The 269,538-nt window shown below is 38.4% G+C and overlaps 7 protein-coding genes and 1 long non-coding RNA gene across 11 annotated transcripts; 3 read left to right on the top strand and 5 right to left on the bottom strand.

The window, feature by feature from the left end:
• Positions 1-982: 982 nt before the first annotated feature.
• On the bottom strand, positions 983-29,516 carry LOC121382793 (cilia- and flagella-associated protein 46-like). 2 transcript variants are annotated; one of them, XM_041512404.1, is made up of 14 exons: positions 29,384-29,516; positions 21,348-21,481; positions 20,749-20,880; positions 20,169-20,233; positions 19,244-19,408; positions 18,559-18,682; positions 17,885-17,979; positions 14,887-15,102; positions 14,359-14,436; positions 7,301-7,400; positions 6,419-6,517; positions 2,550-2,740; positions 1,798-1,894; positions 983-1,216 (listed from the first exon to the last, which is right to left on the bottom strand). In XM_041512404.1, exons 1-14 carry the CDS (start codon positions 29,430-29,432, stop codon positions 1,025-1,027), a joined length of 1,737 nt encoding a protein of 578 aa, XP_041368338.1. In that variant the 5' UTR covers positions 29,433-29,516; the 3' UTR covers positions 983-1,024. The 2 variants fall into 2 exon arrangements, with proteins under 2 accessions (XP_041368338.1, XP_041368339.1); XM_041512405.1 differs by lacking the exon at positions 14,359-14,436 and having other exon boundaries at positions 984-1,216.
• Positions 29,517-29,778: 262 nt separating this feature from the next.
• On the top strand, positions 29,779-40,651 carry LOC121384411 (PACRG-like protein). The gene is made up of 7 exons (XM_041514798.1): positions 29,779-30,289; positions 33,664-33,728; positions 34,321-34,411; positions 35,002-35,136; positions 35,360-35,467; positions 35,925-36,005; positions 37,822-40,651. Exons 1-7 carry the CDS (start codon positions 30,101-30,103, stop codon positions 37,876-37,878), a joined length of 726 nt encoding a protein of 241 aa, XP_041370732.1. The 5' UTR covers positions 29,779-30,100; the 3' UTR covers positions 37,879-40,651.
• Positions 40,652-47,849: 7,198 nt separating this feature from the next.
• On the bottom strand, positions 47,850-63,334 carry LOC121384201. Its single transcript, XM_041514476.1, has 3 exons — positions 58,257-63,334; positions 57,071-57,204; positions 47,850-50,835 (listed from the first exon to the last, which is right to left on the bottom strand). Exons 1-3 carry the CDS (start codon positions 62,666-62,668, stop codon positions 49,262-49,264), a joined length of 6,120 nt encoding a protein of 2,039 aa, XP_041370410.1. The 5' UTR covers positions 62,669-63,334; the 3' UTR covers positions 47,850-49,261.
• An 18,481-nt stretch (positions 63,335-81,815) lies between these two features.
• On the bottom strand, positions 81,816-85,120 carry LOC121384324. Its single transcript, XR_005959376.1, has 2 exons — positions 84,992-85,120; positions 81,816-84,383 (listed from the first exon to the last, which is right to left on the bottom strand). It is a non-coding gene; the product is annotated as an uncharacterized LOC121384324 (long non-coding RNA).
• A 7,513-nt stretch (positions 85,121-92,633) lies between these two features.
• On the bottom strand, positions 92,634-108,870 carry LOC121384236 (CDK2-associated and cullin domain-containing protein 1-like). Its single transcript, XM_041514524.1, has 9 exons — positions 108,703-108,870; positions 103,959-104,085; positions 102,768-102,876; positions 101,087-101,182; positions 98,919-99,021; positions 98,008-98,097; positions 96,669-96,810; positions 94,889-94,963; positions 92,634-93,059 (listed from the first exon to the last, which is right to left on the bottom strand). Exons 1-8 carry the CDS (start codon positions 108,794-108,796, stop codon positions 94,912-94,914), a joined length of 813 nt encoding a protein of 270 aa, XP_041370458.1. The 5' UTR covers positions 108,797-108,870; the 3' UTR covers positions 92,634-93,059; positions 94,889-94,911.
• Positions 108,871-115,647: 6,777 nt separating this feature from the next.
• LOC121383893 (zinc finger protein 16-like) lies at positions 115,648-116,508 on the top strand. The gene has a single exon (XM_041513990.1). It carries the CDS (start codon positions 115,648-115,650, stop codon positions 116,506-116,508), a length of 861 nt encoding a protein of 286 aa, XP_041369924.1.
• Positions 116,509-118,493: 1,985 nt separating this feature from the next.
• LOC121384014 (protein DPCD-like) lies at positions 118,494-145,083 on the bottom strand. 2 transcript variants are annotated; one of them, XM_041514150.1, is made up of 6 exons: positions 144,937-145,083; positions 141,051-141,131; positions 140,397-140,512; positions 127,770-127,903; positions 120,496-120,651; positions 118,494-119,202 (listed from the first exon to the last, which is right to left on the bottom strand). In XM_041514150.1, exons 1-5 carry the CDS (start codon positions 144,995-144,997, stop codon positions 120,519-120,521), a joined length of 525 nt encoding a protein of 174 aa, XP_041370084.1. In that variant the 5' UTR covers positions 144,998-145,083; the 3' UTR covers positions 118,494-119,202; positions 120,496-120,518. The 2 variants fall into 2 exon arrangements, with proteins under 2 accessions (XP_041370084.1, XP_041370083.1); XM_041514149.1 differs by having other exon boundaries at positions 120,549-120,651; positions 144,937-145,082.
• Positions 145,084-147,787: 2,704 nt separating this feature from the next.
• Positions 147,788-255,469, top strand: LOC121383070 (protein FAM53A-like). Of its 2 annotated transcripts, XM_041512840.1 has the most exons (7): positions 147,788-147,894; positions 159,135-159,202; positions 210,100-210,409; positions 233,514-233,568; positions 235,583-236,301; positions 247,545-247,604; positions 253,109-255,469. In XM_041512840.1, exons 3-7 carry the CDS (start codon positions 210,200-210,202, stop codon positions 253,439-253,441), a joined length of 1,377 nt encoding a protein of 458 aa, XP_041368774.1. In that variant the 5' UTR covers positions 147,788-147,894; positions 159,135-159,202; positions 210,100-210,199; the 3' UTR covers positions 253,442-255,469. The 2 variants fall into 2 exon arrangements, with proteins under 2 accessions (XP_041368774.1, XP_041368775.1); XM_041512841.1 differs by lacking the exons at positions 147,788-147,894; positions 159,135-159,202 and adding an exon at positions 188,349-188,425.
• Positions 255,470-269,538: the final 14,069 nt, after the last annotated feature.

Genomic DNA, 269,538 nt, shown 5'->3' with positions numbered 1-269,538 from the left:
TCCTATTGTACATAAACCAAAGTTGGCAGTTTGAGTCTGAAATGACATTACATATGACGTATGATTGTATATTTTAGATGTTCACAGTAACATGCTTGTTGTCTCAAATGGGTTCATACACATGATAAATTCTTGACTTTTTACAACTTTTTAAAGGTATTTTTCCATTATCCTTTTTATTATTTTTAAGGAATTTTCTTGGATGTAATAATATTACTGTGAAACAGTGCTTTGATGTAAGTTATCAGTCTTTTATTCAGTTGTTTCAAATGTGAAAATTTTTATTATCAACCAATATTTATTTTCAATACCTTACTCAAAATTTCAGATCTTTAAAGGCATGAGAAATAACATCAGAAAATGTCATTGCTTTCCAGTGATGTGTTTACCTATTTGGTGATCAGTGATGTCTTTGCCTGTTTGATGATCAGTGGTGTTTACCTGTTTGATTATCAGTGATGTGTTTACCTGTTTGATTATCAGTGATGTGTTTACATGTTTGTTGATCAGTGATGTGTTTACCTTTGATGATCAGTGATGTGTTTACATGTTTGATGATCAGTGATGTGTTTCCCTATATGATGACCAGTTATATGTTTACCTGTTTGATGATCAGTGAGGTGTTTACCTATCTGATAATCAGTGATGTGTTTACCTGTATGATGACCAGTTATATGTTTACCAGTTCAATGATCAGTATGGTGTTTACCTGTTCGATGGTTAGTGATGTGTTTACCTGTTCAATCATCAGTGATGTTTACCTTTTCAATAATCAGTGATGTGTTCACGTTTGATGATCAGTGATGTGTTTACCTATTCAATGATAGTATTGTGTTTACCTGTTTTATGATCAGTGATGTGTTTTCCTGTTTGATGATCAGTGATGTGTTTACATGTTTGATGGTCAGTGATGTGTTTATCTATTTGATGATCAGTGATGTGTTCACATGTTTGATGATCAGTGATGTGTTTATCTATGTGATGATCAGTGTTGTGTTTACATGTTTGATGATCAGTGATGTGTTTATAAGTATTGATGTTCAGTGATGTGTTTATAAGTATTGATGATCAGTGATGTGTTTACCTGTTCGATGATCATGGCAGCTTGGTCCTCTGGTCTGTCCGGCTGTTTGTAGAGTTCTGACCTCAGCTCCAGTCTGTGCAGGGCGACCTCGAGACGTTCTCTGTAAATGTTACCATCATCCAGCTCTAGGGCCTGAAACACACGTTACTGAAGCTTCTTAATGTGTGTCTATAGGTAATTATACAGGATAAATAATGGAAGTATACAGGGATGTTCACAAAGGAAGCAGGTGTACAGACATGTTCACAAAGGAAGCAGGTGTACAGACATGATCACAAAGGAAGCAGGTGTACAGACATGATCACAAAAGAAGCAGGTGTACAGACATGTTCACAAAGGAAGCAGGTGTACAGACATGTTCACAAAGGAAACAGGTGTACAGACATGTTCACAATGGAAGCAGGTGTACAGACATGTTCACAAAGGAAGCAGGTGTACAGACATGTTCACAAAGGAAACAGGTGTATAGACATGTTCACAATGGAAGCAGGTATACAGACATGATCACAAAAGAAGCAGATGTACAGACATGATCACAAAAGAAGCAGATGTACAGACATGTTCACGAAGGAAGCAGGTGTACAGACATGTTCACAGAGGAAGCAGGTGTACAGACATGTTCACAAAGGAAGCAGGTGTACAGACATGTTCACAAAGGAAACAGGTGTATAGACATGTTTACCCCCTGATTATGACAGATGAGAGATGTTTACCTTCTTGAGGTGGTCCATGGCCACCTGTATCTGCTCGCGATCCTCCTCACACTTGGTCAGCTCTGTGTGCACCTGACATCTCAGCTGGACCAGCAGACTGCAACAGAACACACAAACCAGCTTTTAACACACTGTACCTCTAGATATTGGGGGGGGGGGGGGGGGGGGGGGGGGATCCATTGCAGTTAAATAGGTAATACATACCACAGTAATGGTTGGGACAGCAAAGCAAAGGAATGATAGGTTAATTCCTCAGCTGTTTGGTGTGTAACAGTTATTTCAACACTTGGCCTATAATATAAGATGAGAAATCTGCTTCTCCCACAGAAGTTACTACTGAATACCAGCCAGCAAGGGATCCTTTATGTAGACTTTTCCAGACAGGAAAGCACATACTGTATCAGTCATGAGGCACTGGTTGGGATGGGAAAACCCATTAGGTCCATGAAGGCTGATCAATCAATCCTATGACTCAACATGGCTCGTGCAGGCACTTTACCACAAGGCTACAACCCACTCTTGGCTGGGACTGGGGGAAATCCAGTGTTAACCAGGCCAACAAGCTGTAACTCTGTGAAGAAATACCTCTGAATATCTGCGAGTGCCTAGTGAAATACCTCTGAATATCTGCGAGTGCCTAGTGAAATACCTCTGAATATCTGCGAGTGCCTCCGCGACGAGTATGAGAGGTTTGTGGACGTGGTGTCTCAGGTTAGTCTGCAGTAACTCTGTATAGATATGTAGTGAAATACCTCTGAATATCTGCGAGTGCCTCTGCGACGAGTATGAGAGGTTTGCGGACGTGGTGTCTCAGGTTAGCCTGCAGTAGAGGCAGACAGAGATTCCACTGCGTCACACAGCCGGCCTGGATCACGTTGGGCTTCCCTGACCGGATGGCATTCATGATTGCCTCCTCACAACGCTTAATCGCCTGCAGGCGCACCTAGGAGAGGCAGAAATAACTATATTATATAACGGCTTAAGCAGAATCAGATACATAACACTGTAAAACCAATGAAGATAACATAAAATTATTCAGTTTATTATGCACTATAATACAGCTATAACTTTCAGGAGATTTAAAAATGAAAAAGAATTATTTTCCAAGAAATTCTGTACAATAATTTATTTTCATATTATAATCCATTCCTGTGAAATGACTCATTGTGTTACCGGTGAATAAAGTGTTCAGATTTTACTTTTTTTTTTACAGAGTCCCAGAGTCCCAGTGTCCCTGTTCAGGAATGAGAGTACTCATGAGCGCTTGCTGTCAATTCAGCTAATTTTCCAGCCTGAATACACTACATATCATCGTTGCCACATTCTCTACCGACTAGATATACCATATTAAACACCATTCAAATACTGTAATACCACAAACCTCGACAACAGACTTCTCTACTGACCAGACATACCATATTAAACACCATTCATATACTGTAATACCACGAACCTCAACAACGGACTTGTCTACTGACCAGACATACCATATTAAACACCATTCATATACTGTAATACCACGAACCTCAACAACGGACTTGTCTACTGACCAGACATACCATATTAAACACCATTCATATACTGTAATACCACGAACCTCAACAACGGACTTCTCTACTGACCAGACATACCATATTAAACACCATTCATATACTGTAGGGTGTATACTACCAAATCAAATCCCATAGACGACAATAGTAACATATGTGGCAAAAACTCCTACCTGCAACGTATCAACCGACATAAACGACACGGATATAAATACTACCACCCTCACACTTAAAGTGAATCAGAAAAAAATGGGGGTCAAGCTGCTCGTTTCTGAGATAACGGGTAGCGTCTATGACTACCCTAGTTCCGCACAAAACTCGAGTACTTTTTTTTACAGGTACCCCATACATGTTTCAAGCACAAGGCTACTTGACACATTGGTACTAGATGAAATAAAATTGCTTTTTTTTTAACCCAGATAAAACTATTATTTTTTACAACCAACACACTCACATTTATAACCAATCACAGGACTTGTGGTGTTCACTTCTCTATCAAAAGTTCGGTGCACCTCCAACTTTGACCCAGCCGGAAGTTATTTGGTCTAGTACTACCTATACTGATAACATGCATTTTTCAAAAAGTGTCCAGCTATGTGTCTTTATGACAACCAGGATCTGGTGTATTCTGACATAAACTGACAACCTCACTGATACTGTTGTTTCTACAGTGCAACCTAATATAATGTACACCTCAAAAAACATATATATTGCATATAGTTTTGTACAAATGCAATATGTCATATTAAACAACAAAATGTTTTAAAATAAAACTCCTGAAGATATTTACTTTCAGTTGGGTTTGTGTACTCAGGTATATATATAGAGACAACAAAGATAGTCAGAGTACCTCTACCCCTTTAAAGAATTCCATTAAAACACATGCACATGATTGACCCCTAGATTATGAAGACCTTAACAGGCACATCAAAGAAATATCAGTATTAAAAAAATACCCTGTCTGAGGAAGGAAACACAAACATGACTGTACCTGTATGAAGTAATGACTTAATGTCCTGAACATTAGTGTTGGGAGGAAATCCTGTATGCTGGGTGTGGGTGTCTTCAAGTTACCAGGTGTGGGAATTTCAAATCCATCGGCCATGCTGATTTTCATAACGAACCATGAAAACCATTGGCAGCCACCAATATTCCTGACTATATTTTATTTATAGCCTACTGTAGTTGGAGGTTTTAATAGTTGTGATATCTGGAATTATCATGCAGCTTTCACACATTTATTTTGATTAATTACTGAAAAAAAACTATTTTTAAATGACAAAATTACCCTAACATCTATTTTCTTGCATTATTTTCTAATCCGGATGAATACAATATGTATATTAGATGTATTCCTACAATCTGTAATCCAGCATTTTATTTAGCTAGTAACATTAGGTAATACAGCTTTAACAATAAAATAAATTATCAACTTAATCCAAGGCAGATAATCAAATCTGAAAAAATTGGTTCTGAATCTAGTATAAACTCAAAATGCTTTTCATGAGAGCTAACTAAGTGATTATTAAGAGAAAAAAAATGATCTGGAGATCTAAGTATATGTTTAACAACCTTATTGTTATGTACAAATAAGAACAGAAGGCACAATAGTGAGAACAAATTTAATTATGTTTTTGGTAAAGTTTTTCTTCAAATTTACTTAATTTTTTTCATAAAACTACTATTTTGTCTAAAATATAACTTAGCATCCTATAAATATGTCAAAATGACAATAAAAAACAAGTTCTTTACCAATTTGAGTTTTCAGAATTTCATACATAAAAAATTAACAATGTTAATGGAAACTAAAGACATTAACCCACTATTGGCACATGCTATTTTTAATATAAAAATAAATTGCTATTAAAATCTTACTTCAGGTTGCCTATATATAATACCATATTTAAGAACAGTTGTATATGGCAAGTCAAATACCATGTAAAAAGAAATTATTGAAATCTTTACAGTATGAATTATAGGTAAAAACCAACTTTTCTTCAGTGCTAACTTTGATTCAAACTCCATTCAGAGCCATGTACAGAGATTATTGTCAAGGTCAAGGTCATTGTGAACTTGCATGGTCGAGTGATGGCTAATTAATCAACCAGTATAGTTTAATTAAATAAAATGACAAAATCATAATATTTCTTATTATGCACTGAATATGTGCTATAGGGTGTATACTACCAAATCAAATCCCATAGACGACAATAGTAACATATGTGGCAAAAACTCCTACCTGCAACGTATCAACCGACATAAACGACACGGATATAAATACTACCACCCCTCACACTTAAAGTGAATCAGAAAAAAATGGGGGTCAAGCTGCTCGTTTCTGAGATAACGGGTAGCGTCTATGACTACCCTAGTTCCGCACAAAATTCGAGTACTTTTTTTTACAGGTACCCCATACATGTTTCAAGCACAAGGCTACTTGACACATTGGTACTAGATGAAATAAAATTGCATTTTTTTTTAACCCAGATAAAACTATTATTTTTTACAACCAACACACTCACATTTATAACCAATCACAGGACTTGTGGTGTTCACTTCTCTATCAAAAGTTCGGTGCACCTCCAACTTTGACCCAGCCGGAAGTTATTTGGTCTAGTACTACCTGTAATACCACGAACCTCAACAACAGACTTCTCTACTGACCAGACATACCATATTAAACACCATTCATATACTGTAATACCACAAACCTCGACAACAGACTTCTCTACTGACCAGACATACCATATTAAACACCATTCATATACTGTAATACCACGAACCTCAACAACGGACTTCTCTACTGACCAGACATACCATATTAAACACCATTCATATACTGTAATACCACGAACCTCAACAACAGACTTCTCTACTGACCAGACATACCATATTAAACACCATTCATATACTGTAATACCACGAACCTCAACAACAGACTTCTCTACTGACCAGACATACCATATTAAACACCATTCATATACTGTAATACCACGAACCTCAACAACAGACTTCTCTACTGACCAGACATACCATATTAAACACCATTCATATACTGTAATACCACGAACCTCAACAACAGACTTCTGGTAAGACTCCTGCTTGTCACCCAGTGACCTCACCATCAGCTCACACTGAAGAAACTCAAGCTCCAGGTAGAAACTTGGTTCCTGTCAAAACAAAACATATCAAACCATTGTTGAAAAAAACCACCCAAAAACATCATTAAAAATACTCCATTTATTTGATCAACCCAACCCACAATTTAGAAATAGATATGTCAATTGGATTTTTTGTAAATTACTTCTAAAAAAATATTTTATATCAATTTTTATTTAATAAAAAAAAGAGATTTTAATGAGTTTGATAAATCATGCCAAATAATTATATAGTATACAACTTTATTACCCATATGGTTAAAACTATCCTGGTACATATTAAAGTGATATGTCCCACTAGAATGCTAAGAGGGACGTCACACTTTTGACGCCACACGATGACGTCATCATTTAGTGCACTACAACCTTACACTAAGTTACAGGAACGTCAACAAAACGAGATGAGCGACATAAATTAAGATAGATTATGGGTAATAAATAGGATATTAAACTCGCTATCATTTCGTATCATGTTTATGTCCCTCGTGAAATAATTTTCATTGTCACTCGCTAAAACTCGTGACAACGGAAAATTATTTCACTGGGGATATAACCATGATAAGAAATGGAAGCTTGTTTAATATCCTATAAAGATAACATTCAGGAGACATTAATTGAAAACTGCTTGATTAGTTGAAGTTTTCAAAAATAGACAGACATATTTTGATACATGTAGATTGTACATGTGTTGTCATAGCTACAGCTCCACAGGCTTACCATGAATTTAAATATATTAGTTATTTTAGAAATACAGTATTTTATTTAAAAATTAAAGTGAAACAGATTGACCTTCACCTTTATAATGCATGTCTTTGTGTTTTCAATGCAGGATTCAGCAAGATCAGCAAAGTCTAGCTCCAAACAGAATCTCGCAAGTTCCAGCAACAGGTAGGGTCTAAAAACAATTAACAATATACGAACTCAGACAGTGTCTTACAAGTTCCGGCAACAGGTAGGGTCTAAAAACAATTGACAATATACACACTCAGACAGTGTCTTACAAATTTTGGCAACAGGTAGGGTCTAAAAACAGTTAACAATATACACACTCGGACAGTGTTTTACAAGTTCCGGCAACAAGTAGGGTCTAAAAACAATTAACAATATACACACTCGGACAGTGTTTCACAAGTTCCGGCAACAGGTAGGGTCTAAAAACAATTTATAATATACAAACTCAGTGCTATCCCTAGTAATATATGAAAATACAGGTAAACAATGGCTTGTTAAAATGAGTAATTTACTCTCACACCCAAATTTATATAGACATAAAACAAAACCAGTTCATAAATTGCATGCATTTTGATATTTTAATAAATGGCTTTAATGGGTTTTTAGATGATTAGGGCAATGACCCCTGTTAACATTCTACCAGTCCCCAGTATTCGACCAGTATATTTAATCAGTTTCTATACACATTTAAACTGAACAGTATATAGATTTCCCCAAAATATTTTTAACATATGCAACAGCGTAAACATTCTTTCTTCCAAAAACGTTAAATGTGAATAAATGTAAGTATATTTGTATCGCCTATGGTGATAATATGATAATAGGCCATGTTTATAAAATGCTGTTTACACCATCCAACATTTGCAATTCTTTTACTCCATTGAAAATCTTTAAACTGGCTTTAATGTTTTTATTTATATTCAGAGCTAGCATTCAAAGTTAACCTCAATCACAATAATTTTGATCATAATGACCACCTGGTTATATAATGATGTCTGATGAAGAGGGTTGCCCCAGAATTCGACCAATAGAAAAGCTTGAGGATAGATTCCCAAAATAAATTCCCAAGAACCACAAATGTACTACTTTTATGTCTTTTGTTGCTTTTTGCCATGATTTACATAATTAGATTTTCTTTATTTTTAACTGAATATCTTTACCTGTAAACTGAGAGAGGACCAAAGAGACTGTTCATTATAAAGTGTGAGTGCGTGCGTGGATGTCGATACAAGGATGAGGGTGCATGTGTGCGGAAATGCATGAATATATGTCACAGCTGTTAAAATCAACATTTTTCTAGATTAGTTGTTTGATATATGTTTCATTCATTATAAAATAATAAAATTTCTGTTACATTCATTATAATATAATGTCATCCCATTGGTCCAAACATAGCAACGGGAGTTTGTTCATATTCAATGAATGTAAAAATTATGACGTCATTTTATATTGGTAATTTGTCTTACTGAGCGTTTTGTTTTAACCAGAAAAATTATTCAAAATAAATGTTATTATTAGTTTCAAATTTAATTATAAGTATTGTCTGTTATTTCTTTTATGTTCATCTGGGTATGAACGAAAAAAATAATCCGCAAACTTATGTGAGAATGTTGATACCCCGACGAACGTAAAAGAAATAACAGACAATCCTTAAATAAACATCGATGGACCCATTGGGCTATTTTTCATTCCAACCAGTGCACCACGACTGTATAATGTGGGATGGTGCATATAAAAGATCTCTTGCTACTAATAGAAACATGAAGCGGGTTTCCTCTTTAAGATTACATGTCAAAATTACCAAATGTTTGACATCCAATAGCCGATGATTAATAAATCAATGTGCTCTAATGGTGTCATTAAACATCACAAACTTTTATAACTAGAAAAATAAATATAAAAGTTAAGTTTTTATACTTAATAAGAAAATGGTTGAATATTACACTGTTCATTGCGACACTCACACCTACTCTGGTCAGGGTATACTGCATAAACAAAACTTGGATCTATTTCAGGAATAGCATTGGCAGTAAGTATGTACAAAGAAAAACAAATATTAGCAAATGCCAATAAAATGAAAATCTTATGATCTTTTATTTCTCAAGTGGTCGTATACTGGTGCCATGCATTGCTCTATACACATAAAATAAAATTTTACATGAGCCGATGTGAAAACAATCACATGTAAGAAACTAAGCTTTAGAAACAAATACAAACCAGGACTAAGACTTACTGCCACATATTTTCTAGCAAATGACCGACAACATCACCAAACTGAGATGCAAATAACATCAATGATGCACTGAAGCATGTACCTATTTTCTTTTAACTTAAGTAAAACAATGACTTTATATTGTTACTGGGACAGGCCAATATATATATATATATATATATATATATATATATATATATATATATATATTCATACAGCAGACCCCAAAGTGAAACTGCATTGTAGTATTATCATTTCGTTGATATCGGAAGACACGTTTGCTGCTCCATCCCTGTCCCCAACACACAGATGTTAGCACATTCCTTCTGTGTATATGATAAAACTAAGTAAATATTAACAGAAACGAGATAAATCCGATCAATTTGACATACATCTCTATGTACTTTTATTGTATTTATTAATAAATTAAAATACTGGATGTCGATTAGCACTAAGTACGTTTGTTTACCAAATAAAAAATACACAATATAAATAGCAAAATTATTGTAAATCACAAAAATCATTTTAAAAAACCCTCACTAACATAGCGGGACATAACATAACAAATCAAAACACTGTATGCCAAATAGCACTAGGTTATGTACTTTTTTTTCACATATAAAACATTCACAACAGTACAAAATAATTTATAGCTCTCAAATCACAAAGTACAAAGAGCAGAACTATCAGAATTTTTATTTAATTAAAGATTGTTTGGCACACTTGCTTAAAAAATCGTCTTTCATTACTGTGTCTGTAATCTTGCACAGATTGAGCAGCATTTCTTCCAAATGTTCACGGTTCTGCAGGTAGCACCTAAGGTTAGCACACGCTTCCATGGCTGTTCGCTGTTGCAGTGTCTCGTTAACTGTTATTACAACAGTTCTTTGAAGATTACAAGACTATCCGTACTTTGTGTAATGAGGCCCGCTGCCGTGTACAAACACCGACAACCAAATGCAGGCATGTAGGATCATTTCGTTCCGCATAGTCGGCGATCTATTATTCTGTAATTACTGCGTGTATCATCGATAGCCGAGACCAGTCAGGGCACTCACGCTTGGCTTGGGTGACAATTCATTTTTCTTTAAAGTATTACCGGTACAGTTAAAAGGCTCAGTCACTCCACAAACTTCGAGTTTTGGAAGTGCAATATCCCTTAATTTTTTATGGTGGGACCAAAAAATTACTTTGAGAGATAGAGTTTTTCAAATGTTCGAAGTTTGAGTGTTCGAAGTCTGTTATTACTAGTTTGTATAGCAGTTCGGCCGGGACCGCCGTTTCATTTCCAGAGATCGACGTTTTTGAAAGATCGAAGTTTGAGTTATCGAAGGTCGACTGTATATATGTGTATATATGTGTATGTGTGTGTGTGTGTGTGTGTGTGTGTATCTCTCTCTCTCTCTCTCTCTCTCTCTCTCTCTCTCTCTCTCTCTCTCTCTCTCTCTCTCTCTCTCTCTCTCTCTCTCTCTCTCTCTCTCTCTCTCTCTCTCTTGTGGCCAGTATGGTACATTTGTAAGTTCAACTGTCCATTTTGAAAAAAATCTAGTAACTAGCAGGTTCAACCATTCATTTTGGTCACAAAATAGTGTCTGCTGGCTGTGTTAAATAGGTGGCTGTTATATACAGGTAAAATAAAGAAGGAAATGCATTGGGCAGGATTTATGCTCATTATTATGGACAGGTGGTTGTTAGACCAGTCTCAACTGCATGCTTCAACATAACAATTAGAGTTGTAATTTGCCTAAGAAGAAGTTTACTAAGTAAACTTACTACATTTAATAATTATATTAGGGTTATGTCTAATGGAGGACAAATAAAAGTAAGTACTGTTAGGGTTAAAGCTATAGGGTTAATGCTAAAGGAATGAAAGAAGCATACATGACAAGTACACACAAGATGGTCAATACTACTGTGAGAAAAACACTTAACAATGTGAGATGTTCAGTATATTTGTGAGAAGCACACACAAAGTGAGATATTCAGTACACCTTTGAGGTGAATTCACAAGATGAGATATTATGCAGTGTAACAAAGTATAATGTTTGGTACATCAGAGAGAAGTACACAAAACAGGCGAGTTGTACAAGTGTGAGATGCTTACACTAGTTGAGAGCTGTTCAGTACAATGGTGAGTGTGAGATGTTCAGTACAATGGTGAGTGTGAGATGTTCAGTACAATGGTGAGTGTGAGATGTTCAGTACAATTATGAGAAGCACCAACAGAGTGAGATGTTTGGTACATCAGCAGAAATCACATAAAAGAGTGAGAAGTTCAGTATAATTGAGATATTCAATACAACTGGAATCAATTTGTTTTTCAAAAGCAATACAATTGTTTCAATTAAACTGTGAGCACACAAAGTGAGATATCCAATACAACTGTGAGAAGTACACACAAAGTGAGATGTTCAGTGCAAATGTGAAGTATGTAAACTGAGGTGTTGGGAACAGTGTGAGATGATTAATACAATGGCGAGAAACACACACAAAGTGAGATATTCAGTACAATTGTGAAGTACATAACGTGAGATATTTGGAACATGAGTGAAATGTGAAATGTTCAGTTCAACTGTGAAATGAGAACATGAGTGAGAAGCGCACACAACAGTGTGAGATATGCAGTATAAGTATGACGAACGCTAACCCGGTAAAACTGCTGAAATCCTTTCCACAGTAGCCGCAAGCGATGTAAACGGCAAAAGCAAAGCCATAGGATGACCCGCATACGGAAAAATCAAGACAGGCGAAGTCTAGATAGGGCCACACACACACACACAAAAAGGTGTTGCTGGAACCATCACTGGACCCTCCTTGAAACCACAGGAACCGTGGCAGCAGCCATGAAAGCAAACGTCATCTGCAACATCGTCGGTAGCACCGACTTGCAAAGTACCGGCCGCCAAGGAACAAACGAAGCAAACATCGGTGTCGGGCCCGTCTTGAAAGGCGTCAGTGGAAGTAGACATGACGGAACATGTTGTAGACCGCAGCCAGGCAATCCCTCACCGTCATGTGGTCCGCAGAATCCGTATCATCTATAACGGAAGCAGCCGGAAACTCATCTGCAAAATCTTTCATAATTCACGCACAGGCAAGACGATCGGCAGGACTGGAAGCCATGGATGAACCAAACCGTGGACAGTCCCACCTGGAACCCTCAGAAACTGTGGAAGCCACTTCAACCGAAGATCAGTGACGAGTGTCCATGATGCCTGTGGGAGGCCATGAAGATCGTGGAAATCGGTTACAGTCACAGCATCGAAGGCACTGACGCATCGTCAGGAAAGACCCTGGGTACCCATCACTGACGGAGGCCGCTGGAGCCTCATCTGCGAAGTGTCTCATAACTCGAGCACAGGCAAGCCTGTCCGCCGTAACGGACCCCATAGGTAATCCGTACCGTGGACGGTCCCATCTAGAACCATCAGAGGCCTTGGAAGCCATGTCAACTGAAGATCTGCGATGACGGTCCATGGAACCCGTAGGAAGCCATGAGGGCCGCAGAGAACGGATACGGTTCCGACTCCGATGTGCCGATGAAGCCCTGTCCTTGTCCCGTGACGGTACCGAAGATCGGCGAACCGTGGATTCCGTAGAACGTCTACCGGAATGAGCAGGCTTCTTAGAGGGCTGAGTAGAGGCCGCAGGATGCTTGTCATCCAAATTCTCAGCAGGTGGGACCGAAGGAACCGAACTGCCCGAAGAGGGGACTGGAACCGGTCCTGACCCCGAATCCGCTGGTTTGGAAGTAGTCGCCATCGACGCCATAGTCTCTTGAAGCATGGACGGCAAGATGGAATGTAAAATGTCCACCTTCTTAGCTCTCACTGACACCACCATCAGGTACACAGAGAATTCATCTTCTGATAGGCCCGAACAAAGTTCACATCGAGAGTAAGTAGCACACGGAACACGACACCCCGGACATAAGTCGTGTGGGTCGTCACCGGCGGTAAACTTTTTACAGCATAAACACGCATGCACAAGATATTGAACACTAACATCAGACATGATAATAATTTCTATCTGTGAAATAGAAAGAACAAACAACCATGAAAAAGCACAAAGCCGGTCAACAAAAGACGACATTTTGCAAATGGTGGCCAACACAATGCTAACCCACAACATAAAACAAACATTTCAAGTAAAATAAACACTTGGAAAACCAAGTGAAATACGCAAAACGAAGTAATAAATACAATGGAGGAAAAGATTCTACCAAAATACACGAATACAAAACCAAAGAAGATAAAAAAGGTGACTCTGAAACAGAGCCAAAGAAAAGACGTCCAGTGAAGAGAAAAAGAAGGAAGTTAGAGTCATGTGACCGGAAACAGAGAGCAGTATGCAGTAGAAGAATTTAAGCCATCCCATTGGCTGTTGGGATGTTCGAACCAGACAACTTGCGTGGGGGGGAGGTGCACTTGTTTGAGGACAGGTAATGTGAAAAGAAATGAGATGTTTGGAACATGAGTGAGAAGCACACACAACAGTATGAGATATGCAGTATAACTGTGAGAAGCATATACAAAGTGAGATGTCTGTGACATGAGTGAGAAGCACACACAACAGTGTGAGATAAGCAGTATAACTGTGAGAAGCATATACAAAGTGAGATGTCTGTGACATGAGTGAGAAGCACACACAACAGTGTGAGATATGCAAGATGTTTAGAACATGAGTGAGAAGCACACACAACAGTGTGAGATATGCAGTATAACTGTGAGAAGCATACACAAAGTGAGATGTCTGTGACATGAGTGAGAAGCACACACAACAGTGTGAGATAAGCAGTATAACTGTGAGAAGCATACACAAAGTGAGATGTTTGGAACATGAGTGAGAAGCACACACAACAGTGTGAGATATGCAGTATAACTGTGAGAAGCACACAACCAATACTCACTTGTCGGTGCAATCAACTGCTAGTTTCCTGCTGGTGGTTGGGGTCGGGGTACGGCGACCTCCTTTACTAGGGCTTTTCCTATAAGACGATTTGTCAGACTAAACTACAACATCAAGTACACAGTACAAACTGTGCTCATGTGATGTTAATGTTGCACAATAGTGTGTTTAAATCATGTACATACTGGAGTTGGTTATTTCATTTTGATTAGTTCTACATACAACACATATTAAGACAACGCCATGAAGTTTCATTAGCACTATTCATGTGTGAGATATATTGTTTTTAGAAATCTACAATCAAATCTGTGGACACTGATTGTTAAATATATATACATTAACACACAGAGTGATCTTTGGGCATCAAATAGAAATCTGCTCAAGTGGTCACCTCTAATAAGCTGACACTTGTAAAATGATATGATTAAACCACATTCGTTCCAAAGGTGTACTATTCACTATTCACTCAGCCTCCTGCCCCACCCCACCCCACCGCCACCCCCCACCCCCAAATAGCTTGAAGACAAACCTCTTTTCAGAAGGAATAGGCTGTGGTAATTCTTCATCCTTCTCTTTCACTCCAGTTGGCGAGCTGGCCGGAGACCGCGAGTGAGTTCCAAGCTTAGTGTCCTGCCGAGAAACCGGTCGACCGTGAACAGACCCCGGGGTGTGTGGCACCTCCATCTGGTTGAGTATACTCTGTATTTCACTGTAATAGACTTTATTTTCACACTTCTCCACAGATCTAGATAAGAGAAAAACAAAGAGAGAGAGGGATTCAGTATACTCTGTATCTCACTGTAGTAGACTTTATTTTTACACCTCTCCACAGATCTAGATAAGAGGAAAACAAAGAGAGAGGGATTCAGTATACTCTGTATCTCACTGTTGTAGACTTTATTTTCACACTTCTCCACAGATCTAGATAAGAGAAAAACAAAGAGAGAGAGAGAGGGATTCAGTATACTCTGTATCTCACTGTAATAGACTTTATTTTTACACTTCTCCACAGATCTAGATAAGAGAAAAACAAAGAGAGAAGGATTCAGTATACTTTGTATCTCAATGTAGTAGACTTTATTTTCACACTTCTCCACAGATCTAGATAAGAGAAAAACAAAGAGAGAAGGATTCAGTATAGTTTGTATCTCACTGTAGTAGACTTTATTTTCACACTTCTCCACAGATCTAGATAAGAGAAAAACAAAGAGAGAAGGATTCAGTATACTCTGTAGCTCACTGTAATATACTTTATTTTCACACTTCTCCACAGATCTAGATAAGAGAAAAACAAAGAGAGAGAGAGGGATTCAGTATACTCTGTATCTCACTGTAGTAGACTTTATTTTCACACTTCTCCACAGATCTAGATAAGAGAAAAACAAAGAGAGAAGGATTCAGTATACTCTGTAGCTCACTGTAATATACTTTATTTTCACACTTCTCCACAGATCTAGATAAGAGAAAAACAAAGAGAGAGAGAGGGATTCAGTATACTCTGTATCTCACTGTAGTAGACTTTATTTTCACACTTCTCCACAGATCTAGATAAGAGAAAAACAAAGAGAGAGAGGGATTCAGTATACTCTGTATCTCACTGTAGTAGACTTTATTGTTACACCTCTCCACAGATTTAGATAAGAGAAAAACAAAGAGAGAGAGGGATTCAGTATACTCTGTAGCTCACTGTAATATACTTTATTGTTACACTTCTCCACAGATCTACATAAGATAAAAACAAAGAGAGAGAGGGATTCAGTATACTCTGTATCTCACTGTAATATACTTTATTGTTACACCTCTCCACAGATCTACATAAGAGAAAAACAAAGAGAGAGAGGGATTCAGTATACTCTGTATCTCACTGTAGTAGACTTTATTGTTACACCTCTCCACAGATCTAGATAAGAGAAAAACAAAGACAGGGATTCAGTATACTCTGTATCTCACTGTAGTAGACTTTATTTTTACACTTCTCCACAGATCTAGATAAGAGAAAAACAGAGAGACAGATTCAGTACACTCTGTATCTCACTGTTGTAGACTTTATTTTCACACTTCTCCACAGATCTAGATAAGAGAAAAACAAAGAGAGAGAGAGGGATTCAGTATACTCTGTATCTCACTGTAGTAGACTTTATTTTCACACTTCTCCACAGATCTAGATAAGAGAAAAACAAAGAGAGAGAGGGATTCAGTATACTCTGTATCTCACTGTAGTAGACTTTATTGTTACACCTCTCCACAGATTTAGATAAGAGAAAAACAAAGAGAGAGAGGGATTCAGTATACTCTGTAGCTCACTGTAATATACTTTATTGTTACACTTCTCCACAGATCTACATAAGATAAAAACAAAGAGAGAGAGGGATTCAGTATACTCTGTATCTCACTGTAATATACTTTATTGTTACACCTCTCCACAGATCTACATAAGAGAAAAACAAAGAGAGAGAGGGATTCAGTATACTCTGTATCTCACTGTAGTAGACTTTATTGTTACACCTCTCCACAGATCTAGATAAGAGAAAAACAAAGACAGGGATTCAGTATACTCTGTATCTCACTGTAGTAGACTTTATTTTTACACTTCTCCACAGATCTAGATAAGAGAAAATCAGAGAGACAAAGAGAAAGATTCAGTACACTCTGGATCTTGCCATAGTAGACTTTATTCTTACACTTCTCCACAGATCTAGATAAGAGAAAAACAGAGAGACAGATTCAGTACACTCTGTATCTCACTGTTGTAGACTTTATTTTCACACTTCTCCACAGATCTAGATAAGAGAAAAACAGAGACAGAGAGAGAGATTCAGTATACTCTGTATCTCACTGTAGTAGACTTTATTTTTACACCTCTCCACAGATCTAGATAAGAGAAAAACAAAGAGAGAGGGATTCAGTATACTCTGTATCTCACTGTTGTAGACTTTATTTTCACACTTCTCCACAGATCTAGATAAGAGAAAAACAAAGAGAGAGAGGGATTCAGTATACTCTGTATCTCACTGTAGTAGACTTTATTTTTACACTTGTCCACAGATCTAGATAAGAGAAAAACAGAGAGACAGAGAGAGAGATTCAGTACACTCTGGATCTTGCCATAGTAGACTTTATTCTTACACTTCTCCACAGATCTAGATAAGAGAAAAACAGAGAGACAAAGAGAAAGATTCAGTACACTCTGGATCTTGCCATAGTAGACTTTATTTTTACACTTCTGCACAGATCTAGATAAGAGAAAAACAATTTGTATCCTGTAAATAAACATCATGTGAATTCAATTAGGACCTCATATCAATCTCTTTTTAAAAAGCTACATTCAACTTTTATACAACATTTATTAAAAAATATATTTCCATATCCAGATATTAATTATTTATTACAATTCAACTGAGAATTAATTAGTCATTAATTTGTAAATAAACAATCCTTCAAAAGATTGGATTGGAAAATCAGTGAATTGGCCTGCCTATATTGGACTACTGATGAATTATTGTCGATGAAAGCAGCTGATGACTCACACTTTGAGTTTGCAGATTTTGTAGTAGATGGACAACTCTGGTGATGCTTTGACCTCTTTGTTGAACTTCGCAGAGTCAACCAGCTGATGTCGGACCTAAAAAAACCCAAAAAACTAAAACAATTAAGACTGCTATAAAAATGTATAAGAATTAATATTCCCTTTGTTTATCCATGATAACCAATTAACTTTTTTTACTTTTCATTGTTTTTGCAATTACTTCAAATCTTTTACTTAATTAAACTTTTCAAATGCGTACTTATCTAACACAAAAAACTATAAACATACACATAATTATTACACATATGGTTAAAAATATCTTGGTACATATCAAAGTGATACATCTCAGTAGAATGCCCAGTGAGACACACATATGGTTAAAAATATCTTGGTACATATCAAAGTGATACATCTCAGTAGAATGCCCAGTGAGACGTAACACTTTGATATCACACAATGCTCTCATAGATTGGTGCCACTTATAATGAGTTGAGTGATATAAATTAAGATAGACCATGGGTAATAAATAGGATATTAAACTCGCTACCATTTTGTATCATGTTTATGTCCCTAGTGAAATAATTTTTATTGTCAACTAAAAATTATTTCACGAGGGATATAAACATGATCCGAAACGGAAGCTCGTTTAATGTCCTATAATTCTGAGATGCTCACCATGAGTCCAAAGACTTGCTTGTAGAGCCCGGGCACATACTGTTTGATGAATGACGCAGCAGCCGCGGTGATGTGTGATGCATCACTCACCCGCCCGGCGTCAAGGTGACATTCTATCAACGCTCTGAAAAACAAAACACAAATACTGAGAAAGGAATATTAGTTTAACAACAGCTCGGTACATCTGAAACATGGGCTTACTAGAACGTTTATTAGCAACTGCTATTTAGTGGTTTGTTTTAGAATTGTATTCTCATCTCTCAAACTTGCAGGGCTTGAACTTACGACTGTTACCTACAGCAATTTTAAAAGGTCTCTGCCACCAGCAAAATGCTTATCTATAGCAATTGTAAACCAGTAACTTTTGTAACCAATAAATACAAATTTGAAAACAGCGATTTTAAACTACAGTCATCCCACAGGGAACACCTTTTTTCATACTATGCAATTTACTACAAGTTATTTATTTCTGAGCCAACTGATTTGTAAATTGCACACAAGTATAGTTGTTTTTTTAATTTCCAAAACACTTTTACTTTTCTTTTTATGTGAAACCAAACTGAAATTATTAACAAAAAACACCTTGTAGAAGGATATGACAGAGCTTAGTCACTTTTACATGAAATTAACATTTTTAAATACTACATAAATAACAAGCCGTGAAATGAACATCTGTAATACTAACATCATGAGCTGTGCGCGCCACTCATAGTCATGGTCATCTATGTCATCAAGAGCTTTGACCACCTGGTGAAGACTGCGGGCCAGGTACTGGCGATACATTGGCTTGAGGAACGGGCGGCAAAACTGCCAGTACAGCACGGATGCATTGTACACGAGAAAGTGGTAACTGAAACATACAATGACCAGAATGAATAGATAGATGGATGGATGGATGGATGGGATGGATGGGTCAACAAAACCCCTTCACAAAAACACCCCCCAAAAATCGACATTAGTAAGATAAATTCAATATCCAGATATATTATACAAACATAACTACCTAAAATGTTATTATCTTTGCTCTGAAGATGTTTTTAAATATAAATATTTGTATAAGTTATGATGTTGAAATATTATTGCATTACTTTAAACAAACACAAATTTGGCTGGTTATCTCAACAGTTAGCTAATAATTCAGATCAGTTATAAGTGATAAGTTCACAATATTCTCTATCAGAAAAAATCAGCCAACTTTGACACCGTTCTATTAAGGTTATAAAACAAACCTTTTATTGCGATAACAACCGATTCATTTGCACATTACTAGTACACATCTAGTTGTGCAAAATCCATTTGTGCATTACATTAGGACAACATTTCTGGTTTGTTGATTTCAAAACGTCCGGGATCCTGTATATCCTGTATATGTAGAATATAATGGTATCATGGTGAAACAGACCAGCAGTCAGCATCTTACATTTGGGTCACATCTACTAAGATTTACTGGCACGGGGGAATAGTATCATTTACATTTTACTTGTTCACAGTGAGATTCATTTGCATGGTGCGTGGGGGCAAGCTTAAAATTTCTCTAGGTGTTCTTAGAATAATCTAATGCTTAAGGCCTGCTATAGGCAGCCTGATATGGACACAATAAAACAAACTACCTGGGTGTCTCCTTAGCAAAGGAAATAGCTTTAAGAAGATACACGACTGCCTTCTCCAGCTGCTCCTGTGAACAGATAAAAGAATATATTTCAGAACTGAACACGCTTCAGTGTTCCATATAAAATAAATCAACTTCTGTATCTTATACTTTAAAAATAAAAAACCCTCATAAAAACCTGTTTAACAATCTTTCTGAAATGCAGAATGGTGTCTTAAGAAATGTTCTACATTGGTATCAGTCAAGGAACATAAAGTGATGTCTACTTGTTATATTTTCGCCATTTACTTTTAGGTCTGTGGTGTTGCAAGTACTATACCACAGAAGATAAAACCTCAAAGAGTTTTAAGTGTTTATACTGGTGCACACATTTTGTCAGTCCCCATTGAAACTTGTTAGTCCATTGTACATCACTACACAATATTTGATAACCACATTATAACAACAGTTTGAAGCATTTTAAGAGGAATGTTGGAAAATTATAATTTTGGCTCTCAAAACTTTATGGATTTTAATATACAATTAAAAAACATTCAAATTGTTTTGAATGTTAGTTTTAAAAGACTACTGACAAAACTCACTGGATTGTTTGCATTTTGTGGAGCTAAAAGCTGAGCCTGACAGAGATAAGCCCGACACAAAAACTGATTGTGTGGCGGAGGCTTCATGAAAAACATCTTGAGACATTCCTTCGCCATGTCGACCTGTCCGTTCTGAAACAAGATCAAAGAAAAGAAATTGTAATATCTGCATTTGAATATAATTCACTGATTTCTATCAAGAATACATGTGCCATATATTCAGGTTTACACTGGACCCTCAAACTATGATTAGCAATGTTGTAAATTTCATCTGAAAGTATACAGCCAAATTCATGTTTCAATTACGCAAACAAAATAAAACAAAATTAAGACTTTTTTTAGAATATTTTTTAAAAACTAGTTTTTTTGCCAAATTAACAATGAAATATATTACTGGTAATCAAACTTCAGTTTACACTCTGCTTTTATACTGTTTGTTATGACAACTTTACAGTTAGTGTAACCATAATCTCACCCTAAAGGCAATCTCTGCACACCGTACATACAGATCAACAGCAAGTGTAACTATAATCTCACACTAAAGGCAATCTCTGCACACTGTACATACAGATCAACACCAAGTGTAACTATAATCTCACCCTAAAGGCAATCTCTGCACACCGAACATAGAGATCAACACCAAATGGTTCGGGTGCATCAACAGCTGGTCTTGTTTCTGCAATATTTCGCAGAAGCACGTAGGCTTGCTGCAGAGGAGGGTTCTTCTCACAGCCTGCAAATACAGAGAATAAACTGACATAGCTCAGTACACGATAGTATGAGATGCTCAAGCTTCTTGTTACCATTTGAACAACATTTTAAGTTTTAGTGAATTTCACTAAGAAAAGTACTCAAATTTTGCTAATGTCTTTTCCATCACAAATTCCAAATTTAATTATGTCACAGTATTCATTCAGATAGGTCCTTAATTATACACTTAACTTGAATTGTTATATTTTGCTGTCAATTACAACAGTTACTACTTTCAGTAACAAAATTTAAGCAAAACATTTGCACATTTATAGTCCTTCCCACGGGTAATGCATTTTTTATACTATAGAATTTACTGCAAGTCATTTATTTCTGAGCCAAATGATTTCTAAATTGCATACAAAAATATTATTTTTTATTTATTTCCAAACCACATTTTACATGAAACTAAATTGAAATTATTTATAAAAAAAACTTTTTTGTAAGAGAATTGGATGGACCATAAGTAGCTGGATCAATATGTCATTATTATATTAAAATGAAAGTAATAAATAGTATTCTCTAGGATTACTGAAATGAATCCAGTGGAAAACAAAACTGTTTGGTCAATTGTATCAAACAAATTCTGTGCTGTCCCGATATTACACACAGGCATGTCCAAGAACTTGGTTACTACTTCTTCTCTAGAAAAACCACACATCTAACAAGAATAGCCACGGTTTTTAAATGTCGGAGATCATTCGTCCCGTCTACTAATACACTGAATGGACTTTTGCACAACTCTGTCACCTCTGTATGAAACATGGGTGCTAAAGCATTCTTCACAATCATCGTTGTTTTTCCACAACTGATTTGTTTTGCAATTTCACTGGCCAGAAACATTAATGTAAAATGCTCTGCAAATCATTGCAAATAGCATTTCCAATCAAGTAACACTCATAGATGGCATAGTCCTTGAAAATACAAAGTTTGTCGTAGATTTTGAGGTCATGACTTCCTTCGATAACTTGGCATGTCTATCCGTCTTGATATGTCGGTTTACATCACTGATGACACCTGAATTCATGTTTATCGAAATATTGCACAGCGTTCAGAATGCAATATTATTCCGTTTTCCCAGTGTTAAGAAAGGGTAGTCTTTTTTCCAGGAATCCATATTTCTTCTTTTTAGTTGGGTTTCTGTTTGTTGAACCAGTGGCAACACACATCGTAGCCATTACTTTCACAACAAACTTAACATTAATAATAACAGGCCATTTTATAAACTCCACGTGATTTTTAAAAATATATCCAACAATTTTCACTTCGGCAAACGTTGGGACAATTCAGCCTGTTACACTGTCGTAATCCGAAATTAGACAAATTTTTCCAGATGAAAAAAAGGCAGATGTTATATTATTTTATCAAAAGTAGATAGAAAATATTTTATGCTTACAAAAATGTTATTTACTAGGAGAATTTTTCTCCCATGTAGGTTATCGGGTGGTTTGATCAAATACCGGGAGACTCTTGTGGAATCCGAGGGGAAAGGAAGGAAGGAAATATTTTATTTAACAACACACTCAACACATTTTATTTACGGTTATATGGCGTTGGACATATGGTTAAGGACCACAAAGATATTGAGCGAGGAAACCTGCTGTCGCCACTTCATGGGCTACTCTTTTCGATTAGCAGCAAGGGTTCTTTTATATGCACCATTCGACAGACAGGATAGCACATACCACAGCCTTTGATGTACCAGTTGTGGTGCACTGGCTGGAACGAGAAATAGCCCAATGGCCCTACCGACAGGGATCGATCCCAAACAGGGCTCACCCTGGATCAAAAATACCTGTAGCCAAAACATTAACCAAATGGAATTTTATTAGCCATATTGAAAATGCTTTAGCCAAAATTGTTTTATGCAGTACTGTATAGAGTATTTATATATGAATATGAAAATACATCTTTTTCAGCTAATTGTGTACAAACTGGAATAAATCTGAATAACAAAACCGTATTCCCTGATCAAAATCAAATACAGCAATGGGGGTAGGGGCAGTTAATATATTACTTAGATTTTTTAGCGGGGATGGGGGGTTATGCATTATTTTGAGAATTAGAAGCCACCATGACAGTAAATGAACAAACACAGAAATATGTGAGTGGGTGGATGTTTATGGAGGGTGTTGTTTTTCTTTTTTCTTTTTTTCCCCAAATAAATATTTGAGAGCTTATTTTTTTTAATAAAGAGCTCATTATTGCTTTAAATACCAATCTTTATGTTAGTTTGAATTGCTTTTTTTAAGCTTTTTCGTTATTTGCGCCATGTTGTTGCTGTTGATTTCAGCGTCGTGTTAAATGCTTGTTGTGATTTCTGCTTGTAAAATGCCTAGGTTAAGAATGCTTCACGGTATTACAACTATTCCATTTATTAAAAAAAAAGTTAATAAAATTAAAATTTACGGTCTTTTTAAAATCCACCTAACTTATTAAATGTCACCTCACAGTCTTACAAATTTATATCTAACATATCAAATAAATATCATGATTATTGTAAACTAATTTTATTCAGTGTATGTTTAACTGCATATTAATTTCCTGCAATTACAATCTGCATGCATGTTCCCAACCATGGGTACAAAATTGACAAAGACAAAGGAAATAAACGAAACTGCAGTTAAGTATTCATTGATGCAAACAACTATTGGTCTTTTATAAATTTACATCAAGATTTACTTGTGTGTAATCGTATTGTTTATTGTCCGCAACGATGTCTCTTCACAGGTGGGTCTCGGCTGACTGTGAAACGTGACATATATTCACACTGACAGCAGCCTTCAGTTTAGCCAACAAATGTTCTCCTAACGTTCACAAACTATTTGATTGGTTCCCGACGTGTCCATTTGATTTGGTCGCGAGATCGTTACTACGCTAATTGGATATTTGGTATTATTATTATATTTCAGGTGTTGGATAGATTATGTAACTATTTGTTCACATCAAAGATAGAAAATGGTTTAGCCAAAATTTTAGCCACTTACAAATTTTATTAGCCATTTTTTGTCAAAATTAGCCAATGGCTAATTTGGCTACTGACAGTGCGAACCCTGCCAAACCGACTGCGCATCAAGCAAGGGCTTGATCACTGGGCTACGTCCCGTCCCTTACATCCAGAAGGGTTTATAGGTCTGCCAAACAATGCATCAACAGGGGTCGAATTTCAATTTTGGGGGGATATTGCAAGTGTTGCTTTCTGTTTAATAACAAAAATTAGGGCACCAAGGCAAGTTGGAGGGGCCTGAAGGCAAACATTTCCTTCAAAAGTGGTGCACGAAGGCAACATACTTTTATCAAGTTCTAACAAAGAAGGATTATATACACATGTATTACAATTAATTATATTTGTATATTTTAAAAAAAGGGGAGCGTAACTATATTTTTGAATTAAAAAAGGAGTCATGAAGTGATAATAAAAGTACTTAACATTATTACAATATGGTAATAGTAAATACATGATATACAGGTATAACCTCATGTCTAAGACTCGTATCACTTAAGTTTAGCTAACATCAATGATTTTTGTGTTAAATAAATGTTTGATGATATCTTATATATTGTATACAAGTAGATACTAGTACTATAGACTTGCTGAACTAGGGCACTACTAAGTTCAGCCAACGAACCTTTTCACTAATGTTCGTGAACTATTTGGTTGTTTCCCGACATGGCCATTTGATTTACTGTGATGTGAAATGCACAATCTAATTAAAATGAGCTCTACTGGTCTATTAACCAGTGGAGATAATTTTAAATGCATAAACTTGTTTAGTGGACATTTATCTGCTCGGTCTCGCTGAACTCGCCCAGGTGTTCCGATCACAAATGCTTCACATGATTTGATGTACTCAAAAGTGTTATTATTAGTTAATTTATTTGAGGATGAGAGCGGTATCCAAATGTAAATAAACAATGAATAATAACTTACAAAGAATATATTTATAAATATCTTTAACTTTAAACTGCTGTAAATAATGTTATTTCTTACAGGCCTTTTAAAACGTTTTATCTCAGATACAAGTTCAACAACAAGTATTGTATAACCAACCTGTCACTTCGGGTGTCAGTAAGCAAGTTAACTTCGCTAGATGTGATTTTTCATGCTACATTTTGTGTCATTGCTAAATAATAAAATGGTGGGTTTAAAAATAAAATGTTTTAAATTATATTATATTATCAGTGGATGCATGGGAAGGGCATGGTGGCAAACCAGGCAAGGCAATGCAGCATTTTACTTGCCGTTGACACCGTAATATTTTTTGGGCATAACTGCAAGTAAGAAGGGCAACTACGGAAATTGCCGTCGGTGCCGTTGTGAAGTTAGAAAACTGCATCAATTGCAAATAGCACAATATGAGTTGATGTCCAGTCTAGGAAAAAAAAAACCTAATAATTTTAACAGCTATAGTCCATCACATCCTCCTACAAAAATGTTTTTTTTGGTAAATAATTTCAGTTTGGTTTTACCTAGGAAGAAAAGTAAAAGTGTTTTGGAAATAATTTTTTTAAATCCTATTTTTGTGTGCATTTAGAAAACATTTGGCTCAGAAATAAATAAATTGTAGTAAATTCCATAGTATGAAAACAAATAGCCCGAGTACTCTGACTGTAAGAGAGCTAGACAGACATTTGGATAAATATGCTCTCATTACAGTCAGAGACCAAGCTATGTAATTTTTTGGCAATCACTGACCATCAAAAAGTAGTCAAAGATTTCCGCTCTAATACCACAACAATCCTATGTTTGACGTCAATACATTTACATCAACCATTTTCGAGTTCCTTGATTTAAAAAAAATCAGATATTAATCACTAATACACACACTACAGAAAGAAACCTGACAGTGTGTGTGTGTGTGTGTGTGTGTACCACTCTCTTTTGTTTTGGTGATTGTCCACAGCCCAGTGGTAAAACGCTCACTTGATGCATGGTCGGTCTGGGATCGATCCCCGTCAGTGGGTCCATTGCGCTATTTCTCGCTTCACCCAGTACACCACGACTGGTATATCAAAGGCTGTGGTATGTGCTATCCTTTTTGTGGGATGGTGCATATAAAAAATCACTTGCTACTAATGATAAAATGTAGCGCGTTTCCTCTCTAACACTGATAAAATTACCAAATATTTGACATCCAATAGCCAATGATTAACGAATCAATGTGCTCTATTGGTGTCGTTACACACAAAAAAATATCTTTTTTTGTGATTGTCGGGCACTTGTCGTATTACTGTATGAGACGGCCCCTGGAAGATAGAATGGCTGAGTGGGCGATCATGTGACGCAACGTCAGAGTATGACAAATATTTTGAAAAGTCACTAGCCACAGGGCTAGTGGGTTTGTGAAAACCACTAGCCCACCAAGATAAAGCACTAGCCCAAATTCCTGATCAATTATAACTGGATTTTTATATAATTTTTGTAACATTACACATTTACGAGTATAACAGTAAAATAAAACAAACACTTAAATCATGTTGTAACTTTCAGTTTTTTGTCGTGTTGTACGTTTGGGTTTTTGTCAAGTGTGATCCATCGTCATTGTTCCGTTTTCGCTTTTGCCCTCCCCCCTGGGCAAAATAATTGAGCAAACTCATGGTTGATATCTAAACCCACTAGCAAAATAATTAAATTTAAATGAGGGTACGACTGTGTGACACACGGTAATAGATGGTTCAGTGTATACATTTAGGGCCCTACTATTTATGTCGCCAGGAACGGTGATGTCAATTGCTCAAATACAGGGCATTATCTAGTGTCAGACCGATATCAAAAGAGTATAACGGCGACACCTAATCCGTTGTTAATTGATGAACAAAAAAGGTATCATCTTGTATCGGCAGCTGTGACGCATTATCCAGACCGCTACACGTAATAGGCCAAGCAGTCATTGCATGTGCGGTTACCATTAAAGTAAATTGTTTTCTTGATTGCCGATAACCACATGTCAGCGAGGTGTTAAATTAGAAAACAATAGGTACATAAAACAAACGCTGAAATTCAAAGCATGACTGGGGTTTACTTGATTCAGATTAACCTGTCGTCGCGATTGGTGATCCAAGTTCTTAGCCTAAAACATATGTGCGAGATTAACTACCACATGACGTGTCCAACCAATCAAAACATGCATGTCATTAGACTTATTTCCTGTGCCAGAAACTTGAAAGGAAAAGTAAACAATAAGCATGTTACTGCAGTTTGCAGACTTAGTTCAAGTGGATTATTATTATATACTGATTGCATTGTTGATATTATTCGATGACAAACGTCACAATCAAATTTATTAAATGAAATTTCAGCCGAGAGAAAAAGAAAAAACCAAACAAAAACCACGATCGAGCGATAAGGAGGGGGGTGAAAACCACTAGCCAACAGGGCTACTGGTTTTGCGTTTCTCACTAGCCCGAACTTAAAAAACACTAGCCATGGGCGTCGGGCTAGCGGATTTGTCGAACTCTGCGCAACGTCACGATATAGGTCGGCAAACTTAGATTTCTGCTGTCCGGAGTTTGCCGAAGCTTAGCTGCATGTGGGTGCTGTCTGGTTTCTTTCTGTAGTGTGTGTATTTGTGATTAATATCTGAATTTTTTTTAATCAAGGAACTCGAAAATGGTTGATGTAAATGTATTTGATGTCAAACATAGGATTGTTGTGGTATTAGAGCTGTATTTATGTCCAAATGTCGGTTTAGCTCTCTTACAGTCAGATAGCCCGAGTACTCTGACTGTAAGAGAGCTAGACGGACATTTGGACATAAACACGCTCTCATTACAGTCAGAGACCAACCTATGTCTTTTTTTGGCAATTCCTGACTACCAAACGGTAGGCAACGAGTCCCGCTTTAATACCACAACAATCCAATGTTTGACGTCAAATACCTTTACATCAATCATTTTCGAGTTAGGTGATACAAAAAAATCCACATATTAATCACTAATACACTTACTACAGAAAGAAACTCGACAGCACCCACATTCAGCTACGCTTCGTGACACTCCGTCGCAACAATTGCAAAGCTCGGCGATCTATTTCGAGACGTAGACCACGTGATCGCGCACTGGGCGATTCCGCCTTGTGCAGCAGTTACAGGGGCCGTCTCATATCAAGCGAAGTTACAACATGGAAGAGTTGGCTAATGCCGTTTTGGATGAATTTGGATTTCATTACGTCATTAAACCAAAACAATTACACATTATTGATTCCATTTTGAATTTGAAGGATACATTTGGGGTGTTATGGACAGGATACGGCAAAAGTATGTGCTACGTACTGCCTCCTCTTATGAGACGACCCCTGTAACTGCTGCACAAGGCGGAATCGCCCAGTCTCGAAATAGATCGCCGAGCTTTGTAATTGTTGCGACGGAGTGTCACGAAGCGTAGCTAAATGTGGGTGCTGTCGGGTTTCTTTCTGTAGTATGTGTATTAGTGATTAATATGTGGATTTTTTGGTATCACTTAACTCGAAAATTATTGATGTAAAGGTATTTGACGTCAAACATAGGATTGTTGTGGTATTAGAGCGGGACTCGTTGCCTACCGTTTGGTAGTCAGGAATTGCCAAAAAAAGACATAGGTTGGTCTCTGACTGTAATGAGAGCGTGTTTATGTCCAAATGTCCGTCTAGCTCTCTTACAGTCAGAGTACTCGGGCTAACAGTCAGAGTACTTGGGCTAGTTAGGATGTGTGATAATTCAGAACATGTAAGCAATGCCATCAAAAACATATTTCTATAAATACGTGCTCTGTTTATACAAATTAAGAAGTGACAAGTAATGTTTTCTGACAATTTATGATATATGAAAACAGGTGATCAATGAAAACAGGTAAATAAAAATACAGATTACTTCTAGGTCACGAGGCACCCTGCAGGTTGTTATATTACCTGTGCATTTTTCTGCGCCAGTCAATAAACTTCGGATGCTGTTATCCATAGCAAATTGTAATTAATTTATCGCGGATATAAACAAATTTCAATAAATCCAAACGTCAACGGTGAGAGTAAATTTTGACACCATTTTAAAGCTAAAAACTAAATCCCGGAAGTTAGTACATGGAAAAACATAATTCTACAAAATAACTATAGGTCAAACTAAACTTCAAACATGTATTTTAAAATTGAACTAAAATGTGAATATTATACGATTGTATTAGAATATTTAATTAATTTTAAAGATATATCAACATATATAACGTTATTTTAAAATGATATCCTTCCGCAAATATGTGATAAGTCCATCCATAGCAACGACAGGTGCGCTCGTCCCAGAATGCTTTGGTTTTCTGACACTCGACATTACTTCCTTCAATATAATACGGTTTTTAATGTTATTGATGTTGTAATATTACTCTGTTGTGAAAATATAATTAACATGGTTTTCATCAGCAAATAATGCATAGTTAGTGAATTAATCATAAAATACGCCGTCTGTCGTGTTACTTTCGCTTTGTGTGTGCAGATTTGTTTTGATTTCATTAAAGGGCCATTGTCATGATTGTGGCATTGACACCGACAGATGTAAATTGATTGAAAACGACATTTCATAATCATAATGAATTGTTTACCTCTATTTTTTATTATGGAACTGTATGTAGTGTAAAAATGGCAAGTATGAATTCAAGTGCAAAGAGTCGCACAAACTCACTTGGTTCAGCAGGATCCAGAGGATCGCGAACTCCACCAAATAGTGCTGGTAAAAAACCTGTATCTGGTCAGACAAAGACTAAATCAGACAGACCTCCAAAATCTTCAAGACCCTCCGATCGGTTGAATCCAAAAACTGTTGATCATGTTTGTATAATTTCTGTTATATATAATATTTATGTTATAGATCTATGTAGTGTTAACCAAAGTTCACATGTGTATACATTCACTCATTGGAGCAGGTATTCAGAAGTTGTGCCCAGTCTACCAAAAAATTGCCCATAGACTAATTAAGACAAATTCTGTAATCCATATCTTTCCATTACAGTCATAGCTCTCTAGAGGAACTTTCAAAATTGTGCATGATGACAGTTAGGGTTTTTGCACCATGGCATGACAAAGGGGATGGGGAGTTTGAATCTAAACTACAATGTAGACCAATTTAGCATATCTTAAAGTTACATTCTCTGGTTACCATATTATAACATCATGTACAAATGTGAAATACAAGCTCAAATGCACTTTTAAAAATGTCGTGTGTTTTCGCTATGAATGGATATTGTCAAACGTATACGCTTGATTCGTCGCCTGTGCCGCCATAGCTCGGCAAAGCACAAACGACAGCCTGTTATCAGTTTCAGTTAATACGTGCGTTTGCCGATTTCAAATTGTAGGGTTCGTCTCAAAAAATTAAAAGAGAAATCTTGCGCTGTACGAGTCTGTAGTTAAAACCAGTTTGATCTTGATCAGTATCGACAGTCGTACCTTCCTACTTCAGAATTGATATTGTATAAAGTGTTAGTAGAACTTTCAAAGTTTAGTTTGTATACTAGTAACATATTAATCATGTATATACATTGTATTTTTAAAATAAAATATACTAAAGTAGACAATGAATGTTTTCACTTCTTAATTTTATGTGTTAAAATCGACAAATTCAAATAAGTATTATTTCATTTGGAAAGGGTAAAGTTAGAGGGGGGGTGTTTAATATAACATATCATATTCTTCCTTCCATCTGCTGTAGGATGTCTAACATTTGGTAATTTTGACATATAATCTTAGAGAAGAATCGGGTGCATGTGCAGGGGGAGGGTATTGGAGGTCGAAACCCTTGCCCAAGCTTAAAAAACATTGAAATGTATTTTTGGGGGAGCATGGCCCCATATAAACTAAGCTCAACAGTCTATAACCCCAACCCCTCTGAAATCCCTGCACACGCGCCTTGGAAATCCGCTACATTTTTTTTTTAGCAAGGGATCGTTTATATGTACCATCTCACAGACAGAATATCACATACCATGGTTTTTTATATACCCGCCGATGAGGATCGATCCTAAACTGACCGCGCATTAAAACCCCCCCACCTTTTTAGGTCTAAGTAATGAATAAAAATAACATATAGTCGGAAAATGTTACATGAATCGAACACAGTACCCTCTTCCTCTACCCCTAGAGCGTTGCATAATTAGTAACATCCCCTTACATGTAACGCATATGCCAACAGCTGGCCACTGTCAAAATTTCAAGGCTAATCCCCCACCCACCGACCCCTGGAAAGGCTTTGTACCATACCTCTATGGATATAAATATGTTTTGGAGATATGAGACGACCCCTCAATCAAGACAGTTAAATTTGTTCAAAAATTGTGAAATCTCACGTGATCTCTTGTTGGGGAATTCTATACTTGTGATAAGCCAATGAAAACCGAGATCAGTACGAGCCCGTCAAAAGTGTCCCACTTTCAAAATACTGGCTTTTTTTTTTTACCTGGATAAGCCAGCGTAGTGAAACCAATGCGGAGTGTGGCGTCATATATGCACCAAACGTAATTGGATTTTCTGTTCTATATGCTTAAATAATAAAAATATTGAAGCCTCAGCTGGCACTACTTGCACACACAAATACGAGATTGTATCAAGCATTAATGGCATATTTAAAGGGGAGGACAAGTGAAATATGAGCCTTTGTTTTGGAAAATTGCATACCTGGACCACCAACACATACTGACAATTTAAGAAATGAAAAATGCATAATTTTAGAGTTCATACAAAAACTGCTAACTGGGGGCAGCCATTTTGTTTCGTTTTCGTTGCATCCGGTAATCTAGTTTGGGACGAAGTGACGTCGGCTCCTGCCAACTCCTATATGCACAGTGTAAACAAACGCAGTAAGATACAACCAGACTCTTCCCTTTGATCAACCAAACTTGTAAAAACAACATAAATGACTTGATAATATGATAAACTATTTAACTAAATATATATCAGTTTGCATTAATAGCATGAAATGGGGTTATAGTATTTTTCACTCTTAAAAAATCCCCTCCCTCCCCTAAAATGCATACTAGTAGGCTACGTTGGAGCAAAAATTACCACTCATGATACCCAAGTTATAATTTTATTTTATTTGGGACCACGTCATTGGTCAGTTCTGTGATTTTAAATGGGAAAGTCTACTTAATCGAGAGTTTTAGGGGTGGCAGGTTATTTCACCATACCCTGTGATGTTGATAATATCGGTACATATTTTTGTGTCTAGACAGCAGTAATTAATTGCCTCGTCTGGTTACCAACCAAATATACACCTGCCAATCAAGAATCACAGGTAGAGGCAACTACACAATAGACCAATTAAATAAAAAAATACTGATTATCATTTCAGAACGTAGGTTAATGCATGGACAAAACATGATAGTTATTTTGACAATGGTGGTTTATTTTGTATTGAAAAGTAATATATACTTATTGCTGGCTTACTGGTATGGATATTATTACAGAACATTGTGATGCATGCCTGTTTCATCATCACTCAAAAATCAGGTACATTTGTTTCTTCAATTCTAAGACTAATTCTTGTCGTGTCAAGTATTATGTAACCATATGCTCGCCAGAGGGCGTATTCACTGCAGTGGAACAAAATGGAAGGAAATGTTTTATTTAACGACACACTCAACACATTTTATTTATGGTTATATGGCATCAGACATATGGTTAAGGACCACTCAGATATTGAGAAAGGAAACCCGCTGTCACCACTTCATGGGCTACTCTTTTCGATTAGCAGCAAGGGATCTTTTATATGCACCATCCCACAGACAGGATAGTACATACCATGGCCTTTGTTACACCAGTTGTGGAGCACTGGCTGGAATGAGAAATAGCCCAATGGATCCACCGACAGGAATCGATCCTAGACTGACCGTGCATCAAGCGAACGCTTTACCACTGGGCTATGTACTGCCCCTGAACAAAATGGATGCATTCGTTATATATAATAGCCGTCACATTTAACAGTTTTTAAATTAAATATAATAATATACTTGTTGATATTAAGCAATAATGTGCATTATATATATTGTTGAATATGCATACCAGTCTAAAAGCCTTGTGCAAGCATTCCTTTATTTTCAAAAGCTATACTCATGAAAAAAATAATGTGTATTGGCCAACCAGTATTGCAGAATTACTGCAGTATTTTGTGAGTATTATTTATATTTGTCTTCTTCAATCATTTTCAGTTTAGTAAGTCGAAAGATCTGTCGGCGTTTGCATCAGTTTATTCCAATGGTGGGATTCCTTGTAGGTGAGATTTTAAACATTTAATTTTGACTGTCAGCTGAAGAAATGTCCAGTTGTTTTGTTTTGTTTTATTATGCAGACATGTTTTAAATATCAATATACGGGACCAGCAGCACTTGTTGAAGGTGTAATATTTTATGTGATCCATCATTCTGTTCACTTGTCAGTTATGCAACTTTATTGCCCCTGCAGAAACTCGTAACTTGTGAAATAAACATAATTTCTCACTAAGAAATTACAGATCTTAAACTTGATGACAGCATCAACGGCAGTTTACGTTGATGTGATACAAATTGTAGTAGGTAAAGCTTATCAACAATGGCAAAATGTATACACCAGGTGTACATTATCTACCAATATTTAACATTTGAAATATGTCTACATACAGCAAAATAACCTTTCAGTCATGTTTATTTGCTGCAAATGATACTTTAATTCTTTTTGCCATAGGCAGGCTCAAAATTGCCATCGTTGGGCCATTTCATCCATGGCACTTCTTAAAAAAATTGCTGTGAGAGGCAAATTCTTAAGTTTGAGCTCTGAATTACAATGTAGAATTCACAGTCTGTGTAATGTGTTTCTTATTTATCCCACAGGTTGGTTCACGGCAGTGTTAAACACAAGATAGCCTGGGACACAAGTCCAGAGATGATTCATTTCGATCCAGTTTTGGTCACGCTAGCAGAGGTGAGTCAGGGCATTTGATGGGGCTGTCATATTAATTGCCATAAGTTAGGACCTTTACTGATCAGTTGCTTTTTGCCATTGTTAAAAATTATTGATGTTTGTCAAAGGGATGATTTTAGTTTTTTTAGTTTTATGTTTATTTGTTGAAAAAAAGTTACTTGTTTAAAATTGTTGTAGACATGCTAAAAAATTGCTTTAGGTGAACATTTTGCCTATGAAAAAAGCCTTTCAAAACTGATATAGTTAACAGTGAACATAGTCTTAAGTTTGAGCCCTGGAGGGTACTGTATGTTGTTTTGTCAGATATTGCAAGTATATGACATGCACAGTTATGACTTAGTAATCTTCAAACCACTGGGTAAACTAAATACAAAAGAAGTTCACCTAATTCATCATTAACTTTGAAGAGACATTTCTATATATTTTTTTGTAATGAAGGCCTGTTTCCTGTTATTATTAAACTGCTACACAAAGCAATGGATACTGTGGTGTCTTTATACAATAAATCTGCTGCCACAGTTATATCCTAGAGTAATTGATACCATACCTTGCTGTGTATATTGTTTTAATTTCTTATTTCCTTGCCACAGGGTCTGAGGGAGACGGTGCACCCATACATGTTTGTGTCGTGTACCGGCTTCAAAGAATTGCTGGAGTCTCACGGAGCACAGCAGAAAGCCATTCCACTCTTACCCAAGCTCGTCCCGCCGGTCCGTGCTGCCCTGGTAAATCACACTGACATTATTGATCTAACGCTAGTGTGTGTGTGTGTGTGTAAGGCTTTTTTCTAACATTCATCGAGATGAGCATCTTATGGTTACTGTAGATACCTCATCATTCATAAGCACCAGATTTTAATCTTAAAGCGGGTAAAATATAACAACATCGATAAGATGATTTAACCCGGGAAATGTTAAGCTCTGATTATAATAACTTTTTTATTTACAGACTCACCCTGATGCCGGTGTATTTGAGCGAGGACTCAACGCACTTGTACAACTCAGTGATGTGGTTGGGCCTGCCTTGAACCCTTATTTAAAAACACTACTCATGTCTGTAAGTTTGAACCCGTAGTTAAAAAAACTACTCATGTCTGTAAGTTTGAACCCATATTCAGAAACACTACTCTGTCTGTAAGTTTGAACCCGTAGTTAAAAACACTACTCATGTCTGTAAGTTTGAACCTGTATTTAAAAACACTACTCATGTCTGTAAGTTTGAACCTATATTCAGAAACACTACTCTGTCTGTACGTTTGAACCCAGAAACACTACTTCTGTCTGTAAGTTTGAACCCATAGTTCAAAATACTACTACTGTCTGTAAGTTTGAACCTGTAGTTAAAAACACTACTCATGTCTGTAAGTTTGAGTGTTTTTTCTCCCACTATGTATTTCATTTATCATATGTTTAATGCCTAATGGTCACTGATTAAATAAATTGCTGAGATGGGGAAATGTTCAAAAGAAGCGTTGGAGACTGTTGTGGTAATTTTTGTATTTTCTTTGAAACAGTTATCAAAACGAATGATGGAAAAAACATTCAAAGAGAAGGGAACAGATGCTTTACATAGACTGGAACAAAATGGAGGAAAGGTGAGATACTTGCATGAGAATTGTTCTCTAATATCGTTTCTTTCATTTACAAGAGGATCTAGTTGACTGGGTTTGGGATCTGATCTAGTTGACTGGGTTTGGGATCTGATCTGGTTGACTGGGTGTGGGATCTGATCTGGTTGACTGGGTTTGGGATCTGATCTAGTTGTTTGGGATCTGATCTGGTTGTCTGATCTAGTTGACTGGGGTTTGGGATCTGATTGGGTTTGGGATCTGATCTGGTTGACTGGGTTTGGGATCTGATCTGGTTGACTGGGTTTGGGGTCTGATCTGGTTGACTGGGGTTTGGGGTCTGATCTGGTTGACTGGGGTTTGGGGTCTGATCTGGTTGACTGGGTTTGGGGTCTGATCTGGTTGACTGGGTTTGGGGGTCTGATCTGGTTGACTGGGGTTTGGGGGTCTGATCTGGTTGACTGGGGTTTGGGGGTCTGATCTGGTTGACTGGGGTTTGGGATCTGATCTGGTTGACTGGGTTTGGGGTCTGATCTGGTTGACTGGGTTTGGGGGTCTGATCTGGTTGACTGGGTTTGGGGTCTGATCTGGTTGACTGGGTTTGGGGGTCTGATCTGGTTGACTGGGTTTGGGGTCTGATCTGGTTGGTTGAGCCGTAGGTGCTTGGGTTGTATGATTGAACCCCCTCAGTGGACTCATTTGCCAGTTGTTTTTTTCCCATCCCAATTGGTTTTTTCCCATCCCAACCAATGTCCCACAACTGGCAATCTAATTAAAATTAGCTCCACTATTACATGTGGATGTAACAGCAGCCAGTTGGAGCTCATGTCCACCAATCAAAACTTTACTTGCAGAATCATGCCAGTGATTTAAAAATAATTTGAAAACATTCCGAATTATCCTGAGGGTATACGACATATTTCGTGTGAGTTACGAATGCCTTAAAACATGTTTTATTTTATAAAATAAATCATTTGTAATGTAAAACTGAAAACTGATTTAGTTTTTACTTTTTTTAATAAATAAATAATTTGTAATGTAAAAGTGAAGACTGATAACCCATCCCATACGTATTGTATGGTTCGCTGTACTGCGGCCACTAAAATAGACTCGCCCGATATTTTTAGAATTTGTATGCTCCCAAATAACGGTTATAAAAGGCAAAGTGTGATTGGTCAATATTTAAATTATTATTTACAGACGAAATGTTACCTGGACATTGGAGTCTACGCAGTGTTGTTAACAATCTGATTAAAATTAGTTCTACTGGTCTAAATAAGGCATTCGTAATTCACATGAAACATGTCATATACCCTCAGGATAATTTGGAATGTTTTCAAATCACTGGCATTATTCTGCAAGTAAGGTTTTGATTGGTGGACATGAGCTCCAACTGGCTGCTGTTAGATCCACATGTAGTAGTGGAGCTAATTTTAATTAGATTGCACAACTGGTATATCAAAGACCTTGAACTGTCCTGTCTGGGAAAGTGATGTAAAAGCAATAATGCAGCAGGTTTCTTCTGAAAGCTACATTCAGAATTACCAAATATATGACACCCAATAGCTGAGGTTTAATTAATCAATATGTTCTAGTGGTGTCGGTGTTGTTAAACAGAACAAACTTTATCTAGATGCATATCTTTCAGGCCCATATAAAATACATTTTGAGCTAGAGTAGGCACCAGGATGACCTGAAACATTTGGATTTGACAACATTAATAGTTTAAGCAAGAAATTGTATGGATAATTAAGGGTTAAACAATTGTAATACCGGAAACTATTGTAAACTTCCTAACAACTAGGATGAGTGCCTTTAACACAAATCTATTTTTTTATTTCAGGAAGTATGTGTTGTTATTAAGCTCAAAGTTCCAACATACAGTTCCATATATGGATAGACATCACCAAAACATCAGCATCAACACAACTCTCGTCAACTGGGAATATTTTGTTCAGTATCTCATGCAAGTTTCAGAAATGACTACACACTTTAAAAATGTTAATAGTAGTTGCTAATCAATTGCAGCTATTATAAAAACAAACTGAAACCAAAATGATCCCTGTTGAACAGATTCCAATATGGAGGCGTTTCCTGCTGTTCAGATTCAGTGAATCTTCATTACAGATACTGTTTTCCAGAGAACTAGTGATGATGTGTCCAGTGAACTGATGTTGTGTTCAGTGGCTCCATTTTGTGATCTCCCAGATCAACGTTCGTTTGTTGTTTAATTTATTTTCGTGTTTGCCTGCAGTTAAGGTTAAAGCACACTGCCAGGGGCACACCCCTCAGATATGTGGGCTGTTTGTCCAGTACTGGGGTTAATTGTGAGTGGTTAGTGACAGAGTCTATGAAACTCACACTGGATTGGAGCCAGTACTGGGATGTGAACCCAGTATCTACCAGTCTTGAATCCGATGGTGTAACCATTACGTCACGGACTGGTTTAAATCACCACGGCATATGTATGTACACATGTAAGCCGACAGTCGACCATCAGATCAAGTAATCAACTAGGACACTTGGTGCATTTAATGAACCAGTAGTATTGGAGGTGTTTTCACCGACCCAATGGGATATACCGATGTGTCGGGAGAGCCAATAGTAATCGAGATGTACTGTGTTCAAAGAATCCATCACAGTCGACTGTTTTTGAAGAATGAATAGTATTAATTAATGAGGTACAGTGTGCACCGACTTGTCAGGATTGATTTTGGCTGTGAAGCAGATGTGATTAGCCTACTGTGTTGCCATGGTGACAGTATTGCTGTGATATTGTACAATTCGTAGATTGTGCCTTTTGACAGATGTGTGAATGAACTCTCCACCCCCTTACTCCTCTTTGGATTTTGTTCTAGATGATGTTTCTAGCAAAAGATGTGGGAACCTCAAATGGTCGTGGGCATATAAATGTCTTTTCAACGTAACATGAATGCTAATGCTGAAGGGAAAGAATATATACCCACCATAGGAATAGGAAGCAGAGGTCTCATTGGAAGATTTCAATCACTGCATGGATGTTGGGATGTGCAGACCAGTGTATTGAAATAGAGGGGTGGAGGGACATACCATTGGTGAGAGATCAGGTTAAGTATTCATGAAAAGAAAATGATCCCAGTTTCAGTTTTTTTCAGTTTTCCATCGTAGATGTGGATTCTTTACAGAAGGAGCGAGGAATCTTTTTATGGCAACATGCTCATTTCATCTATAAAATAGATGTCTCCCTTCCTTCCATCAATTTGGTAATACCAAATCAACTTTTATTGATACCGTACATTAACATTGGCCAGTAATTTGACATAATTTATGTTACAATTTCAGTCCCCCACAGTTTGCCAATGCAGTGCAGTATTTCCCCATGACCAAATATTTCGGTCTCTGTAGTTTTATTTCACGTTTTATATTAATTTTTTTTTAATGATTTGTCTATTTTATATTTGTATTTACTTCTGTAAAAGCCATAGAACATAGATGTAAATAAATATAAAATAGACCAACCATTAAAAAATAAATATAAAACATGAAATATTTGGTCTATATGTCCCCATTCAGTTTAATAGTTCCGTTTTCATGCCCCATATCGAATGGATTCAAGGGTGTATAATATCTCTTTGATCTGTTTACAGTGTGTGATTTTGACTGGATTGCTTTGAGGGCCGTTTCATATCGGGTCTTGTTTTGTCCCGCCCAGAACACAACCTTTTAAGTGCAAATGTCTGAAGATTTAAAATACAAAATTAATTAAAATTAGTTCCACTTAATTACTATTACCTGTGGATCTAACAGAACACCGTTGGAGCTCATGTCCAGTTGATCTTTCATTCGACCAATCAAAACCTTTCTTAAAAAATCATGCCAGCGATTTGAAAACATTTGGGCTTATGCCGAGGGTATACGAAATGATTCGGTGAATTACAAAGTATGCCGGAAACTAATTTCAATATAAAAGTTTATATAAAATTAGTTTCAAGACTGAAAAAAATTAGTGATGGTATAGCCGTAAAATCTGTTTATACTAATATACAATCCAGAGTTTATTATTGCACCTCCCCCACCCCCCACCCCCCCAATGTGCCTATAATTTGTATCATAGAAGAGTTATCATCAGTTTCTTTGCTTACATCCACTTTCAAGATTCACTCTTTCCATTTGTTTTAATACATGCATATCAAAGAGTCGACCATCATTTGCCGACAAGCTACATGTAATTTGACTATTATCAAACACATTACATTTACAGAATGGCGATCTGTATGTTCAACCATAAACTCTACAGTGTGTCATTTCAAATAGTTGTATCTCTGTATATAGTGGATTTATAATTTGATTCTTTATAAGCTCCAACAGAAACACTATTTTGAAATAATCCAGATTGTTAGTGTTAAATTAATGATGATCAGATGTTCTTTCCAACATAACATTGCCTAAATTGGGTCATCCAAGGGCATAGTTGTAGTTTTGCTAGTTGGTAACCTTTATTTAGGAACATCTATGGCTAGTAAAACGTTATATGTTGGTGTTCTTTGTACATTAATGAAGTGAATGATCTCCTTCAATGAAAAACTGTTCAGTTCTGTTTGATTTTTATGTATATGTTTCTATACTTTAAGGTTTTTATGTGAAGTAACAAAATACAAAATGTTTAAAACTACATAAAAGCTGTGCTTAAACGGGTTGCACTATTGTCCATCTTTTATGAACATGCGTGACAGGTCGGTAAGAATTATTCACCTGGTATATTTTTACTAGTATTCTTATAACTAAAAAGTGTATAAGAATTTTCAAGGGGTATTTTTATTCAAATTTTTATTGTTAATCAATTGGTTTAAATTCCCCTGCCACCCACCCTTCTACCCATGTATTATAGAATATTGATAATTGTGAACTTCCCCTAAATAATACACACACACACAAATGAGGGAGCTTTTGTACAGAAAATAATTACAATTATTGTTTTAGTTGTATTATTCTATTTTGTGACAATTTCTGTAGGGATGAACCACTTGAAAAAAAACACTAAACAAGAGCCTAATGTGTTGGAAAGATGCATACCCGGACCACCAACACATACTGACACTTTAACAAATGAAAAACAAGTAATTTTAGTTAATAAAAAACATGCTTATTCCTGCTAACTGGGGGCATTCATTCATTAAAGAATTAACGTGCATATATACCATGAAGGTTTCACGCTTCTTGTCCTGGGCTTAATCTCTGGCCTTTGCCAGTGACTAAGTCCAGGACAAGGGGGGGGGGGGGATTGAGTTTGAAGTGGGCGTGTATTTAGTAGCGTCCAGCGACTGCGCGGACCGACTAGTAGACACCGAAAATGGGCCGTGTTCTGATTGGCTAAATTTCGATTCCTTCGGATCTAACTAGAAAAACCTAAGTCTACGGAGAATAACTGCACCTAACATCATGTTCGGACTAAGAATTTAAACCCAAAAATAAGTTTGACTGCTCGGCCGAAAAGGTTTTAAGGTGATTTGAGCAATTGAACAGGCGCCAAAGTAAAATGCGTTGGACTATTTATAAAAATATAAACATAAGAATTTGGAAGCTCGATCGAAAAAGTCCAACTAAGCCCAAAAAGGAGGTTACCTGTCCTAGTTAAGGTTGGCGCAGCAGGACTCATGGCGAGTTGATGGACTGTTCAGGCTTGAAGTTGGGGAGTCCTTCAGTCAAGGCCTGGATGTTGCGGCCGATGGCTCCTGGGTAGATGTCTCGTAGAACCATCTTTAGTATGCGATGAATGGTCCCATTTGACATCGATGGCATCAGGAGCCCCTGCCTGTACAGTCCGTCCTGCTGGGCTGTCACGTAGAGTTTGTCGGAGTTTGGGGCACCTTGTAGCTGGTACTTCCCTTGTCCGCCCCTGTGTACTTGGTTGGAAGTCTGTCGCAAACGAGAATCCAGTCGGATTCATCAGACGTCTTCGATATGGTGGTCGATGACATCTTCCTCCTCTTGAATTCTCGCTGGTCTGCCGCTGGTGGTGGTGGGCTCGCCGGTGGGTCATGAATGACCATGTGGCCCGTATCCATCTTTGAAGGTTCCTCAACAGGAGGGACCGCCACTGTCAGTGGAGCTGACAGCTTTGGTCCCCCCTGGATGGTTCCTGGCGAGTGCTTCGGCCGAGTTGATCGAGGTTGCGCAGAGTGAACCGCCCCCGGTGGTTTAGCCACCGAGTTTGGATCACCCTGCGCCACTCTTAGTCCCGTCCTCCTCTTCGGAACAGGTGGGACCGCCCCTGGCAGTTGAGCCGCCAAGTTTGGTCCCCCCTGTGAAGTCTTGGGTCGCCTCCTCCATCTTCTGCTGGGTGCGCGGTTCTTCCGGTCACTGCCATATATGAGCGCGACGGTCGCCGAGTCGCCATTGTGTTCGATCCGATACTTGGACAAAGGCCCAAGCGATCGCAACACAGCCCCTAGGGTGGGGGGGGAGAGTAATCTCCACGTTCTCCAAACACAACTTCATCTCACGAGAGTCAGTGCAGAAGTCTAACTGGGGGCAGCCATTTTGTTTCGTTTTTTGTGACTTCTGGTGGTATAGCTTGGGGCGAAATGATGTCAGCTCCATCCATCTCTATGCACAGTGTAAACAAACGCTCTAATTTACGACAAGGCACTATGCTTTCATCAAGCTGACTTTTAAAACAACATAAATGACTTGATAGTATAATAAACTATTTGCATCAATAGAATAAAATCCAAAGGAAAAAAAAACATTATTAGGCCTATTGGTATGCTACGTTGGAGCAAAAATGACCACTCACAATACCCAAGTGATAATTTTCTTTTTTTGGGACTACGTAATTGGTCAGTTTTGTGATTTTAGATGGGAAAGTCTACTTAATCAAGGGTTGTACAGAATTACTTGCAGTAATAAAGCAGGACAATTAGAGGGGTGTCTGTGCGGTTAACACACAATACCCTGTGATCTTAATAAAAGAGGCACGTCTTTTTCGTGTGTCTAGACAGTGTCTGGGGACCATCTAAATATACACCTGCCAATCAGGAACCACAGGTACAGGCCATGGGTTAATTTATGTACAAAACATAATACAGTTATTTCAACACTTTGACAATGGTGGTTTATTTTGTATTAAAAATAATATATAATTGTTGCTGGCTTACTGGGATGACCATTATTCCAGAATATGCGATGCATCCGGGAAAAATCTGGTATGTTTTGTTTCTTCAGTTCCAAGACTTAATTTCTGACGTGACAGGTTAGGTACATCATGTAACCACCAGCTCGCCAGAGGGCGTATTCACTGGGATAGTACAAAATGGCTGCGCCCATTATATATAATAGCAGTCACATTTAACTGTTTTATTAATTAACTATATGATTATACTTGATATTAAGTGTTAATGTGCATTATATATCTTGAATATGCATACCAGGTCAAATGCCTTAATTGTCCCTTCAAGTATTCAAGACATGAAATTAAACTATAGGGGGATTATATCCTGTAAATCCTGTTTGATAAACAGCATTATAGTATACAAGCATACACGGTTTCATTCAGTATTAAAATGTCTGTAAATTTAATTTTTCTTCTTCCGTTTTAAAGATTTAATTACTACATGGAGTATTATTTCCAAAATGTCACCTTTGTGCCTGTCACAATTATGTATCATCAACATGTTGAGTGAATTTGTATGATTACTCTGTTGTGTTTAAATAAAAATATTTGATATACCTTTGTTTTGTTGGGGTTTTTTTTTCCATACAACATACATGACATTTGTTCCTCTGGCAATGTCATGGTGAGATATTCTTGAACATTGTAGTGTTCGGCCTGCCCATACGCACGCCTCGTGTCACTGCTTTACACTTTGTTTTTCATAAAATTTCACATATAGGAATAGGATCATATTTTTTACGAGTTCACGTTTCACCTCTGAATCAAAGGTCAAGATCACTATTACTAAAAATAGAAATGACATCACTGCTCTAGCAACTCCATTTCTTATCCGATTTTTATGAAATTTCATACAGGATTAGGATCTTATCTTCAATGAGTTTGCATTTATCTACATTGACGATTAAGATGACCATTACTAAAAATAGAAATACAACAATTTTCATGAAACTTCTTATATAAGGCATCTTGAATGACTTCGCATTTAACATCAAGGGTCAAGGTCACTATTAATGAAAATAGAAACATGTCACAGCTCTAGTAATTTCATTTCTCATGACACCTTGAACTAGTGTTTCATCTGCCTGCATTAAAGGTAAAGGTCACCAAGATTAGGATCAGTACATAATCGCATTGAACGAGTTTGCATTTTGACCGTTAAAATAAGAAATTATGACCTCCCACACTTCAGCAACTTCACTTCTCATTCAGTTGACTTGCACACAGGAGCCAGATCAGGGCCCCCGTTCCATGAAGCAGTCTTAGCCCTAAGACCACTTAAGGTGATCTTAGAGCTAAGATCGCTTTGTAGAACAAGGCCCAAGACATCTAAAAGCCTCTTTGCATCAGAAGTCGAGGTTACTGTTACCAAAAATATAAATTGCAAATAAATGCTCTACAGACTTCATTTTTCATGAAAGTTGACATACAGGTACAAGATAATGCAATAGTGAGTGGAGATGTGATGCTTTGTTTAAAATCGACTGCCTCATTAGTTTTAATAGTTGTGCACTACATGGTTCATACTATGTTCATCATGACAACGCCATACAAATTGTATGCATGTGACGTCATCAGAGACAAGTCTGGACTCTTAAAGCTGTTTAAAAGCACAGGCCCAGATTGGTAAACAGGCATTTGGGCGTTTATAATGTTAAAAGTTAAAGTTTGTTTTAACACCACCACTAGAGCACATTGCAGGCCTCCCAGCCACTTGTACATATAATTTTATTAAAATATAGGAATTTGCATACCAAAATATAGGAGTTTTATAGGAATTTCGAGGTCAAATATAGGAGTTTTATAGGAACATCTGGACTGATTAACATGATTAGAGGCATTTTACAGAGATTTCTAAAGACATTTACATTACTAATGGTAAGTACACAAGATATCATCTACTACCTCAACAAACGTATACCAAGGCTTGCCAGCAGTCCATAGCGATATCCAGGACACTTTGAAAGTTGGTATATCTTGTATCAGTAATACATCCTCCTCACCTCATCAGGTAAGCAGGATCTTGATTGGCACTTGATACAGATCTCCCACATTCAAAGCAGCTTCTGCATTTCTGACAGGCTGGCTGCCTTTCACTGCAAATATAACTCGGTAACATATTTTATTCATTGGCATTTTGGCAAAGCAATTGAGTCAAATATATGAAATGAATCTCAATATAGGAGTTTTATTTGGATCCTTTATAGGAAATATAGGTCTGGGAGACCGGACATTTATTTATCACTGGCTATTGATGTCAAACATTTGGCAATTCTGACAGTATTAGAGAGGAAACCTACTATATTTTATAATTAGTAGCAAAGGATCTTGATATGCACCATCCCATACAGGACAGCACATACCACAACCTTTGATATATTAAACCATTCAAAAGTTTAAAGTTTGTTTTAACACTGGAGCACATTGATTAATTAATCATCAGTTACTGGGTGTGAAACATTTAATAATTCTGCTACATTTTTCCATTAGTAGGAAAAGGTTTTTATTTTTTATTTTTGAGACAAGACAACACATACTTTGATAGACATGTACCAGTCATGGACAACTAATTTGGACACCAAAAAAATCAATGGGTCTGTCATTGGGTATAGATCCTATGGCCTAAGCACATTAATTGAGAACCCCAAGGCTGTGGTATGTGCTGTCCTCTCTGGGATTGTGCATATAAAATACTCCATGTTATGGATTAAAAAATGTGGTTGGTTTCCTCTCAAAGACTCAGAATTGCAAATTTGTTTTACATCCAATAAATTAATGTGCTCTAGTGGTGTCATTAAACAAAACTTATCATTGGCTATTGGATGTCAAACATTTGGAAATTATGACCCAGTCTTCGGAGAAAACCCACTACATTTTCCCATTTGAGGATCTTTTAAATGCATTTTCACAGGCAGGACAGCACATACCATCATCCATAATAGAGCTGCAATAGGGCATTGATTAGGATGGGGAGGGGGAAACATGAGTTAAGAAGAAAACACAACACAGAAATACTGATGTCTTTAATGTGATAACTACATAACTTTAGTGAGAACACTGAACACTACTCCAGTAGAAACCAACTACTGTCTGAAAGTGAAAATGAAACTAAAAGTAATTATGTATACATTAATAAAATATAACTAAAATCTTAACTTCACACATGTGTTATTACAGTTCTTTAAAAGGTTTGAAACTTTCCAGTTTCACATCTTGTATCATGCAAGAGCATGAAAACATGACATGTGCATACATGTACTCGTGACTAGAAAAACACTAATATCTGTTTGGCAACTACAAGTATTTATAAATAGCTTGTCACATGACCGACTGTCATCTCATCTACATTACAACGGGTAACTACATCATGTAAGCTGAAAACATAATGGTCGTCTGGAGAATCCGTTACAAAATATGGAAATGTTTTACTTTTATTTGTATTTTAATGATTTAGAAAAAACCCTGCATACATATAGTATCAACTTAAAAAAGCTTCAATGATTTGTAGCTTGTGTTGTAAGGTACCGGTATTTAAGATAAATAACTGATATAATACACAATTTATTGATTAATTTAATTATTTTACATCAGTCTGTAAATCAAACTGACAACATAATTTAGGATTTTAGAGAAATTTTGTCTTTTATTTAACTTATCAACATTTGTACGGTTTCTGATGAGACACCCATTACAAATAAACCTGTAATACCACCAGGTTAATAATAGTAATACTATATTAAACACTATTCTGTTCTAGCAAACTACATACATGTACAGTGTAAATGAAAATCTAACTTAAGGTATGATGCAACACACGAACAGCGAGTTTCTTACCAGTTATTACTAACACAAACCGTAACAGCTGATGAAGAGTTGTAATGCTGAGAACCGTACTTCAAGTTATTGTGATCTATTTAAAGCTTAACATTTTGGTGGTTTTGATGTGAAATGTTTTGAGGTTGGCATTCTTGTACTTAATTTGGATGTGATGATTTTGATCATGTTTATCGCTAGGACTCTGGTGCAATCTAAAGCCTTGAACATTCCCTTTTAGTGTCAAACATAATTATTGGGGCTTGGCAACTGCTTCATGTGTTTATCAGTAGAACATGGTAAATAGGAAAGAAAAGGAATATTTGTTCAACATCTCAGCACAATTTGAATAAGAGCTATTTGGTGTCTAACAAATGGTTATTTTACTACTTGTACTAGCAAGAGGAAACCTACTTCAACACGCAGGATATTCCAAATGAAACAAGAGTAGCAGTGAGGCACATGGTACACCCATCAGGAAAAACCATATCTATATTAATGAATATGTTACGGGTCCGATTCAAGTCTAATTATGCGAAATGTTTGCAATGGCATGGATGAAGCTTGTTTTGGACCAACCATGATCCCATGTTGTTCCTACATGTGGTCTGATGATCCTGTATGCAAGAAATGATCTGGACAAAGATTTATTGTTATGTGCAGTAGACCGTGAAAAGTAGGTCAAAGGTACCTAGTAATAGTATGCGACACACTGCCATCCCAAGTTGTTCTTACATTTGAGGTTTGATGGTCTTGTATGCATGTGTATGCAAGATATGGTCCAGACAAGGATTTACTGTTATGTGCAGTAGACTGAAAAGTAAGTCACAGTGACCTAGTAATAGCACGTGACAAACCACCATCCCAAGTTGTTCCTACATGTGAGGTTTGATGGTCCTGTATGCATGTGTATGCAAGATATGGTCCGGACAAGGAAAAGTTAACAGACAGACGGACAACGCCATACCATAATACGACCCATCGTAAATGGGTGTATAAAAATGGCAAAAGATCTTTTATATGTACTTTACACAGACAAAAGACATACACACCATGGGGTCTTTTATGTATATTAAAGTCATGGAGTATTGGTAGGGATGGGAAAACTGTTTTGTTCACCACGGATTGTAAAAGATCAATCTTACAATCCATCAAACCTGAGCAAGTGCCACTAAAAAGGCTCAACTGCCACCCCTACATTTGCCTATGGCAATCAGCAATGCTGTGCAGTTATTAATTCTCCTATGGCAATCAGCAATGCTGTGCAGTTATTAATTCTCCATGGCAATCAGCAATGCTGTGGAGTTATTAATTCTCCATGGCAATCAGCAATGCTGTGGAGTTATTAATTCTCCATGGCATGTTTTTTGCCTTGGATTATATTCAGGATTTTTTTCAATGACATGTTTTTTTGCCATGGACATTTTCTTAATTGCAGGGGTTGCCACTGAATACACTTTCTAATAATCAACTTCTTAGGATGTTTTTGGATATTAACAGTGTTTCAGTTACATTCATAATTGTTCAATTTCAAAAGCGATAATATATAACTAGTATATTGTATGGTTTTATCTGTGTTTGTCTCAAGTCTCCTGCATTGCTGGTTAAAGGTTTTACTGCAAGACTAATAAGGAGTATTTTGAGACTATAATTTCTAGCACTGCTTCTCAAATTCTAGCATGTTTTTGCTACCGTTTTAAGGTTACACACCACCATTAATTACTCCATGCAGTTTAATACAATTTCTATGTCAGAATATATTATGTAAAAAATAAAACACTATTATGTGACTACTAATTTTAAAGAGTGCTTTCAACTGACAAGTACTGTGTAAAAAAATCAACATAGATCGACCACAAAATTGTAATGTTAGCAACTCTCATGCCTGAGCACTAACTCCTGTTGTTGTTATACAAGTGGCACTACACCATTTGTACAGTTGTTATCAGTTAGTACTAAATATAACAAGTTACTTCAAACCAATGGGTTATTTAAATGCTACAGAGGTCAACCTATGTATCAAAGGAAGATTTCAAAAAGCATTTATCAGAATGTTTTAGTATTTTTTTAATGTGGAACTATTTCCTAATACCGGACTATATAAGCTTCTACAACAAGACAGGCATGACAAATGGTGGTGTGGATCCTTAAACATTGACAAGCAAATAGTGTTTTCCACTCTTGAAACTGAATTTCAAGACTTGCTGAGCTGCACCTTGCACCACAAGATAACTAGAACAGTGGATGTAGCAAGATGCACCATCAAGTTGTCCGAGCTCTACTATCAATGTTTACCAACAACATATTTCCATCAAATAACTCAAAACTTTTTTCTCTTTCCTACATCATTGCCAGCACATTTCCCCTCAAAATGTTTTCGTTTCAGCGACACCTTTTGCTTTGTCTTTGTGTTGCGAGGATTCGATGTTGATGACAGCTGATGTCCAATAGGATTTATTGAATCTACTCCACAATCCTTCGAGGCAACAAACAATGCACTGGCCTCATACCCTATCTGGGTGTATACTAGAGAGCTGTCATATTGACAACTTTGCTGGAGGACAACCGGCGGTACGAAAACTTGAGCAGCACCAGTACAGTTAACAGTCTGCAAGTCATTAAGTTGACCAGTACTGGAAAGAGGGTCTGGATATGTTACGAAGTCTGAAACTGGACCAATACCCGTGGATGTCCAATCCAAAACGCTAGCATCTTCCTGTGCAGCATCCACACAAATACTGGGCACCACACTGGCATTGTTTATAGGTTCTGTAATGGGAACCATGCTCACATTCTTACTAGGCTTTGTATTGGGTATTAGGTTCGCATTCTTTCTAGGTCTTCCTCTTTTGCGCTTCACCACAGTATTCTCAGCCTGCCCCATCGTAATTTCACTGTTTTGCACCATCACAAAAGAATTTGTTGCATTTTTACCTTGTCGCTTAAACTTAACAGCCCGTTTAGCACCTTTCTCAACTTTGTCCGTTTTTAATGCTGATTTCACTGTAGCACCTTTTTCAGGGTCATCAAGAATTTTTCTGATAGTCCTCCGCTTCTTTTGCACCTTTTTAACAACCACAGAAACACTGCTTACTGAAGAGTTATTCTTTTTACTGAAGAAGTACTCAATTTCCGGAATGGTGGGTGATTCTGAAAGACAATGCCGCGGTGTGCTGGGTCTGACCTTCTGCTGTTCAGTACCAAAAACTGTTACAACAGCAGGAGTCTTCTTCTGACGATGATGATCATCATTATTAGTAGCAACATCTGATTTACCACCAGAGGATCTCTCCTTGCAAGTACCAAAGTGTGAGACTCCTGTTGATTCACTCATCACCGACTTTCTACCTCCGTTATCTGAAGAGTTCAGAAGAGCAGGACAAAGATCACTTATAGATGCCGAGACTCTTATGAATGGCTGTCCACCTCTCATGGAGGGAAACGTGCCTGCTTTTGAAAACAGCTTACTCCCTCCTGCACTAATGGAAGCTGTCTTCCTTGCTTCATTCGCCGTATCAGATTTAGACGATGTCTGCTCAGACTCCATTACTGGTGTATTATTGACTGTGTGGACTTGCTGTGTCCTGTGTTCACCCACAGCTGGAGATGTACTGAAAGCAGCAACTTTAACAGAATCTGCTGCAGCAGCAGCCATCTTGTTTGAAGCCATATTTACAGTTCTTCGGCTGGATTTACTGATGTCTCTGGAATGTGATTCAGGCAAGTCTGAGGACTGCAGGTGGCCGAGTTGAGGTGAAGAAGGGTTCCTGGAACAAGCTTTAGTTCTGGCTAGCACAGAAACAACATCTGCTTGTGACTCCACATACTGCTGTGCTCGAAGTACCAGTCTACCAACAATCTTCAGAAACCGGTGAACATTTGAAACTTCCTGACCTGAAAAGAAAACAAGACAGAAACTAAGTTTTGCTTAATGACACTACAAAACACAGTGATGAATTAATCAGCTTGTGGATGTCAAACATTTGATAAAATTCTCATACATAACCTTCAGAGAAAACATTACATTAAAAAGTAAACAATTATTTATTTACATGTATCCAAATTTAATATAAAAACTATTCACATTTTTTAATGAAAGGGAAGACAGGTAGTATTTCTTAAATTATATATCAGCATATTTTGAACAATGTCTGTTTGGTGTCCAACACACACTTAAGTTAATAATTGTTAATGGGCTACTTTTGATACTCAGTCTGAAGAATAAGAGAAAACCTGCTTCCACAGCATAGGTTACTCCTACAAAACAGCAGTAAGCAATCTTACAGACAGTACAGAAAAAATAGTTAGTTTGTTTTGTCAGTTATTTAAAGGGACATTCCTGAGTTTCCTGCATTGTAAGGTGTTTCCGATTAATAAAATATTTCTACAATTAAACTTCAGGGCTCGAAATGCAGTATTAGTACATGCTGATTTTTGCATATGCATGTAACTTTTAAAACTGGGTGCACGCGGTGCATGCTAATATTTTTCAAGTACTGTGTATTGCGTATACTAGTATCCTGTTGTCTACCAGATTCAGACTCAAGTTGTTGAATTTTGCATATGCATTTCGTAATCTGTTCGCCACATGAAAACGATAACTTTTATCTTATGGGCGGATCCATTTTGTATCCCATAATCCTACTTACAACAATGGTTGTTCGGTCATTTCCGTGAAATACATTTGCGAAAATTGCCGGCAATATCTCGGTTATATCCGTGAACGGTATTAGGGAAGGTGGTCGAGACCGACTTTGGGGTATCCACGCGCATAACACAGTTGTTGTCACTGACAAATTGAACTCCGCCAGATCTGTGATCAATACAAAGTACTGTAACTGCCGTGAACATTTTCGACCTCAGATATAGGCACTTGATCAGATGATTGCGAACGTGCAGGTGCGTTACTCGTGTAGTTGACTCGAAGTCAGCCAGTGATTATTTCAATCGCAACTTCTCGTCGAATTCCGTAGGCTAATTTATATTATACCAACAGATCTTATCGAGTTAAAAAAGTTGATAACTTGCTATACAAAACACAAATATTCGTACGTTTTTGTAATAGGCCTATTATAGATTTCTGTAAGGCGTTTACGTTGGGTGAAATTTTCAAATTTAATCAAGAATCAGTAATAAACGCAGTTGTATAACGTTCCAGTACTGTTAATAAATAAATATAGGTATTGCCGAATAATTCACTGTAATCAAGGTAATTAAAATAGTATTTTCCTCATTAACAGGATTTACCTTATTTTTGGTGCATGCAGAATTTTAATGGTGCATGTAACTTTTTTGTCAGCATGCACCTGGTGCATGTAGATTTGTTTTTCATTTCTAGCCCTGAACTTACATATTAAATATATTTTATTGTTTAGAATATCAGTGTCTGTATATTCAATGTGTTTCTGGTCGTCTTAATATTTGTAAGAAACTCAAACTGTATTTTGTCTTCAAATAATTTTGTACATACGAAAAAAACAGTTTTAGGAAATAAAATGAAATTTAACCTAGTACAAATATTAGAACGACCAGAAACACATTTAATATACAGTCACTAATACTGTATGCAGAAAAATATATTTGATATGTAATTACAATCGTTAAAAAGTTTCTGTTACCGGGGTAGTCGATAACATTTTTAAAATTGCAGCAAACTCAGGAATGTCCCTTTAACAATACGACCAGAGCACACCGATTAATTAGTCATTAACAACATGATGTCAAACATTTGATAATTCTGACAGTCGTCAGAGCAAACAAGGGATCTTTTGGATGCCTTTTCCCACAGACTGGACAGCACATACCATGGCTTGGGATACTAGTTAGGAAGGGGAAAAAAAAACAATCATAGAATAGGTCCACCGAGTAGATCCGATCCTTCAGGTGATCACTCGTCTGACTGAGCTAGATCCCAACCTTTTGGACAGGACAGCCAATACCACAGCCTTTGATATTTTGGTACTGGATGAGATGAGTGTACCAAGGAGACCAATGCTGTGATCCATCTCACCAAATGAGTGCCAATTTACTTTACACATTGCCATAAGCTCAAAATACAGACTGCTTGCATTAACAACTTGAAGAGAAAACAAATCAAATGTTTGAACATCACGTTTTATATTTTAAGGCTACATGTTTTTTTCAACAGATCTGATATTATGTTCATTTTTCTGAGACCATACAAATCACAAATACTCCATAAAACTTTGAGCCAATATCACATGGAATACAAACCAGCCCAACACCAATGCAATGTCAGTCTGACAACATAATGCATTATTTGCCTGATACTTTGCCACAACATCCTAATATCTCAATATCAGCCTGATAGACCCAATACTATATTGGCCTCACCCTCTTTCCTAACAGCCTGATATCAGCCTGATAGACCAATACAATATTGGCCTCACCCTCTTTCCTAACAGCCCGATATCACCCTGATAGACCAATACAATATTGGCCTCACCCTCTTTCCTAACAGCCCGATATCACCCTGATAGACCAATACAATATTGGCCTCACCCTCTTTCCAACAGCCCGATATCACCCTGATAGACCAATACAATATTGGCCTCACCCTCTTTCCAACAGCCCGATATCAGCCTGATAGACCAATACAATATTGACCTGACCCTTTTTCCTAACAACCCGATATCAGCCTGACAGACCAATACAATATTGGCCTCACCCTCTTTCCTAACAGCCCAATATCAGCCTGACAGACCAATACAATATTGGCCTCACCCTCTTTCCTAACAGCCCAATATCAGCCTGAAAGGCCAATACAATATTGGCCTCACCCTCTTTCCTAACAGCCCAATATCAGCCTGAAAGGCCAATACAATATAGGCCTCACCTTCTTTTTCCGAACAGCCTGGTAGCATCTTGATAGACCAATACAATATTGGCCTCACCCTCTTTCCTAACAGCCTGATATCAGCCTGATAAGACCAATACAATATTGGCCTCACCCTCTTTCCAACAGCCCGATATCAGCCTGATAGACCAATACAATATTGACCTGACCCTTTTTCCTAACAAACCGATATCAGCCTGACAGACCAATACAATATTGGCCTCACCCTCTTTCCTAACAGCCCGATATCAGCCTGACAGACCAATACAATATTGGCCTCACCCTCTTTCCTAACAGCCCAATATCAGCCTGAAAGGCCAATACAATATTGGCCTCACCCTCTTTCCTAACAGCCCAATATCAGCCTGAAAGGTCAATACAATATAGGCCTCACCTTCTTTTTCCGAACAGCCTGGTAGCATCTTGATAGACCAATACAATATTGGCCTCACCCTCTTTCCTAACAGCCCGATATCAGCTTGATAGACCAATACAATATTGGCCTCACCCTCTTTCCTAACAGCCCAATATCAACCTGAAAGGCCAATACAATATAGGCCTCACCTTCTTTTTCCTAACAGCCTGGTATCATCTTGATAGACCAATACAATATTGGCCTCACCCTCTTTCCTAACAGCCCGATATCAGCTTGATAGACCAATACAATATTGGCCTCACTCTCTTTCCTAACAGCCCGATATCAGCCTGAAAGGCCAACACAATATTGGCCTCACCCTCTTTCCTAACAGCCCAATATCAGCCTCAAAGGCCAATACAATATAGGCCTCACCTTCTTTTTCCTAACAGCATGGTATCATCTTGATAGACCAATACAATATTGGCCTCACTCTCTTTCCTAACAGCCCGATATCAGCCTGAAAGGCCAACACAATATTGGCCTCACCCTCTTTCCTAACAGCCCAATATCAGCCTGAAAGGCCAATACAATATAGGCCTCACCTTCTTTTTCCTAACAGCCTGGTATCATCTTGATAGACCAATACAATATTGGCCTCACCCTCTTTCCTAACAGCCCGATATCAGCCTGATAGACCAATACAATATTGGCCTCACCCTCTTTCCTAATAGCCCAGTGTCAGCCTGAAAGGCCAATACAATATTGGCCTCACCCTCTTTCCTAACAGCCTGATATCAGCCTGAAAGGCCAATACAATATTGGCCTCACCCTCTTTCCTAACAGCCCGATATCAGCCTGAAAGGCCAATACAATATTGGCCTCACCCTCTTTCCTAACAGCCCAATATCAGCCTGAAAGGCCAATACAATATAGGCCTCACCTTCTTTTTCCGAACAGCCCGATATCAGCTTGATAGACCAATACAATATTGGCCTCACCCTCTTTCCTAATAGCCCAATGTCAGCCTGAAAGGCCAATACAATATTGGCCTCACCCTCTTTCCCAACAGCCCGATATCAGCCTGAAAGGCCAATACAATATTGGCCTCACCCTCTTTCCTAACAGCCTGATATCATCTTGATAGACCAATACAATATTGGCCTCACCCTCTTTCCTAACAGCCCGATATCAGCTTGATAGACCAATACAATATTGGCCTCACCCTCTTTCCTAACAGCCCGATATCACCCTCTTTCCTAACAGCCCGATATCAGCTTGATAGACCAATACAATATTGGCCTCACCCTCTTTCCTAACAGCCCAATATCAGCCTGAAAGTCCAATACAATATTGGCCTCACCCTCTTTCCTAACAGCCCGATTTCCTAACAGCCCAATATCAGCCTGAAAGTCCAATACAATATTGGCCTCACCCTCTTTCCTAACAGCCCAATATCAGCCTGAAAGGCCAATACAATATAGGCCTCACCTTCTTTCCTAACAGCCCAATATCAACCTGAAAGGCCAATACAATATAGGCCTCACCTTCTTTTTCCTAACAGCCTGGTATCATCTTGATAGACCAATACAATATTGGCCTCACCCTCTTTCCTAACAGCCCGATATCAGCCTGTTAGACCCAATACTATATTGACCTGACCCTTTTTCCTAACAACCCGATATCAGCCTGACAGACCAATACTATACTGGCCTCACCCTCTTTCCAACAGCCTGATATCAGCCTGATAGACCAATACAATATTGGCCTCACCCTCTTTCCTAACAGCCCAATATCACCCTGATAGACCAATACAATATTGGCCTCACCCTCTTTCCTAACAGCCCGATATCAGCCGGATAGACCAATACAATATTGGCCTCACCCTCTTTCCAACAGCCCGATATCAGCCTAATAGACCAATACAATATTGACCTGACCCTTTTTCCTAACAGCCCGATATCAGCCTGACAGACCAATACAATATTGGCCTCACCCTCTTTCCTAACAGCCCGATATCAGCCTGACAGACCAATACAATATTGGCCTCACCCTCTTTCCTAACAGCCCGTTATCAGCCTGAAAGGCCAATACAATATTGGCCTCACCCTCTTTCCTAACAGCCCAATATCAGCCTGAAAGGCCAACACAATATTGGCCTCACCCTCTTTCCTAACAGCCCAATATCAGCCTGAAAGGCCAATACAATATAGGCCTCACCTTCTTTTTCCTAACAGCCTGGTATCATCTTGATAGACCAATACAATATTGGCCTCACCCTCTTTCCTAACAGCCCGATATCAGCCTGATAGACCAATACAATATTGGCCTCACCCTCTTTCATATCAGCTTGATAGACCAATACAATATTGGCCTCACCCTCTTTTTCCTAACAGCCTGGTTATCATCTTGATAGACCAATACAATATTGGTTTCACCCTCTTTCCTAACAGCCTGATATCAGCTTGATAGACCAATACAATATTGGCCTCACCCTCTTTCCTAACAGCCTGATATCAGCTTGATAGACCAATACAATATTGGCCTCACCCTCTTTCCTAACAGCCTGATATCAGCCTGAAAGGCCAATACAATATTGGCCTCACCCTCTTTTTCCTAACAGCCTGGTATCATCTTGATAGACCAATACAATATTGCCCTCTTTCCTAACAGCCCGATACCAGCCTGATAGACCAATACAATATTGCCCTCTTTCCTAACAGCCTGATATCAGCTTGATAGACCAATACAATATTGGCCTCACCCTCTTTCCTAACAGCCTGATATCAGCTTGATAGACCAATACTATACTGTCCTGACACTCAGCACCAGCAGGCTACAGTCTAATGCTGGTCTGGCAGATCAACCTGAAAATCCAATACAATATTGAAATCTATAAAAGAGAAAAAAGGTCTAACCACTCTTTGTTAGCATCTGTTTGATTGACGGACCAAGACTGAGATGAAACTTGAGTCTGTTGTCTTTGTGGACCATGTCTGTAATGTTGATCATAGGCAGCAGTTGTTTGAACACAGTCACCAGTTCCTGACGTCTGAAACAACACAAAGTCTTAACTTTCTCCAACTGAAGTGCTAAGCAAAACCAATGTAGGGACATTTATATGCATTTTAAATAAAGTACTGAATACCACCATGCCTGTTGACAAGAAAAAGTAAAAAGTTTATTTTGTTTAATAATGCCACTATAACAGTGCTTTTGGATGTCAAACATTTGGTAATTTTGACATATAATCTTAGAGGAAAACTGCTACATTTTCCATTAGTAACAAATTATCATTTATATGCACCATCCCACAGACAGGATGGCACATACCACAACCTTTGATATTCCAGTCATGGTGCATTGGCTGGAACAAGAAAGAGCCTAATGGGCCAACAGATGGGAGTCGATCCCAAACAAAACATGTACTATGAGAGCGCTTTACCACTGGGCCACATCCCACCCACACTTAATGACAAGATACATGTATGTAATCTGACTTGATATAAAATGCTGTATATTCAATATAATTTTGATTACAAATTAGTACGAGTGAACTGAGTACCACTATGCTAGGGTGACAATTTGTGTTTGGAAACAAAAACAAACCATGTCGGCTCCATTCCTTTACAACTGATAATAAGGGAGATGTGTTTTACTATTAATAACTGTAGTGTATATCTGGATTTAAATGTTACACATACCAAATTTAATTAAAATTGCAATTGTCATCATACATATTTTAAAATAACATCAATTTACATATGTATTAACAGAATGAATGAATGAATGTTTAACGACACCCCAGCATGAAAAATACATCGGCTAATGGGTGTCAAACTATGGTAAAAGCAAAACATTAACTGATGAACCACATCAATATAAAAATTCAAGATTTAAATAAAAACACAGTGTAAAGGACTGTGCAAAAATACAAATATCACAGATAGAGAAAATTAAAATTTAGAATAAAAGTCAATATCACGTAAAAATTGTAAAACTAATTCTGGATGGAATCAAAATGATTCCATCACATTTCTCTGACCAAAAATATCTTTACGAGTTGCTATGTATTAACAGATGTAGGTTACCAATTATACCTACTTGAAACATGGAATGGCTTGAATAGTAGATATTTCACCACTCGTGCTGGTACCATCAAATTGCAAATGCTCATATTCAGACTCTCTAGATGTTTCGCATTGTTTTGTCTTAAAAGCAGATGGGATTCTGTCAGTGTGATCTATCGGCTTGGGTTTTGAAATCTTACAACCATCACTTTCTGCGACATGACCCAAAGCCTTTTCACTATGACCACTCTCTCTCATCATTTGATTAAACTCAACATGTGTCTCCTGTAATGCCACTGCTTCAAGTGATGTTTCTTTTGAAGGACTCCTATCCGAAATGATCTTAACAAAATCTGTTGAAACATCTTTGCTGTTTTTGCTGCACATCACTCTGTGGTTGACATGACTTTGCTGAGGTGCATGTCCTAGAATACTTGACAAAGAAACATCTTTAGAATTCTCACTAGAGGGCACATTCTGAATCAGGGTAAATCGTGAATTGAAGAGTTTGTCTTTGTTCCGAGTTTCACATTCTGTGTCAGAAAGGGAAGACATGTTGCAAGTTTTATACATCGGTGGAATGTTCTGCTGTTCTGTTTGTCCGTCTGCCTGCTTACCTTTCCTCCAGTTTTCATATTCTGTGTCAGAAAGAGACTGGAAGCTGTGAGTTTTAGCCGGTGGAGTTTGCTGCTTTAATGCTAGATCAGGTGACTGCTGCAAGATGCAGTTGTGTTCAACAGATTCTAAACCAACAGATTCTAAACCAACAGAATCTGGCAGTCTTTCTTCACAAGGGACATTCATGGTGGACTTTCCTACATGTTGATCCTCATGTACTAAACAAGCCGTGTTCATCACAGACTGTATGTCCAGTGATATCCCAGAATCAGGACTCTTAAAAATGTCCTCACTGGTTGGTACACTGGAACTAGTGGCCATTCTCCTAGATGGAGACTTGGTTTCATTGTCACTGCTTTCAGTGAAGGGTTGTGGTGTTCTCACCAGAAAGTCAAAGTCAACAGATGCAAGGTCGCTGCTGCTGCTGTTCACATGTGCTGACTCACCTACCAGTGCAGGATATCGGCTTTCATCCACAGAGGACAAAGATCTCAAATGGTCATTTAGAGTAAGAGGTGGCTGTGAAAGACTGTTCTTAGTATTCACATCAGCCGAGGAAACAGAATCAAGTCTTGTATCAGATTTTTCACAAAACATCTTCCCAGGCTCTGCCATCTTTGTGTATAATGGGATGCATTCAAAGAAAACTCCTTCACTGTTTTCCACAAAAACAACATTTTCATTACAGTCTGTGGTTCTCACAAAATCTCCTTTATTTACAGAAATATATGAACCATTGCTTCCACCTCTAGTACAGTTTATAGCCATGTCTTGTTTTTCACAAGATCCTGAACCAGCCTGCTCTGTAGATGATAATGAGGTCTGTGAAGAGCACACTTTCTTCCGTACTTTTTTTGCTTTTGTATTCCTCTCCTTTCTAGCTCGGGAAAACAGCTGAGTTGCATCCAAGTCGTCAAGTACATTCTTGAAAGATTTTTTGCTAGATTTCCTCACTTTCGGTTTTTCATATTCTGCCAGATTACCCTCATCAGTTTGGACTGAATCTCTTATCTCGGATGCAGCCATCTTTAAAATGTCTGTAGGTTTTTCTGAAATTTCTATGAAGTCACCCTTGGCTATTTTTGTGAGAACCGAATTCTTGATTAAAAAATCTGTGTGATTCATCTGACCAACTGCAAAGCATGAAATCAGTCTGAGATTAGCGACGGACGTCCACTTGCCAGCCACAATGTCATTGCAGTGACCTTGCTTCTTCAAGTGAGTCTGTACTTCTTCAGGCGCATCTAGAAAGTCAATATTGAGACTTTTTGCCAATTCCAGAAAGTCCACCCAAGGGAAATCTGCCAAATACTGGCAAAGCTGCAGACAGTTGATGTAAGTGTCATCTAACCAGGAGAACGACATCAATTCTTTGTTAGCTACCAGAACGGTCTTCACTTCTGCAAGGCAGTAGCCTGCTCCATCCGGCCTGTCAACAAGGATTTTAGAATCGGCTTGTGTTTTCATCTTCATGCACTTTTTTTCCTGTATCTTGTTTGTGGTTTTCTGAAACACTGCAGCCCTTTTTTCCAAATCGGAAACACATCGAATCAGCTTTCTTCGCTTCTCACACCAGTGACCAGGACAGATCTCGTAAAATGTCATATCATCATCCATTAATGCTTCCTTTCTGCAACTTGGCAGGTTACTCAAAGCCACTACCAAGCGGTCCAGTGAAATAAGACCACGACAGCTGCTCATTTTGGTGTGGTGCTCAACAAACAGTACTTCCTCAGGGGTCATGATATCAACATGCTCAGGAAAATGTTTCTGCACGCTCTTGTAAAACATTCGGTCCACCAAGCCAAAACTGAATAGCTGCTTTATGCACACAAACATCATATAACCTCGATGGACTGCTATCAATTCAAATCCACAACAGGCAATCCTATGAATTTGTGGCAATAAGACTTGCCGTCCATAGGTGAATATAGTCTGTTCCTTGAGAACAAGACTCTGATCGGGTTTTTCAATGCACTCACAAAATGGCTTCAGCTTGCCCATCATCTTCACATTAGCCTTGTTCAGGAATCCACATACAGGTTTAACATAGCGACAATTACGTTTCCCCGATTTCGGTTTTGTCTTTTTTGTTACAATCATTTTAATCGTATTTGGATTAACACTAGGGGAGATAAACACTTTGGGTACGCTGGGAGAGACTATACTTTTGGGCATTTGGTCTTTAGGGTGATCACGTTTCAGATTGTACAGCAAGTGATCTGCATCTGTTGTGATGTCCTGTGGATTTGTATTACTGTGTGTGCTCACTGTATTACAGTTGGCAGTCTTCTTTACTGGACTGTTATCAGGAGAACTCATAAAACTGCAGATATCAAAATATTCCATTTCTGGGTTATTTGACTTTACAATGAGCTCATTAAATGAATTGTCTAAAGCAGTGTTCCCCATGAACACTGAAGGGTTGGTCAGCATACCATCACCCATTCCCGGCTCTGGGCAACTAATGACAGCATTTTCACATGCAGAAACAGAGAAATTCTGAGCCATATCTGCATTGGTCATACTGTAGTACACCGAGTCCTGCGTGTTATAGTCATGTGTGGACATGCCAACATCGGATGAAGGACAGGAAGCACCGACTGCTGGTTCCACGACATTTGGTAACATTCCTGAAGGAACCGTTTCAGGCTGTGCTACATCTCCTGAAGCGCAAGTCATGTACGGATAGGAGAGATCATCTTGTGCTCTTTCTGAGAATGCTGGAAAGGAATACATGGAAGTGACAGTCTCAAGCACCTGCAGACGTGGATCTTTCATGTTCTGTGGTACAACTGCAACTCTCTGAGGGACATTCACCTCAAACACAGTTTCTTGTGGAGTAAATGATACACTTGATGGTACGACGTCTTGCTGACTAAAAGATACACTTGATGGCACCACATTTTGATGACAAAAAGATACACTTGATGGTATGTCTTGCCGACTAAAAGATACACTTGATGGTACGATGTCTTGCTGACTAAAAGATACATTTGATGGCACCACTGTTTGATGACAAAAAGATACACTTGATGGTGCCACAGTTTGATGACTAAAAGATACATTTGATGGTACGACGTCTTGCTGACTAAAAGATACACTTGATGGTACGTCATCTTGCTGACAAACTGATGCACCTGATGGCACTGTGACATTTGCACAATAAGCACCAGAGTCGAGTGTTCCAGTACTGGCTTGCACAAGTGGCAAACTAGAGACAGACAAACTCTGAGTTGAAGTGGGGATGTATTGCAAATCACTTGGCGTTGCCGACTGGTACCCCTGTGGCAATACATCTTGCATAATTTGCTCCGATTGTATCAACTCATGACAGCCAGAGGATGTTAATGGTACTGTAAGGACACTATTAGTAACCTGTAGACCAGCTTGTGATGCAGGAGAAATAGCACCACAGGAATCATAACCATAGTCTGCCTGGGTCTGATTGACACCTGCTGATCTCGGCTGGCTGGCACTATCCAGGTCTGTTAATAACGTCACTGATGTATACACACAGTCTTGAGAAGTCACTGATTGATCATTGCTTGAACTTGGAGAAGTATCACGAACATCAGCACTTTTCAATACAGAAACCCTTTGAAATTCTACACACTGTGGTTTATTCAAGGCTTGCAAGAGACCTCCAGTCTCATTGGGAGTCCCAAGTGTCACGTTATTACCGAGATGAAATGTGGACTCACTGTTCATAGCGGTCTCTAGGGTCAAGTTATTACTGGAATGATTCAATTTGGAATCCTTGTTTGCAGCTGTTTTAAGGACCAAGTTGTTAGGATCTAATGTGGAATCATTTGTGGCAGACATCATGTCATGGCCTTGGACTACGGGAACACTGGTTTGTAACAAAAACAGTGTTTTTCTCGTGGGATCACATTTTCACAAATTCCAGTCACTCTAGCACCAACAGAATGTCATCTGACTATAGACAATGTATCTTCTCTAATAAGAGCAATGTTGTTTGACCCTTTCCAATGAATGGCTGTTTACATTTTACAGCAGTTCAATCTGTTGCACCAACAGCTGAAGCTGCAGCTGATGGATGTCTGCAATATACTTATTGTCACACTTCTAACTGATTACCTACTATCAATCCAAACTGCTGACACCCTCCTGTTGTTCGAGTGTTTATATATAGTGTCCATAATCTTGTGACCAACAACTGTTATAGCAAGGTTCTTGTAAGAACAGTCCGACTGCGGTGCATTTCCATGGGGCAATGGTAGTCAGATGGCCTCTAGTAATGGTTCACATTTTAACTGGTGTTTCACAGAAGCAATTTAGTTTAATATGTCTTACATTGTATGGTTCATTTGTAATGATTTAACCTTTCACAACGGGTTCACGTGTATTGTGCTTTGAATTTCAAGTCCTACAGTTGTATGTTCATTCATACAGAAACATGGTTCGGTTCATTCAAAAGGTGCTTTCAAGCAGTCTCGAGTATCTCAACAACCATTGTTTCCTAGCAGCAAGTCTCACTGATCTAGAACACTGGAACATTCCTCAGGACTCGTACTTTCGAATTTTCATCAATCTGAAAAAGAAAAAGAATGCTGAAAGTGAAAAATATAAGTAATTTTGCATAATACATCATAAATTTATGAATAACTATTCAGTATTTTCAAGTCAAACATACTGAATGCATGCAAGAAAAGAAGTACAGGGTATTGTTTAAACCTAAGCACAATTTAAACCAAGGCTATTTGATGTCTAACATATTGGAAGGATCTGACCTTTTAATGATGTTATTATATTAATGTCAGTAAACAGTATTAGGGTCATTCCATGTCAACTCTGTCAACTCTTATCACCCAAAACACTGACCCTCTCAGATTTCAATGAAACTTAATACACTAGTAAGGGCCCAGGAAATACCTTTTAAGCTAAAAATGTAGACCCATCAGTCAAGCAGTTTTTGAGATATAGATCACCAAAGTTTTACCTAATTCATCAAAAATGGGCTGTCACGTTATTAAAAATGCAATAACTTGGCTCCAAATTAAGCTAGGAGGAACATTCAACTATCATTTTAAAGCTTTTTAGAAGAAGAACAAACTCTAAAGAGAATAATACATATTTTCAGATTGACCTTGACCTTCATCTTCACCTCCCTGAAATGAGTAATTTCAGATTGTTTTTGAAAAGTTCACAAAACAGATATATATGTGTAAAACAGTCCCTGTGAAGTTCATGATGGGCACTTAAAGGGTTTCTCAGATAGAGCCAATTATGTATACATGGGTATTCCAAATGTAGCCTATAGTCCATTAATCTTAAAAGTCACACTTGATATACTACAATTAATAGTACTAATCTACGTCAGGTGTCACTTTTAAATTCAACAGACTATATTGTGTAATGCAGAGCACCCATGTGTACATAACTGGCTCTATCTCAGAAACCCTTTAAGTGCACATCCTGAGCTTCATAGGGACTTTTCTACACATATATATCTGTTTTGTGAACTTTTTGAAAAAAGCTGCAAATACTCATTTCAGGGAGGTGAAGGTAAAGGTCAATCTAAAAATATGTATTATTATTATTAGAACTATCGATTTCATTGGAATTTGTTCTTCTAAAAAGCTTTAAAATGACAGTTCAATGACCTGCCTATTTAATCTGGAGCCAAGTTTTGAATAACATGACCCGGTTCATTTTTTATGAATTAGGTACAACTTTGGTAACTTATATCTTGGAAACCGTTTGACTTATGTGTCTAAATGTTTGGCTGAGATGTTGTGTCCGAGTCCCCTACTAGTGAGGGAGTCAGTGCAAAAAAGGTAAAAAACTGATACGTTTGACAAGGAATGACCCATTACAGAATAGTTTGTGTATATTAATTAAAAATGTATACACATCAGTTACAAAACTAAGTAGTTGGTTAAGTATGTAATTTGTTTATTTAGCAATATGCTGCTATTAGTAAATATTAACTTATGGGTCAGTTTACACACAGTGCAATTTCGTCATGGTTCGAAAGGAAACTTCATAACTTTGGACATATTTACGAGTGACAGTTATTATTCAAAGGACAGTTACTTGAAAAGACATGTTAGTAATAGTTTGCCAACAGAGGAACAGAGGATTCTACATTGTATTGTCCGTGGTGAAGATGAATAAACACTTGGAAGACATATATCAAAACAGCGTTAAGGCAATTATTGTCCTTTAATATAGTTATTTATATATGATGTTACCGATAAAGTATTACAACTTATTTATGTAATGCAATTAATTAAATGTGTTGTTTAATAGAGTTACAACCTAATTAATTATCTACTTTTACCTATTAATTATTTATTAATTAGGTCGTTTTATGGCATCAACGATAGACACGCACAGTGCATGTGCGATAGCCCAGCAAGGCTGGGTCAGGTCATCCGCATTGTTGGAATTCCAGCCAGCGCTGATTATTAAGCTGTGCTGGGCTCGTCTGCATATATAAGTGGTTGTTTGACAGCACCAATCAGGTAAGCCATGCAATTTTATCACGGGTGGGTGTATTTCTGTTTACAAACTAAACAATTATTTTAGCAAAGTTAGAAAACAGAAAAGGTTTTCCGAAGTTACATTGTGTTGGAATGTTTTCGTTTCTTACAGAATATATCAAGTCTACTATACCAAACACCTAATCGTCACTGCTAACGATGTCAACAATTGCTATCATTGCCTGCGCACGTGCGAGTGTTGTGGGAACGTCAAATTAACTAACTCTTGACAGGTTCCTTACGATGAGTCTGTGTAGATTTCTAAACATTATACCGGCTTTACTCATTTTTATAAGATTATTTATAAGCAGGGTGTGCACTTTACAGTCGCCCGATCCCCCATGGCAAGTCAAAATAGCACCGGGCAAGTCAAAACCTTGTCACATGTCGCCCGCCTGGTGACCGAAAATTTCCAATCTAATTAAAATTAGCTCCACTATTACATGTGGATTTAACACCAGCCAGTTGGAGCTCATGTCCACCAATCAAAACCTTACTTGCAGAATCCTGCCAGTGATTTAAAACTAACAACACTGCGTAGTCCCCAATGTCCAGGTAACATTTCGTCTGTAAATAATAATTTAAATATTGACCAATCACACTTCGCCTTTTATAACGTTATTTGGGAGCATACAAATTCTAAAAATATCGGACGAGTCTATTTTAGTGGCCACAGTACAGCGAACCATACCAGTACGTACGGGGTGGGTTATCAGTCTTCAATTTTACATTTTTTTAAATTTATTTATTTATAAAAAAAACCCAACTAAATCAGTCTGCAGTTTTACATTACAAATTATTTATTTGATAAAATAAAACATGTTTTAAGGCATTCGTAATTCACACGAAACATGTTGTATACCCTCAGGATAATTCGGAATGTTTTCAAATTATTTTTAAATCACTGGCAGGATTCTGCACGTAAGGTTTTGATTGGTGGACATGATCTCCAACTGGCTGGTGTTAGATCCACATGTAATAGTGGAGCTAATTTTAATTAGATTGGAAAATTTCCACATATTGTATTATGTATTTTTTATTTATTGTTTTAAACTGGTTTTCTATTAGTATCTGCACAACCAAACCCATATGGGACATAATAGCGACCACTTCCCCAGTCTATCGAACAGTCTAACACCATTTGGAATGCCTCGGCCGGTTTTGATTATGTATTCGTAGGTTCAATCAGAACACCTTGGCCATGTGCGTCTTTACTTTCCATTTAGTTACAATTCAGAACAACTTGTCACATTCCGCTACACTATCAGTGACTATGATTTTGTTTACGAGCCTGAGGTTTTCCGAAGTTACATTCTGTTGGAATGTTTTCGTTTCTTATGGAATATATCGAGTCTACTATACTAAACACCCAATCGTCACTGCTAATGATGTCAACAATGGCTATCATTGCCTGTGCACGTGCGAGTGCTGTGGGAACTTCAAATTAACTGAACTTTTGACAGGTTACTTACGATGAGTCTGTGTAGATTTCTAAACAGTCAGATTTTGTAATTAGATCCCTGTTTGATATTGGCTCACATTTACGAATGATACTAGCTCACATTATTCTATGATATTTACTCAAAATTCTATTACGTTATTATAGTGTTTTACTTTGTATGGTTTAGAAATATTGTTGTTATCGTTATTATCAGTTTCATAATTAGTGATTATGCCTTGAACTTGTGTTGTGTGTTTATTTCTCTACTGGATGTGATTATTGTTTGTATAGATTACTGTCAACTTAGTATTTTTTAAATTCCTTGCCATACAACTATAAAAGCACCTTATTCATTCCAAGACTGAGCTTTGGTAAAACATTCCAGATGTTTGATTGTGTGGGTCCCGTGACAACATAATAATTATAATTTGTAGTTTGTAATATAACTAAAACAAGTTCTGTTTCCTTCTTTTGTGTTGTTATTATTGTTTGTATGCTAAAATAACATGTTTTTAAAGTGCAATTTAAGTCAGTTTTTTTTTAAAAATGACATTCGGTCACAGGCCATTTAAACACTGTACAGGCAAGTCGAAATGTTGCTGTGAGTGGCCCGACTGGCCAGTCAAAAAACATCCCAAGTGCATACCCTGTACATACCACGGCCGTTGATATATCAGTCGTGGTACACTGGCTGGAATGAGAAATGGCGACATGGATTGAGCCAACATCGACCATGCATCGAGCGAGCGCTGTACCACTGGACTACGTAGCACTGGACTACGTCCTGCCCCCATGCATATTGGAAAGAAAACTCCAGAAGTATAGTTTGAAGTAGTTCAGTGTTATTAATTAGTGTTAATGTAGAAATTAGATTTAGTTAGAAATATGGAAAACTGTTGAGAATACACCCAGATTGAAATATATTACTTTGCAAAAATAAATTCAACAATTATTATTTATTTATTTCTTGTTTGGTTACTCATTTGCCTTTCACACCACTCATGATTCATCCTGACAAATGAATGATTATTTCTCAAATGAGAGTTGATACGAACATATGGCCACGGTCATTAATATAGTTATTTCAACACTTGTGTGACAGTCAATGAGTTTCCATAGCTAGGCAGTGACACTTCAAAATAATGAGGGCTTTCTGTCTGAGCTGGAAATCTGAAATGTTTTACAAAACAAATCTTCATTGCCTAATGTGGCTGATCTGGTGCAGTGGGCAATACAATTGTTTTTAAATTTCTAGCCTACCTACCAACACATCCGAACTTTTTTCACATGTAACCAGAAACATATTTTTTTTGCCTAATGACCTTTGAAACAGATGAAACAGAAATAAATGCATCATATTATTAATTCAAATTTTTCGCATTAATTTCAGGATCTACAGCAGGGGTGCACATTTCCTAAATATTTTCAGTCACCCACCGGGCAAGTAACTCTTAAATTTCACTTGCCCACAAACAAATTAACTTGTCCTAAAATGTAAACAATTTCACATCATACAAAGCACATTTAAGCCCTGTATAACTAAATATGTTTATTTCCCTTAATTTATGGATGTCAAAAATAAAATATTTCTGTCGGAATGAAGGAAAATTGAAAATGAACTTTAACCCTTTACCGTTACTTTAGAATGATCATTAAAAAAATGCTACTTTGAGTTAATGATTACACAGTAAAGAACATTAATATCAGAGATTTTTTGTTTTTAAATACTAAAAAAAAGTATACCCTTCTATTTTTCAGGATGAATTTTACTTGTAGAATGCAGGACATTGCATTTCAGGACATTTAATTTTGAAAATGTTCAGTCGGAGTATATCATTGGTTTTCCTTAGGAATTCCAACGTTTGGCGCTTTCGATGAGAGTCCGACAAACACACTCAGTCGGAGACTGCTTAGATCCCATTAGAAATTTTGTTTGCACATGCACCTATCTCACTGTTCTTTAACATTTAGTCAATTAAATGTTAACTGCATGTACATTTAATATATCAATTTAATTGGGAAACAAATTCGAAAATGTACAGATGAATAACCTACTTATCCATTTTAGTAATATGCTGGATTGTAACGTTCAAAACAGCTTTTTCTCTATCCCTCAACATTTATGGCAATTCAGTGTTCGAGATTTAAAATTTTGGGCAGTATCCCAGTTGGATACTAACATTTCAAAATCTGGTATCCCACCTGAGAATTTAGTATCCCACTTAAATGAAATTCATAAATAACATCGTAACAAACTTAAACTACACTGTTCTCGTTCCCAGTCTATTGCTACGCCACAATCGAAATCGTGGAAATTGGCAATCAAACAGAATCTGCAGAAAGATTTGCTGCATCTATTTTTGCGTAATAATAACAAATTAATATTTAGCAGTAATCTATAAGTATTTCTGACATTACTAATGATAAACCTACCTGTATCAATTTCCTGCATATGTGGAATCAATATCTCAAATAACATTTGAAGGGAAGAAACATCCAACAAAAACAATAGCGACTTAGCGGTTCCCAGTCTACTGCTACCTCGCTATTGCTCCAGTGTAGCATTAGACTGGATACGAGCTTGAAAATACTGTTACCTAACTTCAGTAAATGACCGACGTTCATTGTTTCAGTGATTAAAAAACCCAACAACAATGTTACATTACATTAGTATCCTGGTGGGATACTAGGTTATTGAAGTCTGGTATCCAAAATTAAATTCTGGTATCCCCAGGATATCGGGATACTGTTAATCTCGAACACTGCAATTTACTTCATGGACATCGACACGAACTATCATGAATTACGAATAAAGGCCTAATTTCTTAAATGCCTTCAAAACGTAGGGGGGTTTACTCAAAGATGTGGGCCTACTTCTGGTCAAATATTGTACTTCATATAATAATCATGGAAAACAAAAGTTTGGTTACTGACAGGCTATCAACACAGTACTGAAAACTATAGTTTTCGTAAAATTCAGGGCCTGACACGCACACTGTACATAGGTAGGGAATGGAGGGATTGAGAGAGAGAGAGAGAGAGAGAGAGAGAGAGAGAGAGAGAGAGAGAGAGAGAGAGAGAGAGAGAGAGAGAGAGAGAGAGAGAGAGAGAGAGAGAGAGAGACACAGACAGACAAAGAGAGTCAGTTATAGTTTTCTTATTTGCACAACCAATCAAAGTCTGTGAATGGCCTCGCAGTCTTGGCCAAGCTTTGAAATGGATGACGTTTGCTACAGACTATGGAATTACAAAAATCTCAAGTGTACAAAAGGGATAAAGAAACAGCTTGTGTTCGGAAATTTTGCTTGCCCAGCAGACGACTGAATTGTAAATTTTACTCGTCTGGGACAGGCACATGAGTATTTTTTGGCCAGCCCTGTGCAATAATTTTATAAATAAATTATTGTGTTTGCCTCGTATGTATTTTCTTTGCAGCAATGATTATTTAAAGTGAATTTGAATCAAAACTGATCAAACTACTTTACAATCAAGCACCTTACATAATGTAAATGACAGTTACACAACACCCCAGGGGTGGTGTCTTGGGGTCTGTTACAAAATATGTGGAAGGGGAGGGAAGTTGCATAGCCCCAAGATCTATATTTTTTTTATTAATTACGAGGTGGCAATTTTGAACTCGTATGGGTAATTGTATCTCTATCTGAAATATTTGCATTATGGAGAAGATTAGTGCACTTGGCACATTATGTCAATACTTTTTTTAACGTGCACATGGAGTAGCTTCCCTCTATGTAGCATATTTAATCTGGCTGGGGAACTTTTGACAGTTGTCGGAAGATTTATTTTGTTAATAATGACACAAGTACTTCAATCGGGATTTAGTGAGTATGGCAGGTTATACATTCTTGGTTTGTGTGTCCTTAGGAAAGAGTTCGACCCGCACCCCTCTATATCAAAGCAGTGCTCGAACTTAAGAATTTACACCCATGACAATTTTTAAAAAAACTGCCGTCGGTGAAAGGGCCCACTGACGGCAATTTTGAGTATGCCGACAGCAATGTTTTAAAACTGACTTTTGCAACAAATAAACTTGACTGAAAGGTTATTTTTCTGTATGTACATGTAGTCATATTTCTTCAATTTATGTCAATAAAGTTCAATAATAAGTGGAATCATGGACTACTAGCATAAGCTCTTTCCAACACGAAGTTGCTAAAATTTCCGGTGAATACAACATGAAAATTGTTCTCTTTATGACATTAAATTGTATACAGTGTTCTCCCTGGGTGAAAATTAAAGGAGGATGGTCAAGCGACACCCCAACCCCACCATTTGAATAAAAGCAAAAAAACCAAACCCACTCAAAGGCAAACAAAAACAAAGTGAACGTTTGGTTATCGTATATCATTGTGTGTTGGTCGACTTTGTGGAAATACCTATTCCTTATTTTGCCCCTCAGTATCTGGTATTGAAAAGTTAGTACGATGTACAAGCTGTCTTATCTTTTATGCACTGTTAGTTAAAACAGAGTTCAGTTAAAACGGAGTGTCGGTCTGACATTTACGGGTATTCATTTTGTTAAACCGATCAAAGTTTTAATATTATTATTTTAATAAAGATCTTAAGATATCTGAAAAATAATAAAGAGGTTTTTTTAAGTGATTTCCTACTGTGGGATAACATATTTCTGTTCTTTTTATTTTCATCTTCATCAAATGAATCGATCACATTGATATTGCCAGCTGATAATTAAAAAAAAGTTATTATTTGGCACCCAAGATGAATGATTTTAATACTAAACACTACCACTTCTGTTGATTTTATAAGCAGTGATATCCCCCCAAAATGAAAAGTTTACAATATGTTATAAGAACTGCTGAATAAACAGAATGACTGAAATGACAGAAAGTAAAAATCGTCAATTATAATCAATTATATCTGTAACTGAGGACAAAATATCAGACAAGAGTTAGTGGAAACAAAAGATAGTGACCATTCTGATCACGTAACAAATTAGTGGGGGGGGGGGGGGGGGGGGGGGGGGGGAGAGTGTTTCAGTCGGAGATTGCCGATTCCATAAAATTTTTAAATGTTTCCATTGCTCAAATAAAATATAACTTTTATTGTTTGTATTAAACATACAAATGGATACAGGTATGGGACAAAATAGAGGCTGTTAAAAATACTATTAAATTATGTTACGGTAACTCGTAAATGTTTCGTCAGTGGCTTTTTCGTACACAACGTGGCTTGTTTCCTTTGATGTCCATTGTGCAGACTGATCGTTTGTTTTTTTATGTGTGTAAAAAAGTGTGCATTTGGAAATAGCCGTGATAGGTGCTGGAAAATATAGAGGGGTGCAGAAAAATAAAGGAGGGCGGAGAACGTGAAAGGAGGGTGGCAAAATGCAATAACAGGGCGGACCTCCCCGCTTAAATGGAGCAGCGAGAACACTGAAGTTGTGCGTCAGTTGCGCTTTTGTACACAACGCAGTTTGTTTCCTTTGATGTCCAACGTGCAGACTGATTGATGTTTTTCAGTGTGAAAAAAGTGTGCATTTTAAAATAGCAGAGCTGGGTGTTGTAAATGATAACAGGATGCAGAAAAAAACCAAATGGGGCTGCCAGACGTGAAAAGGGGTGCCTCATAACACGAAAGCGAGGAGGCAAAATGCAGTGAGAACGTATATTATACAACATAGGGGATGATAGGGTACGCTCATGACTAGTTCCATCAAGTGGTACTAACTAAAAATCCATCAACTCCAACCAGGATCCGAATGCTTGTGTTAAATACTGGCAGATAATGTTCATACACGTTTATACATTTTGCCATCGGTGAGAAGCTTTACTGAAGGCAGTAATTTTTATCCGGCGGCACAAAAGTGCCATCGGTGACGCCACCAGTCAACGACAGTTTATATGTCACTAACGGCAATTGCCATCATTAAGTTCGAGCCCTGTCAAAGGCTCTAAAGACACTTTCCAGACGGTTCGTCCTCTGGATGTTTCGTCCACTCACCTCAGACAATTCGTCCAATCAATTACAACATTTAGACTAAAATGATATTTCTGAGCCATTGAAATAGTCGGTTATTTTCGTTTTGTGGTAAACTACTATAGTATATGAAACAAACTAAATTTTAGTGGCACTATCAACTTGTTATTGTCTGTCTGTGTCCATTATAGTACTTTATTGGGTTACTAGTCATTTCGTACCATATTGGTTTCATACTCAGTATTTTCACCAACCCCCCCCATCTTATATAGGCTTACGTCCTTACCCACTGTCGACAGATTCTCTGCCTATGCCTGCCTCATTGCTGTTGGATAAACAATCGTTATAATCAACAGTCACATCACCATGCCTTTGTTTATTTTATAAAACCATAATCCGTTTGTTTATCTAACACACAGTCTTCGTGGGTAATTAAGGTTTTTCTAAGATCAGCTTATCTCAGAAGATCTTGATATGTTAGTCTAACACAAAGTGCTCATTGGTAATTAATATAATGATGAAAGGAAACGTTTGAAGATAAAAGTAATAACAGTAATATATAATCTTTTTCTTGTTATTTGTTTTGTTTCTTTTTTTCTTTCTTTCTTAAGGATGGGGCTTCAATATAGCTGCATTAGCCTAATGTTTATTTTTTAAATCAGTAATTCCACATTTTACTATCTATCAGTCAACTAAGCTGCACAATAAATTATTGACAGTGTTCTCGCTGGGTGAAAATTAAAGGAGGGCGGCCACTCGACACCACACCCTTCAAAAAACAAAAAAACACTGTTTGGTTACGGTAATACTATATTGTTGTGTGTTGGTAGACTTTGAGAAAAGACATACTCCTTATTTTGCCTACAAAAAGGTGCAAAGGGGTTTATAAAAAGACTCGTCTTTTAATTGAACCGAAGATGATATCGGTCTGACATTCACGGGAAGTTCCGGTTTTGCTGGACCGATCAAAGTTTTAATATTATTATTTTTAATAAAGATTTCAAGATATACGAAAAACAATGAAGATGTTTGTAAAGTGATCTCCTAATGTCAGATACATTTTTGTTATTTCCATCTTCATCGAATGAATCGATCGCTGTGATAAAATATTATCGCCAGCTTAGTTTCATTTTTGTAAAGACGGTGTATATATTATTTGGCACTCAAGATAAATTATTTTAATGATAAACACTACCACTTCCGTTGTTTTTATAAGTGTTCATATCCCCTCAAAATTAAAAGTTTACAATATTTTATAAAGAACTGCTGAATAAACAGAATAACAGAAAGTAAAAATCATCAGTTTCAACCAATTATATCTGCAACTGAGGACAAAATATCAAACGATAGTTAGTGGAAACAAAAGACAGAATGACCGTTCTGATCACGTGACAAATTTGGCGCCAAATAAGAGGGGTTTTTTTTCAATCGGAGATTGCCGAATCCGTAAAAAATAAAATGTTTTCATTGCTTACATAAAATATAACTTTTATTGTGTCTATCAAACATACAAATGGATACAGAGATTGGACAAAATAGAGGCTGTTAAAAATACGGTTAAATTATTATGTTACGGTAACTGTCGTAAATGTTTCGTCAATTGCTTTTTCGTACACAATGCGGCTTGTTTCCTTTGCTGATCTTTTTTTTTTGCGTGGAAAAAAGTGCATTTGGAAATAGCAGAGATAGGTGCTGGAAAATAAAGAGGGGCGCTCAGAAATAAAGGAGGGCAGGGAACGTGAAAGGAGGGCGGCAAAATGGAATAGTGGGGCACCCGCTTAAATGAAGCAGCGAGAACACTGTATTGGGGTACGAAATGACCAAGGTACGAAATGACCAAACAGATATGGTACGAAATAACCATGGTACGAAATGACTATGATATGAAATGACCAAATAACTTTGGTACGAAATGGTAAAATTGGGTACAAAATGACTATGGTACGAATTGACTGGTTACCCTTTATTGATATGTTATTCAAATTGCTCTTCAATTACACCTATAATTCTGACATACTATTTAGAAAACAATTTTAAAGCTAGTAACTAACTAAAAGTTCGTCATTTATGTCAAAAATGCCATAATGTGACAACATTCGAAGCAACCAACCAATAAACAACGATATTATGTCCATTCCGATACTAAGTTCTAGCAAAGTTCTAAATTAATTATAAAAATTTACAGTGGATAAATTGTCCGATAACAATTTTTGGTTGTGGACGAATCGTCTCGAGTTCAACAGTGGACGAATTTATAGTGGATGAAATGTCCAGAGGACAAATCATCTGCACCCCCTAAAGACTAACCCTAACCCAAAAACTACCCTAACAATTGAAAGGGTGGTACAGGTCGAATTCATGCCAAGCATTAAAGATATAACAAAACTTGTTGAAACAAGGATATATAGATACTAACTCGTAAGTAATTTACTTGTAGGTTTTAAATACATATTTTTTAAACTTAAGTTAATAAAGGGATTAAATGTCTTTTAAATGAGATAGAAGGTATCTTGATTTGAGCATTATACCAACAAAAAAAAGTGTTATCGTTGCAACTGTTGCCATTCCTCCGACTGGGGATAAAGAACAGATGAACACGTGACAGTAACACATTAGCGAAATGAGTAACAATTTTTTTATTTAAATTACCTTCGACGTCTATTAATAACGGTGTGGTATGACATACGGCCCGGTGTGATATGCGGCGCGGTGCGTTTAACTGCGCATGCGCGAAATATGCGGGCCAAATCTCATCACCACCTGCATGACAAATGGACTGCCATGACATATGGCCCGTTTGTGGTTGTTCGGGAAGGGCATGTAAAATACTAAAATTATGAGATCATTCATGGTTACTGTGTGTGTGTGTGTGTGTGTGTGTGTGTGTGTGTGTGTATTAGTGATGGTATAAATTATTCAGAAAAATAAGACAAGAGGTTGAAGAGCTTAATAGACAGTTTTTTTTCTCTTATGTGCCAAGTGCGAATATCAGTTGGTGGAACACCACTAAGCTTCGTTATTGTAAATAAATGTTTAACAGGTCAGGTCAGGTCAGGTCATAGGGCTTTACGTGCACATTCAGAACAAGCTGTTGTAGCGCACACCTGTCCTGGTCCTGTCCTGTTTAACATGTTGCCTTCGTTATAAATATCAAAATTCTCTCGTAATGTTTTGTTTCATTTAATTACTACTGCAGGCAAGGTATTGTCATACTAAATGAATCTACAAATGTCAAGCTTCGCTAACGCCGATGCATTCCACAGGACTTCACACTGTGTTAATTGATACACAGTGGTGATCCTGGATTGAATGGGTACTACACTACTAGCATCTGTGAAGGTGTGACTAGTGCTTATTTCTTATACCTTGTCACTGTTGGTTCACTGACTGACTGATACCCATTTTCAAAAAGGTTCAGGCACATCACCATTTAAGATGGCAATTTCAGTCAGTAAACATTTCATATAAAAATTTCATGTCTGGATAAAATTAAAGTCGCCCCCACCCCCAATTTATTATTATTATTTTTTTTTTTTTTTTAAAGAATAATCCCTGGAATTTTCAGATAATATAATATATGTAATGTTCACTTCACATGAAAATTGTGTGTAATCCCTGATATTTTCAGTTAAGCATAATACATGTGCCTGAAATTTTCAATAAAACATAATACCTGAAATTTAGTCAATTATATACATATTCCCAGTTTCATATATCACTGTATTGAGGTTGCCCACTGGTAAAGCCTGATGCATGGTCAATCTTGGATTGATCCATTTCAGTGGGTCATTGTGCTATTTCTTTTTTCAGGCTGTGGTATGTACTATCCTGTCTGGGATACTGCATATAATAGATCCCTTACTGCCAATAAGAAAGACTATTGTGTAGGTTTCTTCTCTTATTATCTGTGTGGTCCTCAACCATATACATGTACCTGACATATTATAACCGTAGTTAAAAATATGAATGCGTAGTGCAATACAACATTCCTTCCTTCTCTCATTGTAATTGAATTCTCTCATCTTATTAGGAACCTGAATACAACTTCTTCCTTAAAAGTTACAATGTGTAATTAAGAAATAGGAATGTGTTATGACCGTCACAAAACTAAAGCTAAGAGCCAGGACAGATGTAACAACATTGATAAAAAAATGTTTTTATCTGCTGCTAATAACTGTTATATTAGTAAGTATCTCATAAAGAAATACAAGTCCATTTTGAAGTAAAGATGGTTAGGTAAATATACCTAGGCTTGTGTTTTTATAGAATCTAGGAACAAAAATAACTGGTAAAAAAGTCAGAAGAAAAAAAACCCAGGAAAAAAGTCACAACTTTTAATTAAAAATATATTAGGCAATGAAACAGTTTTTGTCAAAGTTCTTTGTTTTCAATGTTGGTGGTTCCAGCAGATGTTCCACCCAATGCCACAGAAATTCTGCCAGTTTTGCGGTCCTTGAAGCCACAATAGGAAGCCATTGTTTTTAATCTACCCTAATCAGTAAGCTGGACCCAGGCATAATTAACTCTAATCAAGAGGTGTCCCTAATCACCGCCCTGCAGGATACGAAGCCTCTTTCTTTAACTTAACCTAATTCAGCCAGGCACTCTACAAACCCACCCTATCAATAAGTTTAACATGTCCCCCCCCCCCCCCCCCCCACCCACCCTCCGCATACTTTCTTTTAATATAGCCACATTCAATACTCTGCAAACTCGCATTTTGTTAGATAAAAATTGTGACTTTTTTCCCTGTGATTTTTTCTGTGACTTTTTTCCAGCCACCGTTTTGCTACTTCTATAGACCTATAGTTGGGTAAGCAGAGATTATCTGTGATCTGAATTTCAATAAAAGTTTACAGCAGCATAGCTCTCGCACACTAAGTCCAGCAAGAAATCACAGCTGATGTCATTCAAACTTTCAGACTAGCCTCGGTGGCATCATGGCAGGCCATCGGTCTACAGGCTGGTAGGTACTGGGTTCGGATCCCAGTCAAGGTATGGGATTTTTAATCCAGATACCGACTCCAAACCCTGAGTGAGTGCTCCGCAAGGCTCAATGGGTAGGTGTAAACCACTTGCACCGACCAGTGATCCATAACTGGTTCAACAAAGGCCATGGTTTGTGCTATCCTGCCTGTGGGAAGCGCAAATAAAAGATCCCTTGCTGCTAATCGGAAGAGTAGCCCATGTAGTGGCGACAGCGGGTTTCCTCTCAAAATCTGTGTGGTCCTTAACCATGTCTGATACAATATAACCGTAAATAATATATGTTGAGTGCATCATTAAATAAAACATTTCTTTCTTTCTTTCTTTCCAAACTTTCAAGCCAAAACAAGAACTCTTGTTGAACATTATAATAATAGTTTATTGCATTCACAATATATATAAATTTCACCGATAGCTCTGGGTGAGTAGAAAATGTCTTTAAATTAATTATATTAAACTTCTAAAAATTTTTACAAATCCATTTATTTTGTAACAAAATATCAATTATTACATTAAATTATTATGCCAAATAAAAATTGCCAATTGTTTTTAAAATTTGTATTTGACGAGTGCCAGAGCTAAATTTAAATAAAATGCAGTGGCATATGAATACAAAAATTGTACAAAAATTATCATGCATAAAATACATGTACTGAAAAGTTTGTTTGACTGGACATCTAAAAAGAAAATGGATAAAAAAATGTATATACTTAAACATTTTGAAATATCTGTTTACATGTATTAGTATGGTTAAACAATGGTTTTGAACATACTAGGATCTTGTAAAAAAAAAAAAACTAAACCTGTGGAATATATATTTTTTTCTCTCGTTTTGTCATAATAGAACAGATATTCATGTTCTGTCAGTACATATAGGTACATGTATATTTAACCTATTTTATTACTGCCACAGAGCTTTAGTTTGATTATTTTCGAGTCCACTCATGACATTAAAAATACATGTTGTCAACCAGTACCAATGTGTCACATGGGCACACATTTTGCTCTACGTCACTACAAGAAAGTACAACACATGTTCGTTTCACACAAAGGTGTCAGGTTTCTTCGTGTAACACTGGTACTGGTTATGCCTGCCTTAATAAACAATTTAAATTTCAAAAATAAAGTTTCTAGAGAAATGACAGTGAGAATATTCTTGAGTAACACCAATGACATAATTTAATTGGAAATGATAACATACATAATGTCATCTTCTGCTATCTGACTACAACTTTGGAAAAAGATTTTTGAGTCTAGTTTTAACTTTATTTTATGATAAACATTATTTAACACTAAAAGAAAATCTTTTGTGAAACAAACAGCTATAATTAACAAACCAAATTCTGGACTTGTAATTTAGCACACTAACATAATGATATCAGCATTAGATCATTCAGCTAGAGTAATATGTGTTTATCTACAATTTGTGCTCAATTAGATCCAAGACATCTTGATTTATGATGAAATATTTCCCTTCATAAAAAAGAAAAAATACAAGGATTCATTTTTTTTTCTGGTGATTATTCAGATCACCATACATTAATTAGCAACTAATTGTACTGAACAACCCATAACAATGATTATAATATTATCAAAAAGAACACTCTTACACTGATATTATTCAGGGACAGGTTACAGATTCCACAGAGGGGTGGGTGACATAAAACATTGATGGCGAGGGAGAAAGAAAACATATAAAAAGATTAAAATTGCAGAAAATAGGGGTGAGCAAGCCAGGCTTTATCCTAAATCTGCCAGTGTTATTCTAAGGTGAATCTCTTGTAGTTTTCAAAGACACGTGTACTTGAATTTGATTTAATAACAATAATTCACTCTTATCTAAATGCAATATGCTACATAGCCTACATCAAGGTTATTTATAATTGATCAATAGCATAGGAGTAAGGCTTTTTATGTTTTGGTTTCTGAATTTATTTTCAGGATTCATATATTATGTCTCATTCATTTAAAAAAAGTTCACTTTTCCCTATCGCATTTTCCTCAAAGAAGAAACAAGGAGAGAATCAACATTCTAAAAGCAAAATATCATAGGTGCAGTATCAGTGTTGTGTAATATTTTGCTATTTTTACATTTATCTGTGACAAACAACTGCAAATTAACTAACCCATGCAAAAAACACTGATTTACCTACCTACAATATAATATTCTACAACTCTTAAAGGAAGGGATATATAATGCACATTATTGCTTAATATCAACATGTATAATCGTATAGTTAATTAATAGAACGGTTAAATGTTACAGCTATTATATATAAAGGGTGCAGCCATTTTGTACCATATGCCCTCTGGTGAGCTGGTGGTTAAGTAATACCTAACTTGTCACATCAGGAATTAAGTCTTCAGACTGAAGAAACAAAACATACCTGATTTTTGCGGATGCATTGCAATGTTCTGTAATAATATCCATCCCAGTAAGCCAGCAACAAGTATATATAATTTTTCAATACAAAATAAACCACCATTGTCAAAGTGTTGAAATAACTGTATTATGTTTTGTACATAAATTAACCCACATACTGAAATAATAATCAGTGTTTTCTTGGTTAATTGGTCTTTTCTTTCCTTGGCCTCTACCCGAGGTTCCTGATTGGCAGGTGTATATTTAGACGGTCTCCAGACACTGTGTCTAGACACACTAAAAAGATCACAGGGTATTGTGTGATAAGCGTGCGGACACCCCTCAAATCATAATGGACATTATCAGCCGTCCTGCTTTATTACTGTAAGTTAATTCTGTAAACCCCTTGATTAAGTAGATTTTCCCATCTGAAATCACAAAACTGACCAATTGCGTAGTCCCAAAGAAAAGAAAATTATCACTTGGGTGTCGTGAGTGGTCCGTTTTGCTCGAACGTACCAATAGGCCTAATAATATGCATTTTTTTAAAGAGAAAAATACTGTAACTCCATTTCTTTCTACCGGCCTCGGTGGTGTCGTGTTAGGTTAGGCTGGTAGGTACTGGGTTCGGATCACAGTCGAGGCATGGGATTTTTAATCCAGATACTGACTCCAAACCCTGTGTGAGTGCTCCGCAAGGCTCAATGGATAGGTGTAAACCACTTGCACCAACCAGTGATCCATAACTGGTTTTTCAAAGGCCATTGTTTGGGCTATCCTGTCTACTGTGGGAAGCGCAAATAAAAGATCCCTTGCTGTTAATTGGAAAGAGTAGCCCATGAAGTGGCGACAGTGGGTTTCCTCTCAAAATCTGTGTGGTCCTTAACCATATGTCTGATGCCATATAACCATAAATAAAATGTGTTGAGTGCGTCGTTAAATAAAACATTTCTTTCTTTCTTTCCATTTCGTTCTATTGATGCAAATTGAAATATATTTAGTTAAATAGTTTATTATACTATCAAGTCATTCATGTTGTTTTACAAGTCAGGTCCTAAAGTAGAGCGTTTGTTTACACTGTGCACAGAGCTGTTGGACGGAGCTGATGTCACTTCACCCCAAGCTATATACCACCGGACATCACAAAAACAAAACAAAATGGCTGCCCCCAGTTAGCAGGAATAATCACATTTTGACGTGTTTTTCATTTGTTAAAGTGTCAGTATGTTGGTGGTCCGGGTATGCATCTTTTCAACATATAGGGCTCTTATTTGAGTTGATCCTCTCTTTAAAATAATGATGAGTAACTAGTGAAGAATATTCACCATGTTTGAACATGGCCCTAAACAGACATATTTGAGTATTTGACTCACTAATATTTTAGATTCCTTTCCCTTCACTGTGGATGCCCATGATGGGGATGGGTGGGTAGTGTGGGTGATCATATAGAATAGAGATTCTCCTACTATGTGGACAAATTTCGGGAAATACGGGTGAACATGAGTGGGGGAGTTGGGACGGTGAATAGATCTGGTTTAAAGCGTAGATTCTAGTACTTTGCAGAACAATTTTGAGATACTTTCCTACTAATAAATTACTTTATTAGATAGAAATGTTTGTCTGGATGCAATTAAGGGTATTTTAAACATAGTGCATAATCTTTTTGTTTTTCTTCTTTCAAACCTGTTTCAATATACAACGAATAGCTGTTTCTAACTGTACTTTTTCTAATTCTTTATTCTGTCCACCAAGTTACCCATGCAATAAACTACCAATATACTGAATGGGTTTAACCATTCTATCACAAAGTAGATCAAGTATATCAAAAATCTACAAAAGCCTGCATGATAATACATGTAGGTCAGAATGACAAGGTCATATGATGGGAAATATTTACTATATGCTACTGTCTGCTAAGTTACCTTCAACTATAGCAAATAGGTAGAAATGTAATTTTGTCGGGGTTAATGCTAGCATGTTACTACAGTCAAACCCCTCAAAACTGGACCCCTCTGTAAACCAGAAATTTTTCATGGTACCATTTTAGATATCAGTACAGAATAGAACTCATCTTTACTAGATACACCTTACGTTTTACTTGTTTCCATTGGTGTCTGGTTTAGAGGGGTTTCACTGCATTGATATATCTCTTACATTATTGTGTATACCACATAATGGTGTAATCTATTTAAAGTATAGTCCTGGAATATTGGCTATAAATGCAAATTTTGGACATTTAGTAACGGTGGACAACATCGTAATTTAGTGGACAGTACAAAATACATAATTGTGTAATAACATTGAATTATACTGTAAATGATATTTACTAATGGCAACATACTTCTCTTATTAGTTATTTTAATAAACACAGGTAAAAAGAATTGTGGTTTGAATCTAATAGTATGTTTTGTGTTTTTTAGTGGAATTTTAAAAATAGCTACCAATAGGTTGATTGCAAACCATAGTGGCATTCCAGAAATCAGGATAATGATAGAAATACTAAAACATCAGGTATAAATAAAGACGTTCTCTGTGAACAATATCAAGTACAAAAGCGTCTTACACATATACAGTACTACATGTATATACAAAAGCATTTCACAAGGTCAATATTTAAAGTGCCAAAACCATAAATTGAGCACTGAATACTGCTGTCTGCCACTGGTGAGATATGAGTGTACATGTATTAATTTCTGTGGTCATAATTATGTTGATTAAAAGAATGGATGTAGCAACTGTATGCACAGTGGCTTGGTAGTTTTTATTGAATCTGATGTCTCAGACTATATGTCACAATTACGACATCCAGTTTGGTTGAATTAAATAAATAAAAAACAAACTAACTTTAACAAACTACATCTACCAATAGTACAACCAACACTAAACTGTTTATGGATCTTCTTGTGTATAACCCCCAGGGTCCCATTCAATTTGTCCACTCATGATCATTCTTGTACTTCAAACACTGATACAAATGAAGGAAATTTGTGCTTATTTGCCATATCTGACTGAATGTCTTGACAATTCTGCAGTGAACAATAGTCACCCTTTATTATGAGACATACCATTATGGGTTATCACATGTGAGACGGGATAAAAATAGGTCATGTTGTAATTGTATCGGTGGAGAAAAAATGTATTAAAAATAACCATTTGTGTCCGACTATTCTGGTCATAATCTGCAATAGTGGAGGTCTTAAGTACCTGACTATTTTTATTAAAAAATAATAAGGAACTATTCCAATCTATTTAGTGTCTTTACAGTGTGATGGCCAGGGTGGTCATTAGATGGAGGGAGAATAACTGGTTACTGTCTTAAGATATCGACTTTATCCTGCAAAGAACAGCATTTGCCATTCAACCTGAGCATAATAAAGCCGATATCTTAAGGCAGTCATTTTATTTATCATGCACAGTACTCAGAGAATTATATTTATTCCAGATTTTGGACATAAAGTGAGAACCATTAATCTAGTAAAGATTTCACAGTATGATATTTTTATTCCTAATATATGATACTGAAGATATTGAAACACACGAGGGTCATAATCTCTTTATCATATAATCTCAAGCTTAATGCAACATATTTTTGTAAACTGTATACGCAACTTTAATTCCAGTCTGCCATTACTAGATATTCAAATGATGTAAGAATGTGATTCTGATTCAAATGACGTCATTTTGGATGTCCCTACACTAGTAGTGCTGAATGTGAAATTGCTATTGAAATGTTTTTATTTGAATGCACACATCAATTATGGAGTGTCACAATTATGCATGCAGTGTCACCGTAGAACATTTGCCATGACCTCAATTAATCTAGTTTGAAAAATATCACATACTTTGATTACACTAGATGTGCTAGCTATTATATGATAAATATATGAATATAATAAATAATTTTGTACATTTCTTACATAAATCTTCAAGTAATTGTGTATGCATTCAAATTAAAACTTAATATGACTATAGGAAAATAGCAATAAGAATTCAAAGTGCAAATTCAAGAAATGAGAATGTTTAGTTTTTGTAGTGCAATGGCAAACAAAGTCCACAGTACGGGTGCTTGTCTGTTATTATCGTGCAAACAGAATGCTCCCACATCAAACATCCATCACAACCCTTCCATTCCAAGCATTTTAGTTGTGGACGCAAACACAGTTTGGAGTCGCAGTTGTCTGTGTTCCTGGCAGCTAGCAGTGTCTTCATCACATACTCCCGATAGTATGGAACGTGGTGCTGGCGCATGACTGTCGGGCAAACATCTTTTACAAGGCATTCAGCATTCTGTCAATAAAAATGATAGATGTACTTTTTCTATTCCACATAACCACATATGATGGAGTTTTATAATCATTCATTTTCATTTCAGCTTATTTAGTGCTTATATCCAATTAAGGTTCAAGCATTTTGTGTATAGCTTTATCATGTACTGTTACATATCAAGTTTGACTTTCATGGTGATTTTCCCATTTGACAGAGTTATGGCCCTTGAACTTAGAAGATAAGAAAATGTTTTGGGCCCAGTAATGGACATGTATTGCTTGCTTCATATTGTGGCTGTGGGGTTTTTATGATTAATAATGACTACATTATTACCAAGAAGCAAACTTTTTTACATCGGAGTATAATTTTAATTTAATTTTATGATAGTTGAAGAATGGTTGGGTTGGAGCAATTAGTTCTTAAGTTTATTTTTAATTTTTAATGTTAACATATATTCAGAAGTTACAATTATAATGACATCAATAATGTATGCAATTAATGTGACATCACAAAATGTGTTACAAATTATCATTACTTATTGCTTATACATATGAATGAATACACAACAATAATGCATTAATTTTTGTTGCCTAGGGGGAAAAAAATCAGGTGATGTTGAAATAACTGACCATGCATGTGAATATACTGCAACTGTTCCCATCCAACTGCTGGCTGCAGAGATATTGCACATTCTTCCACTCAGCAAGACCCTCAGCAAGACCCTCAGGCACATGTTTCTCGCACTCTGCTCTGCTATGTATTCACTGCAATCAAAGTTGGTACTTGTCAGTGTTTCAGCCAGAATTTTGACAGGGCAGGGAATTAGTTTAATTGTAGGACATGCATAATACATTTGGGTGATTTTCTTTAAAAACGTTAGGGTTGCACAATTTTTCTACTGACTGCTAGGTAATTGGAACCACAACTATTATTTTGTTTGACTACTAGAGTTAGTGGTATCACAAAAAGTAAAACAATTATGATTTAAGACACCTACTTGTTACCACCTTCTGTTTTTCTGAAAGGGGCCGATCAGGTCTATCCCTATTAAATCCCAAGGAGAATCGGTCTCGATTGGATGCAGAATTGGTGCTATTGTCTTTAGCCTTTCCTGGCGCTGACACTGGTCACATTCGTTGATCTGAAGGGTGAAACATTGTGAAACAGATTAATCACCATAGATGTACAGGCTCCCATTTATTAGTAATGAAAATGCGAGAATCTGGATAACAGCATGTATTCATTTGCATTAGTACCAAACAATTATATTGGGTTCAAAACACAACACTATACATTTTTGCATGGATTAAAACTTAAGATTATCTCCAACTCTAAATTCAGCAAATGATTTTAGTGCATAATACATGTAAGATCCAAAATTCATTTTCTATACAATCATCTGGCAACATTATGATTTTCTAATAACACTTTTAGGGAACATAGTCAAATTAGCCAATTGCTAATGTCATGGTCCTGCACAGCACCATGACAAATGGCCTGCATGGATGAAATATAGATCTGCATATACGTACAAGTGATTCAAGTTATTTTATTACTATAATAAGAAGCCATGTCATGTCATGTCTAGTTCAAATTACATTATACATGTTTCTTCTTGTTATTATAAGTATGTTATAAACTTATTACATGGATATATAGTATTATAAAGCAGAGGGCCATATGTCATGGTCCTGCACAGCACCATGACAAATGGCCTGCATGGATGAAATATAGATCTGCATATACATACAAGTAATTTAAGTTATTTTATTATCATCAGGCTTTTAAAATATTATAACAGGATACTGATATCCTACAAGCAGATCTAACAAATTATATTTAGGAATTGTAGCTGATAGATAAATATGATTTGAGGAATAATCAAAAACATACCTTTAATGGAATATTTTTTAACGGCCTTTCTGATTCCACTTTGGTGACCGACAGTTACATCTGGGTGATGTTTTCCTTCCTTCAAGTAATAAACAATATACAGTGACCGATTGTCAGCATTGGAATGTGGCGGTGGTGTTTCTACCTGTAGTGACATAATTGAGAATTTTTTTTTTATATAGCACGTGTGTGACAGAATACTTGCATAAAAATATATAGAGGGTATGGCAGGATGTGTTGAGAGCCTTTTTTATAAAGGTAAAAAATGTTAGGATGGCCAAGTCATTAATTGCAGTGAAATCACTAGGAGATTAATGGATTATCTCTAACTATAGTTTGCCTAAAATTAACTGAATTTCGTTTTTAACTTCACCCAATAAAAACATATTTATGACAAAGGATAAAAAGACTACACCCTTTATATCTCGCTACAGTATTTCCTTTGATTTACAATGATTATTTCCTGAATTTGTCCTCTGAAACCATCTTAGATTGGAGATGGAGTAGCTAAGCTTTGTGTTATAATAACAAGACTTTGTGGATTAACAACTTATAGAAATATAAGTAAGACCATACTGCAAAGCCAATCAATAAAGCTCAGTTTCTTTCGAGCAGTTTGAGTTTCTCCCTGAATTTGTCCTCTCGAATCATCTTGGCTTGGATTGGAGCCCGAGTAGCGAAGCTTCATGTTATAACAACAATATTTTGCTGTTTAACAACTTAAAAAAATATAATTAAGACAACATTGCAAAGCCAATCAGTAAAGCTCACAGTCACAGTTTCTTTCGAGCAGTAACTTCCTGAAGTGAATAGAAACGTAATGTAAACAACACTTCAAAAAGTATTTCAACAATATATAAACTCTAAACTGTATAGAGCTGCTTTTCCTCTGATATATTTATATATGGAGCATAATGAAGTAATAACGAAATATAACAACTTTGATTTCTTTGTTACCTAATTTCGATAAAATCACAACAAATCCGCAAGACCGGGCCATTTGTCACGCCGAAATTGACAGGTTGGGAAAACCTGTGACGTAATTTCTTAGCTGAGTTCTAATTGGTCAAATGTATTCACTGCGCCGTATGTCACGGCGGGCCATATGTCATGCCACACCGGCCTTGGTGGTGTCGTGGTTAAGCCATCGGATATAAGGCCGTTTCGTACAGGGTTCGCAGCCCAGTACCGGCTCCCACCCAGAGCAAATTTTAACGACTCGATGGGTAGGTGTAAGACAACTACACCTTTCCTCTCTCACTAAACACTAACAACTAACCCACTGTCATGTCCTGGACAGAGAGCCCAGACAGCTGAGCTGTGTACCCAGAACAGCGTGCTTGAACCTTAATTGGATATAAGCAACAAAATAAGTTAACATGAAATGATGGGGAATGCAGATGATCAATGTTATTTTGTGTTTGACTAAATAAAACGATAAATAAACTAGGTTTTGTGTCTTAAAACATGCCCGCTAAATTAATACAATTCAGTAACCATTAGTGACATTAAAGGGACATTCCTGAGTTTTCTGCATTGTAAGATGTTTCCGACTAATACAATATTTCTACGATAAACGTCATATATTAAATATCTTTTATTGTTTAGAATATCAGTGTCTGTACATTCGATGTGTTTCTGGTCGTCATAATATTTGCCCAAATTGGATTTGGTATCCCAATAATTTCGTACGTACGAAAAAAAAAATATTTAGAGAATAAAATCAAGCTTGACCTAGTACAGCCGTTAGGACGATCAGAAACACATTTAATATATAGTTACTATTATTTTATTTAGACAAATATATTTACCATGTGATTACAGTTATTAAAAAGTCTTTGTTGATTGACATCATCTTAACAATCGCCTAAAACTCAGGAATGTCCCTTTAAAATGTATCATGATTACATGGTTGGTAAGGATGTTGGGCCATCTGATGTGACAGTTTATAAATGTGTGATGTTGACCGTTCAAGGCATCCAGATCTGGGAAAATGTCATCAACCCACAACCGGCCTTGGTGGTGTCATGGTTCAGCCATCAGACATAAGGCAGGTAGGTACCGGCTCTCACCCAGAGCGAGTTTTAACCACTCAATGGGTAGATGTACGGTCACTACACCCTCTTCTCTCTCACTAACAACTAACCCTCTGTCCTTGACAGACAGCCCAGATAGCGGAGGTGTGTGTCCAGAACAGCGTGTTTGAACCTTAATTGAATATAAGCACGTAAATGATTGAAATGAAATAAAATCAGCTCACAGATAGCACATAACTCTTCTCTTTTTTTTGTGATAGCAGTCGCAACTTTGTCCAAAAAAACACTTGATTCTGCTTTGTGGAGATGGACTTTTTTTTAATTACAGTACTCTTATAACGAACCAGAAGGGACGATGATAGTTCATTATAGCAGTAGTTCATTGTACACATTTGCATAAGTACGGCATTAATATATATGAAAATAAAATGGGACTTTACTATCAGTTCATTCTATGCAGTAGTTCGTTCTAGGCATGTTCATTATAAATGTACTTTACTGTATTATGGTAATGGTTTTATTAAGATTTACAGGTAACTGGTTCATTTAAAATGTTCCCAAACCAATTGTAGCTCTCTATTTCGACAACTGCTTGCCATAAGACAAAGGGTATTTGTATGATAACACTAGGTCATATCACTTCAGTTATAACAGACTGCCTCTAGAAAATGCTTTCACTACATTGCCATGCTTGGCCTGCCGAGTCCAAATCCATTGGAAACAGTGGCGTCAAAGCAATTATTTATTGCGCCCCTTAACCAGTGTCCAGACAGTTAGCACTCCCGGAGTCCCTTCCACCAGTCCAGAATTTTGCCCCAGTGGACCCATCCACACTACACCACTGACTGGAAAATCACATACAGACATTAGATCAACCTGTACAAACTGGCAAAACTGGATGTAGCTTTGTACCTTGAACACTGGTTTTCTACCTGGAGCATTCACGTTTTCAAAGGTGTAGAGATCCGTAAGACTTTAATTTAGGTTTATTATGTTTGTCGTTTAGCTTGCATGCTCGATTTTCCTACATGACTTGTATATCAAAGGTCATGGTATGTGCTGTTCTGTCTGTGGGAGTTGCATATAATAGATCCCATGTTACTAAAGGTAAATGGTACAGAGTTTTCACTGAAGACTGTATGTCTAAATTAAGAAAAGTCCAATAGCCAGTGTTCGATAAATGTTTGAGAAAGTCACTAGCCCCCACAGAAGCCTTGGCTAGTGTCCTATGTATTATAGTAATACAGTGGATAATTTCCACTAGTCCAGACCCAAGATTCACTAGCCGGGACTAAGGGCTAATGGATTTGTGAAACCCTGCAATAGCAGGTGATTAATGAATCCATCAATGTGCTCTAATGGTGTCTTACAACAAACTGTAAAAACCTTTGGTAGTCCACTCTTTGAGCAAAGGAGAAAAGAAGAGAGGTATTATAATGTGACCTCAAATTGGAGAAACTGGACATAATTAAAACTATAGCTTTTTCACTGGCTGTTGAGATATTTAGACCAGTCTACTGAAATGGGGGAAATGCACTTAGAGGGAGGTCAGGTTAAGTATGAAAAGAGAGAACTTTTCACTATACTGGTGGGAGACATTCAGTATTAAACACATCCCCATTTATTTAAATATAATGTATATATTAATGGATGCTGAATGGCATCTGAAATAATAAATGCTCATCTTGGAACCACCACACAATTTAATGGATGTTGAATGACAATTTAGAAAAGTCAGTTTTTAAGCCATGTTTAAAAAAAAGAAAAAAGTTTTAATCATACTTTTCATCAAGTTTGCATAAATAACAAAAGACAAATTACAATTTGACCAATATACTTTATTTGGTCTATTGCATGAAATAACAGTGTGTAGTATTAAGTGTTTTAAAACCGTATTACAAATCAATCATTCTCAAACTGCTACAGGCTAAACACAATGACGGAGAACAAAGACAAACATTTTGTCCAATTTGTGTATTCTTGGAGTCTAAAACTGGCAGATGCATGACCTATCCAAGAGAGAGTCGAGACATCCAGTGTTGTATCCTTCGGTTCATAGCCAAACCACTTGGTGCTATGCGTCTATGTATTATTCACATGCTTCACATGAAACAATCCTGTGAATATTTACTTGACATGTGAGATAAAGGTTTGTTAAAATGTCTATACAACTAAAACCGGTGAACAAAAAAGGTCCAGTCTCATTTCCATGAAAATAAACATGTAAATATAACTGTTAAAGTTCTGTACACGTGGCATTCCATCACAACTTCACAACTAGACCTGGTGATAAAGACATCTAATCATCAACAAGGCCTTTCATCTTCAGGAAAGGCAAGGCATGTTTGTTCAATGACACCTCAACACATTTTAAATTACAGCTATATCGTGTCTAACAAATGATTGTTTTAACACTGATGACAGAAAGAGAGAAGGCAAACTCACTTCCACCACAGAGGCTAGTCCTACTGATAAATCAAGAAGGAATACTTTATAAACACTTTCCTGTATACAGAACAGTGCCTTTGATGTATTAGTCGTGGAGCAAAATCAAGGAAAATAGGGCTAGTTCTGGGTGATCAGAAAATTTCACCAAATTATCTAAAAACAGCAAACGTATAGCTAATTTCCAACAAAATATTCATTATAACACAAATTTGTTTCCCCAAATTAAATTAAAATTAGCCAATAATTCTTTAAATTCGCAACTGGTCACTTATAACAGGGAAAATATTTTCCATATTTTCTCAGTTAGAAATATTCTGCATTGGTCTACAAACAATACTATTGGGCGATTTGATGCTTACAAACCAATGATCGTGTCGGTATAAATATGACATCATCACAATTTGGCAAACATACAAAATGACATCATGTAGTTTAAAGAGTTTGCGTTTATGGCTGTCTGTTTTTGGTGTTAAATTTATAACAAAATGTCATTTTAATGCAATTCATTATAGATTTTGTACCAAATAAAGAGAACTTTTTTTGAAAATTATTTATGAACGTGATTAATTTACAAAGTTATAGCAATACTCAGAACAGTGTGTAAAGTGGTTTACATCGTTTCTATACATGTATGTGCATGTGTGTCGAAAATAAAGGCTTTCGGGGAAAAAATGGCTGAGGTAATAAATAGAATAACAAACTCAGTACCAGTTATTATCAAATCAATGTCCCTCATGAAATAATTTTCATTTGTCACTCGCTAAACCTCGTGACAACTGAAAATTAATTCACTTGGGACATAAATTTAATAATAAGTTAACTGGTAACTTGTTTATTATCCTCTATTTAACAACCAAGCTAATGCACTTTAACAACTGAGTTAATGCACTTCAACAACCAAGTTAATGCTGACCTTTTATCTTTAGAGTAAGAATGGGGTTATGATATTACAGGTAGAAATTAACACATAGTTTTACTGGCCAAGGAACAAGTAGCCTAGAAAGGTTACTAGTCCCCATAAAACATTACTAGTGCAACCAGGTCCCTGATAAATCCATGTTATTCATTTTTAAAATAAAAAAAGGTTAAATTATCTGTATTAAAAGGCTGTGACATAAATGATCAACAAACATTCTGGCTTGGTGGCATTTTGTCGTAGAAAATTTAACTATCGATGGAAAAACTTTTTTTTTTTTTTTTTTTTATGATCATCAAATTTGCTGTGTTGAAAAGTGTATTTTTCTCACACTTCACCAAATACCTTTTAAAGAAATAAAACCGTTAATAAACTGACAGAATCTATTTTAATACAGCACTTTAGTGATTTGTCCAGTAGTACTACTAATTGTATAGTCTTGACATGTTTAAATGTTTTAAGTCTACAAACTATGAAATCTTTTTTTATTTTACTGACATAGTGAACTTCGTATATATCACTTGTAGTCTGTGGTAAATACAGGTTTTTTCTTTGCTCATTCTATACACCAAATCGGACAACTGCTACACAAGTGACATATCACTGCTGCTGACTGAACAATGTAACAAGGTGTTGGATTGTCATTAAACCAAACATTCCTTTCTTTCTTCCGGGCTTTAGTAAGTTAATTATTTACAATGAAATAACCTGAGGTAAACACACAAAGTGTGATATTCGATAGATATTGTTTCTGCACACTGAAAATTTTTCATTCTGTCCTTATCATCTATGTTTTTCACAACTTCCAAGCTATTAACACACAATACAGTAACAACTATGATCACATTCTACGTACTGGTTTCAATGCACTTAGAAATCTCAATGAAATTGTAATTGGAAAAAGTAATAAAAAAAGGGTATTGTCCCCAAGCCTAATGGCATATAATGATGTACAGTAAGACCAACGAATACTCGTACTGCGTATTACAAGTTTATTGAGCTAAGATCTAAGCAGGTGAAAACAGATATTTACATCACAATTGCAGTATTCAACAAACAGAACTCGACACCCACCTATTTGCGAAATAATCACGTTCTTGATAAAACAACAGCAGGCACTGGCTGCTACATTAAAGCAAGAGTAAAAACAAAGTTCCAGTGTGTGGATATTTCGTAGTTTCTTCTGTAATATCCACTCTTAATGTTGACTGACTGCTCACCACACTACTCCTAACCCTGAAAGACTGGGCATCAGTCTTCTCATAATCATAAAAGACTGGTCACCAGTCTACTGCTAGTTGTGAAAGGTTGTGGACCAATCAATTGTCTAAATATATGTACAAACTGGGAACAGCCAATGGAACGTGGAGCACACAGTTATCACAACAGATTGAGGAAAAGTATCTGAAACAGAAACACACAGAGTAAATTTCAAGAGGAATCTCTAAAGTTGTAAGGGGTCATTCACTATTATCAACATTTTTAATAGCGTACAAACCTTTCTATAACTAATAGCATACAAACATTACTATTTTTAAGAATGTACAAACCTTAATAATTAATAGCATACAAACCTATTTTTAAGAATGTACAAACCTTAATAACTAATAGCATACAAACCTTACTATTTTTAAGAGCGTACAAACCATACTATTATTCACATCACATTCTCGACTAATCTTGTAAGGTGTATTTTATACCAATAGTTTGTTTAACATACCACAGTGTTCAGTGTTCTAAGCATGAGATTGCCAAGATTACTGTAAGGTGCTTACAGTTTTCAGTATCAGTTTAACACAAACCCAAGTCTCTGTTTTCAAATTAAGCCAAAATACCAACAGGTGGGTTAGCGCATTGAACACATTTCAGTGTTTAACTTAACCAGCAAATCAAGTTTTTATTTTATTATTTACAAATTATTTTATTATATAATTTATATTTCTTAAATTTTGTTTATAAATTTATATTGTTTTATTTTATGATTATAATTATTACTTCATTTTCCAGTTGTTTTAAGAAATTTGGCCCTAATTCATAAACAATCCCCCAGCCTCCCCACCCCGTAATCACCACCATAATAAAAAAAAATAATAATGCAAGTTTGTTTTAAAAAATAATAATACATTTTTAAAATTTGGTCAAATCCAGTGGCGGATCCAGAAATTCTATTGAAAATAACATGAGGTGGAATGCCAAGGGAACTTTGGGGGAGGTGAAAATTAATATATAATAAAATTATAACTGTCGTAAAATTTAGGGAGGCGCCCAGGTCCCCGGGGCCCCCCTAGATCCACCTCTGAAATCTCCTCCAATAAATACACAGTAATAATTAGACAAATGTACAACATGAAATAAACACCAATCAGATTAGAACAAGATAATTTGAAGAAAGCCAACTTCATTGTCTATGACAATTAGCAGTCAACTGTTGAGGGCTTCACACAGGACAGCACATGCCACAGCCTTTGATATACCAGTTGTGGTACACTGGCAACAGCGAGAAATACCTCAATGGCAAGAATCAATTCGAGACCAACTGTGCATCAGTCGACATTGGACTACGACTCACTCTACTCGACCAACCCTACTCACCAAATATCACAAATGCTATACATTCAATACTGAACAATGTGCTGAGTTGTCATTCATCAACATTTCTTCATTTTGGGTTATCAGTAACTACATTTTGTTCTAATATTGCACACTGTGTGAATATATACTGGATAATGAGACATATGTAGACTGCAGACCAAATTCTCAAATTCAGGTTTTACAATAAACCAGCCTTGTCCGTGCTCTATATTTGTCACATGACATATATGTTATACAAACAGGGTTTAAGCCGAATCACAAAATAATTGTAACTGAATTTGACGAATATATTCTATCATTAATTTGCAAAAAATAATCACATAAATACAATTCTTTAAAGATGCTTAATTTTGTGATTGTACACACAAACCAGACTCCCACGAGACCAAGTAAAAGGTCTGCTTTTAATGGGTGTCCACTTTTAAAACGATTTGTTCTGTACCGATATTTAAACAAGGATTGTAAAAAACATCTGATCTGGACGAAACTCCAGCTTACTGAGGGTCCAGTTTTGATGAATGTATTTGGCTATATATGTTCTAACCCAATTCACCAAATTGGTGATAATGTTGGTTGATTGGTCAAAACCCTGTTTAACACTGCACACGTCTTTCTGTCATCTGGAGTAAAGTGTCACTCACAAAACGGCAGCCAGTCCATCGCGTCAGTTGACTGGGATGTCTTCTTCACAGGCTCGCTTTCTACTCTGACCCTGACTGTCAACAAACACAAATTAAACAATTCAAACTGACATGACATTTTCCTATTTTAATAACATTGTTACAACAACAACTACAGTTTTACAAAAGTCCCAATCTATTTTTTTTTAATTCTACAACACAATTTATTAATGCAACACTCAAACACAACCACAGATTTAATAAACTCCTAATCTCATTTCACAAGCCTATTGGTATTAAACTGTTTACTGATGCACAAACTCTGCAATTGCCTGTGGCAATCGGCAATACCGTGGAGATTGCCACAGAGTTTTTCATTCTCCACGGCATTTATTTACTCATTTAGTCATTTAGCCAGATGTATTTTTTTCCTTATTATTAAATATAAAATATACTGTGAGAACTGAAAATAGATTAAAAGTAAATATTAAAACAGTAACTGCACCGTTATTACTAAGTATCTGAATCGGAGTGCCATTGGGCATGATTGAAAATGCATGTAAATGACCAGCAATAAGCAAGTTCCAACTAGGTCACTGAACTCTTGTTTGACTGTTCATAACATGTGCACTGCAGGCACCAATGGGTTGTGGGGGAGGGGGCAGCTCATACATTGTTGAACCATGGTTATGGTGCAGAATGGGTGGGTTTTTTTCAGTAAATCTTTTAACATACAATTCTACGATTGACTTGAAGTCTTATGAGATAGTTGTAGACACAGACATAGACATAGACATAGACATAGAGAGAGAGAGAGAGAGAGAGAGAGAGAGAGAGAGAGAGAGAGAGAGAGAGAGAGAGAGAGAGAGCCGATAGTTTAATCAAATTTTATTTGTAGACATAGAGAGAGAGAGAGAGAGAGAGAGTGAGAGAGAGAGAGAGAGAGCGAGAGAGAGAGAGAGAGAGAGAGAGAGAGAGATCTGATAGTTTAATCAATTTTTTTTGGGTCATTTTTATTGATAAATATAGAACCCTTTTTTGGTGTCATGTGGCCTAATCCCCACTCCCCCCAAATATATATGCCAATTTACTTGGGTTTGAAAAAGGGTCATTCGGTCTTGGTGACAGATTTCCCAACAGAAAAAAAGGACCAACTACGCTGTATATGATAAATTGTCATCCCCTTACAACCCCAATGTTCTTGAACGTGCATGTGTCATTCGCATGTTAACTGTTATGTCACTTTCAGTCAATGAATACCACCACTGGTATGAATTAATCTTACAGCATATTGGCAAACAAAACTCATCATTCTGATTGTTACAATCCAGAGTTGCACAAATTGCCATGGAAAATACTGTGGACATTATTTTTCCACCGCATTTTTATTGCCTTGGTCATTTTCTTAATTGCAAGGGTTGAATACAAGACACAAAAGACACTGTCTTTTGAATGCATGCAACATTACAATGGATTAGAAATAATTGCTATTGTGAAAACGGAGCTGCAAAAAAACTGCAAACACAGGCTTCATACACTGTGTTATCATCTAACTTTCGTGATCTTTTACATGTATTTCACATGATTTTTCTTGGAATTTTCAGCAGTCGTCAACATACTCAATATTACAATGCTTTTATGTCACAATTTCTTAAGGTATTATTTTAAAAGGGGAAAAAATTAATTATCAAACAATTTTAGATTACCATTTTCCATGACCCAACTGATGATGGCCTGGAAAATGCCATTTGCATGTTTCACGAGTGCCTGCCGGGGTAACACATTTTGTAATGGAACATACTTGTTGAATCCTGGAATATGGTGAATGTCTCTTTGCATCTGTTTCGTTTCTTCTATGTAGGTCTCAATGTCCGTCACTGAGGTAGGTGGAAGAACGTTGGGGATGTATCTTGCAAACAGGTCTCGGTTTAAAGTCACATAATCTGAGAGAGATCAAGTAACAACAATCATTATGTGACTCCATTGTGAAAAAGATTACAGGTGTGGCATGATGTAATTCACAGAAAACACCATTTAGACTGACATCATATGTGAAATATAAAGGTGGTAAATGTTTGGTGGAAATTATATCAAATAAATTCAATATATATATATCATCAAAAGCAAAGCATGTTTCTGTTTGTTGTTTGTTTATTTTATCCGAGTGATATTGGGCTAATTTGACTCATTTTAATCAGCCAAAATGAGTCAAATTAAACCTCTTTAAACTATTACTCTGACTTTACAAATACTATCGTAAACCTCTTTAAACTATTACTCAGAGTTTACAAATACTATCATAAACCTCTAAACTATTACTGATATTAAAAATACTACCGTAAACCTCTTTAAACTATTACTCAGAGTTTACAAATACTACCATAAACATCTTCAAACTATTACTCAGACATTAAAAATACTATCATGAACCTCTTTACACTATTACTCGGACATTAAAAATACTATCATGAACCTCTTTACACTATTAATCGGACATTAAAAATACTATCATGAACCTCTTTACACTATTACTCGGACATTAAAAATACTATCATGAACCTCTTTACACTATTACTCGGACATTAAAAATACTATCATGAACCTCTTTACATCATTAATCGGACATTAAAAATACTATCATGAACCTCTTTACACTATTACTCGGACATTAAAAATACTATCATGAACCTCTTTACACTATTACTCAGACATTAAAACTGAGACAACTCTCATCAGTATTAGAAGTTAAAGATGCCAGGCATCACGTTTATCTTGGAACTAAAATACGTGGACATCACACTCAAATGACCACTGGCTATCGTATTTGTTAAACAATGACTATTTGGTGTTTGCACAATAATATACAGTTATTTCAACACTTGGTTGTTAGACACAGAGAGAGAGGAAACCTGTTACCATCAAAAAAGCTGCACATAATAGAAAAAGACGAACCAAAAAAAAAAAGAGAAATCTTTTATACACACACTAAGCTTTTTTTTTTATGTAACCAGGGATTCTATTTTAATATCTTTGAACTGACAATCTGAGGGTAACAAAACTAGTTATAGACAGACAGATAGAGAGACAGACAGACAGATAAAACATGTACCGGGAATAATGAAAAAATTAAAAACCAGTACCTGAACTCAGTGAGTGTAAATTCTTCATTAAGTTTGCCATTGTTGGCGGAGATATTGCAAATGGTGTCCCCGATGCCTCGTCTATTAAAGCTATAATCAACAAAATACAAACAGTGTTATATAGATTAACCAACAAAATCCATTCTGGTACAAATTAAAACAATATGTGCAATGTTTCTGTAAAATACTTACAGTTCTTTGCTTGAAATATTATTCTATGCATATACGATATACGTGTGCGCCTTCTGACACTCTTTTGTTTACGGAAGTGTATTTTTGTTTGACAAATGTACTACAAATATAGCAGTCCTCCTACAGACCGAGTTCAAACCATATATTGTAGTCAAAATCAGCTCTCCTTTGTAGACAAAGCACATGACAGTAAGTAATGGCTGTATACACTCAAGATTCTATAACAACTTATTTTGGAATTTTTGTACAAAGATATAGTTTTGACAAAAGGTACACATATGATAATAGCAGATTCATAATCAATGTGTATGTTACAGCTTCTGTTACACACTTCAAATCTCATCTTGTTTCTGTACATTATTAATGTCAGGAAATTAATGCATATTGTCATAAAGTTTGACAGGGGAACCTTCCTTTTGAGGATGAGGTACCCAATTTTAAAATTTCATGTTATTTTTGTCATTAAACAAAACACACTTTAACGCATATTATTATCCATTTCCTGGAGAAAATAACCATCATTTTGAGGACGAATTACCTTTAAAATGTTTAAGGAATCAAGCAGAAAGCTCAATAGTTGTTCAGGTATGTAATACACATTTAAAAATAGAAGTGGAACTAGTCTTAAAAAGCTGAAGAATCAATATTTAGTTAAATAAAAGTAACTTTATTCAGCCTTTCATATCAAATCGAGATGGTGAATTACAAAACTGACTCACTGAGTAAATTAGTTATGTGCTGATCAGCAATGTGGACTTTGAACAACTTTCTCAACTCCTCATTCAAGTCTTTCTTCAACTTGTTTTCTACATAAAACCTATTCTGAAACACAAATACATTTAACAATTATATACTGCATTTAAATACATTTAACAATTATACACTGCACTGAAATACATTTAACAATTATACACTGCACTGAAATACATTTAACCAGGGTTGAAAATTAGCAGTTGCCCGTGGCGACCTTTATTGGCTAAGGGCAACTAAGAATTTTACAAAGGTAGTCCATTGGGCGACCATCGATTTTAGAGTCCGGCGAGTATGGTATCTGTAAAAAAATGTAATGCACTGAAACCGAATCGAATAACCGATGTGACAAAATACACCGCGTCTCCGCTGGCGCGAACTACAGATCTGGCAGGAGACATTATTGAACATGTTCTATATTTAGACAGCAACAGACGGACCAGACTCAGCTTCTACAATTTTGGTCTGGGGCTGTAAACAAATATAGCTCAAATTGTATTATAGACACTTGAAATTGTGGGGTTTTTTTTTAAGTCATCCGCTTATTAGAATGGACTAGATATGCCATAATTATCTAGCAGACCTATTTTTGACATTGTTAAATATTATGGTACAATATGGTATTGCAGCATTGTACAAACATATGGTACAACACCATTTATATAAAGTCTGTTTGCTTTATTACACCACTAGAACACACAGGAAACCAGCTATATTTTCCCATTAGTAGACAGGGATCTTCCATATGTACTTTCCCACAAACAGGACATCACATACCCAAGTGTTTGATTTCAAAGTCACAGGGCACTGGTTGGAATTGAAATAACTCAATTGGAGAGTGCACGTCAGGTGAGCACTCCTCCACCCCCCCCCCACCCTCAACTCAAACAAGCACCTCTGGTGAGCACTCCTCTGGCTGTGCTACATCCCCCTACCGGGCTACACCCTCCAACTCAAACAAGCACCTCGGGTGAGCACTCCTCTGGCTGTGCTATATCCCCCTACCGGGCTACACACACACACACCCCCCCAACTCAAACAAGCACCTCGGGTGAGCTCTCCTCTGGCTGTGCTACATCCTCCTACCGGGCTACACCCCCCCAACTCAAACAAGCACCTCGGGTGAGCACTCCTCTGGCTGTGCTACATCCCCCTACCACCCCTCCACCCCCCAACTCAAACAAGCACCTCGGATGAGCACTCCTCTGGCTATGCTACATCCCCCTACCACCCCTCCACCCCCAACTCAAACAAGCACCTCGGGTGAGCACTCCTCTGGCTGTGCTACATTCCCCCTACAACCCCCCCAACTCAAACAAGCACCTCGGGTGAGCACTCCTCTGGCTGTGCTACATCCCCCCTACAACCCCCCCAACTCAAACAAGCACCTCGGGTGAGCACTCCTCTGGCTGTGCTACATTCCCCCTACAACCCCCCCAACTCAAACAAGCACCTCGGGTGAGCACTCCTCTGGCTGTGCTACATCCCCCCCAACTCAAACAAGCACCTCGGGTGAGCACTCCTCTGGCTGTGCTACATCCCCCTACCACCCCTCCACCCCCCAACTCAAACAAGCACCTCGGATGAGCACTCCTCTGGCTATGCTACATCCCCCTACCACCCCTCCACCCCCAACTCAAACAAGCACCTCGGGTGAGCACTCCTCTGGCTGTGCTACATTCCCCCTACAACCCCCCCCCAACTCAAACAAGCACCTCGGGTGAGCACTCCTCTGGCTGTGCTACATCCCCCCTACAACCCCCCCAACTCAAACAAGCACCTCGGGTGAGCACTCCTCTGGCTGTGCTACATCCCCCTACCACCCCTCCACCCACCAACTCAAACAAGCACCTCGGGTGAGCACACCTCTGGCTGTGCCACATCCCCCTATCGGGCTCTACCCTCCAACTCAAACAAGCACCTCGGATGAGCACTCCTCTGGCTAAATCCCCCTACCACCCCCCCTCCAACTCAAACAAGCATGTCAGGTGAGCACTCCTATGGCTGTGCTACATCCCCCTACTAGGCTACACCCCCCAACTCAAACAAGCACCTCGGGTGAGTACTCCTCTGGCTGTGCTACATCCCCCTACCACTCCTCCACACCCCAAATCAAACAGATCTACATTGAACTCACCATATAATTGAAGATGGGAACTATGACGGCCAATGCCTGCAAGTATTGATGCATTATAAAAGAAAATTGTTCAATGAATTTCCGGGAATCTTGCATCTGGAATAAAGATAGGTTGAAATAAGGTAAAAGAAAGCATTGTCACTGCATGTTACTTGCATTATTCTATACAGGTACCTGTATGCCAGGGAGTTAACCACACGTATATATTGACTGCTGATCATGTTCAAAGTCACGATTTTCACATTAACAAGTTTTATTGTTTAAAAAATTATAAAGAATCCTAAAAAAAAACAATTTTATTTATTTATTCAAATTATATGCATGTAGCTTTCAGTCCTTACAAGATGTATATGTATATATATATGTATGTGTTCCGCAATAGCTAAAGAACACAACATAACCAATTTTTTGTTTTAAGGTAAACCTACACATTGAAGCTTGCAAACTGCTGGATAATTTGGCTAAAGATTGCACCACATTTCTACCAAAAAGCACACATTTCATTAACATTATACAAATAAAACAGAACAATATTTTCCTAAGCATACCCTTCTCCCTCTCTTTAAAATCATTTTTACAAATAGATTTCTCCAGATATCTTTTGTTTTAAAAGCATATTCTACTACTAAGCCCCCCTCCCCCATCAAGGTGTAGTTTGTTTGCCCCTGAAAATACAGCTGTCTGTAATGGCCTGTGTTATGAGTGTGACAGTGATGTGAGTGTGACAGTGGCCTGTGATGTAGTGTGACAGTGGCCTGTGTTGTGAGTGTGACAGTGGCCTGTGATGTGAGTGTGACAGTGGCCTGTGATGTGAGTGTGACAGTGGCCTGTGATGTAGTGTGACAGTGGCCTGTGATGTAGTGTGACAGTGGCCTGTGATGTAGTGACAGTGGCCTGTGTTGTGAGTGTGACAGTGGCCTGTGATGTGAGTGTGACAGTGGCCTGTGATGCGAGTGTGAGTGGCCTGTGATGCGAGTGTGACAGTGGCCTGTGATGCGAGTGCGAGTGGCCTGTGATGGGAGTGTGATAAGTGGCATGTGATGAGTGTGACAGTGGCCCGTGATGGGAGTGACAGTGGCCTGTGATGCAAGTGTGACAGTGGCCTGTGATGCGAGTGTGACAGTGGCCTGTGATGCGAGTGTGTCAGCGGCCTGTGATGGGAGTGTGACAGTGGCCTGTGATGGGAGTGTGACAGTGGCCCGTGTTGTGAGTGTGACAGTGGCCTGTGATGCGAGTGACAGTGGCCTGTGATGCGAGAGACAGTGGCCTGTGATGTAGTGTGATAGTGGCCTGTGATGTAGTGTGACAGTGGCCTGTGTTGTGAGTGTGATAGTGGCCTGTTATGCGAGTGTGACAGTGGCCTGTTATGCGAGTGTGACAGTGGCCTGTTATGCGAGTGTGCCAGTGGCCTGTGATGCGAGTGTGACAGTGGCCTGTGATGCGAGTGTGACAGTGGCCTGTGATGCGAGTGTGAGTGGCCTGTGATGGGAGTGTGATAAGTGGCATGTGATGAGTGTGACAGTGGCCCGTGATGGGAGTGTGACAGTGGCCCGTGATGCAAGTGTGACAGTGGCCTGTGATGCGAGTGTGACAGTGGCCTGTGATGGGAGTGTGACAGTGGCATGTGATGCGAGTGTGACAGTGGCCTGTGATGTAGTGTGACAGTGGCAGGTAGACTTACACTGACTTGGAGATGTTCATTGAGACCCTGGACGTGAGAAGCCATGTGCTGCAGCAAGTCGCTGTACAGCTTCTCCGAGAACTGCTTGCATACACACTTATACACACAGCTGGAGGAAAACAGAGACAAAAGTTTAAAGTTTGTTTTGTTTAACAACACTACTAGAGCACACTGATTTATTAATCATCGGATGTCAAACATTTGGTAATTTTGACATATAGTCTTAGAGAGTGAAACCCGCTACATTTTCCATTAGTAGCAAGGGATCTTTTATATGCATCATCCCACAGACAGGATAGCACATACCATGGCCTTTGATATACCAGTCGTGGTGCACTGGCTGGAACAAGAAATAGCCCAATGGGCCCACTGACAGGGATCGATCCCAAACTGACCATGCATAAAGCAAGCGCTTTACCACTGGGCTACATCCCACCCAGAGACATGTACTGTTCATATATCAACAGTGAAGTCAGCTAGACATACACAAGAATATGTACAGTACGTATATCAACAGTGAAGTCAGCTAGACATACACAAGAATATGTACAGTACGTATATCAACAGTGAAGTCAGCTAGACATACACAAGAATATGTACAGTACGTATATCAACAGTGAAGTCAGCTAGACATACACAAGAATATGTACAGTACGTATATCAACAGTGAAGTCAGCTAGACATACACAAGAATATGTGTACAGTACGTATATCAACAGTGAAGTCAGCTAGACATACACAAGAATATGTGTAAGTACGTATATCAACAGTGAAGTCAGCTAGACATACACAAGAATATGTACAGTACGTATATCAACAGTGAAGTCAGCTAGACATACACAAGAATGTGTACAGTACGTATATCAACAGTGAAGTCAGCTAGACATACACAAGAATATGTACAGTACGTATATCAACAGTAAAGTCAGCTAGACATACACAATAATGCTTGTTCAATGCAGTTTAATGGAATTTCAGATTTTTCTTGTTAACATGTGCAGACCGCTGGGCAGTTACATCACCTGCTGTACAGAAAACCCTTTCAGATGGTACAGATGTAGAAGGAACACACAGACATTTTTGGCAACTGTAGAAAGCATAGGAAAGTACACTGAATTTGTCTTCCACCATAGTAAACAACATGTTAGTAAATTTCGATACTGTATCGTTACAGCTCTAATTATTATATACCTGTACATCTGCTCATACGATATAGGAATATATGAACCGGGCTTCATCACTAATAGCTGGTCAATGGCTTCTCTAAGCTTTGGCCAGTACTGGCTCTCGTAGTCTTCAGCTGTTAATGTCATCATCACTGAAATGATTGAACACAATATATCAGAAGACCTGGTAACAGTGTTGGTTATCAAGGTCACAGACACTTGTTTTTAAATACTAAAGTGTGTTTTTACTTTAACAGCCATTTGTGATCATTGAAATCAGACATTTTATTGTTTAGAAATATTCATTTGTAAACCCCCAGTGTTTGTAATACCATGAATGCATTTTTCATACTGCTAAAAATACTCTGAGAAGCCACAGTTGAGTAGATGACTAGTATCAGAGGGTATTTCCCTGTTTCAACATCACAGTCGTCAGTCTCACTCTAGTATAACTTTATCCAGATGTCTTACAGGGTGTATACTACCAAATCAAATACCACAGACACAGATGACAATAGTAACATATGTGGCTAAAACTCCTACCTGCAGTGTATCAATCGACATGAAAGCCACAGATATAAATACTACCACCCCTCACCCTTAAAGTGAATCAGAATAAATTGGGGGTGAAACTCTACATTTCAGAAATAATGGGAAGCATCTACGACTACCCTAGTTCCGCACAAAATTTGAGTACTTTTTTTACAGGTAGCCCATACATGTTTCAAGAACAAGGCTACTTGACATAGCAGTCATTGGCTTTTTCAAGAACTATGGCAAGTAAAACATTGCACACCTCAAAATGCTTAGGTGAGTGAAAAATCGCACTCATCAAAATGCTAAGGCGGTAGAAAACCAAGCATTATTAATTTATGAAGTAACTGGTACATGTAAATGCAGAGATATGTTGCAAAAATGAACGAGTAAACCAATAATGTATTCTTCTAATTTTATGTTGTTTGGTTCATTAGTGTAGTCTTGACTTCTTTTCCCTTTCAGGAATGGAGTTATTAAACATTTTCAGGAGCAGTGCTATAGAAATATAATTATCACATACACTGATATAGACAATTTGATTTTTTAATTTTAGTATATACTATTCAGATAATTTGATGCACACAATTATAGATACCTTTTCAGTGTTAGATGGTTTGATGAACGTGCTGCTAAACGTGTAGGAATCAACGTGTCTTGAATTTCATTATTATGTACAACGACAGGATTAGGATAGTTGGGATGGGGAAAACCCACTGGTTCTGAGGAGGTGATTTAATTAGAACTACGACCCAAGCATCTCAGGTGTGCACTACTGACAGAATTAGATGCCTCATATTATTATTTTTATGTTTTAAATAATTTGTTACACGTAGGCCTACAATTAGTTCAATTGACAGTGTTGGTTGGGGCATTGACATTCACGTGGCATTTTTAATTAAACAATTATGCAACCAGTCTCCCTCCCTCAACATTTTGTAACACGTCATTTGACCTACCACTACCAGTTACGAACAACTCTTGACATCTATGTCAAGTCAGAGTTACGTTAATGATCTAGAATAGTCCCAATGTTGTTAATAAAAAATATACAAACTACGACAAAATCTGTCATTACAAAGGATTTTATTCCAAAAGGTGATGACATAATAAAGATAATCTAAATTGCGAATGATAATTCGGAATGTTTTCAAATTATTTTTAAATCACTGGCAGGATTCTACAAGTAAGGTTTTGATTGGTGGACATGAGCTACAACTGGCTGGTGTTAGATCCACATGTAATAGTGGAGCTAATTTTAATTAGATTGTTCATATCGCACCCGATTGATGATCCAGAATAAACCCTAAACCCCTGCCGAGTTGTTTGTGTTTTCCTCTCATACAACCATTCGGTAACATTGGATCCGACGTAGGGACCCGGTGTGTTCTTAACACAAGAATATATATATACAACTATAACCCAGTCAGGACTATAACCCAGTCAGGACCCGTAACAGTTCAACTGCCTGTGGCCCACAGCTCCGGAACATAGTGTTGGTATAAAGTGCTCCTACTGGCAGTAGCTAGTGGGAATTTCCCTATTAGCTCAGTTGGTAGAGCGTTGGACTCTAGTACTGTGAGTCCGTGGTTCGAATCCTCTCAGTGGAGGTTGATTTTTCGGTAACATACTGCGCATCAAATCATGTTCCAGTCGCATGGTCTGTGACTACGTATTGAAACAAACAAAAAATAAATAGTTGGCTATGATCATTGATTACTGTTACTATATTTTGTACATATATATATATATATAGATGGATGTTGATTAACCTCTGGAGGAAATACAAATATTTAAAGAAAAATATTACACGTAAAAAAAAAAAAAAATTAACCTCTGGTGGAAATACAAATATTTAAAGAAAAATATTACACGTAAAAAAAAAAAAAAAATCATAATCCAGACAATTTTACCGACTTGGCTGATTTCCATGAGTTCATTTGTGTAGACTACAGAAGCCACTGATTAATTCAATTCCTTTTTCTTCATAACTATATGAACAGTATAAATGAGTTAACCTTACAAAAGTGGACTGTTTCTAATTAATAATAAATTAAATAGGCAAAAGAGTTTTGATCAGATTGGTATGTCTTCGAATGTCTATTAAACTAGTGTTTTCCAATTTGTATAGCAAAGATAAGTACTGGTTATATATTAAAAGCTTGCATGGACACTACCGTTCACGTCACATTTTTTAGTTTTCTGGTATTGTATTAACAGATCTTTCTATCAGTTACCTACGGTAAATAGTGGCAATCAATATAAAACTTTTTTTTATGTGCGCTGTTTGTTAAGTGTAATGTGCATTATTTTTCACACTTGCCAGATTGAAATTACGTGTGCTGTACGAGTGCAATCGCACTCGCACACCTTAAAAGACAAGGTCTGAAATAGTGGTACTAGATGAAATAAAATTGCATACATTTTTGGCCTAGATGAAACTTTTTTTTATATATATATAACCCACACACTCACCATCAATTAGGGGTGCAACGATACGGTCAAAACCGTATTGCGATATATTGCGATATAAGAAACTGTATTGCAATATGTATTGCAATACAGTTGATATTATTTAAATTTAATATTTATGGGGTTGTTTTTTTTTTTAATGAAAACAGAAGGCATAACGTTTTAATGATCTTTATTAGTTTCAGTTGTCAGGCTAAATGTTTTAGGTCATATTTTTATTTTTTAACACAATACTAGTCTACTAGAACACTGGTGTGACGGTGTCAAACTATTTATAAATTGTCACATTCGGAAATCCTTACTATCGGACTTTCCCGTTGCTGCTCGCTTGACACGGAAATGTACGTATTGAGTCGCAATGTTTCAGCAGATCGACCGAAACAGAGCCGAGGTATTTTGAACAATCGACCGAAGTATTCCGAGTTCAGTGAAAAACAGCGAAGTGTGATTCTCATTTGTTGGTTTATTTCTTTGAAGATGATAGCCGTAGTCGTATTCCAACGTAAATGAACAATGAATGATAATGTGTAAGTAACAAAACATTTATTTGTAATTATCGTTAACTGGTTATTTTCATTGGACTTTTAACACGTTTTGTTTAGAAGTTAGAACCAAGTATAACCGACCTATCAATTCGTATGCCAACAAGTAAGCCGACTACTCTTGACGTGATTGTTACATTTCCTGTCATCACCAATTAATAAAATGATGTGTTTTTTGTTTGTTTGTTTGCCTATTTCAAGACAAATAAGATAAGGATAAAAAATAGCGTATAAAAATCGCGATACGCAAAACTGTACCGCGGTTCGTATCGAGCTGATCAATTATCGCGGTATACCGGTACACCGGTTTATCGTTGCAGCACTATCATCCATCACAGGATTTGTGGTGTTAACTTCTCTATCAAACGTTGGGTACACCTCAAACTTTGATCCAGACAGAAGTTATTTGGTTTAGTACTACCTATAGTTTTACTTACCCGACTTTTAATTATTCAATTTCACAAAAGGAATAATAATGTATTCTTTGTTGCCAATAAAAACAAAATGACAATCAGACTCCATTATGGAACAATATGAATAACATATTTAAGAATATTGAATACAATTACCTGTGAAAGCACAAAACACTGATCATTATAGTTATAAATCTACACAACTGTTTAAGGGTGCCACTGTTTTTACAGTTTTAGTGTTAACCTTTATTTGGCGTATCAGACTAACCTCTGAGATGCAAGTTGAAGGGATTGTTATTGCTGGCATTCAGTTAAGTTTAAAAACAATGCAATGGATATTGAACAAAGCAACTGATAAATCATATTTATTAATAAAATTAAAACTATGGTGAAACTGGTAATAATAGCAAAATGATCTGTTACCCTGCTATATGTCAAGAGTGAAGAGTCGACTTTACAATTTTAATTATATTTAATACATAGTATGAGAAGAATAAATAATGAATTGAATGGGCATCTGTCGAAGCCAAAATGATGATATGGATAATGGAAAGTGTTGTCAATCTTTGAAACTCTTTGTATCTGCTGAACAATTCGGACTTCTAAAATTACAGCAATTCAAATGTGTCACTGTATAAACTCTTTTGATCATGTTTTCTTCTAGAGCTTCAGCCCTCAGTAACAATACCACACACTGTTACAGTGTATTTGCGCCTATTCCAAAACCAGATTTTGCGATTGAAAAACAAGATGACAAAACTGACGAGGTAAACCCCATATTTGTTTGGCAATCAAAAAAGACAATTACCCATGCTACCAGGTCTTAACAAAGTTGGTTTTTTGGTTGCTTCAGATGACTGTGTAGAGTCTGGTTCGACCACATCATCCATAGGCTCATCCATATCGTGTTTTAAAACAAAAACAAGCAAGAACTGTCACTTGTTCATGTTGTCGCATTCACTGTTTACGGCAATTTTACGACATTGCCGACATGGGAGATAATTAACACATATCAACCAATTTTACGTAGTTATGTGCCCCTACATCGTATTTTTTTTAACCCACCCACCCCAACCCATCCGCTAACAAAAGCAAAATACACACACCCTAAAAACAAAAAAAAACAACAAAAACAACAACAACACACAAACAAACAAATAAACAACAACAAAAAAACAACCAAACAAGCATTTTTTGTTGGTATGTTTTCTTTAACGACATCACTAGAGCACATTGATTTATTAATCATCCGCTATTGGATGTCAATCATTTGGTAATTTTTACATACAGTCTTAGAGAAAACCCGCTACATTTTTTTATTAGTAGCAAGGGATCTTTTATATGCACCATCCCAAAGACAGGATAACACATACCACGGCCTTTGGTTTGTACCAGACGGGGATTGATTCTAGATCGATCGCGCATCAAGACAAAAAAATAACAAGCAAGGGAAAAACGGCCCATTTTTCTGCATTTTTGGAGCAGTGAGGGAATTGGGGTACGTATACTTGTAATTATCTACTTATCTATCTATCTATCTATCTTTTAAAATTAATATTTTAATTTAGCCATGCATTCGAAAGACAAGTTTAACTGTTAAGGGTATTTTTTTATTTTTTGTTTACGGTCGAAACTATTTCAAAATTCAAAATTGGATTTAAGGCTGGTAGGTACTGTGTTCGCATCCTGGTACTAGCTCCCGCCCAGAGCGAGTTTAACGACTCAGTACTAGCTCCCGCCCAGAGCGAGTTTAACGACTCAGTACTAGCTCCCGCCCAGAGTGAGTTTAACGACTTAGTACTAGCTCCCGCCCAGAGCGAGTTTAACGACTATATTGTGTAAGGCCACTAAACCGACTTCTCATTCCCCAGCTCTAGTCATCTCTAGCTCTCACCTACAACATACACACAAAGGGAAGGACTAGAGCTTACTCCAGCTACTCTTTCACTGATCACTAGTTGTTAGGGATGTAACCCACTGTCCTTACACAGACAGAGCTCTGAGGTGTATGCCCAGCACAGCGTGCGTGTGTGATATGAGCACAAAAATAAACATAAATTGGGATGTCCCCCCCCCCCCCCCCAAATCTATCTTGTTATTAAACACATAAAACAATTCTTTGTAGGGCCTATGTATGTATGCCCACAAATGACTGCCGGATGAGATTTCTCGTTCCAACCAGTGCACCAAAAGGCTGTGGTACGTGTTTTCCTGCTGTGGGAAAGTGCATATAAAAGATCTCTTGCTGCTAATGAAAAAAATGTAGCGGGTTTCCTCGGATGACTACGTGTCAGAATTTTGCGATTTTACTGTTTCCTTTTTTACTTATTTTAGTGCTTATAGCCAATTAAGGTTTAAGCACGCTGTCCTGGGCACGCTGTCCTAGGCACACACACCTCAGCTATCTGTCCAGGATAGTGGGTTAGTTGTTGGTTGTCAGTGGTTAGTGAGATAGTAGAGAATGTAGTGGTCTTACACCTACCTATTGAGTCGTTAAACCTCGCTGTGGGTGGGAGTCGGTACCGGGCTGCGAACCCTGTACATACCAGCCTTTGGTCCGATGGTTTAACCACGACACCACCGAGGCCGGTCTTCGCACTCAAACTCAGCTAGTGTGCAATGTATGGTGTAGCCTGCTGTAACAACAATCAACAAAATATCATTAGCACCATGGGTATAGGCTTCGAGTAGATTTCCAAGTACCACACACACACAAGACAACAACGGAAACAATTTAGCGTATATAGCAATTAAGTGAGCAAATAACAAGATTACACGGCGAAGTATAGCTATAGGAGTTGAAAAAGGGAGTGTTTATGAAAATATATTTAATTAGATAGCCAACCAAAATAAGTGTATATTTAACACTTTAGATCTAGCCAACCAAAACAAGGACATGTTTCAGTCTCAGAAATTAATATTCCGTTATTTACTGGCACAATAATCATTTATAGTAACATTACCGATAGGACCACGCTAGGTACCTGTAGCAATTCGCATCATCCTGAATTCTGCGTTATACTTATCAGGTAATAATTTAGATTATATATAACTGTTTTTGTTCACATTTATTAACTTTTTTATATATAATAAGGAAACAGAAAACGACTGGTGTATATTTTTAATTAAGTATGCATATGAGTTGGTTTAAAAATAATAATTTTACCAAATAAACTGTTTTAATTATATACATTTATCTATAGCCGTATTGGTAATTGAGGTGCCTGTTTTATTTTATTCTTGCAGGCGCATATACATGTACAGGCATTTTAGCAGGGGAGGGGTTAGACTGTGGTGAGTGAAGTTTATGGGGGGAGGATGGTTGTTCGAGATACGATCTCCTTGGAAATGTATTCCAATTTTTTGTTTTTGTTCGAGCACCCTTGCACACGGGTGTGTAAAGAGACGCGTGTTATTTGTACTTGCAGTAGTGGGACTAATTTAAACAGTCTCATAATGCCTAAATTATCATGGATTTTACACCACACCTTGTTATATATATAAGGAATCAAATAACACATTATTATTACTGTGACATATAATAAACATTTTAATCTTTCTTTGCAGACTATTCAACGCATATAACACATTATTATTACTTTGTTATATAATAAACATTTTAATCTTTTTTTTGCAGACGATTCCACGCATATAGCACATTATTATTACTTTGTTATATAATAAACATTTTATTCTTTTTTTTTTGCAGACGATTCCACGCTTATAGCACATTATTATTAGTTTGTTATATAATAAACAGTTTAATCTCTTTTTTTGCAGACGATTCCACGCATATAGCACATTATTATTACTGTGACATATAATAAACATTTTAATCTTTCTTTGCAGACGATTCCACGCATAATTCAATCATGAAATCCATTCACATACGTCAGAAGAGAATGTGTAAAACGTAAATATTTAGTTTTAATTTATTTACTAGTACATGCAATACTGTTCAACTATTTATCTGAATTTTGAGCTTAGAAGAAGGCAACACGTATGGCGTTAGGGTAGTGAGGATACCACAAGAAGCGTACGAAACGGGGGTGATCCTAGTGCTGGAGTAGTCTTTGCATTCGGGGAAATTGAGCTGGCCTGAATTTTTTTCCCCATGTTTAATACCATCATTCTACTCATAATTTATTAGATTAGTTGTAATCCAGGTAAAAATGTGTAGCGATTCATTTAGAAGCCGCGCTTACCTGGTTTATTATTTACTTGCATACATCGATTAAACCAAAGAAGATGATATAGAATGTCATGCGGGGTTGTGGTGGGATTTTATTGAACATGCAAACACATCATGCCAAAAGTTATTATATCTAGATGTTATTTTCCAATAGCCGTCTTTATGTGAAAATATAATTTATTTCCTCCCAAATCATCTATAAGGTAGCTCTTCTAGGCAGACCGATTAAAAGGATTAACACACTTTTTTAACCAGTAACCTATATTTTAAACACCCCCCCCCCCCCCCCCACACACACACACACAATGAATGATATTTTCAGACCACCTTTTTGTATTCCTTTATATGTACATTTCTCTTAACTTTATCAGTTTCTTTATTTGTGTTATATTCTATACCACAATTAACCCCTTCTTTCCCCAATCCACATAGATTGTGTTTTGTAAACAAATTGCTCTCAAACCAGTACAGAACGCGAGTTCGTCAACTAACAATAATAATGTATTCAGCGACCGTTCAGTGTCATATAACATAAGCATATTGTTTGATAAAAATATTTTCTATTATTAATTTTAATTATGTTAATAATGGGGTCGTATTTAATGATACACATAAAATTTCAACTGTTATTATAAATAGATATAGTGACAGTGGATCTCTCTGCCGTACACCCATTTCTATTGTGAAAAGAAAGCAGACAAACATCCATGCAGCCAGAAACATAACAATAAACAATTGATGTGCCAAAATGTAAGCTTTTTCAAAGTCCAAAAGAATAATTCCAGGAATTTTATTATTATTATTTTTTTAACCTAGTACATTCGCCAATAATTAGATTTTTCATAAAACCAGATTGTGTTTCAGTAATTATTTCATTTAAAATATGTTTAAATGTGTAAGCAATTGCTGCAGCTGCAATTTTATATATAACATTTAATAGAGATTTAGGGTACAATGTTTAAATTAATACTCGGGTTCTCCTTCTTTTGGAATAGGCCTACTCCGTGTTTGTGTCACTGACAAACTTGCACGTTCATATCCATAGTTTAAAGAACTTATTATATACACATGTAAATCAAGCCAGAAAGACATGTAAAATTCAACTGTAAAATTATCAAAACCAGGTGATTTATCATTTTATTTATTTTTAGTTTATAGCAAATTACTACATTCTACATAGGTTAATAATCTTTCTAATGTGTCCTTTTATTTTGGTAAAAATAGAAAATAATAAAAGGATTATTCAAATAAAAATAAAGTACTTTCACCATCTTCTGATATTGCTTTACAGTAGGCCTATCTTTAATATGTTTTAATAAATTTGTTAATAAATTTTAATGTAATGTTAACCCTAACCCTAACCCTAAGTTTGCTGCAATTTTTAATATGTTATCGACTAACAGAGATGTTTTCACTATTGTAATTACATATCAAATATTAGTGGCTGTATATTAAACATGTTTCTGATCGTTCTTATATATGTACTAGATTAAATTTCATTTTATTTCATACAATATAATTTTTTCGTACGTACAAAAGTATTTGAATACAAAATCCAGTTTGGGCTTCTTACAAATATTAAGACGACCAAAAACACATTGATATTCTAAACAAGAAACTATATTTAATATGTAAGTTTAATCGTAAAAATATTTTATTAGTCAGAAACATCTTGCAATGCAGCAAATTCAGGAATGTCCCTTTAACAGGTGAGTGATCTGATTTATAGCTTACATCTATGTCAAGAGTCAGTTAAAATGGTTGCAAGTGAGAAGATATGAGAAAGTAATTCTGTTAACCGTGTTTATTATCTGGACTTCAGTAAATTGACTGATATCAGGATGAAATTCTCTTTTAAATTAATTAAGTCGGATCCTGAGATCATTAGTTCAGTTTGTTCATGCAAGTCTAGATTATTTCTGTTTAAATAATGTAATGTATTAATATCAATATCAGTTCATTAGTACATTGAAATCTCATCCAATAATTAAAAATATATTGCTAATAAGGTCTATATTTTATTGAATGCTTTTATAAAACTGTCAGTTATCTTTATTTGATCCATTTATAAATTGCTACCAGTGTCATTCTGTATCCTTGTAATGTCTAATATTACATTTCCATTTGGATAAGTTATTTCTTTGTAAATTTCATACTTGTATTTCTAAATAATATAATTCCCCTACTGTTACTGTTTTGAGAACTAAAACAAGCTTTAATTCTATTTTTAAAAAGTATACTATAAAAATACGTCAAGTAAGGAATATCTTTACTAGTATCTTTTTTCAATGCTTTTAAATGTGTAAAGTACAGGGCTTCTATAAAATCCACTAGCCATGGGATCAGCGATTAAATTTTTTTACTACCCACAATTAAAAATTCACAAGGCCTACTTTACTTTAAGTTAATATAATTTTACTAAATAATAGTAATAATCAGATATGTCGCCTAAAGGGTGAGATAGAGCTTAAAAACATTATAATGTTGGGGTGGGAGCAGGATATTCATATTTACAAAATCGACTTAATGGAAGAATATTAATTTAATGATTTGACAACATATTGTTATGACCGTGCCAAAACTTCCTGGGAACTTTAATTTTGCTTTTTTTTAAAACATTATTTATCCAATAAATGAAGTTCATTGACAAACAGGCAGTTGGCTAACATAACTGTCTTTCCATGAGATTATCCTACAACTATAAAGTTAAACGAACGATAAACATAACACTTTAATGTGTCAATGACCATGTTCTTCAAATCTGATATGATTTTAATAGATGTATGTACATCTTAACAAAGTCCTTAGTGTTTTCCCTAGCTTGTTTTAGCATCATACAGCACCATGCCTCAATAGTCTAGCACCATCTTGCCTCAATTGGCACCATGCTGCCCTGAGAATAAACAAGCCTTTTTCAGTAATTAATTCTAAAATTGACTTTATACAACACCCAAAAAGGTATTATTAATTAATAAAATATGCCTTTTATATCTTTTGCCATTAATTTATTAAAGCAAGCACATAAATTACATTAATGTTTATTTCAATTAATTTTTGTTTATTTTTAATGAAAAACAAGTGCCCCAAAATGGTGAAAATGCCCCAAAAGTGTTTGGTCTACCATACCGTGCCTAATTTCTAGGGAAATCACTAGTCCTTTATACTTTTTTCATACCTATTTTATTTGAAACCTGCAGGTCAAGCAGCAAAGACATCCAAGTTTTGAATCTGTCCACCAGTTGTAGGATCCGCAATCATGAGAACCATCTGATGACAAGCAATGTCAGACAAACTGATAACAGTTCAACAGACTCAACCCAATGTCTCTCTTCAACCTGTACATCCAGGTGTGTATCATCAGCCGCTTGCGATCAGCGGTATCTGACGTGTGCCGGTCACACCAAACAAACATCATGTAACCCAGCAGCCATGGATATTCAACATACGGGAAATGTAAACAGCTTTGGTGGTGTACAATGTTTGATGACATATGATGCCCGTCATGAATCTCGGGACACAGGGTACCAACAAATCAATCAGTCCATTCAGTCTGCTGGGACAATGCCATGGTTACCTATATTTATGAAATCATTTCAAGAATATACCGAAAGCTTGCCTCGGGGTCTTGAGATAGGAAGCTCCTGCAGTCTGGCAAACAGCATCATGAGAGAAGAGATAAGCTGCAAGTCCTGTGACATCACTAGCTCAGACTGCATCCATGACCAAAGGACTTCACCACTAAATACTGCATTCCAGAATAGCTTTTCGGACATCTTGGCTAATTGTTTAAGTCACATTTCACTTGGCCTAGATATCAAACACTCCAGCAAAGATTCAGTGCCTACCATACTGAGGAATGAAACTGGAATGAGCCATTCAGTGCCCACCATACTGAGGAATGAAACTGGAATGAGCCATTCAGTGCCCACCATACTGAGGAATGAAACTGGAATGAGCCATTCAGTGCCTACCATACTGAGGAATGAAACTGGAATGAGCCATTCAGTGCCTACCATACTGAGGAATGAAACTGGAATGAGCCATTCAGTGCCTACCATACTGAGGAATGAAACTAGAATGTGTCCCATCTTCCACCACAGTAACGAGAAACCGTCTGCTAGCTGTGAGAGCAAAGTGAATCGATGTTATATATGCTACAAGATCCTACGATCTTCTAGGTCTCTACTCACTCACTTACAGAGACATGTCACTCTTCCCAGCTTCACATGCACAGAGTGTGGAAAGTCCTTCTACAAATCATCCGATCTGAAGAAGCACAAGCACATCCACAAGGACAGCAAGCCTTATGTCTGTGACTTCTGCTGCAGTTGCTTTAATCAGAAGTCCAACATGATACGTCACCGCAAACTGCATTTGAGACGCAAGATTCAGGAAATACTTGCGAATGATTTTACGCAATAGATGAAGCCATGTCACACTCAATAATAGTAACTTAACTCGGCCATATATCAGCATTAATATATGGTACTAGAGTAATAAAGGCATTATATTTTAATGTAATAAATCTAACATTACAATTTTGTCATTTATTTGTCCTACCTAAACTTTCGGGTTTCTAGTAATGTATACTTATGTATCATTTAAAATACATTTATGCTGGAAGGTGCATATAATAAAAACTGGAAATAAGTTTACAAATCACAGACATTTATGCATTTCATTACATCTTGTGAATTCCTGAAAATAATGTTTATCTGTACATATCTGTTTTGTTTGTATATAATTGTCACTGTTGGTCAGTTGTTTTACATTAACTAATAAAAAATTAGTCATTTGCAGTACCTGTTTATACAAAAAGTGCTAACACAGCTAATAGGATTGAGATACATGTTTTATTGCCGTGTCTTACCTCTTTATGTGAATACAAGGGGCTGATGACTAAACATTTTATAAAAACTAAAACAACATGAATAGGTCTGTTCTCTGCATTCATTATCTAACCTATGATTCCAATTGGTTTATCCTAGTAACACATGTAGCTCATGCTACAGGTCCTGCGCTTCAGGGGGGGGGGGGGGGCTTGCAAAATATGTATCCTGGGAAGGGGGTCCTGTGGTTATTTGTGCTACAGGCTCCGCGGATCCTTAAACCAGCTCCGATTCCAATGTTATACACCAACACCTCTTCTCAAGAAATGACCTGGTTCCAACTGACAGATGTACGAAGATTGAAAATTGTATTTTCAGTAACACTAAGGATTTGAACCTATAACCCTGTGCAACTGCATTTCTTTTTGCTACAACAAGCAATTACATTAAAAAGGGAATGGCATTCCTTTAATATCCATATTGTATTGTTTTGGTGTTAAAAACAATCACAGATGGCCTGAATCTGTTACGTTAGTGTTTTTGATCGTCCTAATGTTTTTAGTAGTTTATTTATTTTTAATATCTATTTTTCACACATACAAAATTGTAAGATAAAATCCCATTTTGGCTATAACAAACATAAGGAGGACCAGAAACACTGAATATACTATGTTCTAGTCAATAAAATATAACTAACATGTGATTTTAAGCCTTGGAAAGGCTCCATTAGTTGAATATGTATTACAATGATGGCTAACTCCCATGCATTGTGTGTCAGGCAACATGGTCCTGTATGACCGTATTCTTTGACGTCAAACAATAGTCTTGGCATAGGGTGTTATTGGTAAGCACCATCAAGTAGAACAATTATATTCAGTTTGTTTTAGTATAAACAATTTCCAATTACGTTCTTTCTATTGATATTTATTTTATTGCATAATAATAAAAAAATCTTTATATAATATTTGGATATTTGTACAACAGTGTTTATTTTGTTGAATGGATGGGAGAAAAATAATCATATGTAACGTGTGGGATACGGCTATTCCAGCCTCGGTAAACCTTGACCCTCACAAATTATGTACCTTCGGGTGGAATAGCCGTCTCAACCAGTAGAACATAGAACATATTTATAGGATATTAAACAAGCTTCCACTGCGTATTATGTTCAATTGTCACAATGAAAATTATTTTATGAGGGACATAAACATGATACGAAATGGTAGCAAGTTTAGTATCCTATTTATTACCCATAATCAATCTTAATTTATATTACTCAACTCATTTGGTTGATATTCCGGTACGGTTTAAGTGTGCCAATCGATGATGTCATCATGTGACGTCAAAGTGTGACGTCCCACTTGGCGTTCTAGTGGGACGTATCACTTTGATATGTTCCAAGATATTTTTAACCATTGGGTAATGAGAGCGATTCTTTCATTCTTTAGCCAACACCCTCATAGGTCTCGGCCTAACTCACTTTATAAAATAATTCAATGTAACACAAAGTCATGAACTGCAAAATATCATAACAAAGATTGTCAGGGTTAGTATTTATAAACAAAAATTAAAAGAATGGATATGTTTATCTGTTTAATTCAACAACAAACAAGGAAACTAAACAGTAAATACTACTTAGATCATTATTCAGTTACTTTTGTGATACATGTAAGCATATATTAAAATACATATTAGTTTTGGCAATCACACAAGTAGTAAAACTTCTGTGGGATCTTTATAAACTGAAAATAACAGTTTATAGGTATTACAAATCATGGTGGTGATGGTGATAATGAGTAATTATTATAACGGTATAAAGCTTCATGTAATATCAAATACATGCTCAAACATGAATTCAAAGGTTGTACACCCACCCTCAAAACCTGAAGTTACCTAAAAATCCATTAATATTTAGTCCTAGAGATATAATATCTTGGTTGCAAGCATAATTGTAATATTGTATTTTTAAAGTATCACTTCCTCTTAGGAAACGTCCAATCACTATTTGATTATAGCTTATTACTCAAAACAAGCAGACCAAGACGGAATACAACAACATTGTCAGGATAAACCACAGCACTTAAAGAAAATCTAACAAAGTGGAACACCATACAGGAATTATGCATATTTGATCAATCACGTGGCATGTTTAGAGTTTAATGTTGAATTGTTATCAGGTCTGTCAACTTGGATTGCAGTCAACGTCACCATCTTTTGATGCTTTCATCTTTTTTATCTCTTCTTGTAGACTTTTTTCCATATTTATAATTTCAGTTGGTTTTTTATACTGAAATAAAATAAATAATAGTGAATGACAAATAGGAATTTTCATTGTTTACAAATTTCCACAAAATTGTAGTAGACAATGACACCGTGTATATTTGACTATAAACATGTGTAATTTAAGATACAAAACTACCTACATAGTACCGGTAGCCACAGTGAAGTGTTCACTAGAATGTGAAGATGACTTGTACTTGTATGAAAAAAACCTATTAATCTGCACACTGGACATCAGAGGAAAGAAGCCACATTGTGTACGAATACACAACTGGCGAAAACTTCAGTAGATTACGACAGTTACTGTTAAATAATCCCATGTCCCATAGAAGTGTCCATTTTTATGTTTGATACACACTTTTGAATCCATTAACTCTCGTCTGATATTTTGTCCTCAATTGCAGATTTAATTGGTCGTAACCAATGATTTTTACTTACTGTCATTTGTTTATTCAGCAATTCTTTATAAAATATTACAAACTTTTTATTTTGCAGGCGATATCACCGGTTATAAAAACATTATCTTGGGTGCTAAATAATATATACACCGCCTTTACAAAAACAAAATTACTTTTTATTAGTTGGTTATATCACTGCGATCGATTCATTCGATAAAGATGAAAATAAAAAGAACAGTAGGGGATCACTTTAAATAAATCTTTATTGTTTTTCAGATACTGGTATCTTAAAATCTTTATTAAAATAATAATATTAAAACTTTGATCGGTTCAGCAAAACAAAAAACTGTGAATGTCAGACCGACAATATTTCAGTTTTAACTGACAGTGCGTACAAGATGAGGCAGCTTGTACATCGTACCAACTTTTCAGTCCCAGATACTGAGGGGGAAAATAAAGAATAGGTATTTCCACAAAGTTTACCGACACACAACGATATACAGTAACCAAGCTTGCCCCTTTTTTAAAAAAGGGTTAGGGTGTGGGTTGTCGCATGGCCACCCTCCTTTACTTTTTACCCACCAAGAATATTGTGTAACTACAGCTGAAGCATGATGGCCAATTCGACTCAGCATTCCGCGTCCACAAAGATAATGAGTATACTGTCAAAATTAATATACCAAATAAAGTGACCATATCAGCGATATAATGAGATGTCATGCCATATTTTCTACATAAAAATTATGAGTTTTGTCGAAGCAAATGAAGTTTTATAATAAGATGCCTCAACTCGTGGTAGTTTTGTTCTTTTTATTACAATTTCTACCAAGACCAAACAATGACTAGACTCACATATATGAGTGTATTGATTTCTACCAAGACCAAACAATGACTAGACTCACAGATATGATGAGTGTATTGATTTCTAGCAAGACCAAACAATGACTAGACTCACAGATATGATGAGTGTATTGTTGGCATGAGCATACTGAACCCACTTCTGGGAGATGGGCAACTGAGCCCGGTCCATGTCGGGGATGGAAAACTTCTTATAATACCTAAAATTAAATATTATTCAGTTTTATCATTCATTCACTATACCTCTGTCTTGACATACTAACGCTTAATTCCAGTCTCTACAGCAGTATATTTCATAAATAAGTTATTTTTTCCTTTGTGTGGGAGTAATGAAGACAAGTGATGGAAGTCACAAACAATTAGTTTTAAAACTCTTGTCCTAAATCCATCCGTGTTGAGACACTTTTGTGGAAGCAGGAAGGAAATTTTTTGTTTTGTTTAACCTGACACATTTTAGTCAGTTATTTAGTGTGCATAGGGATAATGAGAGGAAACATGACACATTTTAGTCAGTTATTTAGTGTGCATAGGGATAATGAGAGGAAACATGACACATTTTAGTCACAGTTATATAGTGTGCATAGGGATAATGAGAGGAAACCTGACACATTTTAGTCAGTTATTTAGTGTGCATAGGGATAATGAGAGGAAACATGACACATTTTAGTCAGTTATTTAGTGTGCATAGGGATAATGAGAGGAAACATGACACATTTTAGTCACAGTTATATAGTGTGCATAGGGATAATGAGAGGAAACCTGACACATTTTAGTCAGTTATTTAGTGTGCATAGGGATAATGAGAGGAAACATGACACATTTTAGTCAGTTATTTAGTGTGCATAGGGATAATGAGAGGAAACATGACACATTTTAGTCACAGTTATTTAGTGTGCATAGGGATAATGAGAGGAAACATGACACATTTTAGTCAGTTATTTAGTGTGCATAGGGATAATGAGAGGAAACATGACACATTTTAGTCACAGTTATTTAGTGTGCATAGGGATAATGAGAGGAAACCTGACACATTTTAGTCACAGTTATTTAGTGTGCATAGGGATAATGAGAGGAAACATGACACATTTTAGTCACAGTTATATAGTGTGCATAGGGATAATGAGAGGAAACCTGACACATTTTAGTCAGTTATTTAGTGTGCATAGGGATAATGAGAGGAAACCTGACACATTTTAGTCACAGTTATTTAGTGTGCATAGGGATAATGAGAGGAAACCTGACACATTTTAGTCAGTTATTTAGTGTGCATAGGGATAATGAGAGGAAACCTGACATATTTTAGTCACAGTTATTTAGTGTGCATAGGGATAATGAGAGGAAACATGACACATTTTAGTCACAGTTATATAGTGTGCATAGGGATAATGAGAGGAAACATGACACATTTTAGTCAGTTATATAGTGTGCATAGGGATAATGAGAGGAAACCTGACACATTTTAGTCACAGTTATTTAGTGTGCATAGGGATAATGAGAGGAAACATGACACATTTTAGTCACAGTTATTTAGTGTGCATAGGGATAATGAGAGGAAACATGATACATTTTAGTCACAGTTATTTAGTGTGCATAGGGATAATGAGAGGAAACATGACACATTTTAGTCACAGTTATTTAGTGTGCATAGGGATAATGAGAGGAAACATGACACATTTTAGTCACAGTTATTTAGTGTGCAGGGATAATGAGAGGAAACCTGACACATTTTAGTCACAGTTATTTAGTGTGCTGTGCATAGGGATAATGAGAGGAAACATGACACATTTTAGTCACAGTTATTTAGTGTGCATAGGGATAATGAGAGGAAACATGACACATTTTAGTCAGTTATTTAGTGTGCATAGGGATAATGAGAGGAAACCTGACACATTTTAGTCAGTTATTTAGTGTGCATAGGGATATTGAGAGGAAACCTGACACATTTTAGTCACAGTTATTTAGTGTGCATAGGGATAATGAGAGGAAACCTGACACATTTTAGTCAGTTATTTAGTGTGCATAGGGATAATGAGAGGAAACCTGACACATTTAAGTCAGTTATTTAGTGTGCTGTGCATAGGGATAATGAGACGAAACATGACACATTTTAGTCACAGTTATTTAGTGTGCATAGGGATAATGAGAGGAAACATGACACATTTTAGTCAGTTATTTAGTGTGCATAGGGATAATGAGAGGAAACATGACACATTTTAGTCACAGTTATTTAGTGTGCATAGGGATAATGAGAGGAAACCTGACACATTTTAGTCACAGTTATTTAGTGTGCATAGGGATAATGAGAGGAAACATGACACATTTTAGTCACAGTTATATAGTGTGCATAGGGATAATGAGAGGAAACCTGACACATTTTAGTCAGTTATTTAGTGTGCATAGGGATAATGAGAGGAAACCTGACACATTTTAGTCACAGTTATTTAGTGTGCATAGGGATAATGAGAGGAAACCTGACACATTTTAGTCAGTTATTTAGTGTGCATAGGGATAATGAGAGGAAACCTGACACATTTTAGTCACAGTTATTTAGTGTGCATAGGGATAATGAGAGGAAACATGACACATTTTAGTCACAGTTATATAGTGTGCATAGGGATAATGAGAGGAAACATGACACATTTTAGTCAGTTATATAGTGTGCATAGTCAGTTATATAGTGACACATTTTAGCATAGGTGATAATAATGAGAGGAAACCTGACACATTTTAGTCACAGTTATTTAGTGTGCATAGGGATAATGAGAGGAAACATGACACATTTTAGTCACAGTTATTTAGTGTGCATAGGGATAATGAGAGGAAACATGACACATTTTAGTCACAGTTATTTAGTGTGCATAGGGATAATGAGAGGAAACCTGACACATTTTAGTCACAGTTATTTAGTGTGCATAGGGATAATGAGAGGAAACATGACACATTTTAGTCACAGTTATTTAGTGTGCAGGGATAATGAGAGGAAACCTGACACATTTTAGTCACAGTTATTTAGTGTGCATAGGGATAATGAGAGGAAACATGACACATTTTAGTCACAGTTATTTAGTGTGCAGGGATAATGAGAGGAAACCTGACACATTTTAGTCACAGTTATTTAGTGTGCTGTGCATAGGGATAATGAGAGGAAACATGACACATTTTAGTCACAGTTATTTAGTGTGCATAGGGATAATGAGAGGAAACATGACACATTTTAGTCAGTTATTTAGTGTGCATAGGGATAATGAGAGGAAACCTGACACATTTTAGTCAGTTATTTAGTGTGCATAGGGATATTGAGAGGAAACCTGACACATTTTAGTCACAGTTATTTAGTGTGCATAGGGATAATGAGAGGAAACCTGACACATTTTAGTCAGTTATTTAGTGTGCATAGGGATAATGAGAGGAAACCTGACACATTTAAGTCAGTTATTTAGTGTGCTGTGCATAGGGATAATGAGACGAAACATGACACATTTTAGTCACAGTTATTTAGTGTGCATAGGGATAATGAGAGGAAACCTGACACATTTTAGTCACAGTTATTTAGTGTGCATAGGGATAATGAGAAGAAACCTGACACATTTTAGTCACAGTTATTTAGTGTGCTGTGCATAGGGATAATGAGAGGAAACCTGACACATTTTAGTCACAGTTATTTAGTGTGCATAGGGATAATGAGAGGAAACATGACACATTTTAGTCACAGTTATATAGTGTGCATAGGGATAATGAGAGGAAACATGACACATTTTAGTCACAGTTATTTAGTGTGCAGGGATAATGAGAGGAAACCTGACACATTTTAGTCACAGTTATTTAGTGTGCTGTGCATAGGGATAATGAGAGGAAACATGACACATTTTAGTCACAGTTATTTAGTGTGCATAGGGATAATGAGAGGAAACATGACACATTTTAGTCAGTTATTTAGTGTGCATAGGGATAATGAGAGGAAACCTGACACATTTTAGTCAGTTATTTAGTGTGCATAGGGATATTGAGAGGAAACCTGACACATTTTAGTCACAGTTATTTAGTGTGCATAGGGATAATGAGAGGAAACCTGACACATTTTAGTCAGTTATTTAGTGTGCATAGGGATAATGAGAGGAAACCTGACACATTTAAGTCAGTTATTTAGTGTGCTGTGCATAGGGATAATGAGACGAAACATGACACATTTTAGTCACAGTTATTTAGTGTGCATAGTGTGCATAGGGATAATGAGAGGAAACCTGACACATTTTAGTCACAGTTATTTAGTGTGCATAGGGATAATGAGAAGAAACCTGACACATTTTAGTCACAGTTATTTAGTGTGCTGTGCATAGGGATAATGAGAGGAAACCTGACACATTTTAGTCACAGTTATTTAGTGTGCTGTGCATAGGGATAATGAGGAAACATGACACATTTTAGTCACAGTTATTTAGTGTGCATAGGGATAATGAGAAGAAACCTGACACATTTTAGTCACAGTTATTTAGTGTGCTGTGCATAGGGATAATGAGAGGAAACCTGACACATTTTAGTCACAGTTATTTAGTGTGCATAGGGATAATGAGAGGAAACATGACACATTTTAGTCACAGTTATATAGTGTGCATAGGGATAATGAGAGGAAACATGACACATTTTAGTCACAGTTATTTAGTGTGCAGGGATAATGAGAGGAAACCTGACACATTTTAGTCACAGTTATTTAGTGTGCTGTGCATAGGGATAATGAGAGGAAACATGACACATTTTAGTCACAGTTATTTAGTGTGCATAGGGATAATGAGAGGAAACATGACACATTTTAGTCAGTTATTTAGTGTGCATAGGGATAATGAGAGGAAACCTGACACATTTTAGTCAGTTATTTAGTGTGCATAGGGATATTGAGAGGAAACCTGACACATTTTAGTCACAGTTATTTAGTGTGCATAGGGATAATGAGAGGAAACCTGACACATTTTAGTCAGTTATTTAGTGTGCATAGGGATAATGAGAGGAAACCTGACACATTTAAGTCAGTTATTTAGTGTGCTGTGCATAGGGATAATGAGACGAAACATGACACATTTTAGTCACAGTTATTTAGTGTGCATAGGGATAATGAGAGGAAACCTGACACATTTTAGTCACAGTTATTTAGTGTGCATAGGGATAATGAGAGGAAACCTGACACATTTTAGTCACAGTTATTTAGTGTGCTGTGCATAGGGATAATGAGAGGAAACATGACACATTTTAGTCACAGTTATTTAGTGTGCATAGGGATAATGAGAGGAAACCTGACACATTTCAGTCACAGTTATTTAGTGTGCATAGGGATAATGAGAGGAAACATGCTGCTGCCATGCCATGGGCTACACTTTTCAATAAGCAGCAAGGGATCTTTTATAAGCAGGATCCCACAGACAGAATAGTATGGTACACACCAGTGTTGTTAACTAGTTATGAAGCATGGTCTGGAATGTGAAATCACCCAAAGGAGCCACCGTTAGGGATCAATCGGAGATCCAGTGCTCTATCACTGGGCTATGTTCCACCCAGCACTTGTGTGGAAGCCAGAACAAAGCATCGTGTAATTACCATCGTCAGGGAATGTCGGTACTTTGAATGTATGATCAAGTGATTCAATTACAAAGCATCGTGTAATTACCATCGTCAGGGAATGTCAGTACTTTGAATGTATGATCAAGTGATTCAAGTACAAAGCATCGTGTAATTACCATCGTCAGGGAATGTCAGTACTTTGAATGTATGATCAAGTGATTCAAGAACAAAGCATCGTGTAATTACCATCGTCAGGGAATGTCAGTACTTTGAATGTATGATCAAGTGATTCAAGAACAAAGCATCGTGTAATTACCATCGTCAGGGAATGTCAGTACTTTGAATGTATGATCAAGTGATTCAAGTACAAAGCATCGTGTAATTACCATCGTCAGGGAATGTCAGTACTTTGAATGTATGATCAAGTGATTCAAGAACAAAGCATCGTGTAATTACCATCGTCAGGGAATGTCAGTACTTTGAATGTATGATCAAGTGATTCAAGAACAAAGCATCGTGTAATTACCATCGTCAGGGAATGTCAGTACTTTGAATGTATGATCAAGTGATTCAAGAACAAAGCATCGTGTAATTACCATCGTCAGGGAATGTCAGTACTTTGAATGTATGATCAAGTGATTCAAGAACAAAGCATCGTGTAATTACCATCGTCAGGGAATGTCAGTACTTTGAATGTATGATCAAGTGATTCAAGAACAAAGCATCGTGTAATTACCATCGTCAGGGAATGTCAGTACTTTGAATGTATGATCAAGTGATTCAAGAACAAAGCATCGTGTAATTACCATCGTCAGGGAATGTCAGTACTTTGAATGTATGATCAAGTGATTCAAGTACAAAGCATCGTGTAATTACCATCGTCAGGGAATGTCAGTACTTTGAATGTATGATCAAGTGATTCAAGAACAAAGCATCGTGTAATTACCATCGTCAGGGAATGTCAGTACTTTGAATGTATGATCAAGTGATTCAAGTACAAAGCATCGTGTAATTACCATCGTCAGGGAATGTCAGTACTTTGAATGTATGATCAAGTGATTCAAGAACAAAGCATCGTGTAATTACCATCGTCAGTACTTTGAATGTATGATAAAGTGATTCAAGAACAAAGCATCGTGTAATTACCATCGTCAGTACTTTGAATGTATGATCAAGTGATTCAAGAACAAAGCATCGTGTAATTACCATCGTCAGGGAATGTCAGTACTTTGAATGTATGATCAAGTGATTCAAGAACAAAGCATCGTGTAATTACCATCGTCAGTACTTTGAATGTATGATCAAGTGATTCAAGAACAAAGCATCGTGTAATTACCATCGTCAGTACTTTGAATGTATGATAAAGTGATTCAAGAACAAAGCATCGTGTAATTACCATCGTCAGTACTTTGAATGTATGATCAAGTGATTCAAGAAGAAAGCATCGTGTAATTACCATCGTCAGTACTTTGAATGTATGATCAAGTGATTCAAGTACAAAAAGTACATGCCCCAAATACTGAATTCAATAAGACAATGCTGGTACCCTTTGTTAGCAACCAGTTATTTTATTTGTCAATAACACTGTCAAAATACAAGGATTCATATATTAGCTTGTCAGGTGGACTCAAGGCAAAACCCCCCAACTAAGAACCATACAATAAGACTAGAGCGTGGAACAGTAATACAATTGTACTAATAATTTTCCCTTGTTTCAAATTCAATTAATAAAACACAATGTAGAAGAAGTAAAAAGAGAGATCGTTACTTTTTATTTGAAGTTCTAACGATGATGTGCTTGTTATCATCGTCGACTGTGACACTATAGGTCTCTATCGGGTAAGGCAGATTCCGTATTCTCCATTCAAAGTCAGACTTTTTGTCCTTTCTTGTGAATACAGGCTAAAAAGACAAATATCTACAGTAATTAATACATTGAGGATTCGCTACTCATGTTTTTTAATATGTAAAATATCAACCAAGTCTACGTTAACTGGTATTTGTTGAGGCTCTGCTTAGTAGCGAAAATGTATTGATCCTATTACACCTCTAAAATAAAATTTTAATTAGCTATAAATTTAGTAAATAAAAAATCTGAAGTCACCTCAGCGGTAATATAATAATTTGTATTCTAGAATATGTTTACAGTGGACGTTTGTCTAAGCTGGATTCAGTGAGGACTGACCTGTGCTAGCCTCCATTATAACTGGGATTTTTTCCCTTAAATCAGTCCTTTTGGAATTTTTATAAAATCCACTAACCATGGGATCAGTATTTTAAAAAATGTACTAGCCACGATTAAAAATTCACTAGCCCTACTTTACTTTACGTTAACACAATTTTACTTAATAATAGTAATAATCGGAACCTAAAGAGGGAGATAGAGCAGGATATTCATATTTACAAAATAGACTTAACTGCAACATTTCATCAAAAATAATTCCCTAGCCATCAGGCCCTAGCCCAACATTGAATATCACTAGCCATGGGAGTGGGGCTACCATAATCTAGAAGCCCTGTCTGGCATGGAAATAGTAGTTATTTACTAGCCCAACATTGAATATCACTAGCCATGGGAGTGGGGCTACCATAATCTAGAAGTCCTGTCTCGCATGGTGATAGTAGTTATTTACTAGCCCACCATTGAATAACACTAGCCATGGGAGTGGGGCTACCATAATCTAGAAGTCCTGTCGGGCATGGCAATAGTAGTTATTTACTAGCCCAACATTGATTATCACTAGCCATGGGAGTGGGGCTACCATAATCTAGAAGCCCTGTCGGGCATGGCAATAGTAGTTATTTACTAGCCCAACATTGAATATCACTAGCCATGGGAGTGGGGCTACCATAATCTAGAAGCCCTGTCGGGCATGGCAATAGTAGTTATTTACTAGCCCAACATTGAATATCACTAGCCATGGGAGTGGGGCTACCATAATCTAGAAGCCCTGTCGGGCATGGCAATAGTAGTTATTTACTAGCCCAACATTGAATATCACTAGCCATGGGAGTGGGGCTACCATAATCTAGAAGTCCTGTCGGGCATGGCAATAGTAGTTATTTACTAGCCCAACATTGAATATCACTAGCCATGGGAGTGGGCCTACCATAATCTAGAAGTCCTGTCGGGCATGGCAATAGTAGTTATTTACTAGCCCAACATTGAATATCACTAGCCATGGGAGTGGGGCTACCATAATCTAGAAGCCCTGTCGGGCATGGCAATAGTAGTTATTTACTAGCCCAACATTGAATATCACTAGCCATGGGAGTGGGGCTACCATAATCTAGAAGCCCTGTCTGGCATGGCAATAGTAGTTATTTACTAGCCCAACATTGAATATCACTAGCCATGGGAGTGGGGCTACCATAATCTAGAAGTCCTGTCGGGCATGGCAATAGTAGTTATTTACTAGCCCAACATTGAATATCACTAGCCATGGGAGTGGGGCTACCATAATCTAGAAGCCCTGTCGGGCATGGCAATAGTAGTTATTTACTAGCCCAACATTGAATATCACTAGCCATGGGAGTGGGGCTACCATAATCTAGAAGCCCTGTCGGGCATGGCAATAGTAGTTATTTACTAGCCCAACATTGAATATCACTAGCCATGGGAGTGGGGCTACCATAATCTAGAAGCCCTGTCGGGCATGGCAATAGTAGTTATTTACTAGCCCAACATTGAATATCACTAGCCATGGGAGTGGGGCTACCATAATCTAGAAGCCCTGTCGGGCATGGCAATAGTAGTTATTTACTAGCCCAACAATGAATATCACTAGCCATGGGAGTGGGGCTACCATAATCTAGAAGCCCTGTCGGGCATGGCAATAGTAGTTATTTACTAGCCCAACATTGAATATCACTAGCCATGGGAGTGGGGCTACCATAATCTAGAAGCCCTGTCGGGCATGGCAATAGTAGTTATTTACTAGCCCAACATTGAATATCACTAGCCATGGGAGTGGGGCTACCATAATCTAGAAGCCCTGTCGGGCATGGCAATAGTAGTTATTTACTAGCCCAACATTGAATATCACTAGCCATGGGAGTGGGGCTACCATAATCTAGAAGCCCTGTCGGGCATGGCAATAGTAGTTATTTACTAGCCCAACAATGAATATCACTAGCCATGGGAGTGGGGCTACCATAATCTAGAAGTCCTGTCGGGCATGGCAATAGTAGTTATTTACTAGCCCAACAATGAATATCACTAGCCATGGGAGTGGGGCTACCATAATCTAGAAGTCCTGTCGGGCATGGCAATAGTAGTTATTTACTAGCCCAACAATGAATATCTCTAGCCATGGGAGTGGGGCTACCATAATCTAGAAGTCCTGTCGGGCATGGCAATAGTAGTTATTTACTAGCCCAACAATGAATATCACTAGCCATGGGAGTGGGGCTACCATAATCTAGAAGTCCTGTCGGGCATGGCAATAGTAGTTATTTACTAGCCCAACAATGAATATCTCTAGCCATGGGAGTGGGGCTACCATAATCTAGAAGTCCTGTCGGGCATGGCAATAGTAGTTATTTACTAGCCCAACAATGAATATCTCTAGCCATGGGAGTGGGGCTACCATAATCTAGAAGTCCTGTCGGGCATGGCAATAGTAGTTATTTACTAGCCCAACAATGAATATCTCTAGCCATGGGAGTGGGGCTACCATAATCTAGAAGTCCTGTCGGGCATGGCAATAGTAGTTATTTACTAGCCCAACATTGAATATCACTAGCCATGGGAGTGGGGCTACCATAATCTAGAAGTCCTGTCGGGCATGGTAATAGTAGTTATTTACTAGCCCAACATTGAATATCACTAGCCATGGGAGTGGGGCTACCATAATCTAGAAGCCCTGTCGGGCATGGCAATAGTAGTTATTTACTAGCCCAACATTGAATATCACTAGCCATGGGAGTGGGGCTACCATAATCTAGAAGTCCTGTCGGGCATGGCAATAGTAGTTATTTACTAGCCCAACATTGAATATCACTAGCCATGGGAGTGGGGCTACCATAATCTAGAAGCCCTGTCGGGCATGGCAATAGTAGTTATTTACTAGCCCAACATTGAATATCACTAGCCATGGGAGTGGGGCTACCATAATCTAGAAGCCCTGTCGGGCATGGCAATAGTAGTTATTTACTAGCCCAACATTGAATACTAGCCATGGGAGTGGGGCTACCATAATCTAGAAGCCCTGTCTGGCATGGCAATAGTAGTTATTTACTAGCCCAACATTGAATATCACTAGCCATGGGAGTGGGGCTACCATAATCTAGAAGCCCTGTCGGGCATGGCAATAGTAGTTATTTACTAGCCCAACATTGAATATCACTAGCCATGGGAGTGGGGCTACCATAATCTAGAAGTCCTGTCGGGCATGGCAATAGTAGTTATTTACTAGCCCAACATTGAATATCACTAGCCATGGGAGTGGGGCTACCATAATCTAGAAGCCCTGTCGGGCATGGCAATAGTAGTTATTTACTAGCCCAACATTGAATATCACTAGCCATGGGAGTGGGGCTACCATAATCTAGAAGTCCTGTCGGGCATGGCAATAGTAGTTATTTACTAGCCCAACATTGAATATCACTAGCCATGGGAGTGGGGCTACCATAATCTAGAAGCCCTGTCGGGCATGGTAATAGTAGTTATTTACTAGCCCAACAATGAATATCTCTAGCCATGGGAGTGGGGCTACCATAATCTAGAAGTCCTGTCGGGCATGGCAATAGTAGTTATTTACTAGCCCAACATTGAATATCACTAGCCATGGGAGTGGGGCTACCATAATCTAGAAGTCCTGTCGGGCATGGCAATAGTAGTTATTTACTAGCCCAACATTGAATATCACTAGCCATGGGAGTGGGGCTACCATAATCTAGAAGTCCTGTCGGGCATGGCAATAGTAGTTATTTACTAGCCCAACAATGAATATCACTAGCCATGGGAGTGGGGCTACCATAATCTAGAAGTCCTGTCGGGCATGGCAATAGTAGTTATTTACTAGCCCAACATTGAATATCACTAGCCATGGGAGTGGGGCTACCATAATCTAGAAGTCCTGTCGGGCATGGCAATAGTAGTTATTTACTAGCCCAACATTGAATATCACTAGCCATGGGAGTGGGGCTACCATAATCTAGAAGTCCTGTCGGGCATGGCAATAGTAGTTATTTACTAGCCCAACAATGAATATCACTAGCCATGGGAGTGGGGCTACCATAATCTAGAAGTCCTGTCGGGCATGGTAATAGTAGTTATTTACTAGCCCAACAATGAATATCACTAGCCATGGGAGTGGGGCTACCATAATCTAGAAGTCCTGTCGGGCATGGCAATAGTAGTTATTTACTAGCCCAACAATGAATATCACTAGCCATGGGAGTGGGGCTACCATAATCTAGAAGTCCTGTCGGGCATGGCAATAGTAGTTATTTACTAGCCCAACAATGAATATCTCTAGCCATGGGAGTGGGGCTACCATAATCTAGAAGTCCTGTCGGGCATGGTAATAGTAGTTATTTACTAGCCCAACAATGAATATCTCTAGCCATGGGAGTGGGGCTACCATAATCTAGAAGTCCTGTCGGGCATGGCAATAGTAGTTATTTACTAGCCCAACAATGAATATCACTAGCCATGGGAGTGGGGCTACCATAATCTAGAAGCCCTGTCGGGCATGGCAATAGTAGTTATTTACTAGCCCAACAATGAATATCTCTAGCCATGGGAGTGGGGCTACCATAATCTAGAAGTCCTGTCGGGCATGGTAATAGTAGTTATTTACTAGCCCAACAATGAATATCTCTAGCCATGGGAGTGGGGCTACCATAATCTAGAAGTCCTGTCGGGCATGGTAATAGTAGTTATTTACTAGCCCAACAATGAATATCTCTAGCCATGGGAGTGGGGCTACCATAATCTAGAAGCCCTGTCGGGCATGGTAATAGTAGTTATTTACTAGCCCAACAATGAATATCTCTAGCCATGGGAGTGGGGCTACCATAATCTAGAAGCCCTGTCGGGCATGGCAATAGTAGTTATTTACTAGCCCAACATTGAATATCTCTAGCCATGGGAGTGGGGCTACCATAATCTAGAAGTCCTGTCGGGCATGGCAATAGTAGTTATTTACTAGCCCAACATTGAATATCTCTAGCCATGGGAGTGGGGCTACCATAATCTAGAAGTCCTGTCGGGCATGGCAATAGTAGTTATTTACTAGCCCAACATTGAATATCTCTAGCCATGGGAGTGGGGCTACCATAATCTAGAAGCCCTGTCGGGCATGGCAATAGTAGTTATTTACTAGCCCAACACTGAATATCTCTAGCCATGGGAGTGGGGCTACCATAATCTAGAAGCCCTGTCGGGCATGGCAATAGTAGTTATTTACTAGCCCAACACTGAATATCTCTAGCCATGGGAGTGGGGCTACCATAATCTGGAAGCCCTGCTTAAATCAAGTTTGGCTTCATGTAAAAAAGAAAACTCTTCTGGAAGCTTCAAATCCAGTTAAGAATCCAGATTTCATGAAAACTATTGTTTCCAGTATGTTGTCAACAAATGAGAGAACTGAAAATCCATTACTGATCATTATCTAACTTAATCCACCCATTCATGATTACTGAAAAACATCATCATCTAACTTAATCCACCCATTCATGATTACTGAAAAACATCATCATCTAACTTAATCCACCCATTCATGATTACTGGAAAACATCATCATCTAACTTAATCCACCCATACCATGATTACTGGAAAACATCATCATCTAACTTAATCCACCCGTACCATGATTATTGGAAAACATCATCATCTAACTTAATCCACCCGTACCATGATTATTGGAAAACATCATCATCTAACTTAATCCACCCGTACCATGATTATTGGAAAACATCATCATCTAACTTAATCCACCCATTCATGATTATTGGAAAACATCATCATCTAATTTAATCCACCCATTCATGATTACTGGAAAACATCATCATCTAACTTAATCCACCCGTTCATGATTACTGGAAAACATCATCATCTAACTTAATCCACCCGTGCCATGATTATTGGAAAACATCATCACCCGTGCCATGATCACTGGAAAACATTAGTGCTGCAACAATAAACCGGTATACCGGTATACCGCGATAATTGATCAGCTTGATACGAACCGCGGTACAGTTTTGCGTATCGCGATTTTTATACGCTATTTTTTTTCCTTGTATTTTATTTGACTTGAAATAGGCAAATAAACAAACAAAAACCACATCATTTTATTAATTGGTGGTGACAGGAAGTGTAACTATCACGTTAAGCGTAGTCGGCTTACTTGTTGGCATACGAAGTGATAGGTCGGTTATACTTGGTTCTGACTTCTAAACAAAACGTGTTTAATGTCCATTGAAAATAACCAGTTAACGATAATTACAAATAAATGTTTTGTTACTTACACATTATCATTCATTGTTCATTTACGTTGGAATACGGCTACGGCTATCATCTTCAAAGAAATAAACCAACAAGTGAGAATCACACTTCGCTGTTTTTCACTGAACTCGGAATACTTCAGCTAATCGTTCAAAATACCTCGGCTAATAACCTCGGCTCTGGTTTGGTCGATCTGCCGAAACATAGCGACTCAATACGTACATTTCCGTGCTAAGCGAGCAGCAACGGAAAAGCCCGATAGTAAGGATTTCCGAATGTGACAATTTATAAATAGTTTGACACCGTCACACCGGTGTTCTAGTAGACAAGTATTGTGTTAAAAAATAAAAAATATGGCCTAAAACATTTAGCCTGACAGCTGAAACTAATAAAAATCATTAAAAAGTTATGGCTTCTGTTTTCATTAAAAAAAAGACCCAACCCATAAATATTAAATTTAAATAATATCAACTATATTGCAATACATATTGCAATACGGTTTCTTATATCGCAATACGGTTTTGACCGTATCGTTGCACCCCTAGAAAACATCATCATCTAACTTACGGGATCACACCGCTATTTCAGCCAATGAGCGACGTGTAGGCGACGGATTTAGTTCCATGAAAAAAGAGTACCTCTTTTCTTTATTTTATTATGTTGGTGTCTGAACAGACTTGACAGTATGATTATGGAATATTGGAAGGGTAACATTGCCTCTTGATTTTGGCATATGAAACTGACAGATGCATATCTGCTTAGCTACAAGCAAGACCATTGTTTGCTATGCCTGTGGTACATATATTTAACGAGAGTAGCCTCCCCTCCATTAGCCCATGTGCTTAGGAGTGGATAATTGAAATTGCAGGTGGCGAAGTATCAATTTTATTTGCTTAAATCCTGTCACAGAGGCTGTTCTCTTCATGTCAGGTAGTATATAGCACCTACTGTTAATAATTTAGTCAGTGCTTGGCTCCATATTTGTACTGTCACCAATGTATAATCAATAGTGGTGAGATACCTAAACACTATTTTACCAGTGTATAGCACCGGCCCGGCCGTGACCATGTTGTAATTGGTGCAAACTTCACCATCACCAGCCATGTGCTTTCGTGTTCTCAGAGCATCGGCACACGCTAGGCTACACATTTTTGTTTCTTGAAGTGTGGTGGATATTTTAATCAGCACTAATTAGCATAATAATTAAGGAAATATAGCATGAATGCACTGTGGATAGCCACCACTTTGCATAAAATTAATAGAAACACAAGACAGAGTAATGTAAATAATTGTGTATTATGGAATGGATATATCAGACATTATAAAAATATGGCATATGGTGTCATGAATATTAGACTGCCAGGTCAGGATAAACACAAGCCAATTAATGTTCCCAGGCTTCGATACATGATTCATGTCAAATCAGTCACTTTACCAAAATCTTTTGATGTTTCTCACTTATGTCACCACAGTTTGTGTATCAATATACACCACTTAAGTCTAGAGCCACATGTAATCAATAATCAAAGGCAGCACTGTAGAAATATGGTTCCAAAGAAATGTTCAGGCCATGGTATATATCCAGATTGCATTTTATAATAGTTCAGGTAAATAAATAAATAAATAAATAAATAAATAAATAAATACATACATACATACATACATACATACATACATACATACATACATACATACATACATACATACATACATACATACATACATACATACATACATAATTATAACATATATATATATATCCGAAAGAATTCACCGAGTGTTCACAGTTTGTTGCCGACAGAGTTATAGTTCAGTTCGGGGTCGAGTAAGTTTTTTGAATATGTTATTGTCCGATGAAGTCTATCATACATATTGTATCTTTTTCTTCTTAGAGATGCCCTCCTGGCTTGGAATTGCTGTGTTCGTTGACGACTCGCATGTCTCCTGGCTATCCGCTCGATGCTCTTCAAGTGGCATATGACCGATGTTTTGTCACGTACCCCAGCTCCCACAGCTGTACATCTTTGAATGACCGAACTTGAAAACTCACCGTTCAGCATATGCACGGCACTGTGTATGGGGCTGGTGAAATTTCTATGGTATGTAACAGTTTTTGGATTTGTTCTGCTGTATGCTCTGTTGACGCTCTCACACTTTTGAGTATTTGTGTTCAGTTTAGTCTTCTCAATGGCTTTTACACCCAGTCTTATGTCTGTGCATTGTTTAATCAGTGCCTCGTCCTCTACCGTGAAATTTAACTTTGTACCGGTAGGCATGAATGTCATGTTTGATCGTCCCTTTTTCACCCCTGAGCACACAAAGGAATGTTTTCTGCATGTTGCTCCACATTTCCCAGTCACACAATATAGTATACTCGTAGCAGTGTAAGACAGTTTGCTTACTAACTTGTTCATGTTGCCGGCAAGTTGGTTGTGTGCCGATGTATATTCACTGTGGCAGCGCCGTCTCAAGTCGATAGCAAATCTTTTTTTAACCTTTTCTCGTTCCGCTTTTGTGTTTCCAGGGAACATGTCACTGAACTTGACCCTTTCTGTAAACTTCCTTTGTGATTCGGATAAATGACGGGTGTCTCTCAGATTTTTTATCTTCACTTTAGATATTTTGCTCTGGGATGACTGTAATCCGGACACGGCATGGGAATCGCCATCAGTCGTGAAGAATCCAATCGTGAGTGGAGAGACGTCTGATGAGAAGTCACTTGAACACTGAGCTGCAGAATGTTCTTCGTCTCCTATTGTGTCGTCAAGCCGGAGATTTGCTGTACAGGTACCTGCATGATCGGGGCAGAGTATTAGTCTATTTTCTCTTGCTGCTTGAAGCTCACGAGCCTTGCAGAGTTTATTTCCTGTGTAAAGTCCTACTATTTGTTTCTTGCCAGTCTCATTTGACACCATAGTGTAAGTTGCTTGTGTAGCCGGTTGAAATGGTGTTGAACCGCACCCACTTGAAAGAGGATTGTTGTACCGGCAGTCTCCTTCTATGGCAATGGGATGGTCAGCTGAAAATCCCCTATTAATGTTCAGTTGTACTAAGCCTGCTCTGCGTGTGGACATGTCAAGTTTATTGAGACTGGTTGTCACTCGTCCCACTTCGTTGGCAGTATTCTGCATTCCGCTGGTAGCTGGGGGGGGGGGGGGGGGGGGGGGGGGGGGTGTGTGTGTGTGTGTGAGACTCCAGCACACAGCATTATTCCCCGGAAACCGGTAACACCGACAGATGTGCTCTGTAGTCCTACGTGTACACCGACATTTGGCTTTGCTGATTTTGGTCCCCTCCTAGTATTCTGTGTTGTCTCTTCATACAGTTTGTATTTTTTACTTGTGAATGAACACTTTTGACATCTCAGTCTTGCATGGGTGCACAGGCCCCATTTCTGACACAAGTCTAGATTCCATGTGTACTTGCCAGTGCACCCTGGAGAAGCTAGTCTGTGGTCTTCATTACTGTCATTAAACATCTTTAGAAGCATACCACAGTGTACAATTTTGGAATCATTCATGTCCATTTTTGCTTTCAGGAACTCGCCTACCTGTGTACCACCTCCAGTTGAGATCCGTGTTGGTCGGAGAAGTCTAATGTCACTGGGAATTCCATCCGCATCCTTGACGATGTATGACTGTCTATCACAGTGGTGTACCACAGCGTTGAACTCTTCTTGACTAAGTCTCTTGGTAACTGGTATGTTGTCATCTTCAGGCTTAAGACACTTTGTTTTAGTAACACCTATAGTTCTTTTGAACAGACATTGGTGTCCCTTTTGAAAGGCACCCTTGTTGTGCAGGTTTTCTGTTGGATTTTTCTTTTTCTTCATTGTTAGCACACTGGGTGTGGTATATTCTCTTAGTATATGGAAAACTGTGAACTTTTGTATCTCTTAGCATGTAGCAGTCTTCAGTGGAATGGAACCTGTGGTGTGTGTTATGTTAATAAATACTCTCATGCAGTAAACTGATGCGTGTTCTGTTTTGAATTTGTTTATGATTGTGGTCAGTTCTCTCAGCCATCAGATACTTTAGGCTTCAGTTCACTCCCAGTTTGAAATTGCCCATGTGTCCCGTTGACAGCTGCCAGTGTGCATACTTCCCTCTCATACTGTCCCAAAATAACCTTTTTCTGGCTCACTTGAATTTGCCAAATCCAATATTTAAATTAAGTTTTTAATAAAAGTTCATGCATATGACATATTAAAATATGCCAGTACCCAGTATGGTCTTGTAATTTTAATGTGACCATTTCATAAGGTTCTGCTGTCAGTACCCCCCATTATACAACAGCAAACATTTGGAATGTCACCTCCATGTTATAACTTTGGTCAGGTGAACTTGAGGTGTGGAGAAGCTTAATTTTCTATTATTTCAGCCCAGTGTTGCTAACCCCCGGGCCAATCTTCATGGCCTCTTGCATTAATGCATCTTAGAAGACACGACCAAATTTGGTGTTTTCCTACTAGGTATGCGTCATAGTATGTCATGTGTCAAAACTGACTAGCTATCCCATTCCAAACCCCCTCTTAAGGGATCACACCGCTATTTCAGCCAATGAGCGACGTGTAGGCGACGGATTTAGTTCCATGAAAAAGAGTACCTCTTTTCTTTATTTTATTATGTTGGTGTCTGAACAGACTTGACAGTATGATTATGGAATATTGGAAGGGTAACATTGCCTCTTGATTTTGGCATATGAAACTGACAGATGCATATCTGCTTAGCTACAAGCAAGACCATTGTTTGCTATGCCTGTGGTACATATATTTAACGAGAGTAGCCTCCCCTCCATTAGCCCATGTGCTTAGGAGAGTGGATAATTGAAATTGCAGGTGGCGAAGTATCAATTTTATTTGCTTAAATCCTGTCACAGAGGCTGTTCTCTTCATGTCAGGTAGTATATAGCACCTACTGTTAATAATTTAGTCAGTGCTTGGCTCTATATTTGTACTGTCACCAATGTATAATCAATAGTGGTGAGATACCTTAATCCACCCATGCTATGATTACTGGAAAACAGGTTCTTATGGTTCAGATGATTTATAGGTTACAGAACCCAAAAGATGTTACCCATAAAATATGAAATTCTAAAGTCTGCTAGTGCTAATGTATATCACATAAACAATATCAGTCTCCATTTTTATCACACAGAATTAGGACGCTATTTCAAGGTTTTGGGTTACAAAGTACAGCGAACCCCCTCTAATCTGGACATCCATGGGACCAATTCATTTCAACTTATTTTCATGCTTATATCCAATTAAGGTTCAAGCATGCTATTGTCCTGTCTGCTGTTGTTAATTGTTAGTGAGAGAGAAATCGGTATAGTGGTCTTGCACATACCCATTGAGTTAATAAAACTCACTCTGGGTGGGAGCAGTTACCGGGCTGCGTATCCTGTACCTGCTAGCTTTATGTCCGATGGCTTAACCACGACACCACCAAGGCCGGTCATGGGACAAAGTAAATAGTCTGGAGAAGTTCTGTATTGATATTTAAAAGGGTCAGTGAAAAACGTCCGGTTTTGAAAATTTGAGGGAATTCCGCTTTACTGTGGGTTAGAGTGTTTTCACTATATTAAAGAGACATGCAACAGACTAGTAACCTGTATGAAGACAGTTGACAATAACTGCTGACAGTGATAACATATCACTGTTTGATTATTAAGAATGTTAAAACCAGTCTAAATCCCTTTCCCTAATTTTTTTTAATTATAGTAAACGGTATAATTATTTTTTTCAGTTATTTTTATTTAAACTGAAAAGGAAAACCCAGACAAATGGTAAATATAAAAAGTACAATACAGTGAGGTAAGATTACAGTTTTAAAAGGGGTGGGTGCCAAATGAACTACAGCATTATGAGTCAATTTCCAAGGGCCAGAGCTCTGGCTACCGTGCCTTGTTAATCTTACTGATGCAGTTTCATTTTAGACATACATTTGAACTGCTTTCCATTAAACCTTCAGCTAGTTGTTGTCGTAACGACTGGTCGCCAACCTCAAAGTCCCATTTTCCTTCTCCACCTAATGTACCTTTTCTTTTCCACTTTCGGACTGAAAATAAGAAAAATTTGTCGAAAATTTTCACCACTTAAAATATAAAGCACTAATGAACAAAAACATGAAAGAAAGATAAAGCTAAAAAGGATTATATTTCTATAAATCTCTGATGAATAAATACCTGCACATGTACAATGTAGGTCATGCAAAATAATGTAACTTACACCGATTCGTTTATTTTTTAAATTTATATTTGAGAAATAATGTATTTTATTTGTCAAAATTTCACAAAGTATAGTATAACTTATGCAAATATAAATAAGCAAGTGCCCATCCTGTGAAAATTGTATTTAAATGTAATGTTTCTGCTGACAAATAAACTTGTATGCATGAACATTCAAATATACCAAATGTTGGTAATATTGTAAGTACTGACTGTCACTTATACATGAAATTATATCTACCGGTAACGTTAATTAATAAATGATTTAAACTTTTTATTTAGTAACCATCAGTAGTAATATTGTTAACATTAAATTTCATTACAAAAATTAATTGACAGTAGCAGAAGAGTAAATCATTAACTACTTACTAATCAGTTCATTGTCTGATAAATTGTATTCTTCAGCTAACTCTGTGCCATCAGAGAAAGTAAAATGAATTTTCCTTCTTCCTGGAAGACACATAAAATTCTGATTAACAAAACATACCATTTCTGAAACAGCGAAACATATAACATTACGTGAAATCAGTTATTTTTCCTAAAAATACTTTCTATGTACAATAGTCCAATACATGTACATCTGCCATCAACTGAATTTGACGTCAGATTCACGTCCATACACTATTTTAAAAAATCCCCCCCCCCCCTTAGTAATATGCCACCTACTGTTTGTTTACATTCCCAGTTTCAGTTAGATGTGCAGACAGTCGAGCAGCCAAGAAAGTTTAAATATATTAAATATTTTGTTACGTTTTACTTTCAAAATTCCTACACACGAACCAAAATAGGGCAAAAACAAACGACCCATATTTATATAAAAACACTTGTAGTTTTTGTAATTTATGACATCAAGTATATATATATATATGGCAAAGTGTCATCTGCATGTACTTTTTATATTTACATACATGTACTAGTGAGTGACATCAGTAAAAGTGTGAGGTCACACACCAATCGTATTTTTTATGCAAGCAAATAAGGACTCTAAAAATGTAAAATAGGATGTAGATTAATATCGAGTTTTACATTAAAAATATGACTATTATAGTAATTGTATAATCAGTATTCAATTTGAATAAATATTAAGTTAATAATAGTTAGATAAAAAATCACTATGCAACAATCTGCTGACTGCTAAATGTATAAAAATAATTCCTTTTTTATTGACTTCTTTCCGGAATTCTTCCATGCAAATGTCACCTACATAGTTCAGGCCTTTGAGAATTGAATATTTGCATAAACCATTTATGGGTTATGCAAAATTAAATTCAAGTAACCCATTTTCTTTTTGTGTAACCTCTTATGTCCATGTAATTAATGTTCTAAGTTTAATGTGCACACGAAAAAAACGATCGTTCTCACAATTTTTTAAAGGTCTGTGTTTTGTTCTTATGTTTTGTGCTTCTATACTTGAAAATACTAAATAACGTGATTCAATAGAGTTATGTTTCTTCATTCAGTGAACGCTGACTCAAGACTGTAAACATGTATCCACTTCTGATTGCATAAATTCTGTAGATTTCTTTGCATTGTTGGTTCAGCCTCAGATGAAGTTATTAAGTATATATAGCTACAAGGACATATCTCCTTGGTGCTCCTGTGGAGAGGTGGTTCAATACGGAGAAAAAGAAGGTAGGCAAAACAATGAAAAAGTTTCTTCAACTAATAATCATAATACAATTACAAAGCATTTTAAAAATATAGTAATATATAATAAATAAAATTATTAAGGAGGTTTTTTTATTTGGCATGAGTTCGACCTGTATCCACCTTTCAATTTCAATGATTAAGGTTAGTTTTAGATTTAGGGTCAGTCTTTAGAAAAATTAGAGCCTTGATATCGAGGGGGGTACAGGCTAAAACGGAACCATGCCAAAACGGAACCATTGTGGCCACACTGTTTATGTAATGTTACTACTAATATTACGTATTAATAGATTATAACGTGATGTAAATACGTAAATTAAGAGCGCCAAGTGCATTACTTATTTTATTGAGAAAAATAAAAGTTCACAAGAACTCTCCTCAGCAAGATTGGTGTCTGGCTCTTGTCAGAGGCGACTCCCAATGGGAGTGTGCTTGAACAGTTATCTGATGGAAGCACGTAAATAAATTTTTCTTTTAATAAATAACTTTTCATTTGAGTCAAGTTGTTTTGTTGGGGTTTTTTGTCTTATTTACTATTCTTCAAATAAAATTCAATTATGGTGCCATTTTAGCCATCATAGGTTCATAAGGAGCCAAAATCTTACCGGCTCTGCACAGGGCGGTCTTCCACAGGACGGTTCTGCACAGGATGGTCTATAGTATACGCTGCAGTGACCGGTTACCAGTCATTTGTCTACACATGTACTAAGATATGGGGGTGGGTGGAGAGTCAGTAATAATAAAGAAAACATATGTATATTGTGGATAATACTCAATAAAATATATATGTTTATATGTATAACGTGTGCGTGTGTGAGTATTAAACGGCTCTATACAGGTCGTTCCTACACAGGGCGGTTCTGCACAGGACGGTCTATAGTATAGTGTACTAAGATATGGGGGTGGGTGGGTGGAGAGTCAGTAATAATAAAGATAATAATCAATAAATAACGTGTGTATATATATATATATATATAACAAAATAATAATATAGTGACGACGGCTCTGTACAGGACGTTCCTACACAGCACGGTTCTGCACAGGACGGTCTATAGTATACGCTGCAGTGAATGGTTATGAGTTGTTGTTTGTCTACACGTGTACTGAGTTATGGGAGGGGGGGGGTGAGAGTCAGTAATAATAAAGAGAACATATGTATATTGTGGACAATACTCAATAAAATAAAAAAATGTGTATTTACTTTTCCCAATTAGAAAAAATGCAACAAAACACATTCTGATATTTAAAATATTACTTTACTGTTAAAACAAAATTATACATAATTTCAAGTCACTCAGAAACCCGCAAACACTCTCCGTAATTTAAAAAAGTACTTTCTGGTTCCTTTCTTATTGAAATGAACGCCATCTTTGTGGAACTCGGCCGGGTATTGAATGTTCAGACCAATCACACGTTTTCCAAACTTTTTCCTGAGGTGTCTGTTGATAGAATTTCTCTGCTTACAATAAGCTCTTCAGGTAAGCCCGGGAGATTTCTTAAAGTTTCCTCGTCTGCTAATCTCTACGAAATATACTTCTTCAACTCCGAGTCGTTTGAACGATTGTTCTACTGCGCACAATTTATCAAATATATCTTTTGGTGAACTGCTCCCAGAACAAACAAAGCGATTTTGGCCATTTCTAAGTATATATATTATCGATCTCAAAACGTGTTCTCTATAAAAGGTTTAAAAGGTAGTGTCTTTGTTACTCTTTTATGTATTTCTGTTTCAATTCAATCTTCAATTTAAATGCTATGTGTGTATGTATATAGATGTATATAGATATTGATATAAATATATAGGTATAGGTATAGATATAAAGGTCTAAAGGTATGTATATGTATATAGCTATAGATATAAATATAAATATATAGAGATATAAATATAGGTATAGGTATAGGTATAGATCTACAGGTATGTATTGTGTTTGATGAAATGAATACTGAGATGTAGCAACCGGGAATAAATATTGTTTAAACCATATCTTTAATTACAATTGTGAGCTTTAATCTCTCAAGCTATACATGTCCAGCATTCGATGAAAGAACACGTTTCCCAGTACTTTTTTTTACCTTTTAAAAAGGTTTTTCTACTGGGTTTTTCGTGTCGGGCTGCAAGTTATTAACCTTGTAAATAATTTAAATAACTTTAATTAAATACTGTTATGCTTCGTGTGTGTATATATGTATATAGATATAGATATAAATATATAGAGATATAAATATAGGTATAGGTCTAGACCTACAGGTATGTATTGTGTTTTATGAAATGAATACCATATCTTTAATTACAATTGTGAACTTTAATCTCTCAAGCTATACTTGTCCAGCATTCGATGTGTATATATGTATATAGATATATTGTATATATTGTTTCTGTATAGAATTATGTACGTGTATAGAATTATGGGGAAAATATCCGCCCGGTACCCCCCTCCCCCCCCCAACCCCAACCCCAACCCTAACCCCTAACCCAACCCTAATTGGATATTATACCAAAATATTTTTCTAAATATTTTATGGGAGCAGAACTTAAATAATGTAATTAACAGTGCTAAATGATCCTAATGAATTGTAAAAATACGTAAAACTAATTAAATAAAATTACCGTCCTGAATAATACAAGTTTTATGGGAAGATTTCAGCTTTTCCAGCCAAGCGGACGCCATGTTGTTTATTGGTGACGGAATTTGTACACCTTGCAATGTTGTCTACTCGCGGAAATATCCGAAATGAAACATACCGCCCATTTTCGTATCAAATCCATCGGAATTTCCCGGAGTAATGAATTTAAGGACTTCGTAAGATATCGCCTTTCTTCGTTAGAAATAACTGTAAGTAAGAACCTATTCAATTGGCTTAAAATAAATACTTTCATTCGGCGTATTCCGGGTATGTTCGTAAGTTTAGCCCATACATGTGACGCTATTGTCATCCCGACTTCTCCTAATATATTTGCAAGGAGAAACTGAAAAAAATATTATTTAAAACAAAATTTGTTTAAAATACAATAACGGTACATTATTAATTTAAACTGAACAGACGTATACATGTATATGTGTCATAATAATCACACTGTGTGGAGTTTGCCATAGACATTTCGTACCTTTCAGATGCAAGAGTGTTTTTGTTTACATCCGGTTAAAAAGCACGTGTTCTGAACTGTCAATCAGATAGTAGTGACTTGTTTTGCTCTAGTTTTCAATTCTTTACGATAAAGACCTGTATATCTCAAGTGATTAGTAAATATTTTCAAAACCGTTTTCCTTAAAATAAATACATAAAATAAATACGTTCCTGGTTATATGATGCCTGATACATGATTTGGACACTACATTAATATTACTTCCAAATTCGACTAAGATCTATTATTTCTATAAAGTAAGCTAATTATGAATAAATAATATAAATCACAATTTGAAATTTAAATACTACAATTACTAACATTATGGTGTTAATTCTCTTTTCTCACATTTGATGTCTACATCGTGTTAGTCATGGCAGTCTTTAATTCAATAATTGTTACTTTTAAAGAACTTACTTTTAAAGAACTCCTACTGGCGATCGTTATCTAATGACGAGAAGTAGACTGGTTTTAACAGAAGACGGAGAAATATGGGAGTATATTAATGAAGACCTTGTATTACAGTGTCATATTTAAAAAAAAAAGAGTTTTAAAGTACGACCCTGAGAATAATGTACGAGTCAATGTAACCATGTGGGTTTTACTGGTTTTAATTATTTTGTTATGCACAGCACACATGCATCTAAACGTTTGGCTAGGACTCGTAGGGATCTATCTAAACACCTCATCTCTGACAAATCGGCTGGCCAGCTGAGGGGATTCGAACCACATGTGTGTCGGTCGATAGTATGTAGTTATTATAAAATTAGCACATTGGGAATGGCTAGAAATAATAAAATAATATTTGTCTGTCTTGCCTGTTCGTTCGTCCGTCCGTGTGTATGTGTAATATATAGTGCTATTGACTATTGTTTTAAATGGGCCAAAAATGTTTTTAGATTAGTAACCTGTGATTGATGTATTTATTCCAAATACAAGATCGGTCATTTAGTTCCAGTATACTTATGTCTGTATAGCTAGAGAAAATGGATTTCAGTTTTGAAACCAGATTTAATCTCTTTTGGAAACTTGTGTTACTCTTACAAAGCTAATCCCGGCGCGTGGACAGGAATTTAGCAATGGGGAGGGGGCTAGACTGTGGTGAGCGAAGTGTATAAGGAGGTCGAGACATGCTCCCCCGGAAAATATATTTAAAAAAATAAGAGAACAAAATTTGCTTGAGCAGGGAAGGGTTTGACCCCCGAAAACCCCTCTCTATCCATACGCCTGTGATCATAATGACACTGCATGTTTATACGTGTTAAATGGTGACTTTTAAGGTCAGAAATATATATATTTTTTTTTTGGGGGTGTGTGCCCGCCAACATGAATTTTTTCGATTTAGAATAAAAATAAAATTAAAAATGGTGACCTTTTTTATTGCCACCGATACCATAAATTTATTAGCTGTTAAAATTATTATTTTTTAACAAGTTAGCAGTTTTCAGACACAGTTTTCACTAGATGAATGCTGTCTTATGTAAAATAAGTAAGATGGTATCTTACATAGGGAGTATAAACTATTTCATATGTTATATTATGTGACAATGCGATTTCCTGGTATTTTAATTTTATTCCATGTCCAGACATTATTTGTTTTGTGTAAGAATTTCTTCTTATTATTTTAAATGTCTCGCCTTATCTGCAAGTCTAAAACGATATTTAACGCATCAAGTGGTGGGAATAGTGCACGAACCTTTTCCCCGCCAGCTTACCTCCTCCCACACCTTCACAAATCCGGCAATTAAATAATATGTAAGTTGATATATATATATATTTTTTTTTTAAAGTATTTTTTTTAACAAGGAAATACGATACTAAATGTTGTATTAATGGTTTAGTTATTTTATAAATTTATAATATGGACCTGTTGACCAGCATGTTAATTAAATAGTTAAATGATCCACGTTATTTATTGATCATAATTTGTAAATTAAATATATACTTAATTCTAAAAATAGCGTTTTAAAAATTTGTTCAGTTTACTAGTACTTATTAGTTTTAGATTTCGAATTCCTGAACGATACAAATAAAAATATAACTACTTGCAAGTAATTTTTATGGGTTTATAGTTTAATATTAAGACACCATTTTGGCAAAAATCCCGCCTCTAGAAAAAGAGGTCAAGGATGGTAATATGATAATTTACCTCATCTATTTGTTTTCTTTGTTTACAAGGCATTTTACTTTTTCATAATGATCATATTTCTTTATTAAGTGCTACTGAAAAAATAACTTTAAACTAAGCCACACCAGCTTTCTACCTTTAATTGCATTACAAGAAGCACAAATCTACTCGCCCTCTTAAAGTGATTGACAGATGACGTCACCAATAATTTTTTAGTGATCGTCGGGTGCAGGACCGAGCGGAGGTCTTTTAAGCCGGAAAATATCGACACCGCTGACAACTATTTGCATTCAAATACACACAAATTAGACAAAGTGAGTATCATTCTAGTCATACTCTTCATTTATAAGCATGTTATTTCTTTTCTTATACATTTAGACACCGATCTTTTGTGTGTACTCATTTCCATTCATTAACCAGTGATCTAAAAATAGAACACTCATTTGGTGTATGCATAGCAGTACATAATCGCACGACATGAAAGAATGAAATCTAGTGCAACCCTCTTACTGCTTCCGTGTGAGTACTTTTTAATGTGTATAACCGATAGACATATTTAATGGCGAATATTTTATATTATAACGAATTTTGCAATACGAAAAAGGAAAAAGTAGACTGAAGAACAGTAGAAACGCATCACTTTTCCCCCTGTTCATAACTTTTTACTCAGAAGTCAAAAGACAAACTACCCTCTTGTACCAGGGGTATAGTTCAGCCAGATGGCATAAAACTTCACATTTGCTACATTATTTATGCACTTAATTTTTAACGGAATAAAAAAAGCACCAGGAACCAATCATATTGCTTGCAAATATTTTCATTCAGCATTGTTGTTTGTGGTTGAAGGTAAGCCAGTTATACTTGTTGGCAAAACTTCCAAACATTCTAACATTCAGGATTGTCAACCACAGCCGTTTCCCCAATTTGTAATTAAAATTACCACGAAGACCAAAAACAACATGCATTTCATAGTAAATAGCGAATTTTAATTATTTTTTTTAACATCTATCAGGTGGAATAACAATTCACCTGCAAAAACAGTCATGAGTTCGACCCATACCACCTTTCAATGGTTAGGGTTAGTCTTTAGAGCTTTGATGTAGAAGGGTATGGGTCGAGCTCTTTTCCCAAAACAACAGAAAATTGCAGGTAATTGTTTTGAAGAGAAATGTATGTATGATTAACTTATCTATGTAGTTCATGACTCTGTTGTATTTTAATTCCATAATGTTCTAAAATACATCACAGAGGTCCTAATTTTTCACACCCTATTCGAAACCTTCCTTCATCCCTTATTCTCTTACAGGGTTTAAGCTGTCGTTCGCCAAATCGCCAAATGCGAATTAATACAGGGTGTGCATTTTACGGTCGCCCGATCGCCCATGGCGAGTTAAAATAGCGTCGGGCAAGTCAAAAAGATATAACGTGTCGCCCGCCTGGCGACCGAAAATTTCCGCATATTGTATTATGGATAAAAATGCAAATAACTAATGTTTGTAAGAGATCGGAAAGTTACTTTTTTATTTATTGTTTTCAACTGGTTTCCTGTTAGTATCTGCACAACCAAACCCATATAGCACATAACAGCGTCCACTTTCCCAGTCTATTGAACGTTCTAAAACCATTCGGAATGCCTCGGCCGGTTTTGATTATGTAGGTTCAATCGGAACACCTCGCCCATGTTCATCTTTACTTTCCATTTAGTTACAAATGGAACAACTCATCACATTCCGCTACAGTATGTTTCGTGCGAATGTTGTGGGCACTTTTAACTGAACTGTTGACAGGTAACTCGTGATGTTGTTGTGAGTGACCCGACAACAAACAAGTTGTTGTTTGTTCAATATTTTTGCACGTGCGTACATCCACTGAACACTTGTTGCCCTCTGAGTCTGTGAAGATTTCTAAACACTCAGGTTTTGTAATAAGTTCCCTGTTTGATATTGGCTCATATTAACGAATGACACTAGCTCACAGTATTGTATGATATTGACACAATATTCTACTATGTTATTATAGTGTTTTACTTTGTATGGTTTAGAAATATTGTTGTTATCGTTATTATCCGTTTCATAATTAAATAGCCTTTAACTTGTGTTGTGTCTTTATTTCCCTAGTGGATGTGAGTATGTTTTGTATAGATTGTTGGCGGGTTAGTATTTTTTTAACTTCTTGTCATATGGCCATAAAAGCATCTTATTTATTCCAAGACCAAGCCTTGGTAAAACATTCCAGATGTTTGATTGTGTGGGTCCCGTGACAACATAATAATCACAATTTAATTACAACAGTTTGTAATAAAACTAAAACAAGTTCTGTTTTCTTCTTTTGTGTTGCTATTATTGTTTTTAATGATAAGTTTTTAAAGTGCAATTTAAGTAAGATGGGTTTTTTTAACAAAATTTGGTCACGGGCCATTCAAAAGTTGTATGGGCGAGTCAGAGTGTTGCTGTGAGTGGCCCGATTGGCCAGTCAAAACAAATCCCAAGTGCATACCCTGTACATATAGAATTATTGGACAACACACCTATTATTATTTTTTTAACATGATCAAAATGACGACATTGTAAAATAAATTTCGCGAACATTACCTGCATTGTACGAAATTAAACAAAACAAAGCCGACGAGATCTTAATAATAATTGAACTCCTAGCTGATTGGCTCAGTATAAAGATAACCAACCAATCGTGTTTCAATTTATAAAAAGTATTCTAGACGTTCATTGTGAACAGAATGGAATGGTTTGTGGCGTTGTGGATTGGATTCAATAAACAATTAAAACAGTTAAAAAAACAAAAACAAGCGTGATTTGTTCAATTCGCGCCCGTCTGATTGAGTTACCGGGGGTTCACGGGCGTGATAGTGATATATTTTATAAGGAGGATGTCTTGAAACACATTAACAGTGACCAGGTTTTTGTTAATGCTGCCTTCATTCCGAAAAATTATTATTGAAACAATTTTTTAAAAGAAAATGCATTTATTGAATCAGAATGGAGATAACTGTTGTATTTGACCATTTTCAGACATTCAAGTTGGTTTTACAGTTGCAAATATCTGTTTTATCAGCTCCATTCGTCACCGGTAAAAGTTATTTTGTGTGAATGTCTGCAAATGATCAAATACGACATAGTTATCGTGTATTTACTTTGTGCACACAGGAGTAGTTTATATTAGATGATGTCACTTCTCTTCCAAGCTGGAGTACCAGAGGTCCCAGTTAGAAGGGATAGTCATGTTTTTTAAGTACTACTTCTGAAATCATGTTTTTCAGTTGTTACTGTCAGCTTGTTTTGGTGGTCATGGTATGCATCTTTCCAACATGTAATGCTCATATTTGACCTGATTATCCCATTAAGTATTCATGATAATAGTACATTATGTTGCAGTATAATGGGTATAACTGACTTTTGGTTCCATGATTCTGCTGACATGATACCGACACATGCTACTAAAAACAATAGTTTTCATGAAATCGTGATACCTGCCTGGTCTTAAAGAAACTGGTAGCAGGATAAAATAGGCAGAGTTACGTCCCCTAACCACTAACCACTTCCAGCGCGTTCCGGTTACTTCAGGAATGGCCGATGGCTACAATTGTTTGTGAATCTTCAGCTGAGATTTATGCATGCCAGTCCCTGGCATCATAAATGTCCACACCTATGCTTTAAAAATAAAGAATGATACAGGTAAAAATTAAGTTGATGAAATTGCGTTTTGTTACAACTAACCATGTGTTAAATATAGGAGATGAATCTAGCAAGCTGTCAAACACCCTGATTGTTTTGGTTTTCTTGCATGGACATTTTAGATTTTTTGTTTCAAAGCTGCAATCTCGCCTCACATTAATTATCATAATTTCATTTAAACATACAAACACACCTGCAGTTTTAATGAATTGTGTGTGACAGTAACACAGTTGTAATAGATAATAAAAACATGTTTATAGTGCGAGTCACGGGGAACACATTTTTGATACTATGGAATTTACTACAAGTTATTTATTTCTGAGCCGCTTGTTTTCTAAATTACACACAAAAATAGTATATTGTTATTTCCAATTTTTTTTTATTTTTACGTCAAACCAAACTTAAATTATTTACAAAAACAACATTTCTGTAGGATTGGACAGACTATATGTAATATTCTGATCAGAACAGTCCCCATCCCCACGTGCTATATTATGTTTGTTTTGTTTTTTCAGTGTATGACCCGACCCCTCCACTAAAAACACCACTAGCCAGTTACACAATTTCCTGCACATGCGCCTGTTTGACTAAATATTTCGTTTTCTGTAAATTAATTAGGCCTATATACATTGCATTATAAAGTAAACATGTTTATGTTAGTGTTGCATGCCGATGATTTAAGGTTAATTGTTAAAATGAAGACATTGTTCTATACATGACTATAAGTGTAAGTGGCAGGCAAAACAAAAACATAATATTTAAAAAATACCCCTCCCCCCTCAACAATTTTACCTCCCTCCCAAAGAAAACCCCAGTAACAACAACAAATCTGCCACCAAATACACAATAGCCTACAAAACAAGCCCACAAACCAGTACACACGCACAACCAAAAACATAACCCAAACTAACACGTACATTTGAAAAGAAAAGTTTTATCTATGTACATATACCAGTGGCGTATGAAGGTGGCAAGGCAGGGGGTGGGTGGGTATGTACGCACACACACACACACACATATATATATATTAGTGGTGCAGGAAGGTGCCAAAAAGTGGGGGAGGGGGCCACTTTTATATTTACACACTTTTACACAATTATAAAGCAAAAATCTGCCCCCCCCTTGTTCCCTGCTTCCTACGCCATTGAATATATATATATATATATATAAATATATATAACATAAGTTCCTATGCACCAAATGATTGCATATAGAATATAATTTACTTGAAATCTGGTTATAAAAATTTCAGTAACTGAACGTGTAATCACTCCCGTTGATATTCCAGTGGTGTCCTGTCAATTGCACGAACTATTCATACTTTGTGATCACACGTTGCATTACTAGCATTCTTGGTCACATGCTCCTGTTTGACGTCATTTTTCTTATCATTGGACTTTAAAACTATTGTATGGATTCTCATCACTCAGAAACATATTTTTGTTGGTATCTGATCGTCGTCAGTGTGATGCCACACCTCCCAGAAAATGGACTCCTTTGAACGATGGGTATGATTGAGGTTAGAACGGCACAAACGCTGTTGCTAGTAATTTTGGTATTCATTGGTGTTCATCAGAACACTATGCAATATCTGCGGAGATGTTCTCGACAGTTTAGGGGTACTAGGAATCTTCCATGTTTAGGGAGTCGGCACATGATGCCATGTCAGCAAATCGTCAGTATTAAGTGGGTGCACATATGGAATCATTTGGAAATGATACGTTTAACATCCTAATGCACCTCTAAGTTAAGGCCAATCAGTGGAAGAACTGAACGCAACCGATTAGGTGATAACAAAGTACGACCATGACCGTACATCAGTACGTTGTTCTGTTACATCATCACAGAGGGCACACCAAGCATTGTGTAGACAGTACTTCCGATCCAGAAGGCAGGAGAGGATCACCGTACTTTAAACAGATAAATAGTACATCTATGTAAATCACAATATTTTTAAATTTTAAGTCCGACTGAAATTTTAATGATGCACAGGAACTTTTTTCCGTGAGTATATATATATATACACACACACACACACACACACTATGGAATGCTTAATGGTTGTGCATAATATTAATAATTGCAGGTAGATAGTCGATCGTAACTATTAAATTACACATGAAATTGTGTCCGTTACACTATGTCCGTTTGACAATGACATGGGACTCGCAAGGAAGTGAATTTCTGTATCGTTACTTTCATTATTAACTACTGCATAGGTCGTAGTTAATAATGCAGCTAGTGGTACAGAAAATCGCAGCTAGTCATTTTGTCAAATTAATGTACACTTCCATTCGTACACAGTGATATATACACAAACACATGCATATATCAAAACTTTATTAAGGTGCCGTTTTAACGAGTCAATCATCAATGAGCCATTTTTCTTGATCCCCTCCCCCCAAGACGTGTTTGTAAGTATTTCTGTTGAGCACAAAACATATTGTACATTTTCTTTTCTGTAAAAGGAGATTGCACACAATCTGACAAACAATAATAGTAATAGAAAACTTTATTAATGTCAAAAAATAAAAGAACGAGTCGACAACTACTCCACAGTTCAGTAGTAACAAAGGGCCTTTGTTGCAAGTGACTGGAGCGTAAACACGCCGGAAATAATTTAGTGGCTAATTGGGGCTGCTTAGCACTATGCAAATCAAGGGCAGATAAGTATGTTTCTAATAGAGGCTATATATGCTATGTAAGAAATATATTCCCAAAATGAAATGCAGGTGGAATTTTCAAAGGATTAGCAACTGTTGGAAATTAATGAAACAAAATGTTTCCTAAAAACACTCCGATGTATAGGCCAATGAAAGTTTGACTTAAGTAGTGGGATTTGTAGAAGATATACTCTTCAAAAAAAGAAACGCAAAAGGGTACAAATGGGTTATAACTCCGATTTTATGTTTCCTACCGGTTCATGCTTTGTGAATATAAGGTCATTGCATGTCCCAAACACATTCCCACGGTTACATTCGATAAAACGCAGCTACTGTACAATAAAGTTCCAAAATGTGAATATTCGTAAAAACGCAGCCACGTGCAAACCATGTCACCACTGCACGTGCGTTGTCTGCATGTGCAACATGAACACCGACAGTATAAAAGTGCAGGGTGTTCGCTTGCCTGGCCTCTGTATCTGGCCGACAGTTGACAATCCAGGACATGCCACGTCTCAGTGAACCGCAGAGAAACAATGCCATCGGCCGACTAGACGCAGGCGAATCCAGAACGGCCGTTGCCAGGGCATTCCATGTGTCCCCAAGCACCATCTCCAGACTGTGGGACCGTTACCAGCAACATGGATCAACACGTGACCTCCCTAGATCCGGTCGACCACGGGTCACTACCCCCGGGCAGGACCGCTACATCCGGGTACGCCACCTTCGGGAACGATTGACTACTGCCACCTCCACAGCCGCAGCAATACCAGGTTTGCGCAGGATATCCGACCAGACCGTACGGAACCGCCTACGTGAGGTAGGAATTCGTGCCAGACGTCCAGTTCGAGGTGTCATCTTAACACCACAACACCGTCGACTCCGACTGCAGTGGTGCCAGATTCATCGACAATGGCCTCAACTGCGATGGAGACGGGTGTGGTTCAGTGACGAGTCCCGATTTCTGCTCCGACGTCATGATGGAAGATGTCGCGTGTATAGGCGTTGTGGTGAACGTTATGCGGCAAACTGCGTGCAGGAAGTGGACAGATTCGGCGGGGGTAGTGTCATGGTGTGGGCAGCCATCTCACACACTGGCAGAACTGACCTGGTCCACGTGCAGGGCAACCTGAATGCACAGGGCTACATTGACCAGATCCTCCGGCCACACATCGTTCCAGTTATGGCCAACGCCAACGCAGTGTTCCAACATGACAACGCCAGGCCTCACACAGCACGTCTCACAACGGCTTTCCTACAGAACAACAACATTAATGTCCTTCCTTGGCCATCAATATCACCGGATTTGAACCCAATTGAGCATCTATGGGACGAGTTGGACCGACGCCTCCGACAGCGACAACCACAGCCCCAGACCCTGCCCGAGCTGGCAGCAGCCTTGCAGGCCGAGTAGGCCACCATCCCCCGGGACGTCATCCGTACTCTGGTTGCTTCAATGGGCAGGCGGTGCCAGGCAGTTGTCAACACACGCGGAGGCCACACCCGGTATTGACTCCAGATGACCTTGACCTTGGTGGTGTGTCCTATCACTTACTCACAATGGACTAGAGTGAATTGTGAACAATCCTGCAACATTTGGTAATTATCGGACTCACCATTCAATAATTAAATCAATTCTCCAAATGTTACGACAATGTGGTTTTGCGTTTCTTCTTTTGAAGAGTATATTAACTATAAGCTGCCAGTCTGATACATTGTATGTCCTCAGGGAAATCATTTGCATTTAGGCGACATAAACATATTATTAAGCTAGATTACACACTGAACAGATTAATAACTTTACATTTATTCATTTCACCAATTTTTTATTTCTATTTTATTCATTCATTTTACATAGATATAGGCTAGAAAACTACATTCCGTTAATAATAAAGCAGTAGTTTAACTTTAGAATAACTGAATTAATTTTAAGTGTATTCTGTTTAAGAAGTATATTTAGGCCTCTAAAGATTAATAAAACGACAACTCCATTTGTCTGGCTCTTAATTATGCACATCACATTTTGGATATTGTATACATTTATGTAGTTGTAACAGGTTGTGTAAACTAAAATGGGGATCTATAAATTTTTTATTGTGTAATCCATAAATTATACAAACTTTAAATTGTGTAAAAATTGTTACATTTCATATTTAATTCAGTTCAAGAGACTTGTCAAGGTTAGTGGTTGAGGTATGTGGTTACTGGTTGAAGTGTGTGGTTAAGGTTTGTGGTTGGTGGTTGAGGTTTGCAGTTAGTGTTTGAGGTTTGTGGTTAGTGGTTGAGGTTTGCAGTTAGTGGTTGATATTTGTGGTTAGTGGTTGAGGTTTGCAGTTAGTGGTTGAGGTTAGTGGTGAGTGGTTGAGGTATGCAGTTACTGGTTGAAGTATGTGGTTGAGGTTTGTGGTTAGTGGTTGAGGTTTGCAGTTAGTGGTTGAGATTTGTGGTTAGTGGTTGAGATATGCAGTTACTGGTTGAAGTATGTGGTTGAGGTTTGTGGTTAGTGGTTGAGGTTTGCAGTTAGTGGTTGAGATTTGTGGTTAGTGGTTGAGATATGCAGTTACTGGTTGAAGTATGTGGTTGAGGTTTGTGGTTAGTGATTGAGGTTTGCAGTTAGTGGTTGAGGTTTGTGGTTAGTGGTTAAGGTATGTGGTTAGTGGTTGAAGTTTGCAGTTGAGGTTTGTGGTTAGTGGTTCAGGTTTGCTGTTAGTGGTTCAGGTTTGCAGTTAGTGGTTGAGGTTTGTGGTTAGTGTTAGTGTTCAGGCCTTATGCAAGGTCAGAATCATGGAGCGAAGTCACTTCTCTCTCAAACTTTTGAGGGCGAAGCTTTGGACAGGAGGGAGACTTGACATTTTAATCTAAAAAAAATACACAATAAGAGTTATATTAAAGGTAGACTAAAACTCCGACAAGAGCCTTATGTGTTGGAAAGATGCATACCCGGACTACCAACACATACTGACACTTTAACAAATGAAAAATGCATATAATTTTAGAATTAATAAACAAAACATGATTATTCCTGCTAACTGGGGGCAGCCATTTTGTTTTGTTTTTGTGACATCCAGTGGTATAGCTTGGGGCGAAGTGACATCAGCTCAGGTCCAACTTCTCTATTAAGCACAGTGTAAACAAATGCTCTAATTTACGACAAGGCGCTTCGCTTTCATCAACCTGACTTGTTAAACAACATAAATGACTTGATAGTATAATAAACTATTTAACTAAATATATTTCAATTTGCATCAATATAATGAAATGGAGTTATAGTATTTTTTATTTTTTTTAAATCCAAATAAAAAATGCATATTATTAGGCCTGTTGGTAGGATATGTTCGAGCAAAAACAACCACTCACGATACCCAAGTGATAATTTTCTTTTCTCTGGGACTACGTAATTGGTCAGTTTTGTGATTTTAGATGGGAAAGTCTACTTAATCAAGGATTTTACAGAATTACTTACAGTATTAAAGCTGGTAAAGTCCATTAAAATTTGAGGTTATTACACAATACCCTGTGATCTTCATAAAAGAGGCACGTCTTTTTAGTGTGTCTAGACACAGTGTCTAGGGACTGTCTAAATATACACCTGCCAATCAAGAACCACAGGTACAGGCCACAGAAAGAAAAGACCAATTAAGCAAGAAAACACTCCGACTATTATTTCAGTACGTGGGTTAATTTATATACAAAATATAATACAGTTATTTCAACACTTTGACAATGGTGGTTTATTTTGTGTTGAAAAATAAACCACATATACACGTTGCTGTGTTACTGGGATGATATTATTACAGAACATTGTGATGCATCCGCAAAAATCAGGTATGTTTTGTTTCTTCAGTAGTCAAAAGCTACCGCTTAAGACAAGTCGCTGCTGAATACAGTTGCAACTTTTACAATCTGTAAACAAATTTCTTTTCTTTTTTTGACCACCAGTACTGCTAATAGATGGAAGTGCTCTAGAGTTTTCTAAAAATCATATTTCCACATGTCACCTTCTTCGGAAATACTGAAATGTAAGTGAAAAACACGAATTTCATTGTTATTCTTTGGAATTCATTCTTATTCTTTGGAATTCATTGTCCTAATGGATTAATCTACCCACGTCAAGCTTCATTTCATTTCAACTTATTTTCTTGCTTATATCCAATTAAGGTTTAAGCACGCTGTCCTGGGCACACACCTCAGCTATTTGGGCTGTCTGTCCAGGACAGTGGGTTAGTTGTTAGTTGGTTAATGGTTAGTGAGAGAGAAGAGGGTGTAGTGGTCTTACACCTACCCATTGAGCCATTAAGAACTCGCTCTGGTTGGGAGCCGATACCAGGGCTGTGAACCCTGTACCTACCAGCTTGTAGTCCGATGACTGCACCACTGTGGCCTTTCGTCAACCTTCTATTACCCAGAGCAAATTAAATGCATTCCACGGTCACAATTTCTTAATTGATACACAGTGAAGATTGCTTATTTGCTGCACCTTGTCGCTGTATAATTTCCAACAGACACGCCTAACAACAGAATTAAAGTTACACGCTTGAACAGTCAGTAGCACATGTAGGCCCTACTTTTAGTGCCAGACACGGGTGTTGTATAAGCCTGTCATATGATTTTGTGGCATCAGTGTCGCTTCGAACTCTCACATACATAACAGTATATATTATATAACAAAAAATAACATAATTATTATCTATGAATAGGTGTTCCTCAAGTTCTCCACCATTAATCTGTGATTATGTACAAAAAGCAACACCGATTTCGCCTTGTAGCGACTGGCACAGCGAAGTCAAGCTGGTCAAGGCGAAATTTGGGCTCACTTCGCCCACTTGCGTGAGCCCTGAGTGTTAGTGGTTGAGGTTCGTGGTTGAGGTTTGCAGTTAGTAACAATTTGGTGACAGGTCATTTCTAGTTGATACTGTTGAAAAGTTGGTAACTATATCTAATGCAAAACAAACTTGTAAACACTTTCAGGTTAACTAAATTTTTAATTTGCTTTTTTCATTGGATGGTATGGCTGTTGACCATGACTGGGTCATCACCTAGAAGCCAGTCGTATGTCTTTAATTCGGTGATACATGCATGTGTGTTCTTGGTATGTGTTATAAATAATGTATGGGGTTTTCACTAATGGATGTGTATTCATGTTGAAGATGATGTACATTCGCGTTAGACTCACTGATTAATTATTATTCATTTCTTGTACAGATGGCCGAATGATTGAAAACACTTGGATCTCATAAAACGTCTGCATGACAAGTTTTCGTATGTAAAAGGTAAGCTGTGTTCTTAAAGTGTTACATTATGCAAGTTTCAGAGATTACTACTCAGTTCTGAAATGTTAAATTGTGCTTGATAATTAATCGTTGCTAATCAAACTTTGAAAACAAGATCAGAGCTCTCGAGGCAATAAACATTGTCCTGAAATACATATACCAGGGTTTTATTTCTAACATTTGACTTGACACCTATGTCTTTGAAATTGGGAATTTTAGTGTTGTTTTACCAAAAATTGGGAATCTTCAGTTTCCTTTCAAAATCATCTTATTAAGCCAAGATAGAATTAAAAAAGTAATGATATATATACTGAACAAAATAAGAAACTTCCGCTAACTTTGCTTGAACATAACTTGATGAAAACAAACCTGGGGAATAATTGTTATATATGCGTTTAAAGAGTGTTCCATGATGCATCGTTTGGTGTAAAAATCATGGCCATAGGTTAACAGAAACTGGGAGAAATTTTGACCAAGTGTGGTAGGGGTTAAACAAATAATAACCCACGTATGACCACCTCTTGAATTGACCACTGCAGTGCATCGGAGGTGCATAGAATTGACTAAAGTGTTGATTTCTGCCTGTGGAATATTGTTCCATTCCTGAATGAGCGCTTGACGAAGTTCGTTGACGTTAGCGGGTGGGTTGGGACGACGCCTCAATCGTCTGTCCAGACTATCCCAGACATGCTCGATGGGGTTGAGATCAGGACTTTTAGCGGGCCAGTCATCAATGAAATCAATGTTATTTATCCTAAGAAAATTTACAGTGTCTCTAGCTGTATGAGAGGTGGCATTATCATGCTGAAAAATCGAGATGTTGGCGTTGTTATGGAACAGAGGAATGACGTGATGAGTGAGAATGTCATCGTGGTAACGTTGAGCATTTAAATTGCCATCAATGACGACTAGTGGTGAACGATAACCGTGGACAATGGCTGCCCAGACCATGACACAACCCCCACCCCCGAAACGAACACAAGAACACAACAGTCAGCATAGCGTTCATTTCTCCTACGGTAGACGCGCACCTGCCATCACCATGTTGTAAAGAAAATCTGGATTCATCCGAAAAAAGAACGGTATTCCGGCGTCGCCGTATCCAACGAGTGTGTACACGTGCCCAATTAAGACGATTTAGACGATGACGTTACGTTAAAACGCATCTGACGTAAGGACGTCGTTCATGTAAACCGTTCTCCTGCAGACGATTACGAACAGTTTGCCCACTGATTCAGTTATTATGAAGCCCAGGTGTGTTAGCAGCAGTAGCAGTGGCAGTTTGGAATCGATTGCACAAATGCGTGTTCATGATATAGCGGTCTTGACCACGCGTTGTAACACGCGGACGTCCATGACCTGGCAAGTCGTTGGTGCTTCCTGTCGTTTGAAATCTTACGTGAAGATTTTGTATCGCTCGACTAGAACTCCCAACATGCCTTGCAACATCTTCTGTCGATATGCCAGCATCAAGCATGCCAATCGCCCGTTCGCGTAAATTATTGGGTATTCTTGGCATACTAAGAATGCTACAATGTAAAAACGTTAATTGTTTTACAAATTTTGAAGCGTTTTCGTTCACTAGACAACAATGTCAGTAAGACAAGTAAAACAAATTGACCGAATACTACACGGGACATGTCAAACCATGCATGCACGTGCAAATTGAATTTCACGTTGTTGTTTTTTTCACGTTGTCGACGATTAACAGTGAAAAAATAATTGATAAAATTAATGAATCCTGATAATACAGCTCACGGCTAATACTACCTATATCATTTCATTACACAATGAATTTGTTAACAACAAATACTATATGTACAAATCGGAAGTTTCTTTTTTTGTTCAGTATATATATGTATATACATGTACTTGTGTTTATTAAAATAAATATTTTTAATAAATTGTTTTTAAAATGGCTACATACTCGGGCTAGTACCTTTAGAGGGTGTACACTACCAAATCAAATCCCATAGACGACAATAGTAACATATACGGCTAAAACTCCTACCTGCAACGTATCAACCGACATAAACGCCACGGATATAAATACTACCACCCCTTACACTTAAAGTGAATCAGAAAAAAATGGGGGTCAAGCTGCTCGTTTCTGAGATAACGGGTAGCGTCTATGACTACCCTAGTTTCGCACAAAATTTGAGTACTTTTTTTTACAGGTACCCCATACATGTTTCAAGCACAAGGCTACTTGACACATTGGTACTAGATGAAATAAAATTGCACATTTATTTTACCCAGATGAAACTATTATTTTTTACAACCAACACACTCACATTTATAACCAATCACAGGACTTGTGGTGTTCACTTCTCTATCAAAAGTTCGGTGCACCTCGAACTTTGACCCAGCCGGAAGTTATTTGGTATTGTACTACCTATACTGATAACATACATTTTTCAAAACGTATCCAGCTATGTGTCTTTATGACAACCAGGATCTGGTGTATTCTGACATAAACTGACAACCTCACTGAAACTGTTGTTTCTACAGTGCAACCTAATATAATGTACCCCTCAAAAAGCATATATATTGCATATAGTTTTGTACAAATGCAATATGTCATATTAAACAACAAAATGTTTTAAAATAAAACTCCTGAAGATATTTACTTTCAGTTGGGTGTGTGTACTCAGGTATATATGTAGAGACAACAAAGATAGTCAGAGTACCTCTACCCCTTTAAAGAATTCCATTAAAACACATGCACTTGATTGACCCCTAGATTATGAAGACCTTAACAGGCACATCAAAGAAATATCAGTATTAAAAAAATACACTGTCTGAGGAAGGAAACACAAACATGACTGTACCTGTATGAAGTAATGACTTAATGTCCTGAACATTAGTGTTGGGAGGAAATCCTGTATGCTGGGTGTGGGTGTCTTCAAGTTACCAGGTGTGGGAATTTCAAATCCATCGGCCATGCTGATTTTCATAATGAACCATCAAAACCAATGGCAGCCACCAGTATTCCTGACTATATTTTATTTATAGCCTACTGTAGTTGGAGGTTTTAATAGTTGTGATATCTGGAATAATCATGCAGCTTTAACATATTTATTTTTGATTAATTACCGAAAAAAACTATTTTTAAATGACAAAATTACCCCAACATCTATTTTCTTGCATTATTTTCTAATCCGGATGAATACAATATGTACATTAGATGTATTCCTACAATCTGTAATCCAGCATTTTATTTAGCTAGTAACATTAGGTAATACAGCTTTAACAATAAAATAAATTATCAACTTAATCCAAGGCAGATAATCAAATCTGAAAAAATTGGTTCTGAATCTAGGGGGCCGTTCAAATATTACGTAACGCTATTTTTGTCAAAATTAGACACCCACCCACCCCCTTGTAACGCTCTGTAACGCTAGACCATACACCCCCCAAAATATTACGTAACGCTCGGAGATACCCCCCCCCCCCCCCCCCTCCACGCCCAACACAGACAAAGCAACGTGGCAATGTATATTTATACCCATGAACCCTTGGGAAAACAAAAATTAAAATATCTAGTGTATTAAAGCATTTCAGCCTGATTTAAAATTGTTTTTGGTTAACATTTACTTCTTAAAAACCTACATTATATATTGTTGCCATGGCATAGCACGTTTAAGAGAAAACAAAATGTTGTTACGTAACGCTGTTCAGTACACCCCCCCACCCCTTGTAACGCCATATAACGCTTGGACGTACACCCCCCCACCCCCCTAAGCGTTACGTAATATTTGAATGGCCCCTAGTATAAACTCAAAATGCTTTTCATGAGAGCTAACTAAGTGATTATTAAGAAACAAAAATGATCTGGAGATCTAAGTATATGTTTAACAACCTTATTGTTATGTACAAATAAGAACAGAAGGCACAATAGTGACAACAAATTTAATTATGTTTTTGGTAAAGTTTTTCTTCAAATTTACTTTAAATTTTGCATAAAACTACAAATTTGTCTAAAATATAACTTAGCACCCTATAAATATGTCAAAATGACAATAAAAATCAACTTCTTTACAAATTTGAGTTTTCAGAATTTCATACATAAAAAATTAACAATGTTAATGGAAACTAAAGACATTAACCCACTATTGGCACATGCTATTTTTAATATAAAAATAAATTGCTATTAAAATCTTAGTTCAGGTTGCCTATATATAATACCATATTTAAGAGCAGTTGTATATGGCAAGTCAAATACCATGTAAAAAGAAATTATTGAAATCTTTACAGTATGAGTTATAGGCCGAAACCAACTTTTCTTCAGTGCTAACTTTGATTCAAACTCCATTCAGAGCCATGTAGAGAGATTATTGTCAAGGTCAAGGTCATTGTGAACTTGCATGATCGAGTGATGGCTAATTAATCAACCAGTATAGTTTAATTAAATAAAATGACAAAATCATAATATTTTTTATTATGCACTGAATATGTGCTATAGGGTGTACACTACCAAATCAAATCCCATAGACGACAATAGTAACATATACGGCTAAAACTCCTACCTGCAACGTATCAACCGACATAAACGCCACGGATATAAATACTACCACCCCTTACACTTAAAGTGAATCAGAAAAAAATGGGGGTCAAGCTGCTCGTTTCTGAGATAACGGGTAGCGTCTATGACTACCCTAGTTTCGCACAAAATTTGAGTACTTTTTTTTACAGGTACCCCATACATGTTTCAAGCACAAGGCTACTTGACACATTGGTACTAGATGAAATAAAATTGCACATTTATTTTACCCAGATGAAACTATTATTTTTTACAACCAACACACTCACATTTATAACCAATCACAGGACTTGTGGTGTTCACTTCTCTATCAAAAGTTCGGTGCACCTCGAACTTTGACCCAGCCGGAAGTTATTTGGTATTGTACTACCTAGAAGGGTGGCTAGTTCATTTCATTTTATGCACTTCACTGGTAGAACTATTTTCTATAATTATGTTGTCTGTGTATATATAAGTCAGCTTTGTTGATGTGTTGTTTTTTGTGTAATAATCTTTAGATATATTAAATTAAATTTTTATGCAGTTCATCGACAGTAATATTCACTACTTTATTTGTTTTCTAATTCTTTTACAATTCATTAACAATTTGGATGATGTGTTTTATTTTAAATATTTCTGTTATCATACACATTAATCATAGTTATAAAGCATGCATGAAATGTAACCTGAGTTTATTGCCACACTGTAACGTGACCCCAGGCAGTGAGCTTTCTCGTTACCCCAGGCAGTGAGCTTTCTCGTTACCCCAGGCAGTGAGCTTTCTCGTTACCCCAGGCAGTGAGCTTTCTCATTACCCCAGGCAGTGAGCTTTCTCGTTACCCCAGGCAGTGAGCTTTCTCGTCTCCAGCATGAAAGGTTAAACATTGAAAACATATACAAATGTATTATCCAGGCATTGAAAAAAGCATAGCACCTGAATGGTAACCGATCTACAGATTATCATAAATTATGGGTCTGGTACAATTATGAAATTTATACTTTACATTATAATCCATTCACATATAGGCTCATACTTTAGTCATACCACTGTCCTCGTTGCACTGGTATATCTGTGTGTCATTTATATTTCAACATCACACAGTTGATCAAAATTGAGGTGTGGTGTATTTTGTTTAAAAAAACCAGTGGATAACAAAGTGACATTCTCGACTTTCTTGACATATGATAACTTCCTGGTAACCTGGACAACCATTCTCGATTTATTTTAATGCCTGTTATTGTATATTCTGTGGGACAGTGTACACAAACAGCTGACAAGTTTAGTTTTTAATTGTCATAGATCTTACATTTGTCAAATTATTAGACACTGATGTACATGTATCCTTGATTTATATCAAGTTTGTTATTCAGGTTACAAAACATACACCAGAGACATTTTGTTATTAAGGAAGTCGAAATATGATATATGTTTCATTGAAACATGATTGATTTGTAAACACCATTCACTGCTTGTAAAATAAAAGATTAATGGCACAGCATGTATGTATGTATGTATGTTTGTAACAGTTACAGTGTGTCACAAATTTTTTATCTTATGTTAACTTATTTTTCTGTTGAGATGTTTGAAATTAACAGTATGATATATTTTTACACAAATACTAACACTCAATTTGTGAATGTATTTTTTGTATACACCACATTGGTAAAACTAATGGACAGTCATACCACCCAATGAAAAAACAAGGCATGAACAGAATTGATTGCACTGTCACATATTACTGTACCTTAAACTGATTGCACTGTCACGTGTTACTGTACCTGAAACTGATTGCACTGTCACGTGTTACTGTACCTGAAACTGATTGCACTGTCACGTATTACTGTACCTGAAACTGATTGCACTGTCACGTATTACTGTACCTGAAACTGATTGCACTGTCACGTATTACTGTACCTGAAACTGATTGCACTGTCACGTATTACTGTACCTGAAACTGATTGCACTGTCACGTATTACTGTACCTGAAACTGATTGCACTGTCACGTATTACTGTACCTGAAACTGATTGCACTGTCACGTATTACTGTACCTGAAACTGATTGCACTGTCACATATTACTGTACCTGAAACTGATTGCACTGTCACATATTGCTGTACCTTAAACTAATTGCACTGTCACGTATTACTGTACCTGAAACTGATTGCACTGTCACATATTACTGTACCTGAAACTGATTGCACTGTCACGTATCACACATTTAAGTTACTACAAAAACACTATGGCTGAAAATACATTTTAGTTAGAAAAGACATTTATATTTATTTTAAACCTGTGTTTTTGAGGATGTGTAATATATAGTACAGTGAAATCTGCCTAAATAAACTGGACCCTGAACTAACCAGAATCCAGTCGAAACCGGCCCATTTTCATTGTCCCGAATTTTCTAAATTCTAGGGTGGGATTTAGCTTAGTCAATTTAGTGCTCACCTTGAGGTGCTTATGTTGCAGGATCGAACCACCTCTATGGATCCATTAACCTAATTGGTTTTCTTTCTCGTTCCAACCAGTACACCAGAACTGGTGAAAGGCCGTGGTATGTGCTTTCCTGTCTGTGGGGAAAGTGCATATAAAAGATCCCTTGCTCCATTAACAAAAGTGTAGCAGGTTTCCTCTGATTACTACTTGTCAGAATTATCAAATGTTTGAAATCCAATAGCCGATGATTTATTAATCAATGTGCTCTAGTGATGTCATTAAACAAAGCAAACTTTAACTTTTTCTAAATTCTAAAACAAAACCCTCTAAATACCAGATTGTATCTAAATTTGGTAAATATTATGTTCCTGGCATGATATGGTTTAGACAGGTTTAACATTTGTGTCCATTATATACCATTTATATTACAACTCATTTAAAAGTTAACTTTGTTTTCTTTAATAACTACTATAGCACATTGATTTATTAATCATCGGCTATTGCATGTCAAACATTTGGTACTTTTGATATATAGTCTTAGAGAGGAAACCCGCTATATTTTTCCATTAGTATCAAGGGATCTTTTATATGTATCATCCCATAGACAGGATAGCACATACCACAGCTTTTGATATACCAGTTGTGGTGCACTGGCTAGAATGAGAAATAGCCCAATGGGTCCACTGACGGGGATCGACCCCAAACCAACCGTGCACCTACCACTGGGCTATGTCACGCCCTACAACTGATTTGAAAAATCATATCCAACTAGCTTTTGCTGAATAGATACGTTTTAAAATGGCTCATTGTAAGATAAATACTATCTAATGGCCACCGATGCAGTATTCTCTATGTATACACTAGCCATACAGGCTCACTTTGATTTTAATTTATGCCCTGCATGATACCTGTACTTTTCAATTGTTTTCTTTTGTTTTATTTCTGTCTGGAATTTAATGAATATAACAGTATGGTGCATACTTTACTTGCCTATTTTTCGTGCTATAGTGAAACATTTATTCATTTATTTACTTTACTTGCAAAACCAAGGGAGCTAACTTTTCATAATTGTTATAATGAAATATTCTATTCAATGGAAAGACCTGTATAGCACCTGTTATAAAGAAGGTTGACTGTATATGTATTTATAACATTGTAGTTTATGCCCTGTACAGTAAATATTTACAAGTATATGTAAAATAATGTTATTATATAATTTTAGTTTACTTTATGCCCTGTATAGTAGCTAGCTGTAGTTAAGGTATAATACTAGTATCAGTGCTTCTAGATTATGGTAGCCCTACACCCATGTCTAGTGATATTCAATGTTGGGCTAGTAAATAACTACTACTGCCATGCCCAACAACTAGTGAAAACCATTTCTCAAATGTTGCAGTTAAGTCTATTTTGTAAATATGAATATCTTGCCCCCACCCCAACTCCCCAAAGTTTGTATTTTTAAGCTCTATCTCCCTCTTTAGGTGACATATCTATCTCATTATTACTATTATTTAGTAAAATTGTATTAACTTAAAGTAAAGTAGGGCTAGTGACTTTTTAATCGTGGCTAGTAAATTTTTAAAATCACTGATCCCATGGCTAGTGGATTTTATAAAAATTCTAGAAGCCCTGAGTATGTAATTATGTAATTTTAGTTTATGTTCTGTATAGTAGATATAGATACAGATACATGTAATTATGTAATTTTAGTTTATGTTCTGTATAGTAGATATAGATACAGATACATGTAATTATGTAAATTCTAATCTATTTCATCAAAGCTATGGAGCAATAGACTTGTTAGTAAAACAGCTATACTTTGTAAATTGTACGTGACAAACACCACAGAGTTAAAAACAGCTAACTTTGTGTACGTGACAACACCACAAGTATAATTTATTATATTATTCATGCATGCATGCATGTACAGTACTTAATTTCATTCTACAAGTAAATGCGCAACTAAATTAACATTAATCAACATAAAGTACATAGCATTCATCAGAGCAGGTATAATGCATAACCTTGGACAAATGTCTTTTGAAATCGTCTGAAGCATTCGTATATTTATGAGGGTCTTTCTGGAAATTTAGGTTGGGAGAGGAGAGGGACTGAGAGCCAACCTCTAAGTAAAATATGTATTTCTTATATAATTATATTAACAATCTTCTGGAATTGAAAAAAGTAAATACATTATAACGCCAAATTATTATTATATTAAAATATTCATAGTTTGTTGGGGGAAGGGACCCAAAATTTCCCTTCACCATTTTCGTTTCTGGAATGGCCCTAGCGAGAAGGTTTTATTGTTGCCACTTGTGTGTTATATGGGTGTTTATTCTTAATCTGCCAGTGTTTACATACTTGTTCAAGTGCCAAGCATTCTGTGTGGACCCTGTGCCACCAGGACTTCAGTGACATTGTCGTAAGTCAGGTTACACCAACACTGTATTATTTCTCACAGACTACCTGCTTTAACAGGCAGCAGTCTATTATCTTGAATTACACCCATTAATAACACTGTTTAATTATTGGTATACAACAGTATTGAAAATGTCACGTGTAGTATTTGGAAGCAAATAATGTATATAATACTACTTGTTTTGTGAGTAATTCAAGAACAATGGTATCTAGCTGATAGCTTTGCCTCCTGTGAGTTTACTTAAACTAGGGACCTGAACAAGACCACACCCAGCCTAAAATAACTGGGGGTGGGGTGGGGGAGGTGGGGCATGGTAAAAAAAACCATAACAATAGGATACATTGGCAGTGTTTCTGCGAGAAAGAACATTTTGCATATGGTACTGTGGAATTGAATATTTACAATGTGTTTGCTGTTGAATGTAACCACAGTTGACAGAAAGAAAATGAGTGAAGTTTAGGGTTAGGTTTAAGAAAATCATATACAGTAGAATCTCATTGGCTCGAACGCCCAATGGTCGAACCTACCGGTATTCTCGAACCAAGAACAATATCCCAATTTTTTCTCTCTATTAAACCCTTTTATTTTGGTGCTGATTGGTCAAATACCCTGGAGTCAAACAGAAATTTTCTGTCAAACCAGTTTATTGGTCCAAACTGTAAAATTAAACATATTTACCTCGAACGACTAAGTCTATCTGAAGAAATACAAAAAATTATTTAAGTATGAATTTTTCAACAGTGCAACAGAAATATGCGAAGTGTTCCGATTGGTTTTTGTGTTACAGAAGCACCCGACAACAGCCGAATGCATGGTTCGAATTACCCGATGGGTCGAACAGACTTTGATGCACCGACAGTGATCAAGCCAATGAAATTCTACTGTAGTAGTGATAAGAGTTATCAATTTTGTCAAAAGGTCAACTTAAAATCTGCCAAAACATTTGGGTATGTCGCCATACCCATTTTACTCTCTGGCAGAAAGCCTGATTGGAGTTATTATGCAAATCTTCCCCAGCTAGATAAAAAGTGGCATATTTCAGTTAAAACATGTACATGCATACCAGACTGTTGATAAGTGGAATATAGTGTAACTGCTTGAATAAAGTAGAACAAATTGAAGAAACTCAAGGTATAGTATATTTCAAGATAATATACTCTGAACAACAAAATAAATGGAAATATTAGTGTAGTTTTGAAAATGTATTGTAAATTATTTACTTTGAATCACATCAGTTTTTTAGTGTTAAAATTATGAATATCTTGTGGACATTTTGGTCTCTTTTTGACAGTGTTATTTACTGAGTTAACCCTCCCCACCCCCATCTCCCACATCCCAAAAATTAAATATTAAATAATAAAAATTCCCATTTCTTCTGTTGTTGAGTGTATTTATTTGGGCCATATTGTTTAGGTCTACTGCTGAAAACAATTAATGTCCTACAGATTGATCCATCAGTGAAATGTTTCAATGATGGATCATGTTGCAAGACACTAAACTGTTTTGAATCGTACAAAACATAGGTCAAGTTTTTAGGAGATGGAAATTGTGCCGTATTTGCCACTGTGAGGGAAACCCTTGAGACTATAGCCACCCCAGCACCAAGATGGGGAACAGCACCCACAGGGCTTACGGTTAGTGTGTTATGGTTAGTGTGTCTGTCCCACACACACACAGTGGACCTGCCACCTCAGTGGGAAGATCATTTGATAAGCAGATGATTTTTGAAGATGTACTTGTGAAACCATGATAAGATCTACATGTAGGCCATTGTGTGAAGGATAGCATCCTTTGTAATAGTACATGTATTGAAAAACAGTTTTACTTTAAATGTGGCTGACTCATTCATAATTACATATGGGGTCATTTGCAACACTGTAGACCGGACTAATAGGGATGAATATCAGCATATGTGTTTCAAACAAAATATAATTCATATCTTGAAAATAACACATTTTAATTAAGGTTATATAAGGTTAAGAACCAAATAGATTATTAAAGAATAAAACCCACTGCCATCACTTCATAGACCATTCCTTTTGATTAACAGCAAGGGATGTTTTATATGTGCCATCCCACAGACAGGATAGTATATACCATGGCCTTTTGAATGAGAAATAAGCCAACAAAACCACTGATGGAGATCGATCCTAGACTGACTGCAGGGGGCGAGACTTAGCCCAATGGTAAAGCGCTCGCCTGATACGCGCTCGGTCTGGGATCGATCTCCATCGGTCGGCCCATTGGGCTATTTCTCATTCCAGCCAGTGCACCATGACTGGTATATCAAAGGCCATGGTATGTGCCATCCTGTCTATGGGATTGCGCATATAAAAGATCCCTTGCTACTAATGAAAAACTGTAGTGGGTTTCCTTTCTAAGACTATATGTCAAAATGTCAAAATGTTTGACACCCAGTAGCCGATGATTAATAAATCAATGTTCTTTAGATGGACTGCACATCAAGCAGAAGAATTCTATACTGAACAGCTCTGGTTATCCTGCAAAAACAAAGGTTGCTAGTAAGAACTAGCATAATCTTTGAAATGTTATAACATGCAACTAGGTGCAGATTAATTAAAAAAAAAAATTCCACAAGGCTGTAAAAAAGCAAAATTAATTAATTGACTACAAGTAGGACAGAGGCCTGGGCCCTTTGGTCGTTTACAATCCATTTTCTTAAAAGTAAATGTTGTGTCGTTAAACATTCATTCATTCATTCATTCATTCATTCATTCATTCATTCTTTCTTAAAGTACATGTACCTTCGTTGTATGTGTATACTGTCTAGATACAAGTTGTTATCAGAAAGTTTGACGAATTACCGGTGGGAAATGATTTAGTGTAGTGCAACCAGTAAGGGACATAATTATTTGTGATACAACAGATGAGGAGCTGGCCGGCCTGTGCCAAGAGGCGTGGAACAACTTGACACACTTACCACTGATTATCCCAACAACAAACACTAATTTCATTTCCTCAAACCATAGTCCACCTCAGATGAGTTTGATGATTCCTTTGTCAGTACCAACTGAATAGATGTGATCCAACTAGAGTTCTGTGGTAGATGATGATGTCAGTGCCAGATCGCGGTCTTTGTTGGTACAGGGTGTACTGCACATGTGTGTTAATAAACTTGTAACTGAGCACTGTTCATGTACTGTAACTTCTATCTACTGCAGTATGTATAGGGACTATCATGAGTATTTAGAAATATTCCTTTCAAAATAAACATTTTTGATGTATTCTAGGTGGGGAAAGGGGTGTTGAGTGGGGATACCAAAAAAGGAGTTTGGTTATGGTATGGACAATGTTTTTTTTGTTTTTTTTACTTAGATGGTAAATATATACAAAAGACATTTTTGGTGATCACAGATGTGTTCCCAGAGGGTTAAACAAGTAAAAATGCATAGCCACAACTTTTCTGCGATTATGAATGCATAGCCTGAGACTTGCAGAATGACATTGTGTTTGTAAATATGTGGTCACATGTAACAGTGAGAGACAATCTTTTTCAGTGGGACTTAGCTCGCCGGACATGCTTAGGTCGTAGGATCAAACCTCCTTGATGGACCAATGGGGGTTTTCCCATTCCAACTGTACCCCATGACTGGTATATTAAAGGGGTGGTATCCTTTCTATGGTAAAGTGCATATAAAAGATCCCTTGCTAATAGTGGATAAAAATGGATAAAATCATGGAACTCCATTCCTTCGAAACATGGACTATTTGCACTGAAAAAGGAGCAAGGTATCTTTTATATTCACTTTACCATATGCAAGACAGTGCGTGCCATGGCTTTTAATTACCTATCATTATTGGGATGGAAAACCCATGTGTCCGTTGAGGGTGATTGATCCTGTGGCCCATCACACCTTGTCAGCCCTTTACCACTGAGCTACATGTCCACCATGCTTCTCCCCCCTCCCCCCTATTAGTTGTAATAGATTTGCAGTTGTTTGCTTAACACATATTTGTTAACGGTTCAGGTCAGTAATTTGTCACTTGTCATTCATTTACCTGCAATTCGATCCATCATTTTAACAGCAGATAAGACAGAAGGCATGTTTTGAATTTAAAAACATATTTCATGTACATGACAAGATTTAAAATGATTTCAACTGAAGTGAATAAGAGAAAGAAAGAAAAAAAGCAGAATAAAAGATTTGCATTAATTGAATGTGGTGAGCTGGAGTAATTTCCATCTAGTTGGTTGGATTACAACATAACAGATTTTTTTAATAAAGAGGGTTGCCATGTGCATTATGCTTCACTTCCAGGCTTATATTGCAGTACTTTGAAAACACATAGTAGGTCAAGCTACTCTTTCCTTTGCATGCACATGTATTAGTGTTAAAAAAATCCATATGCTTCAAGAACATTGTTTACGTCCATGATTTACAAAACAGCTTTCTGTGCTAGTGAAAAGAATTTAGTTGGCGCCCACATACTAGTGATTACTGCATTGTAATATGTTTGTCTGCCATTGTGGGTGGGGTGGGGGTGTATGACATTAACATGATGAGTCATGGGATTGATTGCTGTCATCGAATTAACATACATGTATGCATTGGTTTATTATTCCATTCTAACCAGTGTCCTACAACTGCTATATTAAAGGCTGTTATATCTGCTATCCTCTGTGTGGGAAAGTGCATATAAATAACATATTTCCAGTGCCTATATAAAAGAGCTGTAGTTTAATGGCAGATGGTTTCATTTCACTCTAGATCGTCACAGTTACTGTAGTGATTAAACAATGTAGCCCAGTGGTAAAGCATTCACTTGGTGTGCAGTCGGTCTAGGATCGATCCCTGTCGGTTGACCCATTGGGTTATTTCTCATTCCAACCAGTGTTCCACAACTGGTGTAACAAAGGCCGTGGTATGTACTATCCTGTCTGTGGGATGGTGCATATAAAAGGTCCCTTGCTGCTAATTGAAAAGAGTAGCCCATGAAGTGGCAACAGCGGGTTTCCTCTCTCAATACCTGTGTGATCCTTAACTGTCTGACACCATATAACAGTAAATAAAATATGTTGAGTGCGTCATTAAATAAAACATTTCCTGTTTTTTTATTAACAATGTTCTTGGGTGTTGATCAGGGTTGAACATTAGCAGTCGCCCGGTTGCCCTAAAAGTTCTACATCAATGAAACTTGGTTTACTGGCCTATGTATGTTTATCATAATGCATGTTTAAACAATTATTTCAAAGTTATAATGTTTAATTAAAATACTATTAACTAGCATTTAGCTCAATGTTATATTTTTACATTTATATCATTATGTCAATTTTGTACAGGTTAGAAGTCTTTGATCAGTAAAACCTGATTTATAATTGTAAATTCATTAAATTAAAATTTAAAAGTTAATTAATTTGCCTTTAACATGCATTGAACATGTGGTGGTGGTGGTGGTGGTGGTGGTGACCCCCTGATACCCCTCGTTTTCTATGCTTATGCCTCAAACAACATATGTCACATAAGTCTTGAGTCTTGCACGTGAACATGACTGGAAGTATTTTCATTTCCTGCCTTTACAAAATATGGGTCTAATAAGTATGTCTGGTTACACAGATTTATTGTATGAGCAAATATTTTCAATTGTGTATCAACCATTTTGGTTGAGTGAAGTAAATCTGGTACTGAAGAGTGAATAAGCTTGCTTCCGATTACTTGGGGTAGAGGGGATAGTTACCAAGCCACAGTGCCAGGGATTACACAGCTAGTGAGTATAATATTGGGCTGAGCAAAAGACCTGTTAGAGTTTGAGTATCCGCCCCGCTCATTTTTGTGATAGGTATTAGTTGTTGTACCCACTATTTCTGATGTGTATAAATGCCATAGGGTTGTCACAACATACATACATGTATTTGAACTATGCAAGGAGTGGTCATACACTTGGGAGAAATTATGAAATATCTCCCTGGAACACATCTTTATTCTTACTTTGCTCATTTCTCACCAAAATATCAATAATATTACTAACAGTTTCATCAAGGTTTGAAAACCCCCCAACCCAGATCTGAAGTTTCTGGCAATAACCAGATGTTGAAAAGTCAGAATAACTCAAGTATTACAATGCACACCACACTGATCTGTAGCTTCAGTATTAAGTAATAGTTCTTCCAGAATGATTCTTTTTGCAGTTCCTGGAAGACAGACCTCTGCATGAGCAGGAATATATTCTATGTCGCTTATTCACATGAAGAATCCTAGTGCACATTTAAAAGAGAACAATTATTCCGTAGTGCTAATGCTATTTCATAAATGGCTTGGTCACAAATCCTAACTTTGTCTTGCTCAAGTTTCTTTAATATCAAGTAATAACCCAGTGATGTTGTCATAACCTCAGGATCAGTAGGAACTTTGAGGAATATAGTCTCAAATGCTTTGTCTGTTGCTTTGGATAATGATGTCTGGTAGTAAAATATGTAGCAACGGACTATCACAAAGTGAATAGCCAGTTGCTTTACATTGGAGGAGGGTATGACGAAGTGAATAGCCAGTTGCTTTACATTAGAGGAGGGTATGACAAAGAGAATAGCCAGTTGCTTTACATTAGAGGAGGGTATGACAAAGAGAATTTAGCCAGTTGCTTTACATTGGAGGAGGGTATCACAAAGTGAATAGCCAGTTGCTTTACATTGGAGGAGGGTATCACAAAGTGAATAGCCAGTTGCTTTACATTGGAGGAGGGTATCACAAAGTGAGTGGCCAGTTGCTTTACATTGGAGGAGGGTATCCCAAAGTGAATAGCCAGTTGCTTTACATTGGAGGAGGGTATGACAAAGTGAATAGCCAGTTGCTTTACATTAGAGGAGGGTATGACAAAGTGAATAGCCAGTTGCTTTACATTGGAGGAGGGTATGACAAAGTGAATAGCCAGTTGCTTTACATTAGAGGAGGGTATGACAAAGAGAATAGCCAGTTGCTTTACATTGGAGGAGGGTATGACAAAGTGAATAGCCAGTTGCTTTACATTGGAGGAGGGTATCACAAAGTGAATAGCCAGTTGCTTTACATTGGAGGAGGGTATCACAAAGTGAGTGGCCAGTTGCTTTACATTGGAGGAGGGTATGACAAAGTGAATAGCCAGTTGCTTTACATTAGAGGAGGGTATGACAAAGTGAATAGCCAGTTGCTTTACATTGGAGGAGGGTATGACGAAGTGAATAGCCAGTTGCTTTACATTAGAGGAGGGTATGACAAAGAGAATAGCCAGTTGCTTTACATTAGAGGAGGGTATGACAAAGAGAATTTAGCCAGTTGCTTTACATTGGAGGAGGGTATCACAAAGTGAATAGCCAGTTGCTTTACATTGGAGGAGGGTATCACAAAGTGAATAGCCAGTTGCTTTACATTGGAGGAGGGTATCACAAAGTGAGTGGCCAGTTGCTTTACATTGGAGGAGGGTATCCCAAAGTGAATAGCCAGTTGCTTTACATTGGAGGAGGGTATGACAAAGTGAATAGCCAGTTGCTTTACATTAGAGGAGGGTATGACAAAGTGAATAGCCAGTTGCTTTACATTGGAGGAGGGTATGACAAAGTGAATAGCCAGTTGCTTTACATTAGAGGAGGGTATGACAAAGAGAATAGCCAGTTGCTTTACATTGGAGGAGGGTATGACAAAGTGAATAGCCAGTTGCTTTACATTGGAGGAGGGTATCACAAAGTGAATAGCCAGTTGCTTTACATTGGAGGAGGGTATCACAAAGTGAGTGGCCAGTTGCTTTACATTGGAGGAGGGTATGACAAAGTGAATAGCCAGTTGCTTTACATTAGAGGAGGGTATGACAAAGTGAATAGCCAGTTGCTTTACATTGGAGGAGGGTATGACAAAGTGAATAGCCAGTTGCTTTACATTAGAGGAGGGTATGACAAAGTGAATAGCCAGTTGCTTTACATTAGAGGAGGGTATGACAAAGTGAATAGCCAGTTGCTTTACATTGGAGGAGGGTATGACAAAGTGAATAGCCAGTTGCTTTACATTGGAGGAGGGTATGACAAAGTGAATAGCCAGTTGCTTTACATTGGAGGAGGGTATGACAAAGTGAATAGCCAGTTGCTTTACATTAGAGGAGGGTATGACAAAGTGAATAGCCAGTTGCTTTACATTAGAGGAGGGTATGACAAAGTGAATAGCCAGTTGCTTTACATTGGAGGAGGGTATCACAAAGTGAGTGGCCAGTTGCTTTACATTGGAGGAGGGTATCACAAAGTGAGTGGCCAGTTGCTTTACATTGGAGGAGGGTATCACAAAGTGAATAGCCAGTTGCTTTACATTGGAGGAGGGTATCACAAAGTGAATAGCCAGTTGCTTTACATTGGAGGAGGGTATCACAAAGTGAGTGGCCAGTTGCTTTACATTGGAGGAGGGTATCACAAAGTGAGTGGCAAGTGGAATAACCAATTTCAATACCATTATTATAATTTTGTCATCAGTTACATATAACGTGGAACGAATTCCCCCATATTTTTTATCGTAGAAACCTAAGTTCTTGTCGTCTTAGGCATTAAGTGGCTTGAAAATTCAATCCTTTAAATTTGCTGATAATTAATATCCACGTCTATTGTGTTTATATGCAAGTACAGTATTCTAAAACAACAATACTTGGGATATTTTAGTTGAATAACTAAATATGAACTATGTTTTTGGAGTCTGGTGTTTTTTTCAGTGATCACAAGATGGATTTCTTATAGCATTAGGGTCAACAGAGGACCCTCTTATTGAGAGATAAGAGATAAAAGTCACTGGTTCACAGGTTTCACAGACATCAGTTCAAAGGCCTGCTACCTGTATAAGGTTACTTAAAATCAGTTTTTACTGGGAGTAAAATGTGTTCATTTCTTTATCAAGTAATACAGCTATCATTTTGTTTCACAATATCACAGAAAATACTACCAGTATAAACAACTTTTAGAAAAATACAGCAATACTGTTCACATTGTCGTGTTTTTAGGTGGTTTTTGTTTAAAAAGTAAAAAGAGTCTCCCCCACCCCCCACCCCCCACCCCCCAATTGCATTTAGGTAAGGTTTTTCTTTAATATCTCCATACCATTTCAGATGCACTATTACACTTCATGTTTTATGTTTTCAAACTGGCATGATAATTTTAGTGTTCTCTAAATTGTTTTGTGTAGTATACTTGGTGACATTTGATTTATCTGTGTTGTGTTGGCACAGCCGTTTGTGTAGTATACTTGGTGACATTTGATTTATCTGTGTTGTGTTGGCACAGCCGTTTGTGTAGTATACTTGGTGACATTTGATTTATCTGTGTTGTGTTGGCACAGCCGTTTGTGTAGTATACTTGGTGACATTTGATTTATCTGTGTTGTGTTGGCACAGCCGTTTGTGTAGTATACTTGGTGACATTTGATTTATCTGTGTTGTGTTGGCACAGCCGTTTGTGTAGTATACTTGGTGACATTTGATTTATCTGTGTTGTGTTGGCACAGCATTTGAGATACACATACATATAGTGGCATTGAACAGGGTTTTATTGCTCTTCATTTGGCCAGTGCTAGCTCCAATATAGGCCCTTTCATGTCGCTCTAAATATTGATGGTATATTGTGTTTTTACAAATAACTTTACTTCGGTTATTGCTGCTGGCATTTCCATTACAAGTCATTTATCAGTGTTTGATTACTTTGATCAGCTAGGAATTTTATCGGTACTTCTATAAACATGCCTAATTTAACATCATAAATATTCTTGTTTACTTGAACAGAAAAAAGGTACATGCCAGTTGATTTGTATGTTTCTATGCAGTAAGTACTTTAGAGCATTGTGAAATAATATTTATATAACGTCATGTAAAACATTCTTGCAGTGTATTTAGATAATATTTACTTTACTAAACGATTTAGAGTACACTGAGAAATATATTCATTATGTATGATGTACTTGTAGTTTAATTTATTACAAAGGAACAGGAAACCAGGTAATTTTTATAATCACTAAGAATATTTTGGAAATATATCATTCAGGCAAATGTTTTTAACATATGTTTCAGTACAGCAACTTATACACAATTTTTCATGTATGTAATGAAGAAACAACATCAACAAATGTCTCAATTTAACAGCATGATATTATACATGGTCAAATAGGGGTATGGCAAACATCCTTGTGTAAATTTATCAAGTTAATTATTGAAAATGGTGTCATTAAATCTTTTGTCACCATATTAACAAAACATATAACACTGTATAACATGGTCTAAATCTGCATTTATGTGTCGTCTGCTTTGTTTACATCCATATATAACTATGTCTCATGTGACATATATTCCTGTAGTGGAAAAAGGGCTTTTTAAAGAAATTGTCAGTCTGTCTGTCTGTCTGTCTGTCTCTCTCTGTCTCTCTCTCTTTGTCTCTCTGTCTGTCTCTCTGTCTCTGTCTCTGTCTCTGTCTGTCTCTCTCTCTCTCTCTCTCTCTCTCTCTCTCTCTCTCTCTCTCTCTCTCTCCCCCTCTCCCTCCCTCCCTCCCTCCCTCTCTCTCTTTTTCTCTCTCTCTCTCTCTCTCTCTCTCTCAATAAATATTTGGCCTTTTAATTCAGTATATACATTAAACAAACTGTCTGTATTTGCTTAACTGGTCAAAAACAGAATATAATGTTTATCATATAGAGGATAATTTTTGTTCGTCACAAGCTTTAGCAAAGAATAACTGTAAATTATTTCATGAGGGACATAAATTGGATATCTGGGACCAAGTTTGTTATTCTGTTTATTTGACCTTACCGGTAGCTTTATTCATCTTAAAACCCTTTTATTTTGGATATGCATATATGTTTATCAATGTATAAATGATGTAAACAACTGTACATACTAATCCAAGTATTACTATGACTTAGTATTTTGTTCACAATCACAGGTAATTTTCAAAAACTACTGTTACATTTATCGTTAAGAAAAATCTGCAAAAGATTGTATTGAAATAACCTTTTATTAAAAATTGAAGAGTAAAAAGTAAGTTGTGTAAATCACTGTGTATGTTTTCCAAAGTTTAATCGTGATGATGGTCACCATTGAAATTACTCCACCATTACTTGAACTTTGACCACTGAATGTTTTATGGCATACACTATAATTGTCTTGGCCTGCTGCTTATAAAAATAAAATTTAAAGTCCAGACTTAAGACTTTAATGCATGTATATGAAGTGACTGAAGATTGGAGTCTAGGCTCTGAAGTTCTTTAGCATAGCCCAAATGTATTTGACTGTCGAACAGTTTTGTGTTTAAGTTGATTCTGAGGTGGTGAGAGCATGACCATGACTGCTCACTTCATGGGTGGCTGCTTCCTCAGACAAAAATAGACTCTTATTAATACACGTTTTAATAATATACATCAATGCATTAAGGTTGGGGTATCAGAGCCACATACTGACACCAGAAGAGCGGTAAACATTGGGATATCAGGGTCACATGCTAACACCAGAAAAGCAGTAAACATTAGGGTATCAGAGCCACATACTTACACCAGAAGAGCAGTAAACATTGGGGAATTGGGCCACATGCGTACACCAGAAGAGTGGTAAACATTGGGGTATTGGGCCACATGCGTACACCAGAAGAGTGGTAAACATTGGGGTATTGGGCCACATGCGTACACCAGAAGAGTGGTAAACATTGGGGTATTGGACCACATGCGTACACCAGAAGAGTGGTAAACATTGGGGTATTGGGCCACATGCGTACACCAGAAGAGTGGTAAACATTGGGGTATCGGGACCACATGCTTACACCAGAAGAGCGGTAAACATTGGGGTATCGGGACCACATGCTTACCCCAGACGAGCAGTAAACATTGGGGTATCGGGACCACATGCTTACACCAGACGAGCAGTAAACATTGGCCACATGCTTACACCAGAAGAGCCGTAAACATTGAGGTATCCGGGCCACATGCTTACACCAGAAGAGCAGTAAACATTGGGGTATCAGGGCCACATGCTTACACCAGAAGAACAGTAAGCATTGCAGCAAGGAACAGTAATAAAAGGGCTTCTCCAGCTAGAAACATTTTTTATGCACCTCAAATTAAAAAGGGGCACTTTAATTTATATTTTGAGGAGGGAGGGAGGGGGCAACTGCTCCAGCTCTCTGCTAGATAATGTCTGGCTGTAGCTCATTGATAGAGTGCTCACCTAATGTGTAGGATAATTTATATATACTACTCAAAAGAATTTAAGGGTCAGACGATATTTTCGACATTATTTTCTGAATGTCAATTATATTAGCTAGACCATAATGTCACGCATGGTATTGTTCCATTTTGACAAAAGTGGGCCTAAGCAACCCATAAATGAATTAAAATCCACTGTCATTGACACTGTCGACATGCTTACATTTGCACGTAAATTAGGGAGAAAGCGAAAGGTCTGCTAAGTGCCCATAACGTGCTTTTTCACAAAGCGCTTCATTTGCACGCTTTGCACGTGTATTCCATGTTCCCAATGCTGAATTTCCGTATAATTGGAGCTTGCGTTCGTGTACGGTGCACACTCCAAATTCGACAATGGTACGACGTCAACTGACTATCGAAGATCGAGGGGAAGGGCTATTGCTTGGCTTCAGGATGGCAATACGCAAAGAAATGTTGCTCTGAGACTTGGTGTCAGTCAGAGTGTCGTTGGCCGACTGTGGCAACGGTACCAAGCAACGAATTCTATTCGAAATCGTCCACGTTCGGGAAGACCCCGAAGCACTACAAATAGAGAGGACCGCTACATCACCAATATGGCTCTACGTCAACGCACAACCACTGTACGCCGATTACGTGACAATCTGCGGACTGCAACTGGAACTCGAGTGTCTGATCAAACCATACGCAATCGTCTGAGAGCCAATAATCTACGCTGCCGTCGCCAGGCTGTTCGACCACCACTCCTACCATGTCACAGAACGGCCAGACGTCACTGGTGCACACTTCATCTGCGGTGGCAACGTGTTCAGTGGGATCGAGTGATGTTCACTGATGAGTCCAGGTTTAGTCTCCAGTTCAACGACGGTCGGGTTCGTGTCTACAGACGTCCTGGGGAGCGCTTCGCTGACGTTAACGTTAGACAACATCACCGGTTTGGTGGTGGCAGCGTCATGGTGTGGGGCGGCATCTCTATCCACCACAGGACCCCCCTCTATGTGGTGGATGGCAATCTGAATGGAATCCGCTATCTGAATGAGATTATCCGGCAGTTGGTTCTCCCAGGCCTTCAGCAGATTGGCGGCGGGGCAGTTCTGCAGGATGACAATGCCAGACCCCACCGCGCCCTTCATGATCTGGGTCAACTTCTTATGGCAGAGTGGCAGGCCATTCCCCAAGAGTTCTTCAGACGTCTGATCAACAGCATGAGGCAACGATGTGTCGAGTGTATTCGCGCCAGGGGTGGATTCACACACTATTAAACGAATGTTCTAATGTGTAAAATCCATGTTTGACAACCTTCAACTTTGACAGCATGTCATGTGACTTTCTTGTGTACAGTGACGTTTATTTGTGGTTTTTTGTAAATATGGAACAATAAATTAAATTTTTGGTGTAGTTTACATCATCAATCTAATACACTCTGAAACTTATTTGGTTATAAATTTTTGACCCTTAAATTCTTTTGAGTAGTATATACTTCAGAGGCCATGGTATGTGATGTCCTGTATGGATTATAAGTTTGTTTAGTGTGTCATTAAATATACATTTTCAAACTCTTCACTCCCCTCTCATCTCTCTGTCTGACTTCTCTGTCTCTGTCTGTCTGTCTGTGTGTGTGTGTCTCCCTCCCTGCCTGTCTGTCTGTCTGTCTGTCTGTCTCTCTCTCTCTCTCTCTCTCTCTCTCTCTCTCTCTCTCTCTCTCTCTCTCTCTCTCTCTCTCTCTCTGTCTCTCTGTCTCTATCTCTATCTCTATCCACTGGTATATTTTACAGCAGAAGCTCCCTTGTTTCTACTTTGTATAACACGTACATGTAATACGTCATGTATAGCTTTTTTGGTGACGGTGATCATCTCTGACTTGTAGACCAAACTGTACAGTGACCTATGTTTGACACCTACTAGCTGTTGGTTAAACAATGTGTTGAGGTGTCGTCAAAAACTTTCTCTTTCATTGTGCCACTAATACTATGCAGTACATATACTACATGTAAGCTGTTTTGTGATTTAAGATCAAAGAGTTTTCAGTAGATAGATCAGGCATTGTGTGACGCTGAAGTGTACACACTAGGAAGTGAAATATAATCTATTTCACAAGGTGTTATGATTCCTTTGACAACACTATCGGCCAGTGGTATGGGGAACCATCAATTAACATAGCGTTATTACTTGATAATGAATGGATATCTACTCTTATTCCAACTGATATTTACTTTTTGTTAATCCACATAACATTATCATTTGATAATGAATGGACGTCTATGCTTATTCCAAATGATATATACTTTTTGTTAATCCACTTTATACTACCGGTACATACCGAAGCACAAACTGGATATTGGCAGGATTTGAATCTACTCCACAGATTCATTTGGTATTAAGTTTGTTAATAATGTCACCTTTCATTTCAAATAACATTTCTTTTCTTATAGTTTCATACCCTACTTTCTAAAGTCTGGTCTAAATCATGTGTAACAATTTAATATCATTGCAGTTTGTTTTGACCATGACATTTGTTTTGGCTGACAGGTTTCCAAAGAAAGTTAAGTCTGAAGTGGCTCTGCATTATTTTTCAGACACCAAACTTATTTTCATGGAGAGCTACCAGATCTTATTATCTTTGTGAATTAGACTGAAAAGTCAGACCTGCACATGTAAGTGGTTACAGTCTCGGCACAAAATATTCCGGTCACAATTTATACTTTGAGAAATTAATGAAGCAGCCTGAAATAGGACACTGATTTAACCTGTAATGATAATGCAGTTTTAATTTGACTTTTCATAAGAAGGGAGGGACATATTTTAGTCGTAATGCACTCAGTTGAGGATTGATCCCCATTGATGGGCCCATGGGGCTATTTTTCATTCTAGCCAGTGCACCACGATGGGTATATCAAAGGCCATGGTATGTGCTATCCTGTCTGTGGGATGGTGCATATAAAAGATCCCTTGCTACTAATGGGAAAATATAGCGGATTTCCTGTCTGACTGACAAAATTACCAAAATGTTTGACATCCAATAGCCGATGATGAATAAATCCAGAGGCTGTTCTGAAAGCCTTGATGTACATGTAGATGCTGCCTTACTTTGGAAATACTAGTACTGGTAGTGCCAGTTACCTCATTTTAGTATCTGATGACTCACTGCAGCATGGGGTGGGTGGGAGAGAAGGGCAGATGCTGTCATTTCGACACCTGATAGTTCCACTCACTAACATCTAACATTTGGGACTGGGGTTGTCTTTCTGAGATTACAAGGGATTTTTTCTGACAGAAAATAGTGAATTATTCCTTATCCGTAGTTATTGTAGCTCTGTGTTGCTACAAATACATCACTGTCAAAGTTTATGATAGGCAAGTCATTCATTTTAGTGAATTCTTGTTTTCATTAATAAATAATCATTGTCATATAGGCCTTTTTACCTTTGTTTGATACCCAACAGATGATGTTTGTTTGTGCTGTGGTGATGTTAAACATTCACTTAATTTTATTAACTGAGGCTATCCTACTTTAAACATTTGATGAAATAGTAATGCAGATGTGATGAAATATTCATGGCTTAACTTCACGGTTACATGCTAAGTAAAAGTTTATAATGCATTTTTTGTGCATCTTTGCTAATATTGCTAAGAGGATGTGATTTCGATAAGTGGTGGATGTGTGTTGGCTTGTGATGCTTGTCTGCGAGCTGGTGTCAACAGTGACACTGTGTTGTGAGGAGAGCAGCACCGTGGCAGTACACGCAAGACAGGAACCGAGGAGCGAAAAAGCACGTGAAACATTTCTCAATCAACATCACATGTTGAGGCCAACACAATACAGAGAAAAACAACCTGGTGGTTAGAGCTGGTGCAGAAATGAGGTCAGGCAAGGCACAAAACTCACAGGGAGCAGGCAACGGATCCTGTTTATTAAGGCTTTCAGAACATCCTCTAGATGGAAGGCCTTTCTTAGGGAAAAAAAAGAAGTTTGTTTGTTTAACAACACCACTAGAGCACATTGATTTGTTAATCATGGGCTATTGGATGTCAAACATTTGGCAATTAGTCTTAGAGAGAAAATTCGCTACATTTTTTCATTAGTAGCAAGGGACCTTTTATATGTATCATCCCACAGACAGGATAGCACAAACATGGCCTTTGATATACCAGTTGCGGTGCACTGGTTGGAACAAGAAATAGCCCAATGGGTCCACTGACAGGGATCTATCCTAGCCCCACCGTTCATCAGGCGAGCACTGTACCACTGGGCTATGTCGTGCCCTCCTGTTCAAAATGCACAATATATTTTATGATAATTAACTTCATTAGCAGCTTTTGCTTTCCGGGGGTGGGATTTAACTTAGTCAGTTGAGTACTCGCTTGAGGTGCTTGCGTCGCAGGATCGAACCACCTTGGTGGACCCATTCAACTGACTGGGATTTTCCTAGTTCTAATCAGTGCACTAGAACTGGACAAAGGCCGTGATATGTGCTTTCCTGTCTGTGGGAAAGTGCATTTAGAAGATCCCTTGCTGCATTAGGAAAACTGAAGCGGGTTTCTTCTGATGACTACGAGTCAGAATAACCGTATGTTCGACATCCAATAGCCGATAATTAATTAATCAATGTGCTCCAGTGGTGTCGTTAAACAATTTTTTTTTTGCTTTTACTTTCCATTTTGTTTTTGACAGTATTTAAGATATAATGAGAATTTTTTTTTTTCAAGAGTGATAGTAATGTTATGAATCATAAACTTCATCCGTCTTTGTCTCAAGTCTTCCCTATTGCTGTTAAGAACATAACACGACAAGTCTAATTAGGAGTCTTAATTTTCTAGAAGTGCTTGTCACAGGCTAGCAGTTGCTTCCAGCTTAATATTTAAAATTGGTTTCCACTCTGGACACAAAATGAATCTAAAGTGTTGTCATGGGTAAGAATGGAGTGAACGTGGCGAGTACAACATTTTGTTTCCCCCAATGTGGGCCAATAGAATAAAATTAAATGTGTGTGTGTGTAGCACAGTAGTAAAGTGCTCGCTTCATGTGTGGTCTGTCTGGGATCGATCCCTGTTAGTGAGCCCATTGGGCTATTTCTCGTTCCAGCCAGTACACCACAACTGGTATATCTATAGCTGTGGTATATGTTATAGTGCATATAAAGAGCCATTGCTACTACTGGAAAAATGTAGCAGGTTTCCTCTCTAAGACGATATGTCAGTTTTGCCAAATGTTTGACATCCAATAGCCGATGATTCATAAATCAATTTGCTCGAGTGGTGTCATTAAACAAAACAAACTTTAAAATCAGACAGTTTATTTTTGCATATTTGTACACTTATTGATACTTCTTCAAAAAATCTTTAGTTTTTAAAAGTTTGTTTTCGTTAATGACACCATCAGAGCACATTGATCTGGTACTTGTTTTGGTGAGGTAGGATTGTACGAGCGGTAAGTTCACACATTGTTTTGGTGAGGTAGGATTGTACGAGCGGTAAGTTCACACATTGTTTTGGTGAGGTAGGATTGTACGAGCGGTAAGTTCACACATTGTTTTGGTGAGGTAGGATTGTACGAGCGGTAAGTTCACACATTGTTTTGGTGAGGTAGGATTGTACGAGCGGTAAGTTCACACATTGTTTTGGTGAGGTAGGATTGTACGAGCGGTAAGTTCACACATTGTTTTGGTGAGGTAGGATTGTACGAGCGGTAAGTTCACACATTGTTTTGGTGAGGTAGGATTGTACGAGCGGTAAGTTCACACATTGTTTTGGTGAGGTAGGATTGTACGAGCGGTAAGTTCACACATTGTTTTGGTGAGGTAGGATTGTACGAGCGGTAAGTTCACACATTGTTTTGGTGAGGTAGGATTGTACGAGCGGTAAGTTCACACATTGTTTTTCTATTCAGGCAATGTTAGATTCTACCCATTCTGTAATCAAGGTTCCTTTTCCATTAGTCTTATTGAAATAGCGGCACTGTGTGTCACAAACAAATTCTTTAAAAACGTTTAATTTATATTAAAGAAATATATTTATTTATATTTATAATTATTTAATGTTTATAAAAGTAAATAACTGCCCCCCCTCCCCAAACGAGGAGTTGTTTAGTTGACCTCTCCCCGATGCCGCAGTGATGCACATGTAGCTCTTTACACTGTGTTTTACATCTTATGTAAGTTTTAGTTGTAATGCACACAACCATAATCACATACAAACATTGCTTTCACACCCAACAGCCCATCTGTAGTTTTTTGTCTGAGTTATTGTTAAATATTCATTCATTCATTCATTCATTCATTCATTCCATAATATGTATTTCAATGCAGAAGACCACACCCCTGAGGAAAAGAAATCTCAAACCCTTGCATGCATTTATGCGCGACACCAAATCAGTTTCTGGAAGACAGATGACTCGTGGTCAGAATGTCTAAAAGAAATGATTAGATGATGAATATATGTAAAAGGTTGGAGATATTTTAGACATTGATTTAATTGTGAAATAGTGTATAGAAAGAGTACAAGGTGAGTGACTAATCCTTAGGGAACTAGTTGTGACAAAATGTGGTTTTGTTTTGTCGGATGGCCTTAGTGAGGTGAAAATAAGACTGGTATCCTAACTGTTGTATCTACACTAATCCCTGGACAGCACTGTACACGAATTAGTGAGGTGAAAATAAGACTGGTATCCTAACTGTTGTATCTACACTAATCCCTGGACAGCACTGTACACGAATTAAGTGACCAATCGACCGTTAGGGAAAGACAGAGTTGAGCGCTTGCCAGATGGGTTTTGTTCATGGAACACAAGATTTTTCCGTGTAATGGCTTGATGGGTTTGTGTTCTCCCATTCAGTGTACTTGGCCTTGGTCTATGTTGCCTTACACACACACACACACACACACACACATACACACACACACACACAGAGACACACAGCGACACACGTATACATATACATACACACATACATACACACACACACACACACATATACAAACACACATATACATACATACATACATATACATACATACATACATATACATACATACATACATACATACATACATACATACATACATACATACATACATACATACATACATACATACACACATACACACACACATACATATAAACACACATACACACACACAGATACACATATACTGACACACATACAAATACTGTATACACACACACACACACACACACTCATACCACACATAATCAGTCGCACAGCACACATACTACATACACAGACATACATACACACATACATACATATACATATACACACACACACAACACACGAGCATACACACACAACACATACAACACACACATATATGCACACACACACATACATACACACACACACACACACTCACTTTCACACACACACACACACACACTCACTTTCACACACACACACACACACTCACTTTCACACACACACACACATACACACACGCACACACACCACTGCAATGAGTTGTCAATAAGCTGAGCCCTTCTGTGTAGAAGTAACATGGAATAGCCATGTGACTGCTAGGAGCAGTAGTATCATATACACAGGTATCACACACACACACACACACACACACACACACACACACACACACATACCGGCAGGCCATTCAAGGTGGCACACCGCATGATGACAACACCGTCTTACACACACTCACAGACACACACCAAGACAGGTTTGTTTTGTTTGTCTTGTGTTGTTTGAGGGGGTGGGGTGGGGATAACAGGTATGGGTATCTCGGTGTACATGCTTAGTACAAATAACTATATATATATATGTTTTTTTAGTCTTGTGTGTACACATGTTGTTAGAAATGTCCTCTAATAATTATCACTCATAAATAATTTGTGTGTGTATGATTTTAAGGGGTAGGGGTGTGTTGTAAAGACATATACTAGATTTTGTTTTCTCTTTTGTTTTGTGTTTTAGAAACAATGTCTTGACAACTTTTACTCAAGGATCATTTGTGTGCATGATTCTAATGAGTAGGGGTATGAAAGTGTCATATATGTGCTCAGTACAAGTAACGATAGACTTTTTCCGTCTTTTGTATGTGAAAGAAGTGTCCTCTATCGTCTTTGTTTCGTGTCAATACTAATAGATATGAGTGTGTCATATATATATATGTGTGTGTGTGTGTGTGTGTGTGTGTGTGTGTGTGTGTGTGTGTGTGTGTGTGTGTGTGTGTGTGTGTGTGTGTGTGTGTGTGTGTGTGTGTGTGTGTGTGTGTGTGTATGTGTGTGCTTGATACAAGTAGCTGAAGATTATTTCCTTTGCAGCCCAATAGCCGATGTGTATTTGTATGCTGGGGTGTCATTTCAGAGTATTAATTGTGGTATAGTTTTAATAAGTGTCCTCTAACAGTTTTCCCTCTGGATGGTTGGTATAATGTGGACCACTGTTGCTAAGGGTAGGAGTGTGAGTACAGGTAGGGTATATAGTTCAGTTCAACTATTGATTTTGTTTTCAGTCTCTTTTATATGGTGTACAAGATTTCTTCTTCATAACAGTTTTCATTGTTGAATGATAGTTATATCTATAATATACTATACAAGGTCCTTTTTAATAGTCACTGGTTGTTCTGACCGCTTCTCCTCTTGTCATTGTTGAATGATAGTTATATCTATAATATACTACACAAGGTCCTTTTTAATAGTCACTGGTTGTTCTGACTGCTTCTCCTCTTTGTCATTGTTGAATGATAGTTATATCTATAATATGCTACACAAGGTCCTTTTTAATAGTCACTGGTTGTTCTGACCGCTTCTCCTCTTTGTCATTGTTGAATGATAGTTATATCTATAATATACTACACACGGTCCTTTTTAATAGCCACTGGTTCTGACCGCTTCTTCTCTTTTGATTCGTACTGTCAACCGTCTTCTTCATAATTAACCAATAACACATTTCACAAGGATATTTTACATTTAGGTCCAGTCGACCACTACACAGACAGCGTGCTAAATATTGCATATAAAGATTAATTCCATAAATACAACCATAATGGAGGCAGCCATATATTTTACCTAACTCAGAGGTGGCTATATACATTGCAGCTATATATATATAGACAAAACTACATATATGTGCTTTTCTGATTTCTGTATTCCACTCGTGTATTTCCTGCAGGAAACCCCGATACCGCAGGCAGAGGAGTTTCCAGCAGGAAATACACGAGTGGAATACAGAAATCAGAAAACCACATATATGTAGTTTGTATTTATTACATACTCTAAATTTGAATTTTTTTCTCCAAATAATAGTTAAAAAATTGTAACACTGCTAGCTAATGACGGGGATTTCTAAATTTACACAACTAGGTCAGCTGTGTTACTACACGGACCGATGAACCACCAATTATTACACATAAGAATATAGTTCTATTTAAACAAACAGAAATAAGAAAGAACGAATGAAAAGTTACCTGTAATTTTAATGATATTTTTTTGAAATGCCTTTTAAAGACAATGTAATAGCTAAAATTCACGAACAATATAATATTTAATTTGCTCGTAATATGTCAGAAAACCTTCAGCATGCCAGTTTTATCAACGAAGAAAAATGTTAAGAATTGTTCACTCAGTGTCTGAGTCATCATTGGTGTATTTTCTTTTATTGATGTTCATGGAATTATTCGTTGCTGAAAAGTTTAAGTTTATATTAAATGTGCCTCCATAAATCATCGCTCCACTGAATAATACGGTTGACAATTCATTCAAGTTTTCTACGTGAGGAGACGGTGCATGCGACGGCATTGTTGCTAAAGTCGACGACAGTCATTTTTCGCACCCTTGTTTTGGCTTTGTACATAAATAATATAGCATATCTTACCGTAATTTCACTAGAAATCCATATTTCATAAAAGGTACAACTTTATAATCACAAGATTTTGTTCAAACACATCCAGGTGCATTAGTAATGTTAATTTTTTTTTTGCAATTTTACATTGGAATTTTTCCAAAAAGGAAACGTCATGTACCCGTTTATGGTTATTGTAAGGAGATGCAAAGTGACGTCACTGGAATGCCGACGTCATTTAAATTCAAAATTAGCTGTATTATTACAATGCTGCGCCACATTAAAATAAAAACTAGTCTACTAACCTTGACCCCCGTCAGATTCCTATAACAAGCAGACAACACTGTTTACAGGTCTGTATTTTTTTTCTTCATAATTCTGGACAAAATATTAATTTGAAGTTTTAAAAGATGAAAGAAATAAAAGGTACCTTCTGTCAAATATATCATATCACAAAATTACGGTTGGAGATGTTTTATTTATTGAATAAGAATAAGAATTGTGTACGAAGCCAAAACAAGGGTCCAAAAAGTGACTGTCGTCGACCTTAACTATCGTGGATTAAAAGCTCGTTGGTTAGTAGTGTTCCCGTCTCAAGTTTTGGTATCGCGCTCATTAAATTGTAAATATTTGTCACCGTTTTCGTCTGTTTTCAGTTCATATGTTCCACAAATTAGCATTTTAAACAAACGAAGCACCAACTTTGTTTACATATCGCGAAGGGCATTCCTGTTAACCATGTGCTATAAATAGTAGCGTTGAATACGGTATAGTTCCGGCAGTTGAGTTGAATACGGAAAAGTGTATTTCATTTTTGTATTCAGGACTATTTATATAGTAAGATTTAATGGGTATGTAATAAATATATATATATATATATATATATATATACATGTATATATATATATCATTGGCTAATATGGGCTGGTTATCTACACTGTGGTGATATTTTTGGGTGAACGCCCAGTGCAAGGCTACCTCACCCCATCTAAAGTTTGCCATGCGCAGCACGGGTTTCATCTAGTATAATATAATGTGCAAGGCCTTTTTATCAGTTCCCAACTTCTGATCGTTTCTACTCTTTTGATCTGCACTACTGTTGCCATCTTTGTCACTACCTGATGCTGTAAAATGCAACACATATCATGCAAAATATTCCATACAAAGATAAATTCCATAATGAAAGCCAACATGGGCATGGCCATCTTTGTGATCAAATGACTTAACACAAAAGTGGCAATTTATACGGTGGCCGTGTATATAGCTTCAGTTAATGGGTGCTGGCTATACACACACTATGGTCATATTTTTGGGTGCTGTTTCTTGGTGGTAGAGCTCTAGATGTGTCATATACTCAAGGAAACAAAAGAAAGTATACCTAATATATTATAATGATACTCTATTTATTTTATTAACCTGAAAAACTCCAATGATGAAATTTTGGGAAAAGATAAATGTTCCATTACTAAGGAGGTTTATGTAAATTATCACCAGCACTATCCCCTGAAAACCAACATCAAAGTCCTCTGTTAAAACAACTGCCAAATTGTCGTGGAATGTTGTGAGATTTTCTGAGTTTAATATTCGAGGAATCTGTTATTGTATGTGCTGAGCAGAATGAATGTTTGATCCTATCTGGGTGTGCAAGGTGTGGGTTGTGTCATCATTCCCATAGCTTTATGACATTCTTAATGCTGGATAATTGTACTAGGGTGGATATGCGTTTGCTTCGTACACACATGTGCATATCTGTATTAGTGGTGTTTGTTTACTCGGAGAACCTACACAGGCTATAGATTTATCATAATCCTCATCACTTGTGTGTGTGCAGGCAAGGTCAAACCTGCCTGTAAGTAGCCACTTAGGGGGCACTATTAAAAAGAAGCCTCCATATAGGTAGGTGCTTCATATAGTAAAGTGTGTGCTTCATATAGTAAAGTGTGTGCTTCATATAGTAAAGTGTGTGCTTCTTTATATAGTAAAGTGTGTGCTTCTTTATATAATAAAGTGTGTGCTTCTTTATATAATAAAGTGTGTGCTTCTTTATATAATAAAGTGTGTGCTTCTTTATATAATAAAGCATGTATTACATAATGTGACTCAGTAGAATGATGTTTTCAAACTGGGGCGTTCAGCCTGCTGACATTTGGTTAAATCTGAACAACACACCTTTCTTTATTACTAGTATGGTTAAACATATCTTGGTTTGTATCAAAGTGTAACGTCCCACTAAAACGTAAAGTGGGATGTAACACCTCGATGTCAAACAATTGGTGCTCAATGACCTAACCAGAATGTCAATCAAACAAGTTCAGTCGTTTAATTCAAAATTGATTATGGGTGATAAATATATTAAACTCGCTACCATTTTGTATCATGTTTATATCACATGAAATAATTTTCATTGTTGCTCAATAAAACTTGTGACAATTGAAAATTATTCCACCCAGGACATGCATAAACAGACTGCCACCATGTTTTCATCAAGTAATCAAATTAAAAGTGAATTGTTTACAAGTGAATATTATCATCGAATTGCTACATGTTATTTCGTTATTCCTTTTATGAAACACTTTAAAAAAAAGAAAAATGTGAATTTTGCCTGACATTATGATGATGAAGACATGAAGAAGATGGTGTGATTGACAGGCAACAGTGGCAGGTTCAGGAGGCCGAGGTGAACAATTTGACTGGTACTATCTTCTTCTGTCACATCACATTCAGATAATGTTAGACACAAAAACCAGTCTATCAAGCGACCACCATTACTGGCCCTCCTGAACATGCCTAAGGATCTCAGTTTTTTTTACACTTGTATTTTGTATGGATGTTTACCAAGTTATAGTACACACCCCAGAGCCACAAATATTACTCCATGTCAGGATCACGGTCATTTACAACGTACTTGATGTTGTTTGGTTGAAGTTTATGAGAGGTCAAACTCAACCAGTAGAGCACTCGGTTGAGGTGCTTTCATTGTAGGATCGAATCCCATCAGTGAACCGTCTCTGATTGTCATCCCCTTCCGTCCATTGCCTCACGGTTGGTATATCAAAGGCTGTAGTGTGTGCTCTCGTCTGTGGAAAAATACACATAAAATATTCCTTGTTACTGGTGGAAATATGTTGAAGGTTTCCTCATTGACTATATTTCAGAATGATCATATGTCTGGCATATGTCATAGATTAATAAATGAGTGTGCGATAGTGGTGTCATTAAAGAAAATAAACGTTAACATGTTCTATTTAACCCTTGAATCCTGTAATGGATGGTGTTGCTACATGTTGTGTGTTAACATGTTCTATTTAACCCTTGAATCTTGTAATAGATGGTGTTCATACATGCTACATGCTGTATGTTAACATGTTCTATTTAACCCTTGAATCCTGTAATGGATGGTGTTGCTACATGTTGTGTGTTAACATGTTCTATTTAACCCTTGAATCTTGTAATAGATGGCGTTCATACATGCTACATGCTGTGTGTTAACATGTTCTATTTAACCCTTGAATCCTTTAATGGATGGCTTTGCTACATGCTGTGTGTTAACATGTTCTGTTTAACCCTTGAATCCTGTAATGGATGGCGTTGCTACATGTTGTGTGTTAACACGTTCTATTTAACCCTTGAATCCTGTAATGGGTGGCATTCATACATGCTACATGCTGTGTGTTAACATGTTCTATTTAACCCTTGAATGTTGTAATAGATGGTGTTCATACATGCTACGTGCTGTGTGTTAACATGTTCTATTTAACCCTTGAATCCTGTAATGGATGGTGTTGCTACATGCTGTGTGTTAACATGTTCTATTTAACCCTTGAATCCTATAATGGATGGTGTTCATACATGCTACATGCTGTGTGTTAACATGTTCTATTTAACCCTTGAATCTTGTAATGGATGGCGTTGCTACATGTTGTGTGTTAACATGTTCTATTTAACCCTTGAATCCTATAATGGTTGGCGTTCATACATGCTACATGCTGTGTGTTAACATGTTCTATTTAACCCTTGAATCTTGTAATGTATGGCATTCATACATGCTACATGCTATGTTAACACGCAAGCTTTTGAACTGCACATCCCAGCACCATGGAGTTAGCCAAAGGGTAATTCGAACTTTGTTCAATGTTTCTCCAATTACAGACCACCACGAACCATCCAGGGATCATCCTGGACCACGGTCCTTGATGATCCTGGGTGATCTGGGGGATTTTTGGCAAAAAATCGCGACCGAGGACCGTCACCCCTATAGTGCCACAGTGTCCCCCCGGACCATCCCGGCAGCCACCCCCGGACAACCCCGGTGTCATTACGGTGTCACTACGGATCACCCCGGCCCATCCTGGATGACCCCGGACCATCCCGGCAGCCACCCCGGACAACCCCGGTGTCATTACAGTGTCACTACGGATCACCCCAGCTCATCCATGTTAGATCCGTAGTAGCACCGTGAAGACACTGTGATGAACCGTAGTGTCACCGTGTTTATCCGGGGTCAATAAATTACTCCCAGACGACCCAGGATCAGCCAGGACGCCCCTGATGACATCACGGACTGCCCCGGCGACAATACGGTATCACTACGGTGGCACTACGGATCACCCAGGATGAGGCGAACGTCCAGGACCCTTACGGACCACCCCGGCAGTTTTAAGCATGTTTAAAACTTCCGGGACGACCCCCGGACTGTCCCGGACTATCCAGGCCCGTCCCGCATGATCCCGGACCACCCCGGCATCGCTACGGTTCAAGCCCCGGACCACCCCGGATTATGGTCCGGGGTGGTCCGGTGTTTAAGCTTAAGTGATTCTGTTTGATGATGGCTTTCATATTTTGTTGCATATTTCGTTGCCATGTTCAGCAAATGCCACCCTAATGTAACATCAAAGTCATTTTAAATTTTTAAAGTTAAGTTTTCCTGAATTGCTTATAATTCTTGAATCGTGTCATCAATGGCTTAAATGTGTGGTATTACTGTTCACCAAGGAGGGGATACAGAGGATTCCTGGCTGTGTTCAGGCATATATGTGGCTGCAGTGGAAGTCTCGTCTAACTCCTAAGCCTGGCATCATTGTATTCATATCTTAGAGGCACAATCACACCTTTGAGAATTTAAAAATAAATTCAGGTAACACATTTCCTTTTTGCATAAACTATTATTTTCATGGCAGTGATATCCTAAATTTAATGCCTAAACGAAAAATAAGTTATGCAAAGTAATGTTTTTGTGACTGATGCACAAATGAAATGATCATTTCTGGAGTCGTGTTAAGTAACCACTGTTTAAAACTTGCCAAGTGTTCCTATAACCATATGCTAAACACAAAATAACATTTTAAAAATTGCCAAATGTTCAGGTAACCATACCATAGACATAAAATAACCACTTTTTAAAAATTGCCAAGTGTTCCTATAACCACATTTACACACAAAATAACTGATGTTTAGAATGATTGTTAAGTGTCACTGTGACCACATCTTGGACACAAAATAACTGATGTTTAGAATGATTGTTAAGTGTCACTGTGACCACATCTTGGACACAAAATAACTGATGTTTAGAACGATTGTCAAGTGTCACTGTGACCATGTCTTAGACATGAAATTACCACTGTTTAAAACTCTCATTAACCCATCATTCCTGTCCTTTTCTTGGAGTTGTGTGACAAGTCACCACTGACATTAAGAATAAGAAACACTCCTCTTCTACTCAATAACTGGCTGTAATTAGATAGTGCCTTGGGCCAGGCTTGCTTCATTAGTGGAGAAATCTAAGGACCTGGAGTCCCAATTATGATGTGACCTGATAGCCATTGATTAAACAGTGCTGGGGATGTCATTATTGGAACAAACATTCTTTTCCTTTCTCAACTTGTCACATGTCCTAGCATAAAAAGCAGACACATTTACATGTACATACAAGTTGATAAAACCACTGGCAGTTATAACACTCCTGTAATACGAGAGTTGTTTTGGGGGTTTATATATTTATTAGCATGGGCAGTTTTATTATGCAGGATTTCATTCTTAATTAACTTGAGACATATTACATGTACTGTAGGTTCAGAATATCTTTACAATTACCTGACGCAATACAGTTGATATTTTAGCTCAAGCTGGACCACTTCCAAGACATGGTGAGTTTGAGATGTATTCAACTCGTAGGTGGAATTTACTGTGATATTGGTTGAATAACTGGCATTATGCATGTCGCAGCAGGGGCTAGTTCAGAGGGTAGAGAGCTTGCTTGAGGTGCTAGGGTTGTTGAATCAAATCACCTGCACAGACTCAATGGGGGTTTTGTCAGCCCAACCACTACCTCATGGCAGGTACTTTATCTAACGTTGTCAATGGGGTTTTTGTCAGCCCAACCACTACCCCATGACAGGTGCTTTATCTAACGTTGTCATTGGGGGTTTTGTCAGCCCAACCACTACCTCATGACAGGTGCTTTATCTAACGTTGTCAATGGGGTTTTTGTCAGCCCAACCACTACCCCATGACAGGTGCTTTATCTAAGGTTGTCATTGGGGTTTTTGTCAGCCCAACCACTACCCCATGACAGGTGCTTTATCTAACGTTGTCATTGGGGGTTTTGTCAGCCCAACCACTACCTCATGGCAGGTACTTTATCTAACGTTGTCAATGGGGTTTTTGTCAGCCCAACCACTACCCCATGACAGGTGCTTTATCTAACGTTGTCATTGGGGGTTTTGTCAGCCCAACCACTACCCCATGACAGGTGCTTTATCTAAGGTTGTCATTGGGGTTTTTGTCAGCCCAACCACTACCCCATGACAGGTACTTTATCTAACGTTGTCATTGGGGGTTTTGTCAGCCCAACCACTACCCCATGACAGGTGCTTTATCTAACGTTGTCATTGGGGGTTTTGTCAGCCCAACCACTACCCCATGACAGGTGCTTTATCTAACGTCATTGGGGGTTTTGTCAGCCCAACCACTACCCCATGACAGGTGCTTTATCTAACGTTGTCATTGGGGGTTTTGTCAGCCCAACCACTACCTCATGACAGGTACTTTATCTAACGTTGTCATTGGGGGTTTTGTCAGCCCAACCACTACCCCATGACAGGTACTTTATCTAACGTTGTCATTGGGGGTTTTGTCAGCCCAACCACTACCCCATGACAGGTGCTTTATCTAACGTTGTCATTGGGGGTTTTGTCAGCCCAACCAGTACCTCATGACAGGTGCTTTATCTAACGTTGTCATTGGGGTTTTTGTCAGCCCAACCACTACCTCATGACAGGTGCTTTATCTAACGTTGTCAATGGGGGTTTTGTCAGCCCAACCACTACCCCATGACAGGTGCTTTATCTAAGGTTGTCAAAGGGGGTTTTGTCAGCCCAACCACTACCTCATGACAGGTGCTTTATCTAACGTTGTCAATGGGGGTTTTGTCAGCCCAACCACTACCTCATGGCAGGTACTTTATCTAACGTTGTCAATGGGGGTTTTGTCAGCCCAACCACTACCTCATGACAGGTACTTTATCTAAGGTTGTCATTGGATGTTTTGTCAGCCCAACCACTACCCCATGACAGGTGCTTTATCTAACGTTGTCATTGGGGGTTTTGTCAGCCCAACCACTACCCTATGACAGGTACTTTATCTAAGGTTGTCATTGGGGGTTTTGTCAGCCCAACCACTACCCCATGACAGGTGCTTTATCTAACGTTGTCAATGGGGGTTTTGTCAGCCCAACCACTACCCCATGACAGGTGCTTTATCTAACGTTGTCATTGGGGGTTTTGTCAGCCCAACCACTACCTCATGACAGGTGCTTTATCTAACGTTGTCATTGGGGGTTTTGTCAGCCCAACCACTACCTCATGACAGGTGCTTTATCTAACGTTGTCATTGGGGGTTTTGTCAGCCCAACCACTACCCCATGACAGGTGCTTTATCTAACGTTGTCATTGGGGGTTTTGTCAGCCCAACCACTACCCCATGACAGGTGCTTTATCTAACGTTGTCATTGGGGGTTTTGTCAGCCCAACCACTACCTCATGACAGGTGCTTTATCTAACGTTGTCAATGGGGGTTTTGTCAGCCCAACCACTACCTCATGACAGGTGCTTTATCTAAGGTTGTCAATGGGGGTTTTGTCAGCCCAACCACTACCCCATGACAGGTGCTTTATCTAAGGTTGTCATTGGATGTTTTGTCAGCCCAACCACTACCCCATGACAGGTGCTTTATCTAACGTTGTCATTGGGGGTTTTGTCAGCCCAACCACTACCCCATGACAGGTGCTTTATCTAACGTTGTCATTGGGGGTTTTGTCAGCCCAACCACTACCTCATGACAGGTGCTTTATCTAACGTTGTCAATGGGGGTTTTGTCAGCCCAACCACTACCCCATGACAGGTGCTTTATCTAACGTCATTGGGGTTTTTGTCAGCCCAACCACTACCTCATGACAGGTACTTTATCTAACGTTGTCATTGAGGGTTTTGTCAGCCCAACCACTACCCCATGACAGGTGCTTTATCTAACGTCGTCATTGGGGGTTTTGTCAGCCCAACCACTACCCCATGACAGGTGCTTTATCTAACGTTGTCATTGGGGGTTTTGTCAGCCCAACCACTACCTCATGACAGGTGCTTTATCTAACGTTGTCAATGGGGGTTTTGTCAGCCCAACCACTACCTCATGACAGGTGCTTTATCTAACGTTGTCAATGGGGGTTTTGTCAGCCCAACCACTACCCCATGACAGGTGCTTTATCTAAGGTTGTCATTGGATGTTTTGTCAGCCCAACCACTACCCCATGACAGGTGCTTTATCTAACGTTGTCATTGGGGGTTTTGTCAGCCCAACCACTACCCCATGACAGGTGCTTTATCTAACGTTGTCATTGGGGGTTTTGTCAGCCCAACCACTACCCCATGACAGGTGCTTTATCTAACGTTGTCAATGGGGGTTTTGTCAGCCCAACCACTACCCCATGACAGGTGCTTTATCTAACGTTGTCATTGGGGGGTTTTGTCAGCCCAACCACTACCTCATGACAGGTACTTTATCTAACGTTGTCATTGGGGGTTTTGTCAGCCCAACCACTACCCCATGACAGGTGCTTTATCTAACGTCATTGGGGGTTTTGTCAGCCCAACCACTACCCCATGACAGGTGCTTTATCTAACGTCATTGGGGGTTTTGTCAGCCCAACCACTACCCCATGACAGGTGCTTTATCTAACGTTGTCAATGGGGGTTTTGTCAGCCCAACCACTACCCCATGACAGGTGCTTTATCTAACGTTGTCATTGGGGGTTTTGTCAGCCCAACCACTACCCCATGACAGGTGCTTTATCTAACGTTGTCAATGGGGGTTTTGTCAGCCCAACCACTACCCCATGACAGGTGCTTTATCTAAGGTTGTCATTGGATGTTTTGTCAGCCCAACCACTACCCCATGACAGGTGCTTTATGTAACGTTGTCATTGGGGGTTTTGTCAGCCCAACCACTACCCCATGACAGGTGCTTTATCTAACGTTGTCATTGGATGTTTTGTCAGCCCAACCACTACCCTGTGACAGGTACTTTATCAAAGGTTGTCACATGCGGTATGTGCTGTTCTGTCTGGAAAATTGTTGTCACATGCGGTATGTGCTGTCTGTCTGGAAAATTGCATACAAAAGATCCTGTGCTGCTAATGGAAATAATCAGCATGTTTCCACTGAAGATTATGCTTCAGAATGATCAAATGTTTGATATCCATTACCCAGTGATTAATCAGTGTGCTCTAGTGGTGTTGCTAATTAAAACAGACTTAATTTTTTAGTTACTTACATGCTAAGTAGGTATTTAAAATATGGATTATTTGTTTAACAACATATCTGCACTTTTTAAACTAGCTGTTTTGTGTCTTGATAATGAAAATAAAAATGCTACCACCACATAGGCTATGCCTATAATTAGCAGCAAGGGATCTTTTATATGCACTTTTGCACAGCACAGTGTTCAATGTTCTAGTCCTGGCGTACTGATTGGGATGAGAAAACATGGTCCGTCATTCCTATAACATATTATAAAAGCACTCTATATGGACAACTGAGTAGTCCAGTGGTAATGTGTGGACTAGGATTGATCCCTTTCAGTGGGCCCATGGGCTATTTCTCATTCTAGTCAGTGCTCCACAACTGATGTAACAAAGGCTGTGGTATTTACTGTTCTGTCTGTGGGATGATGCATATAAAAGATCCCATGGGCCATGATTTAGCTCAGTTGGTTGAGTGCTTGCTTGAGGTGCTTGCATTGCAGGATCAAACCACCTTAATGGATCCATTCAACTGATATTTTTTCTCATTCCCACCAGTGCACCACAACTTGTCAAAAGCATGGTATGTATTTTCCTGTCTGTGGAAAAAAGAAAGAAATGTTTTATTTAACGATGCACTCAACACATTTTATTTACGGTTATATGGCATCAGACATATGAACATAATGGTTAAGGACCACACAAATATATATTGAGAGAGGAAACCTGCTGTTGCCACTTCATGGGCTACTCTTTTCAATTAACAGCAAGGGATCTTTTATATGCACCATCCCACAGACAGGGTAGTACATACCACAGCCTTTGATATACCAGTCGTGGTGCACTGGCTGGAACGAGAAATAGCCCAATGTCTGGAAAAGTGCATACAAAAGATCCCTTGCTGCTCATTACAAAATGTTTGACATTCAGTAGCCAATAGTGTGCTCTAGTAGTATCATTAAACAAAACAAACTTAACTTTATAAAAAATCCCTAGCTGCTTTAGAATAGAAACGACTAGCCTATGGCGAGGCAGCAGTGAGTCACTAGCTCTGTGGTATAAGCACCCAATACGGTTGTTAAAAATTCAAATTGGTGTCAACTCTGTACCCGTACTAACATATTCAAGTGAACCAGTAGTTGGCTGTTTAAAAGAATCTTGGATTTGTTCCAAATTCTGGAAAAAATTTCACTGGTTATCATGTATAGATCTTTTAACCACATGTATAGCTGAGTGGCATTTTATTGAATATTTGATTTATTTCTTTATAATACATACATGTACGTTTATGTTCATGAGATTTAATTTTAAATTATTATCTACCGTACGTGAATAGGTTGACCACAGGTGCATGGCCTACAAAGAAGTATTTCTTCATACATAGTATTAATGTGACACAAACGTTTGGAATGTCTCTCTGCATGTATTTGTCTCGAAACTACTACCTATGTCTGAGACATCTGAGGACTGGTAGCTCAGTGGTAGAGTGTTCGCTTCAGGTATGATGTGTTGCAGGATCAATTAGCCTTTCAGGACTCAGTGTGACTGTAGTACATGAAAGACCATGCTATGTACTGTCCCAACTCATGACTGGCAAAATGCATATAAAAACCTTTGCTGCTTTATTAGTAGTAATACATGTAGGCTGCAAAAACCTTCCTTTCTGTCTGTTTTAACCACATGGTAAAAGTATCCATGTATTAGACACCAAATAGCCATAGTTTAAAATAATGCAGTGAGTTTCTTTTCTTTTTGTCTTGACCGAGTGTTGAACTAACCATATGTCCGACATTAAATAGCCTTGGTTTGAAATGTGCCAGGCTGTTGTTAAACAAATATTCCTTTCCTTTTGTTTCTTAACGTGAGTTATCCCAAGTGGAGTGTCAGTTGACTTGCTAGTTTATGCTATCCTGTCTGGTAAAAAGTCTTTATAAGAGACCTGTGGCCTCTGTTAATGAACAGCCAAAGGCTTGTTGGTGAGATGCACTGTTACATTCATGACTACTTTATGCTGACTTGGTATTATATACCTCTTGCAGTTGAGAAATAAGCGTTAACAAAAACAAATGTTTATGCAAAAATTGTTTGCTTCAGGTGAAATACATATCACGTCTGAAAATGTATTTTAATGTTGCTGTTTTTACACCACCACCAAAGCACATTGATTTATTAATCAGTTATTGGGTGTCGAATATTTGGTAATTGTGATGCAGTCTTCAGATGAAACATGCTAGTGACAAGATATCTTTTTATTATGCACTTATCGACAGACAGGGCAACACATACCTGTACAATAACCTTTGATACTCCAGTTGTGGGGTACTGATTGGGATCAGGGGGAAAACCCAGTGAGAGAATGGGTCCACTCCATTGACTGAGCTATTTCTCGTTCCAGCCAGTGCACCACGATTGCTATATCAAAGACTGTGGTATATGCTATCCTGTCTTTGTGATAGTGCATACAAAAGATCCCATGCTACTAATGTAATACAATGTAGTAGGTTTCCTCTCTAAGACTATTTCACAATTGCCAAATGTTTGACGTCCAGTAGCCGATAATTAATAAATCAAAGTGCTCTAAAGGTGTTGTTAAATAACACTAATATTAACTTTCTACTGACTGATCTAGACCCCACCCTGTGTAGTTCCAATGTCTGTACTACACTGGATGCTGCTCCTACTGTTGTGACCAGACCCCACCCTGTGTAGTTCCAGTGTCTGTACTACACTGGATGCTGCTCCTACTGTTGTGACCAGACCCCACCCTGTGTAGTTCCAGTGTCTGTACTACACTGGATGCTGCTCCTACTGTTGTGACCAGACCCCACCCTGTGTAGTTCCAGTGTCTGTACTACACTGGATGCTGCTCCTACTGTTGTGACCAGACCCCACCCTGTGTAGTTCCAGTGTCTGTACTACACTGGATGCTGCTCCTACTGTTGTGACCAGACCCCACCCTGTGTAGTTCCAGTGTCTGTACTACACTGGATGCTGCTCCTACTGTTGTGACCAGACCCCACCCTGTGTAGTTCCAATGTCTGTACTACACTGGATGCTGCTCCTACTGTTGTGACCAGACCCCACCCTGTGTAGTTCCAATGTCTATACTACAGTAACACTGGATGCTGCTCCTACTGTTGTGACCAGACCCCACCCTGTGTAGTTCCAATGTCTGTACTACACTGGATGCTGCTCCTACTGTTGTGACCAGACCCCACCCTGTGTAGTTCCAATGTCTGTACTACACTGGATGCTGCTCCTACTGTTGTGACCAGACCCACCCTGTGTAGTTCCAATGTCTCTACTACACTGGATGCTGCTCCTACTGTTGTGACCAGACCCCACCCTGTGTAGTTCCAATGTCTGTACTACACTGGATGCTGCTCCTACTGTTGTGACCAGACCCCACCCTGTGTAGTTCCAATGTCTGTACTACACTGGATGCTGCTCCTACTGTTGTGACCAGACCCCACCCTGTGTAGTTCCAATGTCTATACTACAGTAACACTGGATGCTGCTCCTACTGTTGTGACCAGACCCCACCCTGTGTAGTTCCAATGTCTATACTACACTGGATGCTGCTCCTACTGTTGTGACCAGACCCCACCCTGTGTAGTTCCAATGTCTGTACTACACTGGATGCTGCTCCTACTGTTGTGACCAGACCCCACCCTGTGTAGTTCCAATGTCTGTACTACACTGGATGCTGCTCCTACTGTTGTGACCAGACCCCACCCTGTGTAGTTCCAATGTCTATACTACAGTAACACTGGATGCTGCTCCTACTGTTGTGACCAGACCCCACCCTGTGTAGTTCCAATGTCTATACTACACTGGATGCTGCTCCTACTGTTGTGTGACCAGACCCCACCCTGTGTAGTTCCAATGTCTATACTACAGTAACACTGGATGCTGCTCCTACTGTTGTGACCAGACCCCACCCTGTGTAGTTCCAATGTCTATACTACAGTAACACTGGATGCTGCTCCTACTGTTGTGACCAGACCCCACCCTGTGTATAGTTCCAATGTCTATACTACACTGGATGCTGCTCCTACTGTTGTGGCCAGACCCCACCCTGTGTAGTTCCAATGTCTATACTACAGTAACACTGGATGCTACTCCTACTGTTGTGACCAGACCCCACCCTGTGTAGTTCCAATGTCTATACTACATTGGATGCTGCTCCTACTGTTGTGGCCAGGATGAGACAACATGTGAGGCAGAGTGAAAAAAGTGTGATCTGCTTCATCAAGTGCTATCATAATGCTATTACCAGTCTGTTGGTAGATGAATCATCATCACTTCCCGCCTTTGTTGCACTGTTTGTGCTGTGTGCTGCAAATAACTTGTCAGTTGTTGTAAATCTTACCAAACATTTTGTATTTTCTCTCTGCACTATAGACAGATGTGTGTGCATGTACTCTCTACTGTAGGTAGGTGCACATGTATGTTAATATTATATGACTGTTTACTTTCTAAGTACAGTTGTATATGTTCGTGTTCATATTACATGACTGTTTACTTTCTAAGTATACTTGTATATGGTATGTTGATATTGTATGACTGTTTACTTTCTAAGTACACTTGTATATGGTATGTTCATATTACATGACTGTTTACTTTCTAAGTATACTTGTATATGGTATGTTCATATTGTATGACTGTTTACTTTCTAAGTACACTTGTATATGTTTGTGTTCATATTGTATGACTGTTTACTTTCTAAGTACAGTTGTATATGTTTGTGTTCATATTGTATGACTGTTTACTTTCTAAGTACACTTGTATATGGTATGTTGATATTGTATGACTGTTTACTTTCTAAGTACACTTGTATATGTTTGTGTTCATATTGTATGACTGTTTACTTTCTAAGTACACTTGTATATGTTTGTGTTCATATTGTATGACTGTTTACTTTCTAAGTACACTTGTATATGTTTGTGTTCATATTGTATGACTGTTTACTTTCTAAGTACACTTGTATATGGTATGTTGATATTGTATGACTGTTTACTTTCTAAGTACACTTGTATATGTTTGTGTTCATATTGTATGACTGTTTACTTTCTAAGTACACTTGTATATGTTTGTGTTCATATTGTATGACTGTTTACTTTCTAAGTACAGTTGTATATGTTTGTGTTCATATTGTATGACTGTTTACTTTCTAAGTACACTTGTATATGTTTGTGTTCATATTGTATGACTGTTTACTTTCTAAGTACACTTGTATATGTTTGTGTTCATATTGTATGACTGTTTACTTTCTAAGTACACTTGTATATGTTTGTGTTCATATTGTATGACTGTTTAGTTTCTAAGTACACTTGTATATGTTTGTGTTCATATTGTATGACTGTTTACTTTCTAAGTACACTTGTATATGTTTGTGTTCATATTGTATGACTGTTTACTTTCTAAGTACACTTGTATATGGTATGTTGATATTGTATGACTGTTTACTTTCTAAGTACACTTGTATATGTTTGTGTTCATATTGTATGACTGTTTACTTTCTAAGTACACTTGTATATGTTTGTGTTCATATTGTATGACTGTTTACTTTCTAAGTACAGTTGTATATGTTTGTGTTCATATTGTATGACTGTTTACTTTCTAAGTACACTTGTATATGTTTGTGTTCATATTGTATGACTGTTTACTTTCTAAGTACACTTGTATATGTTTGTGTTCATATTGTATGACTGTTTACTTTCTAAGTATACTTGTATATGGTATGTTGATATTGTATGACTCTTTGCTTTCTAAGTACAGTTGTATATGTTTGTGTTCATATTGTATGACTGTTTACTTTCTAAGTACAGTTGTATATGTTTGTGTTCATATTGTATGACTGTTTACTTTCTAAGTACACTTGTATATGGTATGTTGATATTGTATGACTGTTTACTTTCTAAGTACACTTGTATATGGTATGTTCATATTGTATGACTCTTTGCTTTCTAAGTACACTTGTATATGGTATGTTCATATTGTATGACTCTTTGCTTTCTAAGTACACTTGTATATGGTATGTTCATATTGTATGACTCTTTGCTTTATAAGTACACTTGTATATGGTATGTTCATATTGTATGACTCTTTGCTTTCTAAGTACACTTGTATATGGTATGTTGATATTGTATGACTGTTTACTTTCTAAGTACACTTGTATATGGTATGATCATATTGTATGACTCTTTGCTTTCTAAGTACACTTGTATATGTTTGTGTTCATATTATATGACTGTTTACTTTCTAAGTACACTTGTATATGGTATGTTGATATTGTATGACTCTTTGCTTTCTAAGTACACTTGTATATGGTATGTTGATATTGTATGACTCTTTGCTTTCTAAGTACACTTGTATATGGTATGTTGATATTGTATGACTCTTTGCTTTCTAAGTATACTTGTATATGGTATGTTCATATTGTATGACTGTTTACTTTCTAAGTACACTTGTATATGGTATGTTGATATTGTATGACTCTTTGCTTTCTAAGTACACTTGTATATGGTATGTTCATATTGTATGACTGTTTACTTTCTAAGTACACTTGTATATGGTATGTTCATATTGTATGACGGTTTACTTTCTAAGTACACTTGTATATGGTATGTTCATATTGTATGACTGTTTACTTTCTAAGTACACTTGTATATGGTATGTTGATATTGTATGACTGTTTACTTTCTAAGTACACTTGTATATGGTATGTTCATATTGTATGACTGTTTACTTTCTAAGTACAGTTGTATATGTTTGTGTTCATGTTGTATGACTGTTTACTTTCTAAGTACAGTTGTATATGTTTGTGTTCATATTGTATGACTGTTTACTTTCTAAGTACACTTGTATATGTTTGTGTTCATATTGTATGACTGTTTACTTTCTAAGTACAGTTGTATATGTTTGTGTTCATATTGTATGACTGTTTACTTTCTAAGTACACTTGTATATGTTTGTGTTCATATTGTATGACTGTTTACTTTCTAAGTACACTTGTATATGTTTGTGTTGATATTGTATGACTGTTTACTTTCTAAGTATACTTGTATATGGTATGTTGATATTGTATGACTCTTTGCTTTCTAAGTACAGTTGTATATGTTTGTGTTCATATTGTATGACTGTTTACTTTCTAAGTATACTTGTATATGGTATGTTGATATTGTATGACTGTTTACTTTCTAAGTACACTTGTATATGGTATGTTCATATTGTATGACTCTTTGCTTTCTAAGTACACTTGTATATGGTATGTTCATATTGTATGACTGTTTACTTTCTAAGTACACTTGTATATGGTATGTTCATATTGTATGACTGTTTACTTTCTAAGTACACTTGTATATGGTATGTTGATATTGTATGACTGTTTACTTTCTAAGTACACTTGTATATGGTATGTTGATATTGTATGACTGTTTACTTTCTAAGTACACTTGTATATGGTATGTTCATATTGTGACTCTTTGCTTTCTAAGTACACTTGTATATGGTATGTTCATATTGTATGACTCTTTGCTTTATAAGTACACTTGTATATGGTATGTTCATATTGTATGACTCTTTGCTTTCTAAGTACACTTGTATATGGTATGTTGATATTGTATGACTGTTTACTTTCTAAGTACAGTTGTATATGTTTGTGTTCATATTGTATGACTGTTTACTTTCTAAGTATACTTGTATATGGTATGTTGATATTGTATGACTGTTTACTTTCTAAGTACACTTGTATATGGTATGTTCATATTGTATGACTCTTTGCTTTCTAAGTACACTTGTATATGGTATGTTCATATTGTATGACTGTTTACTTTCTAAGTACACTTGTATATGGTATGTTCATATTGTATGACTGTTTACTTTCTAAGTACACTTGTATATGGTATGTTGATATTGTATGACTGTTTACTTTCTAAGTACACTTGTATATGGTATGATATTGTATGACTGTTTACTTTCTAAGTACACTTGTATATGGTATGTTCATATTGTATGACTCTTTGCTTTCTAAGTACACTTGTATATGGTATGTTCATATTGTGACTCTTTGCTTTCTAAGTACACTTGTATATGGTATGTTCATATTGTATGACTCTTTGCTTTATAAGTACACTTGTATATGGTATGTTCATATTGTATGACTCTTTGCTTTCTAAGTACACTTGTATATGGTATGTTGATATTGTATGACTGTTTACTTTCTAAGTACACTTGTATATGGTATGATCATATTGTATGACTCTTTGCTTTCTAAGTACACTTGTATATGTTTGTGTTCATATTATATGACTGTTTACTTTCTAAGTACACTTGTATATGGTATGTTGATATTGTATGACTCTTTGCTTTCTAAGTACACTTGTATATGGTATGTTGATATTGTATGACTCTTTGCTTTCTAAGTATACTTGTATATGGTATGTTCATATTGTATGACTGTTTACTTTCTAAGTACACTTGTATATGGTATGTTGATATTGTATGACTCTTTGCTTTCTAAGTACACTTGTATATGGTATGTTCATATTGTATGACTGTTTACTTTCTAAGTACACTTGTATATGGTATGTTCATATTGTATGACGGTTTACTTTCTAAGTACACTTGTATATGGTATGTTCATATTGTATGACTGTTTACTTTCTAAGTACACTTGTATATGGTATGTTGATATTGTATGACTGTTTACTTTCTAAGTACACTTGTATATGGTATGTTCATATTGTATGACTGTTTACTTTCTAAGTACAGTTGTATATGTTTGTGTTCATATTGTATGACTGTTTACTTTCTAAGTACAGTTGTATATGTTTGTGTTCATATTGTATGACTGTTTACTTTCTAAGTACAGTTGTATATGTTTCTGTTTATATTGTATGACTGTTTACTTTCTAAGTACACTTGTATATGTTTGTGTTCATATTGTATGACTGTTTACTTTCTAAGTACAGTTGTATATGTTTCTGTTTATATTGTATGACTGTTTACTTTCTAAGTACACTTGTATATGTTCAGGGTTCCAGCAGGAGTCATACACATCTGTCTATATCTTTTCTATCTAAAATATGTTTAACTACTATTTTGTTTATTGCAGTAATTTTTAACAAGAAAAATGTACTTGGATTTTAACTTTACATGGCTCTGCCTTGTACCATATGATTTACTTGCATTATGTTAATACATAAGAGTACCAACAAGTGATCCACATCTGTTAGAGTAAAAACTGTGGTATGTACTGCCTTAACTTTGAAAAGATGCACATTAAAGATCACATGATTTTTTTTGGGTCAGAGTACCTTGTGTGGGTTTCTTCTCTTGACAGGGCAGCATCTAGCTCAGTCATTAGGGTGCTTGCCTGAGATGTCTGGGTTGGAGGATCAAATCCCCTTAGTGTAACCATTGATTGATTTTTTCCCATCCCAACCAGTGAGGCTGTCATATGTGCTGTCCTGTCTGTGGGGAAAGTGCATTAAAAAGATCTAGTTTATCATGTGCTGTCCTGTCTGTGGGGAAAGTGCATTAAAAAGATCTAGTTTATCATGTGCTGTCCTGTCTGTGGGGAAAGTGCATTAAAAAGATCTAGTTTATAATGTGCTGTCCTGTCTGTGGGGAAAGTGCATTAAAAAGATCTAGTTTATAATGTGCTGTCCTGTCTGTGGGGAAAGTGCATTAAAAAGATCTAGTTTATAATGTGCTGCTGAGGTGTCATAAACAAATATTCCTTTTTGTTCTTTCAGTTGCTGCCGGAACCGAAATGGCCGCCTACTGTAAGCACAGCGTTGTGATTGGTGGTAGCCGAGAGGTGCCTAGCAACGAGCGTGTGGAGTGGATGTCTCGATGAGCCGAGTGGCCTGTGTACAGGAGCACGTGGTACCGGCGGCCCGCCCACCTGGGTCTGTGATCGGCGTCGCTCTGCTCCACTCGTGGTGCTGCACCGGCCTGCTGCTGAGTCCGGCCACCATGCTGGCTCTGATCACCAAGAAACTGCAGAACCAGACACTCGACGACTCCACGGCAACCAACGCGACTAGCGCTACACACTTATCGGTAAGATTTCTAAAATACAGAACCAGACACTGGACGACTCCACGGCAAACAGCGGGACTAGCACCACACACTTGCCGGTAAGATTTCTAAAATACAGAACCAGACACTGGACAACTCCATGGCAACCAATGCGACTAGCGCCACACACTTACTGGTAAGATTTCTAAAATACAGAACCAGACACTGGATGACTCCACGGCAACCCAACGCTGCTAGCTGCACACACTTAACAATTCCAAGGCAAGCATTTTTGCTAACTTACAGGGTTTCTGCCAGACTGTAAAACGGGTATGGCGCCATACTCAAAACTTTAGTTAACTTTTTAACAAAATTAATTACTCTTATCATTACTGTATGATTTTCTTAACTATAACCCTAAATTTAACCGATTCTGTTTCTGGGGGAGGCCCCCCAAACCCCCTGTTGACTGTGGTTACATTCAATTCCATAGTGCCATACCCAAAAATTTCTTTCTGGCAGAAACACTGACTTAGCACATTTATTGGTAAGATTTCTCAAATGTCTTATCCAGAAGCAGTCTTGATGATTCCTTGGCAGGGAACACTGCTATTTCTGCACATTTACTGGTAAGATTTCTAAGACCTAAATAGATGGTAGAGCACTTTATGATTTTATAGTAAGTAATGCTGCTGACCCAATTCATTCACCAGTATTATTTTTCAAATCTTTAGCGTTAAATACAATGCTAAAACCCTTGATGGTCCAAGCAATGCTACTAACACCATACATTTACCAGTAAGATTTCTAAAATCAATTTATTATATAAAACCATATCATTCGGTGATTCCACGACAAGCATTAACTTTTACCTGTAAGGTTTCACAAATCTCTCTGTTACTATTAGACAACATCAAACACAGAACAAGGGTGCAAGAGGCAGAAGCCCCTCACAATACACAACATGCTTTCTGACAATCAGTTTCATCAGCAACTTTGGCTTTCCATCTTAAAGCAGTGTGCAGCTATTCAGAGTAAGAAATTAGTGTCAACTGCCAATAATAGGTCAACCAATATTAAATTAGATATTGCATAAAACAAAGAAAAAAGAAGAAGTAGTTTAAATTTACATAAAATGAGAGTAAATTTTATATCACTGCAAGTGGTCTAGAGCTGCATCTTGGTTTCTAGCATTGGCTTCCACATTAACATGTCAGACGCAGAGTTTGCTTTCCATTCCATCAAATTAACATGTCAGACGCAGAGTTTGCTTTCCATTCCATCAAATTAACATGTCAGACGCAGAGTTTGCTTTCCATTCCATCAAATTAACATGTCAGAAGCAGAGTTTGCTTTCCATTCCATCAAATTAACATGTCAGAAGCAGAGTTTGCTTTCCATTCCATCAAATTAACATGTCAGAAGCAGAGTTTGCTTTCCATTCCATCAAATTAACATGTCAGAAGCAGAGTTTGCTTTCCATTCCATCAAATTAATTTTGAGCCATGCATGCAGCACATGACCATTGAAGGTACAGTAGGTGAAATAAATGGTAAAATGTGGATAACAAGCAGTTAACTGGCAGTTGGCAATAATTGACAGTAGCTTAAATTAAAATAAAAAACTATGAATCTTATTTGAAAACATTGTGTGGAATGGTACATGCAAGATTGCTTGCTGCTAATTGAAGAGAGAGTCTTTGGAGTGGCAGCACTGGCTTTCCTCTTATTATCGGTGTGCTCCTTAACCATAAGCTTGATGCTATATAACAGTAAATAATATGTTGACTGCACAGTGAAATAAAAAAATTTTCCTTCATATCTTGATAAAAACAATTCGGAGTACATACTGGAATTGTAATGAAACCTTTGTGTCGGGATACAAAATGGCTACTGTGGAAAGTTTGTATGGGTCATTTTTATCTGTAAGTGTTAAGTTGTGACAAGGTTGCCTTTCTTGACACTTGAATTACATTTCCACGGTTACAGATGTTTGTCAAGAGGTGTGCATACATCTACCTGTCCTCAAGTTCTCTTTGACCCACTTCTACAAGTTTTACATTCTCTTTGATACTGTCAATTACACTGTACGGTAGCAGATTGTAAATCACTATCAAGTGTTACTCTTTGATATTTGTATGAAAGTCACTCGCTGTAACTTCCGCATATTACAAATACTCCATAACCAGACAGCCACAGGATTCATTTAAATTGATCATTTAATTAATGTAGTTTAATATTTTACACTTTCCAGTAATGTGTGCAGAAAATTGTGCAATGGGGGTCTAGACTGGTGAGCGAAGTTTCTAAGGGGGGGGGGGGGGGGGCGGGGGGGGGTTCATGTCATGTTCCCCTGAAAAATTTATTTAAAACAAATATTTGCTTTGAGCAGGGGGTTAATTTTGACCTCCTAGGATCAGTGCATTTATGTTGAAACCTGATGTATCTCCAGATGTGGATCTGAGGACTGTGTGTGTGTGTGTGGGGGGGGGGGGGGGGGGTGGGGGGGGGGGGGTTACATGGTGTTCTGAGGATATAACGGAACATGTGCAGAAATCTTCATGGATATGCATGACTGAGACCATGATGAACCATACCTATTTACCACACATATATATGGTGTTTTTTTCACATTGTGCAGAGATAGGGTGAAGGATGAGTATTTGGTTTGGAACAGATTTGGATGAATAAAATGCAAACCAAACGTCCAAAGTCCAGAGACACTTGTTCATGTACATAATCTTGCTTACCATTGTGCCTTATCATTCAATCTATATACCTCTCCCAGGATGAGTCACGTTAAGAGACCAGTTAGGAGCCTTAGACATTTAAAAGCATTTGTGACCAGGTAAGAGATTTTTTCAGACTGTAATATCTCTCTTTCTGCCAGTTCACAGTAGATGACTAGGCAGTCTGACTCTGTACACATCCTGTAATATCTCTAAGTGTCTCTCCTACAGCCAGTTCACAGTAGATGACGAGGCAGTCTGACTCTGTACACATCCTGTAATATCGGTCTCCAAGCCCCAACTTGTTAAGTTATTAGTGGTAAGTGATTGACAGATGCCGGGGATTGAAGAGGTCCCTTTTTATACACCTGTCTTTGGTGGGTCTTATTATGGTATGGCATTGTCCATACGTATGTCCATCAGTACATTTTAGTTTCCATGGCTTAACTTTCTTAATTGTTGTCAAAGTTTGCAGACAAGTTTAACTGGGATGGCGGACACCATGTCACACACCATAACTAGGTCACTGTGAACTACTTTCATGCCTTACTGCACATTAAAGGAAATCCTTGTCTGGGCCATATCTTTCTTATCAATTCATACACGATCATCAAACCTTGCACACAGTTACAACTTGGAATGGTGGTGTGTTGTGTACCATAACTAGGTCACCATGACCTATTTTTGATGGATGTATCATGTACCTCACCGGTACTCTTGTTAGAATTCTCATCCGTGCCCCTTGGTATGTTGTCTGTAGGATGCTGTAGATGAAAGATTCCTTACTGCTAATCGGAAAGAGCAGCTCATTGCTTGGTGGTGGTGGGTTTTCTCTTTTATTATCAGTGTGGTCCTTAGCCATAATGTCTGATGCCATATACTCATAATTAAAATGTCTTGTTAAATAACACATTCCTTCCCTCCTTTCCTGCCCCTCAGAAATGTGGATCTGCCCTTGATGTGCATGTACGAGACTCCACTTGAAGTGTTAATATGAGATATTTTTGTTCATTAATACATGGTCAGGCTTGTATTCACACACACACAATGCATTTCCACTTAACTTACTATGAATCACACTTTTTAATAATATCTTTATTTAATTACATGTATACTTTACAAACAGGATGTATTTTCATGGTGAGGTCTCCACCCTGAGGTGTCCTGGGTCACAAATTCGATCCTCGTCAGTGAGCACATTATCTTATTACCTGTTTAACTTGATGACTTATTTGTGCTATAAATTCAATACTTCATGTATTTTGAACTTAATGATGTATTCAAGTTTTTCATAGCCAAGGCATGAATTGAGCATGTTTCTAACTATTCCACATGACAATACTGGCTGGATTAGTGTATTGTGTATAATTGGTTAACAAATTGTTTTATTCAGCCCATGAGAATCATCACCAACTGGGATTGGCTTTCCTATGCTTAATTTGCACCTTGATTGTGCATGCTGAAATTTTAAAATTGCTTCCATGCATATTCTTTATCTCTTGACGTGACATTCATGGCTTAAGTTATTACGCTGTATATCTACCTGCCTTGTGTAAACATGCAACAGAACTTGTGTCGTTAACCTGCAGTGATTGTTTCCGTGGTTTTACAGGTACATGCACATTACGGAGTGCGCCCTTTGTAAACGTCTGGACATGTGGGTTGGCCAGGGTGCACCATCAATAATGTATTTCTGAAAACCAGTCTACTCTCAGGGCTAACCCTGTACATTGCCAAATTTGTCAATTGCTAATTTTTACAAAATTTTGTATTTGGCTAACAAAATGTTCTTTAAATTAGCCACTTTTGAATAATTTTCCAATCTTGTTACCAGGAGGTTAACACAAAATTGTAACCTGTACACTACTTTGGTGCGTTTTTTGGTATGAGTAGCGTGTGTGGTGGCTGCAGGATTCTTCTCGTTTTCTCTTGACCAGGTGTCGAAATAACCACGTTAAGACACCAAATATACAGCTCAAGTTTAAGTTCATAATAAAATTATGAACTATGAGCTTTTAGTGTATTTTATTGTGTACTTTGTATTGCCAATGAGAAAACCGTGTTATTATATTATATTCCTACCTCTGCGTTCATGTAAACACCACAGAACATGTTATGAAAAGTTTGGTAAGGAAAGGAAAATAATGTTTGTTTTGAAGGTTAATTTCATAATAACGTTAAAACCAGACTAAAAAAAGTGCATAGTTAAATATGAGGCATTGACATAGTTACTAGCTATGTTAAACATTGTATGCTTTTATTTGAAAACAAGGATAACATTGTCCTTCATACCTGAACTCCGTTTAAATCACTTTCAGTACATATTCACTGCACATGTGTAGATAAGACAAAATCATGTGATACAAGTCTCTATTCATTTTATATAACCAGAAAGCAATTTTAATGTAGGATTTTCAATACTTTATTTCAAGTGAAAACATGTAATGTCATTTCCTGATATTTAACTATGTACTTTAAGTCTGGTTTTAACGTTATTATGAAATTAACCTTTAAAACATGAACATATTTCACCTTCTCTTTGGTAATAAATATACTCTATTGTTTTTCAAACTAGTACTAGTTTCATTTTGACAAATTATTTGCCAGACGTTTAACCAAGTATAAATATTTTGTTGAGAGATGTTGACATATTGGGTCAGATGGCTGACAGTTAGAACACACACAGCAGATATTTTGTCAAGACTAGCAGGCAAGCGAGGCTGGATTCTAAACATTTCTCACTGTATTGTGGAGGTCACCATGTTTGAAATTGTTTGCAGTCCCATTAGTCACTAGGGTAGAGTCCCCAACAGTGACCGAGGGTGTCACTAACTGACAGGGTGGCAGGATGTCTTCAGAATTTACACTGCATACATGTTTGTTGTGTACATATGCTGTTGCTCATCTGGTGCTGGGATAGCAACGTTCTCATGGTTTCCCTCACAGTGACAAAATTTTAATACAGCACAATTTTAAGTGTGTTTAAAATCTTAAAATGAGTTCTATTGGCATCTGTGATGATGATTTCTCATTTTGTGTTGACAATTCGGTGCCATATTGGTTTGTTTACCACAGCTCCATACACTGATTGCATGGTCTGACCGAAATTACTGTTTGTTTGATCTTTCTCAAGATTTTAATTTTGGTGTGTTGGCAATGTGTATCATTGTCTTACAGCTGTTTATGCTGTTTTATTGGCCCAATTTTACCACATACCTGCTTTTCCATCATGTTTTATTGTGGGTCAAGTCTGACCTCCAGTGTTCAGTAGTCTTCTGCCATTGTTAAGAGACGAAGGACGGGATTTAGCTCAATGGGTAGATTGCTCACATAAAGTGCGAGTAGCAATCGCATGGCTACAGCGGGTTTCATGTCTCATTATCTGAGTGGTCCTTAGCAATGATATGTCAGACACCGTAATTAAAATATGTTGTGTGTAAATAAAGTATTCTTTGCTTACTTAAGGTGCTTGGGTTATAGGATCAAACCTCTGTGGACACATGAGGGGACAGGACGTAGCCCAGTGGTAAAACGTTCACTTGATGCGCAGTCGGTCTAGGATCGATCCGCATCGGTGGTCCCATTGAGCTATTTCTTGTTCCAGCCAGTGCTCCACAACTGGCAAGGCTGTGGTATGTGCTATCCTGTCTGTGAGATGGTGTATATAAAGATTCCTTGCTGCTAATTGAAAAGAGTAGCCCATGAAGTGGCAACAGCGGGTTTCCTCACTTAATATCAGTGTAGTCCATAGCCATATGTCTGATGCCATATAACCATAAATAAAATGTGTTGAGTGCATGTTAAATAAAACATTTCTTTCTCCTTTTTTCCCCGTCCCAGCCAGTGCCCCATGACTAGTATATTAAAGGCCATGGTTTGTTCTATTCTGATTGTGGAGAAGTACAAGTGTATATAAAAGATCCTTCACTACTAATGGAAACATGTAGCAAGCTTCCTACGAAAAGTACATGTTAGAATTGCCAAATGTTTGACATTCAGTAGCTGATGATTAATTAATCAATGTGCTTTAGTGGTGTCATTAAATAAAACAAACTTATAACTTTGATCACCAAGATTATTTTCTCAAGAAAAGATAGCTAGTGTATTATGGGCATTTGTTTTTGTTATTGATTGTGTGGTTGATAGAGATTGAATTGCTATATAGGAAATAACAGGTAGATTACAAGACATATCCATGGAGTATAACAGATTTTCTAATTGTTAAAACAACCTGACTTTTATGTAGAGGAACAGGAAGAAATTCTTTCCTGTAATAAAGAAAGAAAAATCAATTTTGGAACAATACTCTGTTTGCTTTTAATACAAAGTACATGCATAGGCTGTTTGGGTAATGTCTTTTCTTAATGGATTGAGCTGGGATAAAATTTAGGATTTCACAGTGCACAGGAAATGCATTCTTATGGCTGTCGATCAAGTTTCAGCAATTTCTTCTTGGAAATTCCACACAGCTTTGTTTGGTGCTTTGGACAATGATGACAAACCTGTCTTTTGTTATGAAGTCTAACTGTGGGTACGGATCGCGGGCAAAACTCACCAACTACCTGTGTCACGTGACACAATGCGGAGCAGATAACATCACAAGTTATTTTGCTTTAACCTGTTAAAAGTTTTTCATATTTGTGGTGTGCAATTACTATCAACAGGTGATTTTTATTTTTTTAAATCTTTCTCTCTCTCTCTCCCCCCCCCCCCCCCCCCCCCCCCCCACCTTTTTCTTAATAGTACATTTAAATTATTTTTGGGTACAGTCCAGGACTAGGTTATTTTCTTGAATGCAAATCAATGCTGGTTCAGTGTCTGGGAAGATAATTACTGTGATTGCTTCTAATCCTATATCATTACACAACTTTCTGCAGTTGTATATCTTAACTCAGTTCTGACTGAATGACGTAACTAAAACAAAACTGAAATGTTATCCTTGAATCAAATTCACAAAATGGTATCATTACGAAAAGTGGGATGAAAACCGATTATTGAAATGGCAAAAGAAATTATCTGTGTATTTTGAACTGTATGAGTTGTTTTCTTTGTAATTATCACATTTTTATAGGTGTATTTTATTATCTTTATCCTGCAAACCATAAAAATTAAGGGGAAAAGCTATTATTTCTGTTGTTTTAGCTACATTGTACGATGACCTAGAGGTCAAATGAGCACTTTTGTAATGTAGCTATGCATATGACGTCACATGAATGATGTCAAAAGCCATAATCTGCTAGTATACATTTATGACTGCTTTAATTGGTCATCTTAATTATAAAATTGTATACTGACACCTTTATTCATCTGCCAGTGGGTTTCTTCATTGGTGTGTCTGTTTACCAGCTGAGCCTGGTTTGTATACAGTTGTTATGAGACGCAGACTAACACAGTTGCTCTGATACTGTATGTATGTGCAAAGTTGAACTAGTTTCAACTTCTATCATGATTTGTTTCTGATCCATCACCAATCTGATATAGACTGTCTGCGACTGTCTTCCATAACGGGACGGGGGAGGAGGGGCACGACATAGCTCAGTGGTACTGTGCTCGCCTGATGCACGGTCGATCTCGGATCGATTCCTGTCTGAGGGCCCATTGGGCCATTCCTCGGTCCAGACAGTGCTCCACAACTGGTTTAACAAAAGCTGTGATATGTATTATCCTGTCTGTGGGATGGTGCAGATAAAATATCCCTTGCTGCTAATCGAAGTGACTACAGCAGGTTTCCCCTCTCAACCCCGTCAGTGGGCCCACTGCGCTAGTTCTCGCTCCAGCCAATGCACCACGACTGGTACATCAAAGGCCGTGGTATGTGCTATCCTGTATAGGATGGTGCAGATAAAAGATCCCTTGCTGCTAATTGAAGTGACTACAGCAGGTTTCCCCTCTCAACCCCATCAGTGGGCCCACTGCGCTAGTTCTTGCTCCAGCCAGTGCACCACGACTGGTACATCAAAGGCCATGGTATGTGTTATCCTGTCTATGGGATGGTGCATATAAAAGATCCCTTGCTGCTAATCGGAAAGAGTAGCCCATGAAGTGGTGACAGCGGGTTTCCTCTCTCAATATCTGTGTGGTCCTCAACCATATGTCTGATGCCATATAACTAAATAAAATGTGTTGAGTGTGTCGTTAAATAAAACATTTCCTTCCTTCCTTCCGTTAAAACGTTTCTTTGGTCTGCACCAGTTGGTGACATGTTACAGGTATGGAAACCAGGCTGTACATGCAGGAATGAAAGAACGAATGAACGAATGAAGAAATGAATGAATGTTTACTGACACCCCAGTACATGCAGGATGTATTTATTACCAGATAGCTGATGGGTTGTATTCAGCGGCTATAACATTTAATCATTTATTGAATATTTGCTTACACTTGCATGACATATTTCCCTGACTGCTTTACGAATATTAATGGTCTAACCAAGTGAGGCAAAATAGTTTAATATGGCTTAGTCAGTGTGTAATTGGCTTAGCCACAGTGTATTGACGTAGCCCAGGGGATGAAGGCACAACTGAGTCGACAGTTTATGTGATTTATTTCAAGGTCATCACAGTTTTGAAGCAAAATTCTACCAGATAAATTACCAGTAGCAGTAATTAAAAATACCTTCCCCCACTCCCATATTTCTGTTTGAGCTTTTTGATATTTATTTAAAGTGAATCTAAACCTGCAGTCAGTTGACTTTGTAGAGTGAGGGTGTGTGGGTGGTTCTTTGTAGAGTGAAGGGGTGTGGGTGGTTCTTTGTAGAGTGAGGGGATGTGGGTGGTTCTTTGTAGAGTGAGGGTGTGTGTGTGATTCTTTGTAGAGTGAGGGTGTGTGTGGTTCTTTGTAGAGTAAGGGTGTGTGGGTGGTTCTTTGTACAGTGAGGGGATGTGGGTGGTTCTTTGTAGAGTGAGGGGATGTGGGTGGTTCTTTCTAGAGTGAGGGGTGTGTGTGGTTCTTAGAGTGAGGGTGTGTGTGTGGTTCTTTGTAGAGTGAGGGGGTGTGGGTGGTTCTTTGTAGAGTGAGGGTGTGTGTGTGGTTCTTTGTAGAGTGAGGGTGTGTGTGTGGTACTTTGTAGAGTGAGGGTGTGTGGGTGGTTCTTTGTAGAGTGAGGGTGTGTGTGTGGTTCTTTGTAGAGTGAGGGTGTGTGTGTGGTTCTTTGTAGAGTGAGGGGGTGTCGGTGGTTCTTTGTAGAGTGATGGTGTGTGTGTGGTACTTTGTAGAGTGAGGGGGGTGTGGTGTGGTACTTTGTAGAGTGAGGGTGGTACTTTGTAGAGTGAGGGTGTGTGGGTGGTACTTTGTAGAGTGAGGGAATGTGGGTGGTTCTTTGTAGAGTGAGGGTGTGTGGGTGGTTCTTTGTAGAGTGAAGGGGTGTGGGTGGTTCTTTGTAGAGTGAGGGGATGTGGGTGGTTCTTTGTAGAGTGAGGGTGTGTGTGTGATTATTTGTAGAGTGAGGGTGTGTGTGGTTCTTTGTAGAGTAAGGGTGTGTGGGTGGTTCTTTGTACAGTGAGGGGATGTGTGTGGTTCTTAGTAGAGTGAGGGTGTGTGTGTGGTTCTTTGTACAGTGAGGGTGTGTGGGTGGTTCTTTGTAGAGTGAGGGTGTGTGGGTGGTTCTTTGTAGAGTGAGGGTGTGTGGGTGGTACTTTGTAGAGTGAGGGTGTGTGGGTGGTTCTTTGTAGAGTGAGGGTGTGTGTGGTTCTTTGTAGAGTGAGGGTGTGTGTGTGGTTCTTAGTGAGGGTGTGTGGGTGGTACTTGTAGAGTGAGGGTGTGTGTGTGGTTCTTTGTAGAGTGAGGGGGTGTCAGTGGTTCTTTGTAGAGTGATGGTGTGTGTGTGGTACTTTGTAGAGTGAGGGGTGTGTGGTGTGGTACTTTGTAGAGTGAGGGTGGTACTTTGTAGAGTCAGGGTGTGTGGGTGGTTCTGTGTAGAGTGAGGGTGTGTATGTTGTACCTTGTAGAGTGAGGGTGTGTGTGTGGTTCTTTGTAGAGTGAGGGTGTGTGTGTGTGGTTCTTTGTAGAGTGAGGATGTGTGTGTGGTTCTTTGTAGAGTGAGGGTGTGTGTGTGGTTCTTTGTAGAGTGAGGGTGTGTGTGTGGTTCTTTGTAGAGTGAGGGTGTGTGTGTGGATCTTTGTAGAGAGGGTGTGTGGGTGATTCCTTGTAGAGTGAGGGGGTGTGTGGGTGGTTCTTTGTAGAGTGAGAGTGTGTGTGTGGTTCTTTGTAGAGTGAGGGTGTGTGTGTGGTTCTTTGTAGAGTGAGCGGGTGTGTGTGGTTCTTTGTAGAGTGAGGGTGTGTGTGTGGTTCTTTGTAGAGTGAGGGGATGTGGGTGGTTCTTTGTAGAGTGAGGGTGTGTGGGTGGTACTTTGTAGAGTGAGGGGATGTGGGTGGTTCTTTGTAGAGTGAGGGGGTGTGGGTGGTACGTTGTAGAGTTGTAGGTGGGGGGTGGTACTTTGTAGACTGAGGGTGGTACTTTGTAGAGTGAGGGTGTGTGTGTGGTTCTTTGTAGAGTGAGGGTGTGTGTGTAGTTCTTTGTGTGTGTGTGGTTCTTTGTAGAGTGATGGGGTGTGGGTGATTCTTTGTAGAGTGAGGGGGTGTGGGTGGTTCTTTATAGAGTGAGGGGATGTGGGTGGTTCTTTGTAGAGTGAGGGTGTGTGTGTGGTTCTTTGTAGAGTGAGGGTGTGTGTGTGGTTCTTTGTAGAGTGATGGTGTGTGGGTGGTTCTTTGTAGAGTGAGGGAGTGTGGGTGGTACTTTGTAGATTAGGGGGGTGGGTGGTACTTTGTAGAGTGATGGGGTGTGGGTGATTCTTTGTAGAATGAGGGGGTGTGGGTGGTTCTTTGTAGAGTCAGGGGATGTGGGTGGTTCTTTGTAGAGTGAGGGGGTGTGGGTGGTTCTTTGTAGAGTGATGGTGTGTGTGTGGTACTTTGTAGAGTGGGGGGGGATGGTACTTTGTAGAGTGAGGGTGGTACTTTGTAGAGTAAGGGTGTGTGGGTGGTTCTGTGTACAGTGAGGGTGTGTATGTTATACCTTGTAGAGTGAGGGTGTGTGTGGGTGATTCTTTGTAGAGTGAGGGGGTGTGTGGGTGGTTCTTTGTAGAGTGAGAGTGTGTGTGATTTTATTTGTAGAGTGACCGACCGCCCATCAAACAAGCACTTTACCACTGGGCTATATCCCGCTAGACTGACCGCCCATCAAACAAGCACTTTACCATGGGGCTATATCCCGCTAGACCGACCGCGCATCAAACAAGCACTTTACCACTGGGCTATATCCCGCTAGACCGACCGCCCATCAAACAAGCACTTTACCACTGGGCTATATCCCGCTAGACTGACCGCCCATCAAACAAGCACTTTACCACTGGGCTATATCCCGCTAGATCGACCGCCCATCAAACAAGCACTTTACCACTGGGCTATATCCCGCTAGACCGACCGCCCATCAAACAAGCACTTTACCACTGGGCTATATCCCGCTAGACCGACCGGGTCTATATCCCGCTAGACCGACCGCCCATCAAACAAGCACTTTACCACTGGGCTATATCCCGCTAGACTGACCGCCCATCAAACAAGCACTTTACCACTGGGCTATATCCCGCTAGATCGACCGCCCATCAAACAAGCACTTTACCACTGGGCTATATCCCGCTAGACCGACCGCCCATCAAACAAGCACTTTACCACTGGGCTATATCCCGCTAGACCGACCGGGTCTATATCCCGCTAGACCGACCGCCCATCAAACAAGCACTTTACCACTGGGCTATATCCCGCTAGACCGACAGGGTCTATATCCCGCTAGACCGACCGCCCATCAAACAAGCACTTTACCACTGGGCTATATCCCGCTAGACTGACCGCCCATCAAACAAGCACTTTACCACTGGGCTATATCCCGCTAGATCGACCGCCCATCAAACAAGCACTTTACCACTGGGCTATATCCTGCTAGACCAACCACCCATCAAACAAGCACTTTACCACTGGGCTATATCCCGCTAGACTGACCGCCCATCAAACAAGCACTTTACCACTGGGCTATATCCCGCTCGACTGACCGCCCATCAAACAAGCACTTTACCACTGGGCTATATCCCGCTAGATCGACCGCCCATCAAACAAGCACTTTACCACTGGGCTATATCCCGCTAGACCGACCGCCCATCAAACAAGCACTTTACCACTGGGCTATATCCCGCTAGACCGACCGGGTCTATATCCCGCTAGACCGACCGCCCATCAAACAAGCACTTTACCACTGGGCTATATCCCGCTAGACCGACCGGGTCTATATCCCGCTAGACCGACCGCCCATCAAACAAGCACTTTACCACTGGGCTATATCCCGCTAGACCGACCGCCCATCAAACAAGCACTTTACCACTGGGCTATATCCCGCTAGACCGACCGCCCATCAAACAAGCACTTTACCACTGGGCTATATCCCGCTAGACCGACCGCCCATCAAACAAGCACTTTACCACTGGGCTATATCCCGCTAGACTGACCGCCCATCAAACAAGCACTTTACCACTGGGCTATATCCCGCTAGACCGACCGGGTCTATATCCCGCTAGACTGACCACCCATCAAACAAGCACTTTACCACTGGGCTATATCCTGCTAGACCGACCGCCCATCAAACAAGCACTTTACCACTGGGCTATATCCCGCTAGACTGACCGCCCATCAAACAAGCACTTTACCACTGGGCTATATCCCGCTAGACTGACCGCCCATCAAACAAGCACTTTACCACTGGGCTATATCCTGCTAGACCGACCGCCCGTCAAACAAGCACTTTACCACTGGGCTATATCCTGCTAGACTGACCGCCCATCAAACAAGCACTTTACCACTGGGCTATATCCCGCTAGACCGACCACCCATCAAACTAGCACTTTACCACTGGGCTATATCCCGCTAGACCGACTGCCCATCAAACAAGCACTTTACAACTGGGCTATATCCCGCTAGACCGACCGCCCGTCAAACAACACTTTACAACTGGGCTATATCCCGCTAGACTGACCGCCCGTCAAACAAGCACTTTACCACTGGGCTATATCCCGCTAGACCGACCGGGTCTATATCCCGCTAGACTGACCGCCCATCAAACAAGCACTTTACCACTGGGCTATATCCCGCTAGACCGACCACCCATCAAACAAGCACTTTACCACTGGGCTATATCCCGCTAGACCGACCGCCCATCAAACAAGCACTTTACCACTGGGCTATATCCTGCTAGACTGACCGCCCATCAAACAAGCACTTTACCACTGGGCTATATCCCGCTAGACTGACCGGGTCTATATCCCGCTAGACCGACCGCCCATCAAACAAGCACTTTACCACTGGGCTATATCCCGCTAGACCAACCGCCCATCAAACAAGCACTTTACCACTGCACTATATCCCGCTAGACCGACCACCCATCAAACAAGCACTTTACCACTGGGCTATATCCCGCTAGACTGACCGGGTCTATATCCCGCTAGACCGACCGCCCATCAAACAAGCACTTTACCACTGGGCTATATCCCGCTAGACCGACCGGGTCTATATCCCACTAGACCGACCGCCCATCAAACAAGCACTTTACCACTGGGCTATATCCCGCTAGACTGACCGCCCATCAAACAAGCACTTTACCACTGGGCTATATCCCGCTAGATCGACCGCCCATCAAACAAGCACTTTACCACTGGGCTATATCCCGCTAGACCGACCGCCCATCAAACAAGCACTTTACCACTGGGCTATATCCCGCTAGACCGACCGCCCATCAAACAAGCACTTTACCACTGGGCTATATCCCGCTAGACCGACCGGGTCTATATCCCGCTAGACCGACCGCCCATCAAACAAGCACTTTACCACTGGGCTATATCCCGCTAGACCGACCGCCCAGGAAACAAGCACTTTACCACTGGGCTATATCCCGCTAGACCGACCACCCGTCAAACAAGCACTTTACAACTGCGCTATATCCCGCTAGACCGACCGCCCGTCAAACAACACTTTACAACTGGGCTATATCCCGCTAGACTGACCGCCCATCAAACAAGCACTTTACCACTGGGCTATATCCCGCTAGACCGACCGGGTCTATATCCCGCTCGACTGACCGCCCATCAAACAAGCACTTTACCACTGGGCTATATCCCGCTAGACCGACCGGGTCTATATCCCGCTAGACCGACCGCCCATCAAACAAGCACTTTACCACTGGGCTATATCCCGCTAGACCGACCGGGTCTATATCCCGCTAGACTGACCGCCCATCAAACAAGCACTTTACCACTGGGCTATATCCCGCTAGACCGACCGCCCATCAAACAAGCACTTTACCACTGGGCTATATCCCGCTAGACCGACCGCCCATCAAACAAGCACTTTACCACTGGGCTATATCCCGCTAGACTGACCGCCCATCAAACAAGCACTTTACCACTGGGCTATATCCTGCTAGACCGACCGGGTCTATATCCTGCTAGACTGACCGTCCATCAAACAAGCACTTTACCACTGGGCTATATCCCGCTAGACCGACCGCCCAGCAAACAAGCACTTTACCACTGGGCTATATCCCGCTAGACCGACCACCCGTCAAACAAGCACTTTACAACTGCGCTATATCCCGCTAGACCGACCGACCGCCCGTCAAACAACACTTTACAACTGGGCTATATCCCGCTAGACTGACCGCCCGTCAAACAAGCACTTTACCACTGCGCTATATCCCGCTAGACTGACTGCCCATCAAACAAGCACTTTACCACTGGTCTATATCCCGCTAGACCGACCGGGTCTATATCCCGCTAGACTGACCGCCCATGAAACAAGCACTTTACCACTGGGCTATATCCTGCTAGACCGACCGGGTCTATATCCTGCTAGACTGACCGTCCATCAAACAAGCACTTTACCACTGGGCTATATCCCGCTAGACCGACCGCCCATCAAACAAGCACTTTACCACTGGGCTATATCCCGCTAGACCGACCTCCCATCAAACAAGCACTTTACCACTGGGCTATATCCCGCTAGACTGACCGCCCATCAAACAAGCACTTTACCACTGGGCTATATCCCGCTAGACCGACCGCCCATCAAACAAGCACTTTACCACTGGGCTATATCCCGCTAGACCGACCGCCCATCAAACAAGCACTTTACCACTGGGCTATATCCCGCTAGACTGACCGCCCATCAAACAAGCACTTTACCACTGGGCTATATCCTGCTAGACCGACCGGGTCTATATCCTGCTAGACTGACCGTCCATCAAACAAGCACTTTACCACTGGGCTATATCCCGCTAGACCGACCGCCCATCAAACAAGCACTTTACCACTGGGCTATATCCCGCTAGACCGACCTCCCATCAAACAAGCACTTTACCACTGGGCTATATCCCGCTAGACTGACCGCCCATCAAACAAGCACTTTACCACTGGGCTATATCCCGCTAGACCGACCGCCCATCAAACAAGCACTTTACCACTGGGCTATATCCCGCTAGACCGACCTCCCATCAAACAAGCACTTTACCACTGGGCTATAACCCGCTAGACTGACCGCCCATCAAACAAGCACTTTACCACTGGGCTATATCCCGCTAGACCGACCGCCCATCAAACAAGCACTTTACCACTGGGCTATATCCCGCTAGACCGACCGCCCATCAAACAAGCACTTTACCACTGGGCTATATCCCGCTAGACTGACCGCCCATCAAACAAGCACTTTACCACTGGGCTATATCCTGCTAGATCGACCACCTGTGAAACAAGCACTTTACCACTGGGCTATATCCTGCTAGACCGACCACCCGTCAAACAACACTTTACAACTCGGCTATATCCCGCTAGACCGACCACCCGTCAAACAACACTTTACCACTGGGCTATATCCCGCTAGACCGACCGCCCATCAAACAAGCACTTTACCACTGGGCTATATCCCGCTAGACCGACCGCCCATCAAACAAGCACTTTACCACTGGGCTATATCCCGCTAGACTGACCGCCCATCAAAGAAGCACTTTACCACTGGGCTATATCCTGCTAGATCGACCACCTGTCAAACAAGCACTTTACCACTGGGCTATATCCTGCTAGACCGACCACCTGTCAAACAACACTTTACAACTCGGCTATATCCCGCTAGACCGACCACCCGTCAAAGAACACTTTACAACTGGGCTATATCCTGCTAGATCGACCGCCCGTCAAACAACACTTTATGACTGGGCTATATCCCGTGGGTCCCATCTAAAGTGCATGTAAAAGATCCCATGCTAGTATATAGTTGGAGTAACCTATGTGGTAGCAGTATGTCTCTGTCTTGTCTCTCTCCTCTTTCCCCAAGTGTTGATATAATCATATGTCAACACCAAACAGCTGTAGTTTAAATTGTGCTGAGGTAGGTGGTGTTAAACAAAACAAATGATTTCCCGTTGCTTTGTGGAGTAAAATGAATGTCAAATGTCAACTAATATCTCTATCAATCTGGCAGGCATTGGTTTCATGCATTTTGTGTGTACACCGGCCATGTGCTTTATCTCAGCACATGTTGGTTGTGCAGTTTTGAAAAGCCTGTCCAAAGTTCCCACCATTTATCAGCAACCCTAGCCTGGCTACCGCCAGCATACATGGTACATACCTACATGTAGTATTTGTGAAACTAGCAGTGTTCATTTAGCCCCAACAACAGCTTTGACATTTCTACTTTAAACTTGCTATGTAACATTTGTGGTCAAGTGAAGTTGGTTGATTTCAGATAACTTAAATGCAGTGGTAGAGAACAGTTGCCTATTTATACGATATCTTTGTACAGTTGTTAAAAACCCATTGTTTTCTATAGTGGTCAAAGACTGCCAGAATTCACAAAAACAATTACTGGTTGTTTATTTAAATTTCTTTCAAGGCCAAATTAAAGAAAATAAGTTATACTGTAGCCTTATTTTGTATACAGGCATAGATCAATGGATGATGCCAGATTTTTCATTGGAGCGTGTGTAACAGTTAATGGCACTTACTGTGTTCAGAGAGGGGTGCTATGTTTGAAAAGGGCACATACATGACTGTATGATCTTAAAAAGTACACTAACAAGCATGGGAGTACTCAGTCAAACCACCAAACTGACAAATAAATTCATTGTATTCATTGACAACACAAGATTTTTTTAGGCACTTGGCAAATCGAAGGAGGAGTGTTGAAAGATGGATAAAGTTGTAGCAAACCAACATTTCACCTAACAGCTTGTTCTAATTGATCACATTGGATGAGCTATATTAATACATGAATCCATATAAACTGTACACACATGTAGTGTGCTTTTCACCAGATGATTTGTTTATAAAGGTGTCTAGCAGTTTAGTTTTTCAGAATTAATTTTCATTAGTAATTTTTTATTTTTTTTAAATATTTTTTTTTAAGTCGCGTATGTCTATTAAAAATAAAAGATTTTTAGAAGAAAAAAACAAGAAGAAATCTGGTGTAAATAAATAAAATAATAAAGTCTGTACCAGTTATTATTGTCCAGAGTAAAATAATTTTCATCAGTGGACAATTAGCTGATCATTTATTCAACATTGTGAAGCAGTTTGCTGAGTTGGCAGTTTGTTAACGGTTAAAACCGATCCCTTGGCTGCAACTTGTCAATATTTGCTCACTAGATGACAGCGGTTTGATCTGGCGAGGTAAACATGAAGTATGTATTTGTACGACGACTCGTCGCTCACTCTAGAGCTGGTGCAAATTGATTTCAGATCAATGAGTTCCACTCCACTGAACTCTGCAGTTCTTTATCTTTATTCATGTCCACATGCCGGGCACCAGCTTACATTTTTTTATCTTCGTTCACGTCCACATGCCGGGCACTAGCTCATATTTCTTTATCTTCGTTCACGCCCACATGCCGGGCACTAGCTCACATTTCTTTATCTCTGTTCATGTCCACATGCCGGCCACCAGCTCACATTTCTTTATCTTCGTTCAGGTCCACATGCCAGGCACCAGCTCACATTTCTTTATTTCTGTTCATGTTCACATGCCGGCCACCAGCTCACATTTCTTTATCTTTGTTCACGTCCACATACCAGCCACCAGCTCACATTTCTTTATCTCTGTTCATGTCCACATGCCAGCCACCAGCTCACATTTCTTTATCTTCATTCATGTCCACATGCCGGCCACCAGCTCACATTTCTTTATCTTTGTTCATGTCCACATGCCGGCCACCAGCTCACATTTCTTTATCTTCGTTCAGGTCCACATGCCGGCCACCAGCTCACATTTGTTTATCTCTGTTCACGTCCACATGCCAGCCACCAGCTCACATTTCTTTATCTTCGTTCAGGTTCACATGCCGGCCACCAGCTCACATTTCTTTATCTTCGTTCAGGTTCACATACCGGCCACCAGCTCACATTATTTTATCTCTCTTCACGTTCACATGCCGGCCACCAGCTCACATTTCTTTATCTTCGTTCAGGTTCACATGCCGGCCACAAGCTCACATTTCTTTATCTTCGTTCATGTCCACATGCCGGCCACCAGCTCACATTTCTTTATCTTCGTTCAGGTTCACATGCAGGCCACCAGCTCACATTTCTTTATCTCTGTTCACGTCCACATGCCGGCCACCAGCTCACATTTCTTTATCTTCGTTCAGGTCCACATGCCGGCCACCAGCTCACATTTCTTTATCTCTGTTCATGTCCACATGCCGGCCACCAGCTCACATTTCTTTATCTTTGTTCACGTCCACATGCCGGCCACCAGCTCACATTTCTTTATCTCTGTTCACGTCCACATGCCGGGCACCAGCTCATATTTCTTTATTTTCATTCAGGTCCACATGCCGGCCACCAGCTCACATTTCTTTATCTTCGTTCACGTCCAATTGCCGGCCACCAGGTCACATTTCTTTATCTCTGTTCACGTCCACATGCCGGGCACCAGCTCATATTTCTTTATTTTCGTTCAGGTCCACATGCCGGCCACCAGCTCACATTTCTTTATCTTCGTTCATGTCCACATGCCGGCCACCAGCTCACATTTCTTTATCTTCGTTCAGGTTCACATGCAGGCCACCAGCTCACATTTCTTTATCTCTGTTCACGTCCACATGCCGGCCACCAGCTCACATTTCTTTATCTTCGTTCAGGTCCACATGCCGGCCACCAGCTCACATTTCTTTATCTCTGTTCATGTCCACATGCTGGCCACCAGCTCACATTTCTTTATCTTTGTTCACGTCCACATGCCGGCCACCAGCTCACATTTCTTTATCTCTGTTCACGTCCACATGCCGGGCACCAGCTCATATTTCTTTATTTTCATTCAGGTCCACATGCCGGCCACCAGCTCACATTTCTTTATCTTCGTTCACGTCCAATTGCCGGCCACCAGGTCACATTTCTTTATCTCTGTTCACGTCCACATGCCGGGCACCAGCTCATATTTCTTTATTTTCGTTCAGGTCCACATGCCGGCCATCAGCTCACATTTCTTTATTTTTGTTCATGTCCACATGCCAGCCACCAGCTCACATTTCTTTAACTTTGTTCAGTCCACATGCCAGCCACCAGCTCACATTTCTTTATCTTCGTTCATGTCCACATGCCAGTCACCAGCTCACATTTCTTTAACTTTGTTCAGTCCACATGCCAGCCACCAGCTCACATTTCTTTATCTTCGTTCAGTCCACATGCCAGCCACCAGCTCACATTTCTTTATCTTCGATCAGTCCACATGCCAGCCACCAGCTCACATTTCTTTAACTTTGTTCAGTCCACATGCCAGCCACCAGCTCACATTTCTTTATCTTCATTCAGTCCACATGCCAGCCACCAGTTCACATTTCTTTATCTTCGTTCAGTCCACATGCCAGCCATCAGCTCACATTTCTTTATCTTCGTTCATATCCACATGCAAGCCACACTCTCACATTTTTTATCTTTGTTCACGTCCACATGCCGGCCACCAGCTCACATTTCTTACATTGGGTGGTATGGTGTTCACCTGTGATGTGATGGGTCTTAGGATCAATCCCCCTTCAGTGACTTGTTTCTGGTGATGTAGATGTAGATGGACCCAGTGACTTGTTCCTAGTGAAGTAGTTATAGGTGGACCCATTGACTTGTTTCTAGTGAAGTAGTTATAGGTGGACCCATTGACTTGTTTCTGGTGAAGTAGCTATTGCTGGACCCATTGACTTGTTTCTGGTGAAGTAGCTATAGATGGACCCAGTGACTTGTTTTTGGTGAAGTAGATATAGGTCGACCCACTGACTTGTTTCTGGTGAAGTAGTTATAGGTGGACCCATTGACTTGTTTCTGGTGAAGTAGTTATAGGTGGACCCATTGACTTGTTTCTGGTGAAGTAGATATCAGTGGACCCATTGACTTGTTTCTGGTGAAGTAGATATAGGTCGACCCATTGACTTGTTTCTGGTGAAGTAGATATAGATGGACCCATTGACTTGTTTCTGGTGAAGTTGTTATAGATGGACCCATTGACTTGTTTCTGGTGAAGTAGCTATAGGTGGACCCATTGACTTGTTTCTGGTGAAGTAGTTATAGGTGGACCCATTGACTTGTTTCTGGTGAAGTAGATATAGGTGGACCCATTGACTTGTTTCTGGTGAAGTAGTTATAGGTGGACCCATTGACTTGTTTCTGGTGAAGTAGATATAGGTCGACCCATTGACTTGTTTCTGGTGAAGTAGTTATAGATGGACCCATTGACTTGTTTCTGATGAAGTAGCTATAGGTGGACCCATTGACTTGTTCCTGGTGAAGTAGTTATAGCTGGACCCATTGACTTGTTCCTAGTGAAGTAGTTATAGGTGGACCCATTGACTTGTTTCTGGTGAAGTAGTTATAGGTGGACCCATTGACTTGTTTCTGGTGAAGTAGATATAGGTGGACCCATTGACTTGTTTCTGGTGAAGTAGATATAGGTCGACCCATTGACTTGTTTCTGGTGAAGTAGTTATAGGTGGACCCATTGACTTGTTTCTGGTGAAGTAGATATAGGTCGACCCATTGACTTGTTTCTGGTGAAGTAGTTATAGATGGACCCATTGACTTGTTTCTGGTGAAGTAGCTATAGGTGGACCTAATGACTTGTTTCTGGTGAAGTAGATATCAGTGCACCCAGTGACTTGTTTCTGGTGAAGTAGTTATGGATGGACCCAGTGACTTGTTCCTAGTGAAGTAGGTATCGGTGGACCCAGTGACTTGTTTTGGGTGAAGTAGATACCGGTGGACCCAGTGACTTGTTCCTAGTGAAGTAGGTATAGGTGGACCCAGTGACTTGTTTCTGGTGAAGTAGATACCGGTGGACCCAATGACTTGTTCCTGGTGAAGTAGATATCGGTGGACCCAGTGACTTGTTTCTGGTGAAGTAGATATAGGTGGACCCAGTGACTTGTTTCTGGTGAAGTAGATATCGGTGGACCCAGTGACTTGTTTTGGGTGAAGTAGGTATCGGTGGACCCAGTGACTTGTTTTGGGTGAAGTAGATACCGGTGGACCCAGTGACTTGTTTTGGGTGAAGTAGATATCGGTGGACCCAGTGACTTGTTTTGGGTGAAGTAGATACCGGTGGACCCAGTGACTTGTTTTGGGTGAAGTAGATATCGGTGGACCCAATGACTTGTTTCTGGTGAAGTAGATACCGGTGGACCCAGTGACTTGTTTTGGGTGAAGTAGATATCGGTGGACCCAATGACTTGTTTTGGGTGAAGTAGATATCGGTGGACCCAGTGACTTGTTTTGGGTGAAGTAGATACCGGTGGACCCAGTGACTTGTTTTGGGTGAAGTAGATATCGGTGGACCCAATGACTTGTTTCTGGTGAAGTAGATACCGGTGGACCCAGTGACTTGTTTTGGGTGAAGTAGATATCGGTGGACCCAATGACTTGTTTCTGGTGAAGTAGATACCGGTGGACCCAGTGACTTGTTTTGGGTGAAGTAGATATCGGTGGACCCAATGACTTGTTTTGGGTGAAGTAGATATCGGTGGACCCAGTGACTTGTTTTGGGTGAAGTAGATATCGGTGGACCCAATGACTTGTTTCTGGTGAAGTAGATATCGGTGGACCCAGTGACTTGTTTTGGGTGAAGTAGATATCGGTGGACCCAATGACTTGTTTCTGGTGAAGTAGATATCGGTGGACCCAGTGACTTGTTTTGGGTGAAGTAGATACCGGTGGACCCAGTGACTTGTTTTGGGTGAAGTAGATATCGGTGGACCCAATGACTTGTTTCTGGTGAAGTAGCTCTCTGTAGACTGTTCACTAGATCATAGGATCAGCTCCCCACCCTCCCGCCCTTGGTGTAATTTTGATAACCAGATGAGTATTAGAAGTGTACTGATTGAGAATGACTAACACATTGTTTTTCCACTTTCAGAACTCCACTGTCAACTCCATTCCATGCACGACACAGTCAAGTCTGGCCGTGAAAGGTATATGTTTGCTTTATACAAGACTGATCTTCCAATCAGTGCAATCAGGGCTGGGGCTTAGGGCAGTCAGTGGATCAAATATTGGTATTCTATCATCTGCTCTACGACTGGTATATCAAAGGCTGTGGCATGTGCTGAAAAAGTACCTATGCCAGAATTATAAAAGTCTGACATCCAATAGCCGATGATTAATAAATCAATGTGCTCTAGTGGTGTCATTAAACAACACAAACTGTTAGAATTACCAAATGATGGACTTCCAGTAGCAGAAGATTCATTAATGTGCTCTAGTGGTGTCATTAAACAACACAAACTGTTAGAATTACCAAATGATGGACTTCCAGTAGCAGAAGATTAATTAATGTGCTCTGGTGGTGTCATTAAACAACACAAACTGTTGGAATTACCAAATTATGGGCTTCCAGTAGCAGAAGATTAATTAATGTGCTCTAGTGGTGTCATTAAACAACACAAACTGTTAGAATTACCAAATGATAGACTTCCAGTAGCAGAAGATTAATTAATGTGCTCTAGTGGTGTCATTAAACAACACGAACTGTTAGAATTACCAAACGATGGACTTCCAGTAGCAGAAGATTAATTAATGTGCTCTAGTGATTTTGTTAAACAAAACAAATTTCAACTGAAGACTGTTTCAGAATTAACAAATGTTTTACATCGATTAGCTGATGATTAATTAATCATTGTATTCTACTGGTGTCATCAAACAAAACAAACTATGTTTGATATCTCATAAACAGTGATTAATTAATCATTGTATTCTACTGGTGTCATCAAACAAAACAAACTATGTTTGATATCTCATAACCAGTGATTAATTAATCATTGTATTCTACTGGTGTCATCAAACAAAACAAACTATGTTCGATATCTCATAACCAGTGATTAATTAATCCATGTGCTTTAGTGGCTTTGTTAAACAAAATGTTTGACATCAGGTGATTACTTAAAGTTTGTTTTGTTTAACGACACCACTAGAGCACATTGATTTATTAATCATCAGCTGTTGGATGTCAAACATTTGGTACTTTTGATACAGTCTTAGAGCAATACAAATAAAAGAGCATAGATTAAAATGCACTATCCTATCCTTTTCCTTTCCTATCCTTTCCTATCCTTTCCTTTCCTTTCCTTTCCTTTCGTATCCTTTCCTTTCCTTTCCTTTCCTTTCCTATCCTATCCTATCCTATCCTATCCTATCCTATCCTATCCTATCCTATCCTTTCCTTTCCTTTCCTTTCCTTTCCTTTCCTTTCCTTTCCTTTCCTTTCCTTTCCTTTCCTTTCCTATCCTATCCTATCCTATCCTATCCTATCCTATCCTATCCTATCCTATCCTATCCTATCCTATCCTATCCTATCCTATCCTATCCTTTCCTTTCCTTTCCTTTCCTTTCCTCCTTCCTTATCCTTTCCTTTCCTTTCCTATCCTATCCTATCCTATCCTATCCTCCTTTCCTATCCTATCCTTTCCTTTCCTTTCCTTTCCTTTCCTTTCCTATCCTTTCCTTTCCTATCCTATTCCTATCCTATCCTATCCTATCCTATCCTATCCTATCCTATCCTATCCTATCCTATCCTATCCTATCCTATCCTATCCTATCCTATCCTATCCTATCCTTTCCTTTCCTTTCCTTTCCTTTCCTTTCCTTTCCTTTCCTTTCCTTTCCTTTCCTTTCCTTTCCTTTCCTTTCCTTTCCTATCCTTTCCTATCCTATCCTATCCTATCCTTCCTTTCCTATCCTTTCCTTCCTATCCTTTCCTTTCCTTTCCTTTCCTTTCCTTTCCTTTCCTTTCCTTTCCTTTCCTTTTTCCTTTCCTTTCCTTTCCTTTCCTTTCCTTTCCTTTCCTTTCCTTTCCTTTCCTTTCCTTTCCTTTCCTTTCCTTTCCTTTCCTTCCCTTCCTTTCCCCTTCCCTTCCCTTCCCTTCCCTTCCCTTCCCTTCCCTTCCCTTCCCTTCCCTTTCATTGTAATGACAACTGTTTGTTATTTCAGGCAAGAACTTGTGGACTCTGTCGGTGAAATCCTCTGAGTTGGTCACGCGGCTGTCAAAGGGGGACGACCACTACAAGAAGCTCACCCCCAAAGCCTCTGTCTGTGATACCAGTCCTGGCACCCCCACCACCGCCCCGCCCACCAAGAAGTACTGCCGCTCCCTTTCGGTGCCAGCCGACCCCTCCATGGGCTCCCTCCTGCACACGCAGGGCTCGAAACTGTGGAGGCCCATCCCAGTGATTCCTGTCACCAACAACAATACTCAGCAGCCGAACCGAAACCTTGCCAACTTCCATGGCGACTGTCCCAAGGCTGGCTTCACGCACATCGCACCGGTGGCTCCCTCGCCGCTCAGTGTCGATAGTGGACACTTCACGACCTCCGACCTCCAGACTCCGCCTGGCTCGCCCATTCCCAGACCGCTGTCGGCGCTAAGCGATGTTTCGTATGGGTCGTGGCTCGAACACAGCCCAAGCCGCAACCGCTTTGAAATACTTCAGAACCGCAGTCTTTCCTACGAGGACCAGATTTCCAGCAGCTCGCGGCTTAGTTCTGTGTCGTTTGCGATGGGAGTTTCCAGTCCGACGTCTCTGTCGCCGTACCGACACAAGATCCCGCGATGTCGGTCCCAGCCCTGCGTCCTCCATGACAGAAGGTTTGGCAAGAAGCGGAGGCGGGAGTCCGATCGACCGACACTCAACTTCCATAAGATGACAGAGGTGACTGGCTTATCAGTACTGTTGGGCCTCTCAACTATTGTGTAACCCTCCATGGGGCAGGGGGTATACTGGGGGGGGGGGGGAAGTCACACTCAACTTCCATAAGATGACAGAGGTGACTTGCTTATCAGTATTGTTGGGTCTCTCAACTATTGTGTAACCCTCCATGGTGCAGGGGGATATACTGGGGGGATGTCACACTCAACTTCCATAAGATGACAGAGGTGACTGGCTTATCAGTACAGCGGGCCTCTCAACTATTGTGTAACCCTCCATGAGGCAGGGGATATACTGGGGGGTGTTACTTTCACTCCATGGGGCAGGGGGTATACTGGGGGGGGGGGGTGTTACACTCAACTTCCACAAGATGACAGAGGTGACTGGCTTATCAGTACTACGGGGCCTCTCAACTATTGTGTAACCCTCCTAGTGCAACATTTGTTATAACTGTGTGTTGGTAACAATACCCAAGCATATCAATGTTTCCAAACATAATGTTTGTTATATAAGTATATACTACTCAAAAGAATTTAAGGGTCAAAAATGTATAACCAAATAAGTTTCAGAGTGTATTAGATTGATGATGTAAACTACACCAATTTTTTTATTTATTGTTCCATATTTACAAAAAAACACAAATAAACGTCACTGTATACAAGAAAGTCACATGACATGCTGTCAAAGTTGAAGGTTGTCAAACGTGGATTTTACACATTAGAACATTCGTTTAATAGTGTGTGAATCCACCCCTGGCGCGAATACACTCGACACATCGTTGCCTCATGCTGTTGATCAGACGTCTGAAGAACTCTTGGGGAATGGCCTGCCACTCTGCCATAAGAAGTTGACCCAGATCATGAAGGTTGGCCGGAGGGGCATGGTTATCCCAAACTCTCCTGCCTAATTTGTCCCAGGCGTGCTCTATTGGGGCCAAGTCAGGCGAATATGCTGGCCAATCCATCCTGGCGATACCTTGTTGTCTGAGAAAGTCCGTTACCACCCTGGCGCGGTGGGGTCTGGCATTGTCATCCTGCAGAACTGCCCCGCCGCCAATCTGCTGAAGGCCTGGGAGAACCAACGGCCAGATAATCTCATTCAGATAGTGGATTCCATTCAGATTGCCATCCACCACATAGAGGGGGGTCCTGTGGTGGATAGAGATGCCGCCCCACACCATGACGCTGCCACCACCGAACCGGTGACGTTGTCTAACGTTAACGTCAGCGAAGCGCTCCCCAGGACGTCTGTAGACACGAACCCGACCGACGTTGAACTGGAGACTAAACCTGGACTCATCAGTGAACATCACTCGACCCCACTGAACACGTTGCCACCGCAGATGAAGCGTGCACCAGTGATGTCTGGCCGTTCTGTGATGTAGTAGGAGTGGTGGTCGAACAGCCTGGCGACGGCAGCGTAGATTATTGGCTCTCAGACGATTGCGTATGGTTTGATCAGACACTCGAGTTCCAGTCGCAGTAATCGGCGTGCAGTGGTTGTGCGTTGACGTAGAGCCATATTGGTGATGTAGCGGTCCTCTCTATTTGTAGTGCTTCGGGGTCTTCCCGAACGTGGATGATTTCGAACAGAATTCATTGCTTGGTACCGTTGCCACAGTCGGCCAACGACACTCTGACTAACACCAAGTCTCAGAGCAACATTTCTTTGCATATTGCCATCCTGAAGCCAAGCAATAGCCCTTCCTCGATCTTCGATAGTCAGTTGAAGTCGTACCATTGTCGAATTTGGAGTGTGCACCGTACACGAACGGAACAAATGAGTCGGATTGACAGAGACGAGGGGGAAAGGGTTCTGATGGTGATGTGTGTATTTGACAAATGTTACCTGGGGAGAGGGTTCTGATGGTGGTGTATGTGTGTATTTGACAAATGTTACCTGGGGAGGGGGTATAACAGATTGGCTCTGAATACTGTTCACTCTTAATTGTTTGGTCTTTGACAAGTTGGTCTAAGTGCCTTTTTCCTGGTAACCCCCGCTAATATTTCCTGGTAATCCCCCCCTAATATTTTTTGGATGGATAGACACCTAATCGCTGTAATTAAAAAAAAATTGAGGTGTCATTAACACAGTATTTGTTTCCTTTAACTGAAACTGATGGGAGCTGCAGACTCGTGAGGAGGATTTACCCGAATCCTGGTCACAGCAGAGTGGTGTGGGTGATTGAAATCTGTGCACCACGTTGTCTAACCACCGTCTGGGGACATGGTGTGGGTGATTGAAATCTGTGCACCACGTTGTTTAACCACTGTCTGGGGACATGGTGTGGGTGATTGAAATCTGTGCACCACGTTGTTGTCTAACCACCGTCTGGGGACATGGTGTGGGTGATTGAAATCTGTGCACCACGTTGTCTAACCACCGTCTGGGGACATGGTGTGGGTGATTGAAATCTGTGCACCACGTTGTTTAACCACCATCTGGGGACATGGTGTGGGTGATTGAAATCTGTGCACCACGTTGTTGTCTAACCACTGTCTGGGGACATGGTGTGGGTGATTGAAATATGTGCACCACATTGTCTAACCACTGTCTGGGGACATGGTGTGGGTGATTGAAATATGTGCACCACGTTGTTTAACCACCATCTGGGGACATGGTGTGGGTGATTGAAATCTGTGCACCACGTTGTTGTCTAACCACTGTCTGGGGACATGGTGTGGGTGATTGAAATATGTGCACCACGTTGTCTAACCACTGTCTGGGGACATGGTGTGGGTGATTGAAATATGTGCACCACGTTGTTGTCTAACCACTGTCTGGGGACATGGTGTGGGTGATTGAAATCTGTGCACCACATTGTCTAACCACTGTCTGGGGACATGGTGTGGGTGATTGAAATATGTGCACCACGTTGTTTAACCACCATCTGGGGACATGGTGTGGGTGATTGAAATCTGTGCACCACGTTGTTGTCTAACCACTGTCTGGGGACATGGTGTGGGTGATTGAAATCTGTGCACCACGTTGTCTAACCACCGTTGGGGACATGGTGTGGGTGATTGAAATCTGTGCACCACATTGTCTAACCACCATCTGGGGACATGGTGTGGGTGATTGAAATCTGTGCACCGCGTTGTCTAACCACCGTCTGGGGACATGGTGTGGGTGATTGAAATCTGTGCACCACGTTGTTGTCTAACCACCGTCTGGGGACATGGTGTGGGTGATTGAAATCTGTGCACCACGTTGTTGTCTAACCACTGTCTGGGGACATGGTGTGGGTGATTGAAATCTGTGCACCACGTTGTCTAATCACCGTCTGGGGACATGGTGTGGGTGATTAAAATCTGTGCACCACGTTGTTTAACCACCGTCTGGGGACATGGTGTGGGTGATTGAAATCTGTGCACCACGTTGTCTAACCACCGTCTGGGGACATGGTGTGGGTGATTGAAATCTGTGCACCACATTGTTGTCTAACCACCGTCTGGGGACATGGTGTGGGTGATTGAAATCTGTGCACCACGTTGTCTAACCACCGTTGGGGATATGGTGTGGGTGATTGAAATCTGTGCACCACATTGTCTAACCACCGTTGGGGACATGGTGTGGGTGATTGAAATCTGTGCACCACGTTGTTGTCTAACCACCGTCTGGGGACATGGTGTGGGTGATTGAAATCTGTGCACCACGTTGTCTAACCACCGTCTGGGGACATGGTGTGGGTGATTGAAATCTGTGCACCACGTTGTCTAACCACCGTTGGGGACATGGTATGGGTGATTGAAATCTGTGCACCACATTGTCTAACCACCGTCTGGGGACATGGTGTGGGTGATTGAAATATGTGCACCACGTTGTCTAACCACCGTCTGGGGACATGGTGTGGGTGATTGAAATCTGTGCACCACGTTGTTGTCTAACCACTGTCTGGGGACATGGTGTGGGTGATTGAAATCTGTGCACCACGTTGTCTAACCACTGTCTGGGGACATGGTGTGGGTGATTGAAATCTGTGCACCACGTTGTCTAACCACCGTTGGGGACATGGTATGGGTGATTGAAATCTGTGCACCACATTGTCTAACCACCGTCTGGGGACATGGTGTGGGTGATTGAAATCTGTGCACCACGTTGTCTAACCACCGTTGGGGACATGGTGTGGGTGATTGAAATCTGTGCACCACATTGTCTAACCACCGTTGGGGACATGGTGTGGGTGATTGAAATCTGTGCACCACGTTGTTGTCTAACCACCGTCTGGGGACATGGTGTGGGTGATTGAAATCTGTGCACCACGTTGTCTAACCACCGTCTGGGGACATGGTGTGGGTGATTGAAATCTGTGCACCACGTTGTCTAACCACCGTTGGGGACATGGTATGGGTGATTGAAATCTGTGCACCACATTGTCTAACCACTGTCTGGGGACATGGTGTGGGTGATTGAAATATGTGCACCACGTTGTTTAACCACCATCTGGGGACATGGTGTGGGTGATTGAAATCTGTGCACCACGTTGTTGTCTAACCACTGTCTGGGGACATGGTGTGGGTGATTGAAATATGTGCACCACGTTGTCTAACCACTGTCTGGGGACATGGTGTGGGTGATTGAAATATGTGCACCACGTTGTTGTCTAACCACTGTCTGGGGACATGGTGTGGGTGATTGAAATCTGTGCACCACGTTGTCTAACCACTGTCTGGGGACATGGTGTGGGACATGGTGTGGGTGATTGAAATCTGTGCACCGCGTTGTCTAACCACCGTCTGGGGACATGGTGTGGGTGATTGAAATATGTGCACCACGTTGTCTAACCACCGTCTGGGGACATGGTGTGGGTGATTGAAATCTGTGCACCACGTTGTTTAACCACCATCTGGGGACATGGTGTGGGTGATTGAAATCTGTGCACCACGTTGTTGTCTAACCACCGTCTGGGGACATTGTGTGGGTGATTGAAATATGTGTACCACGTTGTCTAACCACTGTCTGGGGACATGGTGTGGGTGATTGAAATCTGTGCACCACGTTGTCTAACCACCATCTGGGGACATGGTGTGGGTGATTGAAATCTGTGCACCACGTTGTCTAACCACCGTCTGGGGACATGGTGTGGGTGATTGAAATCTGTGCACCACGTTGTCTAACCACCGTCTGGGGACATGGTGTGGGTGATTGAAATCTGTGCACCACGTTGTTTAACCACCATCTGGGGACATGGTGTGGGTGATTGAAATCTGTGCACCATGTTGTTGTCTAACCACCGTCTGGGGACATGGTGTGGGTGATTGAAATATGTGCACCACGTTGTCTAACCACCGTCTGGGGACATGGTGTGGGTGATTGAAATCTGTGCACCACGTTGTTTAACCACCATCTGGGGACATGGTGTGGGTGATTGAAATCTGTGCACCACGTTGTTGTCTAACCACTGTCTGGGGACATGGTGTGGGTGATTGAAATCTGTGCACCACGTTGTCTAACCACTGTCTGGGGACATGGTGTGGGACATGGTGTGGGTGATTGAAATATGTGCACCGCGTTGTCTAACCACCGTCTGGGGACATGGTGTGGGTGATTGAAATCTGTGCACCACACTGTCTAACCACCGTCTGGGGACATGGTGTGGGTGATTGAAATCTGTGCACCACGTTGTTGTCTAACCACTGTCTGGGGACATGGTGTGGGTGATTGAAATCTGTGCACCACGTTGTCTAACCACCGTCTGGGGACATGGTGTGGGTGATTGAAATCTGTGCACCACGTTGTTGTCTAACCACCGTCTGGGGACATGGTGTGGGTGATTGAAATCTGTGCACCACGTTGTTGTCTAACCACTGTCTGGGGACATGGTGTGGGTGATTGAAATCTGTGCACCACGTTGTCTAACCACTGTCTGGGGACATGGTGTGGGACATGGTGTGGGTGATTGAAATATGTGCACCGCATTGTCTAACCACCGTCTGGGGACATGGTGTGGGTGATTGAAATCTGTGCACCACATTGTCTAACCACCGTCTGGGGACATGGTGTGGGTGATTGAAATCTGTGCACCACGTTGTTGTCTAACCACTGTCTGGGGACATGGTGTGGGTGATTGAAATCTGTGCACCACGTTGTCTAACCACCGTCTGGGGACATGGTGTGGGTGATTGAAATCTGTGCACCACGTTGTTGTCTAACCACCGTCTGGGGACATGGTGTGGGTGATTGAAATCTGTGCACCACGTTGTTGTCTAACCACTGTCTGGGGACATGGTGTGGGTGATTGAAATCTGTGCACCACGTTGTCTAACCACCGTCTGGGGACATGGTGTGGGTGATTGAAATCTGTGCACCACGTTGTTGTCTAACCACCGTCTGGGGACATGGTGTGGGTGATTGAAATCTGTGCACCACGTTGTTGTCTAACCACCGTCTGGGGACATGGTGTGGGTGATTGAAATCTGTGCACCACGTTGTCTAACCACCGTCTGGGGACATGGTGTGGGTGATTGAAATCTGTGTACCACGTTGTCTAACCACCGTCTGGGGACATGGTGTGGGTGATTGAAATCTGTGCACCACGTTGTCTAACCACCGTCTGGGGACATGGTGTGGGTGATTGAAATCTGTGCACCACGTTGTCTAACCACCGTCTGGGGACATGGTGTGGGTGATTGAAATCTGTGCACCACGTTGTCTAACCACCGTCTGGGGACATGGTGTGGGTGATTGAAATCTGTGCACCACGTTGTCTAACCACCGTCTGGGGACATGGTGTGGGTGATTGAAATCTGTGCACCACGTTGTTGTCTAACCACCGTCTGGGGACATGGTGTGGGTGATTGAAATCTGTGCACCACGTTGTCTAACCACCATCTGGGGACATGGTGTGGGTGATTGAAATCTGTGCACCACGTTGTCTAACCACCATCTGGGGACATGGTGTGGGTGATTGAAATCTGTGCACCACGTTGTCTAACCACTGTCTGGGGACATGGTGTGGGTGATTGAAATCTGTGCACCACGTTGTTGTCTAACCACTGTCTGGGGACATGGTGTGGGTGATTGAAATCTGTGCACCACATTGTCTAACCACTGTCTGGGGACATGGTGTGGGTGATTGAAATCTGTGCACCACGTTGTTGTCTAACCACTGTCTGGGGACATGGTGTGTAACCGACTCCTTAGTGCTGCATTGTTAGTATACATCAATATGGCAATTTCTCAGTCTGTAATTACTCCCAACTGAACACACCAGGTTACACACGATCATTCATGTTTGCATGCATTCAATCTAATGTTTATGTTCTAAATAACATATTCTGTAAAACATAGTGCAATATCAACAAGCCTATGTGACTCCTGTTTTTCAGAAGAATAGTTGCTTTGTAATTACCATGCAAAAAATGGATAAAGATTGACCACAAAAATGTTGAGTGATCCACCCTTGAGTCGGTCTCTTGCACAGGTGTTAACATTTAGTACTGAAAAATATATTTAATTTCAAACCACTGGGCTATTTAAATACTACAGACAGTGTTTTTGCCAGAAAGAAATTTTTGGGTATGGCGCTATAGAATTGAATGCAACCATAATCAACAGGGGTATTGTGGACCTCCCCCAGAAAGAAAATGGGTTACATTTAGGGTTAGGGTTAGGGTTAAGAAATCATATAGTAATGATAAGTAATTAATTTTGTCAAAAACTTAATTTAAAAAAATAAAATCTACCAAAACATTTGGGTATGGTACCATACCCATTTTACCCTCGGCAGAAAGCCTGACAGAGGTCAACCTTCAAGTTGTAATCATCAAAGAAAGATTTGAAAAAAGCATTTCAGTATGTTACATTGTTGCCACCAGTGCAGCAGTAATTACGGTAATCATAATTAAAGTTTGTTTCGTTTAACGACACCACTAGAGCACATTGATTATAAATCATTGGCTATTTGATGTGAAACATTTGGTAATTCTGACATATAGTCTAAGAGAGGAAACCTGCTATATTTTTCCAATAGGATAACACATACCACAGCCTTTGATACAAGTTGTGGTTACTGGCTTTAGCAAGAAATAACCCAATAGGTCCACCAATGAGGATCGATTCTAGACAAACGGTGCACCAAGTCAGCGCTTACGATAAGTGTCCCGCTCCTTACAATAATATGTATCAACTGCTGTGCTGAATGTCGTCGTCTGGAGAATGTGCCTGTTAAAAATGCCTTGTAAAAGAGTAGCCTATGCGCCTGTTAAAAATGCCTTGTAAAAGAGTAGCCTATGCACCTGTTAAAAATGTCTTGTAAAAGAGTAGCCTATGCACCTGTTAAAAATGTCTTGTAAAAGAGTAGCCTATGTGCCTGTTAAAATGCCTTGTAAAAGAGTAGCCTATGCGCCTGTTAAAAATGCCTTGTAAAATAGTAGCATATGTGCCTGTTAAAAATGCCTTGTAAAAGAGTAGCCTATGTGGTCATTAGATTTCTTTTCCAAACTAAATCAGGAATCATTGCCTTGGATATGCAGACAAGTTGCTTGAACCTTTAATAGTAATCGGTGGTACAAACAGTAGTACCTGTCGCCAGATATGGGTGGGTATCAAAACACATGATTTCAACCCCTGTCAAGATTTATCTAGCTAATCAAACATATTTGTCTTGGCAGCTAGTTTTTCTGATTGTATCAGCATAATGAAGTGACATTGTGCCTTTTGTGAGTGGGCTGACAAGAGTAGCTGTTTGCTGAACATTGCACTGTAAATATTCCAAACATGTAACCTGTGATCGGGGGGGGGGGGGGGTCGGGGGGGGGTAACGGCATGTTTTAGACAATTCAGTAGCCACGTTGATATACGTCAGAGTTCAGCGACAAGGTAGTAATCCAGGTTGATGGGCCAATTGTATGGCAGGTGCTAGATGTTAATCCTGGTAAATACTTCTAACATATCTACCATATCTACAGATATATACTCTTCAAAAGAAGAAACGCAAAACCACATTGTCGTAACATTTGGAGAATTGATTTAATTATTGAATGGTGAGTCCGATAATTACCAAATGTTGCAGGATTGTTCACAATTCACTCTAGTCCATTGTGAGTAAGTGATAGGACACACCACCAAGGTCAAGGTCATCTGGAGTCAATACCGGGTGTGGCCTCCGCGTGTGTTGACAACTGCCTGGCACCGCCTGCCCATTGAAGCAACCAGAGTACGGATGACGTCCCGGGGGATGGTGGCCCACTCGGCCTGCAAGGCTGCTGCCAGCTCGGGCAGGGTCTGGGGCTGTGGTTGTCGCTGTCGGAGGCTTCGGTCCAACTCGTCCCATAGATGCTCAATTGGGTTCAAATCCGGTGATATCGATGGCCAAGGAAGGACATTAATGTTGTTGTTCTGTAGGAAAGCCGTTGTGAGACGTGCTGTGTGAGGCCTGGCGTTGTCATGTTGGAACACTGCGTTGGCGTTGGCCATAACTGGAACGATGTGTGGCCGGAGGATCTGGTCAATGTAGCCCTGTGCATTCAGGTTGCCCTGCACGTGGACCAGGTCAGTTCTGCCAGTGTGTGAGATGGCTGCCCACACCATGACACTACCCCCGCCAAATCTGTCAACTTCCTGCACGCAGTTTGCCGCATAACGTTCACCACGACGCCTATACACGCGACATCTTCCATCATGACGTCGGAGCAGAAATCGGGACTCGTCACTGAACCACATCTGTCTCCATCGCAGTTGAGGCCATTGTCGATGAATCTGGCACCACTGCAGTCGGAGTCGACGGTGTTGTGGTGTTAAGATGACACCTCGAATAAATTCCTACCTCACGTAGGCGGTTCCGTACGGTCTGGTTGGATATCCTGCGCAAACCTGGTATTGCTGCGGCTGTGGAGGTGGCAGTAGTCAATCGTTCCCGAAGGTGGCGTACCCGGATGTAGCGGTCCTGCCCGGTGGTAGTGACCCGTGGTCGACCGGATCTAGGGAGGTCACGTGTTGATCCATGTTGCTGGTAACGGTCCCACAGTCTGGAGATGGTGCTTGGGGACACATGGAATGCCCTGGCAACGGCCGTTCTGGATTCGCCTGTGTCTAGTCGGCCGATGGCATTGTTTCTCTGCGGTTCACTGAGACGTGGCATGTCCTGGATTGTCAACTGTCGGCCAGATACAGAGGCCAGGCAAGCGAACACCCTGCACTTTTATACTGTCGGTGTTCATGTTGCACGTGCAGACAACGCACGTGCAGTGGTGACATCGTTTGCACGTGGCTGCGTTTTTGTGAATATTCACATTTTGGAACTTTATTATACAGTAGCTGCGTTTTATTGAATGTAACCGTGGGAATGTGTTTGGGACATGCAATGACCTTATATTCACAAAGCATGAACCGGTAGGAAACATAAAATCAGAGTTATAACCCAATTGTACCCTTTTGCGTTTCTTTTTTTGAAGAGTATATATACAGTTATACTGCTTAGTTATCGCTGTCAGCAAATAGTCTGTGCAAACTGAGTCAGTTCTACAAAAAGCCCTGGAGTATTTTGGGGTCTACTATCAAGCGAACATTTTGTTTTCAAAATTTTGGTTAGCAATATATCTAGTCAATTAAGAAATGATTAGTAGCTAGCTTTCATGTTTCATGTAGCAGTCTGTGAAACTTTCATAGGAAATCACGATGCTATACTGAACAAACTATTCCCGGTGTAGCTGCAGCCTCCACTGGTGTTAACAGTTCATGCTTTTCATGCTGACATGACTCTTCATGTTTACATTGACACACCAGTCATCTGGATTGTCATCAAACAAACATAACTAATAGCAGACGGTTAAACATGTTTTGACTGATAAAACTGTTCACTTTCTCCTTTATTCTTCTTGTCTCCCTGTTCTAAAGTATATACAAATATTTATATTATGACATGTTAAATATACAATAATTTTACATTCTTCAACACTAAATGCATATCTTGTACTTTCTATGTTGACCAGTTCATATTTCAGTTGTATAATGTAGGGAAAGGTCTTTATCTAGGCTATGCCAGTTGACCAATCCCATCTGTTAATATGAACAAACATAAATGTTGTTTAAACCAAAATATTCATCAAGAGTTTTGTTGTGAGATATTTCATTGATCAAAAAAGAATCAAAAGGATTGCATAACAGGCAGAGTGCTCTTAGATCATACCATTAGTTTGTGTTTGTCGGTCTCTGACCATCTGTCTAGCTATCTAATTAACTAACTACATGTATTCGCCTATCTCTCACATATTTAATGTTCAATAAATATGTTGATTGTATTGCAGACGGCGTACTGCCATAACCGCAGATCTGATCCTGTGGATACACCTGGCTTTGATCAGCAGGTGAGATAAGTTTACAGTTATTTGATCAGCAGGTGAGATAAGTTTACAGTTATTTGATCAGCAGGTGAGATAAGTTTACAGTTATTTGATCAGCAGGTGAGATAAGTTTACAGTTATTTGATCAGCAGGTGAGATAAGTTTACAGTTATTTGATCAGCAGGTGAGATAAGTTTACAGTTATTTGATCAGCAGGTGAGATAAGTTTACAGTTATTTGATCAGCAGGTGAGATAAGTTTACAGTTACTTTGATCAGCAGGTGAGATAAGTTTACAATTACTTTGATCAGCAGGTGAGATACGTTTACAGTTACTTTGATCAACAGGTGAGATAAGTTTACAGTTATTTTGATCAGCAGGTGAGATAAGTTTACATAGTCTTATTCAACTTACTGTGCTAGCACAACAAATATGCTATTCAACCTGAGTCATACCTACACACTGCAGAATTCTCTCCCTTGCCGATATGCGCAATGCTATCCTTGCACGGGCTACCTGTAACTTCATTCTCAATTCTGCAGTCCACCTGTTAACACGTGTTAAGCTTTGGCAAAAAAATTTCTTTACTTGTAATTTTGTGTTGGTTTTTCGGTTGAACTTGACATACGGTTGGTAGTTGGGAATTCTGTGTTGAATTTACCATGTCTGACGCGAGTTCGTTGACAGCTCGCGCACGGAAAAGTTTGTGCGCGAGATGGTTGTCCATTTCCTTTACGACTTAAAGACACACACGTGTTGTGTCCGGACTGTCGGTCTTGTTCTCAAGACCGTCAGTGTGAGATCTGCGCCACGTGGTCTCCTGACCAGTGGGTTCAGTTCGGTTCACAGACTCAGGGTTCGGGTACCAGCGGACTTAGTGGGTAGGTCCCATAAGTCTGTAGACACTTCGAAAAGTGTCCGGAAAGGGGGGAAACACAAGGGTGTTTCTTCGTCGGTCCGTGTTACGAGTACAGTTACAGATACTTCAGGAGCGCGCACGCCCCCCCCCCCTCCCCCCCTTGCCTTCCCTCCTCCTGTCTTACTCGGCAAGCTGTTGACCAAAGTGGTCCAGGAACCTTGTCACGTGACGTTGATAGCTCCTCTGTGGGAGCCCTGGTTTCCACATCTCCTGTCACTGTTAGTGGCAGTCCCGTTCCGGTTACCAGTGTTGTCTGATCTACTCAGCCAGCGACTGAGTCAGACGGTGTGGCATCTGAAGCCGGATGTCTTCCAGCTTCACGCGTGGAGGTTATCAGGGCTTCCTTGCGACGCAGAGGTTTTTCGACAAGAATTGCACATCTCGTCTCTTCAGCAAAGCGCAAATCTACCGAGTCGGTTTATAAGTGTCACTGGCGTATGTGGGTTCGTTGGGCGAATGCACGGGATTTCGATCCCTTATCGCCTACTGTCAACGATTTAGCGGAGTACTTTCTGGCATTGGTCCAAGAAAGGAAACTTAAAGTCACGACAGTGAAAAGTCACAGAGCTGCGATTTTCACTACTCTTAAACAGTGTGGATGTCGTGACTTTTCTACGAACTTGGTGTTGCATGATTTACTTAAATCATTACAATCCACGATTGAACGACCTTCCATTATTCCAAAATGGAATGTCTTTCTGGTGTTACATGCTCTTAAGGGTGCGCCTTATGAGCCGTTTGCTAAGTCTTCATGCCTTGACGTGGAAGACTCTGTTTCTGGTTTCACTGGCAGCTTGTCGTCGGATCAGTGAGATACATGCTTTTTTTGCATGACTTGGTTGATTACAATTCGGACGGGTCTGTCATTTTACGTACTGACCCCTATCTTTGTTGCTAAAAACCAGTCTCCGGGGGAAGAGTTTCCACCTACTGTCATTCACAGTTTATCTTGTACACTGTCATCTGATAACTCGGATAGACTTCTTTGCCCAGTGAGAGCATTGAAGTATTATTTGGAGCGTACGAAAAACCGGCGGCAGGGTAAAAAGAGATTGTTTATTTCTTATACCATTAGGCCGGGTGATGTCACAAAAAATGCTTATTATAAAAGATATTATAAAGGTCATGAATGCAGGGGTTTGGAAAGGACGGCACACTTTTGACCGTTTCTATTTCCGGGATATGGCGGTTGGTCCTGACAGTACGCGTAGGATTCAGACAGTCATTGCGGCTCAACGTGTCGTGTCTGTGCGCAGGGCAACGGAAAGGGGTCGACCTCTTTTCCGTCCGACTGCCATCGATTCACGCTTCGGACATGTTTAACACTCCACCCTTTTCTGAGGGATGGGGTTTTTTGTAGTGTTGTCTACCGTTTTCTCTCCCTGGGGAGATGTTTTTCCTCCCTTTCATGGGGATGAGTTTTTCTTTTGGGAAGCCCCTTTTTATTCCCAAAAGTTTTTTGACTCCTTGTTACCGTATGTCATGGTTCGTCCTATCTCCATGTCATTACTTCAAAGGAGCTTTTTGGGTACGGGTAAGTCCTCTATATTCTTACCTCCTCCCTTTAATGTTGAATTCACGTGCTCTAACGGTGTCATTGCACGTCCGTTATAGCCTATTTGTTGTGCTAGCACAGTAAGTTGAATAAGACTATTAGAAAATTTGTTTCTAATTTTCATTATTATTCATACTTACCTAGTGCTAGCACAACAAACTATACCTCCCACCCACCCCTATGAAGCTTTCCCTCGGTGGGTTTGGGTGGACTTTGAACCGAGAATGAAGTTACAGGTAGCCCGTGCAAGGATAGCATTGCGCATATCCGGCAAGGGAGAGAATTCTGCAGTGTGTAGGTATGACTCAGGTTGAATAGCATATTTGTTGTGCTAGCACTAGGTAAGTATGAATAATAATGAAAATTAGAAACAAATTTTCTAAGTTACTTTGATCAGCAGGTGAGATAAGTTTACAGTTACTTTGATCAGCAGGTGAGATAAGTTTACAGTTACTTTGATCAGCAGGTGAGATAAGCTTAGTTACTTTGATCAGCAGGTGAGATAAGTTTACAGTTTCTTTATAAGTTTACAATTACTTTCATCAGTGAGTGAGATAAGTTTACAGTTACTTTGATCAGCAGGTGAGATATGTTTACAGTCACTTTGATCAGCAGGTGAGATAAGTTTACAGTTACTTTGATCAGCGGGTGAGATAAGTTTACAGTTACTTTGATCAGCAGGTGAGATAAGTTTACAGTTACTTTGATCAACAGGTGAGATAAGATTACAGTTACTTTGATCAGCGGGTGAGATAAGATTACAGTTACTTTGATCAGCGGGTGAGATAAGTTTACAGTAACTTTGATCAGCAGGTGAGATAAGTTTACAGTTACTTTGATCAGCAGGTGAGATAAGTTTACAGTTACTTTGATCAGCAGGTGAGATAAGTTTACAGTTACTTTGATCAACAGGTGAGATAAGATTACAGTTACTTTGATCAGCGGGTGAGATAAGATTAGTTACTTTGATCAGCAGGTGTGATAAGTTTACAGTTACTTTATAAGTTTACAGTTACTTTGATCAGTGAGTGAGATAAGTTTACAGTTACTTTGATCAGCGGGTGAGATAAGATTACAGTTACTTTGATCAGCGGGTGAGATAAGTTTACAGTAACTTTGATCAGCAGGTGAGATAAGTTTACAGTTACTTTGATCAGCAGGTGAGATAAGTTTACAGTTACTTTGATCAACAGGTGAGATAAGATTACAGTTACTTTGATCAGCGGGTGAGATAAGTTTACAGTTACTTTGATCAGCAGGTGTGATAAGTTTACAGTTACTTTGATCAACAGGTGAGATAAAATTACAGTTACTTTGATCAGCGCGTGAGATAAGATTACAGTTACTTTGATCAGCAGGCGAGATAAGTTTACAGTTACTTTGATCTGCGAGTGAGATAAGTTTACAGTTACTTTGATCAGCGGGTGAGATAAGATTACAGTTATGTCCATGTTTGTCTTTTACAGCCTTCGTTATCCTCTTGCCTACTGGAATTACACAATATAATAATAATATATAGGCATTTACTATATGTAGTGGCAGATCCAGCTATTTTGTAGGGGTGGGGGTCAAAAGTAAGGTTTAGAATCTAACATTAATGAAATGCTGAGTGACCAAGGTTCTGTATGTTTCTTTGGGGTGGGGGTCAAGAGTCCAGAAATATTGAATCATGAGAAGTTGGTGTTTAATATATGATAATATTTGTTTTGAAAAAGGATACGAAATGCTTTGTAGTTGTACACAAACAGATGATAAATAAGTAGAGGGTCTCTCTTTATCCTGACACGTGAATATTTGCTTAGACAAGCAGAATATATAGAGGTTATTACCAGAGTGTGTTTTGCTATTGGCAGTATCATATATTAGGAATCCAAATTATAATACATGAGCCTCTTGTGTCTTTTTGTGAACTGTATATGCAACCTTACCTTAGTTCCAGTCGCCCAGTACTCGATAGTCAATTGTGGTGTCATTTTGGATATCCTTACATACAAACAGAATGCTGGATAGCTTTTAATGTAAACTTGCTGTTAAATTGTTTTTGTTTAATTATAATTGGTTTAAACAATATTTATTCCCAATTATATAATGCTGGTTGGGGATTGGCCAACAAACAAAATGCCTATATCAAGGCCTCTCCTTACAATTTGAAAATGTAATTCAGGTTTACACAAGATGACAGACCAATGGTAAATTCCATGATTCCAAATCGTAAAGGCATATTCCCGAGGGCAAGTTCACAAATCTGCTTGCAACTCCAGGTCTACCAAGGATTATAAATAAAAGTAAACTTGATTACTACTGAGATGGAAAAGAAAAGGTGGATTATTTCTATAGTCACGTGACAACCCACCCCCCCCCCCCCCCCCCCACCCCTCATATGCCTTTAAGAGTGGGAACCAAAATATAAAATATAAATCATACATTTTAGATAAGATAATACATGGTCAATAATTCTCCATTACTATTACCGGTACCTAATACTTATATAACAAACATTATGTTTGGAAACATTGATATATTTGGGTATTGTTACCTACACATACTGATTATAATTAATGCATACATCAATTCTGTAACCTGATTAATTTACGTCTAATTTTCATCTAATTTGCAAAGTTTGCAAAATTCTGAAAGTATGTGATCTGAACAATATCACCTACTTTTATTACACTGGATACACTACCTATTATATGTTAAAACTGATTATCCAATGGACAAGTACAAATTTACAAAGCAGTATCTTAATTTAATGAATCAAGAACACCACTCTTGCAGTTTGATAAATAAATAAATAAACACTTTTTAGATGAGTGAAAATATTAAGATTTCTAGATGTACTTGTCTGGCGAAATATTTAAAAATTCTGCTTATTTTATTGCCACATTTGACAGTGTGCATAACTGTTTGTATAAAACTGATTCTATAGGCTGTGGGTATATTATGAAAATTGCCATGAGTTAACTTTTGGGACTGCCCAAACTTGGTATTCCATACCACCTACTGACTCGGTTTAATTAAACCTATATGTACGTGTGTATTTTCATGTTACAGAAACGGACATCACGGTTTCGAGAAGAGCTGGAATCTGCGGTGTGTCTGATGCCGATTGCAAGTTCTCCGCAGGACACAGACTTTCCTGTGAAGCGTGTCGTCGACTATTTCTCGGCCAGTCCAATCCGAGACACAAGACACGTGAGGGGGGACCTGTACCGACACGGCCCCCCTGTCAAGAGTTTGTGTAGCGACATTGACATCTGTGAACCGGTCCAGCTGGTTGGGGAAGACGATGAAAGTGGTTGTGGTTGCCACGGTGATGCCGCTGACAATGGTGCAGAGTTGTTTCCCTTGACTGACCTGGATATTGAGCAGATCGAGAGCCACTGAACTCAGGTGTAGAGTTTGATCTCAGGGATGTTGACCTGTCAAGTGAACGAGGATGGAAAAACAACTGTTAGCTGTTCAAACATAGCTAATTGTGAACTGTGTTCATACCAACAGTATAATCCAACATTATCGCGAGCTACATTGAATTTTTATTCCAACAGTATAATGAGCTCTGTTGAAATTAGCAGTATAATGAGCTCTGTTGAAATTAACAGTATAATGAGCTCTTTTGAAAGTAACAGTATAATGAGCTCTGTTGAAATTAACTACATGTGTATTAGCTTGAAGTTACCAGTATAAAGAGCTCTGTTGAAACAATAGAAACAGCTCTGTTGAAACAGTATAAAGAGCTTGGTTGAACTAACAGATGTGCTCCGTTGAAACTGACAGTATAATGTTAAAAAGTGTAAAACTTTGGACCATTTTCCCCCCTCCCATTTGCAGTGAACAAATGGCATAGTACATGGACATGAGTTGTCTGTCCTGCCTTGTTTGTTTTTGATAGCCTGCACAATGATTCTGATATGTTATATGTTCATGATTTCGACCAGCATTCCATTTGACTAGGTACATTGTTTTCTGCATAAGTGTGAATTTTGCTGATTTTTTTTTTTCATTATTGTTTTTTTTTAGAATATCAGGCATAGTGAGTGATAAAAACTAATTGCATGTTTTCTCCATAGTGTTAAAAATATTCAGAGTAGTTAGAATATCACTTGTTAAACCCCCCAGGAATATTATTTTCATCTCGGAAGAAATGTCACCATGTTAATGTGCCAGAAGTAATTGTCCATTACTCCTGCTTGACTTCAATGAGCACTTACTGGTTCATCATAGGGGGTTGCCCACCTGCATACATTTTGAAAAATATTTCCTGCCATTTAGTAAAGTACTAATAATATATCTGACAACACAAAATACCTGAAAAGAAGAGAGAGATGAGGGTCTTGTGTACTATTATTTAGATGAAATTAGGGGGTGAAACTTAACTAGGACATATATTTAAAGTCGAGTATACCGAAAATACTACTCGATATCGGTATTGGTTTTGTATTGATACCGAATACCACATCGATACAGAGGTAAATCATACCCAAAATATTGATACCAATTTAAAATCTGAAATTTCAATACCACCCAGCTCTAACCCAGATTACAAGGGTTTGTGGTGAACTTTATAACACTTCAGCAAGACTGCCTGTACAATATTTACATGTATTGTATTATCTATACAATATATATTGTGTAGATAGACTTGCTGATGTGCTGTAATGATTGCTACAAACCCTTGTCTCAGGTCACCTTGCATCTCTCCCCCAACATACTTCATCCCACCAGTAGGTGTTTCACCGAGAGTTGATTGTTAAGAAACATTACTGATAGTACAACTATCTGAAATAGATAGTTAAAACCTGTACTTAATATCATACATATATACTAGTCTAAAACCTGTACTTAAAATAATATATGCACTTAAAGACTCAAATATTTTGTTAAAATTCAAAGTGGTTTTTTTTAAAAATAACGATTGTCTTGCCTCGATAAATTAAAAAAGGTGCTGGTATAGACCGGGTCAAGTTTGGCATTTAGCTTCAACTTTAATTTTTTTCATCTAGCTTCATTTCTCATAAACTGTAAGTCCTAGATCAATGAAACTAGGTTTGTAGTTACTTCTGTGAATCATTAGTACACCCCCACCATGCATTCCCTTCCATTGAGACGTAATTTCAACAATCTTATTGGATTTTCTGGTATAATTTGTTTTGTCCACTTTTAAGACTTAAATGCATCTGAAGTAAACATGCAGTGAGCAGCATTTGTAAATTTGGCCCAAAGAATCGAAACCCTATCGTATATTTACAGTTGAAGCTATACAGCAAGCTAGATGTAATTTTAGGTCAGATAAAATTCCAAGAGAATGTGTTTTATGTTTTTGTTTTAAAATTATTCTATTATTACAGGATACGTCCACAAAGAAAAAGATAAAAAAAAAAAAATTCTTTTAGATTAAACTTCATTATAAATTTATTATGTGGTTTTATATATGTACATTAGTAAAAATGTTTAGACAAACTTAGAAAATACCATAACATGATTACCTACATTCTGATTATAGATTTTTTAAAATTCAGAATGTAAATTTATATTTGTATATTTGTTTTCATTGATCAGGTGTCTGATGCCTGTTATTGGATATTAGTGAGTAGTTCATACTAAGAGCTTCCCAATTATTTAAATGTTTACTAAGTTATAGAGTGTGTGGGTTAGAAATGGCTTCAGAAAGGTGTCCTGCAGTGTGTCTGCTGCTGGTGATTTGTGGTCCTACAAAATCCCACCATTACTGTTCTTCTCTTTTATGTACATCCGTCCATCTTAATTTTAGAACTAGCATATTTTTTTAGCTGCTTTTTTTTCATTTATTGATTTTAAAATGTGATAATATGTGTAGTTTTCATGGATTTACGTCACAGAATGGAATTGGTTTCTTTCCTCTTCTTGATTCAGTGTACAGCACACACATCCATAGTGTTTCATTCATAATTCATGTCATTCTGCCAAGCCTCAAAGTACAGTGGTCAAAGCTAGTTAGCTCAAACTAATTTTGCAGCTTGAAAGTGCATAGTCGTCGTAAAAACAACTGTACCATACTTTTGGCTTGGAGTAATAGTTTCTGGGATGAGTCATTTTATAGATGGTTTGTGTGGGTTGTGGAGTAAATATCACGTGAGTAGAGTTGAAAACTACTACTTGAAGCAGAAAACTAAGTAAACTAACTTTGAGCCAGAAATACCAGACAGTGTTGTAAGTACTGAGTGACTTTCAGTGTGATTTTGTGACTTGGAACAAAGGTGAAGCATGGCAGAAAATGTAACGAACTTCACAAAACACATCCATCAGTTACAGAAAAATTGGCTTGTTATACATTGAAAACCCTTGAAACTAACTCCAGATTCCCCCCCCCCCCCCCCCCCCCCATTTTTGCAGTGAAGTGTCCCCAACAACATTGTTTCTTGTTCATGTGTTCAAAATAGCACGTTTATACCTCGTTTATCTGCAAACAATATAAAAAATCCAAAATGCATGTAAACCTTTTTGAAATGACAGTGATGAATATTGAAAAAGTAAAGTAAGTAGTAAAAGCTGATAAGTTATGGAGAATCGATCGTCCACAAGTGACTGTAATAGGCTTCTATTGGAAGCACTGCCCACAAGTGACTGTAATAGGCTTCTATTGGAAGCACTGCCCACAAGTGACTGTAATAGGCTTCTATTGGAAGCACTGCCCACAAGTGACTGTAATAGGCTTCTATTGGAAGCACTGCCCACAAGTGACTGTAATAGGCTTCTATTGGAAGCACTGCCCACACACTCTGTGGAAGTCATGATGGCACTTTACAACTCAAATACTGCTAAAAATCTTCTTAACCTTTTACTACATATTCTTTCTGTCACCATTGATCCCCGTCAGTGGGCCCATTGGGCTATTTATCCTTCTAGCCAGTGCACCAAGACTGGTATATCAAAGACTGGTATGTACTACCCTGTCTGTGGGTTAGTGCATATAAAAGATCCCTTGCTGCTAATCGAAAAGAGTAGCCCATGAAGTGGCGACTACAGGTTTGTGGTCCTTAACCATATGTTTGACGCCATATAACCGTAAATAAAATGTGTTTAGTGCATCCTTAAATAAAACATTCTTTCTTTCTGTCACAGTTACTTTGTGTTGGTGATGTCATTTATTAGATTACCCTAAGCAGCTTCCATATTTGGTTTCATTGTTACGATTATGATTGTAGGTTAAAACGTTATTTTACAGGAAGTCAAAATCAGTAGGTGCAGGTAGTTGGAAAACATTATTTTGAGCACTGATATTTAATTCTAATTTTCCAGTGAGCACATGTTCCCCTTTCATGTGTCAACCCGTCCTTCACAGAAATGTGTACCTACCCCAGAGTACTGCAAGCGTTGTTGACGTTTGTTTCATAAACAACGCGCCCCTAGTCTCATGTTCCTCAGCAGATACTGTTGTCCTAGCACAAGCCACATGTACGTTGATGCTGTTTACACATGTATCAATTATATCATTATATTACAAACACTCCATAGTCTTGTTATTGTTAGCTGCATTACGTGTATATGAATATTTATGATTAAAAAATGCCACATGTTGGCATGGTTGCTCCTAGTTGCTGTGTAATGTTTTTAGCTATTTATGGTACCAAAAATCGCCCACATTGGTATGGTTACTGCAGAAGCCATATGTTGTTTTAAATTAACTATTTATAATTAATTAATAAACCACATGTGCTGGTGAAATGTTTTTGACTATTTATAACTTTAAAAACCGCACACTGTTATGATTAGCACAATTTGTTTTTATGAATGTTTGTCAAACATGTCTCTATTTAATACTGATAGGTATGAAATATTGACCCATTTATCAGTAGCAGTAAGTTATTAAATATAGAAAACAAGGTAGATCAGTTGGCGTTTTAGTATAAACTTCAAAGATGGCATGTTTTCAAACAACGTATTAGTTTAAGATCCATGCTTTTCCCAGTATTTAAGTTAGCAGGGTTGACCAGAATATGAACCAGTAATCAAACATTGAAATGCTGCAAGAATGTTTAGAACCTTCTTGATGGACCTTGTGTCACTCTTAGATGTCTGGGATTCTTCCGGTTTAATTGCAGAGTGATTTGAGTTTTAGAAAGTTTTTAAAAAGTAGTTTAAATGTCCCTGCATGCTTTGCAAATAGTCAAATGACATGCAGTAGTGAAAAAAACCTATTGTTTTTATCATGATTCATTTATCAGTAATTATGTATAGATGAATGCTTTTTACACTCACTAAGGAAAAACTGGATGGAATTGTGGGAGTTCGTACATTTGAGAGTTTCTCACTAAAATGCTGGGTATATACCATCAAATATGAACATAATAGATTTAAATATTCACAACCTGTACTCATAAAATAAATCACAATGATGCTAGATTGAGACACAGCACATAAATGCACACACAGCACACACACATGCACACACACCATATGAATACACACACACAGCACATGAATACACACACACACAGCATATGAATACACACACAGCACATGAATATACACACAGCACATGAATACACACACACACACAGCACATGAATACACGCACAGCACATGAACACGCACGCACACACAGCATATGAATACACACACAGCACATGAACACACGCACAACACATGAATACACACACGCACAGCATATGAACACACACGCACACAGCATATGAATACACGCACACACACAGCACATGAACACACATGCATAGCACATGAACACATACACACACATGCACACAGCATATGAATACACACCCACAGCACATGAACACACGCACAGCACATGAACACACGCACAGCACATGAACACACACACACAGCATATGAATACACACAGCACATGAACACATACATGCACAGCACATGGACACACGCACAGCACATGAACACACGCACAGCACATGAACACATACACACACAGCACATGAACACACAGACACACAGCACATGACACACACACACACACACACACACACACACCACACACATCAGATGTGATTTTATCATGTTTAGAACACTTTATCTTGATGTCTACCTACACAATATCTAGGGTACATGTACCAGTAATTAAAAGTTCATTATCATTGTAGACCTACCTCCCTGTATGAACAACTGTCTATACATTTTATCTCCCAGCAGCCAGGGGCATCATTTAACCCAGTGGCAAAGTGCTGTGGTATGTGCTATCCTGACCTACCTCCCTAACCCGTATGAACACCTGTCTGTATACATTTTGTCACGCAGCAGCCAGCAGCCAGTGGCAAAGAGCCATGGTATGTGCTAGCCTGTCTACAAAGATATATATATATATATTGCTTCATGATATATATCAAAGGCTGTGGTATGTGCTGTCCCATCTGAAAAATGGTAGAGTGCTTGCCTGGTGTTCAGTAGCCGATGATTAATAAATCAATGTGTTCTAGTGATGTCATTTAATCTACTTTAGTCAATGAGAGCAGCCTGCCTTGCTATACATTTCTTTGTACACACCTACTTCAGTTTGTGCATATTCATCTACTTGCCAGCCTACATATACATACCTAGTTAAAAATGTGCACACCATTATTCCCATACTTACATATAAATACTTGCAATACATTTAGTCTACAACGAAGAAATGGTTATATTTGACATTCAGATTAATGTTACTGCACATTTATCGTATACATATGTCATACATATTGATATATATTTATACAGTTGGTTATTTTTCTCTATATTTGCACATTATTTTAGAGCTGAATGTATCATGTAATGAAAACTGTCTGGTTTATTGGTTTGTTTTGTATGAGGAAATGTCTGAGTACGGTAATTCCATTCCTGAGAAATTAAAACGACAGGTGTTGTTCAGGCAGTCTTGTTATTTTACTAGAAACAAAAATAATATTTGTTTATCAATACATCTGAACATTGTTAATCTTTAGATTATTTAATGTGTAACATGGGTTTTTCGGCACATGGTCGAGAGGAAACCTTGACAGAACAGTACATACCATGGCCTTTGATGTATCGGTACCAGTTATATGGCAAAAACTATGAAGTCTGTTGCTATGTTTGTATTACCAGGGAAATGTAGAAGTATGCTAGATTTGGTATTAAAACAGAAAAAGAGAAGTGTTTGTGTGATATAGATGGCAAGTAAAGCCAATCAATATGGGGAAAAGGAGAAAAGGATATGTTTTATATTTAAATAATTTGTAATTTCAGATATACTTTTCTGGTTATCAACCAAATACGGCATTTTAATCCACTATTATTTTCAGTATAACCACTGTAGCCGTACACAGAATATTAAGCAATTTGTGTGATTATATCACCATTTTCCGAATTTGAGAATTAATGATTTTCTAAACAAAAATGTATTATCTGTTGTTTTAAGCACTGTATTAATGGCCGGCACTTGTACAGATCTATGTGTATATGGTATGCGACTAGCTGAATGTGTGCCTCTGTGTTCCGGTATGTGATAAATGGTGTGTGTAGTATTTTTCTACATTAATACTGTATGACCTTTATAGACATAGCATATTCTACAATTCTTTGTCTGCCATACTCAACTTAATCAAATAGACCATGTCTGTGTGATGTCCTCAAATGGCGTAAGTTAACCAAATAAAATATTCAATCATTTATTTATTTTTTGTCTTCTTTTTTCTTCCACGGTGAACAGGGATTTAGCTCAGGCAGCAGAGATGCATGGGTTGTGGGATGACACTCTTCGGCTGACCACAACCAGCACCTCACAACTGCTATATCAAGCCATAGACGCATGGGTTGTGGGATGACACTCTTCGGCTGACCACAACCAGCACCTCACAACTGGTATATCAAGCCATAGATGCATGGGTTGTGGGATGACACTCTTCGGCTGACCACAACCAGCACCTCACAACTGGTATGTCAAGCCATAGATGCATGGGTTGTGGGATGACACTCTTCGGCTGACCACAACCAGCACCTCACAACTGGTATGTCAAGCCATAGATGCATGGGTTGTGGGATGACACTCTTCGGCTGACCACAACCAGCACCTCACAACTGGTATGTCAAGCCATAGATGCATGGGTTGTGGGATGACACTCTTCGGCTGACCACAACCAGCACCTCACAACTGGTATGTCAAGCCATAGATGCATGGGTTGTGGGATGACACTCTTCGGCTGACCACAACCAGCACCTCACAACTGGTATATCAAGCCATAGATGCATGGGTTGTGGGATGACACTCTTCGGCTGACCACAACCAGCACCTCACAACTGCTATATCAGAAGCCATAGATGCTGTCCTGTCTGTGGGAAAGTGCATAGCAGTACCAAAAACCAAACTTTCCACTGTCACTATATAACTTGAATGCATAGCAGTAGAGTACCAAAGACCAAACTTTCCACTGTCACTATATAACTTGCATGCACAGCAGTACCAAAGACCAAACTTTCCACTGTCACTATATAACTTGAATGCATAGCAGTAGAGTACCAAAGACCAAACTTTCCACTGTCACTATATAACTTGCATGCATAGCAGTAGAGTACCAAAGACCAAACTTTCCACTGTTACTATATAACTTGCATGCACAGCAGTACCAAAGACCAAACTTTCCACTGTCACTATATTACTTGCATGCATAACAGTAGAGTACCAAAGACAGAGGAACTAAAACGATAATCTGCACTACTGGCGTCGCAAACACTGGACACTGTAGTGAAGTAGTCACACAGCTACAGACTACGTGGAAGTGAACGGACAAACACTGGACACTGTAGTGAAGTAGTCCCACAGCTACAGGCTACGTGGAAATGAACGGACAAACACCGGACACTGTAGTGAAGTAGTCCCACAGCTACAGACTACGTGGAAATGAACGGACAAACACCGAACACTGTAGTGAAGTAGTCCCACAGCTACAGACTACGTGGAAATGAACTGTACAAACACTGGACATTGTAGTGAAGTAGTCCCACAGCTACAGACTACGTGGAAGTGAACGGACAAACACTGGACACTGTAGTGAAGTAGTCCCACAGCTACAGACTACGTGGAAGTGAACGGACAAACACTGGACACTGTAGTGAAGTAGTCCCACAGCTACAGACTACGTGGAAATGAACTGGACAAACACTGGACACTGTAGTGAAGTAGTCCCACAGCTACAGACTACGTGGAAGTGAACGGACAAACACTGGACACTGTAGTGAAGTAGTCCCACAGCTACAGACTACGTGGAAGTGAACGGACAAACACTGGACACTGTAGTGAAGTAGTCCCACAGCTACAGACTACGTGGAAGTGAACGGACAAACACTGGACATTGTAGTGAAGTAGTCCCACAGCTACAGACTACGTGGAAGTGAACGGACAAACACTGGACATTGTAGTGAAGTAGTCCCACAGCTACAGACTACGTGGAAGTGAACGGACAAACACTGGACACTGTAGTGAAGTAGTCCCACAGCTACAGGCTACGTGGAAGTGAACGGACAAACACTGGACACTGTAGTGAAGTAGTCCCACAGCTACAGGCTACGTGGAAATGAACGGACAAACACCGGACACTGTAGTGAAGTAGTCCCACAGCTACAGACTACGTGGAAATGAACGGACAAACACCGAACACTGTAGTGAAGTAGTCCCACAGCTACAGACTACGTGGAAATGAACTGTACAAACACTGGACATTGTAGTGAAGTAGTCCCACAGCTACAGACTACGTGGAAATGAACGGACAAACACTGGACATTGTAGTGAAGTAGTCCCACAGCTACAGACTACGTGGAAATGAACGGACAAACACTGGACATTGTAGTGAAGTAGTGACACAGCTACAGACTACGTGGAAATGAACGGACAAACACTGGACACTGTAGTGAAGTAGTGACACAGCTATAGACTACGTGGAAATGAACGGATAAACACTGGACACTGTAGTGAAGTAGTGACACAGCTACAGACTACGTGGAAATGAACGGACAAACACTGGACACTGTAGTGAAGTAGTGACACAGCTACAGACTACGTGGAAATGAACGGACAAACACGGGACACTAGTGAAGTAGTGACACAGCTACAGACTACGTGCACGACTGGTATGTCAAAGACCATAGTATGTGCTATCCTGCCTGTGGGATGGTGCATATAAAAGAACCCTTGCTACTAATGGAAAAATGTAAAGGGTTTCCTCTCCGAGACTACATGTATCTCGGAATTACGAAATGTTTGACATCCAATAGGCAAAAATCAATGTGCTCTATCTATAGGATGGCCATTCTTAATACACGTGTTATGTATCCTGGAGATTGCAGGCATCTACAAGAGTAGTATCTATAGGATGGCCATTAATAATACACGTGTTATGTATCCTGGTGATTACAGGCATCTACAAGAGTAGTATCTATAGGATGGCCATTAATAATACACGTGTTATGTATCCTGGTGATTGCAGGCATCTATAAGAGTAGTATGTATAGGATGGCCATTATTAATACACGTGTTATGTATCCTGGTGATTGCAAGTATCTAGAAGAGTAGTATCTATAGGATTGCCATTATTAATACAATTGTTATGTATCCTGGTGATTGTAGGCATCTATAAGAGTAGTATCTATAGGATGGCCATTAATAATACACGTGTTATGTATCCTGGTGATTGCAGGTATCTACAAGAGTGGCTCTATAGGATGGCCATTATTAATACACGTGTTATGTATCCTGGTGATTGCAGGTATCTACAAAGAGTAGTATCTATAGGATGGCCATTAATAATACACGTGTTATGTATCCTGGTGATTGGAGGCATCTACAAGAGTAGTATCTATAGGATGGTCATTAATAATACACGTGTTATGTATCCTGTGGATGCAGGTATCTACAAGAGTAGAATCTATAGAATGGCCATTATTAATACATGTGTTATGTATCCTGGTGATTACAGGCATCTACAAGAGTAGTATCTATAGGATGGCCATTAATAATACACGTGTTATGTATCCTGTGGATGCAGGTATCTACAAGAGTAGTATGTATAGAATGGCCATTATTAATACATGTGTTATGTATCCTGGTGATTACAGGCATCTACAAGAGTAGTATCTATAGGATGGCCATTAGTAATACACGTGTTATGTATCCTGGTGATTGCAGGCATCTATAAGAGTAGTATGTATAGGATGGCCATTATTAATACACGTTATTTATCCTACTGATTGTAGGTATCTATGAGTAGTATCTATAGAATGGCCATTATTAATACAATTATGTATCCTGGTGATTGTAGGCATCTATAAGAGTAGTATCTATAGGATGGCCATTATTAATACACGTGTTATGTATCCTAGTGATTGCAGGTATCTACAAGAGTAGTATCTATAGGATGGCCATTATTAATACACGTGTTATATATCCTGTGATTGTAGGTATCTATAAGTAGTATCTATAGAATGGCCATTATTAATACACGTGTTATGTATCCTGGTGATTGTAGGCATCTATAGGATGGCCATTATTAATACACGTGTTATGTATCCTGGTGATTGTAGGCATCTATAAGAGTAGTATCTATAGGATGGCCATTATTAATACACGTGTTATGTATCCTGGTGATTGTTGGCATCTATAAGAGTAGTATTTAGAGGATGGCCATTATTAATACACGTGTTATGTATCCTGGTGATTGTAGGCATCTATAAGAGTAGTATCTATAGGATGGCCATTATTAATACACGTGTTATGTATCCTGGTGATTGTAGGCATCTATAAGAGTAGTATCTATAGGATGGCCATTATTAATAGACGTGTTATGTATCCTGGTGATTGCAGGCATCTACAAGAGTAGTATCTATAGGATGGCCATTAATAATACACGTGTTATGTATCCTGGTGATTACAGGCATCTACAAGAGTAGTATCTATAGGATGGCCATTATTAATACACGTGTTATGTATCCTGGTGATTGCAGGCATCTACAAGAGTAGTATCTATAGGATGGCCATTATTAATACACGTGTTATGTATCCTGGTAATTGTAGGCATCTACAAGAGTAGTATCTATAGGATGGCCATTATTAATACACGTGTTATGTATCCTGGTGATTGCAGGCATCTACAAGAGTAGTATCTATAGGATGGCCATTATTAATACACGTGTTATGTATCCTGGTGATTGCAGGCATCTACAAGAGTAGTATCTATAGGATTTCCATTAATAATACACGTGTTATGTATGGTGGTGATTGCAGGCATCTACAAGAGTAGTATCTATAGGATGGCCATTAATAATACAATTGTTATGTATCCTGGTGATTGCAGGCATCTACAAGAGTAGTATCTATAGAATGGCCATTATTAATACACGTGTTATGTATCCTGGTGATTGCAGGTTCCTACAAGAGTAGTATCTATAGGATGGCCATTATTAATACACGTGTTATGTATCCTGGTGATTGCAGGTATCTACAAGAGTAGTATCTATAGGATGGCCATTAATAATACACGTGTTATGTATCCTGGTGATTGCAGGCATCTACAAGAGTAGTATCTATAGGATGGCCATTATTAATACACGTGTTATGTATCCTGGTGATTGCAGGCATCTACAAGAGTAGTATCTATAGGATGGCAATTATTAATACAATTGTTATGTATCCTGGTGATTGTAGGCATCTATAAGAGTAGTATCTATAGGATGGCCATTAATAATACACGTGTTATGTATCCTGGTGATTGCAGGTATCTACAAGAGTGGCTCTATAGGATGGCCATTATTAATACACGTGTTATGTATCCTGGTGATTGCAGGCATCTACAAGAGTAGTATCTATAGGATGGCCATTAATAATACACGTGTTATGTATCCTGTGGATGCAGGTATCTACAAGAGTAGTATCTATAGAATGGCCATTATTAATACATGTGTTATGTATCCTGGTGATTACAGGCATCTACAAGAGTAGTATCTATAGGATGGCCATTAATAATACAATTATGTATCCTGGTGATTGTAGGCATCTACAAGAGTAGTATCTATAGGATGGCCATTATTAATACACGTGTTATGTATCCTGGTGATTGCAGGTATCTACAAGAGTAGTATCTATAGGATGGCCATTATTAATACACGTGTTATGTATCCTGGTGATTGTAGGCATCTATAAGAGTAGTATCTATAGGATGGCCATTATTAATACACGTGTTATGTATCCTGGTGATTGCAGGCATCTATAAGAGTAGTATGTATAGGATGGCCATTATTAATACACGTTATTTATCCTGGTGATTGTAGGTATCTATCAGTAGTATCTATAGAATGGCCATTATTAATACAATTATGTATCCTGGTGATTGTAGGCATCTATAAGAGTAGTATCTATAGGATGGCCATTATTAATACACGTGTTATGTATCCTAGTGATTGCAGGTATCTACAAGAGTAGTATCTATAGGATGGCAATTATTAATACACGTGTTATGTATCCTGGTGATTGCAGGCATCTACAAGAGTAGTATCTATAGGATGGCCATTCTTAATACACGTGTTATGTATCCTGGTGATTGCAGGCATCTACAAGAGTAGTATCTATAGGATGGCCATTATTAATACAATTGTTATGTATCCTGGTGATTGTAGGCATCTATAAGAGTAGTATGTATAGGATGGCCATTAATAATACACGTGTTATGTATCCTGGTGATTGCAGGTATCTACAAGAGTGGCTCTATAGGATGGCCATTATTAATACACGTGTTATGTATCCTGGTGATTGCAGGTATCTACAAAGAGTAGTATCTATAGGATGGCCATTAATAATACACGTGTTATGTATCCTGGTGATTGGAGGCATCTACAAGAGTAGTATCTATAGGATGGTCATTAATAATACACGTGTTATGTATCCTGTGGATGCAGGTATCTACAAGAGTAGAATCTATAGAATGGCCATTATTAATACATGTGTTATGTATCCTGGTGATTACAGGCATCTACAAGAGTAGTATCTATAGGATGGCCATTAATAATACACGTGTTATGTATCCTGTGGATGCAGGTATCTACAAGAGTAGTATGTATAGAATGGCCATTATTAATACATGTGTTATGTATCCTGGTGATTACAGGCATCTACAAGAGTAGTATCTATAGGATGGCCATTAGTAATACACGTGTTATGTATCCTGGTGATTGCAGGCATCTATAAGAGTAGTATGTATAGGATGGCCATTATTAATACACGTTATTTATCCTAGTGATTGTAGGTATCTATGAGTAGTATCTATAGAATGGCCATTATTAATACAATTATGTATCCTGGTGATTGTAGGCATCTATAAGAGTAGTATCTATAGGATGGCCATTTTTAATACACGAGTTATGTATCCTAGTGATTGCAGGTATCTACAAGAGTAGTATCTATAGGATGGCCATTATTAATACACGTGTTATATATCCTGTGATTGTAGGTATCTATAAGTAGTATCTATAGAATGGCCATTATTAATACACGTGTTATGTATCCTGGTGATTGTAGACATCTATAGGATGGCCATTATTAATACACGTGTTATGTATCCTGGTGATTGTAGGCATCTATAAGAGTAGTATCTATAGGATGGCCATTATTAATACACGTGTTATGTATCCTGGTGATTGTTGGCATCTATAAGAGTAGTATTTAGAGGATGGCCATTATTAATACACGTGTTATGTATCCTGGTGATTGTAGGCATCTATAAGAGTAGTATCTATAGGATGGCCATTATTAATACACGTGTTATGTATCCTGGTGATTGTAGGCATCTATAAGAGTAGTATCTATAGGATGGCCATTATTAATAGACGTGTTATGTATCAGGGTGATTGCAGGCATCTACAAGAGTAGTATCTATAGGATGGCCATTAATAATACACGTGTTATGTATCCTGGTGATTACAGGCATCTACAAGAGTAGTATCTATAGGATGGCCATTATTAATATACGTGTTATGTATCCTGGTGATTACAGGCATCTACAAGAGTAGTATCTATAGGATGGCCATTATTAATACACGTGTTATGTATCCTGGTGATTACAGGCATCTACAAGAGTAGTATCTATAGGATGGCCATTAATAATACACGTGTTATGTATCCTGGTGATTGCAGGTATCTATAAGTAGTATCTATAGAATGGCCATTATTAATACACGTGTTATGTATCCTGGTGATTGTAGGCATCTATAAGAGTAGTATCTATAGGATGGCCATTATTAATACACGTGTTATGTATCCTGGTGATTGCAGGCATCTATAAGAGTAGTATGTATAGGATGGCCATTATTAATACACGTTATTTATCCTGGTGATTGTAGGTATCTATCAGTAGTATCTATAGAATGGCCACTATTAATACAATTATGTATCCTGGTGATTATAGGCATCTATAAGAGTAGTATCTATAGGATGGCCATTATTAATACACGTGTTATGTACCCTAGTGATTGCAGGTATCTACAAGAGTAGTATCTATAGGATGGCAATTATTAATACACGTGTTATGTATCATGGTGATTGCAGGCATCTACAAGAGTAGTATCTATAGGATGGCCATTCTTAATACACGTGTTAAGTATCCTGGTGATTGCAGGCATCTACAAGAGTAGTATCTATAGGATGGCCATTAATAATACACGTGTTATGTATCCTGGTGATTGCAGGCATCTATAAGAGTAGTATGTATAGGATGGCCATTATTAATACACGTGTTATGTATCCTGGTGATTGCAGGTATCTACAAGAGTGGCTCTATAGGATGGCCATTAATAATACACGTGTTATGTATCCTGGTGATTGCAGGTATCTACAAAGAGTAGTATCTATAGGATGGCCATTAATAATACACGTGTTATGTATTCTGGTTATTGGAGGCATCTACAAGAGTAGTATCTATAGGATTGTCATTAATAATACACGTGTTATGTATCCTGTGGATGCAGGTATCTACAAGAGTAGAATCTATAGAATGGCCATTATTAATACATGTGTTATGTATCCTGGTGATTACAGGCATCTACAAGAGTAGTATCTATAGGATGGCCATTAATAATACACGTGTTAAGTAACCTGTGAATGCAGGTATCTACAAGAGTAGTATGTATAGAATGGCCATTATTAATACATGTGTTATGTATCCTGGTGATTACAGGCATCTACAAGAGTAGTATCTATAGGATGGCCATTAGTAATACACGTGTTATGTATCCTGGTGATTGCAGGCATCTATAAGAGTAGTATGTATAGGATGGCCATTCTTAATACACGGTATTTTGTCCTTGATTGTAGGTATCCTGAGTGATCTTGAAGGCCATTTGATTCTACAATTATGTATCCTGGTAGTATCTATAGGATGGCCATTATTAATACACGTGTTATGTATCCTAGTGATTGCAGGTATCTACAAGAGTAGTATCTATAGGATGGCCATTATTAATACACGTGTTATGTATCCTGG

This window comes from Gigantopelta aegis, chromosome 10, assembly GCF_016097555.1.
Source record: "Gigantopelta aegis isolate Gae_Host chromosome 10, Gae_host_genome, whole genome shotgun sequence".
Classification (NCBI taxonomy): Eukaryota; Metazoa; Mollusca; class Gastropoda; order Neomphalida; family Peltospiridae; genus Gigantopelta; species Gigantopelta aegis.
This window is presented reverse-complemented; position numbering and strand designations above follow the sequence as displayed.

What these genes read in the sequence shown, in the direction of transcription:
- LOC121384236 (XM_041514524.1), bottom strand. Translation starts at nt 108,796, where the DNA reads ATGGATGAGCCTATGGATGATGTGGTCGAACCAGACTCTACACAGTCA. An exon ending in TCGTATGAGCAGATGTACAG is followed by an intron (nt 102,877 to 103,958) that starts GTATATAATAAT and finishes GTTTTCCTCCAG; the next exon opens with CTGTGTGTATAAGTGTGTAT. An exon ending in CATATTCCAGGATTCAACAA is followed by an intron (nt 94,964 to 96,668) that starts GTATGTTCCATT and finishes GTTTGTTGACAG; the next exon opens with TCAGGGTCAGAGTAGAAAGC.
- LOC121384201 (XM_041514476.1), bottom strand. Translation starts at nt 62,668, where the DNA reads ATGATGTCTGCCACAAATGATTCCACATTAGATCCTAACAACTTGGTC. An exon ending in CAAGCCATTCCATGTTTCAA is followed by an intron (nt 57,205 to 58,256) that starts GTAGGTATAATT and finishes GTGTTGTTTCAG; the next exon opens with ACGTCAGGAACTGGTGACTG. An exon ending in ACAGATGCTAACAAAGAGTG is followed by an intron (nt 50,836 to 57,070) that starts GTTAGACCTTTT and finishes TTTTCTTTTCAG; the next exon opens with GTCAGGAAGTTTCAAATGTT.
- LOC121384014 (XM_041514149.1), bottom strand. Translation starts at nt 144,997, where the DNA reads ATGGCGTCCGCTTGGCTGGAAAAGCTGAAATCTTCCCATAAAACTTGT. An exon ending in AACTTGTATTATTCAGGACG is followed by an intron (nt 141,132 to 144,936) that starts GTAATTTTATTT and finishes TGTGTCTTCCAG; the next exon opens with GAAGAAGGAAAATTCATTTT. An exon ending in ACAATACACTCATCATATCT is followed by an intron (nt 119,203 to 120,548) that starts GTGAGTCTAGTC and finishes ATTTTATTTCAG; the next exon opens with TATAAAAAACCAACTGAAAT.
- LOC121382793 (XM_041512404.1), bottom strand. Translation starts at nt 29,432, where the DNA reads ATGGATAACAGCATCCGAAGTTTATTGACTGGCGCAGAAAAATGCACA. An exon ending in TGGCGCAGAAAAATGCACAG is followed by an intron (nt 21,482 to 29,383) that starts GTAATATAACAA and finishes CTGTATTTGCAG; the next exon opens with GCTGTGAGAAGAACCCTCCT. An exon ending in TGGCGCGCACAGCTCATGAT is followed by an intron (nt 18,683 to 19,243) that starts GTTAGTATTACA and finishes TTTGTTTTTCAG; the next exon opens with AGCGTTGATAGAATGTCACC.
- LOC121383070 (XM_041512840.1), top strand. Translation starts at nt 210,200, where the DNA reads ATGAGCCGAGTGGCCTGTGTACAGGAGCACGTGGTACCGGCGGCCCGC. An exon ending in CTAGCGCTACACACTTATCG is followed by an intron (nt 210,410 to 233,513) that starts GTAAGATTTCTA and finishes TTCCACTTTCAG; the next exon opens with AACTCCACTGTCAACTCCAT. An exon ending in CACCTGGCTTTGATCAGCAG is followed by an intron (nt 247,605 to 253,108) that starts GTGAGATAAGTT and finishes TTCATGTTACAG; the next exon opens with AAACGGACATCACGGTTTCG.
- LOC121384411 (XM_041514798.1), top strand. Translation starts at nt 30,101, where the DNA reads ATGGCAAGTATGAATTCAAGTGCAAAGAGTCGCACAAACTCACTTGGT. An exon ending in TTTTGGTCACGCTAGCAGAG is followed by an intron (nt 34,412 to 35,001) that starts GTGAGTCAGGGC and finishes TCCTTGCCACAG; the next exon opens with GGTCTGAGGGAGACGGTGCA. An exon ending in CGCCGGTCCGTGCTGCCCTG is followed by an intron (nt 35,137 to 35,359) that starts GTAAATCACACT and finishes TTTTATTTACAG; the next exon opens with ACTCACCCTGATGCCGGTGT.
- LOC121383893 (XM_041513990.1), top strand. Translation starts at nt 115,648, where the DNA reads ATGCCATGGTTACCTATATTTATGAAATCATTTCAAGAATATACCGAA.